We start from the raw sequence: 288,358 nt of genomic DNA, 5'->3' as shown, positions 1-288,358 counted from the left end.
CTCTGAAATTCAGGCCACTACATTCGAGAGCGATGCTCTGATTCAGATACAACGTGTAGGCCAGCAATTCAAACCCCCAATAATCATGACGCAAACCAAACTTGACCTAAATGTTAACAAACTAACAAGAGTCTTGAATTAGATATTAATGCAGTAAAAAGTAAAACATTTTGTTGGATTTGATGCATTAAATGTTGCCATGACATAAATTATCAATGCCTTCCAAAGTTTTCCTTAGTCCTTGTCAAAGACCATTTTGTCAGCTGATACATCCTCCCTTCTCTTTTTTTGGTGTGTGTCTGCGCCATTACCTCATTTATGAAGCCCTAAAGTTTTGAAACAAACCATTCAGCCACTGCTGGGAACGCTTCTCAGTGTCACGATCCACACACTCACATTCCTCAGTTTCCGTGTTTTTGTCCCTGCTGCTCTGTTTCTGCTCTCTCTCTGCAGGAGGCGTGGTTGACCCAGTTCTCAGATGAAGGCGAGGCTCCGCCCGTCACCGGTGTCAGTTCGTTGTTTTCGCTTAGCATGGTAAAGACGTACTACTTCGCTATTAGAAACTTGACTCCAGAGATCTGTACTTACCGCTCGCTCTCTCTCAGGTCCCCACGTCTCCTGAACCCGAGAGGACACAGAGGACACTGTGGATTCCATCTCCTCCAGGATAACTTCCGCCTTCTGCTGTTCTTCTTCTCGTCACCTCCTCTTCACGGAACTGTCGCACTTCTTCATCTGGGATTCCTACTCGCCTCATACTTCCACCTTGAGTGAGTTCGTTCCATCGGAACTGCCAGATGAACTTTGTTGCCACTGTGGAGTCGCTGACTGTTCCTGACATTACTGTTAGCTGCTACCTAGCTATCTCTGACCATAGATACGTACACGCTAGCTTCCTGTACACTAGGGTGAATAAAGTCGTGTTTTTTACATACTTACCTTGTCCTGTTTCTGCATTCGGGTCCTCCATCAAAGGGAAAACGTAACACTCAGGTTCTGAAAAAGCCTGGAATCGTGACGTAAGGATCCTGTTTCCTGAACAGCAGATCCTCCTGCTCCGGACACTAGTCCGGGCACATCCGGTTGCGTACATTGAACCGCAGAAGATGAAGAACGTCCGTTGTGGAGGTGTTTCACTTGCGACAGTGTCTTCTGACTCTGAGTACGACTCCGTGACAAAGTCATTTTTAAACATTGTTAAAACAATGTTTTGATAATGAGTAGCAGTGCATCCACCGTTCCAGAGGGGGAGATGCGCTTCTGAGAGCTGACGTGCTAATTACGTCACTTCCAGGTACCTGGCCAATCACAAGACAGTTGGGAAAGATCTCGTTGGCTGGCCAATCACAACAAAGTTCTGCCTTCTGGATTTCGTTCGGAAACAGCGCAGCTGACGAGAGCTTCAGTGAGGAGAGATTTCAATCGGCTCGTTTGCAGCAACGAGGAGGTTTTTGACCATGAAAACAAGTTAATAAGTAGTAGACCTCCATAACTCGCATATGTGCGATAGGACCACTCTATGGGAGCTTTAAACATCGCATAACCTTTATGCTCGCTCTCATCATTCAACTGCCATCAGATCCTAGGGTCGTTTTTTGAGGGAGTTCATTCTGGCTGTGAACCTGTAAATTCCATCAGTATGTACTCAACAACTTATGAGTGCAACTCCAGTTTTTTTTTTTTTTGCTTTGCCTCACAATTGTAGTTGCAATCAAGTGTACACATCACTTATAATTGTCAAATTTTGGATGACGTAGTATTGTATGACCTTTTTTTTTTCAAATTTTGGCAACATGACATCAGTATAGGGGCACACAGATTTGAACTAGGGACCTCTTGATCTGCAGTTAAATGCTATACCACTGAGCTATACCCCCACACATTGGACACAACGGACGATGTGTCAGTTTTTTAAAATTTTAGGCCAAGAAATGTTTTTCAAAAAAATGTCAAATTTTGGGTGAAATAGTATCGTATGATTTTTTTTTGCAAATTTTGGACCAAATTTTTTTTTCTCAAAAGTCGTCACATTTGGACGACACAGTATAGTATGATGTTGTAGTCAAATTTTTGGAAGATGTATGACAGTTTTTTCCAATTTTAGACCAAAAAATGTTTACAAACAAATTGTCAAATTTTGGATGACGTGGTATTGTATGAAGTTTTTTTTCAAATTTTGGCAACATAATATCAGTATAGGGGGCACCCAGATTTGAACTAGGGACCTCTTGATCTGCAGTGAAATGCTCTACCACTGAGCCATACCCCCACAAATTGGACAAAACATTTTTTCAAACAAATTGTCAAATTTTGGACAACATGGTATAGTGTGTCGTTTTTGTCAAATCTTGGACCAAAAAAATGCTTTTCATAAAAATTGTCAGATTTTGGACGACATAGTATAGTATGTCGTTTTTGTCAAATTTTGGACAAAATGTTTTTTTTTAAAAATGGTCAGATTTTGGACGACATAGTATAGTATAACGTACTACATAGTATAGTATGGCGTTTTTGTCAAGTTTTGGACCAAAAAAATGTTTTTCAAAAAAATAGTCAGATTTTGGACGACATAGTATAGTATGTCGTTTTTGGCAAATTTTGGACCAAATTTTTTTTTCAAAAGATTGTCACATTTTGGACGACATAGTATAGTATAACGTACTACATAGTATAGTATGACGTTTTTGTCAAGTTTTGGACCAAAAAAATGTTAATCAAAAAAACAGTCAGATTTTGGACGACAACGTCGTCAAATTTTGGACAAAATGTTTTTTTTTTTAAAAATGGTCAGATTTTGGACGACATAGTATAGTATAACGTACTACATAGTATAGTATGGCGTTTTTGTCAAGTTTTGGACCAAAAAAATGTTTTTCAAAAAAATAGTCAGATTTTGGACGACATAGTATAGTATGTCGTTTTTGGCAAATTTTGGACCAAAATTTTTTTTTCAAAAGATTGTCACATTTTGGACGACATAGTATAGTATAACGTACTACATAGTATAGTATGACGTTTTTGTCAAGTTTTGGACCAAAAAAATGTTACTCAAAAAAATTGTCAGATTTAGGACGACATAGTATAGTATGTCGTTTTTGTCAAATTTTGGACCAAATTTTTTTTTCAAAAGATTGTCACATTTTGGACGACATAGTATAGTATAAAGTACTACATAGTATAGTATGACGTTTTTGTCAAGTTTTGGACCAAAAAGATGTTACTCAAAAAAATTGTCAGATTTAGGACGACATAGTATAGTATGTCGTTTTTGGCAAATTTTGGACCAAATTTTTTTTTCAAAAAATGGTCACATTTTGGATGACATAGTATAGTATACGTACTACATAGTATAGTATGACGTTTTTGTCAAGTTTTGGACCAAAAACATGTTATTCAAAAAAACAGTCAGATTTTGGACGACATAGTATAGTATGTCGTTTTTGTCAAATTTTGGACCAAATTTTTTTTTCAAAAAATTGTCACATTTTGGACGACATGGTATAGTATAACAAACTACATAGTATAGTATGACGTTTTTGTCTAGTTTTGGACCAAAAAAATGCTTTTCATAAAAATTGTCAGATTTTGGATGACATAGTATAGTATGTCGTTTTTGTCAAATTTTGGACAAAATGTTTTTTTTTCAAAAAATTGTCACATTTTGGACGACATAGTATAGTATAACGTACTACATAGTATAGTATGACGTTTTTGTCAAGTTTGGGACCAAAAAAATGTTACTCAAAAAAATTGTCAGATTTAGGACGACATAGTATAGTATGTCGTTTTTGGCAAATTTTGGACCAAATTTTTTTTTCAAAAAATGGTCACATTTTGGACGACATAGTATAGTATGACGTACTACATAGTATAGTATGTCGTTTTTGTCAAATTTTGGACCAAATTTTTTTTTCAAAAAATGGTCACATTTTGGACGACATAGTATAGTATGACGTACTACATAGTATAGTATGACGTTTTTGTCAAGTTTTGGACCAAAAAATTTTTTTTCAAAAAAAAGTCAGATTTTGGACGACATAGTATAGTATGTCGTTTTTGTCAAGTTTTGGACCAAAAAAATGTTAATCAAAAAAACAGTCAGATTTTGGACGACAACGTCGTCAAATTTTGGACAAAATGTTTTTTTTTTTAAAAATGGTCAGATTTTGGACGACATAGTATAGTATAACGTACTACATAGTATAGTATGGCGTTTTTGTCAAGTTTTGGACCAAAAAAATGTTTTTCAAAAAAATAGTCAGATTTTGGACGACATAGTATAGTATGTCGTTTTTGGCAAATTTTGGACCAAAATTTTTTTTTCAAAAGATTGTCACATTTTGGACGACATAGTATAGTATAACGTACTACATAGTACAGTATGACGTTTTTGTCAAGTTTTGGACCAAAAAAATGTTACTCAAAAAAATTGTCAGATTTAGGACGACATAGTATAGTATGTCGTTTTTGTCAAATTTTGGACCAAATTTTTTTTTCAAAAAATGGTCACATTTTGGACGACATAGTATAGTATGACGTACTACATAGTATAGTATGACGTTTTTGTCAAGTTTTGGACCAAAAATTTTTTTTTTTAAAAAATAGTCAGATTTTGGACGACATAGTATAGTATGTCGTTTTTGTCAAATTTTGGACCAAATTTTTTTTTCAAAAGATTGTCACATTTTGGACGACATAGTATAGTATAAAGTACTACATAGTATAGTATGACGTTTTTGTCAAGTTTTGGACCAAAAAGATGTTACTCAAAAAAATTGTCAGATTTAGGACGACATAGTATAGTATGTCGTTTTTGTCAAATTTTGGACCAAATTTTTTTTTCAAAAAATGGTCACATTTTGGATGACATAGTATAGTATACGTACTACATAGTATAGTATGACGTTTTTGTCAAGTTTTGGACCAAAAACATGTTATTCAAAAAAACAGTCAGATTTTGGACGACATAGTATAGTATGTCGTTTTTGTCAAATTTTGGACCAAATTTTTTTTTCAAAAAATGGTCACATTTTGGACGACATGGTATAGTATAACAAACTACATAGTATAGTATGACGTTTTTGTCTAGTTTTGGACCAAAAAAATGCTTTTCATAAAAATTGTCAGATTTTGGATGACATAGTATAGTATGTCGTTTTTGTCAAATTTTGGACAAAATGTTTTTTTTTCAAAAAATTGTCACATTTTGGACGACATAGTATAGTATAACGTACTACATAGTATAGTATGACGTTTTTGTCAAGTTTGGGACCAAAAAAATGTTTTTCAAAAAAATTGTCAGATTTAGGACGACATAGTATAGTATGTCGTTTTTGGCAAATTTTGGACCAAATTTTTTTTTCAAAAAATGGTCACATTTTGGACGACATAGTATAGTATGACGTACTACATAGTATAGTATGTCGTTTTTGTCAAATTTTGGACCAAATTTTTTTTTCAAAAAATGGTCACATTTTGGACGACATAGTATAGTATGACGTACTACATAGTATAGTATGACGTTTTTGTCAAGTTTTGGACCAAAAATTTTTTTTTCAAAAAAATAGTCAGATTTTGGACGACATAGTATAGTATGTCGTTTTTGTCAAATTTTGGACCAAATTTTTTTTTCAAAAGATTGTCACATTTTGGACGACATAGTATAGTATAAAGTACTACATAGTATAGTATGACGTTTTTGTCAAGTTTTGGACCAAAAAGATGTTACTCAAAAAAATTGTCAGATTTAGGACGACATAGTATAGTATGTCGTTTTTGTCAAATTTTGGACCAAATTTTTTTTTCAAAAAATGGTCACATTTTGGATGACATAGTATAGTATGACGTACTACATAGTATAGTATGACGTTTTTGTCAAGTTTTGGACCAAAAACATGTTATTCAAAAAAACAGTCAGATTTTGGACGACATAGTATAGTATGTCGTTTTTGTCAAATTTTGGACCAAATTTTTTTTTCAAAAAATGGTCACATTTTGGACGACATGGTATAGTATAACAAACTACATAGTATAGTATGACGTTTTTGTCTAGTTTTGGACCAAAAAAATGCTTTTCATAAAAATTGTCAGATTTTGGATGACATAGTATAGTATGTCGTTTTTGGCAAATTTTGGACAAAATGTTTTTTTTTCAAAAAATTGTCACATTTTGGACGACATAGTATAGTATAACGTACTACATAGTATAGTATGATGTTTTTGTCAAGTTTTGGACCAAAAAAATGTTGCTCAAAAAAATTGTCACATTTTGGACGACATAGTATAGTATGTCGTTTTTGTCAAATCTTGGACCAAATGTTTTGTTTCACGAAATGGTCACATTTTGGACGACATAGTATAGTATAAAAAACTACATAGTATAGTATGACGTTTTTGTCTAGTTTTGGACCAAAAAAATGCTTTTCATAAAATTTGTCAGATTTTGGAAGACATAGTATAGTATGTCGTTTTTGTCAAATTTTGGACCAAATTTTTTTTTCAAAAGATTGTCACATTTTGGACGATATAGTATAGTATAACGTACTACATAGTATAGTAGGACGTTTTTGTCAAGTTTTGGACCAAAAAAATGCTTTTCAAAAAAATTGTCACATTTTGGACGATATAGTATAGTATAAAAAACTACATAGTATAGTATGACGTTTTTGTCTAGTTTTGGACCAAAAAAATGCTTTTCATAAAATTTGTCAGATTTTGGAAGACATAGGATAGTATGTCGTTTTTGTCAAATTTTGGACAAAATGTTTTTTTTTTAAAAATGGTCAGATTTTGGACGACATAGTATAGTATAACGTACTACATAGTATAGTATGGCGTTTTTGTCAAGTTTTGGACCAAAAAAATGTTTTTCAAAAAAATAGTCAGATTTTGGACGACATAGTATAGTATGTCGTTTTTGGCAAATTTTGGACCAAAATATTTTTTTTCAAAAGATTGTCACATTTTGGACGACATAGTATAGTATAACGTACTACATAGTATAGTATGACGTTTTTGTCAAGTTTTGGACCAAAAAAATGTTACTCAAAAAAATTGTCAGATTTAGGACGACATAGTATAGTATGTCGTTTTTGTCAAATTTTGGACCAAAATTTTTTTTTCAAAAAATGGTCACATTTTGGACGACATAGTATAGTATGACGTACTTCATAGTATAGTATGACGTTTTTGTCAAGTTTTGGACCAAAAACATGTTATTCAAAAAAACAGTCAGATTTTGGACGACATAGTATAGTATGTCGTTTTTGTCAAATTTTGGACCAAATTTTTTTTTCAAAAAATGGTCACATTTTGGACGACATAGTATAGTATAACAAACTACATGGTATAGTATGACGTTTTTGTCTAGTTTTGGACCAAAAAAATGCTTTTCATAAAAATTGTCAGATTTTGGACGACACAGTATGGTATGACGTACTACATAGTATAGTATGACGTTTTTGTCAAGTTTTGGACCAAAAAAATGTTAATCAAAAAAACAGTCAGATTTTGGACGACATAGTATAGTATGTCGTTTTTGTCAAATTTTGGACCAAATTTTTTTTTCAAAAAATGGTCACATTTTGGACGACATAGTATAGTATAGCAAACTACATAGTATAGTATGACGTTTTTGTCTAGTTTTGGCCCAAAAAAATGCTTTTCATAAAAATTGTCAGATTTTGCACGACACAGTATAGTATGATGTTGTAGTCAAATTTTTGGAAGATGTATGACAGTTTTTTCCAATTTTAGACCAAAAAATGTTTACAAACAAATTGTCAAATTTTGGATGACGTGGTATTGTATGAAGTTTTTTTTCAAATTTTGGCAACATAATATCAGTATAGGGGGCACCCAGATTTGAACTAGGGACCTCTTGATCTGCAGTCAAATGCTCTACCACTGAGCCATACCCCCACAAATTGGACAAAACATTTTTTCAAACAAATGGTCAAATTTTGGACAACATGGTATAGTGTGTCGTTTTTGTCAAATCTTGGACCAAAAAAATGCTTTTCATAAAAATTGTCAGATTTTGGACGACATAGTATAGTATGTCGTTTTTGTCAAATTTTGGACAAAATGTTTTTTTTTAAAAATGGTCAGATTTTGGACGACATAGTATAGTATAACGTACTACATAGTATAGTATGGCGTTTTTGTCAAGTTTTGGACCAAAAAAATGTTTTTCAAAAAAATAGTCAGATTTTGGACGACATAGTATAGTATGATGTTTTTGTCAAATTTTGGACAAAATGTTTTTTTTCAAAAAATGGTCACATTTTGGACGACATAGTATAGTATAACAAACTACATAGTATAGTATGACGTTTTTGTCTAGTTTTGGACCAAAAAAATGCTTTTCATAAAAATTGTCAGATTTTGGACGACAACGTCGTCAAATTTTGAAAAAAATGTTTTTTTTTTTAAAAATGGTCAGATTTTGGACGACATAGTATAGTATAACGTACTACATAGTATAGTATGGCGTTTTTGTCAAGTTTTGGACCAAAAAAATGTTTTTCAAAAAAATAGTCCGATTTTGGACGACATAGTATAGTATGTCGTTTTTGGCAAATTTTGGACCAAAAATTTTTTTTCAAAAGATTGTCACATTTTGGACGACATAGTATAGTTTAACGTACTACATAGTATAGTATGACGTTTTTGTCAAGTTTTGGACCAAAAAAATGTTACTCAAAAAAATTGTCAGATTTAGGACGACATAGTATAGTATGTCGTTTTTGTCAAATTTTGGACCAAATTTTTTTTTCAAAAAATGGTCACATTTTGGACGACATAGTAAAGTATGACGTACTACATAGTATAGTATGACGTTTTTGTCAAGTTTTGGACCAAAATAATGTTAATCAAAAAAACAGTCAGATTTTGGACGACATAGTATAGTATGTCGTTTTTGTCAAATTTTGGACCAAATGTTTTTTTTCAAAAAATGGTCACATTTTGGACGACATAGTATAGTATGACGTACTACATAGTATAGTATGACGTTTTTGTCAAGTTTTGGACCAAAACATTTTTTTTCAAAAAAATAGTCAGATTTTGGACGACATAGTATCGTATGTCGTTTTTGTCAAATTTTGGACCAAATTTTTTTTTCAAAAGATTGTCACATTTTGGACGACATAGTATAGTATAAAGTACTACATAGTATAGTATGACGTTTTTGTCAAGTTTTGGACCAAAAAGATGTTATTCAAAAAAACAGTCAGATTTTGGACGACATAGTATAGTATGTCGTTTTTGTCAAATTTTGGACCAAATTTTTTTTTCAAAAAATGGTCACATTTTGGATGACATAGTATAGTATGACGTACTACATAGTATAGTATGACGTTTTTGTCAAGTTTTGGACCAAAAACATGTTATTCAAAAAAACAGTCAGATTTTGGACGACATAGTATAGTATGTCGTTTTTGTCAAATTTTGGACCAAATTTTTTTTTCAAAAAATGGTCACATTTTGGACGACATGGTATAGTATAACAAACTACATAGTATAGTATGACGTTTTTGTCTAGTTTTGGACCAAAAAAATGCTTTTCATAAAAATTGTCAGATTTTGGATGACATAGTATAGTATGTCGTTTTTGTCAAATTTTGGACAAAATGTTTTTTTTTCAAAAAATTGTCACATTTTGGACGACATAGTATAGTATAACGTACTACATAGTATAGTATGACGTTTTTGTCAAGTTTGGGACCAAAAAAATGTTACTCAAAAAAATTGTCAGATTTAGGACGACATAGTATAGTATGACGTTTTTGTCAAGTTTTGGACCAAAATAATGTTAATCAAAAAAACAGTCAGATTTTGGACGACATAGTATAGTATGTCGTTTTTGTCAAATTTTGGACCAAATTTTTTTTTCAAAAAATGGTCACATTTTGGACGACATAGTATAGTATGACGTACTACATAGTATAGTATGACGTTTTTGTCAAGTTTTGGACCAAAATTTTTTTTTTCAAAAAAATAGTCAGATTTCGGACGACATAGTATAGTATGTCGTTTTTGTCAAATTTTGGACCAAATTTTTTTTTCAAAAGATTGTCACATTTTGGACGACATAGTATAGTATAACGTACTACATAGTATAGTATGACGTTTTTGTCAAGATTTGGACCAAAAAAGTGCTTTTCAAAAAAAATGTCACATTTTGGACGACATAGTATAGTATGTCGTTTTTGGCAAATTTTGGACCAAAATTTTTTTTTCAAAAGATTGTCACATTTTGGACGACATAGCATAGTATAAGGTACTACATAGTATAGTATAACGTTTTTGTCAAGTTTTGGACCAAAATAATGTTAATCAAAAAAACAGTCAGATTTTGGACGACATAGTATAGTATGTCGTTTTTGTCAAATTTTGGACCAAATTTTTTTTTCAAAAAATGGTCACATTTTGGACGACATAGTATAGTATGACGTACTACATAGTATAGTATGACGTTTTTGTCAAGTTTTGGACCAAAATAATGTTAATCAAAAAAACAGTCAGATTTTGGACGACATAGTATAGTATGTCGTTTTTGTCAAATTTTGGACCAAATTTTTTTTTCAAAAAATGGTCACATTTTGGACGACATAGTATAGTATGACGTACTACATAGTATAGTATGACGTTTTTGTCAAGTTTTGGACCAAAATTTTTTTTTTCAAAAAAATAGTCAGATTTCGGACGACATAGTATAGTATGTCGTTTTTGTCAAATCTTGGACCAAATTTTTTTTTCAAAAGATTGTCACATTTTGGACGACATAGTATAGTATAACGTACTACATAGTATAGTATGACGTTTTTGTCAAGATTTGGACCAAAAAAGTGCTTTTCAAAAAAAATGTCACATTTTGGACGACATAGTATAGTATATCGTTTTTGGCAAATTTTGGACCAAAATTTTTTTTTCAAAAGATTGTCACATTTTGGACGACATAGCATAGTATAAGGTACTACATAGTATAGTATAACGTTTTTGTCAAGTTTTGGACCAAAATAATGTTAATCAAAAAAACAGTCAGATTTTGGACGACATAGTATAGTATGTCGTTTTTGGCAAATTTTGGACCAAAAATTTTTTTTCAAAAGATTGTCACATTTTGGACGACATCGTATAGTATAACGTACTACATAGTATAGTATGACGTTTTTGTCAAGTTTTGGACCAAAAAAATGTTACTCAAAAAAATTGTCAGATTTAGGACGACATAGTATAGTATGTCGTTTTTGTCAAATTTTGGACCAAATTTTTTTTTCAAAAAATGGTCACATTTTGGACGACATAGTATAGTATGACGTACTACATAGTATAGTATGACGTTTTTGTCAAGTTTTGGACCAAAATAATGTTAATCAAAAAAACAGTCAGATTTTGGACGACATAGTATAGTATGTCGTTTTTGTCAAATTTTGGACCAAATTTTTTTTTCAAAAAATGGTCACATTTTGGACGACATAGTATAGTATGACGTGCTACATAGTATAGTATGACGTTTTTGTCAAGTTTTGGACCAAAAATTTTTTTTTCTAAAAAATAGTCAGATTTTGGACGACATGGTATAGTATGTCGTTTTTGGCAAATTTTGGACCAAATATTTTTTTCAAAAGATTGTCACATTTTGGACGACATAGTATAGTATAAAGTACTACATAGTATAGTATGACGTTTTTGTCAAGTTTTGGACCAAAAAGATGTTACTCAAAAAAATTGTCAGATTTAGGACGACATAGTATAGTATGTCGTTTTTGTCAAATTTTGGACCAAATTTTTTTTTCAAAAAATGGTCACATTTTGGATGACATAGTATAGTATGACGTACTACATAGTATAGTATGACGTTTTTGTCAAGTTTTGGACCAAAAAAATGTTAATCAAAAAAACAGTCAGATTTTGGACGACATAGTATAGTATGTCGTTTTTGTCAAATTTTGGACCAAATTTTTTTTTCAAAAAATGGTCACATTTTGGACGACATAGTATAGTATGACGTACTACATAGTATAGTATGACGTTTTTGTCAAGTTTTGGACCAAAATAATGTTAATCAAAAAAACAGTCAGATTTTGGACGACATAGTATAGTATGTCGTTTTTGGCAAATTTTGGACCAAAAATTTTTTTTCAAAAGATTGTCACATTTTGGACGACATAGTATAGTATAACGTACTACATAGTATAGTATGACATTTTTGTCAAGTTTTGGACCAAAAAAATGTTACTCAAAAAAATTGTCAGATTTAGGACGACATAGTATAGTATGTCGTTTTTGTCAAATTTTGGACCAAATTTTTTTTTCAAAAAATGGTCACATTTTGGACGACATAGTATAGTATGACGTACTACATAGTATAGTATGACGTTTTTGTCAAGTTTTGGACCAAAATAATGTTACTCAAAAAAACAGTCAGATTTTGGACGACATAGTATAGTATGTCGTTTTTGTCAAATTTTGGACCAAATTTTTTTTTCAAAAAATGGTCACATTTTGGACGACATAGTATAGTATGACGTACTACATAGTATAGTATGACGTTTTTGTCAAGTTTTGGACCAAAAATTTTTTTTTCAAAAAAATAGTCCGATTTTGGACGACATAGTATAGTATGTCGTTTTTGTGAAATTTTGGACCAAATATTTTTTTCAAAAGATTGTCACATTTTGGACGACATAGTATAGTATAAAGTACTACATAGTATAGTATGACGTTTTTGTCAAGTTTTGGACCAAAAAGATGTTACTCAAAAAAATTGTCAGATTTAGGACGACATAGTATAGTATGTCGTTTTTGTCAAATTTTGGACCAAACTTTTTTTTTCAAAAAATGGTCACATTTTGGATGACATAGTATAGTATGACGTACTACATAGTATAGTATGACGTTTTTGTCAAGTTTTGGACCAAAAACATGTTATTCAAAAAAACAGTCAGATTTTGGACGACATAGTATAGTATGTCGTTTTTGTCAAATTTTGGACCAAATTTTTTTTTCAAAAAATGGTCACATTTTGGACGACATGGTATAGTATAACAAACTACATAGTATAGTATGACGTTTTTGTCTAGTTTTGGACCAAAAAAATTGTCAGATTTTGGATGACATAGTATAGTATGTCGTTTTTGTCAAATTTTGGACAAAATGTTTTTTTTTCAAAAAATTGTCACATTTTGGACGACATAGTATAGTATAACGTACTACATAGTATAGTATGACGTTTTTGTCAAGTTTGGGACCAAAAAAATGTTACTCAAAAAAATTGTCAGATTTAGGACGACATAGTATAGTATGTCGTTTTTGGCAAATTTTGGACCAAATTTTTTTTTCAAAAAATGGTCACATTTTGGACGACATAGTATAGTATGACGTACTACATAGTATAGTATGATGTTTTTGTCAAGTTTTGGACCAAAAAAATGTTGCTCAAAAAAATTGTCAGATTTAGGACGACATAGTATGTCGTTTTTGTCAAATTTTGGACCAAATTTTTTTTTCAAAAGATTGTCACATTTTGGACGATATAGTATAGTATAACGTACTACATAGTATAGTAGGACGTTTTTGTCAAGTTTTGGACCAAAAAAATGCTTTTCAAAAAAATTGTCACATTTTGGACGACATAGTATAGTATGTCGTTTTTGTCAAATCTTGGACCAAATGTTTTGTTTCACGAAATGGTCACATTTTGGACGACATAGTATAGTATAAAAAACTACATAGTATAGTATGACGTTTTTGTCTAGTTTTGGACCAAAAAAATGCTTTTCATAAAATTTGTCAGATTTTGGAAGACATAGTATAGTATGTCGTTTTTGTCAAATTTTGGACAAAATGTTTTTTTTTTAAAAATGGTCAGATTTTGGATGACATAGTATAGTATAACGTACTACATAGTATAGTATGGCGTTTTTGTCAAGTTTTGGACCAAAAAAATGTTTTTCAAAAAAATAGTCAGATTTTGGACGACATAGTATAGTATGTCGTTTTTGGCAAATTTTGGACCAAAATTTTTTTTTCAAAAGATTGTCACATTTTGGACGACATAGTATAGTATAACGTACTACATAGTATAGTATGACGTTTTTGTCAAGTTTTGGACCAAAAAAATGTTACTCAAAAAAATTGTCAGATTTAGGACGACATAGTATAGTATGTCGTTTTTGTCAAATTTTGGACCAAATTTTTTTTTCAAAAAATGGTCACATTTTGGACGACATAGTATAGTATAACAAACTACATGGTATAGTATGACGTTTTTGTCTAGTTTTGGACCAAAAAAATGCTTTTCATAAAAATTGTCAGATTTTGGACGACACAGTATGGTATGACGTACTACATAGTATAGTATGTCGTTTTTGTCAAATTTTGGACCAAATGTTTTTTTTCAAAAAATGGTCACATTTTGGACGACATAGTATAGTATGACGTACTACATAGTATAGTATGACGTTTTTGTCAAGTTTTGGACCAAAAAATTTTTTTTCAAAAAAATAGTCAGATTTTGGACGACATAGTATCGTATGTCGTTTTTGTCAAATTTTGGACCAAATTTTTTTTTCAAAAGATTGTCACATTTTGGACGACATAGTATAGTATAAAGTACTACATAGTATAGTATGACGTTTTTGTCAAGTTTTGGACCAAAAAGATGTTACTCAAAAAAATTGTCAGATTTAGGACGACATAGTATAGTATGTCGTTTTTGTCAAATTTTGGACCAAATTTTTTTTTCAAAAAATGGTCACATTTTGGATGACATAGTATAGTATGACGTACTACATAGTATAGTATGACGTTTTTGTCAAGTTTTGGACCAAAAACATGTTATTCAAAAAAACAGTCAGATTTTGGACGACATAGTATAGTATGTCGTTTTTGTCAAATTTTGGACCAAATTTTTTTTTCAAAAAATGGTCACATTTTGGACGACATGGTATAGTATAACAAACTACATAGTATAGTATGACGTTTTTGTCTAGTTTTGGACCAAAAAAATGCTTTTCATAAAAATTGTCAGATTTTGGATGACATAGTATAGTATGTCGTTTTTGTCAAATTTTGGACAAAATGTTTTTTTTTCAAAAAATTGTCACATTTTGGACGACATAGTATAGTATAACGTACTACATAGTATAGTATGACGTTTTTGTCAAGTTTGGGACCAAAAAAATGTTACTCAAAAAAATTGTCAGATTTAGGACGACATAGTATAGTATGACGTTTTTGTCAAGTTTTGGACCAAAATAATGTTAATCAAAAAAACAGTCAGATTTTGGACGACAAAGTATAGTATGTCGTTTTTGTCAAATTTTGGACCAAATTTTTTTTTCAAAAAATGGTCACATTTTGGACGACATAGTATAGTATGACGTACTACATAGTATAGTATGACGTTTTTGTCAAGTTTTGGACCAAAATTTTTTTTTTCAAAAAAATAGTCAGATTTCGGACGACATAGTATAGTATGTCGTTTTTGTCAAAGTTTGGACCAAATTTTTTTTTCAAAAGATTGTCACATTTTGGACGACATAGTATAGTATAACGTACTACATAGTATAGTATGACGTTTTTGTCAAGATTTGGACCAAAAAAGTGCTTTTCAAAAAAAATGTCACATTTTGGACGACATAGTATAGTATGTCGTTTTTGGCAAATTTTGGACCAAAATTTTTTTTTCAAAAGATTGTCACATTTTGGACGACATAGCATAGTATAAGGTACTACATAGTATAGTATAACGTTTTTGTCAAGTTTTGGACCAAAATAATGTTAATCAAAAAAACAGTCAGATTTTGGACAACATAGTATAGTATGTCGTTTTTGTCAAATTTTGGACCAAATTTTTTTTTCAAAAAATGGTCACATTTTGGACGACATAGTATAGTATGACGTACTACATAGTATAGTATGACGTTTTTGTCAAGTTTTGGACCAAAATAATGTTAATCAAAAAAACAGTCAGATTTTGGACGACATAGTATAGTATGTCGTTTTTGTCAAATTTTGGACCAAATTTTTTTTTCAAAAAATGGTCACATTTTGGACGACATAGTATAGTATGACGTACTACATAGTATAGTATGACGTTTTTGTCAAGTTTTGGACCAACATTTTTTTTTTCAAAAAAATAGTCAGATTTCGGACGACATAGTATAGTATGTCGTTTTTGTCAAATCTTGGACCAAATTTTTTTTTCAAAAGATTGTCACATTTTGGACGACATAGTATAGTATAACGTACTACATAGTATAGTATGACGTTTTTGTCAAGATTTGGACCAAAAAAGTGCTTTTCAAAAAAAATGTCACATTTTGGACGACATAGTATAGTATGTCGTTTTTGGCAAATTTTGGACCAAAATTTTTTTTTCAAAAGATTGTCACATTTTGGACGACATAGCATAGTATAAGGTACTACATAGTATAGTATAACGTTTTTGTCAAGTTTTGGACCAAAATAATGTTAATCAAAAAAACAGTCAGATTTTGGACGACATAGTATAGTATGTCGTTTTTGTCAAATTTTGGACCAAATTTTTTTTTCAAAAAATGGTCACATTTTGGACGACATAGTATAGTATGACGTACTACATAGTATAGTATGACGTTTTTGTCAAGTTTTGGACCAAAATAATGTTAATCAAAAAAACAGTCAGATTTTGGACGACATAGTATAGTATGTCGTTTTTGGCAAATTTTGGACCAAAAATTTTTTTTCAAAAGATTGTCACATTTTGGACGACATCGTATAGTATAACGTACTACATAGTATAGTATGACGTTTTTGTCAAGTTTTGGACCAAAAAAATGTTACTCAAAAAAATTGTCAGATTTAGGACGACATAGTATAGTATGTCGTTTTTGTCAAATTTTGGACCAAATTTTTTTTTCAAAAAATGGTCACATTTTGGACGACATAGTATAGTATGACGTACTACATAGTATAGTATGACGTTTTTGTCAAGTTTTGGACCAAAATAATGTTAATCAAAAAAACAGTCAGATTTTGGACGACATAGTATAGTATGTCGTTTTTGTCAAATTTTGGACAAAATGTTTTTTTTCAAAAAATGGTCACATTTTGGACGACATAGTATAGTATGACGTGCTACATAGTATAGTATGACGTTTTTGTCAAGTTTTGGACCAAAAATTTTTTTTTCAAAAAAATAGTCAGATTTTGGACGACATGGTATAGTATGTCGTTTTTGGCAAATTTTGGACCAAATATTTTTTTCAAAAGATTGTCACATTTTGGACGACATAGTATAGTATAAAGTACTACATAGTATAGTATGACGTTTTTGTCAAGTTTTGGACCAAAAAGATGTTACTCAAAAAAATTGTCAGATTTAGGACGACATAGTATAGTATGTCGTTTTTGTCAAATTTTGGACCAAATTTTTTTTTCAAAAAATGGTCACATTTTGGATGACATAGTATAGTATGACGTACTACATAGTATAGTATGACGTTTTTGTCAAGTTTTGGACCAAAAAAATGTTAATCAAAAAAACAGTCAGATTTTGGACGACATAGTATAGTATGTCGTTTTTGTCAAATTTTGGACCAAATTTTTTTTTCAAAAAATGGTCACATTTTGGACGACATAGTATAGTATGACGTACTACATAGTATAGTATGACGTTTTTGTCAAGTTTTGGACCAAAATAATGTTAATCAAAAAAACAGTCAGATTTTGGACGACATAGTATAGTATGTCGTTTTTGGCAAATTTTGGACCAAAAATTTTTTTTCAAAAGATTGTCACATTTTGGACGACATAGTATAGTATAACGTACTACATAGTATAGTATGACGTTTTTGTCAAGTTTTGGACCAAAAAAATGTTACTCAAAAAAATTGTCAGATTTAGGACGACATAGTATAGTATGTCGTTTTTGTCAAATTTTGGACCAAATTTTTTTTTCAAAAAATGGTCACATTTTGGACGACATAGTATAGTATGACGTACTACATAGTATAGTATGACGTTTTTGTCAAGTTTTGGACCAAAATAATGTTAATAAAAAAAACAGTCAGATTTTGGACGACATAGTATAGTATGTCGTTTTTGTCAAATTTTGGACCAAATTTTTTTTTCAAAAAATGGTCACATTTTGGACGACATAGTATAGTATGACGTACTACATAGTATAGTATGACGTTTTTGTCAAGTTTTGGACCAAAAATTTTTTTTTCAAAAAAATAGTCCGATTTTGGACGACATAGTATAGTATGTCGTTTTTGTGAAATTTTGGACCAAATATTTTTTTCAAAAGATTGTCACATTTTGGACGACATAGTATAGTATAAAGTACTACATAGTATAGTATGACGTTTTTGTCAAGTTTTGGACCAAAAAGATGTTACTCAAAAAAATTGTCAGATTTAGGACGACATAGTATAGTATGTCGTTTTTGTCAAATTTTGGACCAAATTTTTTTTTCAAAAAATGGTCACATTTTGGATGACATAGTATAGTATGACGTACTACATAGTATAGTATGACGTTTTTGTCAAGTTTTGGACCAAAAACATGTTATTCAAAAAAACAGTCAGATTTTGGACGACATAGTATAGTATGTCGTTTTTGTCAAATTTTGGACCAAATTTTTTTTTCAAAAAATGGTCACATTTTGGACGACATGGTATAGTATAACAAACTACATAGTATAGTATGACGTTTTTGTCTAGTTTTGGACCAAAAAAATTGTCAGATTTTGGATGACATAGTATAGTATGTCGTTTTTGTCAAATTTTGGACAAAATGTTTTTTTTTCAAAAAATTGTCACATTTTGGACGACATAGTATAGTATAACGTACTACATAGTATAGTATGACGTTTTTGTCAAGTTTGGGACCAAAAAAATGTTACTCAAAAAAATTGTCAGATTTTGGACGACATAGTATAGTATGTCGTTTTTGGCAAATTTTGGACCAAATTTTTTTTTCAAAAAATTGTCACATTTTGGACGACATAGTATAGTATGACGTACTACATAGTATAGTATGATGTTTTTGTCAAGTTTTGGACCAAAAAAATGTTGCTCAAAAAAATTGTCAGATTTAGGATGACATAGTATGTCGTTTTTGTCAAATTTTGGACCAAATTTTTTTTTCAAAAGATTGTCACATTTTGGACGATATAGTATAGTATAACGTACTACATAGTATAGTAGGACGTTTTTGTCAAGTTTTGGACCAAAAAAATGCTTTTCAAAAAAATTGTCACATTTTGGACGACATAGTATAGTATGTCGTTTTTGTCAAATCTTGGACCAAATGTTTTGTTTCACGAAATGGTCACATTTTGGACGACATAGTATAGTATAAAAAACTACATAGTATAGTATGACGTTTTTGTCTAGTTTTGGACCAAAAAAATGCTTTTCATAAAATTTGTCAGATTTTGGAAGACATAGTATAGTATGTCGTTTTTGTCAAATTTTGGACAAAATGTTTTTTTTTTAAAAATGGTCAGATTTTGGATGACATAGTATAGTATAACGTACTACATAGTATAGTATGGCGTTTTTGTCAAGTTTTGGACCAAAAAAATGTTTTTCAAAAAAATAGTCAGATTTTGGACGACATAGTATAGTATGTCGTTTTTGGCAAATTTTGGACCAAAATTTTTTTTTCAAAAGATTGTCACATTTTGGACGACATAGTATAGTATAACGTACTACATAGTATAGTATGACGTTTTTGTCAAGTTTTGGACCAAAAAAATGTTACTCAAAAAAATTGTCAGATTTAGGACGACATAGTATAGTATGTCGTTTTTGTCAAATTTTGGACCAAATTTTTTTTTCAAAAAATGGTCACATTTTGGACGACATAGTATAGTATAACAAACTACATGGTATAGTATGACGTTTTTGTCTAGTTTTGGACCAAAAAAATGCTTTTCATAAAAATTGTCAGATTTTGGACGACACAGTATGGTATGACGTACTACATAGTATAGTATGGCGTTTTTGTCAAGTTTTGGACCAAAAAAATGTTTTTCAAAAAAATAGTCAGATTTTGGACGACATAGTATAGTATGTCGTTTTTGGCAAATTTTGGACCAAAATTTTTTTTTCAAAAGATTGTCACATTTTGGACGACATAGTATAGTATAACGTACTACATAGTATAGTATGACGTTTTTGTCAAGTTTTGGACCAAAAAAATGTTACTCAAAAAAATTGTCAGATTTAGGACGACATAGTATAGTATGTCGTTTTTGTCAAATTTTGGACCAAAATTTTTTTTTCAAAAAATGGTCACATTTTGGACGACATAGTATAGTATGACGTACTACATAGTATAGTATGACGTTTTTGTCAAGTTTTGGACCAAAAACATGTTATTCAAAAAAACAGTCAGATTTTGGACGACATAGTATAGTATGTCGTTTTTGTCAAATTTTGGACCAAATTTTTTTTTCAAAAAATGGTCACATTTTGGACGACATAGTATAGTATAACAAACTACATGGTATAGTATGACGTTTTTGTCTAGTTTTGGACCAAAAAAATGCTTTTCATAAAAATTGTCAGATTTTGGACGACACAGTATGGTATGACGTACTACATAGTATAGTATGACGTTTTTGTCAAGTTTTGGACCAAAAAAATGTTAATCAAAAAAACAGTCAGATTTTGGACGACATAGTATAGTATGTCGTTTTTGTCAAATTTTGGACCAAATTTTTTTTTCAAAAAATGGTCACATTTTGGACGACATAGTATAGTATAGCAAACTACATAGTATAGTATGACGTTTTTGTCTAGTTTTGGCCCAAAAAAATGCTTTTCATAAAAATTGTCAGATTTTGCACGACACAGTATAGTATGATGTTGTAGTCAAATTTTTGGAAGATGTATGACAGTTTTTTCCAATTTTAGACCAAAAAATGTTTACAAACAAATTGTCAAATTTTGGATGACGTGGTATTGTATGAAGTTTTTTTTCAAATTTTGGCAACATAATATCAGTATAGGGGGCACCCAGATTTGAACTAGGGACCTCTTGATCTGCAGTCAAATGCTCTACCACTGAGCCATACCCCCACAAATTGGACAAAACATTTTTTCAAACAAATTGTCAAATTTTGGACAACATGGTATAGTGTGTCGTTTTTGTCAAATCTTGGACCAAAAAAATGCTTTTCATAAAAATTGTCAGATTTTGGACGACATAGTATAGTATGTCGTTTTTGTCAAATTTTGGACAAAATGTTTTTTTTTAAAAATGGTCAGATTTTGGACGACATAGTATAGTATAACGTACTACATCGTATAGTATGGCGTTTTTGTCAAGTTTTGGACCAAAAAAATGTTTTTCAAAAAAATAGTCAGATTTTGGACGACATAGTATAGTATGATGTTTTTGTCAAATTTTGGACAAAATGTTTTTTTTCAAAAAATGGTCACATTTTGGACGACATAGTATAGTATAACAAACTACATAGTATAGTATGACGTTTTTGTCAAGTTTTGGACCAAAAAAATGTTACTCAAAAAAATTGTCAGATTTAGGACGACATAGTATAGTATGTCGTTTTTGTCAAATTTTGGACCAAATTTTTTTTTCAAAAAATGGTCACATTTTGGACGACATAGTAAAGTATGACGTACTACATAGTATAGTATGACGTTTTTGTCAAGTTTTGGACCAAAATAATGTTAATCAAAAAAACAGTCAGATTTTGGACGACATAGTATAGTATGTCGTTTTTGTCAAATTTTGGACCAAATTTTTTTTTCAAAAAATGGTCACATTTTGGACGACATAGTATAGTATGACGTACTACATAGTATAGTATGACGTTTTTGTCAAGTTTTGGACCAAAATTTTTTTTTTCAAAAAAATAGTCAGATTTTGGACGACATAGTATCGTATGTCGTTTTTGGCAAATTTTGGACCAAATTTTTTTTTCAAAAGATTGTCACATTTTGGACGACATAGTATAGTATAAAGTACTACATAGTATAGTATGACGTTTTTGTCAAGTTTTGGACCAAAAAGATGTTACTCAAAAAAATTGTCAGATTTAGGACGACATAGTATAGTATGTCGTTTTTGTCAAATTTTGGACCAAATTTTTTTTTCAAAAAATGGTCACATTTTGGATGACATAGTATAGTATGACGTACTACATAGTATAGTATGACGTTTTTGTCAAGTTTTGGACCAAAAACATGTTATTCAAAAAAACAGTCAGATTTTGGACGACATAGTATAGTATGTCGTTTTTGTCAAATTTTGGACCAAATTTTTTTTTCAAAAAATGGTCACGTTTTGGACGACATGGTATAGTATAACAAACTACATAGTATAGTATGACGTTTTTGTCTAGTTTTGGACCAAAAAAATGCTTTTCATAAAAATTGTCAGATTTTGGATGACATAGTATATTATGTCGTTTTTGTCAAATTTTGGACAAAATGTTTTTTTTTCAAAAAATTGTCACATTTTGGACGACATAGTATAGTATAACGTACTACATAGTATAGTATGACGTTTTTGTCAAGTTTGGGACCAAAAAAATGTTACTCAAAAAAATTGTCAGATTTAGGACGACATAGTATAGTATGACGTTTTTGTCAAGTTTTGGACCAAAATAATGTTAATCAAAAAAACAGTCAGATTTTGGACGACATAGTATAGTATGTCGTTTTTGTCAAATTTTGGACCAAATTTTTTTTTCAAAAAATGGTCACATTTTGGACGACATAGTATAGTATGACGTACTACATAGTATAGTATGACGTTTTTGTCAAGTTTTGGACCAAAATTTTTTTTTTCAAAAAAATAGTCAGATTTCGGACGACATAGTATAGTATGACGTTTTTGTCAAGTTTTGGACCAAAATAATGTTAATCAAAAAAACAGTCAGATTTTGGACGACATAGTATAGTATGTCGTTTTTGTCAAATTTTGGACCAAATTTTTTTTTCAAAAGATTGTCACATTTTGGACGACATAGTATAGTATAACGTACTACATAGTATAGTATGACGTTTTTGTCAAGATTTGGACCAAAAAAGTGCTTTTCAAAAAAATGTCACATTTTGGACGACATAGTATAGTATGTCGTTTTTGGCAAATTTTGGACCAAAATTTTTTTTTCAAAAGATTGTCACATTTTGGACGACATAGCATAGTATAAGGTACTACATAGTATAGTATAACGTTTTTGTCAAGTTTTGGACCAAAATAATGTTAATCAAAAAAACAGTCAGATTTTGGACGACATAGTATAGTATGTCGTTTTTGTCAAATTTTGGACCAAATTTTTTTTTCAAAAAATGGTCACATTTTGGACGACATAGTATAGTATGACGTACTACATAGTATAGTATGACGTTTTTGTCAAGTTTTGGACCAAAATAATGTTAATCAAAAAAACAGTCAGATTTTGGACGACATAGTATAGTATGTCGTTTTTGGCAAATTTTGGACCAAAAATTTTTTTTCAAAAGATTGTCACATTTTGGACGACATCGTATAGTATAACGTACTACATAGTATAGTATGACGTTTTTGTCAAGTTTTGGACCAAAAAAATGTTACTCAAAAAAATTGTCAGATTTAGGACGACATAGTATAGTATGTCGTTTTTGTCAAATTTTGGACCAAATTTTTTTTTCAAAAAATGGTCACATTTTGGGACATAGTATAGTATGACGTACTACATAGTATAGTATGACGTTTTTGTCAAGTTTTGGACCAAAATAATGTTAATCAAAAAAACAGTCAGATTTTGGACGACATAGTATAGTATGTCGTTTTTGTCAAATTTTGGACCAAATTTTTTTTTCAAAAAATGGTCACATTTTGGACGACATAGTATAGTATGACGTACTACATAGTATAGTATGACGTTTTTGTCAAGTTTTGGACCAAAAATTTTTTTTTAAAAAAAATAGTCAGATTTTGGACGACATGGTATAGTATGTCGTTTTTGGCAAATTTTGGACCAAATATTTTTTTCAAAAGATTGTCACATTTTGGACGACATAGTATAGTATAAAGTACTACATAGTATAGTATGACGTTTTTGTCAAGTTTTGGACCAAAAAGATGTTACTCAAAAAAATTGTCAGATTTAGGACGACATAGTATAGTATGTCGTTTTTGTCAAATTTTGGACCAAATTTTTTTTTCAAAAAATGGTCACATTTTGGATGACATAGTATAGTATGACGTACTACATAGTATAGTATGACGTTTTTGTCAAGTTTTGGACCAAAAAAATGTTAATCAAAAAAACAGTCAGATTTTGGACGACATAGTATAGTATGTCGTTTTTGTCAAATTTTGGACCAAATTTTTTTTTCAAAAAATGGTCACATTTTGGACGACATAGTATAGTATGACGTACTACATAGTATAGTATGACGTTTTTGTCAAGTTTTGGACCAAAATAATGTTAATCAAAAAAACAGTCAGATTTTGGACGACATAGTATAGTATGTCGTTTTTGGCAAATTTTGGACCAAAAATTTTTTTTCAAAAGATTGTCACATTTTGGACGACATAGTATAGTATAACGTACTACATAGTATAGTATGACGTTTTTGTCAAGTTTTGGACCAAAAAAATGTTACTCAAAAAAATTGTCAGATTTAGGACGACATAGTATAGTATGTCGTTTTTGTCAAATTTTGGACCAAATTTTTTTTTCAAAAAATGGTCACATTTTGGACGACATAGTATAGTATGACGTACTACATAGTATAGTATGACGTTTTTGTCAAGTTTTGGACCAAAATAATGTTAATCAAAAAAACAGTCAGATTTTGGACGACATAGTATTGTATGTCGTTTTTGTCAAATTTTGGACCAAATTTTTTTTTCAAAAAATGGTCACATTTTGGACGACATAGTATAGTATGACGTACTACATAGTATAGTATGACGTCTTTGTCAAGTTTTGGACCAAAAATTTTTTTTTCAAAAAAATAGTCAGATTTTGGACGACATAGTATAGTATGTCGTTTTTGTCAAATTTTGGACCAAATATTTTTTTCAAAAGATTGTCACATTTTGGACGACATAGTATAGTATAAAGTACTACATAGTATAGTATGACGTTTTTGTCAAGTTTTGGACCAAAAAGATGTTACTCAAAAAAATTGTCAGATTTAGGACGACATAGTATAGTATGTCGTTTTTGTCAAATTTTGGACCAAATTTTTTTTTCAAAAAATGGTCACATTTTGGATGACATAGTATAGTATGACGTACTACATAGTATAGTATGACGTTTTTGTCAAGTTTTGGACCAAAAACATGTTATTCAAAAAAACAGTCAGATTTTGGACGACATAGTATAGTATGTCGTTTTTGTCAAATTTTGGACCAAATTTTTTTTTCAAAAAATGGTCACATTTTGGACGACATGGTATAGTATAACAAACTACATAGTATAGTATGACGTTTTTGTCTAGTTTTGGACCAAAAAAATTGTCAGATTTTGGATGACATAGTATAGTATGTCGTTTTTGTCAAATTTTGGACAAATTGTTTTTTTTTCAAAAAATTGTCACATTTTGGACGACATAGTATAGTATAACGTACTACATAGTATAGTATGATGTTTTTGTCAAGTTTTGGACCAAAAAAATGTTGCTCAAAAAAATTGTCAGATTTAGGACGACATAGTATGTCGTTTTTGTCAAATTTTGGACCAAATTTTTTTTTCAAAAGATTGTCACATTTTGGACGATATAGTATAGTATAACGTACTACATAGTATAGTAGGACGTTTTTGTCAAGTTTTGGACCAAAAAAATGCTTTTCAAAAAAATTGTCACATTTTGGACGACATAGTATAGTATGTCGTTTTTGTCAAATCTTGGACCAAATGTTTTGTTTCACGAAATGGTCACATTTTGGACGACATAGTATAGTATAAAAAACTACATAGTATAGTATGACGTTTTTGTCTAGTTTTGGACCAAAAAAATGCTTTTCATAAAATTTGTCAGATTTTGGAAGACATAGTATAGTATGTCGTTTTTGTCAAATTTTGGACAAAATGTTTTTTTTTTAAAAATGGTCAGATTTTGGATGACATAGTATAGTATAACGTACTACATAGTATAGTATGGCGTTTTTGTCAAGTTTTGGACCAAAAAAATGTTTTTCAAAAAAATAGTCAGATTTTGGACGACATAGTATAGTATGTCGTTTTTGGCAAATTTTGGACCAAAATTTTTTTTTCAAAAGATTGTCACATTTTGGACGACATAGTATAGTATAACGTACTACATAGTATAGTATGACGTTTTTGTCAAGTTTTGGACCAAAAAAATGTTACTCAAAAAAATTGTCAGATTTAGGACGACATAGTATAGTATGTCGTTTTTGTCAAATTTTGGACCAAATTTTTTTTTCAAAAAATGGTCACATTTTGGACGACATAGTATAGTATAACAAACTACATGGTATAGTATGACGTTTTTGTCTAGTTTTGGACCAAAAAAATGCTTTTCATAAAAATTGTCAGATTTTGGACGACACAGTATGGTATGACGTACTACATAGTATAGTATGACGTTTTTGTCAAGTTTTGGACCAAAAAATGTTAATCAAAAAAACAGTCAGATTTTGGACGACATAGTATAGTATGTCGTTTTTGTCAAATTTTGGACCAAATTTTTTTTTCAAAAAATGGTCACATTTTGGACGACATAGTATAGTATAGCAAACTACATAGTATAGTATGACGTTTTTGTCTAGTTTTGGCCCAAAAAAATGCTTTTCATAAAAATTGTCAGATTTTGCACGACACAGTATGGTATGACGTTGTAGTCAAATTTTTGGAAGATGTATGACAGTTTTTTCCAATTTTAGACCAAAAAATGTTTTCAAACAAATTGTCAAATTTTGGATGACGTGGTATGGTATGAAGTTTTTTTTCAAATTTTGGCAACATAGTATCAGTATAGGGGGCACCCAGATTTGAACTAGGGACCTCTTGATCTGCAGTCAAATGCTCTACCACTGAGCCATACCCCCATCAATTGGACTAAACATTTTTTTCAAACAAATTGTCAAATTTTGGACAACATGGTATAGTATGTCGTTTTTGTCAAATCTTGGACCAAATGTTTTGTTTCAAGAAATGGTCACATTTTGGACGACATAGTATAGTATAAAAAACTACATAGTATAGTATGACGTTTTTGTCTAGTTTTGGACCAAAAAAATGCTTTTCATAAAAATTGTCAGATTTTGGAAGACATAGTATAGTATGTCGTTTTTGTCAAATTTTGGACAAAATGTTTTTTTTTTAAAAATGGTCAGATTTTGGACGACATAGTATAGTATAACGTACTACATAGTATAGTATGATGTTTTTGTCAAGTTTTGGACCAAAAAAATGTTACTCCAAAAAATTGTCAGATTTAGGACGACATAGTATGTCGTTTTTGTCAAATTTTGGACCAAATTTTTTTTTCAAAAAATTGTCACATTTTGGACGATATAGTATAGTATAACGTACTACATAGTATAGTATGACGTTTTTGTCAAGTTTTGGACCAAAAAAGTCCTTTTCAAAAAAATTGTCACATTTTGGACGACACAGTATAGTATGTCGTTTTTGACAAATTTTGGACCAAATTTTTTTTTTTTTAAATTGTCACATTTTGGACGATATAGTATAGTATAACGTACTACATAGTATAGTAGGACGTTTTTGTCAAGTTTTGGACCAAAAAAATGCTTTTCAAAAAAATTGTCACATTTTGGACGACATAGTATAGTATGTCGTTTTTGTCAAATCTTGGACCAAATTTTTTTTTTCAAAAAATGGTCACATTTTGGACGACATAGTATAGTATAACAAACTACATAGTATAGTATGACGTTTTTGTCTAGTTTTGGACCAAAAAAATGCTTTTCATAAAAATTGTCAGATTTTGGACGACATAGTATAGTATGTCGTTTTTGTCAAATTTTCGACAAAATGTTTTTTTTCAAAAAATGGTCACATTTTGGACGACATGGTATAGTATAACAAACTACATAGTATAGTATGACGTTTTTGTCTAGTTTTGGACCAAAAAGATGTTAATCAAAAAAATTGTCAGATTTAGGACGACATAGTATAGTATGTCGTTTTTGTCAAATTTTGGACCAATTTTTTTTTTCAAAAAATGGTCACATTTTGGATGACATAGTATAGTATGACGTACTACATAGTATAGTATGACGTTTTTGTCAAGTTTTGGACCAAAAACATGTTATTCAAAAAAACAGTCAGATTTTGGACGACATAGTATAGTATGTCGTTTTTGTCAAATTTTGGACAAAATGTTTTTTTTCAAAAAATGGTCACATTGGTGACGACATGGTATAGTATAACAAACTACATAGTATAGTATGACGTTTTTGTCTAGTTTTGGACCAAAAAGATGTTACTCAAAAAAATTGTCAGATTTAGGACGACATAGTATAGTATGTCGTTTTTGTCAAATTTTGGACCAAATTTTTTTTTCAAAAAATGGTCACATTTTGGACGACATAGTATAGTATAACAAACTACATAGTATAGTATGACGTTTTTGTCTAGTTTTGGACCAAAAAAATGCTTTTCATAAAAATTGTCAGATTTTGGACGACATAGTATAGTATGTCGTTTTTGTCAAATTTTGGACAAAATGTTTTTTTTCAAAAAATGGTCACATTTTGGACAACATAGTATAGTATGACGTACTACATAGTATAGTATGACGTTTTTGTCAAGTTCTGGACCAAAAAAATGTTAATCAAAAAAACAGTCAGATTTTGGACGACGTAGTATAGTATGTCGTTTTTGTCAAATTTTGGACCAATTCTTTTTTTTTTTAAATTGTCACATTTTGGACGATATAGTATAGTATAACGTACTACATAGTATAGTATGTAGTTTTTGTCAAGTTTTGGACCAAAAAAATGCTTTTCAAAAAAATTGTCACATTTTGGACGACATAGTATAGTATAACAAACTACATAGTATAGTATGACGTTTTTGTCTAGTTTTGGACCAAAAAAATGCTTTTCATAAAAATTGTCAGATTTTGGACGACATAGTATAGTATGTCGTTTTTGTCAAATTTTGGACAAAATGTTTTTTTCAAAAAATTGTCACATTTTGGACAACATAGTATAGTATGACGTACTACATAGTATAGTATGACGTTTTTGTCAAGTTCTGGACCAAAAAAATGTTAATCAAAAAAACAGTCAGATTTTGGACGACATAGTATAGTATGTCGTTTTTGTCAAATTTTGGACCAATTCTTTTTTTTTTTTAAATTGTCACATTTTGGACGATATAGTATAGTATAACATACTACATAGTATAGTATGTAGTTTTTGTCAAGTTTTGGACCAAAAAAATGCTTTTCAAAAAAATTGTCACATTTTGGATGACATAGTATAGTATAACAAACTACATAGTATAGTATGACGTTTTTGTCTAGTTTTGGACCAAAAAAATGCTTTTCATAAAAATGGTCACATTTTGGACGAAATAGTATAGTATGTCGTTTTTGTCAAATTTTGGGTAAAATGTTTTTTTTCAAAAAATTGTCACATTTTGGACGACATAGTATAGTATGACGTACTACATAGTATAGTATGACGTTTTTGTCAAGTTTTGGACCAAAAAAATTAATCAAAAAAACAGTCAGATTTTGGACGACAGTATAGTATAACAAACTACATAGTATAGTATGACGTTTTTGTCTAGTTTTGGACCAAAAAAATGCTTTTCAAAAAAATTGTCACATTTTGGACAACATAGTATAGTATGTCGTTTTTGTCAAATTTTGGACAAAATGTTTTTTTTTTAAAAATGGTCAGATTTTGGACGACATAGTATAGTATAACGTACTACATAGTATAGTATGGCGTTTTTGTCAAGTTTTGGACCAAAAAAATGTTTTTCGAAAAAATAGTCAGATTTTGGACGACATAGTATAGTATGTCGTTTTTGTCAAATCTTGGACCAAATTTTTTTTTTCAAAAAATGGTCACATTTTGGACGACATAGTATAGTATAACAAACTACATAGTATAGTATGACGTTTTTGTCTAGTTTTGGACCAAAAAAATGCTTTTCATAAAAATTGTCAGATTTTGGACGACATAGTATAGTATGTCGTTTTTGTCAAATTTTGGACAAAATGTTTTTTTTCAAAAAATGGTCACATTTTGGACAACATAGTATAGTATGACGTACTACATAGTATAGTATGACGTTTTTGTCAAGTTCTGGACCAAAAAAATGTTAATCAAAAAAACAGTCAGATTTTGGACGACATAGTATAGTATGTAGTTTTTGTCAAATTTTGGACCAATTTTTTTTTTTTTAAATTGTCACATTTTGGACGATATAGTATAGTATAACGTACTACATAGTATAGTATGTAGTTTTTGTCAAGTTTTGGACCAAAAAAATGCTTTTCAAAAAAATTGTCACATTTTGGACGACATAGTATAGTATAACAAACTACATAGTATAGTATGACGTTTTTGTCAAGTTTTGGACCAAAACAATGCTTTTCAAAAAAATTGTCACATTTTGGACGACATAGTATAGTATGTCGTTTTTGTCAAATCTTGGACCAAATTTTTTTTTCAATAAATGGTCACATTTTGGACGACATAGTATAGTATAACAAACTACATATTATAGTAGGACATTTTTGTCTTGTTTTGGACCAAAAAAATGCTTTTCATAAAAATTGTCAGATTTTGGACGACACAGTATAGTATGACGTTGTAGTCAAATTTTTGGAATATGTATGACAGTTTTTTCCAATTTTAGACCAAAAAATGTTTTCAAACAAATTGTCAAATTTTGGATGACGTGGTATGGTATGAAGTTTTTTTCAAATTTTGGCAACATAGTTTCAGTATAGGGGGCACCCAGATTTGAACTAGGGACCTCTTGATCTGCAGTCAAATGCTCTACCACTGAGCCATACCCCCACAAACTGGACAAAACATTTTTTTCAAACAAATTGTAAAATTTTGGACAACATGGTATAGTGTGTCGTTTTTGTCAAATCTTGGACCAAATGTTTTTTTTCAAAAAATGGTCACATTTTGGACGACATAGTATAGTATAACAAACTACATAGTATAGTATGACGTTTTTATCTAGTTTTGGACCAAAAAAAATGCTTTTCATAAAAATTGTCAGATTTTGGACGACATAGTATAGTATGTCGTTTTTGTCAAATTTTGGACAAAATGTTTTTTTTTTAAAAATGGTCAGATTTTGGACGACATAGTATAGTATAACGTACTACATAGTATAGTATGGCGTTTTTGTCAAGTTTTGGACCAAAAAAATGTTTTTCAAAAAAATAGTCAGATTTTGGACGACATAGTATAGTATGTCGTTTTTGTCAAATCTTGGACCAAAATTTTTTTTTCAAAAAATTGTCACATTTTGGACGACATAGTATAGTATAACGTACTACATAGTATAGTATGGCGTTTTTGTCAAGTTTTGGACCAAAAAAATGTTTTTCAAAAAAATAGTCAGATTTTTGACGACATAGTATAGTATGTCGTTTTTGTCAAATTTTGGACCACATCTTTTTTTTCAAAAGATTGTCACATTTTGGACGATATAGTATAGTATAACGTACTACATAGTATAGTATAGCGTTTTTGTCAAGTTTTGGACCAAAAAAGTGCTTTCAAAAAAATTGTCACATTTTGGACGACACAGTATAGTATGTCGTTTTTGTCAAATTTTGGACCACATCTTTTTTTTCAAAAGATTGTCACATTTTGGACGATATAGTATAGTATAACGTACTACATAGTATAGTATAGCGTTTTTGTCAAGTTTTGGACCAAAAAAGTGCTTTTCAAAAAAATTGTCACATTTTGGACGACACAGTATAGTATGTCGTTTTTGGCAAATTTTGGACCAAATTTTTTTTTCAAAAAATGGTCACATTTTGGACGACATAGTATAGTATGACGTACTACATAGTATAGTAAGACCTTTTTGTCAAGTTTTGGACCAAAAAAATGTTACTCAAAAAAATTGTCAGATTTTGGAGGACATAGTATATAGTATGTCGTTTTTGTCAAATTATGGAACAAATTTTTTTTTCAAAAGATTGTCAAAATTTGGACGATATAGTTTAGTATAACGTACTACATAGTATAGTATGACGTTTTTGTCAAGTTTTGGACCAAAAAAATGCTTTTCAAAAAAATTGTCACATTTTGGACGACATAGTATAGTATGTAGTTTTTGTCAAATTTTGGACCAAATTCTTTTTTCACAAAAATGTTCACATTTTGGACGATATAGTATAGTATGACGTACTACATAGTATAGTATGACGTTTTTGTCAAGTTTTGGACCAAAAAAATGCTTTTCAAAAAAATTGTCACATTTTGGACGACATAGTATAGTATGTAGTTTTTGTCAAATTTTGGACCAATTTTTTTTTCAAAAAATGGTCACATTTTGGATGACATAGTATAGTATGGCGTACTACATAGTATAGTATGACGTTTTTGTCAAGTTTTGGACCAAAAAAATGTTACTCAAAAAAATTGTCAGATTTTGGAGGACATAGTATATAGTATGTCGTTTTTGTCAAATTATGGAACAAATTTTTTTTTCAAAAGATTGTCAAATTTTGGACGATATAGTGTAGTATAACGTACTTCATAGTATAGTATGACGTTTTTGTCAAGTTTTGGACCAAAAAAATGCTTTTCAAAAAAATTGTCACATTTTGGACGACGTAGTATAGTATGTAGTTTTTGTCAAATTTTGGACCAAATTCTTTTTTTCACAAAAATTTTCACATTTTGGACGATATAGTATAGTATAACGTACTACATAGTATAGTATGACGTTTCTGTCAAGTTTTGGACCAAAAAAATGTTACTCAAAATTTTTTTCTGATTTTGGACAACATAGTATAATGTCGTTTTTGACAAATTTTGTACCAAATTCTTTTTCCCCAAAAATGGTCACATTTTGGACGATATAGTATAGTATAACGTAATACATAGTATAGTATGACTTTTTATTCAAGTTTTGGACCAAAAAAATGTTACTCAAAAAAATTGTCAGATTTTGGACAACATAGTATAGTATGTCGTTTTTTGTCAAATTATGGACCAAATTTTTTTTCAAAAAATGGTCACATTTTGGATGACATAGTATAGTATGGCGTACTACATAGTATAGTATTACGTTTTTGTCAAGTTTTGGACCAAAAAAATGTTACTCAAAAAAATTGTCAGATTTTGGAGGACATAGTATAGTATGTCGTTTTTGTCAAATTATGGACCAAATATTTTTTTTCAAAAGATTGTCAAATTTTGGACGATATAGTATAGTTTAACGTACTACATAGTATAGTATGACGTTTTTGTCAAGTTTTGGACCAAAAAAATGCTTTTCAAAAAAATTGTCACATTTTGGACGACATAGTATAGTATGTAGTTTTTGTCAAATTTTGGACCAAAATTGTTTTTTTCACAAAAATGTTCACATTTTGGACGATATAGTATAGTATAACGTACTAAATAGTATAGTATGACGTTTTTGTCAAGTTTTGGACCAAAAAAATGTTACTCAAAATTTTTTTCTGATTTTGGACGACATAGTATAGTATGTCGTTTTTGTCAAATTTTGGACCAAATTCTTTTTTCCCAATAATTGTCACATTTTGGACAATATAGTATAGTATAACGTACTACATAGTTTAGTATGACGTTTTTTCAAGTTTTGGACCAAAAAAATGTTACTCAAAAAAATTGTCAGATTTTGGACGACAAAGTATAGTATGTTGTTTTTCTAAAATTTTGGACCAACTAATTTTGTAGTCGAATTTTTTTTGTCTCAAAAGTCGTCAAATTTGGACGACATAGTATAGTATGCCGTTGTAGTCAAATTTCGGACGATGTATGACAGTTTTTTCCAATTTTAGACCAAAAAATGTTTTCAAACAAAATTAGTCTGGCAAAGCAACCACATGGAACATTACTGTGACATGATACTTCAGAAACATCCTACAAATGTTACTGTATGTCCATAACTTCTTCAGTTGCCATGACTCCACGTTGTAATTTAGAGGATCAGCTATAAGCTACATCATATTCTTCCCCATACCACAGTGAGTATTGATGCTGAGCACTTGTTATTAACATAGACTCTGGTTTATGTTTTTTTTTTTAATATTCCGTGGGAATTGTGTTGAATCTTGGTGGAAAAAAGTCTCATCACCTCGTTTCCACCTGAGCATAACCTATGGCGGGGCGCCTAAATGATTTCCATGCATATATATTTGATTAATGACATGCTCGCATTACTGTCAGGCTCAATGCCATTCAGCACTGCCAGCAACAAAAGAACACTATCACCTTGTGTCAGAAAATAGAACTGTTCAAAAGAGGGAAGTTGTTATTTGTCCTTCTATGGTGATTTCTGCATTGTTTACTTAGTTGTTAATTTGAAGTGAGTAATGCTTATCATCATCAAATCTGTCAGCCTTTCCGCAGCTTATGATGTTCAGAGTGAACTGACGCAAAGCATCTGTGTACATTGGTTTTGTCTGGAGATCACTGCAAACAGGTTCAGCAGATAACCCGAGATGCCAAATGTTTCCTAAACATCAGATGGCTTCTGCTGCAATCCATATTGCATTCTGGGCCAAACCTCCCAAACACCATCACTAGTATTTCCCGAGGGTCCTCCCTCTCCATTCATAGTCTCGAAACATCCCCAGCTGAGCACGCGCCACGTGAAGTTAAATGATTTTGAAGAATTCCAATCATAACATTGGAGTTTTGTGCAACAGCAATCCGAGAAAGAAGATAGAAGAACGGGCCAGATGTCGATGGGGGAAAAAACTGTATATGATGGAGGGAATCTCGAAGACGGTACAAACGATGGCACAAAGAAGGAGCTGCGGGTGGATTCCTCATAAGAATTATTCAAGTAGAAATGGCACCTGGCCTGAGGGAAATCAGTGCTGCCTCCAGTCGGATTACTCCTGGCACAATCTGGACACAGTCTTGTTTGATGTCCCCCACCCATCCGTCTTGTATGTAGTCTTTTATCTCACTCTAAAGTAATATAGTCTTCACTGCAATTCAATAATGGCCCAGCCGAGCCTGTCAGGCTGCGTTTGCCCGTTATCTCACAAAGGCCTGTCCACTCCAGCAACAAGCCACCCGATATGTGTGTGTGAGTGTGTGTGTGTGTTAGAGAGAGAGAGAGAGATTTCATCCCCAGGGGAGGGTCTTCATGCTTGTGTGTGTTTGTGTGTATAAAAGCAAGAGGGCGGGAGAGAGAGAGAGAGAGAAAAAAAGCACAACAGGAAGAGAGATGCCGAATCAATTGATGTGTGTCTGCACCATGTGGCAGACAGAGGGGGAAGTGGAGAGACAGACGCTCTATTTATCCCTCGGTGTGTTTGTATGTGTCTTTTGACCGGTTATCCTACTTGAGATCTAAATTAAGAAATAGCGCGGGTGATGGGGCAGATGCTGTAGCCAGCACCTTTGTGTGTGTATGTGTGTGTGTGTGTGTGTGTGTGTGTGTGTGTGTGTGTGTGTGTGTGTGTGTGTGTGTGTGTGTGTGTGTGTGTGTGTGTGTGTGTGTGTGTGTGTGTGTGTGTGTGTGTGTGACTGTCAGCTTGTCCCAACACAAGTGAAGGGTTTTAACTAATTTCCTAATTGGAATGAAAGGGGCAGACATGACCCAGTCTGGTCCATGACTTGCAACAGGACAGTGAGAATCACAGTCATTTACCCACCGTGACAGCAACACCCAGGTGGGTTTCCATCAGCCTGTTTATCTTGTATTTGCACATATCAACACCTTAACACTTTAAGGTATGCATCAAGAAAAAATCAATCATATTCACTTTTGATAACAATGACAATCACTATATATATATATATATATATATCTTTTTTTTTAATTATACCCTACAGTATTTCAGATACAGTCCTCTACCAAACGGTTGAGGCGTCTGTTCATAATAAAAGTACAACATTCAGAACAAGTCATATTAACTGCAATTTCTTGACCAATATTACTCACTCACAAATATTTTTGGCTGGCTGTACAACAGCACAAATGGTTTTTGACCTGTTGGAACACTGAAAAGAGCATGAGCACTGCATAACTACACCAAACGGTAGCGATGTGACTTAGAGTGCGGTCCACCAAATGGTTGCAAGTACCTTTTAAAGGGTTATTGGGGGAAAAAAAAGTATTGGAATATCACATTGAAGTTTTGAGGGAGGTAGAAAAGTAAGCAATGGAAACAGTGTGAGGGAATAAAAGTGGACAGTTGCAAATCATTTGAATGTGTCTTTTACTGGAGTGCTACATGTACAAACGTGAAGCTGTGAGGTGCATCCACAGAATGTGGATTATCAGAAATTAAATATTGTTTGTGATTTAAAAAAAAAATGTATGTCCAGATTAATTTTTAGTAGTAGATTCCACTTCTGAAACTCGCTGAGGAGCTGATCGGCTTAATCAGCATCGTGTGAACTCATCTGACGATGGGTTCAGTTTTATATTCAAATGTTACGCACTACAGCTTTAATGGGAACTTAGCCACTGATGCATTCAGGTTTCTCTGCTGTCATTGAGACAAACAACGGGGGAGCTGCTTCTGCATATCCCCCCAAACTGAATGAATGTTGGGTAAAAAGAATGACTGACATAAAAATAAAAAAAAAAGACATCAGGAAGCTCGTTGTGCAGACTGATGGGAAAGGATGTGCAGTTACACAAGACAGATGGAAGGGAGGATTGATGGGTAAATCATAAATACACCAAATGTATGGGTAGCTGCAATAGTACTACATCTCTGCATAATATCGGAGGCTATTTTCAGTTCATGTCGGGCTGTAAATGCATGTGCATAAGCAAGTCACTTTCATTTACCTCACAGTCACGGGGCATCATGTCCCACAGCTCATTCAACGCATGCTAATATATGGCTGCACAGGCCTCCCCATCATAATCACCCATAACACTAAAATGAGACGCATGACAGTAAATAGCAGTCAAGCCTTACAAAGACTATTTTGCATGGGAATGATTTTTTTTTTTGTTGCTAGCAAACACTTCACTTCCCAATAAATCTGAGAGATTTTTGTTGATATATTAAGCTGCTTCTTTTACTGTCATGCCTCAGAGTCGTCTGTGCATGCAAATAAAGAAATATATTTACTGTACATATGGACACGGAGCGAGAGTGTGTTGCTGTTTGAGGAGTCAGATTGAAAATGGTGAGTGATTTGTTTTTTCAATAAAAAAAAAAACAAATTTGATTTAAGAGCTGCAGGTGAGCAAATCCCCTTTTTTTGCCATGCATAACCAAACAAACACCTCGAGAGTGAACAAGAAGCACACGTCTTAGTCGTGGTCTTTGCAATATGTTATATCTTTATCCCTGTGTGCATGCACGCTGCACAAGTATATCACCAAAACCTAACCAAACCAAGCGTCTGTATTTGTTGCACAGACGGCTAGTTTTGTCTCGGTCACCTGCTGCACTAACATTTCACTCCTAAAACATTATTAAGCATGCAGAACACACAGAGGCCATATGTGCACAGTGTGACACGTGTGGCGAGGGGTTTGCACATAGCACACGCTGGCGCCAGCATCTGCATGGAGGAACGTGACGGAAACACCCCGCTGATGCAGGGGGCTCTGAGGGGTCAGCTAGACTTAATTGCACTGAGGGAACATGTGTGCAAGTCCAAGCTGGTGAAGCCACTCTGCGAGGGGGGCCGGCCATCTGCCACACTGTACCTCCAAAGCCTTAAGGACCAACATGTTCAAGGAAGCAACAGCACTGTCAAAGGACTGGATTTCAGTACATGTCTGATCCTCAGAGGCTGTAGTGCACATTCAGGTGACCGGGAATGTTACCTCGTGGATCCGAGATGGTTGCTTGCCAATATACTCGTAGTTAAAGGTGCATTATGTAATAAATCTAAAGCAATTGGCCATAAAATCCTCCTAATATGTCACAGAGACTCAGGAATAATATTCATATAACAAACTGAACTCACCAACAACAACAGTACAGCCAAAATATTTGCACTAAAAAAATATTTTGCAGACTGCAAATCATGTTTACGTTTTGAAATCATGTTTTGGCATGTGGCGCCACCTACCGCCGTCTACCAATCATTGCAGTCAGTAGAGTCTCAGCTGCCGAGCAACCACGGGTTGCCAGTTACGTCAGAAAACGAAACCTAAAAGGCCTCGGTATTTTGAATTTGAGTGTAGTAACCGTTTTTGGCCACATTCTTATGGCACCTTTAAACATTATTTCAAGTATTTTTGTTTGCTGTATCTGAGACCTTCTATTGGCTTGACTTGTTTTGGTATTCAGTATTAATAGTATCAGTATGTGATTAAAGCGACCATGTGGTGTTTTCCTGTGGAGTATTTTAAATGCCATGTGCTTGTGCAACAACCTTTGTTTGAACATGATCCAAACAAACCAAGGATCTGTTCGCGAAAGACTCGACTCCACACGGTACCATAGAACAGCTGGTCCTTCCTTCAGCAGTTTGATGTTATATGCCTTGTTTCAGTCATGTACACTGTGAGTCAGCAAATTTGCCCTCATGTCTTGGGCGCGGTTACAGGTGCAATAATGCACATCCATAACTTCTTATTTTGTGATAGCTACTATGGGGGGCTAACGGGATGCTCTTGGTGCCACAAGGGCACTGAAAGCCATTTGTACTGTATGTTCCATTAAGTTAGAACCATATGACATCCAACATACAACTCAAAGTTGAGAAGATATACAGATATAAGTACTGTAGCTGATGGGTGCCAATGTGTGGCAATACAGTATGTATTGTGTTTAATGAGGATGTGCAATGGTAGGTAAAAATATAACAAATTGCTAATAACCTCGGAGTAAAAGTAAAAAAAAAAAAAAAAGTGGTGACACTGCCACTGTGTAACCTAGCTGCCTATGTAATTGTACATGCACGTCTTTCTTAGAAGGAAAAACACAAGTGGGGGATGGATTAACATATACGGTGATGTCTGAACTATTTACTCTTGGGCCTAGAACACAAACTATAATGAGTATATCCCTCAGGCTCCTGTTTCTCAGTCTCACGGAGCAGAGAAAGCATGGTTACGAAAATAACCATCGACAAACTACAGATAGGTTTTTGGACATAAGCAGACACCGCTATGTGGGCTGATAATAAGTGGTGGAACTTGCCAAGTGCCAATACCATGGTTGCCTGTGAAGGCTTGCATTGTGACTGCTTGTCTTTGTATCTATTTTTACTCCCCGCGCCCTATTCATTAAGGCTGATGAGTGATAGGCTACTTTGTTGGCAGCCAGCATCCATGGCGTGATGCACTGACCTTGGGTCTGAACCAGGGAGGCCGGTTTCTAAATAAAGTGCAATTTGCCGCCGAGTTGAAGCACCAGTTCAACAGGCCTGAAGCAACAGCATTTAAGCAGTGGCAACATGCAGATAAAGTACATTTGCTCTTCCCAGGTGTTCGTGTGGAGCTGTGGCATGTGATTGATGTGAGTTAAACTGCTTTGACTTTAAAAACTTACCAAAAGTGCTGCTGTAGCACACTGTTGTTAGTAATAACCAACAGTAAAACTGCCAAACAAAGACTCAGTATCAGCTAACTTCACTATGTATAGATGTCTTAAAGTTTTTTAAGTATACTTATATATCACACATTTAATGATAAACTTTAGTGTGATGGGAAACTGGGAGGAAGACACAGTGCTTGGACTACAGTCTCGGTATAATGGGCATTTGCTCTGCTGGTGCCTCCATTCTACACTACTGTAATGCAAGTTCATTTTTTTCCAGGTAAAGAAAATGTATATGTTGTCACTATAGTGTATATGCTCTTTTATTGTTATGTTCCCTCAAACCCTGCAAAGTCAGGTGGTCACCTATCTATAGCCATGCTATCACGATGACCTCAAATGTTAAAACTGTGTAGTCCGTCGCATTAAATCTAAACAAATGTCCATTACATTCAAACCACTTTCAAGTGTGTTCACACAACTCGGTGCTGTTTCTCAGTATAGCTGTGTCGTACCAGATTCCTGCAAGGAGCAGCCACGAAACGTTTCCGATTTCAGGTTTGCAGCAAACAAATGTTGTATCGTTTATGTTTGCGAAGACCAAACGGAGGCAGAATTATAGCATCAATGACAACAAAGATAAAGTTGCGCACTGCAGCTTTAAAGGTGCAATATCTAATAAACCTAAAGCAACTGGCCATACAATCCTCCTACTATGTCACAGAGACTCAGGAATAATGTCCATATAACAAACTGAAGTCAACAACAACAACAGTACAGCCAAAATATTTGCATTAAAAAAAATATATTTTGCAGACTGCAAACCATGTTTATGTTTTGAAATCATGTTTTGGCATGTGGCGCCACCTACCGCCGTCTACCAATCATTGCAGTCAGTAGAGTCTCAGCTGCCGAGCAACCACGGGTTGCCAGTTACGTCAGAAAACAAAACCTAAAAGACCTATTTATTTTGAATTTGAATGTAGTAACTGTTTTTGGCCACATTCTTACATATGGCGCCTTTAACTGAAAAGATATTTTAAATCCAAAATAAGACTTTGCCAGGCCTTAATCATGGCTGACCAAGAACTTCTTTCACTTCTATAAAGCAGTGGTTTTGTTTTTGTTTGTTTGTTTGAGAAATCTTGAGGAATTTTGCGTTGTAGAGTCTTATATACTTTATGGGTGGATAAATTGGTTGTTGGCTCAGTCACTTCCAGACGCCAATACTTTGGGAATCTACCTAAAAACAGAATATCGGAAATATGTTAGAAATAAATATTTCTAGTCTTTCTCTTTGCTTCTTCCTTGCTGGCTTAGATCTGTAGTCCCTCCTGAAATCCTCAAAAATTTCCTTATATCATGTTAACACAAGGCACTGTAATCTGGAATAGTATTCCGGTTATAATCACATTATAGACTTGCCTACCAGTTGTGAATGCCAATTATATTATGGGCTAAACTCATCTTTGTGAACATTCTTCTTTGCAATTTTATGTCCAGTAATCAGGTATAAAATCTCGTACTACTGCCCACAATGGACTCAAAAGGAAGGGGTTTTAACCAATGGGACCCTCGGTGTTAATGTCTGTTTAGACCTGGGAGGCCAGACTTAAGAATGAGGGCCCTCAGTCATATCACATCACTGCTGTCGTGCTTCTCCATTTCCACTCATATTTCCCTGATGGTCCATAAAGAGACAGCCATTTGAGAGGGTGCATTGATTTCTGAGCATATCTGGTGATAAAATGCGCTTCTCTGTCCGCAGCTCCTTTAACTACCCAATTTGAGGGCCCCCCGATTTGGCAGGGCCTTGCAGGAACTGTAAATAGAGCTGTGAATCAGAAGGGAGTAGACAGGAAGTGAGAATGGAGTCTTTATTGAAGACACATACAGGCAATATGGCCACACATCAAGGCAAAAGGCTTCCCATTGCAGATGTTAAGCATTGCTGTTGATAAAACCTCCACAAAGACTTTAAACGTGACTGTCTTGTACGAATTAGCTACAGGTAAACTCTTTTTTTTTTGTTCTTCCAAGCGGAATTGTTCCGGTAAAACCTCCTCTAACATAAATATAAAAGTTTGCTGTTCACCTTGCGTTAATTTAAAATTTCAGCAAAGTTAAAGGCGGACTTATTTTACAGCTTTTATTGAGTTGCAGATGAGAAAAGAGGTGTTCACTTCAGAAACACCGCAGCGCTCGGGTCCCTTTCTGGCCATTAATGAAGCATTGTCCTGGTCACAGCACTTTATCATGATCTATGAATCTCTGATTTTGATGCAATAGAAAACCAATCACTTGCAACAAGTCTCCAGGCAAAGCATTAGTCATCATGTCTTTGACACCACCTAAGAATTGGGTCATTCTTTTGAATTAAAAGGGCTCATTTGTAAACATACACTTGCAGACAAAGAAAGAGACACGTACTCTTCTTATTTTGATGTATGAAAGAATAAAGCAACAGTGCTTAGGTGAATTAATGCCTGGCCTCAGTGCTGGGACACTCTCATCCAGCACATGTGCATGGAAATGGAAAGGGGAGATTTAAGTGATTGAGTACTTTTCTTAAATATGAAATTTGCACATTTGTATTTCTTATTAGGATTATTTCTCTGAGCCGCTGCATTCCCAGTCAACACGCAAAAAACAAACATTTAATGTCTGAGTTCTGTGAAATGCCAATAAGTCGCCCGCTACGTTCCTCCATTCATTTTTCTTTGTCTTATTTTTCATTACGCCTCTCTTCGCAACATGTCTCAGGTATATATCTTTGTTCTCAGCAGGAGAGGCTCAAGTCAAGAAACTTAATCTCTGTTGCTCAATAGAGAGCCTCTGCCACCTGATGGGGTCTGACGGTTATTGAGCACCCGGGGTGTATTCAATAAAGCAAAAGTTTGTTCCTGATTTAGTTCAATAAAGGAGCACTCTGTATCAATTTGTCCATGAGATGTATGTCCCGCATAACTGACAGTGAATTGCCACATGCTCAGAAGATGATGTCTCGGAAGACAAATGCACTTTTATCCAAAGAGCTGAGCTCAAGTCAAATGGAGGGGACTTGTGTTCATAGTTTTGCAGAATAATATGAATCAAGGTCCCATTTGGATTGTGTTTTTCAGAGGGCTAAAATGAACTGCAACCCAGATATCCTTACCCAGAGACAGAGGATGGTAACTTTTTAAGTGCCGTGTTTAGCCATTGTTTACCTTTGCTGATTCACTGTTATTTCATTGCTCTTTTTTCCAAAAACTCTGAGCTGTGATTTATCTTTTCGTTGCGTGGTCCAATGCATCTTGACACCCAGTTCTGAAGCTTATCCGTAGTCCCAGACCCATTGAGGGACTAATCTGGTCATTTCTTCCTGATCGATGCTGCTGCGCTGCCTTCGCACACCTGTCATTAAGGCTGTCTCAGAAGAGTGAGAGAAAAAAAAACACCAGACCTTGGGAGCTGCGTAAGGGGGGCCTCAATACCAGGAGCTTGTCAAGTGTTTTAAGGCAAGCGACAAATGCAGCCCCTGTCTGAGCTTATTGTGCCTGGGGACGGGGGAGACGGGGGGGTGGGGGGTGGGCGAGCAAGAAGTTGCCAGTCACAATAAAACGAAACCTCAAACCTCGGAGTTAGAAGGATTTTTTTTTTTCCTCCTGCTGAGAATATCCCATAATAGCAAGGCAGTGCTCAGTCCAATAGGGGTTGCTCTGGGATAGCTTTGAGTCATCATAACGGTGATATTTGTGGGGCTCATTATTGGCATGGGGTGGCAGGAATGACTGTTGGAGTAAAAAAAAAAAATGAAGTAAGAGAGGACAGCAGAGGTGTACGTAGTGTATGGCTGCGCCGACATACATTATGAGGGAGTTGGGGAGTTAGCGGCAGAATGCTAATCGGCCTCTGGGGCGGTGAGCCACGGCAAATCAGCTCCTTGGAGCGGATCATGGCCCAGGCTGACATTAAACACCCCACCACCACCACCACCACCACCCCAAACACACATTTTCATCTTACTACGCACAAGGGAAGAGGGGGTGGTGAAGGAGAGAGAGAAGTGAGTGGAGGGCATGGTGTGACAGGGAGCCAAAGAGAGAGTTAACAGAGGAAGGATAAAGAAAGCGAGCGAGAGACAAAGACGCAGGAAAAAAAAAATGGAAAGACAGACCGGCAGAGATTAAGGAGGGGGAAAAGTTAAGTTGTGAAAAAGTTGTTGGGCATCTTTCCAATTAATGGGCTATTCATTTATCAAATATTAGTTATGTGTCATTTCTGCATGTCGACTTTGTACCATAACGGCATCGCGACTGAACAAGTCACAGGAACGTAATGTTACATATACTGAATGTAGTTAAGATCAAAATTAATGAGTGTGTGCGACCCATTTGTGCCGAGTGACTGAACCTATTTCAAAAATCTAGCTGCTTGTGGACACTTATGGGTCAACACTCTGATAGGCGCTGCACTTGTCTACTAGTTGATAAATGCCATCTCTGGCTGTCATTTTAATCCTGAAAGTTCTCCTTAAAAGCAGTGATGAAAATTAAATGAAGTGATATCGACATGATATTGTGCGGACTATATGCAAACACACCGGATGTCCTTCCTTACACAACCCTCTTATTTGTCCGACATTGGGACCGGCACTGGGAATATGTGGGCCCCCCCGTGGCTGGGGTCAGTTTTAGAGTGTCCCTTTAACCCAATCTATTGGGAGTAATGGGGATCGGGTACTTTGCTCAGGAGGGAAAATCACCATGGGCTGCCCCCTTTCACCATTGTTAGCATAAATAATATCAATCCCTTGTTTTGACAAAACCAATAAGGATGAGCCAATATCAAAAGCACAGGCTGTGAAAACAGATGTGCTCCATCGATGTCTTGTGCCCAGAATTTTAGTTAAGGAAGCACATGTGATCATGTCCGCTGTCTACACTTACTTTAGATTAAAAGAAAGGAAAACAAAATATGTTCATCCATCCATTGTCTGTCGCTTTATCCTGCATATGAGGGTGCTGGTGCCAATCCCAGCTGACATAGGGTGAAAGGCTGGGTCCACCCTGGACAGGTTATGAAAACAAAATACAGTCAGGTATAATTTTGTTTGGGTCACATGGGGAATAGCACTGTTGCCTCCACTGGTGCATACCCTATTTACTTCGAAGCTACTCCGGTTTCCTCATGCAGTTCAAAAACATGCAGGTCTAAATTGACCGTATAGGTGTAAATGTAAGAGTGAATGGTTGTTCATCTCTGTGTATTTGACCTTCAATGGACTGGCAACCTGTCCAGGGTGAACCCTGCTTTATCAGCTGTCAGCTGGGATTGGTTCTGGCACCCCCGTGACCCTCATGTGGAGGATAAAGCGGTAGATAATGAATGAAAATGAAAGTAAAAATCAGCAAGAGTTTTTGAACTTTCAGGTTCTGGGCAAATGCATCAGCACAAAATATTTTATCAACCGCTTGTGTAAAGGATGTAAAACACAGGATGTGGACACAAAAAGTGGCACTGAGCCATCCCTAAAAACCACCGGTTTGATGTTAAGTTCTCAGTGGGACGACTGATTTCTCCCTACATCCACGAGCACGGGTCCCGTGTCCTCGTAGATCTTTGTCTTGAAAAGCAGTGACCGTCAGAAGAACAAATCCATGCGACTAAGGCAATTCGGAGGTAACACAATGCTTTTAATCAAACAAAGTGAATGCGGCACTAAAGTGTTTTTTTGTTCACCGTGACATCATCACGATGTCGAAAAAAGGTTGGGAAAAGTTGTTGTTCCTGAAACACATGCGCACAGTTTCCCCCCCCGACAAAGACAATGACACACAAACAAATTACTTTGCCCCCACTCTGTTCTTTTCGGGAGACGTGCTTGCATCAGCATGCTGAGCCCACAGCATCCCTTCTCACCTGGGAGCTGTGTTGGACCACTGAGGTGTGGTAAGATACTACACGCTCCAAGGCGCTCGTGACCTTTGAGTTATGGCCACCAGACACCGTATGTGTGTACTGTATGTGTGTGTGTGGAAGTTGCGAGACGCACGGAGACAAAGGAACAGAAGGCATATGTGCTTTTGTGATTCCACTGACTGTGTGATATAGCAAATTACTTCTTTTTTTTCCTGATAAAAAACCAGCATGAGAATCACTTTTTGTTTCTAGCTGCATCTACCGTACGACTGTCCTTACCTGTACAGACGCTCGTTGCCCTTTTCTGAAATTCCGCACACTGTATAATTTTCCCATTTACATCCAGGCCTCGGAGGAATACCAATTGTGGTGGCTCAGTGTCTCTTGATAGCATTCAAATGGAGTTACTTCAACAACAGCGACATAAAGACATGATCATTATAGTCCCCGTGCAAAAAGTCTCCTGTTGGAAATTACAGCATTGTTCTTATTAAGTAAATTGCTGTGACGTGGGAGGAAGGCAATAACGCAAAACAAAAATCATATCCCATGATCCTCATCGCCGGAATCATCCTGCTTTATTTATTATTTATTATTTCACAAAGCTCCCTCTCAGTAATAAGCCAGTTGAACTAACTCATAGTGAGCATAACTGCTGCAGATGAACTGATTGTCTAATCCCTCCTGCTTTTTCGCTGCATTTGAGCTTTTTTTTTAAAAAATAAAAAATAAATAAATGATGCCACGTTCCCACAAACCAACAGAAATAATGGCCAAAAACATAAAGATAACACCCAGTTTGTAATAAACTGGAATTTCCTTTTAGAGGCAAATGTTCCTTTGTCCTCGAATGACATTTCCTCCCTTGTAATTTCTTGTGACACATTTACTTGCTCGCGAGGATTCACAAGCAACAACTCTCAACCTGTATAATGCCTTTGTGGAAGTCTTGTTTTGTTGTTTGAGTATATGAACAAGGTAAATAAATTTCTTCTGTGCGGCATCATCTGTATGACTTTGACTCGTCTGGAAACATGAATCTGTTTTATTTCTTTGATATTTTTTTTTTTTTCTTTGGTATTAAGAGGCTGGTGTTGTAAGGCTCCACAGGCTCCCTGCAAATAGTTTATGTTTTCTTACTCTCGCGCGCACGCAAGAGCAGCAGCCGTCTCCCGTAAGATGGAGAGCAATCTGATATCTCAGCAAGCCTGCTCTATTTAAAATATGGTAAAGCCTCCTGCTTTGCTTCTGAGACGTATGTGTGTGTGTGTGTGTGTGTGTGTTTGTGTGTGCTCCTAAGTCTCTGGGATGATGCATAGACTCTGACACTTTGACAGATGAACAGATTTAGACTGCTCGAAGGATCCAGCCTGTTCAATATAGGCAGAAGTGAGGGGGTGCGAGTATGTATGTATGTATGTATGTATGTATGTATGCGGGTGTTTGTGTGCGACTGCTTGTTTATATGTGACCTGCTCAGATTTGCTAAACATACAGTTCATTCCACTTTTATTTCTGCTCATTGATACATGAAGTCATGTAATGGTTAGGGGATATACGGCTCTGTCAGTAACGTTTACGGCTACGACGGAGCCAAAGAAAATGCACACGCAAGGCCTTCTGCAAGCTGACGGAGCATGTGTAGGGGAAAACCTTCCCACCACTGCGCACAATTATTACTGACATCTTCATATATTACGTCTGGCATCATCCGCTATACCTACTCCGTTACTATGCTATTTCAGACTTGTTCCTATCGTAAACATTTTTAAAAGACCCAGGTACCATCTTTAGGAATCTAAAAACTACCTGTATTTCAACCAAACCAATATCACTATAAATTGTATCCCTCTTGGCTCATTTTCCACTGAAGCAATCATACTGTATTTTTGTGTTTTCTTGTTTTTTTTTTTGTTTGTTTGTTTGCCATCACAGTTTCTCAAAGTTTCTTCTCTGACTGTGTCTTCATGATCTGTGACAAGTCCAGAAGGATCAGTGAAATCAAACTGCAGACTCACACTTCCCCGGCTCTCGATTCCCTAATCCTTGTGAAGGTGACACAATAAGGCAGCACACACTCACACACACACACACACACACACAAAACAACAAAAGAATAGTAACAACAACAATACTAATAATAAAAATTCTTGCATCAATGAGTTGTCATCCTGACTTTTCTTCCCCCTGGCAATTGTGCTCCAGTCACCGCGTGCCCCCATCCGGACACGATGTTCTCCTGTCGAAAAAACTGCCGAACACAGACAAAAAACGCTCACTTTGTCTGCCTAAGCAAATAATTACTCCAATTAATTAGCCGTGCTGTGGATTGCTGGAGGCAAACGTTTGATTAAAAAGAGGTAAAACCGCAGCAGAAAACCGCCGTAACGTCACCACTGGAGGGTGCCACTCCAGTGACCTTCTCTGACAAAGCTTGGAAAGCGTCTCGGGAAGATGATGTATGGGATGAGCGTTTTCATTTGGACATGAGGCACTTTATATTCTCTGGTGTGCCTTGTTGTCTCTTCCACTACATGATAGCAACACATCACTCTGTGTGTTAATTTCCAAAAACATACATTTTTGGCATTATTGAGCAATACTTGCATTATAGCATTACTTTAAGTGAGCTTGCTTACCCCAGCTTTAATGGACACCAAGTGATCAAGAGAAAGGAAAAGTTTAGAGATGTTTGCCCTTGCCTCGTGCTTTCATCTGACATTCAATCCCACCTCTGACGAAATATCAATTGCTGTGCAGATGTAATGAAAACAATAAGTAAGCTTTTACTTATAAGCCAAATCTGTTTACCTCTTTCAGCGCATTGTTTTGGTTTTATAGCCCACAACTTTACTGTTCCTGGCCCTGTCTCACTGCTCCCATTACTCTTGGTTTCCTTTCAAAGCATTCAGCTGTTTTAGCTAAAAAAGCTGATGAAGCCACAGTCCGCACCAGTCTATCACCACACAGGCATTGTTAGAGACTCACTGTTCATTCCCAGAGGTTGGTGCAGACAAAAACATCACTAAAAGGGAGAGTGAATTTGGCCCTATAACATTCACCAGGTGGCCAGGAAGGAAGAAAAAAAAAAAAAAATCAATATCAGAAGTGACTTTTTTTTTCACGGCCACAATAAGTGTGCCTATCAAAAAGGTGAAAATGTCTTTTAGTTTTATGATAGTTTCTGTGTCATTGATTCAAAAATGTCCATCATTGTGTCCTATTGGGACTATTTAAGCAGATTTGTATCATAAAAAAACAATGCTGTCGTCTGTCTGGTGACAGTAGCTCAGTGGTATAGTGAGTCGTCTTTCAACTTGAAGGTTGTGGGTTTGATTCCTCTGGCTAGTCTACATGCCGACGTGTCCTTAACCCCGTGTTGTTGGCACCGTTTGAATGGGTATGAAAGATGAGTAATAGAAGAAAATGCCCTGCATGTACAATAGATGCGCTGTAATGAAAGTGGGTGTGAATGGCAAAACTGTAGTTTATTTATCTCCAGCCTCCTCCTCACCAATATTTATCATGTATGTTATGCATAAATCTGCAGGTGATTGCATATGCACAGCAACTGTAACATGAACAGTTGTGTGTACAGTTAAGACTCTAATTTCCCCCCATTCTTTTTTACCTGCCCTTGTGGTTTTTTCCAGCGCCGTCTGGCACCATTACCCGCCGAGTGACTAATGAGTCTTAGAAATGTGTATTATTTGCATCAAAAGACGGGGACAGATTTCACCGGCGCACCGCATCAGTACCTTAGCAGTGAGAGGCAGTTACAGGTAGGGCCTGTTGATTTACCAACGGAGAGAATGCAGGAATGAGGAGAGGAAGGAAGGGCTGAATTACTTTCCAAATGTATTGTGTGCACCATTTACCTGCTTTGCTATAGTGACATTACAGCAAACCAACATATGGATCTGCACGCTCAAAAATATCCATCTTGTTTCTTATTGTGCCAACTTTCATCTGTTTGCATGAAACCCTCAGTCTTATTTGCATAATAGCTAATTGCTCACATGGCACCGTTCCTTTTTTATTTCCCTCCCTCCTTTCCACTCACATTTTACCTTTTAAAAATGGATTGCAACTGATTCGTGACCGAGCAATGAACCTTAACACTTCCATTTACATTTTTTTGTGTCAACTACTATCCCCGCAGTTGCTGCATCTGACCTGAATTGGAGCCATAACACATCACTGTCACTGAAATACAGGGTACACTTTCATCTGACATGGAGTAGACTGAAAACAACCACTCCCCCTTGTGGCTACTGTGGGAATATCAGCAATATTTCAGGAGGCATGTTTACACACCCCAGTATGTCCATGCTTGAGAACATAGAGTGGTGAGTTTTTCAGTTAAATGCACAGTATGTCTATATGTATGAAAACGTGGAAATGCATCTCATTCATGCATGTGTCTCAACTGTGCAAACTTTTGTCCCTGCACATCCACTTGAGTAGGTTTTTATTTTCCAAGTCCTTCTGCAAACACTGGCAGAGCATGAATCAGCTCATTTGAGTGCAGAAGCTCCTCACAAATCATACTTTCTCCTATTGTGTGGGCAAAATAGGGGGAAAAAATGGTCCAATTTGAGTGAAGTGAGTGCCTTAATTTTATTCCCATTTTCCGATGAGCTTTCTCTTGTTTCCTTTTTGCATTATTTCAAGGTTGTTTTCCTTCTGCTTCATTGTGTTATTATCATTAACTAATATGGCTTCATTTCCACATATGCGATATGTCGCATTGCTGTCCCCCTCAATTTCCCTTTTGCACAATCACTGATTGTCTCAGAACAATGACAATTCCATACTGTGTTTTCTGGAGAAGTGCTGATATTTTTGGACTTACCACATGCTGAAATTCCCTCGATGGTGATGGCCTTTAATGATAATGGAGTTTATATGTCAATTATTCAGATGGCGGACACGCATGGCTGGACTCATCCTCGTGGGGAGGGTCAAAGAATGTGATAAAAATCAAATATCTAATTGGCGCGCAGCCCTTCGTTCATGCCTCACCATGGGCAGTTGGGTCATGGAACTAAATATATTCACCACAGCATCGAAATGCTCGGCAACACTCACCCTGGTTGTGGCAAACGTAATTTAGGGCTCTAACAGGTTTGACAGAACCAGGAGTGCATGTGTGTGTGCATGTGTGTTGTTGCTAAAGGTTAGATTCAACTCATTTAATGAAACAATCTGGACTTGCGTATGTCATTATGTTTTTGTGGTTAGACAAAAGACCGACATGACTCGACAGACTAAAATCTACCTCATGACTCGCTCTCCAGGTTTGGATTGGCCCAGTGGGCCAAACCATGGATTAAATTACTCTCCCAGCCCATGTGATGGGACCTTGTAAAAAGCAGATAAGGCAAAACCCAACATCCATTCCTGACTTCTGTCCCTTTCCCGCTCCCCCGTCTTCTCAATCCCATCTATAGGCTGCGTCTCACACCCACAGGAAGCAGCAGAGGCCGTCTCGATAGCATCCGCCATCTATTTTATTTTTTTCTTATTCTTATTTTTCAATTTGGTGGCTGGGGAAAGGTCAGGATTAGTTATCGACGTGGCTGTGTCTAAGCCAGAGACGGGGGAAACCACAGCCACTGCCGTGGGTCCCCTAAAGCCATTTTCCTCAGTCCCAGCAGTGGCCTAATCTGTGTGGAAGTGTGGAAGTGCATATGGCTGTGAAAGAACCTATGTGTGTGAGAAACTGCATGTGCACTCCAAATATATATTTTTGTATTTACTTATTTGTTGCATGCACGTGTTTTTGTGTGCATGCGTTTTTTTTTGCTCTGAGGATAAGCCGTCTCCGTGTATGTGCATGCTTGCACATACAGTTGTATTTACAGAGAAACTGGGGAAGTTAATAATTGACCATGAGTTCAATGAATTGCCGTCAAGAATTTAACCGAATAAGAATGTATCAATAATTAACCAACATCTCTTTTATTGTCAGATTTGTTTGACTAGGTGTTACCTGTAAACGACATTTTAATTTTAATTCCTAAAGGTTTGACGATGATATACTGTGTAGTTACGATTTATACCAGCGGAGGGAGCACACGTGCACCAAAGCACTGCTATAATTCTCAGCAGAAGAAGAAGAGCATGGATGAAGTGAAGCTTGATGAAGCGTACTCTTAATTGCACCTTTACAGGGGCATAGGGCCATGACAGAAGCAAATGCTTCTAACAGCGTGGAAACTGAACTCTTGAATCTGAATCATTCACATCTGTCTTGTCAGAGGGAGTTACTCTGCATCCTTTTTTTCAAAGAGCCACATTTTTAATCAGGTTATGAAGGCACAATGTTTATTTATTTTTTTTTTAAAGGCACGAGAAACGCAGATAATCATTTGGAGCTAGTAAACTCTATCAGCAGTATGTGAACTCTAAATGGAAAAAAATGGATTGAATGGAACAGACATTTGTTTATATTTAAAGGTGCCATATGTAAGAATGTGGCCAAAAACGGTTACTACATTCAAATTCAAAATACCGAGGTCTATTAGGTTTCGTTTTCTGACGTTACTGGCAACCTGTAGTTGCTCAGCAGCTGAGACTCTACTGACTGCAATGATTGGTAGACGGCGGTAGGTGGCGCCACATGCCAAAACATGATTTCAAAACATAAACATGATTTGCAGTCAGTCAATATTTTGGCTGTACTGTTGTTGTTGGTGAGTTCAGTTTGTTATATGAACATTATTCCTGAGTCTCTGTGACATATTAGGAGGATTTTATGGCCAGTAGCTTTAGATTTATTACATAATGCACCTTTAAAGGTTATGCACCACACTTTTGAGGAAAATGCGCAACATTTGCAACCCGAAAGTCTCTCGAAAGATTTTCAATAAAGCTCCATTTGCGTGCTTCTCAGATGCTGTGATGTATAATTTAATTCACACTGTTGACTCTCTCTTGCTGACTTTACTCAATGGCAGAGTCCCGTCCACCAAACTGATTGCATTCCACTTTTCTTCTTTCGCCCTCTTCCATCCATTCTCAAACCAGCGGTGATCCCCACAGTGAGCAGCTGCTGTCTCGTAGTCCCAGGCCTGTGAAATGATGATAGAGGAGCATGAGACCCTCACCCATCAGTCTTTATCGCTCCCTTTTCTCCCCCTTCTACCCTTCCACCACCATAGCCATCCCATATGCTCGACTGCGCTCTGGTTGTGGTCGCTGACGGTGACAGATGCTCCTGGTCGGACAGAGCTGGAGACCCCTCCCCCAAAGTCATTTCAGCCTCAACCTGCTAGTTGGGTCCCCAAGCTAGGCCACTAAAGTGTGGAGCGGTTTGGTTTTGGTACAGTACTGTACGTATTTATTTGTGTTTCCAAAAGGAATACTACCAAAATAACAGCCCCTGCCACAGACCCGGCAGCAGAAAAACATTTAAGGGGGGGCATTACATTTTTTCAGGGGGGCAAACTTTTTCAACCTATTTTTTATAGCCTATTTTATTTATTTATTTGCTTCAGGGTGAACAGTATGGCTCTGTGACCACTCCTACAGTGTGGAGAAATAATTTTGCTCTTACTAAAAAGGGGCAGTTCATCACAAAATCTACAAAAAAAAAAATGTGTCGTGCTGTGTACATTTATCAAATAAAGCATGTATTCAAGAAGATAGCACCATACAGCTGCTTCACTACTGGAAAAAGAAGCATGGATGTCAACCTGAACACTGAAGTAAACATTCATACTGGAAGAAGTAGCTACAGCAGCTGGGGAGCACAAGGAGCAGCACAAAGCAGTGTTTCCCTTCTGCCTACACGTAACCTAAAGTTTGTGAGTGAGTGAGTGTAACTCACCTGCATCATGCAGGTGAGTTACACTCACTCAAACTAGGCTCACCTGGAACCTAGTTTTAAGGATTTTTTTTGGCAAATGGAGCAAAGAAACCAGACAATATTCACATTTAAGAAGCTAACATATCACAAAGTTTGTATTAATTGTAAAAAAAAAAAAAAAAAAAAAACCTCTCTAAAGATTAATTCATTGTTGCAGCCCTACTGGTTACCTAAATGTTTCACGAATATTACATGATAACAAAAAAATCTAAAAAAATATTTTGGGGCGCTGGGCACTATACGCCGCATGACACGTTTCCATGGCAACTGACCGGAAAAAGATGCGTGTGACGTCATGTTTAAGTGCTCCCGATTGTTAAAATGTGTCTCTAAAGTAACGCTAAACTTTAAAAACAGAGGCACACATACGCAGTTACACAGGTACGCTGGTTATTTGTAGCGCTGCTCTTTTCCTTTAATAAACAGACCGCTCCAGTTCCACTGTAGGCTAACGCTAAGCGACACAAGGAGCTAACGGAGCTAACTGGTGGACAGCGAATGCTGCGAGCGAAACGAAGACTTGTGGCACCCCCTGATGAATGTTTACGCCAGTGTTACTCTTTACTTCAGTGCTTCGGTGAATGGCGCTGCTAGTAACTAGCGACCATAAACGTCAAGTGCTAACAGCGTACCATCTCATCGGTGACCTGCCCCCACCACCTGTGATTGGCCAGCATGTTGCTTTCGTTCATTGGTTGGATTGGTTGAATTGTATGATCGATAAACCAAGATAGAAATAATAGAGAGCTGGCCACTCCGATGTAAAAAACAAAACCCAAATAAAATAAAAAGCTCCCAGCCATAGACTGTATAAAAAGCCCAGGGGGGGCACGGCTGACTCTGTGGGCGGGCACGGCCCCCCAATGCCCGCCCATGCCGCCGGGACTGCCCTGCCATTCCATTCTTTGGCAACCAGTGTAAAATGGTATGGTACAGTCAGGGTGGAGCTATACTGGCTCCACCCACAACAGTCATCTGATTGGGTAACAGAAAAACATAATTCCCTTGAAATCAGTGTTAATATCCCATGGAAGTGCCGCAGTTTGACGTCTTGAGACAAAGAGCCACAAACTGAGCAGTGCTGTTTTCTGTTGTGTCGGATTCAATGTCGTTGTAGGTTCTCAGTCGAAAACACAAGCCTGACCCAGGGCTTTACCATTCCAAACCGTACCGTACCGTGCCAAACCCAACTGTGCCATGATAGAAACACAGCATAAATGTCAGAGGTGTAATAGTGATGGAAGGAACTGTTACACAGAGTTCGAGAGGTAGCGAGAGAGAAGTGTTGGGAGTGAGGAAATAAAGTTTCCTTGTGTTCTCGTCAGACTTTGTTTCCCTCTTGTCTGACAGGCTTAAGGCTGCTGGAGTGGTGCAACTTGTTTCATGTCATCAATTTATTTGGAGGAGTGCATTGCATTATTTAGACGATGCTTTATCTCGCCCTCAGAATCACTATCTTGTCGAGATTGGCACCGAATAGCATCCCTATCTCTTGCGCTCATCAAGGCGTCTCATTTATTAACCAAAAGGAATTCTGAAGAGAGGCTGATATGCACGGATGATTAGATGCTCAAAAATGTGATGCTATCTGTCAGCGATTGGTTTTCTCTCATCTCTCTCTCTCTCTCTCTCTCTCTCGCGCGCTCTACAGTAGCCACTAGATCTTTAAAAGACATTAGCCACATACTGTAAGAAATAAATCAAACAAATGGATCAGCTGGGCTAAATAGTTGTCAGAAGCCTCACAATTCCTTATGAAGACGGATCTGCCTCTTATGGAGGCAATCAGGTATGGAACTTATCATAACAGAAATTAGGAGTGAGACCCATTTTTATTCCACGACCCAAGGCTATATTTCCATAAAAACTAATGGCCAAGTATATTATTCTTCTATACTGGCTTATGCGCTGGCCCCTCTGTATTTAAAATACACATAAATAAATATATATCATGCTAAAATTGCCGAGAATAATGTGGGGCTGAATCCTGAGATTAAGTGGAGCAGGGTAATATGAAGAGTATGTCATTAATGTGCAATGCCCTTCGCACCTTGGCACAGGAGATCGGAATAATAGTCGGATATATATGTCCGCACACCAAAGGGGACGTTACTGTACGTTTCCAGTTTTGCCTCTCATTTCTCTCTGAAAATCAGCTTTTTGACCGTCTCCCTTTGCTATGAAGGGTAGCAATTCAGTGATGATAACACAAGATTGCCCTTTTGTTCACCTTACAGGCAGGACAGTGATTACAAATGTTGCAGTAAACGTTGCTGGTTAGAAATTGAAGGCCTTGCAAGTAGCGCCATGGTCAAAAAGTGAAATCGGCATTGATTCACATAATTTTGTATTCATTTTTGCACGTCGGCTATACTGCTGGAGATAGTTGAACTTGCATTGAAATGAAAGCAGTGGTGGGGAGCAAACAATGAGCTATAAAAAGCTCTGCGACCTGAGAGGACAATAAGTGTAATTTTTCACGTTGTTTTGTTTTTTGACCCATTATTGATAAATTAAAATATTGGATACCATCGCTTTAAATGCTCAAATATGAGAATGTGACAGCATTGCTACAAATAAATGACAGCAAGAAAAATGTATTGTTACTAGTGCTGGGCACTGACGCGTTTCCGTGACGACTGACCGGAAAAAGACGCGTGTGATGTCATGTTTACGTGCCGCGACACCGGAGTCCAGGCACCGTTTACAGTTAGCTCCGTTAGCTGCATTAGCTCGTTTAGTGCCGTTAGTGCACCTACAGTCGGAACTGGAGTGGTCTGTTTATTAAACTAAAAGAGCAGCGTTACAAATAACCAGCGTACCAGTGTACTGCGTATGTGTGCCTCTGTTTTTAAAGTTTAGTGTTACTTTAGAGACTCATTTTAACAATCTGAAGTCACGTAAGGACGTTACGCGCGTCCTTTTTCCAGTGGAAATGCGTCATTGACGCCGTTAACCGCCGTTGACGCGTTCATGCGCCCAGCATTAATTGTTACATAGTTATTACATTGCTGTCATGACAAACTGATATGAGAACTCGTTTGGATGCAAGGTCGGAATAACGGACAGATCATATATGTAAGTCACATTCAGTGCATGACGTGTAACTCGCTCGCTCAGGTGTCCATATTCGGTATCTCACTATGCATCGGTGACTGGATGTGGACATGCTCCATCTACATCCCCTAAACCCCCTATTCTGCCGCTGAACACTGCGATGATTGTTTTTGAGACTTAACCTGCACAAGGTAGACAGTTGGCATGTGAAAATGTCATCACTGTAAAACTCCCCCCCCCCTACACGGAAATGGGAGTGGGAGGGGGGTGAGGAAAGAGGGGCGCAGCAAGCCAAAAGGCCATTAAAATCTGTGATCATTTATTTCCACTCCTTCGTCTAATCCATCTCTCTGGGGAATGGTTCTGTCCTTATCCACCCAAGGCTACCAATCTATTCTCCTGTCTGTCTCCATGCATCAGAATGAACGTGTGAAACAGTCAGACATGTTCTCTTTCTCTTTTACCCCTTTCTCTTCTTCTGTTTCTCAATGGTTCAACCCGTGTTTCCTAATTTATCTGATTTTCACCCGAGTCTCTCATTGCCCCATGTCTCTCTGATTTCAATTTTCCTCTCCTCAGAACCTCTTCCTTCCTTCATTCCTTCCTCCCTCCCTCTCCCCATTCCACTGTGTCAAAATTGTCTACATGAATCCAATTCAAATCATATCAAGAAAAGAGAGGAGCAAAAACAAGACTTTGTCAATGGCAATTTAATCTATGGCGAGTAAGGTGTATGCATGTTCCAGGAAGCTGTCTGATTATATTTGGATTTGTGCAGATCTGGTTGCTGCTCACTTATAGAAAAACGGAAAATTATACCAAAAGAGACAGCTGACTCATTTGTCACAATGTACTCTAATTTCTCCCAGATTTGTCTTCTCTATATTTGTACGGATTTTTTTTCTCCAGTGAGTGATGTTTATTTAAGTTTTGATGAATTTGTTTTCGCTCAAAAACGGGGTGTAGTTGTGCGCACGGTGGTGGGGGGGGGATTCCCTCCCTCGTCCAACCTTGTTTTTTTTGTTGTTGAGAAGATAAGAACGAGGGGTCTGAAGCAAGCAGCTCATCATTCACTGCCTCACTAGTCATGAAAAGCCAGAGAATAAAAGGAGTGCCACATACCAAGGTCCAATTCCCCATCGGGCCAGATCCCTCAAGGTTAGCCACACCATTGTGCTGTCACATTAAGAAATAAAAAACTCTCATCTGCCTCCCTGCATGACACAAACGCATTTTGCTAATGGCCTCCACCAAGTCCGACTAAACAGTGAGTGAATATTTATTGACTATTGTAACCTAATGTGTAAACCACACGTGTCACCAACTGGGTGAATGAGGTGATGAAGAATCATAGCTGTCAAATTCTCATGTGAAATTGCTAGGAATTCCTGAGGGCTGCAACTAATGATTATTTTCAGAACGGATTAATCTGTTGATCATTTTTTGTCAAACTTGTCAAAAATGACCTCAAACTGATTAATCAATTATCAAAATAGTTGACGATTGATTTAGTAATTAGTAGTACTTGATTAGCCCTGTTCTAGACAGAGCTCTCTGATCCGAGTCTGTCCAAACTGCAGAAACATAATTGGTGAAATCGCAAATTTCAGCTTTTTACTGTCTACATGCATCAGCAATTTAACCATAAAAACGTACGCCACCGTCTTAGTCGAGCACGTTCTTCCAGTGGAGGTAAGGATAAGACTGGGGTGATGTTAAACATGTACAATTGGGCCAGTAATGACATTAAGGCCAAAATGAGCAGAAAACCAGGGACTGAAACCCCCGAAAAATCCCTCATCCTTTGAGAGTCTGGAGTGAAACACATTGTGGTGTCTGTTCAAAGTTTAAATGGAGCCTGAAAAAAAAAGTTTCTCCGCAGTGGTTCCTCTGCTCATTTTGCCCCCTCCTCCCCCCCCGACAGGCGTGAATCCCCGTTGCTCATCTCTGTGTTCACCAGACTAAGAAGATGTTCAGCAGAGGTAATAATGAAGGAAAACTTGTGAAGCTCTGCGATGGTGGGGAAGAAAAAAAAAAAGAACTCTATAAGTAAGAAGAGGCCCTTTAGGAGTGCTTTACTTTGGCTACACGAGTTTCATGTCAGATTTTCGTGGTTTTAATTTTTTACAATATAGATTCCTGAATTAAAAAAAATATGGGTCAGCTGTGGTCAATGCACAAATTCACTCAACTCGCAAAGGAAGGAATGAACAGTTTTATTCTCTGAAGAATATGCACAAGGTACAATAAAGAGCCTGTATCTTACCAAGGCAGCAATAATGGTAAAATGTAAAAAGTGGTGTTCTGTATTTGTCATTTAAAGGAGCCATATGTAAGAATGTGGCCAAAAACGGTTACTACATTCCAGTTCAAAATACCGAGGTCTTTTAGGTGTCGTTTTCTGATGTAACTGGCAACTTGGGGTTGCTCGGCAGCTGAGACCCTACTGACTGCAATGATCGGTAGACGGTGGTAGGTGGCGCCACATGCCAAAACATGATTTCAAAACATAAACATGATTTGCAGTCTGCAAAATATTTTTTTAACTCAAATATTTTGTCTGTACTGTTGTTGTTGGTGAGTTCAGTTTGTTATATGAACATTATTCCTGAGTCTCTGTGACATATTAGGAGGATTTTAAGGCCAGTTGCTTTAGATTAATTACATAATGCACCTTTAAATAATGCATTATGATGCGTTTGCATGTATGGCAAAATGTATCGTGTCAGAGTTGCCATTGTTATTATTGTAATTGTACATGTCATTTAGCAGACGCTTTTATCCAACACGACTTCTAATTGCGTAGTGTTAGAAGTCCATTGCTATGTGTAGATTTACTTACAAATGGAGTAGCTATAAATAGTTGTGCAGGCCGAGTTTGTCTTCCTTTAAAATGGTAAATGTTAATAAGAAATAGGCTGTTTCCAAGCAATAAAATCTTGAACAAAGTTCAGCGCATTTGCACAGCAGTTCTTTTGTTTTATGCCTCAGTAGTCTACGAAAGTCGACAGCAATCAGCCCTCTGGGCCTGATGAGCGCAAACGCAATGATATCAGCTCCGTGTCGTTCAGTTCTCTGCAGAAATCACCAACGTGCGAAAGGAAGGAGATAATGTGTGCGGCGAAGTAATGGCCTCGTTGTCACCAGTTTGCATTCGTGTCTCTGAACGTGACTGCGGACCCCTCTCGAAAAAAACCGGGGGCCGTAAGAGGCAACTTCACGAGACCTACTGGTATTACACGATATTTGAACTTGGCACAGTTGTGAGCATGAGTAAATTTGCTCATGACGATGAGTACAGTCATAGAAAGTTAGACAGTGTTAACTTTTTTGTGTACACCTCTGACCATCGCTGTGAAATTGCAGTCAAAAACTGAAGCATATATATGTGTGTGTGTGTGTATAGACTTTGTCTGCTCAATATCCTTCATATCACATCCGATTGAGAATTCTGGAGCTTGGTTCAAAGCCTAGATTTGCTGACTGGTGTCTGGCTCTTTGATGATGTTTGCAGTGAGGGGTGTGTCTTTATTTTCTGAATGGACTCAGTTTTGTCTCTCAAGTCGAAAGAATCGTCTATGAGCTTCTCTCTCCGTCGCCTCGTCATCTCTGGAGACGCCGAAAACTAGCAGCGGTGGTAGAGATTGGAGATTTGCTCAGTCTCTTTCAAACTACCTTTGCTCTGCTTTCGCAGCAGTTTGGAAACCGATCTCTCTCTCTCTCTCTTTCGTCCCCAAGCCACATATTTTTCAGCAAATGCGGTGTGCTTATAGTGGAAATGTCTTTCAACGCTACATTTTTTTTTTTTTGTTTGCTAGCTTCTCGCCTCAGATCAAACATTCCTGTAAGCCAACAGTAGAAGTGGTGACGGCAAACAAATGTGTCCACACACTATTACGTTCTCTCTTTTCCACTGAGACTTTGCCTTTTTTGGATTTTGAATGAAAAGCTATCTAAAACACCAGCACCAGGTCATGATGTATATGGCACTCTATTTTCTATTTGGCTTATAGTTTGTTCACATTTTTGGCAGGAAGAGAGTTGTTGACCCCTGCCTGAGAGCCACATGGAGCTAAAAAAAAAAAAAAAAAAATCATGAAATTAGGCATGAGAAATAATTTGGGAAATTTCTCACATTTGAGATTGTCCGAATTTGAATGGAACGGGGTCAAGCATCGCCAAACTGCATTGTGGGTTTCAGTTTCTTTGCTTTGCACGTGCAGAAGTTGAGAGTTCAAAGAAGTGAGATGTTCAAATTTCCAGGCATCGGCTCGAGCATCGGCCAATGAAATCCCAGCACTGGCACTAGCAAAACAAATCAAATCAAACCAAACCAAATCAGGTGAAATGTCATCAGAGGTCAGAGTGGACTGAACTGCCATTAAATCTTTTAAAAAAAACAACTGGCCATGAAGCCTTTTATTCTCCAAATAATAAGTTTGCTGGAACTTTTAGTCGCAGTTTTATAGTGCTTTCTATATTTTATATGGATCGCACATTTTAATTTCGGTTATTTCTACACTGCTGATTTGATGGCACAAGTTGAAATTGGGGTTATATTGTGGCCACATATGAGCCCAGCGTGAATTATCTTTGGAAGATATATATATATATATATATATAGTCTTCTGCCCCTGCTCGAAGGCCGTCCTATAGTGGAAAATGAGTACAATTGGACAAATAGAGCTTTAGCTGGCTTTCAAAACATGAAAGTACAGTAGGAGGGCCCAAAGCTCCTTGGGGGTCCCAGATTTTTTTTCACAAATGCAAAACAATACAGCACAAGTGTGTGTGTGTGTGTGTGTGTGTGTGTGTGTGTGTGTGTGTGTGTGTGTGTGTGTGTGTGTGTGTGTGTGTGAGAGAGAGAGAGATGTGTGGGGTGGGGGTGTTATCATCAAAGGCACCTCATGCTTCAGCTCGTTTCCCTTCATTTTCCCCCCTCTTATTTCTCCTCTTATTCTCTGACTTGACATGGATTAATTACAGTCCTGCACAATTTACACCCTGCTGGAACTGTTTGGAAGAATAAAGAATGGTTGAAATGTGAGACCAGTGACAGGGCATTAGAATGCTGAATTGCTTTGTGCCGTACACGTGCGCCGCTCCTCTGCTACCTTTGCTCGGAACATGCTCACAAGGCCACACTCATTGAGGAACTCCCAGTCCGTTAAGTGACAAAATGCCCCTCACTCGGATGAAGCTGAGCGACGTTTAAGCACACAGGATCTGTTCGGTTTCTGTCTCTCACAAGCCTTGATCGTATTAGCCTCGTGTAGAAATTACAAGCACGCCTCTCGGCCTCTGCTGTAAAACACTGCTGTGTTTGAAACCCAATATGGGAACAACATATATGACACAGCCAGGCGAGAGCATGCAAAATCTCTGCTTATAGAACGTGGACTCTGAGGCATGCTTACAGGAGAGGCAGACGCCACGGCCAGATCCAGCCTGGCGCTGCCAAGGAGGTGTCAGCGACAACTGGCAAGGCAGGGTATCCTGCAGCCCACATGGCTGCTCTGCCTATGAATGGTGCTTTTGTCAAAGGTGGCAGTGAAGACACTTGAGAGGAGCACAATTAACACCACCTAAAATTAGAAACGCATGACCCCTGTGCTTCAGACCTACAAGAAAAAAAAAAAAAACGTACTTGCGTTTTTCCCCTCTTGAATACATTAGACGTGTTTGGAGGGAGAAAAAATATCAGTGATTTTGACATTCGTCTACAAGGACTCTGTATTATTGGGGCGACCGCATGTCAGAGGCCACAAGGCAAGAGCCCAGACAGTCACACAGTCCACTCAGGTTAACTGGGTGGGAGCAATTGCAAGAGGAGAGGGAGCCATCTTGGCTCAAAGTGACCGGTGGATCAATGCACTTAAAAGGCAGAGGCAAAGGTCAGGCTGCTCAGTGGCAGCTCAGGATTCACTGTGACAGCCACCAGGACGGTGGTGAGCCACCACCTTCATTTGACCACACACTCCACAGCTATCGCTATATATTTAGACGGCAGACTTCGTCGAATCACCACTACACTTGAAAACAGTTCCAAAATGCATCAAACAGAGTGTAAAGCGCTCTCAACATATTTTTAATGTTAATTTTCACATTTAACAAATGCTTTAGGAGGACACTCTGTTGTGACCCAAAAGCTCACAATGACTTTTAACGTACGAGTGCTTCAACAATATTACAAATTTGTCCCAGCTGAATGAAAGCAATGGCATTGTCTAGATTTCCAATAGCCATCTCCCGACAAAGGCTCCAATGGCTCAAGGATAGAGAGATAGAGAGGTCTGGACACCTGCTACGAATACTACTCTTGCTGAGTGGCATACTTGGCAGGCCGCACCCAAGGCCACGGCTTTTATAGCAGTCAAACCAACAAAGGGCCATCCAGACCCCAAGGTTGTGCATTTTGCTACACCCTCTTTTACACACGACTCTCGCTTTCTTCCAAGCTCCATCCTCTCTCTTTCATCCTCCAACCACACTTCACCGTGACTCCTTCCCTTATTTTCCTCATTTAGCAGTGTACAACATAAAACTGTCTCGCAAATCCGGCTGAATTATAGATTCCGTGAGGGGGTGTGTTTTGGCAGCAAGATGCAGTTACAAAAGGAAACAAACAAGATGCCCGTCCAAATTGAAGGAAGGGGGAGGGGGGCATGACTCCCCCCCCCCCCCCCCCCACCCCCCGCCATGCATTCAAATTGGTCGCCGTAATTTGACAGGCCACTGTCGAGCTCGTCTTTGGGATTAGAGGAGTCCGCGACTCAGTTTATTTGTGTCCGCTTGGTTGTCGAATATCTTCACTTTTTGTCCGCAGCTTATCGTCCCCTTCCTCAGCTGCCGCTGTCATGTTGTTAATGGTAATGGAACTTCTGACAGGAGTGACCCTCTTTTGAGATGATCCCTCTGTCATTGTTGGTCCAAACAATCTGTTTGAGGATTTAGCACAGAGATTATTTGCATATCTTGATAGCCACACTGTTAAGTTGGAGCTGACATAATTAGAGCTGCAATGTAGAACTTTTGGTGTTTGTTGATGTTGTTATTCTTATTGCAAAATAACAAAAAAAGATGGAACATTATTTGCATGGTGCTATCTTCAGGGACAGAAGATACAAACGGTTGAGTTACTTGGTTTTTGAGCAGTGAAATGCAATTTCCGTGGGCCCTTTTTTGCGTGTTTTTGGTCATTCGCTTTGTTGCTGTTGCCTCTGTCTGTCACCGGACGATACAATGTGTAAATACTGCTATCCTAAAAGATACAGTGAGAGTTGTGTGGCGCTGATGAGCTTAGTTGGCATTGTGTGACCATTTGACAATTGTTAGAATGTAATGGACATTTGTTTATCATTAAATGTTGCACACTGCAGCTTTAATGCGGACATAAACTGTATTTGTGAGTACGGTGACCTTTTAAATGCTTCACTTTGCTTGCATTTCGCCTTCAGAAATCAGAATTACGATAATTTGGCGTGTCTGTGCTGTATTTTTATTATTAAAGGTGCCATATGTAAGAATGTGGCCAAAAACGGTTACTACATTCAAGTTCAAAATACCGAGGTCTTTTAAGTTTCGTTTTCTGACGTAACTGGCAACCCGTGGTTGCTCGGCAGCTGAGACTCCACTGACTGCAATGATTGGTAGACGGTGGTAGGTGGCGCCACATGCCAAAACATGATTTCAAAACATAAACATGATTTGCAATCTGCAAAAGATTTTTTTGTAATTCAAATATTTTGGCTGTACTGTTGTTGTTGGTGAGTTCAGTTTGTTATATGAATATCATTCCTGAGTCTCTTTGACATATTAGGAGGATTTTATGGCCAGTTGATTTAGATTTATTACATAATGCACCTTTTAAGTTCACTAAAAACCATCAAAAATCATTACTCTCACACAATCATTCCGCCAATTGTAAATAGTGCTACACAAACACAGAATCGCCACCCTGCTTTCATGCAGTCCCTGTTTTTTTTTCTGGGATCGCTGGATGCCAAACAGGCAAGAAAAATGACCAGCATGCTCTTGCTACTCCCCTGAGAGGTGAGTCCTGCACACAGGGATGTAGCTATTACTTATCATCATCAAAAAGTGCTTGTTTTGTGATAATAAGGGCCTGGGATAGAAATCTCAGCTAAAGGGAGAGCGGGGACAACCTGAAGTAGCAAAGGAGGAATCCTTTCTCTGCTTACCCAAGCATTTCCTGCCTCTGTAAAAACGGTGGGCCAGCTCTAAGACCCGGCTTAGCCCAGAAATAGAGGGAGATAGGAAAAAACTGTTATTAGCCACGGTTAGAAGGATGAAATGAGATAAAGAATAACAGACAACAAGTTCAAATGTGCTTACTGTGCAAGAGACAATCGTCGGGGAATAAGGGGAGAGGGTACGATAGTGCATTACATTTTAGCTGCTTGTTAAATTCATGCGTCTGTTATAGCAAAACAGGATTCCATTGTTTATGTATCCTATTGCATGAGAAGAAACAGAAAAGCTGTTCATTTGTGAGGCCCACCGTGAAGGAAGTAAAAGGCTTTTGAGTGAACAATCTTCATTGTTTATTCCCTCACTGTGTATTTTGTCCCTGCAGGAACCCGAAGCATGGGCACATTGCTAATAGCAACATTCAGCCCAAAGGGAATGTCACACCACATAAATTATTATCTACATTTTTTTCTTTCTTTTTATTCATTGTTGTGGGTCAGGAGGACCGTGGACCGTGCACCCTGTGGGAAAGCCGGACAGCTCACAAGTCAACATGAATCATAACTCGTGTCATGCTACGTGGGGAGAAAGTTCATGCAATACATAAATTTAGGGTCATATGTTACAGTTCCAGCAGGGGTCACACTCGATAATGGTCCAGTTGTGATGCAGGCCTTATCTGCAAAAAGTTCTCTGCAGCCCTCCCTCTCCCTCTGCAAGCAGGTCACGTTCCTTGTTTGTTTTATCTATCGCCATTCAGCTATTTGAGTTTGACATTAGGTTCATGACCACTTCAATTCACCTCCCGGTATCTGATGATTCCGTCGCTCACACTCCTCTAATGTATGCAAGGAGGAGAGCGAGAGAGCGAGAGAGAGAGAATACATGTCTGAGGAAAGGCACACATCCCATCTGATTACAAGGTCTTTTCTGATGAATCACGCCGCAGTGGACATCTCGGTGATATCAAAGGCTGCTCTCCATCTTACTAGTTAGATTAATTGGGAAGGGACTTTATTGTTCACACAAAAAGCCACGGCAGATCACAAGACCCAGGACTCATAAAATCAAGTATTTATTCACTGTGTCTGTTGATGAGCTGATACTTCAGCATAATGGGGGTGACATGCCAAAGCCAATTCTTTTCAAGTGCGTATTCAATGCAGAATTGTTGATAATAATTTGGTGGAAGGATTAGTTTGCAACAAAGGGAGAAAACTGTTGAAAACTGAGTGGAAGAGGCAAATAAAAAGACCCAGATTTGTGCTGACAGAAATACCTTCCTTGCCACAAGCATTTCTCTTCTATTTTGTGCAGGTTCCTCTAGCGGTCACAAGCAGTAAAGCTATACCTGCAGGTCAGAGGGGGGAGAGAGAGGAGAAGAAAAATTGAGAGAAAGAAATAAATATCTATTTAAAAATAGCCTCTCAGCATGGCAAAGAGAGATTTGAAGATATTATCCTCAAAGGCTGCTGTGAGTGAGGCCTGGAGAATGGAAGGCTGTCTGCAGTGAAATATGAAAGGCACATACTCCCTGACAGCCTATGGCTTTTCCTGATACTGCCAACACCAGCCCACTGGAGTGATCCATAGACTCTTTGTGGAGACTTGTGATATAAATGCTGAGGGCTAGATGTTGAAGATCCTCAGCTCGCTGCTGCCCCACCCTCCCTCGTCATCGCCTCGCCTGCCGCATGGGGAGAATTTGTTATGTTCCCTCTCGTACGCCTGCCTCAGAAACATCAGGACGGCAGACAGGGGGCAAGTCGACTGACTTGTCCTTGTCCCTTTTCAATTTGACAAGGCAAGCAGCCTTGGGGACTTTCCAGTCTATTTTCAAATTGACCATTTATAATCAGTTTTCTAAAGGAGAAAGAGAAGGGGTGGAGGAGTCGCGCTGGCCCTGTGTTGCTGTGGAAGGTGGAGAGCTGGGGGTTGGGAGATGATAATACAGCAGCGTGTTGTCAGATGTGTCAGCAGGTAAGATGAATGAAGAATAGGGAGTGGGTGCATAAAAGGGAAAGCGCAGCGGGGAATTGACCTCTATTCAAAAAGGAAGGGGAGGAAAAAATGAAAATAAATCCATATCCTCAAGCAAATAAACACATACACCTTCAATTTGAAATATTCATAACCGCGCTATGAACCCAAATAGGAGAAGAAAAGTTGGACTGGCAGTGGCTACAACCTTCTAAAAAGAAGAGGCACTCGTTGACCATTTTTGATGCCAATGTGTCTGCATATATCAGCTCCTGCAAGGTCAGGCCGACTCGGGCGTGGCAAGCGTGGTGAAGGCCCCAGCCTGGGAGGCGTTGCAGCATTCTGTCACACTCTTTGCTCCACCGCCACCACACCATGACATTTCCACAAGATGGCTCTACTAAATTATGCGGCCCAGTGGAAGGGTAAGAAGGGAAAGGGGGGAAAAAAGCTCATTTTCTGGGTGTCTGCATCCGACCTGAAACCACCACTTGTTTTCATCAGCGCCTTTTGCCACTTATGCAAAACGATGTGCGGGGTAATAGTGGAACAATCAAGCCGGCCCACTGCTCCTGTTCTCCACACCACAGCCACTTCTCTTGCTTTGTGGTACAACGACGCGGTGTCACCTCCACGCCGGCCCCCGTGCTTCCCAAATTAATCCCAATTTGGCCATCATGCACAGGGCCGTCCAAGGGGGGCAGGCGGCAAGTAATTGACATTCTCAGGTGCATGAGTTTTGTTTATGTAGTAATGCTGAGCCAAGGCCTTTCACTGTGGATGACAGCAGCCCCGCTCTGCATAAGCCACTTGATTTGGGAGCGCTGCATGAGCAACTGCTCAGTAGTCCATGGCCCTGTGGCATTTCAACAGAGGACATTTCAGTAAAGATCACCTCAGGTGTCAAGCAGCTTGGAAGGTGCAAGCGGCAGCTAGAGGTCGTTTGTCCAGTGCATTGATTCCACTGTGACCCCATCGCTCTCTATAACAATTGATCCATCCCCCAAGACCCCTATACAATGCCCACACCACGCTGGGGAATTATAGCTCACCCAGGAAAGTGGCCTGCCCTTAAAGGAAATAATGGCAAATTTTCAATAGGACGTCACACACCACTATATGAAATAGGCATCCTGCTGGCCACTTACCCTTGAGGTCATTTCGGTGATAGGTAGAGTCCATTTTGGTTATTGGGATTCCATGAATGCGTGGCATCTATAAACATAAGAGCATGCTGAGGGTGTGGGGAATGACTGTAAGTCATTAAATGTCGGGGGTTCAGTGTGTTTGTGTTGGTAGGGGTTGTTGGCGCTCATACATGGACTACCCTTTTCTAAATGCTCTCCTAGGCAGATCTCCCATGCCTTTTAGCATGTCACCCAGGGCCATGAATCACCATTACAGCACCTACAATTTTACCTGGGCACTTCTACGGCTTTTTCATTAGGGTAAAAGGGATCCCGGGCAGACACATACAGGTCTGTTGAGGGGGTCGGCTGTGTTTGTGAGAGGGAGTGTCGGGGATTTAGGTTGGGTGGGTTAATTACAATAACAATAGGGGCGGCCAAAAAAAAAAAAAAAAGCATGCCATGGCAAGGCCGACTTAGTCTCATTTGTTTCAATAAGGTAAATTGATTCTCATGTCCTCTGGTGCCATTTGCATCGTATCCATTTAACGCGCACCCCTCGTCCCTCCGTCCCTCTCGCTGCCATCGCCTCCTCCTCCACCCCCCTCCATTCACTTCACGTGCAGAGGGCAAGACAACATCAATGAGGACGCATTGATCTTCCCGGACAGCAGACACATGTGAACAGTCACACATAACGCATGTACGCATGCATTCATATATTCCACCTGTGCATGGATGCGCATAAAGAACGCCATCATGAAATAGACATGCAAGCCTTAATGAAGATATTTGACATTCAGGGATTTGATACTCCCTTCAAAGTTCTGAAGCAGAAAAAAACCCCACTATGAAGCCTTTGCCATAACATTTTTATTTAAGAATGTAGGGATTGCTTTAATAATTTTGAAAAAACACTGTCAGGTCAATACTTTTTGGAAGCAGGATAAAAACTGCCTGTAAAGTGACTATGTTGCAACCAACGGTAACTCAAGGAATAGACTTTCCCACTGAAAATATCTTTTTTCCCTCATTTTCCTCCTCACCAAATTCCACAAAGAAAATCCGCAATGAAACATCAACGCACACAGGAGTTGTTGCCTAAAGTCAGTGTAGATTCAGTGAGTTGAAATATGTTATCTTGTGACTTCACTTCATAAAATCCTTTGTTTGGATAGATCTAAGTGACATCAACTTATTAAACAAGGCAGCAGAAATACACTCAGCTCCTGTGTCCCCCACAAGCTAAAAATGCAGATTATCTCTGTTGAATTCGGTGCAGGGGAGTGGGCAATGAACAGCGAACATATTAAGACACTGAAACTCGAGCAGTTTTATGTGAGGCTTTTGTTATGTGGCTAAAATCTGTTTCTGTCCCCGATGTTATCAACAAGAGCGAGTGTCCAGGTGCTCGCTTGGTCCATGGAACAGCAGCGAGGCAGTGGTGCGTTCACCTAAGTCATTGTTGATAATATGTCAATACCTCACGGAACCACATTTTCGAAAAAAACCTGCACTATCCCATAAACTTTACTTTTCTATTGTCATGCAGTCCATGCAATAACTGATCCATCTCCCTTACTTGCTTGGCTGCTGTGCCCAATAGCTCGGTCAGTGAATTCAGCACTGCCCACTGGCCTCTAACCTGGCCCTCAGGCAGGGAGGTATACATCTTGCCATCCACACTGTGTTCCTTCCTTCCTGCCTACCTGCCACAGACCCCCCCCCTTTGGTATCACACACAGTCTGGTGCTAACACACACACACTCCCATCATCAGTCACCGTCAGGGCAGATAGCAGTTGCCATCAGGCAGATGAGTGACGACTGGGCCCATACCTGTGCGCCTGCATGACAATGGGACTGTGCACCCGAGATAGAGAGACAAAAGCTGCAGCTCTGCCGCACACATGCATGACTCGACACAACAGCTGATCTTTATTGTATGCTGTACAATTAGCTGCTATACCAACATGAAACACCGTGCTAAACAATGCATCCAGCCTGGTAAGATGCTATTGAATAATGTGCATGTATCTATGCATTACAAAAATCCACACATGCAGTGCAGTCAGTACATTGTCTGCACTGATCGAATACTAGTTCAACTCCAGGTGAAACACAACCCACATGACAGGGAGCAATAATCACAATACTTGTATGCATCTGTTTCAGTCTGTGCTGCTGTGTCTTTCCAACACGTCCTTCAAGTTGACAACCTTCTCCAAAAGGATTATTGCCAAGCTAACACTGTAACTAAAATATTTATTGCAGAGTGAAATTGCCACCAAAGCTTTCACGACCACCACTTTGAAGCAGCAATAAGCAAATCCCATTAAATCCCCTTTAATTCAGCCTCATTTGGGCAAATCCTGACTGCTTGTGAACAATATGAAAATATAGATTGTAATAGACTACAGGGAAGTAGAAAGGCCTTGCGTCTTAGATTCATCAATACCCTTCTCCTGCATATCCTGACACACTAAAAGTGTGGTATTATTTGAGTGCACTGCGGTTTAACACAAGCACATGTTGCACCCCACACGCTTGCATTTGACTCCTTGTTGCAACAAGCACAGTCCCTGAATCATGCGCATTCTCGGCGCACCACAAGATAATAACAATAAGTCTCCCCAAAAGACATTGAAACGCAATAACCATTTTGCAGGCAGCCTTGGACTGCGGCTGATCTGCTATTTGTTACCTTGAGCATTTGGTAAAACAAAAACAGATATTGGCCAAACACTTGAAAGGATTTATTGCCCGTGTTGTCCAGTGCTGTCTCACTGAAACAAACCATCACAATTCCGCTGCTACGATACAGGCTGAAAACACCTCGATCCAATTTGAAAGCCTGGCTTATTTGTGCAAGTGCAAGTGTCTAAATTGGTAAAACCATCAGGTAATTATTAAATTCACGGCAAGCCGCCTCCTGCAGGAAGTTTGTGTTGCATCTCGAAACACTGTGAGCACAACAATTGAGTCACAGGTTTGGGCACCAAAGGATGATGATTATGGTAATCCAACAATGCCAAAGCTCTATTATATGTGGCAGACTTTTGTTGCAAACTCATGACCTTATTAACCTTCCTAATCCTCAACTGGGTTCTCATGATAAGGGGCTTACACGCACACACAAGCGGGCACGTGCACTCATACACTTTCACTTTGATGTCTGGCAAACACTCTGGAAAACCATATGCACCTGATTTATCCTGCACACCTGAGCTTCTGCGTGCATAGCATCAGCACAGGCCCTTGAGTCTTCCAACACAATTAAATACTCTCCCTTAGATCAACAGTGGGGAGAAAAAAAAAAAAAAAAGGATGGCGGCGTTTGGAGCAGAAGGCCCTCCCAGTGTGGGCACATGAGAAAGCAGGTCTGATTGGTATTAAGTGGTGAGATTAAAAAGCCATCTCATAGGTCAGGTCAGTTGGTGTTCATTTGAATGCATTACCAGGGTCCGAGGCTAGATAATTCTCTCATTAGCACAACTCAAACCCTGAGTGACAACGCGGGTGAGAAGAGAGCATGTCGTACAACACTTAGAGTTAATTAGTCCGCGTGCACTGTTGCTCTGCACCCCCTCCCCGTGCACACGCTCCCTCCTCTTCCTCTCGAAATGGCCTCAACCTAAAGCATCTTCAGTTAATCAAAGACGGGGCTGTGGAATTTAGAAGAGAAAGTACTTGTTGTATAAGGGATTACCTGAGTGAGGGCATTTATTTTTTTCCCCCTAAAAATAGGCACACTCTCACAACTGTGAGATTGAGTTACTCATCAAATAGCCACTTCAACTAAAAGTCACAGAGCAGCTCGACTTTAAACGTAACAGAAAGTTAGCAGAATATTTTCTGCAACTGCACGAATGTACAATAATTGTGTGTGTGTGTGTGTGTGTGTGTGTGTGTGTGTGTGTGTGTGTGTGTGTGTGTGTGTGTGTGTGTGTGTGTGCTTCTGACACTGTAATTATGATTAGTGGGGAATGATGGCTGAGGGAATATAATCTTTTATATGTACATGTAATGCCTTCAATGTTTGATTGAAGCACTTTTAAAGGTTCAAGGTAAATGTGGAGTGATGTTATAATACTATAAGTTGCTCTCCTCCCCCTTTTGATTATTTTCGGACAGATAAGAAAGCACAAGTCGCCGTTTTCTTTCATTTTTGTCTAAAGTTTCAGAGGAGATTTAGAGGAAATGGATTTCTCACGCTTTCTTTGTTGATGACAGTGTGTTTGCATATTGGGAGCACAGGGTTATATTCACATCATTAGTCTCTCTACTTGGATCGAGGCCTGCTCCGCCGTAGCAGTTATATTCACTTCGGTTCTAAAGGTTCCATAAATTGTCTCTTTGCCTTCCTCACTTATGTTCACTGGCACTCCTTCCACCGCTTCCCATGGGACTCTGCGCTCGGCTCATTGGCCACCACACACATGCACACAGAGGGGGGTTTTCTCGCGCCACCACCGCTGGGCTTACCCAGCACACACACACACACAGCCTGAATACCAATCTCCACATGCCCCCCCTCCTCCAATCACAATACCCAACTGAGCACACAGGGTTAGCCTGAATATTCTACGAGCTTTCAATTTTTCAGACAGGTCTGCAAACCTCCCATCACATGGAGCCATCACACTCAAGGGAGTTAGAATTTCACCAGTCGTTAGCAGGGTCATCTGCAGTCCCGCAGGGAGGGCTTTAAAGGGAAGATTTGAAATGCTTTTTTTATTCCCGTTTTTGTCTCCGTGCTTTAGCTCTCTGCGTGCGGCTGTCATAATTCCACTTCCTGTCTTTGGCGCCCAGCATATTCATCCCTCTCAATCTCGTCTTTTTCTGCCCAAGTAATCAAAGGCGAGCTTTTTTTCTATAACTTGCGATGTCACGCTTCTAACGCCATTGTGGAAAAACGTGGTGACAGAGCTCCAAACCGCTGGTTGGACGATCATAAGCATTTATCCACTTGTATAATGTGCACTGTCGTGTTCATACAGGATCAAATGTGGGATGTAAGGAAAATGGCTTCCAGCTGAATGAAACAGAGGAGGGGGGAGGTGGGGGGGGGGGGCTGTGTGGAAGATAGAGAGGGAAATGAGAAAATATTTCTTCTTCTAACTCTTGCACTAATATGAATTCCCAGTGAAATGTCTGCCTAAGTAGGTCAATGGGATTTAGAAAGTTTGTGGTGTGTTTTTTTTTTTCTTCTTCCTCCTCTCTCCTCCTCATACTGTCTCGTCAATGGGAAATGAGCAATGCGATTAGGAGAGGGGGGAAGATGACTTGGAGAGAGTGAGCCAAGAAGAGCAAGGGATAGAAGACTGGATGAGAGGTGGTTTGGGCCTTGCAGGTCACTCGCCAGCTGAATGAAAGGCACCGACGGAGAGGGTGAGAGTGAGAGGAAAGGGAAGAGAGATTTGTATCTGTGCTCCAGAGGCGGGGAGTGGCTGTAGTATCTTCATCTTGATACCGAAGCAACAATCTTAATTACACCATTTCTCTAGGCAATATGCATGTGGGGGTAATGGATAAATAGAAAAAAAAGGTAATTATTTGCCAGAAGTTCTAACATTTGCACCTGTAAGCACTGCCTGATACACGAGATTGTCATTTCGGCCCACTTTTCACAATGAAAATAGTTTATTATCAGCTAAATTATTTAGTCAGATTGTAATAGGTAAATTAGTTTTCTCGTTGTTGAATATTTCATAGTGGGTTTGAAAATATAATGAGTTAAGTTTGGTCAAATACAAATGGGTCTCTCTTGGTAATTTGCCACAATGTTCCTCTGGGTAAATCTCCGGCAGTGGATGTGATTGAATGTTACAATTAAACGCGCTAATTCACTGTCAAAAGCAACTTATCTATACACATGATATATTTAGCACTTAATTGGAAAGCACATTTAGAAACGGTTCCTTCTGTGACTTTCTACATCACGGCCCAATCAGGAAAAAAAAAAAAAAAAAACTCATTCACAAATTGAAGCGGAGTATTCGTATAGTCAGGTTATTAAAGAGATCTGGATGAGTGAATTATTTAAATGCTAATTAATGTTTTAAGATTCCCAACCTGCGATGACACACATTCATCCCTCGTGTCCTCACAAATGGATCATTCCAACACTCACTTAGTGCAGAATAACGTTTTTCCCCCTCCATATTTCATTCAATCAATTCAGCAGCGACGGTGCTTCTTTCACCCGTGCAGCTACCTCCAGCCTGTGTTAGAGGAAGATGGAATCCATCAATACTAGGAGGCAGTCGGTGGAATCACTAATCAACTCTTAGCAGGGAATTCAGTTGCCCACAGGCTGCACTGATGAATCATGGGAAACATGCTTCAAATCTGCTTTGGTCAAGGCTTTTCTCTATCACAGGTTCCACTGTTGCGTTTTTTTTTCCTAACAGCATATTTGATTTTAATCACTTCTCCTTTTGCACAATTGCCGCCGTCAACGTTGTAACTCCTTCATGTTTTTGTGCTCACTCTGCAGAGATTCAAAGACCACCAGGAGCCTCTGATAGAGCCACATTTATTGGACGGACTTCATCAGCGTTCCAAATAGTATTAGATGTGGTTCAACGCTGTGTTCAAAGCAAGCCCCCCCCCGAAAAATAAGTTCTGATGTGAGCGGCAGTGGCATTATTCATGGTTTCACAATAGCTTGTTATTCATCATAAGACAAAGGAGAATCTCACTCTGCGTGACATAGATGGAGGAGGGCCACAAGGGTATTATTCACATCTGTTGAAAACAGTATGCACAGCCAACTGGATGTCACGATACACCACGCTTATTAATGCATGCAAAGTCTCCCAACGCCGAATATAAATTACACTTTCCTTTCACGTCGGAGCATAAATATTAATTGCGTTAAATCTGTGATGTATCGTGGTTGGGGAACTGCTTTAGTTGTTTATTGTTACACCAACAGCATTTTATGAATCAAAGCAAAGCTTGTCGTCACGTGACGCCACTGTGTGTGTGCAGAGCAAGTGCAGTCCAAAGTGTGCTGCCGAGTTAAAACGTGTGGTTCCGTTTGACGCCACACGGTGACACTGCAGCCTCACAAACGCGTGCTTTCAACTGCTCCTCGCTCAGTGCACTGGTGTTTAAAGAGGTGTTTTTATTAAACTTGCGCCTAAAACAATAAACTGTCAACTTCAATATTTCACTTGACCTCAGAAATACCTGTACACAACACTGCCAAAGCCCGATGATTGATATACCTCTCCCTGCCTCTTAGATGTACACAGTGCATTGTTCAGCACTCAATATAAATAATCCTACCTTAGCCACAGTATGCACAAAGGAATCAACAGAATGCCTCGAGGAGGCTTTTCAGCTTGTTCCCTTCTCTTCTCTCTTCAAGTCGAGAGTTTGCACAGCTGTCCAGGGAAACACAAATGGCATTCCGCTCACTTCCTGTGGCAGGACATCTGTTGCTTTCAGCTGGCATCCCTTCTTACTCAGCTGAAGTGTGTGCTTTATGCAGCCTGGTGGCATTATAATAACTGAGCTGACTATTATTTAGTCATATAATGGGTCTGTTCCCATATGATAGGTGGGGTGGTTCAGCTGTTTTGGGCTGGATGGAAAAGAAAAGTCCAACCAAAATGTGCTGTTTGATGTGTTTATTTCTTCCTTGCAGTTCAAATGTTATAATGTGCAGTGTTTTACTTAACTCTATCTAACTTGATTCCAAAAGAAAACTAAACTAGAAAACACAACTTTTGCAACTTATGTTGTTTGTCCTGGCACGTTCATCAATATTATTGTGACTCTTAAACCCTGTGCAACATTATCTACCTGAAGATAAACGCATCACAATAGTTTTGATTGCCTGACTTCATTTGAAATAAGGAGGATGGTAAATGGTCTGCATTTGTTCATCGTGACAGCAACTCCAACTGCCAGAATCAGATTGAGCAAGTAGATGTCATTCAGATGTCATTAAAAGTTGCGGTGAGTTACACAATGTTCCATTTGGGAAATCCATAAATTTGGGAATCCAGAAAAACCTGGAGGACACTGTAATTCTCATGTGGACATGTTACATAGGCTTAGATTCAGTGCCGTGTCTGCAAGAGGGAAATAAATCATGTCGCAGGCTTGGTTTTTAGCATTGCCTTCTTACCTGCATCAGCCACTTCATTGCTATACCGACACACACAGACCTGTCAATCAACCTGGAACTTCCAAACGACTCATGTTACCATAAGCAGCTGCAGAAAAAAGAAAAAAAAAAAAAGACTGTCATCTTGCTCTCCCAGGTAGATTTAAGAGGAAGTTACTGCCAGAACTTACATGTGAAGTGCAAGTCTGAACAGAATCCCATAACAATGCTGTTATTCAACGTACCACCATCAATGTAATTGCTGCTACGCAGAAGAAGTGAATATCATGTACTTGTGTGTACATTTGCTCTGCAGCAGCTGCTTTAGCCCTGCTTGTGATGAGTGACAGGGAATTGTGCATGATATAATAGGACAGATTCATTGCAACATAAATTACCGTGTCCCTGTTTCACATGCTACAGTCAGATTTCCTCAAGAGACGGTCGAGCAAGCCGACTTATTTTCTTACGACCTGGCTAACCCTCACCCTGAACTGAAAACACATTAATCGACAGCGATGATAATTTAGAAGCGTCTTAGTTATCAATGGCTCTCTTGTGTTTAACAATAATCTTTGCGTACTCCTCTCCAGACATGTATATGGTTCGACTCAGCATTGCGTCAGAGAAGTCCACATGAAACAATCCGAAGCGGGCGCTGTAGCCGTCTGACCATTCAAAGTTGTCCAACAGTGACCAAGCAAAATATCCACGGACGTCGACCCCGTCGTCTTCAATAGCTGTTACGAAAACACAAAGTAAAAAGCACGACGAGCTGTCATTTTGTGAGTGCGACGAGAGCTGACGTAAGAGCCACGCCCTGCTTTGATAGCTGTGGACGTCTAATTAAACCATGACCACAAACATGACACATGAAGTGATGAGCATCAATTAAAGCATTCTAAATGCCAAAGGCATGATTTATGAGCAAGAAGTCACAAAGCCTGTTTATCAGCTGCGAGCATCTTGGTGAGTCATGCATTAAATCTGGTTTCTATGGTTGTAATGGATAAAGCCAATAACTTTTACAAAGGCAGATTTTTTTGTTTGTTCTTCTTTATCCATCCTTAAATCAAGGATTAACCTCCCCAACATGCATTTGCTTGTCCCAATTGGAGAAGCACAAGCAAAAATAATTGCTTTCATTTGACTGTCACAATCATTTTGGGAGCCAGCTTCTGCATACAGTATCTCTGACATGCCAAGACTGGCCAGATGGTGGCGCCAAAACATGCACAAGCAATACAAATGACCTGAAGAGAATGTAGAATTTTCCCTATTCATTTTAAAAGTCTTTTCAGATATGTATGTAATGTAAATTTGAATAGAGTATCAAATAAATGGTGGTTTGTTTACATCACTGTCAAACACTGACATGAATCCTAACCCTAAGATGAGTGAATATCATAAATATAACCTTTAATAAATATGAGAGAGTTCATTATAAAAGCACACTTAAGCTCTTCCTGGTGATGTCTTGTTTTTGTGTTTTTGTGTTGTTTTTGTTTGGTACAAATAAATAAATAAATTACCTTTAGCCATTTCCAAGATGGTTTCTCTGTAAAACTCACAGCGCTGGACATCCTTCATCTGCAGCGGCCCCACCTGAGAGAAGCCATTCTCTGTGATGTAGACTGGTGGGTCGTTGAAAGTGTCCTGTAAAGTCATTGGGGTAAATATTATCGTCAAACAAGGCATCACAGCTGTCACACGTTCCAGAGAGACAGATTGGTCTACAGTATGCCGTTTAGCTGCGTTTCAACGGTGCCAAGCTCAAACTAATGGCCTGTGACAAGTCACAACAGCAGGAAATTGCTCGTTTGCAAACACTTTTCAACAAAGTAACAGTTTCATTCAATGTGACAGCACTAATGAAGCATCAGTGTTTTTTCTGGAGGTGTTAAAAGGAGATTACTGCATATAAAATCAATAGCAAGACGCTAAACAAATGTCAGCGTGGGCTCATTGTTTGTTTGAAGGTGATTTGTCTTGTTGGTTAATTCAGTTTGAAGAAAAATGCCTTTAAATGTCAAATTATCGAGTCGAATTTCTAGGAGTCTGGTGTGGACAGTTTTTAGAGAAGGGAACTGTAATTTGGCTTTAATCAAAACACGTGAAAATGAACATGAGCACCAAGTCAATTCACCTTAATGTACTTGAGAAGTTTCCTTAAGCCAGTGGGAACAACAGCCAGCCAGCATACCCCACTGATGGGCCAGGATGGATCCAAAACTTCTTCTGCTTTCTGGTCGCTCTTCATACACATCTGCCCGCAATCGCCTCGTGCCTTGACTTTGCGTGACGTGTAATAGTTCAATGCAAAGAAGTCGGCTGTGCCTAAAATGGCAGGTTCATCCTTTGAGAACCTGGGCAGTCTTGAGCTGCCACTGTAGCCCATCTTCTCACTTTGAGTGTCGATGGCAGATCTCATTACTTCTGGATAATCTCCAGTAACAAATACAGGCCAGGCAAACCACTGGAGGGTAAACGTGAGGTCGCGTTCTGTAGCAGCAATATCCTCCTTGCAACCTGGGTTTAGTGGCTCGAGCCAATCACTGTTAATGGCCAGAGACACTGCACCTTGTTGCTTGGGCCTGTAGAAGGAGTTGTACGTATGCCATGCCATGGCGTGGGCACGCAACATGTTGTGGCCCACGAGGTAGGCAGCAGTCCCTGGTTCCTTTAACCCCGGAGCATGGATGCCGTCTTCGTGGCCCAGTTTGGCACAAATGCGCGGCTCGTTGATAGTGAGCCAAAGCTTGACTCTGTCTCCAAATGTTTCAAAGCAAAACATGGCATAGCTGTCAAAGAGGGTGGCTATACCCGCAGACTTCCAACCCCCCTGGTCTTGGAGAGCCTGAGGCAGGTCAAAGTGGTAAAGCGTGACCATAGGTGAGACATTGCAGGCCAGCAAATCATCAATCACCTTGTTGTAGTACTGCACACCTGTTGAACACAGTTTTTTGGATAAGCACTAAATGCAACAAATCACATTATAGTTACACATATAGTAGCTTCGTGCTGGAGTCTGACAGGATTATGGAAATACCTTTTTGATTGACATGTCGTGTGGTCCCATCAGGCAAGAGGCGGGCCCAGGAGAGGGACAGGCGATAGTGTGTCAGTCCGAGCTGCTGGATACACTTCAGGTCTTTGTGCCATAGCTCGTAGCTATTACAGGCCACATCTCCATTGTGCTCCTGAAACACTTTGCCTTTCTCATGACAGAATGTGTCCCAAATACTCGGTCCCTTGCCGTGTGACTGCCAACCACCTCAACAAATGCAAAGGTTTTCATGAAAGTAGGAGGCAATGAAGTAGAGAGAAAAAAAAAATCACTATATTGTTTCTGCTGGGACTTTCAGTAGGTATGTGGATTTCAGTGAATTTAGTGTAACGATATCTTTGACTTATCTCCATCCACATCATATTTAAGTAATATCTCAACTAATATTGTTTGATTTCAATGCAGGTCTCTAAATTAAATTACTTGTGATATGTAATATTCATATACTACTAGGGAGGCTTATTGAAGTATGCAAGACATTTATGACATCTAACAACAACAACAACAAACAAAAAACAATACTACCAATGTTAATTTCATCTGGAGCACAAACATTTTAATGTAATTATAATAATAATGCACTTCATTAGCATCGTAACTTTCAAAACACTGTGAAAAATTGCTTTACAGGACGTAAACATGAAAATAATACGAGAACATATGTCACCAAAATGTTATAAAAACAGGTATTTGAAAGCTACGTTATCAATATATGGCAATTTATGAGTGTTTGATACAGGCTGCAAACAAACTGCACAGATTGTTCATTTCACTATACCTTCTATTTGATACGCAGCACTTCCCGCTCCCCAAGCAAAGTCAGGTCTGAACATGGTCTGAGAACAAAGACACTTAATCAAACAATGTATTCTACATCTTAGATATGTTCTACATTACATACTTTTAGATTGTATAAGTCTTTACGCTGCTTGTCTTCGCGCACAACTTCCGGTAAACACGTTCAGTGACTCGCGACTCCTCGTGGTGTGACGTTTGCGTGCACGAGCACAACCTCGGAAATATTTTGTATCGCCGCAACCGCTAACACAAAACTAAATAACGTAATCTCAGTTTGGTTGTTTGGAACTCAATGCAAAAAGCTAAATTATGGGCCAGAAGTGATTACGTCTGTGGCTTATTAGCCGTGTCCCATTCCAAGGGCTGGACCCTACGGAGTGTGCGGTCGACGGGACAGTTGTGGTCCCGCCTGAACATGACAACGCAAATCTACCGAGGTGCAATTGAATGCAACATATCAGGTACTATTCTGCGTGATGACGTCTCGGCAGGATGTCAAACGTGTCCAAGTGCAAGGACATATTTTACTTACATACATTGTACAAAACAAAAAAATCGCCTAAGACTGTTACGATATTTGCACGGTATTTAATGTATTTACTTGACTTGTTGTTTAGTAATCTTGCTGTTTTATTTTATTTTTGTGCAACTGATTTACTGAGTTTATCTTTAGTTCATTTTTATTTATTTTTCGTGTAGTTTACCCCATTGATTTGTACGTAAACTACTCTTCCGTAGTTTGTATGCTTTCTGATTGTGTGGTTTGTCTTTGTCAGTGTTAGGACTGTTTTAATTCAAACCATTAAAACATCATTATTATAGGCCTATTAAATTGTATTGTCAATTAAGATAACTACTTAGGTTCAATGAAAAGCATAGAACATTTATACATTTGGCTCACACTCTATTTACACTGTATATATTATTCTATTTTAAATAACTGTAATATTTAACAGTATTCAATACATTTTTAATGTCATTTTTTATCTGCATGTTTACTCTGTATTACATTTACTATTTTTACTATGTGCAATTTCTTTATTGTTTATTATTAATTAATTATTTTAGTTTTATTTTATTGGTTTTGTATCAGTGCAATATTATATACATATATATATATATATATAAATAGCTCTCAAACACAGCTTTTGATAATAAATAGTCTTTGGTTTAGCGTATGGGTATTGCCCACTCAGCTGTGTGCTGCATTGCAACAACATGACACCGTGTTTGCAAACAAAAGAGGTTAAAGGTTGTTTGTCACTGAACTGCAAGCCACACAAATCCTGAAAAGACAAAGGCTGGTGGGGGTGAAAGCATGTAGCCTGAAGGTGTTTTCTGACCTGCATTCTCTCACTTCAATGCTATCCTTTGGTCAGGTTTTCTATAATATGAAGTGACTCACTCAACCTGATCACAACACTGAAAATTTATTGGAATTTAGAATAAAACAAGTTCTCCTCACAGACAGTATACACAGGACTACCTCACCTCATGTCTCATTCAAGACTAAGACCAGGTTGAAAAGGGTGAAAAAAAGGCTCATCCGTATTTAAAGTTGGCTTGGCTAGGTTGCCTGGGACTGTTTAAGCACAGTAATTACAGTATATCACTCTTGTGATAATAGATTAATTTTTTTTAGCATTACTTTGTAAATACATTTTTTTTTTTAGATCAGCTCCTTAAATATTACTTTCTGGTTTCTTAGCCCCTCTATGGTCATAAAGAAACTACTTTTGTTTGCAACTTGTAAATGAAACCACTCATTAATTGCGAAAATAATCCAAAAATGAATAATAATAATAATAATGAAAATTGCAGTCCTGCATGGTTTTGCATTTTCACTTTATATACATGCTACTTATAGAGCTATGGTTTGTGGGATTGTGACTTATTATTCATTTCACTGACATAAATGTGCAAGTATTGGAGTAAAATGTATCCCAAGAGTATACCATGAATTTTCTTTTGTCATTACTTATATTGTTATTTATTACTTCCAAGTGTGGATTTTATGGCTGAACATTTGTTGGAAATACCCATTTGCGATAATTGCAATTCTGATTTGCAAGAGTAATTTTTTGTCAATCCTCAGCTAAATATTTACTATGTTTTTAGATTTTAGAAAGATGGAGTAATTGACATCAGATGCCATCAAAATATTAACTTATACTGCAATACAAGATCTGAACTCGAATTGTTTCCAACATGCACACAATCTAAAACATAACACAATCAAATAGCAGCATTTGCTATATGCTTACTTTGACATTTCGATTTGAAAATGATTCATTTTTCAGTCCTAGTTGCATTTTCAAACTTAAAGCAACTCAGCGGATATCAACGTGCCTTATGGGGTTTTATTTTGAAAGGCAGACCGGAAGTGCCAGGGATTCTGGAGGACTTGACAAAAGTGCAGACAGCCTGGGGCAGGACCATGGGAAGAGGACGATTCAATTGACTGAGTTATTTTTGAGTACTTTCCAAACACGCAGAGGAAGTAAAAGAGACACAACCACTCTGGATATACTTCTGTAAGTGATGTCGAACATTTCAAGTTGGGTTTACATCACACTTTGAGCTGCAAGTGTGTTGTTTTTGCACTTTTTTTTTTTTTTTTGCTAAGTAGTTTCCTGTTTGTTGACTTTGGATATCAGGGAATGGAGAGATTACTCGCTCGGATTTTGTGCTCTTTTAAGTCCAACGTTCTTTGAAATTGCGACTTTTAAAGGCTCGGTCGTTACATTTGAAAAGTTAATGCTGACAAACCTGGGATGACTGCAGTTTCACCGCCTCTCGTGGAAAAAGGACTGGGACCCACGCTCCGGGCAACAAAGAAACCTCCTCAACAACTGGGGAAGTTGTATAGTAACACACAAGCGGAGCTAGCATGTAAAAACACCGTGGAATGGCAAAGTTGGAGGAAATGAGCAACGCGCCACAATGGGAAGGAAATTATAAATGAGTGGTTTGGCGAACAAAGGACGACACACTCACACACACTCCGTCTCACACCTCTGTCGGGACTGAAAACCGCCGAGCAAAAGGGATAAGAAGCCTTGCGAGAAATGGAGGAGGAAGGTTCAGTCGAACCGAGCAAGATACTGGTCTCCTTTTTATAACAAAGCCACTCGCTACCAGCCACTTATCCGCCCTGTTTACGACCAGAATCTTATTTTGCATCCATTGCCAATGCTGCGGGGCTTTTCGTAGTCGTGTGTGTGTGTGAAAAATGAAAATGAGGGTGGATCTGCAGTTGTTTGTGATTTTGCTGCTGGGCTGTGGCGGTGGCTCGTCGCTATCATCTGACTGTAAATCATATGATGAACGGTCGAAAAGTGCTGGGAAGAGCCCGTCCACCGACAGGAAGGTGGTGTGCAGCAACATGGAGCTCCATCAGGTGTTACCCCCGGACTCCTTCCCCAACAGAACAGTCACACTGTGAGTATACATAGCACATGCCCTTTACGTCCACCTCACACTGTTAAAATAGACAATTTATACTTATCTTTGGGTGTTTTTTTCACTATTTGTAGTATAAATATACGGATTAATCGGTATTTGCCACATGCCATTTAAAAAAAAACGCATCCATAACACACACCCAATCATACAAACAATCAATGCTGCATTAAAAAAAATTTTTTTGATAGTTTAGTTGTGGTTACCTGATTTTTAATCATAAAAACAAACTGCAACTAATGATTATGTCTGAAACATGGCCTAACAATTATATATATATATATGTAAGTACATGTGTATTAAACTTGGAATAATTCAAACTGATTCTGAATTTAGTAGACGGTTAATTTAGTATAATGGATTAATAATTGCAGCCCTTATACAAACACATGTTAAATGACCTCACAAAATGCCAATGAAGCCAATCATCCATACACACAAACTATCTTTGTGTGTCTCCGTACAGAGGTGTTTAGATCTCATGTTGCCACGGGACATTCCCACTTTTTTTGCAGGCAACGACAACGTTGTGCTTGTAAAGAGATACGGCTGCGAAAGGCGATGGAGTTTGACTGAACATGTTACCCAATTCGTGAATTCTACTTCTCAAAAAACCCAGTCGTTTAGTTCAGTTAGGATAGGATAAACACTTATTGCTGCCAGTGCATACATACACACTCCAGTCAAGTCTGATAGTATTGCTTGACAGTATCCATTTTCGGATGAAGGAAGCATCCAGTGCACAGTCAGGAGAATGGGAACACTATTAACACATTATTTTTATGGGGAAAGGGACAACAGAGAAAAGGTCTTGTAACTCTGTAAATGAGGGCCTAACCTTATTAAAAATTAAGAACATCCTCACTGTATGCTATAAATATTTATGGAGGTTAAACTGTCAGACAGCCCTTTTCTCTTGCAAAATATTTTCTCAACAAAATTCTTTTGTGCAACAACACAGAGGCTGTGTTACAATGTGGCAAAGGGCTGTTTGACAGCATGGTAAACCACTGAAAGTGTTCCACATGTTGCACATCAGAAGAATTGTATTGTTATTTTTTCATTTACAGCGCTACGTCACCTTTTCGTTACTGTCACCATTCATATCAAAGTAATGTGTAAATTGTTTTCCAGTTATCCAGCCTCTCTCTAAAAAGGCAGCATTTCAACAAACATGAACTTTAAAGACAGGTTGACCTATTTACCCTCCAAATAAATGTGACGTTCACTTTTACGCAGAGTTATTCAGCTTCCCCTTGAATGATAAATATGGCACGGCATGTGTCGTACACTGAAGCTATCTGTCTATCCCATGTCAGACATACATCATTCTCTCACAGGTGTGTACTGCAAAAGTGTAAATGTAAACCCTATGTAACCCCAACCGCCTGTCTTCCTGAAGTGTTGTGATTCATACACAGGAAGATATTTTGGCTGACACACCAGCACTCGCTTCTCTTGCCATATCTCAGGAAGATTGCTGGCTGCGAATTAACCCGCGAGATGCTGTTTTTCCCCCGACTTGGCTACAGACGTTATCTGTCAGTTTGAATTTAATGAGTAACAACCAACAGTGGTTATTTCCATCCGTTTTATTAATGCAGTTGATAGCCTCTATGTGGCCTCTCTTACAGCCAAAAGGGATGAATGATTGAAAAGATAAAATAGATTTTCTATTCTTCTGTGTTAGGATAAACAGTTCACTTATTGAAAACATGGAGTGAAAAGGCATACATTCAAAGCTGTGCATCCAAAGCCCTTGTGTTTTGTGGTGGTGGTGAGTGATTGGGGAAATATGAGAATACACAGGCTCTATGTTGGAGTAGACGGAAAATAATAGACTCCGGGAAGGGAAAGAAAGGAAGAGGATTGTTTTTTAAGTTACAGGTTACGAGACCCCTGCAGTGAGTTTGCGTGTTGAAACCTGTTAACTACAAATTACATGTAGATTACTCTGAAGCCTCGTCCAAAGCCATAGGTTTGTGAGATTTCTAAATCTAGTGTCTATTGTTTCTTAATACTTACACAGATATGAAACATGCTTTCGGTGGATAAGTGAGTCATATAGCTTTTGGCAGTCGTAAATTTCAATTGTTGCGTGACATTACAGACACGGTTGGCGTCGCTGAACACCGGGCAACAAATCAGTTTTGAAATGAGTGTTAGAAGTTACAGAAAAATGTGACTTTCAGTGCAACTCCAATGCACTGAGAAATATAAGTATCATGCCTTCGTGAATAAGTAATAAAAACAGTTGTGAAATCAATGCCTACTTCATTACAGCTTTAACTGTGAGGAATCACAATTTATATGACGAGATGTTGTGATTAATGGATAAATAACCCTAACCCAAAGCTGATGGTTGGATGCTCTTAATTTGTCTTTTTTTTTTTTTTAGTATGATCCCATTTCATTTGTCATCCTCTTATTTTAGGATTCCAAATACTTGTGCTTTTAGTCTCTTCTATTCCTACTGATTACTGTGTCTGTATGTTTTTATTGTCATCTTGGAATCTGTCCTCTTGTTGCGAGTGAGTTATTTGAAAGCTGTAATTAAAGAGTACGGCAAGCACTGCAACTTTATGGAGTTCCCTCCACTGTACACTTTGTCGTCCAACACGAGAGAAAATCTCCCCTGAAGTCGAACACCGCTCACAATCCCTTCTAAATACAAGTAGCAATTAACTGTTTCATATCAGTGCGTCAGTTTATGACCTGTTAAATGAGAAACCACACTGTAGGTGTGTTTGCACTCTCATGGTCATGAAATTGACTGTGGCATGGACGCAGCCGGTCAGAATTGCAATAAAGTGAAGGGGTGTTGTTGTCATATACCTTTTCCAAGCTAGAAAATGACTGTTGGGTTAAGACAGAGTTGGTAAGACAAAGCAGATCCCACCCCATTTGGTGTGTGCCAGTGTGTATATTACTTAGTTTTAAGTTTTATTGAATAAAATCATTTTTAGACTAGACTATCACATTACCCATATCTTGTAGCGTATATATTATACTCCAAATCCCAATTTCCATTTTACAAAACGTGCTAAATGTCACACTTTGCTCCATTAGTCACTTTTAGGGTAATGTTATTTCCCATATTTCCATACAGGTGTTTTCCAATTTTGTGCGTTGACGCACCTTGTTATGTTTGTTAATTAAAAGCCTTGTGAGGAACGGCAGCAGGAGCTAGATGTGATTATAAGACCCACTCCATCCATCATACGTGCCTCCTCCTTTGTATTTGAGATTTCCTGTTTTCTCTCGTCACTAGTAAGGGGTCTGCGAACAAATTAATTTTATCCAGGCTTTTCAGATGACTGAAAAGGATTTGAAGCATGACTACCATGGTGAACTCATCGAACCATTGGGATAATTAGTTTGACTGCATGCCAGAAGATTTACCCTAGATTCTTGGGTAAATGGTGGGTGTTAGCGTTACTGCATATTTCTTTACTTGTTTGTATATGAGCATATACACAGTTGGGTAGCTTTTAGTTTACCACATAGAAATGGGTTTTTGTATTGGAAATTGGAATACCCCAAATGTGGATGCATTTAATGCACGTCTGCTCTGACTGCCTCTCTGTGGGGAAAGAAATGACTATGAGTGGTGCATTCCTGCATTTGTGTTTCCCGAGTGAGACCGCATGCCTAAGTAATCTGAGAGGAAATGACACAAATGTGTTTACAGCTGACCTGCCAACCCTTGTCAGTGCAGGCACTGGGTAAAATACCAGGGTTTGGATTTAACCATTGCCTCAAATGAAGAGATAAATCAGGTTATGTGAGCAGTTTGTATGGTTGTGCATTTATTTCTGCTTCCACTTTCACCCGACACTGATAGGAACTCACTCTATTAAAACTTTCTATGCTCATGCAGCCCACGTGTCCTCATGGGGGTTGTTTAGTGTAATCAGGATCTATTCACATGAGCACCTGGGTTGGACAGTGCAAATAAACACACCTGGTTTTGGCCGACACAGAGCAGGACAAGATTAATGCCAGGAAGAAAGCAAGGATTTCCTTTCTTGCTACAGGAAAGGCATACTGAGTTTGATGACACATAGGAGTGCAGTAAAGTGGCTTGTTTTACAGCAGTGCTATTGGGGTTACATTCTCATCTGGTTTCCTCAAGACTTCACTTCCATCATGTTAGGTTTGGGAATCTGTCCACACGTCAGTCATCTCATCTGTTTATTCTCCCCAGCATTAAGAAGCTACTATGTCATGCTGTGAGTTTGAAGCGCTTGTGTAACTAGAACACAGGTGTCTGCTGCCATGCACGTCCTAAGAGGACATGTTTTTGTTGTTTTTTCTGACAAGCCCTCGGTCTAAAGGACCTTCTGTGTCTTCCACAGTACTTTTATCAGTGTTTGCAGAAGAAAGCAAACTCCCAGAGGCGAGGCACTGACAGCTGCACATTTAGTCAGTTCACAGTCTTTTATTTCACAGGTCTGTTGAGCTTTGGTTTTGCCAGGTTGCCCCAAGTGTCAAGTAATCACAGACAAGCAATTCACTTTAATTTGTAGACATTAGTTCAGACTGGTGGATATGCTCTGGCTCCTTCTTTGTTCATTTTATCATTCGACTTCTTTCTTCGGTGTAGTGGTTAGCACTTCTGCCTTTGCAGCAAGAAGACCTGGGTTTGAGCCCCAGTTGGAACAAGGGCCTTTCTGCATGGAGTTTGCATGTTCATGCTTCCTCCCACTCCTGTGGAGTATAAAGCAGTAGAAGATGGATGGACTTATTTCTGTTATTTAGGTGTTTGAATGGTGGTGTGACTTAAGGTGAACATTGGGACTGAAGATATTGCAGCAACTACAATTTATAAGAATGAAAGAGGAGCTTGAATGACACAAGACATAAGCAAATTTCTTCAAATGACTGAAAGCTAGTTTGTAAGGTTTAAATGTAAACAAATGTCTCAATGTTGATTAAGCAGAACAGCTTTAAACTTTTTTACAAACATGATTATCCAATATTGAAAATGTATGTTCCACCACCAGCGTTTCCACTGCCTGGCTTCATGTCTGCATGAGCCAGTCTGCCTGTGTCTGCACCTTTTGTGCAGGACAACTAACACTCTGTAACTTAGTGAAGTACTGTGGAAAAAAACTTGAAATGGCTCAATTGCCCTCTCCCTCTTTGTGACTGTGGGGGCTTGAGGGAAAAAAAACTAGGTAAAACCTAGTTCTAGTTTCACACGTAATTGCCTCGATTAAGTATGAAACTAAAATCTGTGCCACCACTTTCAACCGTTAAGTTCACACACTGCAAAAACATACTCATACTAGTATAAATTGTGGAACAATAAAGTACAAGATAAATGCATGAACCTCCTTGGCGAGTTGCACCATCTCAGCCACTGTATCGTTTCCCTTTTCCACCTGAGCTGAGGCCCACTTTTCCACCAACTATTTGCAGAAAGTCACTCCAGAAGGGTTTTTATGAGCCCAGCTGAAGCCTGAAACTTATTTGAGAACCTGTTAAAGACTCGCAGCTCTCGGATTCTTTGTTCTTTGTCTAAAAGCCTCCTGAGCACAAAGAAAGTGTTGAGAGCGAGCTAGCCAGCTTTGTCCTAATAATGCTTCATGCCAGTGAGGGGAGTGTGTAATGCCTGGCTGTTCTTACTTCTTCTCTGGATAATGTGCCGATACAGCTAGAGGCATTCACATTCATAGGTGTTTCTTAAGTGAAAAAGAACACTGGACTACCTTTAGCAGTGTCATATTATTTACTTAGGTTGGAGGCAAACTGAAATCTAATGCGTTTTACATCATTATAGTTCCCTCAAAGTAGAAATTCCGGTTTCAGAAGCTGAATTTCCAATAATTTTAAATAGATCTATTCCATCTGTGTCAAGAGACGGGACATGCCATCTCATGGGAGTCTACTGCAGCTTGTTCCTGGCCTGAGCTCAAGCAGGTCTTATCTATGCATCAGGATAACAGAGACTCTTCTCCTACACTACGCTGTTTGATGCCTAGCCTGAAGAAATTCCTTACAGTTCCCTTGTGTGGAGACTTCAGGCCGATGTCCAGAGACAGACAGTCAGGAAGCAGACGTTTTATCTACATATGTCCTGAGGGAAGTGGAGGCACTGGTGGCTCAATGGCCGTTATCTACATGCTGGTTTCCATGAGGCTTTTCCATATTCTTTCTACACTGATCTGTGGTATTGCTTTCTTGCTGATGCAAGACTGTAAACAAGGCTCAGTTGTGCAGCCAAAGCAGTTTGCAACATGCAAAGGTCACGCTCCTGTCATGAGGAAGTGGGAGGGATGGAAAGAGGGCAAGGAAAGGGCTCATTTTTCTAAGGAGAACTCTGTTTTGCAGTTTTTTTTTTAACAGCCCCTTTAGTCATGAGGCTCAAAATAATGTGAACTCATGCAGCCAGACGATTCCAAACAGTTGTTTTGGATTCATTCATAATCTCCCCCCTTAACTTAATTACATGACTTCTTGTCATTTATGAGTCTACTTGTGATCGCTCTGTCCCTATAGTGGTGCAAACGTCGTCATGTCCTCCTGAGTAAGACGATTAAAGGGATATATCTTTGTGATTTTGCTTTTTTGTCAAATTTGCTTAACTGTCAAAGTACATAATACATACTGATACTAGTACTGTACATCTAAATGTAAGAGCTGCATTTGATAAATGATAAACTGAAGGTGCTATCTACATTTTTGGTGCATCTGTTCCTGAATAGTTTTAGACAGCTGAAATTGTTGTTCTTTTGTCACGTTGCAATGTGATTTTGTCCGAAGTCCTCCTGGTAAAAGCATCCGTTTGGAATGCCAAATATTTTTCAATATAAATGAGACTTTTGTGACCACAGGGTTGGAAGGCGCAGCATCTCTGCTTACATCATCAGGCCATGTGTGCTTTGGCAGTGGTAGAATTTGCAGTCTTGTACATCATCATGTTTTAACATCTGCCATCCATTCAGCATCCAGAAGGCTGCAAAAAAACACAAGTCATGAAACACAGGCACTGTTTGTATGTGGACTCTCTCGTTCACTCACTGAGTGGCAGGGAGCCAAACAACAAATCTCCAGTGAGTCTCCTCTGTCCAACCCTGTAATAAAACAACCCCTCAACACCCCATAATGACTCCAATCTGGCCTCGGGTTGTGGGTGCCACTAGCATGTATGTCACCCACCACATCCCCTCCCCGCTAGCCAGAAACATGCTAACCACAAGTCCCTGCTTTGGTTTTCTACTGGGAGTTAACAGCGCTATTGATTTTTCAGGTCCTCGGGGGAGTAGTTTCAGAGAAAGTCTTGAACTCTCTCGGGCATGGGCGCACAAAGTGGAGTTTTACTTTTCAGCTTTGTGCAGTGAATCAGTCTGTACTATGATGTGCCATGGATAATCTGGATAATACAATCGGGTTCATAATCCAGTGAGGGAACAGTGAAGAATTCACATGTAAACATTTGTTTTCTTCTAATTGCATCGCATTTTTTTCCTTTGGGTTTGATGTGGTGGTAGTTATAATGTATACTGTGCTGTACAAGCCAGAATATTAGTCTCGATCACCCTTTTCTCATTGTGTCTACCTGGGTGCTCAGATTATGCCATTTTAACAGGAAAGAAGATACTTTGAGGTTGAAGTTCAAGTTGTTTTCCTGGCAGCTGGAAAATATTCTATGACTGGAGGCTGAGTATAGTTAGAGGACACAGAGCGGGAATTAATGTTGTGATCTGTCAACACGCAACAGTGTGGTACCTCCCTTTGTGTGTTCAAAGAGATCCTTTTGAAGAGTTCCTCTCACCATTTAATTAATGCACATTCCTTGCTATGCTGTGGTTGGTTTTCTATCGCAAAATAGTTGGCTTCAGAGAATAAAGTGCACCGATATGTTTGTTGTTTTGGGATTTGTAATATTTAACATTTCGTTTCTTACAGCAAGTGTTTTTCAAGAAAGGAGCATTGAGCAGCATACAGTACACACTACAACCAGTGTTGATATAAAAAAATGTTCATGCTTATATCACATTGTGGCTGCATTGTTTCTGTTGCCTGGCATTTACACATATTTTTCTCTCCACAGAATTTTAAACAACAACAAGATCAGAGAACTCAGAAATGCATCCTTCTTTGGATTGTCTGCATTGGAGAAATTGTAAGTATGTTTATGATTTTATCTGCAAGTGATTTGACGATCTGTGTTGACAGTCACCAATGAGCTGGATGTTACCCTCGAATACCTTCACCGTATTTCACATCGTATCCAACAGTGCGTTAGTAGGAGCAATCCATCACTCTACAAGTGCAGCTTTGGCTTATAGAGGCAAAAGGATTGTAAAACACACAGTGGCCTCATGCCAGTGGAAGATCCAGGTCACAGAAAATGAGAAGGCATTAAACAGCACTTTGCCCCCAGCAAAGGGTATCAGTCTATAGAGGAAGACTGAGGATGGTACTAGAAAAGGCTAATTATAGGTATAGCCTGGTATATATGTCTGCCTGGTGACATACTCTCAACATACAGCTGCTTGGATATTCGAGGGATGTGATGGGGCCCACTTTAGACATCCTGACAACTCCCCCGGGATTTTTTCATGCTTGTATTCAACAAGTAAAGTGTCTTGATGTCCAGGAAGCTATAATTAAAGATATTTTGGCAAAGAAAGAGGTGAGGGAAATACGTTTTAAATCATGAAAATACACGTATTGTATGTGTGTGTCCGTTTTCTGGGTTCCTCTGAACAATTGAGAGTTGGTGTTCCTGCCATGTGATTTATTTTTTTTACTTCTTGCCTTTGGAGATCAGATTGTCATCACTCATGTTTCCTTCCTGCAGAGAATTCAAGAACATAGCTGCGGGCCTGCACATATGGGCCATGGGTGATTTATCTCTTTGGAATGGCTTCATGCAGATAAAATAACCAGACCATTAATGGCCATGCTTTTACCCAAGGCTACAATAACACATGACTATACTGATATGGAATTCTAAGTGCATGTTTTCCCTGTCATTCTTTTGGGCCTGCCTATGACCAGAAATTTAGATGGTATATGAGGCTATATTGGTTACATGTGTGTCCAAAGAATACTTTGGTTCAAATATTGATTACTGGTGATTGATGGCCTTTTAATTTTGACTCATAAATGTGGGGTTTTTTTTGCCAAAAAACCCTACATTTTAGCAGATGTTGCACACTTCTACTAGCATTGTTAGACTGTCATTTTCCATGGACCCTGCTGATACATTCTTGCAGCAATACTGTACTTGTTTTTAGTGTAAAATTGTCCTGCATGGTCATTCTTGATTTGACTGCCACGTTTATAAGGCTTGCTAATACTAGACTGCTTAGAGGTTTGCTGGAAAATCCCCTGTGGGCTCAGATGTAATTTTTAGGGCTCAGGCCTACAGAATGAACAAGAGGCCATGTGCTGAATGTGCTTTGATCTTGCTCTCGACCAGGAAAGCCTTTAAGGCACCTATGTGCTTTGTCTGTAAATGGCCGGTCAATGTGGTTGTAAATACTGTTGCATCAATCCACTGGCGAGTTTACTTCCAAAAGTAGCTTTCATTGTGCCTCTCACAGACCCCACCCTACTACCATCCACCCTCAACCAGTGAAGCGGAGCTGCTTGATGGCTTGCTTGCTTTTGTCATTGTAATGGGGCCAAGGCAAGGCCAGAGGTGTCAACACTACGATTCACACTCACTCTGCATACTGAAGACTTTCCCGCTCTGAAATCTTCCTCTGGCCTCCCTCCCAACTTCAGTGAAACCCCCCACTTCTTTTTTTTCCCCTCAATCACTGAAAGAGGAAAAAAAACATGGTCTTTGGGTCTGTTTGAATGTGCTGAGGCTCTGCATCATCAGCCCCTCCTTCTGCCTTCACTGATTTTTTTTTCTCAGTCCACAAAGGAACTCTCCCTCATTTGGACAGCTGATATGCAGTCATGAAGACTGACACTGAGCTTGGGCTATGGTTGCCAGAAAGAGGGTAGAGAATCGATTACACCTAGCCAGAACTCTGTGTGAAATTGCAAAGTAACTGCGCGGGCTGCTGTGTTTTGCCAGGGCCAAAGGTGTCCCTGCTTGGAAATAAGCCACACAGAATCCCCATTATCTCTAGTCTCCTCATAGAAATAGGAGCCAAGCAAGGCCGCCATCTCGTACTAATTCCCTCCTAAATCCGCTCTGGTGGAAGAATGTTATTGTGCAAAAGAGAGCAAGGATAACTGCTGTAGTGTGAATTGATTGGTGCCTATTCATGAATGGCACAATTCACATGGAAGTGAGTGTTTAAGCAAGTTTCTCATGAATATAGCAGCGGTTTAAAAGGAATATGGCACCTTTTTATTTTCTAGCCTTGTTGTATTCACAAGCAATCAAGTTCATCATATTCTGACGTTTTTGAAAATGGCAGCCACTGAAGGCTGTATATTTGGTGCAGATGGAAGCACACTATTTACATCAAGTGAAATCAAGCAAGTTTTAACATCCACTTCAGTAATTGTTTGATAATTTGATGGGTTACAATGGCTTTCACATGTTTCAGTCTTTATTTCCACTGAGTGCTCAACGGCCGTGTTTGATTTTGGACACTACACTGTGAAAATCCAGTGTTTATTGTACTGACTGAAGTATCTGATTTGAGACAAAACAAACGGGTCATGCCAGGTACTTTTCATATAAACCTCTCCACCAGGAAATTATCCCAAACTTTGGAGGCGATCGACTGAATGTTATTCCATGCCACATGTTTTAAATTTAATCTGGACAACACCTTTTTGGAAGCGACAGTATGTGTGCTCTTAAAAATGGCAGCAGCTGCGAAACCACTTTCGAGTTTGGTGCCAGTTCAAGACCACTTTGGGAACACACTTGAAAATATTCAGCCAGCCTTTTCAATTTGAGCACGGAGGGGAAACCTGGCATTTTCACTGCAAATGGATTTCAAAAGGTGCCAGGTTTTGTGTGGTCAGTGGAGTTTGGCTTCTGAGGTGCAGTGGTAGATGGTTAAGCATGGACTGCTTCTCTCTGAATCCCCGTATTTTATTCTCTAGTATTTTTGTTAATTGTCTGGGTTATTATGGATAGTTTTTCATTGTGAGCATAAAGACCACCAGCACACATTTAGTTAATGTGTCCAGTTCAGTGTGTTTAAAGCTTCATGGAAATATATTTATATCTAAATTTTGAATAATATAATTACAGAAATTTGGTGATTATGTGAATTGCTCTGTTAGATTTTAGTCGAAGCTTGTTTTGTGGTTTGAACATCTGACTAATGAGTCACAATGGAGCAGAAGAGCTTTATCTCTTGACTCATTCGTCTGGTACTTGCTGAACTCGGACACAGTTACGGGCAACTCATTATGTTCCACTTAAAATAAAACTTACAGAGCATGAGAAATGAGCAAACAACGGAGTATCGACTGGAAAACAAGTCGAGGTGAATCCTCATCTGCGTTTTATCTAGCTTTTTGGGAGTATTAAACACTGTTTTTTTGGGGGGTTTTTTTTATCTCAGAACGCCACCCTTGAGTTTTCATGCAGACAACCAATACACCACTTTGGGGAAACGATGATGTCATAATCTCATCTCTCTCTCTCTTGCGCTTGCAATCACAGTCGCTTATTGTTGTCGTCGCCACATTCCTCTTCTTGTGTTTGGAGATTGTTTGGTCTGCTCATATGACTTTTATTTTCTTTCCTTAGCTGCCCTGGCTGTCTTCATTCTGTCTCTGTTCTGTCATTGTATACATGTATACTTTGAATCAAGCTTTAAGGAAAACCTTGTAAAATGACAAAGAAAACGATTGTTTATGTTCGGTTCCCTTTCCAGGTGGACAGGGCCTCGGTTGACATGAAATGTTTCTGTGCCTTTATACTCGCTCTAAAACATGACACTCACAGTTTCAAGGTGTTTTTGGCATAAATCTTGTCTTGTCATTTCTCTTTCACCGCTTCTGACCAGAGGAGCCAGCTCTGCTTGCTCACATCAAAAGCTTGAACAGGCATTAGACTTCACTGTGTATGACTTATCTGTGGCCGCCCACCTACCTTCAGATGACAGCCTCTTGACATCAAACAGTCAGTGTTACCTAGAGGTCCTTTGTGTGGGTTCAGGTGGTGACTGGAAAGCCTCCTGATCCTCCACTATAATGAGTGAGCCAGCACAGGTGAGCGCTGTAGGAATTCTGTGACCACAACCCTTTGAACCTTAAAGGGAAGTGTGCGTGCTAGTAACACGTTTTCTAATAATGGGTTAGTCGATGTCCAGATGTTTTGTTTGGATAAAACATGTACATCACACGCTTGCTTGTGTATTACACATTCAAGTGTCACTGTGTGCATACTGAGCCCAATATGCTTGTATTTCAAAAGTCGTACCTTTTTGAAATAGTGAGTCAGGCAGATAAGGTTGACAAAGAAAAATAGCTGAGCTCAAACTCATGACTGGATTTATGCACCAAAAAAAGAACTGAAATTACATTCGGTTTTTGCTGATTTGTCAGCAAATGGCGGAAAAAAAAATACATATCATAAATCTTCTCGAGTTTGTGATTTGGCTTGTGTTATCTGTTTAGTCACCTCACAGTCAAAGGTATTCACCATCAAATATAAAAAGCGAAGGTGAAGATTGCAGATGTGATTTTTGTTTGTATGAATAACTGATCAACACTGTGTTGCAGTTTCTTGTTTATTTGCTGTTTGAATTGCTTATGACCTACAATTCTTGCTTCTTTCCTTTTTTTCCCCACAGAGACCTGCGGAGCAACATTATCAGTCATGTTGATCCAGGTGCTTTTCTTGGATTGCCAGCATTGAAACGACTGTGAGTAGCTTCTGCACCTTCCCTCTCTTTTATACATATTTTTTTAGTTTACCATGTTTGCTTCAATTATTTGTCATGTTCATGTATGAAAACTTTGATTGAATCCGTGCCCCTTTTCCAGTGCACTGTCTGTTACTTTACCACACAGTCTGTTTGTTTGTGCTTCCACACTTGCACTTGCCAATATGACCAACAGGGGCTGCCAGAGGCTTTTTGCGTGAATAGAGTGAAGTCTGCCATCTCTGATTGCCTTGTTTCTGCTGTGATTATTTGTTAGATGGAAATGTGGTCAGAATAATTTCCACTTGGTATTTTTCATTGGTTGTAATTTGAAAGCTTTTACATATTATTCAGTTCAAGTGTCAATGTAGTGTTTAGACTGTGTGGGCAGAAGTGTTGTTTATCATAGGATTGGGTTAGAGCCTGAGTCGAAGCTTTCAGCAGAGTCTTTGATTGCAGGAATTGTGTTGAACTCAGCTGTTGTTTTTTATCTATGCAGTGAGATGTGCGTGATCCAGCAGGTCTCCGAGTGTATCTCGTGTCCATAAGGGATAAGGGTCGAGCACAGATCTATTTCGACTGCCATGTTTTATCTGGCCCTCTGCCAGAGACCACTGCAGACGCCATGAGGCTTTATATACTTTCACACACAGTGATATGTTACCGTGTGTGTGTGTGTGTGTGTGTGTGTGTGTGTGTGTGTGTGTGTGTGTGTGTGTGTGTGTGTGTGTGTGTGTGTGTGTGTGTGTGTGTGTGTGTGTGTGTGTCCACGAATATCATACGAGGATCTGTTTGATTTGCAGAGAATACATAAAGTTGGAGTCCCTCTGGGATATGTGGTGTGTGAGTGTGGGAGGTCAGAGACTGTGTGCTTAAGTGTTTCTAGTTCTGTGTATGCGTGTGTGCGCATGAGAGAGAGCAGGAACACAGCATGAATTGGAATCATCCGACAGCGCCCGGTCGCTGCCAACACAAACTGGAGTTTGGCTGCTGCTGCTGTGGAGCAGGAGAGAGTGAGACAGGAAGGCAGTCAGCTCCCTGGCTCCGGCCTGGCCTCAATCCCCTCCCCCTTCTCCTTCTCAATGCATATTTATGCCACTCTCGGATGGACCCATGCCTGCCTGTATGTTCTCTACATTTTCAAAATCATTATGAATAGCTTGTGTGTGGGTTAAGGACTTAACGTATCACCACACACTGATCTGCAGCTTCTCCGGGCTGATGCTCGTCCCGTGCCAGAATTTGACTTTGCCTAAGGCTAACCAGAGTTTAATTGGCGCCCACCACCCAGCTCGGCTAATTTCAAAGGTTACTCAGTCACTCGACTGTGAAAGGGAGGGAGCGTGCAGTGGAGAAGACGAGCAAAGGAGATGATGAGGTAGTGCTGGCCCCTGGGAATGTAAACACGGAAGCCCTACATCAAACACTGGCATCTGCAGCAGCATTTTTTTGGGGGGGGAATTAGAGAAGAATATACAAAGATATTTTGTACCATTCTTTTACGTCACATTCATCTGACATCTTTGACATATGCTTCTCTAGTTTTTGCTTTCTTATCTTGGGTTTGGCACTGTCTGGGATAATGTGTGTAGCCAAGGCCCTCCTCAGTATTGCCAAGGATTTCTTCTCCTTTCAAGACATGGTATTTGTATTTATTTTGTGTATGTTTTCACAGAGCTGTCTGGTCTTGTTGAATTAAACTGCTATCTGCATTATCACCTCTCAGATGGAAGTTGCATCTTAGATGAAATACATTTTATGATTCAGTTTCCTCACCTCTTGACTAGTTGTTGAGCAGAACTCAGAACAAACACCACAGAGTACTTCACTCTTCAGTTTCCTGTACTTAACATGCCACTTGATTCAAAGGATTAAAATCACACAGTAGTCAAGATTACACCAAACTATCATGAGTTTTACCCTCTAGTACTGGAAAGGCTCCAGAGATGGGAGCACAACTAAATGATCGCAACTATTTTTTTTTATCAACAATCGATCAATTTCAGGGTTTAATATTGGAACAGGTTTTTCCTAATGTTCACTCCTTCCAAACAATCCCCCACTTAAAATACAGATGTCTTGTGCTGTGGTCTTTGAAATTTTAAGCCTCAAGCTTAAACTGCAATGGGCCTGATGACATCATTATGACTTAATCAGGGCTTTTTGTAGTCTATTTTCAGAAAGGTCCCACCAGAGCCTGAGAAGACTGTGTACAGCTGTTTTCCAAGCCTGGCTAGTGCTACGTCATGTTGCAGATTAATAGATTAATTATTATTTTCACAAGAATTATACCACAAGAATGTATGTACAAGAAATACCACCAATAAAAAAACCCAGTCTTTCAATTTGCACACTTGCAACAGGTCCAATCTAGAAGTAGTCAACCTTGAGGGTAAATTGCACCTTTGGTTTCATCCATAGGGAACAGACAGGATTTTTCCTTTGCCCCTCTTTCAACCTACTTTAAGACATACTGTACAACACACTCTCAACCCTATGGATTCCAAAAGCCCTGACCCTCTTTACTCAACCAACAGCTGAACAGTCCTCACTTGAGGCTAATCACATCAGGCTATTTTTGCCTCTCTGCCTCGTAATCTTTCATAACAACTGAAGCACTGGAGTGGAGCGGTCCTCTACGCTGTTAACTTGCCACATGCCTGTGGATAAAAGCCACATTTCAGATCAGTCTTTGGTAATGATTACTTGTTATGTTTCATGACTGCAACTACTAATTACTTTCATTATAGACTAATGATACCAAAAATATTTGGTTTACCGTTATAAAAGAGCAAAAAAAAAAACCAACATATTCACATTTAAGAATCTGGAATCGGATAAAAAGTTTATTTTGTAGTCCAGTAATGGATCAATACTGCAGCCGCAGTCTATTTTTTAAAAATTACTAAAACGCAATGAAAGTATACAACATCTTGTCTTGCCCCTTGACGTTGCTGTAACCTAATAATTTAAATCCAGGTGATGAAATGAAAGTATGTTTTTCGGTTGAGGAGTTTACTCCATCCCTTCTCTTTCCTGTGTTATCCTTCCAATGACACATAATGCTTTCACAAAGTTTTTCCTTTTCCTCCAAGTGGAACTAATAACCTCATGTTGTAAATTCCCCAGCTGGTACCTTAAGGACCAACACCAATAATTACATCAAAGCTTGGATCTTAGCATAATATGCCAGATGTTTTTGCCAGCCATTTTTTCAGGTAACACTTTCTTGTCAGTATCACGTTTCCTTGAAGACTTCAGGACACAGTTTAGCTGGTGGTTTGAGGTAAAGGTGTGTCTATTCTCCCAGGCTTTTGTTTCTCATCTTAGCCTTTTTCAATTATTGCCTCATTCACAGAGAGATATTTGTTACAGCTACTGTCACTGTGCTCTGACACGTTTTATTAAAATATTGTATGAAGGAGTAATGCGACAACTTATCAAAGGTAATTTGCTTTCTGCAATTTTGAAGCTGCTTCAAGCTATTTTGTTATATTTAAGTGTATATGACTATATTTGTGCATGTGACACGAACATAATTACATCTAGTGACAAAGCCATAGACTGTTCCTCATACAGTGTATTTATGCTACATTTACAGCCTTTGGCACGAACCTGTATTTTAGCCCAGTCATTTCTAGAGACCGCTCAGAACCATGCTTGCTTTTCTTTGTTGAGTTTTCATGTTCTCCCTGTGTGTGTATGGGTATTTTCCCGAGTTATCCAGTTTCCCCCCACAGTCTAAAAACATGCAGTTGTTAATGCCGCTTTTCCAATACATGGCCCCAGCTCGCCTCGGCACAGCACAACACGACATGGTTCGACTCTACACGGTTTGATTGTTTTTTCCATTACAATATAGCACCTCCTCCTCGTGGGCGGAGTCATCACAGCAAGGCTGCATGAAACTGCCCGTGACTTTGTTTTATATGCAACATAAAAACTGATATACTGAATCCTTAGAACATGCCTCTTCCAGTGACGGCACTCTGACAAATCAGTGGATGGCAGCCTGACAACGTCACGCATAGTATCGGCTCAGCTCGCTTAGAGCCTCGCCAGAGCAGGTACTAAAAAAAGTAAAGGGTACTATCGCTCATGGAAAAGCAAATAAGCCGTGCCGAGGCGAGTCGAGTTGTGCTGGGACCATGTAGTGGAAAAGTGGCATAAAATGACTTTGTTGTGAGTGTCTGAGAGTGAATGGTTGTTTGTCTCTGTGTGTGTTGGCCATCTGGAGTGGCGACCTGTCCAGTGTGTGACCCCACCTTTTGCCCGATGTCAGCTGGGATTGGCTCCAGCGTCCCCACAACCCTCATATGGAGGATATAGTGGTAGAATTAACAAATGTATGACTGTTGAGAACAGCATGGTGATTTGACGGCATTTAGCTTCTAGATGTTTCTCTCAGAAGTTGATGGAGACTGAAATGGGGGATTAAAAGATTAGGTAGCATTTGACTTGTACATTCTCGCTTCGTTGTCAGAAATTTGACTCCACCTCACTGCTAATATTGCTCCCTAACTACCGGATGATTGCCACAACAACTTTTTTATAGTTGGAGTATGCCAGTGTTGTATTTCCAGCCTTTCTTTTGCTGCAACTACCCTTTGCAGACCCACCCTGACATGTTTTAAAATTTAAAAATAAAGAAGAAAGAAAGATGTTTCCCCTTTCTTGTTTGTGTAAGCATTCACTTAGTTTAATCATTAGATTTTCCCCCAGAATACAGACCAAGACACACTTGTGCTGATGGGCTTCAGAGTTTCCTGGCTCCTTAATGGAAAATGGCTGTCAAAGAGCATCCAGAGAAAGCTCTTTGCAGCCTTTTCATTTCATGTTTGCACACTCGGTGTGATCCCTCAGAGCGCAGATCTGTCTTTTCCATGTAAGGCCCTTTTAGTAAGGCGTCAGGCATCCCAGACTCTTCTGTCTGATGTTTGCCAGAGACACGATGTCAGCTTGCATCCAGAGGAGAAACGCATACTTTTGACATGTATGACATTAATAAGAGGCAATTAATCATCTCCCAAAGTGTTGCTGTGCCTTTGATGTGCAGGTATCCCTAGAGGCCCACACACACACGTATTATCTAAAATCACCTTTAACGCTGTGAAACTGTCAGCAGAAGGTTTGGTCTCTTTGCCTCAGCTTGCCTTAGACAAACTTGGCTTTTAAAAATTATCTTTCCTTTTTTTTTTTTTTTAATCTCGGTATATCCCGTTGTAGTTTGTTGCACATTTTATGTAAAGTATTTGCTGTCATAATGTGGTGTTTTTGTTTTCTTTTAGAGACTTGTCAAATAACAGCATTGGCTGTTTGAACATGGATATCTTCAAAGGCCTCACCAGTCTGATAAGACTGTAAGTATTTTTTTTTGGAATGTAACGTTATAATTTCTCACAATATTTTGACTTAAATTATAATTTTTGTTTGTTTTTTTAAGAAACCTTTCTGGGAACATGTTCTCCTCTTTGGCTCAGGGAACCTTTGACAGCTTGGTGTCTCTGAAATCACTGTAAGTATGATAATGACTCAGTTTGGCGTTGTGTGCTAAAATCACATGCAGGTGTTGGGGGGGGGGGGGTGTCTGTGTGTTTAACATCTATTCAGAGTGCAAATAAAAACTGTGTAAATCAATAAACATGACAGCAAAATTAGGCTTATCCGTCATTCAAAATGAAAACCTGAACTCATGCCGGCGCCTTGATTTGTGTGTGTTCCTGTACATCCTCAGCGAGTTTCAGACTCCGTACCTGCTGTGCGACTGCAACCTTGTGTGGCTGTTGCATTGGATCAAAGAGAAGAACATCGCTGTCAAGAACACCAAGTGCTCTTACCCTCAGTCTCTTCAGGGTCAGCTGATTACTCCCTCCATCAGACCGGAGCTCCTTAACTGTGGTAGGTATAAGCACTATTTCCCGGATGAAACATGCAATACACACAAATACATAAACTCGGTACAGCCTAAAGGTATCACTCGAAAATCTTTCATCAGTGAATTGTTTTTATCTGATTTGACGGTTGTCTGATCTTAGATGAAGTAAGTCCTGGTGAGCTGTAGTTGCAGAGATTGTAGTGTTGAAAATGTTACACTGTCTCTTTAATTTCTGTGTTTTGATATCGATGAGGCTTGTGTTTGGGGGGAGCAGGGGGCTTTTGCAATGACACGACTGATAAGAAAAGGGCTGCCCAGACCAGTGCTGCCTTTGTTTGTACTTGCTCGTGTCTTATCAGTCTGGCACTTACCGCAGTCAGGAATTATGAAATACACTGCATTAATTTAGCAGGAGCCAGCTGCCTGACATGAAAGGCGAATAGCACTCAAAAATCCAATACACTGTTTTTAACTTCCCCATGCGTCCAAAAAAAAGGCCAGCTGTGAAATACAGCGGCCCTGTGCCCAGGATAAATGAGGTTGAAAATGATTTGTGACACATTTTGAACCAAATGTGAGAAATGTGAATCTCTTCCCTCTAATTTATTTATGGCTGTTCTCCTCAGACGCTCCACTTGAGCTACCCTCCTTCCAGCTGACTCCGTCCCAGCGACAGGTTGTTTTTCAGGGGGACAGCCTGCCGTTCCAGTGTCAGGCTTCCTTTGTGGCTGAGGACATGCAGGTGCTGTGGTACCAGGATGGCCGCATGGTCACGCCCGACGCCGCCCAGGGCATTTTCATCGAAAAACGCATGGTGCAGAACTGCTCTTTGATTGCCAGGTACGACCATGTTTGGGTTGGTCTTGGATGAGAAGTCTGTGGTCATTGGCATTACACGTTTGTGGAAATTGGCCGTCAGGCTTGACAGGTTATACAAACATTTCCGAAGTTTCTGTGATTTGTTTTTACCTCGTGTTGTCCCCTCAGTGCGTTGACCATCTCAAACATCCAGCCTGGTTTTACTGGGAACTGGGAATGCCGGATCTGGACAAGCAGGGGCAACACCACCAGGACAGTTCATATCGTGGTGCTGGAGAGTTCTACCAAATACTGTGCTCCTGAACGCATTTCTAACAACAAAGGAGAGTTCAGGTCGGTATATGTGCATGCAATACATTATAACCAGACACAACTTCTCAATTATTAGTAATTGTCCTGTTAAAACCTTTGTTTATTTGAGAATTGATATTGACATCCGTTTATAGTTCTTAGTGGAATTAAAGAGCTCTAATTAGTTGCAAAAAGCTCAATAACATAACTTAATTAGTTTTGTTCAGTTCAAAACAATGACACTGTATATCTCATTAAAACTATTTAGACCCATTAAATCAGTGATTTTTAAAGTATGAGCCAGTGTATTTAAGCAGGCATGTATAGCAAAATGTTTCCTTGCTCTCATGTCGTACACTGTGGCACCCCCTTGTGGTTAAACAGATGAGTTACTTCACGGCTTCAGCCATCAGTATAAGCTGTTGGTATTACACACATGATGACATCAAATAAGGAGAGCACAAAGACACCGTGTCACTTTGTTGATTATGAGCTAAAACAGCAGGACTCATTGTATGTGGCTCCTTCCAGGTGGCCGCGCTCCCTGGCAGGGATCAAAGCCTACCTGCCCTGCAACAGGCTGCCGGCAAACGCAGGCACCTACTCGGGCAGCTCAGTTGAAGAGCAGCGGGCGTGGCGCTTCTGCGATCGCGAGGGGCTGTGGGCAGAGGACGACTACTCTCGCTGCCAGTTCCAGAAAGATGTCACCAGATTTCTCTACGTCATCAACCAGGTCTGTAATGCAGTTTGTCACTTTATTTGAAGGTTATTCTTTTTTCTTTCAGCTCCTTTTTAAACTCAGAAGCTGCAATTGAATTTGAGCATCGTTTTATTTTATATTTTGTTATATCTTTGTGTTAGATGCCTTTGAACGAAAGCAACGTGGTTCCCAGGGCCCGACGTCTTTTGGTCTACACCATCGATGCCGCCAACTTCTCAGACAAGATGGACATCATCTTTGTAGCTGAGATGATTGAGAAGTTTGGCAAGTTTGTTGAGAAGTTTAAAGATGTAAGTTTGCTTTGTTTTTTAAGGCTATTGGATGTTGTCGTTGATGTTATTGTTCTGCCTCTGTTCTGTGTGAACAGAAAGAAAGTAACATTATTTGTCTGTGGCATCCTTCATCTGAAATTTCAAGCATTACCTTACCTGACCGAGAGAGTGTTTGTGTGTATGCAGCAGCAGGTCAGAGGCTAGTGGGGCCAAAATAATTTCTCCTGTCAAACTGCTGAACAACCAAGTTCCTGGAGAATTCACATCTAAAACTTTTCATGGGCCCTCCTTCGCGTTTTCAGTCATTCTCCAACCTGTTTGCAGCCATCTTGCTTTTCCAGCACAATGTTGTGCTCGCCATCTGTATTGACACAAAACAAATCACTTCCCGTGTACAGTTTGGAAATTTCGCCGGGAGGCACGAGATCTAAATGCTGAGATACTCAGAAACACACAGACATATGGAGCTGATAGACTTAATCAGCATTGTGCGAACTCATTTGACAACGGTTTGAATGCAACAAACATTTGTTTTTGTTTAAATTTAAGCACCCCCCATTTTAAATCACAAACTCTTTGAAAGTCCTTTTATGAGGGTTTTCGAATGTGATTCATTCATTTGCCGTCTTGCTTTGTTGAAGGACAATGCTCAACAGCTGTATGTTGTCACGTCCATTTAACGAGAAAGGATGTGTTTTCATGACATCTAGTGCAGCTGTCGGCCAATAAATTCAAACAAAGCAGCATTTGCCAAGTGACAGAGGAGCCAGCATGTTGTAACTGCTGTGGGCAAGTTTTTAAAGGTTAGTCGGGTGGCACCATGCTTGAAATGTGTTTCCAATAGTCACTTAACTACAACGAGTCATGTCGAGCATCTCCCTCAAGCATGCGTTTAGTGCTGTGGTGATACAAACAAGATGATAGCTGAGCACACTCGCATTTCTTGTGTTTCCACTCTAGTAATTTAGTGTCATGTTCAACTGTGACAATTTTCTGTAAATGCCATTTTTTGTCTCTTATTGTTGTCCTTATACTTGTGTGTATTTACTTTTGTCATTCTGTTGTACTGCAGTTAGGCGAGGTGATGTTGAGCATGGCCAGTAACTTGATGCTGGCCGACGAGAGGGTGCTGTGGATGGCTCAGCGTGAAACCATGGCCTGCTCTCGCATCATCGCCTGCCTCCAAAGGATTGCCGTCTTCCGCCTGGCAGCAGCGCAAGCCTTCTCTCTGGTTAGTCCCATCAACAGCACGGTCACATATCACTCCAAAGGTCTTGTGTTCTCATGCATCATTCCTGTTGTCCTTTCAGACATCCCCCAACATAGCACTGGAGGCCCACACTGTTCGGGCCAACGACTGGAACGGAATGAGCTGCATGTTGTTCCAGCGGCTCAGCCCCGAACGGACACCCAACCAGGACCGCCAGCTCACGTTTAAATGCAACACCACCACCTCATTCTCCAGCATCCTTCACAAGGTTCGCTCCTCCAAGAGATAGGCCGTTGAGAGCAGTTTATGGTTATCTAGTTACCTTTATGGTATTTTTTATATAAGACCATAAAGTAGAATAGCATTTCAATTTAAACCCATCTGTCAGTGTCTTGACTGGTATTTGTTTATGCAATGTTTTATTAAAAAAAATTTTTCATCAATTAACCAGACAGCTCTCTCTCATATACTGTACATTGTTCTAAAAGTTTTTACTTCTCTCCGTCTCTAGAGCACTGTTGTTGAGGCTTCCCTGCAGCTTCCTCAGTCTCTCTTTACCCAGGCTGCACTCCCTGGGCAGACGGAAGACCCAGTCTTTAAGCTCCACCTACTGGCCTTCCGCAATGGCAAGTTTTTTCCCTCGACTGGCAACTCTTCCCAGTTGGCAGACGGGGGGAAAAGGAGGAGTGTAGCTACACCTGTCATCATGGCCAAGATAGGTGAGTCGTCATGTTTCGGTACAGTCACAAGAGTTTGAAAATATGAGAAATTATATACATACAAACATACAGTACACACTTGCACATTCCCTGGTCAAAAAAATTAAACATTGAAGGGGAATCTCATGTCTGTTCTGATGTCATTTAGATGGCATGCCCCTACATGTCTTGCGGACTCCTGTCAACATCACCCTGCGGCGGTTTGCCCGTGGCTCGGATCCTGTGTCTGCCTGCTGGAACTTCAGCCTGGTGGGAGGACAGGGAGGATGGCAGAGTGACGGCTGCCGCATCCTGGGCCATCACGACAATTTCACCACCATATCCTGCAATTCCCTCGGGAACTATGGCCTGCTCATGGTAGGACATTAGATTGGACCAAGCCTCCTTGTGGGATAACATGTAACTGAGGGCAAATGGCACATGAATTACAATTATAGTCATTAACGAAGTAATTTTGTTTTCACTTTTTTTATATAAAAAATGTAAATGATTGCAAAAGTGTCATCTTCATTAATTCAGTTACCCCAGATGAGCCTTGTGGATTTCAGTGCAGTCATTGTTTATAAGCAATTATATATGATGGATTTGCAGTTATATTGTGGTGACATAATAAAAATTACTTAAACTGTGGCCCTCTCTTCATCTGTCTTGCAGGACCTCAGCAATGTGGAGGTTTTGGCTCCAAGTATCCAGCCCCTACATCCTGTCATCTACGCCACCAGCATTATACTGCTCCTCTGTCTGCTCACCATCATTGTGAGCTACATCTATCATCACAGGTAAGAGTTTTCGCCTGCTGTATTATCATGATAAGTTCTGTGCTGAAGCTGTGACGTTACTAATTGTCCATCGCTCCCCAGGTCTGTCCGCGTGAGCCGCAAGTTTTGGCACATGTTGGTCAACCTCTGTTTCCACATCTCCCTCACATGTGGGATCTTTGTCGGTGGCATCAATCAGACCCGCTACGCCAGCGTCTGCCAAGCGGTGAGTACACACCACCTGTGCTCCCCTCAGAGCTCCTGCTACAGCATGTCTGCTCTTGTCCTCCAAATGTTACGGTCCAAATAAGGAACAAATGCTGTGGAAGTTTTAAAATAACCAAAAAAAGTTGAAAAAGTTACCCTCAACAGAACTAGTGGAAAACAGGGAACAATACATAGACAGGTACATTTTAATTTTTCCCCAAAGCTGGAGGCAATTCCACTCCTCTCGTGGTGTGGGATGTGCTTTCTTATTTATTCTGCAAGTACACAGATGAAGAACTTTTTATTTATCCCTCTCTTTTACTCACATACTCAGACACCTTGTTTATGGCAGGCACCAATGTGTGTCTTAGGGCGCTTTCACACCACTAGTTCGATTATTTGATCCGCACCAGGCAATACAATTGTTATTATGTAACATATGACTCCAGTGTGGTCAGCTTTCACACCAGCAAACGAACCAAAATTGGCACGATTGACGTTTCATCAATGTGTATATATCTTCCGGTAGAAAAGCGCCACTTTTTACTCACTATGGAGCAACACGTTCGCACATTGCTACTTGCTCTGATCTTCGTTTATTACATTCTCTGTATTAGCCATTTTTGGCAAAAAATCCAATTTGAAAATGAGTCGCGGCTGCGTCTGGAGAACAATGTGCTGATGCACTGGAGTCGGCGAAGACGTATAGCGCGTCATTTCAGGTAGAGGAGACGCGCTATTTTCATGAATGCGGTCGTGCTAACTATGAGACGAAGATTGGTCCATGGCATTTACTGCAGAATATGGTTTGGACCCGAGTTCGCGTTCTCACCAGAGGGACCGCACCAGAGTCTGACATTTGGTGCGGAGTCAAGCGGACCGAGACCACCTCTTTTTAGCGGTCTCGGTCCGCTTGATTTGGTGCGGACCCGAGTGCGATTGATGCTTTCACACCAACGAAAACGAAACGAACTAGAGTTTTTGGTTCGAATGGATCGCCAACTGCTGTTGGTGTAAAAGCGCCCTTAGCTCATCCAATCTTAGCCTGTTTTTTCACCAGTCTGGCAATGACGAGCTGTTCAATTTCTTTTTAGGTGGGAATCTTGCTGCACTATTCAACTTTGGCCACAGCTCTGTGGGTTGGCGTGACTGCACGCAACATCTACAAGCAGGTGACCCGAAAGGCCAAGCGCTATGAAGAGCTGGACGAGCCCCCGCCGCCACCGCGGCCTATGCTGAGGTATGACAACACCTCTCTTATTTAATACAAAGAGGTAGGTCTTTGAATAGGATAATAAAGGAATTGTTTTTTTTAGGTAACCCTGGCCAAGTTGGATTACTTGTATTTAGTTTTATGACTTGCTACGGTGTCCATTTCTGCTTAAAATAAATCAAAAACAAACCAAAAATGTAACTTTGGTTGTAATTTGAAACAGCCAGATGAGCACACAAGTTGAGCACAAGAATATATATAGATAAAAAAGACAGTAATTTGAAACACAGGCATACATTAACTGTTGTACAAACATGAATAAATAAACTCCAGTAAAAGAGAGTCGACGGTAAACCAGCAAGCAACATTTCTAATGTGCAGTATGTATAGTATACAGTGATGTTTGTTGGTGAAGAAACCACAGGGTGTCAGTGTAGAGGCCTCTTTTGTCCACTTCATTCCCAGGACAACTAAAGCAGATCTACGTGTCTCTGTGTGCTCTCTCTGAAAGGTTCTACTTAATTGGTGGAGGGATACCCATCATCGTCTGTGGGATCACTGCAGCAGCCAACATCAAAAACTACGGAAGTCGGACCAATGCGCCATAGTAAGTTGTCTCTGTAGAGAAAGAAATTCAAGTTCCTTTTCCTCAGTTTGTGAAACACTGTGACATTTTATCAACATGACAACATCTAATAAGGCACCACTAGAGCCCATGGGATCTTTTGCATTTTGAGTTATCGACTGGCCAGTGTGTGTTGCTTTAGTAAATAATGGATATTTTTATGAGAAAAGGATAAATTTAGTCCCTGAAATTCTGATTATGGAGGCCTATTAAATGTATGTGCATCCAAGCAACAAGCAACTGCTGCCAGTGTGGAGCAAGCTTCCCCCCGCCCCCACCCTCCCTCTGTGGTGGCAGCTGTTTAGATTGTGAAATGTGGCTGACTAATTGAGAAATCTGGACCTGTGTCTGTCTTTTGCAGTCTTTGGAGTTTAATTAATTTCTCGCAAGCAAAATGAATCCAGCCTCTCTTATTAAATGGAATGGGACACTTACTGTGACGATTAGATGCAAAAGTTTTTCAGACTTTGTGAAGTAAATCACTGGAAGACATCACTCTATGTATCGGGCACAGCCCACATCCCGCCTACCAAGTAAACTGTTCTTAGTCAAACACAAGCCTGACTCACTTCCTGTGAGAATCTTCCTGTTTATGAAAATGTGTCCTTTGTCTGTCTGTTATTTTTCTAGCTGCTGGATGGCATGGGAGCCTAGCATCGGGGCTTTTTATGGCCCAGTAGGATTCATCATTTTCGTGGATTGCATGTACTTCCTCAGCATCTTGCTCCAGTTGCGGCGTCACCCCGAGCGCCGCTACGAGCTCAAGGAGCCCAACGAAGAGCAGCAGCACCTGGCTCCGGCCCGCACTGAGGTCGGGCCTGATGGTCCCCACAGCCCCTGCCATCCCCTCACCCTCCAGCTGCACCCTCACGAGGCTGAGTCCTCCGTGATGTCCGCTCCCCACACCGTGCCTCTGTCTGCCCTGGAGAATGAGCACACCTTTTCTGCCCAGCTGATGGGTGCTGCAGGGGCATTAGGGCTGTATGCGGCCCTCTGGGTGTTTGGAGCCATGGCTGTTTCACAGGACCACCCCTATGACTTGGCTTTTACCTGCTTGTTTGGGGTGGCTACTCTGGCACTGGGCGCATTCATGGTGGCGCATCACTGCGTGAACAGACAGGATATGCGGCGCTATTGGTCTCAGGCTTGTTGCTCCGGGAGGCGAGCCTACTCCGCACAGGAGGATGTCCTTCTGTCTCAGCCAGACGTGGCGATGACATCCACAGCGGGGTCTGCTAATAAGGCAGATGGGGAGTCAACTAAGTGTGGCCACAGCAGTGCAGAGTCTTCCTACACGAATAGAAGCGCACCCAGCATGCGCAACTCCAACCATGGCAGCAAGCTGACCAATCTGCATGCAGAGGCAGCCCAGTGCAAGTCCCCCTCAGCACCAGTAATGGCTAATGGTACAGCCATTTTGGACAACAGCCTGACTGAGCACTCACTAGACAATGAAATTAAAATGCACGTAGCACCAGTTGAGGTGCAGTTCCGCCCAATGAACAACGTCAACAATCCCACAGCTGCCACCAACGGACACACGGGCAGGCATCACAAAAACAGAGCGCGAACGCACCGCGCAAGTCGCCTGACTGTGTTGCGAGAGTACGCATACGATGTGCCGACCAGCGTGGAAGGCAGCGTGCAGAGCGGCTCTCACAGGCGGCACCATCATTACGATGTGGCAGCTCGCATTAGCCGGCGAGCGGCCTACATGGCCTACAGGGAGCGGCACCAGAGCCAGCTGCAACACGACAGCAGCGACAGCGCAAGCCTGCCACGACGTTCCCGCTACTCCGAAAAAGGAGGCGTCGGCAGCGTTGTGGGGAACGGGACGGTGGTGACCATAGAGACTGAGCGCGTCGCCACCGTAGCCACGTCTTGCTCAAGTAAAGACTCTGGTACCACGATGCAGCCGGCCAGCACAGAATTAGAAAACCAGCCCAAGTCGTATGGACTGAACCTCGTCACGCAGAATGGTGGCACACTGAAAGAAAACGGGCAAGCCTTGCCTTTAATAAACACAGAAAGTGCCGCCGCTATAAAGACTGGATTGTGGAAACATGAAACTACTGTGTAGTGATGTTTTCCATCCCAAAGACTGCATACTGGTGTCCGCCTCACTTTAAACTGTGAAATGTTATTTTTTGTGTGTGTTTCGATTGTACATTTCTCTCCTTTGAAAGTAATTATTGGAAAAATATCTAGCCATGTTTTTGCCACTGTCTTTGTAGATACGTTTTTGTAAATTTATCTATTTTTGTAACGTTTAATCAAACCCTCTTATTCTGTTTTGAGTTCTGTAAATGAAACTTTGTGGTCTGAGCTGTGGCCCCTGGATATACTTATACCTGTGGGCTTCTTTTTTCCAGCTTGTCCCAACAATAAAAAAAAACAAAAGTTCTGAAATGAAAGTTTTAAATCTCATGATGACAGATGTTGTCTGCTGACTTGTCTGCAAACGGTGAGTCAGATCTGCTGTGTTTCCAAGAACTATTCTTGCTTGACAATATACGTTGTAATTGGGTTTTTCACTGACCTTCAGGTCACTGCGAGTACCCTTTTCCACTCTGGAGAAGAACTGTAATTGCAGTCGCCTGTGGCTTTGGGTTATATAGGCGTTCTTCTGCCTACCTGCTGCCAGGTTTGATGTGGGCTCCTGCCGTCATGATGCCTGGCCTGTGACTGACAGCTGACTCCCATGGCAAAGTGAAGCTACCACAAGAAGAGAAAGGTAATGAGAATATCTCATGTGTTGTGTCTTCCAGCTCTTCCACTCTCGCTCTCTCCTCCATAGCCGACAGCTGAACTAAAGTTCTGCTCACAGCTTGACAACGCTGCTGCTGGCGAGAGAGGTAATATAATGCACAAATTGTACTTCAGCTCCTGAGTACTCTGGAGATGGATTAGTATCACTTAATGCCGAGTAAATGACTCGTCGGCTTTGTCGGCAGCCACAGACGAATCAAGCTTGATGTCGTAAGCAGGGATTCAGTCATTCATGTGGAGCATTTCAAAACAAAGTGCCTTCACAGAAAAATAAAAATGGAACAAATCCATTCTCATCTTTCAAAGAAAATTATGATGAATTAAAAGCATTCGCATTGATTGTTTAAAATCTCCATTTTCACCTTATCTCATCCCTCTTCATCTTGTGTCTTAAATCATAAACTAAACTAGAGCTAAAACTGAAAAACAGCTCCTGTGTGCGAAGTTATGTTAATTGTGAAAGGTACAGCTCGACAACATTTAAAAAACTAAGATTAGATAAAGTTATATGATGTTAAAACCTGCTCAGAGCATTAGTATTTAATAAATGGAACATACTGTAGCACAAAGGTAGCGATTGTGGATCCATTACAGATAAAATATTGGAGGTTTTGATGATAGTGATAGTGATGATATTTATTGTAATAATCAGACTTTAATATAGCCCAGCGGAGTCGTATAGGTTTATACTTTGCAGTGAGTGATAGTGACTATTTGTGTTGTTATCAGATAAGTGTGAGCAGTTTACTGAAGTGGAAGTAACTTTTGTATAGTCGTGTAAAAGGGCACTTTTTTAGAAACTCCACATCATACAGTTTGAGCTCTTGAGTCTCGACCAGGGTTTTTCACTCCTGATCCTGGGGAACAACTGTCCTGCATGCTTTAGGTGTTTCCCTGCCCCAACACACCTGGAAGACTAGGAGTGAGAAACCCTGGTCTCTTTTGGAGCTTTTGGAGAATCCCTAATTTCCGACTCTCTCATGTAAGTGAACCAACCAACCATCTTGAGCGTTGAAGGTCACGTCCGGCGTCAGTGTGTGCCACTTTCTGATCACAAATTAAGCAGCAGCAGCAGACGGCACAGCTCCAATATAGCTCTAATTCCTCATTAATGGCACATTAATAAAACACATATTTCACTGGGACAAAGACATATCGCCGAGTCCATCTTGGGTGTGACAAATTATAATAAGACTGTTGAATTATGTAGAGAGAGGTTACGCCTTGATTAGTGGCAGCCTCTCTGATTCCCTTGAGGCGTGAAAGAGTGATCTTCAAATAATCGGCCAAGGTTCCTTAGCACCACCATCTGTTAAAAAGTTCATCTCGGGCTGTCGGAGAGGCGGGAATGACAATCTGATGATGCCTGTGAACCCCCTCGTCAAGGCAAATAAACTGATAGTATCTCTGCTTTAAGATCACAGGGGCACCTTGGGCAGAAATCGATAATGAATTAAGATAAAGACGAAATCAAGTCGTTTAAATCGTTTCTTCATCTCATCCGCAAAGAGTCTTTGGGTCAGATCATGTGTCTCAGAAATGACAGATCATCAGTTACAGATAAAAAGACACAGCGATGGACTTTCTCGCTCAAATATCTTCCTCTGCGGAACACGTGCGAGCACAATTTCCTCACACCAGGAGGCCGAGGGACGACCGACGTCAGACAAATGATGCGGTGTTTACGTTTTTTCCGATCGCTGCCCGCGGTGCCTGGAGGAAGCATCTGGCTCTGTTGTGGATACTTGCCACCGGAATGAAGATGGATAGTTTCAGGAAAGTAAAGCCATCTGACTGTGCTGACTGTAATTAGGTGGCCTTGGCTGTACAGGGAACGTGATTTTTATTTTATTTATTTATTTCTCTGCCTGCCCTGTGACGAAAACCTCCCAGATTTGACATGTATAGATTAAAGTGAAATGATTTATCTATCCAGCAAATGTCTGCATGCATTAATTTACTGGAAATATTGAAGGACACTATTTAAACCCATGCTGATATACTATATATATAAAAATGCTGATCATTTTAAATGTTAATTTCTCTCTCTCTCGCTCTACACCAGAAAGTGATCAATCTGAAGATGAAATTTGCACATCATTTTCTCTAACGCGGATTAGTCACATCCCTGTCTGCAAATTAGCATTTTGCAAAGTAACTGGGATTTAATGCTGAAACTGCGAAAGTCTTCCAGCTTATTTGTCCTGATTTAAATAAGTGGATGTGGGAAGCATGAAAGAGCGGGTTTTTCCTCAAGTGAATAGGGGGTCGTTTTTGACCTCAGTCGATGTCCTCGTGGGAGTTTTATATCAAGTCTGAAGTACTGATACATGAATTTTGTACTTACTTTTGAAATAATTGAAATGCAATGCCCATGTAGATCTTTCAAAGTACTCCAATCAACACATATCTAATTGTTTTCTGTAAAGAGTGTGTTTATAATGCTCAGTTTTTCCACACCATGCTGAAATACATCAGTGATACAAGAAAAAAAAACATGAACAAATATAAATAGACTTTGAGCGCGATCAGAGACGGGGCGGAAATAGATATTTACTTGATGATTTACTTTGATTTACTTCAAGTAAATGCAAAGTTCACAACTGGCTTACATGGATTTGTTGCTGCTTCAAATGTTATTATTTTTTACCCCAAAGTCTTCCTGTGATTATTAGGAAGAATGAGGCTCTATCAGTCTCCAGTGTGCTGCCTTCCATCTTTTTTCACCACAGTCACACTGTCATATAATGATGACATCAAGCCATCTGCAGGACTCTCGTCCCCCATGTGTCGGTGGACCTCTGCTCTCATTAATGCCCTCACATTGCCATCCATCTACCTGTGCCAGTCTCTCTGAGCACATCTTTGGCTTCGTCACCACTGTCCAGGTGCCCTGTTATTTATAGGCACTCCCTCCCCCCCAAAAAACGTATCAGTCATTGTTCACAGAGACGGATGCAGACACTGGCCCACACTCACACAAAACACACACACACATTCTTGTACTTGCTGCATACTGAGGACTGGGTTGCTGACAAAGTGAGGACCAGCATTTCCACTTTATAAATCAACACAATTACAAATATCTACTTTATGAATGACATCTACAAATAACTACTGGTTGCAGTACCATAAAATGTCTGCAGGTGGAGCCCCAGAGCAAAAATGGCTGGAAAACTTTTTCGATTTTTTTTTTTTATTATTATTTTTGCTCCAAAATTTGACAAAAACGTCAAACTATACTATGTCATCCAAAAGTTGAAAAAGATTTTGAAAAAAAAAATGTTGTCCAAAATTTGACAAAAAAGTCATACTATACTGTCGTCCAAAATGTTTTGTTTTTTTTCACAAATTATGTATGGCATGTTATAGCAACCTAAGGAAGTGATTTCAATGAAAACAAAGTGAGGACCGGCCAAAATGTCCTCACTCCGTAAAGATGACCTCACTTTGTTGGTTAAAAACCCTCACTGGTCCTCAGTATGCCGCAAGTACGAGAACACACACACACACTCACACACACATCTTGGGAAAACGGAGGTTGTCTATTGGAATGCATTTGTCTTGTCAGTGCACTGTTGGGCTTGAAATGAAGCTTTGAGGACGTGTGTATCTCACTTATTTGGGTAAAAGAGGTTCTTTTTATTCAACAAAATGAAACTACAGTTCAGAAAATACACATTTTACATCTCTATTTCAAGATTGTATTTAGTTTATTTAACCTTTATTAAACCAGGCAGGGCAGAGGAAGATCAGATTAAAGATTGATTATAAAAAAACCGAATTCCAACTATTGGTTACACATTTCCCATGTGTACGACGACTCAGACACTATAATGAAAGCACGAGATACATTTATTTGTTCCACAAAGGTTGGAATTTGTGGACAGTAGAACAATAAAAAAAAGGTAATAAATAACATACATTATACTGTATACACCAGGAAATGTAAAAAAAATACAAACTTGGAGAGTAGACAGTGTGCATGATGTCACACAGGATGTTGCAGTGATATTGCGTAATGTTTTTTTTTTCTACTTTCAAGGAAAAGTTGTTTTTTCAGACTGCACTAGACCGACTTTTTAACATGCTCATGTTAGCCATGTAGTATCAAAATTGTCAACTCGAAGCACAATCGAGAGTCTTGCAGGATCACGAAACTACTAAAAAATACAATATCAATGTATTATTGTGCTGTGCAGATTGTCTCTGTGTTATTGCATGACTGACAGTTTGCTTCAATCCACGTCAGACATCTGGACCTTGTGAGTACGACAGTAAGTAGGCTACTTTAATCAGCTGCGTGCGTTTCAAGTATATTCTACAAATAAATACGTCCAAAAATAAACCAGCTTCTTAGTCAAACGCTCAATCAGAACAATTGAAGAGTGAGGGGCCTGTTTTTGACGAGTGTCAGCAGTTTCCTTTCAAACCCGCTCTGCAAAATGAACGTTTCATCCCGTTTAATGATTCGTCTAAAGCTTTTGTCGTGTTTAACGTAAACGTGTGTCCACTGTGTGTGTTCTTTGTGGTTTTCTTGGGGACACAGTAGTACATTCTGTTGAGATCTCTGTGTCCCCGTCGCTGCCGTGAAACAGATGTGCTCTGTGGTTAAAAATGTTGACAGAGGCAGACTGGTTTATTTTTGGGCTGATCTTTTTCTCTTTTTTTTGGTTCCCATTGTGGTCTTTGTTGCTGGATATTATGGGCTCATTTTCTTTGTGCGGCTGCGGTACATGTGGGAAAAATCTTAATTGTCAGCGAGGTGTTCGCAGACATACTGATGTGTTTGACAAATTGTGTAATGTTTATGCTGCAGTTTAGTTGTGTGAAGGGAAGAGGAAAAACATGGTGAGCCGTCAGTGCAGTGGTTCTGGAGCAATGACTTCAACAAACCACATTTTTTTTAAGAGTCGCCATGATTTTCAGAGGATGCAAATGCTACAGTTATGAGACTGGAAGTGCTGTATGCAGAGAGAGCAGTTATAATGCACCGAGGGACAATGATTTGACCATATTGTAAATAATGATAATAATAATATTTTAACCAGAACTGTGATTGTTTAATTGCGTGCATTTATGTCTCTTGTGTCTTTCTGGAAAAAATTCCCACATGCTCTTGGAACCTGGCTGCAGCGGTATGTTCCTATTCAGCCAAAAGAGTTCCACAGAGGATGTTAGGTTTTCCCAAATGTGTTAGACGGGGGTAATGGTCAGAGCGCTTTCATATCACAAACTGACAAAACAATTTAAGAGCAGTCTATGCTGTAGTTTAACCTTAAATGTCGTCCAAAATGTGACCAAAAAGTCATACTACAGCATCATCCAAAGTTGGACCAAAAAGCCACACGTGGTCCAAAATTTGACCAAAAACTCACAGTATAGCATGTGTAACAGTAAATAAAAATCATATGAGGTTGTTTGTCTGCAACAATTCAACAGCAGTGATGTTTCTTTTTCAAGTCCAGTACTGATTCTGATATCATAACCTCGAGTTGCTGCAGAGCCAAACACATCGTTTTAAACGACTAAGCCGTTAACAGCACATTTGTAACCACCTCGTCAGCCATTTCCAAAACATAATGCTCCAACTGTGTAACAAATATCCCGCTCCCATAAAGAAGAGATAAACAACCCACAACATGACTCAGTTGAAATGCTGGTGCTGCTTTTTTCTTTTTTTTCTTTTTTCCAAAGTGTGTGATGTTTTGGATCGTATGTTTTTCTTTTCCCCCCCCGATATCTGACCCAATATCATATTTACAAAAAAATGCCTCCTCTCCTTAGGAGCAAATCAAGTATTAGTATTATTACAAAACATAAACAACCAATGATATTTATAAGTTCAGTGTGAATGAATTAGTGACATCTAATGGTGAGACTGCAGATTGCAACAGCCTGAGTTTCCTCTTCAAAATACCAAAAGCACACTGGTTGGTTTGTCTATTTGGGCTGTGTAAAACAACAAAATATTGTTTTATAAAAAAAAGTAATTGAATTGTAAAAGAATTGTATAATTTTCACAAGTTGCAAACTGGCAAGAACAAATGTTATGATTAGGCAAGGCAACATTTAAGGTGACTTAGTAACAATACCAATGCAATTGTATGCAAATTGAGGGGAAACGTTGGCTTCAAAATAAAAGCATACGCGTTAACTGAATTATTTCTAACTACCCTGATAGCCTAATTACATGCAGGCTGGTCAGGAACAGCCAAGGTCCCGGATGTGGCCCTGGGGCCATTTAATGTCCAGTTCTACACTTGGCTGCCTCATATAAAAGTTTAACAGTCTAAAGCTGAAACACTATTTTATTTTGAAGCTTATCATAAACGTATGCAAACATGCTTATTGTTAGTGTATTCAGTCTGTGCCAATAAAGCTATGGAGCTTTAACTTATCCACAGATATGAAGATCACACCTTTATGCACCAATAGGAGCGCTCGCGCTGGCGCGATGATCCACTTGTGCTCGTCCCTGCTTGTAGCCGAACCCCCTCCCCCCACCCCCATCTAGCGCCTCCTCCTGTCTGCTCTCACTTTTTTTCTTCACAGCCAAACTTGCTGGAGTTTAATGAGCAGCAACTGGTATCAGCTTGTGTGCGAACGCCTGTGCCGAGTCTGTGACGAGCTCCTGTGGCTGAAACGCGCTTCTTTCGTGCGGGAAAAAAGTGAACATCTGCGGATAAAACGATGCAGGCAAAGCGAGTGGAGACCATCTCTGGCCGGGTTGATGCTGCTCTTTCTTCACCTGGTAGGACAGTAGTCGCATGTTTTGATTGATTGATTGATTGATTTATGGCACCGTTGTCTTGCCTCACCAAACTCCATTTACGAGAACGTCAATTTAACGTTGCCTTGGATTTGTGTTAAAAAAATAATAATATATATATATACTCCTACTCTGGTTTTACTTGTGTATTGATAACACCACCCTTTTAATCGGCGTGTAATTTGTGCAAGAATAACCATCATTTGCAGAAGAAAATCCAACTTTTGCTGCTTTCCACTGCCTCTTAACATTACCAATCACTGAAATTGTGAAAGTTGAAATTAAAGTTCAAAGGTTGGCATTGAATTGATGGATTTTTTTTAAAAATGGAGTTTGGTATCATTTTGCTCTTAAAGTTTATTTTTTTTGCATGCTTCTGCAGTATTTAGTAACTCTGAAGTCTGACTTTTGCCTTCTTCTGAAAGGAAAACATATTTTTTTGGTGTTATTTTGTGAGTGATCAGCAGTGATTTCTTGCTTTTGGTTGTAAAAAATATTCATTTTTTTGTGTATTTTGCCTATATTTTTCTCTCTCTCTCACACACACACACATTGAGCAAATGAGCATCAGTCAAAACATATGCACTGTTGGAAGTAGTGGATTCAGAAGCCTTGTACAAATCCTCCCCTGAGTTCTCGCCTCCACAGTAATTGGCCAACATCCAGGATAGTGATCAGTCACTTATAGTGCATAGGTTTCCCCTCCTCAAGCTCAAGCTCCTCACTTTAACAGCTCCATCAATCCTGGCTCAGGTTCATGTTTGTTTGTACACATAATTGACTTCTAATGTCTTTGGATACGAGTCCCTGACGATTCTGGTGGTGAGGTTAATTTCTCGGGAACGTAGTTCTCCTTAAGCAGATTAAATGTTGACATGTCAATCGAAAAAGTAGCTGTTTAGTCAAATAATCACAGAAATAATAACTGGGTTAATTGGGGCAGGCTCAGACCTTTAATAAGTCCTTGGTGATGGTCAAGACTTTTTTTATTTATCACTCCCTGTTGTTTTCTATGTCTCAGTTGTGGAGGATGCAGGAAAGGTGTCATGTTATCGCTTATTGTTAATGTCCTCCCCATAGTTTCTCTAAAAGCATGGATGCCTGTTAACTTGTACCTGAACTATTTGGGACTAATCTAGTTCACCCCAAGCAGAACATAATAATTGGCAATTTGGCAGTATTGAAACTTGCAAAACTCAGGATTCACTCGACGGTCGTATAGACAGAAACAAATCATTACCATGATATACATCGTTTGCCCTCATTCTCCACCTCGCATCATGGTGTCTCTCTAGGGAAAATCTTAAAATATAATGATTGCCCAGAAAAAATGCTACATCCACCCAGCCATGAGTTGATCCTCCCAGGAGCTGCTTCCTTGCTGCAGTGATTCTTTTGCATCAGTAGCTTGGAGCTTGAAGCTCTCGCAGCTCAGCTCACCATCGTGACTTCTGTCGCTGCCTGCCAACAGCTCCCCGAGACATTTCTTCCTCTTTTACTTGCTGTATCCCCGAGACTCACAGGGATGATGTATATACGGAAAGCGTTCCAAAGTTTGCTCTGTGCTACTTTCAGCACCACGGCTAGCACCATGTTTTACACTTCAACAGCTGAGCGCTCAACGCAAACTCTGTATTTTTGGCATGTGTATTCCTGCTATTATCCAGTTGGCAATACTGTGCATGAACGTATGCAAATAAAGGTCACATCAGACAGTGAAATAGGATTCTTCATGTCCGACTATATTTTTGTGTTATTTCTATACGTGTACAGTGAAGCAGGTTCACAAGTTAGACAATGGATAAGTAAACACAGGAAATGCTGTATATTATGTTTTTTGCTTTTGTCTGATGATTAACAAACTATAACAATGTCAGACTGTTTCTACTGAGTAAATGGTACTGTTGTTTATGAGGAAATCAAGGGTTTTTATAAAATAGCTTTTGTATTATTTTTGTTATTGCTGCTGGTGATGTTCTGAGCTGCTCTATAAATAACAAGAGCATTATATGTTGTAAAATGTCCGTTTTATAAGTCGCTGTAGGCACACAAATGTATACAAACATTGTTAGTTTGTTATTTATCACTTCATTTTAAACATGTTTGCTTATGCAATAATGTCTTTTCACAGTGGTCTGATTAGTTCAGAGGTTTAGTACCTCTCAAATCTAACCCACTCTGGAATAACTTCACCATAAGTTACCATGGCGATTGAACCATGAATAATATAGTGAACCAGCTTTGTCCAGACCATAGACCGTAATTATAAACAGACAATTGAGGACATGGGACAGAAGTAGCAGCCACCAGGGGACGACGGTTATGGTCTCAATTGCTAGTTTCAGCTCTTCTTCAATCAAAGATGTCAATTTTGGAAATTCAGTTGTCATTTACATTAAAATAGATGATAAACTTGCATCGCATTTGAGTGGGAACCAGTGTGATGGGTTGAAGGTGACGGATGCTGGTCAAATTGCTAATCTCAAGTAGAATCCATGGACTCCGGTTGAGGTTATAGTGGTGGATTCATGTTGTGTGAAGAATGCAATCAATTTACCGTCGATCGGACCCTCGTAGGAAACTTTCTGTGCGTGGTTGAGTCCGCGCCACGAAGAACTGGCTCTTTTTTTTTGAGAGGCAAAGTGTAACGTTCCTCCTAAAGTGCTTTTGAGTGAGCATGAGGTGGAGAATCAAAGCTGTTAGAAGGTCAGGCTCACTTCAAATCTGCATATGCATGACTAAACCAATGACAGCGAGGATCAATATTTAGCACTGAGTCAATGTTTGAGACGGAGAGCTGTGTACTTTTACTCCCATTAAAGCAAGTGCAACAGCCCTTCTGCAGGGTTTCTTTTTTCTCATGTTTTCATTCATATCTCACCATGGATGGAATTTTCTTTTTAATAAGTTGATAAAACCTACTTAATTCTGTGATTTTGAAAGATTCAGCTTCCTGTGTAAAATGAAATGGGATGATCAATATTGTTAAATATGATGAAGTTATTTTCATGTGGGGTATTTTAGATACACGTGTGTGTGTGTGTGTTTCCTCAGTATCTGACAGTTGGCGCTCCTAAGATCACAGTAAAGCAAAAGTACAGATTGAGGAAACTGCTCCAAATCTGTCAGCCTGCAGAACGATGTGTTTTTTAGCTTTTTTTAGAGGCAAGTCTGAGAAATGGGATGCAGCTCAATACTGTCTACCGTGACTCTTTTTTAAAAATTTTTCTGCGAAGGAGAATTTCTAATTGGAGCAAATTGCAGAGTGGGTGAAGGCAGATTATGTACTCATCATTTGTTACTTTGACATTTGCCCTTTAATTTGGGTGATTTATGAAAATGTTTCTTTCTTTTACTTACTTGTTTTTCAACGGTTTGCGGTCAAGAAATCGAGGATTGAGGATGAGGATTAGACTCATTTGGGATCTGCTTCCCTTGCTTTCATTTCCCTCTATAAATAGATTCACAGCAGAACAGTTGAACTCACAAAACAGTCCGTTCCAACACATCAGATGGTCTTAAAATCAGACTCCATTATGCAATTTAGTGGACTCCGTGAGTAAGAAATAGTTTTTGTGTGTTATTTGAAACCACCTGTGTGCTTCCTCTCCACCTGAGAGACAGAAAGAGATGCTGGTCTTTGGCCAAACCAGGATTAATTGCACCATGAACCGGCCTGGTCGTCCCTGACAGATTTTGTTTGCTTTGGATCAAGCGTTTGTTTTCCCTCTGAGAGACTGGGAGAAGTGGGGGGGGGGAGCATATGCTTGCATTGGACCATCTGCCTTGGGAGTGCGGCCAGAGAAGAATGAGAGAAGGAGATGTGGAGGGTGGAGAAAAAGAGGCTCAAGTGAGGATACGGGGGGGGGGGGGTGACATGGAGTAAGACAGGGACATATAAGTGCGACTGTGATGTAAAAAGGACATTCGTGAGGGGAGGGTCTTTGTACCGGCTGCTGTAACAGTTGGAACAGTGCAACAGAAGTTGCTTGATTTAAAGAACGGGACCATCAGGGTTTCAAGTTTCCCGCCTCAGGCTTGTAATGTACTGTACTGCATATGCCCCCCAAGATACACTCCTTTTGACAAGGGGTGCAACAATTACTTGATTATTCAATTATTTGGCAATGGTCAAAATAATCACCAACTATTTTGATAAATAATTGGATAGTTTTGTGAATATTTTAGGTTTCTCATTCTATGTTCTCATGAAGGGATGACACCATGCCACTTTTTTGTGTCCGATACTGATACCGATATCACAAACTCGAGTATCTGCCGATACCAATATCAGTCCATCCATCCATTATCTATCGCTTTATCGCGGGGATGTTGTGCCAATCTCAGCTGACCTTAAGATACACTCATTACCTTTTAATATCAGGTAATACTTGCTTTATTTCTGTGGCTATTTTAATGTTAAATGAAAGATATTTACGTGTTAGAAACAATCACATTGATATGGTTAATATTTAAATGATTAGGCTTAAAATCAAAGTGTTATTAAGTACTTTTAAAAAAAATGTTTGATCAATTCGATGTATTTTTTTATTTGTAAAATAAATGATAATGATTATCAATTCAATAACTTTTAAAAACCACGGAAAAGTTATCCCAGATCCCTTATCATGATGCGACGATATCCAAAATCTAACACAATATCGTATCCCATGTCACGATATAGATATATTATTCATCTTTTTTAGTTGCAGCCATATATTTTCGACATCTTTGGACAGCCGATGTCGAATGAGTCGCAACTCTTGACCTCGGATCGAAAACATGGATCTGACGAGTTCTGCGTCCCAAAGTCCTGTTTTAAAATGAAAAAAATACTTGCTTACTTCATACTTCTTCAAAGTCCCTCACAACTTGTCCCTCTTAACATTTTCTTCGCATACTTATAAATACTTAATTTGTTTACATCCTCACAACTAAGGAGCTAAAAGCACTGGTTGCATCATTCCCTGTGATTTATATCATTTTTTTAATGTATTTTATTTTTCAACATGAAGGTGTTTATAACTATTATTTATAGTTAATTGTTCACTGCTTTCTTATTGCTGACCATTGCTATCATTATACTGGAGAAGGAACAGTTTGTGTGCGAGTGTAACCAGTGCCTTATGATGAACTCGGCACCTATTTTGTGTGAAACCTACCTTGCAGTGCATCTTGGGACATGAGTCAACCATTGAATACGGCGTGCATCATTATTAGGAATCCGATGTTGTCTGTTTTCTTGTTGGTTGTGTTCTGTCGTGTTCTTTTCTGCTTTATCTCTTAAAGGCGCCATATGTAAGAATGTGGCCAAAATGGTTACTACACTCAAACTACAGAGGTCTTTTAGGTGTCATTTTCTCTGCCATTGTAGCTCAGACATAACTGGCAACCCGGGGTTGCTCGGCAGCTGAGATTACTGATTGCAATAATTGGTAGACGGCGGTAGGTGGCGCCACATGCCAAAACATGATTTCAAAACATAAACATGATTTTTTGTAATGCAAATATTTTGGCCGTACTGTTGTTGTTGGTGAGTTCAGTTTGTTATATGAACATTATTCCTGAGTCTCTGTGACATATTAGGAGGATTTTACGGCCAGTTGCTTTAGATTTATTACATAATGCACCTTTAAATTCTTGTAATGGTAAGATATTACAAGGCTTTGAATCTCACCTGCGTTAATTACTCCACTATTATTATTAAATAAACACACACAAAGAATTGCTATGTGCTTCCTTCTGAGCTCCTTTTCTTCTCGTGAACTTTATCATGTTTCAGTCCCCCCATCGTTTCTGAGAGCTGCTTTTTTAAAAACGAGTGATAAAAACAGCGGAATGTTGAGTGGGATGAATCTCGCCAAGGACTCCAAGATGAAATGGTGTCAGAGCTCCACATCATGCAGGCCGTATGTGGAGGGCTGGCCCGGCATGAGTGGCCAACTGGAGTGTCCGTCTGTCTTCCTGCAGGGTCCAAGTGGGTGGGCACCAAAGGTCTATTCTGGGCTGTTGTCCCCTCCAAATGTCCATGTCCTATATGGCACTGCCAGCCTTTAATATAGACTCCATCATAACGAGACCGAACATATTCAATTACAGTTGGAGATTATAAACAAACGGATCGAGACAAATGTCAATTGATACGTGGACTTGACCTGAAAATAGACAGGAAGTAAAGTATCAGTTTGCATAACGGTCGCTGTTAAAACGGCTTAAGTAATTATCTGTGCTTTATTTTTTTTCCAATGTTGTGTCAATCACCATTTAACTCACTGCTTGGAAGCTGAGGCTTCAATGCAGTGTGCAAGGCTGACACCAAGTGGTCATACAGAGAAAGTGGCATCTCAGGGAAAGGGATTTTTTTTTAATTGCACAATGGAGGGTGTCTTTTACCTGTTATTTTACCCGTTTGTGTTTTTATCTATAACATTTTCTTTTCAAAGCTTGACATATATGAATTGTTTAAGTCCAACCAGCTGTCAAAAACTAATAAAGAACAAAAAAAAGGAAAGCTTAATAATTGAGATGATGGAACCCTTTAATCTTCATATCATTGTTTTAGTCCAGATCAGGACTATTGTTCAAGGGCACTATTTTGCAGTTGGCAGGACAAAAACTATATATCAAAAATAACAATAAATAAGGACGTATGACAACACAAACACACATTACAACCAGACTTAAAAGAATCCCAATCATATTTCAAGTGAAGCAAATTGATAGTTAACTGCACGTGGAACAAAAGATTATTATATATATGTTATTTGTTTGCAACATAACCCGAAAAGTCACGGACAGATTTGGCTGACATTTTCAGGAAATGTCCGTAATGGGACCAGGAATAAGTGATTAAATCTTGGGCGTGATACGTATACGCCGCACGCCGGCAGGGTGTATTTTGTAGGCACTGAGCTACCTTGGGTCTGTGCTCTCCGAGTGCTTTTTCTAGTTTTCTAATGCCATACATGTGTACATGAAATGGCAGCGAACCTGTCCGATCTTAAGTCTAAATTATGTTATGCACCAGCAAAGAACCTGCCCTTTGTTGGATGAGCTGAACATTTGTGTATTTGGGGGGGGGGCTACCTGCAGTCAGATAAGACCATATACCTGTGTATGCTTCAGTGCCAGCACAGCACACATCCTCACACAGAGGACGCCCTGAATCCCGCCAGGTGCTTGTTTAGTCACCAGTGCAGTGTCTCTGTACAACACTCTGACCGATAAAGGGCCACCGTTATCTTCAGATGGCAGGCGCTGCAGCTGAATAATTTATGGAGCCAATCCAGCACATTGACTCGGAAAAACAACACACACACACACACACACACACACACACACACACACACACACACACACACACAGGGGACCGGGGAATCGTAAAGGTTTTTTCGACACGTGTCTCTGGGTGTGTGTGCGGTGTTTTGTGTGAGGTTGTTGCCTTGTTTGAAAAGTGTGTGCAACTTCCATTTGGCAGAATGCACTCACTGGCCACTTTATTAGGTACAAAGGACGCCAGATACAGGGCCCATTGTTGTCCTCTTTCTTACAGAGCTGCTTGCTGGTCATTTTCCAGGCACTTATCAGCAGTTATCAGCAGTTTCTGAACCCTAACCCATATAAGAAAGCTATAGATTTCTTATATGGGTTATACGCTATGGCTTTCTTATACGGTGTCAACCATAGCAGCCAAAATAAATGGTAAATCTAAAAAATCCCATCCCCTGTACAGTGAGTTTGAGCTTTTGAGCTCTGGGTGGTGCGACAGAGTTCCCCTGGCAACCAAATACATAATATAAAAACTCCTCTAGTCCGAGTCCAATCTGTGTCCATTTGAATGCTTTTGTTAATTAAACATTTCTAACTCTTGATTTTTACGTCTATCTCTTATCTAATTTACTCCATGTCTCCTTTTATGATTAAATGTTGGTGAGCCAAAAGCAAATTTAAACCATAAAGTTCTCTTCTTAACTCGGACCAACAACCATGCTATGTTCAAAGTTACTTGAGGCTCGGTTTGAACATCAGCAGCTCGTCTTGACTGCTCAAAGAGTAGTTTAGCAGGTGTACCTAATAAAGTGGCCAGTGCGTTTTGGTGCTCTTATTTTTCTTTTTTCTTCCTGAACTGAATGCTACGTTGGCCATCGCTGGCACAGTCCATTTAACGTGCGGAGGAGGCAAGTGTGGAATCGAGCATTTAAGTGTGAACTGATGGACTGTCCACACTGTTCACTTTAATTATGCTGACTCGCCTCCTGCCCCGGAGCTTTGTCGATTACCCGTTTTAGAAAGTGCTGAACACTTACTTGTGCAACGATTAATACTGGAGCATAATTGAAGCATGATAATGAGCAGATCCTGTGACTGACGTGTAATTGTATCAGCAGGTTTGTTAGGTGGGTGCCAAACCCGTTTTCAATTATCTTGCGTGGCCCTTTTTCGATTCGATGTTGCACCTGAAGCTGTTGATGCTTGTAATTAGAATAAGCCAGTTGCATTCTGGGACAGTGGGGCTCCTTAATCAGACTAGTTACTGGTGCCCAACTTTTTGGAAAAAAATTGAAAATCCATTTGTACCTAGTATCACTTGCCAAAGTAAACTTCCATGAAAAAAAAAATCTGTTTTTCTTCAATAACATAAAAAATAATGAATTTATGGACATTACGCATCATTTAGTACCAGTTTTATGTCTCTATCATCATTATTGTCTGAGATATAACAAAAGTGTCATTTCTTTGGGACCTCAAGGACCTTGAATAAGAAATCGGTCCTAAATTGTAACTCACAATATCAGGTATTGTTGTATCCACCTAAAACGTGATATGTGAGACCACAGACCACAGACTCGCCCTTAACATGTCTGCAAAATGTCACCTCCCAACAGGAAGTGGAACACAATAAATAGGATGTAAAACATTACGCTAATCCTTGCCCTATAGGGCTAAATGTAGATGCTATTCAATCAAGCTAATATTCCACAGATTTTCATTTATTTGCTATTTGCTATAAGTTGAATTTCTGACATTGGGGCAAATGATGCACCCTAATGATTACATAAAGACGACTTGTATTCTCTGTAAATCTGACACTGACGTTTGCGTCCTCATGGTTCGTGTGCTCTCCCCGCTATCAGATGACTTGACCATGGCTTCGAGTTCAGGTCGTCTGAAATGAATAAGTGAACAACCGCCGTTTCCGCAGGAACGCCTTCAATGGGCCTCTCGTGTTTCAGAAAGAATAGATGTACCACGTGGAGTGTACGTCACTAAGATCTATCTGTAAACACTGCATTGCAGTTTATTGAATCCCCAGGGATTCTTCCCCTCGTGCATTCTGCTAATTTTATCCACCCTCTTTTGGAGGACAAAGTCACGGTTGGGGGTGTGTGTGTGTGTGTGTGTGTGTGTGTTGGATTGAGGCTTGGAGAGACATCCCTGATGCACACAGTTCAATGTGTCTTCTGTCTGGTCCTGCTGTGACTGACCTGCTAACTGTGCGTGTGTGTGTGTGTGTTTGTTTGTAAAAAAATCTTTGGCAAGCAATGATGATGCAATAATTACAAAAAGAAATGTAGAGAATGTTGTTTTCCCTACATTTTTAGTATGGCAGGATGTAAGAGAAAAACTTCCTCCATGTCAGGAGCAGATAGTTATCACTGACTGTCAAAGCAGTCTGTGAAACTGGGGCATTTATATGACTTGTAAATAGGTTGACTGCAACAAAAATATCCATCAAGAAATAATATGGTGTGAAAATATGTTTTCCTTACCAAAATAGTTGCAGAATAATTCAGGAATTGATTAATAATTGCCACTCTAATGAAGAGATTTAAAGAGGTACGTATTTACAATCAATTTAATTGTTTTTTTTGTTTTTTTTTAGAAATAAAACATGATTATTCAGCTTCTTAACTATGAATGTGTTCTGGATCATTTGCTCCATATAACAACATTGTCAGTAAAAGTAAAAGTTTTTGGACAAAACAAAAGATTTGACAACATAATTTTGAGGTTTGGAAAACACAACTAATCGATTAATTGAAAGAAAAACAAAAAGCAGCCCTACGTAATACATACAAAGGTTGAAAGTACTCCCAGTATTATGTTGTTATAGCTTTGAAAAGGATGGACATACATTTGTATATCGCTGTGCCCAACTTAATCCACAATCAAGACACTTGTTTAACCAGGCAGTCGAGTGAGATTGAGAAAATTGGTAGATGGATCAATGTCAACAAAAGAAATGGGAGAAAAAAAGAGCAATAACAATCCGGACTATTTTGGGATGCTGGTTATTTAATGTATTCACTGGTTTAAAAGGCCATTTCATTTAAGTGCAAAGTACAAACTGAGGACATAAATTGAAGTGCCTGTTTAAAAAGAGACCTTACTGGATGGCCTGTGGTAAAATGGAAATTACATAATGCTCTCAATTATTCAGTCAAAGGTTTTTTTTTTTACCCTCCAGGCTGTTGCTAATTTACGCTTGTACGAGGAAATTGTACATGCAATTGGGAAGTTGGGCAGCTTTGTCTTAAAGCCTTTTTTTTTTATTATTCATGCACAACAGCTTTTCTAATAAAAGCAATGCAAATATCTACCATTTGTTATCCAATATGCACAAACTGTATCTGATTTAATGGATGGAAACAATTGGTATTGTGTGTGTGCTACCGTAATCGCACTACAATCACTAAACACATTTATTTTCAAAGTGAACTTTATTGACTCTCAGGCACTCGTGTTTCTGCTAGCTTATAAAGACATATTTCATATTAATAGAACAATATAACATAACAAATGGACCCTGACGTGTTACATTTAAGTGTGCAGAGTGCATGTAGGGGGTGTGGCCTCCATAGCCCTGCAGTAAGTAGCGTGCTGTGTGCCTGTGATTTGAGGAATAACCTTGATATTCAGCTGTGTTTGCATCAAATCTGATTGTTTTAGTGAAGATTATGCTACAATATGTCATTCACAAACTACATTTAAATTCCCAGCCTTCCATTTTTTTTTTAGATTCTGTCAATTCCCATGGCAGGTTTCCAATTTTTAAATTTCTTGTAATTTTGCAACCCCAGTGCTTTGCTCGTGCTAACAGGTTTACCGGATGGGAAATGTCTTGACTTTCATTCGTTGGTGAAAGGATGTGTGGTATCGGTTACATGAGCGGCAGCCTGTGTGAATTTAATCTGAGCATGACTTTTTTTTTTTTGTATCTTGTTTTCTGGTTTGCAACTGTGTCCACTTACCTGTATTGTTCAAATATGACTCATCATGAATATGAGGCGTCATGAAGGCTGTTTCGGCTTTTCACTTATGATGTATGCTTGTGGTAGGGTTGTTTCCTCTTGACCTGCATGCGTTTATAAAATGTTATTTCCTGTTTCTTTGACTGAAATTGCAATATGATTCGCATTATTCCAGGGAATGGGAATTTTTCCATAATTCTCACTTTTAAAATGATTTGAATTCCTGGAATTGTTGTCTTGCAGAGCTCCACTTTGTCCGTAAAACATGCGCAAGTGCTGGCGAGGTCAACTGCATCCTAAAAACCGCAAAGTCTGTGTAAAGTTCTATTCTTGGCTCCACAGTGCAGCACAGAGTCCTACACAAACTTCCAGCCTCGGAGGATTTGTCTGTCCAGTGGATACATGTTATATATGACAGCAATGTGCCTGCGAGAGCCTGCAAATGATCACCTTTCCTAATGCTAACTGCTGTTAGCTCCCATTAGCCTCTGTGGCTGACGTCAATTCCTGGGTGATTGAACTGCTGTGGTGCTCCACCCTTATGGTATTTTGACCAAAACATGTCACAGACATGTTCATTAGGACACCAGGGAACTAGTTTAGCTTGGAGAAATATATTGGGTATAATATGCCCCCTTTAAAGGTCAACTCTACCTGGTCTTGGAATTGACGAGTATTCAACGAAAAGGGTCTTGAATATCAATGAGCTGCAAGAGTTTCTTATGTTGCATAAATTATTCACTGTATTGGGGACAAGGCTACCTCAGGATTTGGACATATACATATTTTGGGATGTCTTCACTTAACAAGTGTTGCCACAGACTGCGTGTCACACCATAACACTGTAACCAATCTGTTCACCCATTTCAATCAGGCTTGAGTCTTGGCATGCTGGGAAATTTCAGTGACTCTATTCCCAGCCACCCTGTCTTTTCAGGTACACGATATGCCCCTGCTCATCTCAGGGGAAGTTATTAGATTTACTCTTGCCGTCTCCCCTTAAGCATAGCCATCCATCACCGTGCAGTAATTAATGTTATGTGCATTTAAATGTAAGCTGAAGCCCATTTGGTTCATGACCTGGGACAAATCATTTGCATATAATGTACATAAATGTATGACAGTTTACTACATACTGTGTGGTGAGACATAAATAAATACAACAACCTCTCTGAGCAGTGCTGATGGCCAACCTATCGCGGAAGTCATTAAAACTAAATGCAGGGTAGTAAACTTTATATGGTAAAGTGGTGTGAATAATTTTTTTCAAAGTGTCTACATGCAGAGTTTTTACATCTATTAAGTATCTTACATAATGATTGTCATTAATTAAAACTGTAGTGGTATATTAACAGATCAGAGGACGGGTTCAACGAAAGGACGACGTCTTAGTGTCGGTCATATTTCTTGCTCACTCTGCAGGTACGGTAGTGTTTGCCTACTGTTCCATTGCCTGATCCTCTCGTACATCTGTTTGCTCAGTCAACCGCTGTGTTCCCTGCTGCCATCTTGGAATGATGTCGATGCTAAAAAGATATTACTTGGTGAACATGGCCGCTTGTCAAAGCACTCTGCTAAGATGGTGAAGAAATGTTACCATCAGGGCATGGCATTTAATTGTAAATTAATCAAAGTTGCACATTAACAAAGCAAAAAATTGAAGCCTGGGAAAAGTTCTATTCTTGGCTCCACAGTGCAGCACAGAGTCCTACACAAACTTTCAGCCTCAGAGGATTTGTCTGTCCAGTGGATACATGTTATATATGACAGCAATGTGCCTGCTAGAGCCTGCTAATGATCACTTTTCCAAATGCTAACTGCTGTTAGCTCCCAGTAGCCCCTGTGGCTGATGTCATTTCCTGTCCCTTAAGTTTTGTTATACTTTTTTTTTAAGGTGGACCTAAAGAGATACTGAGTGTTCTGAACAGGGCTGTTTTGACAGAGTAATTGAACTGCTGTGGTGCTTAATTCTTATGGTATTTTGACCAAAGCATGTCACAGACATGTTCATTAGTACACCAGGGAACTAGTTTAACTTTGAGAAATAGGATATACTGTGACCTCTTTAAACCTTTTTTTTTTTTTTTTCACCAACCTCAAATTTTCCTCAGTCAAATAAAACTGATACAATGTTTTTACTGCAACAATCGAATAATTTAGGAAGTTTAAGTTTGTTCAATTCAATTATTGTAAATGTGAATATACTCCTGCCAGTAAAAGATTTTGTTATTTTTAAGTTTGAGAAACTCCGACATTTCTGTATTTTATGAAAAAAAAAAACATAAAACTAATGGGTTAAACAAGGAAATAATCAACGACTCGATTATTGAAAATGACCGCGAGTACGTGTTGGAAACAGTTGCAGTAGAGTGTAGTAGTAGAATATTTAACTGTATGAAATAATCTGTGTGTACTTGAATTTGTTGTATCTTTAGGACCTTTTCTGACATAAACACTGACCTTGTCAGGACCAGTAGTTCTCATGGAGACCAACACCTGGTCCTAATGAGGCATAACCTCATTTCTGAGGAACTGGTTAAGTTTAAGGCCAAGTCCTGTGTTGTGTTCAGTTTCGGGATGACACTTTGTTCAGGCTGTCCAAATGAATCAAAGTCATTGCAGTACCCTAAAAGCAAGTCCCCATCACATAAATGTTTTATTTCTTTTTAGGTAAAAACATGTATGGGATGAGGATTGGGTTCGGCCAGTTGTAGTCAGACTCATGTGTGTATAAGAGATGAAGGGTTGTCATTAGCTCTTGAAATGTGGCATGATCAAAGAACCAGCACCAGCGTCTTTGTCCTCTTCCTTTTGATATTTGAATGTAACATTTGTATGGTCAGACAGCTTGTCTACCAGTAATTATCTCTCTCTCTCTCTCTCTCTCTCTCATTCAGTCTCACTTTCACAAAATAATCCTCACTCTCCTCCTCTTCCTCCTCTTCTTCTTCCCACCCCCTTTTCACACTCTGTTGATCAGCTGAGGAAAGGGAAAGTGCTTGTGTGAAACCTGAGGATCACTTGCAGACTGAGGGAGCAGGGAGAAAGACGTCGTGTTTTAGCCTGAGAGGTAAGATGATGGACATGGTGACCATTCATAGCAGTTTCCTTCTGTACTGGACCTGGACTTGAGTGGTCTCTGAGAAGATGAGTTATAATCAGTTGATGTGAGAAACTTTGGCTTTTGAAATGGGACATTACGTGGGATTGTAATTATAGAAGTTGCATGCATGACTGTAATGCATGACGCACTCGATTGTACTTGTCATAGTTTAATAACAATGCCATCATTTCATGGTTCTTTTTTATTCAGAATACTGTACTGTATATCTGACTAAATTCGGATGTTTGCGCCTTGTTTGTTTCAAGAATGTTTCAGTGTGGATTGAAAGCAAACGGTGATGTCAGCTCTTCTCTGTATTACGACGGCGGCTCAGGTCGCATTTCCAGTTCCAAAAGGGCAACTTGAAATGTCTTGCATATCATTATGGTCATGCATATCTGGGGGCGAAACACAAAATTAGCATAATGTATGCTCTCAACTTCTGGCAGTTTGTTGTGATTTGCTGCTCTGACTGAGGATATTTGGTTGAATGTTGAATATTTAACAGGGGTTGATTTATAGGGCTAATAATAATTGCTATGTGGATTTTATTTACTGGTCAAACAGGCCTTTATAAAATAATAATAAGCCCATTCAATTGTTTTTTTGTTTTTTTTATTATTGTATCAGAAATAACAACATACTGTATTTCACAATAGTGATCACTCAGCCATGAGTACGCCAACGAAGGGAACCCAGTGGAGGGAAGACCTTCAGCATCTCCGTAAGGACTATGGCTTCTCCAAGAAACTCCTGCTAAACTGCTGTCTGGTGCGGCGCATCGTCACATGGGCCTCACCAAAAAACAAAGGTACTGAAATGGGGGGGGATCATTTCCGACGGTGAGCTTCAAAAAAACAAAAAGTATCTCAGAATGACTTGAAATTTACCATCATAATAGTCGGTGTCGCCCTGAACAAGGATCCGTTGAAAATATTGGCATATCTCTTAATGAATACTTTTAATTAATTTTTGAAAATCAGGAAATGATCCATTTGCCCTGATGCACTTTGACAGTGAGCTGAGTTTAGTCTCAAAAACAAAAAGTAAGCGGGTTAGGGTTAACAATCACTATTTAATGTAACCATCTATATCAGCTTTAGATATATCATCTATATCGATTGTCCTGTCGCCTTGACGTCAGATCAAAGGCTGTTGGCACGCGTAATGGAAACTCAGCCTGACTGAATTAACACAGTCAATTGCGGCCGCAATCTTAGTAGTTCACCCGCAAAACGTAATCCAGTAACAGGTGCAGTCTCTATTTGGAATCTTAGTAAATCAGGCCCTATGTGTGCTTGACATTGGATTCTACAGACACCCTGTTCTCATTAGCTGTACTTTTCGCCTGACATTTGACCACATGCCATAGACCTCACAGTCGCTGTGGCTGTCGACACCATCTGAAAACATATTAATGCTGCATCGATCCGCCATGCTTTGACATCGGAACACCGGAATTTATGATTTTTTACTGGAATGGGGAAAATGATCGGACTGACATTGAACCAGACGCGACATCCGCCTCGAGAAAATGAATTCCCTTTGAACCGATCTTATCATTGATTACTTCTCAAGATATACATTCACAATGGCCACATGGCCTTACGAAATGTCAGATTTATGGTTGGGTGTTTTTTGTTTTTCGCTCTTCAAACAGGCACTAAAATATTGTACTTTATTGTACTTGTATTGTTAACGCTGGGCTGCCATTGCCCAATTTCATTGCGTCATTTTGAAATGTATACAGCACGAATTCAGTTTCCTAGTTGTATGATGCGTTCAGATTGTTGATTTCCCTCTTGTTTATCGAGGCTGTGTTAATGAGCGCTAAGGTCGTATGTAGATTGAGATTAATTTTGTCTCTGCATTACCTTTTTATTGTTGCTGTTTATTAGTGATGCTTCTCAATCCCGGTGGCTGTGTTGAATCTCCGCAACCAAAAAACCCCCCAGAACTGCAAAGCTTGTTGTAATTGGTTGATGCCGTCCCACAGCGAGATCTTTTGTCAAAATTATTTATGCCGTGTTATGATTCAGGATGCTATTAAACAGTCATCAATGTCACAGTAGGGATTCCTTAATGACGTCTGCACCGAAGATTTTACCGCAGGGAAAATTCAACAACTGCAGAAAGACCTCAACATAACTCTTGTCATGAATAAGAAAAAGCCAGATGATGCATATTCATCTTTATTCAAGCTTTTCTCATTTTATATTGATTCGATTGGAGTCACTGAAGGCAGGTGATGCTTCTAAATCACCAAAACCTGTGTTGTTTATTCTACTTAGCCTTCATTTGAGTTTGTGTGCACCATCTTTGGTTTGCGCACCTCCACAGCTGTCAAATGAATTGATCCCTCTGATAATGTGCAAGCTGGTGGACACAGCTGGAGCCGCTCCAGGACCCAGGTGTTTCTGTCGGAGACATTTGAACAAGACAGAGCGGTTGTTTAGACCTCCGCCAAGGCAGCTCGCCCTGGCATATTTGTGCAACTTCAGCTTAAAGGTCTCATATTATGCAAAATCAACATTTTAATCATTTTAATACTTATATTTGGGACTCTGGAGGCCCAACCAGTCACCAAAGTGTAAAAAAGATGACTCAATCATGTTTTTGTGGTCCTCTTCAGTCTAAGTAGAGGAGATGAAACACACAATGTTGACTTCCAAGCTCCTTGGAACGTCACAAGACGCTAAATTCCTGGAATTGTTGTCTCGCTGAGCTCCGCTTTGTCCGTAAAACACGAGAGGGTGCTGGCGAGGGCAACAGTATCCGAAAACCGGAAGTGTGCAAAGTCCGTGAAAATGTTTTATTCTTGGCTCCACAGTGCAGCACAGAGTTCTACACAAACTTCCAGTCTCAGAGGATTTATCTGTCCAGTGGATACATATTATATATGACGGCAATGTGCCTGCTAGAGCCTGCAAATGATCACTTTTCCAAATGCTAACTGCTGTTAGCTCCCAGTAGCCTCTGTGGCTGATGTCATTTCCTGTCCCTTAAGTTTTTTTTTGTTTTTCTTTAATAAAGAGATACTACTAAACAGAGCGTTCTGAACAGGGCTGTTTTGGCAGGGTGATTGAACTGCTGTGGTGCTTCATCCTTAAGGTATTTTGAAAGCATGTTACAGACATGTTCATTAGGACACCGGAGAACTAGTTTAACTTGGAGAAATAGGATATAATAGGGTTAGGGACCTTTAAATAAATGTACATTTTGTTCTCGGATTTGCTTGTCGTATTACATTGCCTTCTTCCCGATAAAACCTACCTAAATTGGCAGTTTTATTTTGTGAATTTAATTCAATTGTGAACCAAGGAATTGGAATTGAATAGTGAGATTCTGGAAAAAAAATACAATATGATCTCAAAACAAGCTGCATTGTTTATATAACTTTGTTTTAAAGCTGAAATGCAGTGTATTACAGCAGTAACACAGTCAAAACCTGAGGTGAATATAAATTCCATCTTTTCCTAAGTTGTGACCTCCTTTTTTAGCATATGCTTTCATCAAGGATGTTATTGTCCTTCAGTGTCCTCGTGAACTAATATTCTAATTCCCCCGTTGTTGCCTGGAATAAGCTCCCAGCGTGCAGATAATCACGCTGTAAACCTGCCAGGTGGCAGCGCTGCCCTCCGGATGTTGGAGCAGCCTCCAGAAAATTAGCGTGCTCACTAACACAGGTGTTTCCAAAAATACACAAGCCCCATGTTGTGTCCCCAGGACATGCTTTGACTGCTCTGTGCAAGTGTTTTACATATTCTGTCTGTCTTTGTATGACGCACTCAAATGGGTCACTTATTTTATTCAAGACGAATGATTACTTCCTGTCCCTAAAATCTTTTACCCTGTTTATTTCCATTTGCATGCATCCAGTTAAGTAATCAGCGTGGGAGTTTACTTTTCCTATGTATTGTTTAGCTGTTAAACCCATCTGATGTCTTAATCAAGTTTATTACTTTAATTCATCAAATTAAAATTTAGAAAGAACATTTTTGCAATTTGATGCTAGCATTTGCATTACTGATTACTGAAGAGCTTTACATATTTAAATTATAGAGTAATGGTAGAAATCCATCAGTGTACTACATCTTTATTGCCAGAAGAGGGCAGCACGCTACAGAACAAATCGATGCCTCTTGATGTGTATTTACTGGAATAAATAATAAGATTTGTTTAGAATTGTTTCCAGTCCAGTATAATCCAATATTTAAGGAAAACCTTACAAGATAAAAGCACTGCCTTAATAGATCACCATCCTTTAAATGCCCAGTGGTCTATCAATCAAAATAATAACAACAAAAACCTAGTTTGACAGTTTGGGAATTATTTTATTGTCTGGTTTGGTTCCCCAGTGTGTTTTTGCTTTGCCGCTTTATTTAAAAATCCTCAAGATTGGTGAAATGAAGTAGAGAGGAACAGAAGGAAGGGCAGACTCTTGCTGATGCAGACAGAGGGAGATAGAGAGCAGCACTGCAGCTCAACCAGCTCTGTGTTTGTGTGCAAGTAGATCGTTGAACTGCAAACAAAATGGTGAAAATGTCACTTCTGTACACGTTTGTTAAACAAGGGGTTTGATACTGCAGCTTTTATGTGAAAGTGTGTTCGCTACAGACACTGATAGTGCATTGGCAGGAGACCCACACAATTTAGTGGGGACCAAAGCAGGTGAACATTAGGAAAAAATGTTTCAGGAAAATCTGACAAATTGATGTGTTAAGTGAACAGAATTTGCCTCTTTTGCAGATTACTTGATCCCGGTGTTTCAAAATGAGAATAAGTGCTGCAATTCCATCAGTGCATCATCGACCCCTGCATAGTTTATGCTTCATGCTGTAGTTGTAGTTGCTGTAGTGCTTTAGGAGTGTTTTCCCTTAACGGTTTGCAGTAGAGTCAGCAGATCTCCCCCCGGTGTTATTTTTCCCTCCACTGTCTTGGCAGAATATCAGGACAGGTCTCTTTTTTTTTCTTCTTTAAAAAACAAACAAACAACAAACAATAAAAACATCACTTGCGGATTCCTCATCCATATTGTCGTCATCTGACATTTGGGAGAACTTCAGAATCCTGCCCTGTGATGGCATTAACCATTCACTGATATTACTCACTCTTTCACACTCAAACACAACCCATGTGGTTCATTTTTGCATATTATCACTGTGGTGAAGCACAATTCCATCAAGTTAAAAAAAATAAAAAAAAATAAAAAGGAGAATACAAGCATTTAATAGCTATATACACTGCAATTATACATTGAACATTGATAGGAATGATGGATGGTTTGGTGTAAAAACAAAAGCTTCCATTTGGCTGCGTTTTGGATTTAAATCAATGCCAAAATGAAATCTAATAACCTGAATGAGGCATTCTGCCCACTTTCTTTGACCGCGGTGGGTTTTTTTTTTTAATGACACACAGCTGCTAGCAGCTTGGACATGCAAGCCAAGCAGTCATTCATTTTTTGGTTCAAAAATGTGTTTTAAAAAGGAAATATTTAATATAAGGTGAAATGTTCAGTGTAACACCAACGTTTGTCACAGAATCTACATTATTACTTCTCATTGATACGGATTTAATGTGTTATGTGTCTTATGTGTTTGCCCTCAGTGTGATAGCACCACAGCCGCCATGGTGTGCAAACAAACCTATTCTTCAGAGAGTCCTGTGCTGTGATCTATGACCATGATTTGAAGTCTATAACCTGATGTTGTTGAGCAATTTTTTTGTTGTTGTTGTGTTTTAAAGTTAATCACAAATTTGCCTTTATCTTCAGGCCAAAAGTGTATCTGCAGTAAAGCAAATCTTTTTTCCCCACTTGGTCAAGAGTGCAGGCCTCTGTGGATCTGAGGTAGAAATGGGTTATGGCAATGATGGATTACAGGGGGAAGTTGAGGCAGCATTGCAGCCTCTCACTTCAGAGGAGAGGGAGGGGATTGGAATAGCGATTGCCAAGGGACCGGCAGCTGGCTGAGATGCCGACATGTCCTACTGTTGTCTCTCGCTTGATTCATATGTTGTTAAAATGGCTGAGAGGGAAAGAATCCTACTGAGATTGAGTTTCCTTGACATCATTCTTATTTATTGCACTTATGAGGACTGGTGACATATACTACTTGCTGTTTACACCTCATGAACTCAAAGATGATGAATGGAATTTTAGAAATGCAGTTGCCATCATGTTTCAGATTTGTATTTCCTTCTGTGATAGTTGTGCTCTGTTGGATTTGTTTTAGTATTTTTTTAAAGGTTTTTACTCATACAATTAATAGATATTAGTTCAGAGAACATGTTTACCTGTATTTGTGTTTCCGTTGTAAATAGTAGGACTACAATTATCAAGTATTTTGGGTCATCGTCATACATCTGCAAACCGTTTAGTGCCATTTTAAGAATAGAGAAACCAGAAGATTTCATCACAGATTATAAAAAAAGCATCCAAATTTGCACTTTTCTGAAAATATATCACCACCAAAACCTAATAATTACTTCCTCGGCTGCTGAGTTATGTCACAAATGGACAATAAGCCCATAATGTTACATAATATATAACATATATTAGGATAGTCTCTCCCTAACAATTCTTCAGATAACACCACATGATTGGAGAAGCTTTCTCCATTATTGTCACACGACACTGACCCTGACGTTCTCTTTCTCAGACTTGGCCAAAACCCACACTCCTTTGTTGATAGAGCAGGGATTAGCGTCTAACAACCAGGGATTAGTGGGAGAATGGGCAACCCAGCAAACCATGTTGTTAGCAAAAGCACCTTAAAAGAAGCCTGTTGACGAGACAATAATACTCAACCTCTCCATCCTGTTAATTGGATACAGTGAACTGAGACGCCGGGGTGGGGTGATCCCCCCCCCCCCCACACGTGACCATGCGGCGGTCATTGCTGTAACCAAGCCTGGGTCCTTTTGTCGAAGCTGTAGAATGAACTCATTCTACACACCATTAAAGATGCAGTTGTTGCAGCACGTGTTTTTTTTTTTTTTTTTTCTTGTCGGGGGGTCTGTTTCGGAGTGAAAGCCATATGTGACCTGCTTTAGTCCTGAAACAATTAGTGGAGTCATGAATCATTTAATCAAGAGGAAATTGACAAACTAGGTTAAAAAAGCACATGGTACTATAAACAAAATGTCATACAATGGTAATAATGTTTTTTTTTTTATTATTCATTTAGATTAACCTATTGATATTTTGGTCTATAAAATCCAGTAAATTAAAGGTCATGTATGTAGGCTTTAGGGTTATTTGTTGGCAAAAGTATACAAATGTCTTTTCTGAGGTTAGATATTTGAACATTAAGTTGCTGTTCTTGATCGGCACATGTGTTTTGACACACATTTTGCCTTTCAGCAGGTCTATCAGGAGTAGATTTTATGCGACCAAACACATTAATTTAATTGTCCTGCTATAAATTTAAATATATTTTGTTGACGTCTGCCAATCTGCTCCTTTTCATTCCCCGGACAGTTTGGCTCAAGCTTTGACATATGCAAATGACCTAAACTGATTCCGAGTCTGACACACCAAACCAGCCGTAGTCCGTCTTACCATCCGTCCATCAGTGCTGCTGCAGCCTCCTGTTTTGTAGAGCAAATGCAAAATAACTTCAGATAAGTGACTTTCTTCTCAGTTTATTGGAGCAGGACACACATTAGATGCTAATGCTCCTCAGCTTAGTCACAGACTCCCGAGGTTAAACCAAAAAAAGTTATGAAGCCGCGAACGTAATTAATCAACTGCTCACACTTAACCTGGCTCCCCTCTTTTCTTCACGTGTCCTCCTTTCTCTTCATCTCTGTTGGTGCTAACAGTTGTTTCCTGTAACCTACTTCAGTCAAGTGTTTGTATTCCAGCAGCAGCAGTAGCCTGGGCCCACTATAAATAGCCCCACCCCCCTGATTGATACTCCGTACAATGAAACCTTTTGGCTGCTGCAGGGCAAACATGACTTTCCCGCGTCTCCGTCAGTCCGCTTTAACACACCTGTCCCCGTTACGGTCTAATTTATCTCCCATGCCTGGTTATCAGGCAGAGGTTCACTGTCAGGCGTGAGAAGAAAGACCATGTGAGTTATTGCATTTCTCACCCAATGATGGCATCTAACAAGGGTGTGATGTATTTAATGTTTGACTTGACAGATAAATGTCTCGGGTCAACTGTAATCTGGCAATACAGGAGAACATGGCTGAACATTGTTCTCTTGGACGTTAAAGGTCCCATATTATACCTATTTATCCCAGTTAACCACGTTCCCTGGTGTCCTAATGAACATGTCTGTGACATGCTTTGGTCAAAATACCATAAGGATGAAGCACCAGAGCAGTTCAATCACCCAGGAAATAACATCAACCACAGAGGCTACTGGGAGCTAACGGCAGTTAGCATTTGGAAAAGTGATCATTAGCAGGCTCTAGCAGGCACATTGCCGTCGTATATAACATGTATCCACTGGACAGATAAATCCACTGAGGCTGGAACTGTGGAGCCAAGAATAGAACTTAACACAGACTTTGTGGACTTACTGTTTTCGGATGCTGTTGACCTCACCAGCACTCTCGCGTGTTTTACGAACAAAGTGGAGCTCGGCGAGACAACAATTCCAGGACTTTAGCGTCTTGTGTTGTCCCAAGGAGCACGGAAGTCAATATTGCATGTTTTATCTCCTGTACTTAGACTGAGGAGGACCACAAAAACATGATTGAGTCATCTTTTTTCACACTTTGGCGACTGGTCGGGCCCAAATTTAAGTATTAAAATGATTAAAAAGTTAATTTTGCATAATATGGGACCTTTCCAGCAGACTACTATGTCGGTGTTTCAAGCCATATCACTTTTGTTTAACTTTGTAACATTATATCTTCTTCTTCCGGCTTCTCCCTTTAGGGGTCGCCACAGCGGATTCCTCTTTTCCTCCTTCCGTCCTTTGTCCAATATAATCACTATCCCTCCTCTGCGCGTGACCAAACCATCTCAACCTCGTTTCTCTTACTTAATTTCCGAACCATTCGACCTGAGCTATCCCTTTTTAGAATCCTGTCCATCTTGGTCACGGCCAACAACAAACTCAGCATCTTTAGCTCTGACGCCTCCAGCTCTGCCTCCTGTCTTTGTAGCATTATATTATAACAATAAACTGTAACCGGATGGGGGTCTTTAGTCTAAGAATCTGAGGAAAACGCTGAGCAAACAATGCATCCTGACATCCTGTGTCCAGCGCCCAAGGCCACTGGCGAAATAGATTGAAACTGCTTAATTCAGTTTTTTTTTTCACTTGCCCTCTGTTCATGAGTTTGACTTTTCTTATTCTTCGGCTTTGAACGTGTCTTAAATGGAACATATGTCACATGGGAAATATACGTTTTATGTTCACTGCGGCAGGAACAGCTGTTTGAAATGTGTGTATGTTTACCATAAGCAACCGAAAGTCAAACTCGGAAAGCGATGTCATCATGCAGTGTTGACAGCTGGTGTTGTGAAACTCTAAATGCCCACATCCAAACTTTTTTTTTTTTGCTGATTTGATCGTTATAAACCTGCTTTGACAGGTGGTGCTAAAGATCGTTGTAAACACAATCCTCCACAAAACTTTACCTCGACTCTAATGCAGCGTATTGCCTCCACAGGAGTGTCTGACGTCATGTATAATACAAGGTGTCGGTACAGTCCCAGATGGCCGCGACAACCTGTCACTTTGAGAAGAGACAGAAATGAGATTCAAGTCCTACTGGGAGCACGTCTGTGACGCTGCGGTCTAACTGTGCACCTGTCTACTGATTGGGCCCAAATGACAGAAACTGCACTGCTTTCTCACCGTTATTGGATTATGTCAGGTATGCACAATGAAGAAGTGGCATCAATTATCCGTGGACATGACATTTTCTGATTTCTAGATTTGCAGCCAGGTTGTAATATTGCAATAGTTGAGATGGTTAAGTGTGAAAGACATTCCGTTTAGCTGTCCTGATACCTGGGTAGTCGTCGGTGAGATTCCTAGCTTCTGCGTTATCTCAGATTTTGATCCTATGTGGTTTTTTTCAGTGACATTTTTTCATGATTTTGATGCAGTATATGAAGAATACAGTTCAAAATAAATCTTATTTGCTTGTGAGGATTCCAACTTCTCGATGATGGGCAGTTATTGCACTACAGAACCTGAACAAACTATTAGGAATTAAGATTGTTGTGTTGCAATATTGATTTGCGTTGGTACGTAGTGATGCCTACGCAGTTGTGTGTTGTTTTTTCCGAGCTCTTCTCATTTTGTAGATGTTCGTTTCACTGCTGCATTAATCATAGATTTTTTCCTTTTTAAAATGACATGTATTTATGGAAGTAAATCTGTGCCATCTGAGTTTGAATTCAAATTTCTAACACTGAATTTTTTTGCATCGAAATTAGACTTTGAATTTTAAAAACCATCAAATTTCAAGCACTGTTTTTTTTTTTTTGCCATTGATTTTTATTCAATGTTGAAATAAATTCAGTGTAAAAAAATTCAATGTTTCCAAAAATTCAGTGTAAAAAAAATTCGATGTTGCAAAAAAATTCAGTTAATATCCGGGTCACCAGAGAGAAGCAATCGATCCCTGTCTCAATTCATCCAAGTATAATTTAAGTATCTCGAAGCAGAGCCAAGTGGCCTCCTATTGTATTGCTCTGTCTGAATACGATGATTAGTGAAATTATGGTAGCTTTGCAGCCGTATTTGAAAGGCAAATCATTACCCAATTTGGTGGGGCTACTGTGTCTCAACTTTGTTCAGTCGTCGTACTTTTTTTTTTGCTCTTGAATTGATAAAGCTTTCGCAAAACTCCGCAAACTAAGCAGGACAAAAAAAAAATGTTGTCCTGAAACGGCAGACTTTAAGTCAGAAATGTCATTAAGATAAACGCTCTGACTTTGTGTGGCTTTGAGGGAGTCATTTGAATACTTACCAGGTATTTCCTGTTGACGTTGCAGGTGATGCCAATATCCTACAGCTGAGACTGTGAGCCAACTTGAGTGAGCAAGATTAGATACTGAGGAAGTGAGAGAAGAGCCCAGCAGTGTAAACTCCTACAGCCAAGAGGGGGATGTCTGAGCAGATACACAGTGGAAAGTGAAGACTAGTGTGAATCACATTTTAGACAATGGCAATGATGAGAAAAATGAGAGAGTAATTAGCAGGAGAAACAGTGGAAAGGATAGATAAAGGACCGTGCAGTGCAGAGGAACAGAAACAGACAGATGGTTGAAGGTGTGGAAACTCTGTCCAGAATGGCAGAGGAAGTTGTGCTTTCCAGCTTGAAGCTGGCAGCCTGCGACAGAATGAAAAAAAGTTTCTCCTCTGAGAGCACAAGCTAAAATCTGTTTGTACAGTCTGCTGCATCTGTTTTGATAGACCTGGATTTGTAACCCACTTAAACCATGACAATAAGCCTTATGTTAGTTTTTACCAAAGCATTAAAAACATTGATATGGTAATGTAGATGAAGTTTCTCTGGACTGATTGATGATGATGATGATGATGATGATTATCATCAATGCCTTTAAAACAAATCACTTTATAAACATATTTTGTCTCATGTCACAATATAAATATAAATTCAATAATTAATCCTCTAATATATTGGTTCTCAAAGTGCGGCCCGGGGGCCAATGTCGGCCCGCAGAAACATTTCTGGCGGCCCGCAATGAATTACAGTTGATAGTTTTAATCCAGGAGCTACTAAGCTTGTTAAACGTTTATTGGACATTACTGGATACAGACCAGTAAGTGTAAACTGCAGAATTGCAATCTGGTCATTAAAATTATTACAAATGGGAATTCTTTCTGTTTTTTCCCTTTTTTTTTTCTTTGGTGGCCCTCAGTCCAACGTTGGGTTCCTAAATTGGCCCTCGGGTATCAAAACTTTGAGAACCCCTGCTCTAATACATACAGCATGATACATCATAACGTATTGCTGCACACACAATATGACAGCGAAATGCTCTTGAACGATTACGTTTTCAGTGTTTTCTTTCAATGAGCGCTGACGACAAAAGAAACTAACATCAATGTCCTGATGACATCAAGTTAGAAAGTGGAAGTTTCGGTTAAATTATTAAAAAGAAAATGCCAAGGGAAAGCCCTCTTCTGGATATGCAATGTACCTTTTATTGAAAAATAACAATCGATTAATTTACGTTGGCCTCTGAGAATGATATTTCTCTTTTTTTCTTGTCTTATGGTGGAAGAAGGCTCACTTTGTCATCTTTATGTCATAGCGATGACCCCTTTCATGCTGTGCAGCAGGAAGTTGTTGTCTTATTAGCCCCTTGGTAGCACAGATCCAATCGAGATCATTCCTTTAAAATGACACTTCTAGGTTTTTCTCACTTTCACAGAGAAGACTGGAAATGTCTCACTCGTGCAGCACAACACATTAAGGGCGACCTCTATATTTGCTGCTGGGCTAATGGCACCAGTCCCGTTTGTTCTCAGTTGGGTTGGAAGGATCAGGGGTATCATTGCTCCCAATGGAGGAGGCCTGTCCTTCTTAAGCAACTGCTGCAGTTTGTGCGTGTCGGTCCATCAGCAGATGCGCACCCTGCAGGAATTGGGTCAACAAACCACGCCAGTCCCCGACTGCAAGACACCAAATAAAATGAGGTCATGGAAAATAGAAGGCCCTCAGCTGACCTGCAGAGCTTTTTAGCCTGGCACAATATATGCTTTGTTATGACAGCTGACTCTATCTTAACACTAACAGACTCACTCGATTAGAATAAATTGTCTACACGCGTTCTTGCTGTGCGTTTGTTTGACATTATGGAACCTGCTATTTTGGAGTAATATTGCGAGTTCATTGCAGTCATAGTGTACAGGGCTGAAATGGTGCACAATTAACATTTGGTGTAACATCCATATATTCATATTCATGCAAACAGCACTGAGTAATTTGCAGTTGTTTCTAATTTGACCTCAACTATCCTAAGAACCACTACTAGAGGAAATGGCACCTTTTTTTTTTGGGTAAAACACAGGACATTAGCCCACCACATAATCCCCATGTGATGCACTTCCTGGTACCACTTGGAGTGCTTACTGGCACTCCACTTCCACTGATGAATTTCAAACTTGATGGCCTTCCAGTAATTACTGTACTAATGATCATTTGTACTGCATGGCGGTGGGTGTAATTTGCCCATTCCCATGGCAGCGACTAAGTTGTTTTATTTTTCCTCATCTCTGAGGCAGCCATTTGGTAAATGGGTTTTTTTGCACAGGAGAACAGTGTTGTGCCCCCAGTGTAAAAGGATTCAAAGGAACCCATGCGTGGCTGCAAAATTGGAGAATTAAACATTTGTGTTTTTTAGATGAGCATGTCATATTGTAACTGCCGCATCCCAGGTTTTTAATTCCATAAGACGGCGTGTACTGATTATACTGGCTATTTTCTCTTGTGCAACAATGAGGTTAATATTTGCCCAGTGGATATATCCTCCTATGAAGTGTACATGTTTAGTCTTAATGAACTATCATCCTTTTCATTCACATCTATCTTAATTGATCCATCAGAAGGCTGGAATCAAATGACCACACTTAATTTCTATTTGCAAAGACAATATGTTGTTTGAGCTGGTCCTGACTATACAGATGGGTGCATTGTCAATGCGTCGGTGTGTGTGGCTGTGTGAGAGAGGGAGCCAGAAAGGTCTGATTAAATCGATACAGTGAAGTACCACTATAAAATAGATTTTTACTCATTTGAAAAAAAAAAAAGGAAAGGAGAAGAAAGTAGAAAATCAATATGTGGTGTGTCTGTTAATGCTGAGGTGATGCCCAGAAATAAAGCAATGTACTTTATGGGCACTGAGAAATGTACAGCACCACACCACTGCATTTTTGTGAAATTGTAACACCGTAGCAGGACAGAGTCAGCTCAGGATATCATTCACATTGCATAATTAATGTGACTGCCTTTGTCTATGGTCTGAGAAACTGGGTCTCAAAAGCACCCTCAATGTGTCTTGGGTGTGATTGCACCTTTTATTTATAGCTGTTTACTTGTACCAGCTCTGAAAAAGACAAATAGCTACAAGATTTGCTGGATATTTTTTTGATGTTCTTGAACAATATTTTTGATAATATCTTGTCAGCATTATGTAAATGAAGTGATCTTTGAGAGAACTAGACTAGATCTTCACCTCTGCTCTCAACTCTGTTCCTGGTTTTGGGTGAAATATGGCCCTGTCATGGTTGTAATTTTCAAGTGGTTTTTGCCTGCCTCAGCTTTAATATCCCCCTCAGGATTTTCAACCAGCACCAATATCAGTCAAGATTTCAATTACAATCCAGGGTAGTAGTTCTATAATACTATCACAAGCATGTTAACTTCTCAGTAACCCAGGCTTGTTTTGTCTGTAGTTTTTTGGATTGTATTAACACATTTTCTAATGCACTGATTCAAAGTGTATCATGGCATGTATGGAATGATATACCTTTTAAAACTGAGTGTGCAAGCAGCATTATTGTTGTTCAGATTTATTTTCATTTAAAATATTGCTCCATTGTGGTTGAGAATTGGATGGTCGGTATGTTTCGCAGTGTTGTTCTGGCCCCACTGCTTTGTCAGTGCTCTGTCACTGGTTACAGTGTCTGCATAGTCCATAACGATGGCATTTAGTGGACCTTTGCGGTCTAGCTCTGAATCATGACATAAAAAATAGACGCGCAGCAGTAAACACAGTCTCCTGTCTCGTATTTTGCCCTCCCCGCCGTCAAAGCTCAGGGCTACTTCGGCCACATTATTAGTGAGCCAACAAAAGGTGGCCTTGGCGAATTTTGCTCCCACACACCATAGCCCTTATCAATGATTTAGTGCTTCAGGATTAATGTTCACTCTCCATCCAGATGCCCAGGCCATCCTTCAGGTTTAGCGATTTCTGGTGTTGTGGTGGAAAAGTCAGACTTCAAGTGCTTTACAAGGGGAAATAAAAGTCAAATAAAATGGGGACAGCATTTTCCTGGCTGTGCTTGAGCTGAAGTAAATCCTGTGTATGTACAGCGGTCTCTCCTGGCTTTCATCATCTTGTTAACAAGGTCTCTACCCCTTCATTTGCTCTGCATTGCCTCACATTCACTGCTCCTCTGAGATTGAAAGAAGGCCGATTGGCTCTTTCTCAAAGAGATTTGCATAACTAATGCCCTGGTGATTACCATATATACAACTGGAGTTGTCATTATTTTGAATTTATCAAAGCGGCTGCATTTAAAACAAGCATTTTGAAATCTTTAGAGAAGGAGAGCTTTCTGCTTCTTTGAGAAAAATGTGATTTGTGCGGCTTACTCAATGCAGTGTAAGCTGATCTGTGAGCTGAGTGCCTGCACATCAAGATCGATGCCCTGGAAAATCTGTGGTTTTATTCACGGCCAAGATTTGCATCTAATTCTGCTGTATTACAACAATATTTTTAGCATTTCCCAAGCTGGAGATGGAAACACGGAGACCGAGCAGTGTCTTCACAGCTCAGTGCAGTACTGTGTCAAAGTAACTCTCAAGGATACAGTCCAGATATGCTAATTGTACTAGCTTACCATGGTTTCAACAACATTTCTATTTGCTTTATTACCATTCTTGATGTTTGTGTGCTCAATAAAACTGTAGTTTTCAGTTTCGGTTTGACCTGAAGAAGACCTGGCTTTTGAAAAAACTGAAAGTGGTATGGCCTTGTGCAGAGAAGTGAGGAAATAAACTGACTGATGGTGTGAGCTATTACCTTTTCTATTCAATAGTGGACCCAATTTCAAACAGGAGCAGCAGTCTATATTCTAAACCATGAGTTAAATGGCACATACATTTCCCTGGTGGCACACTCTGCCCTCCTTTTTCCCCATTCGGTCACTTGCAGAAAATAATTTGAGATCCATGATGTCTGTGTCAGTGTGCTACCATATTTAAAAAAACCTGGCTGACCCAAGCAAATATATGGGACTGACACTTCCTAGATCATCGTTGTCCCCCCCCACAGTTAAAATGAATGCTGACTGAATACTCAATCAAACTGAGTGATGAGGCTGAGGTAGAGGGAGAATGAGGTTCATTACTGTCTGTGTGCCTGATGGCTTCATTGGTATATTGTGATTTCCTCCTCCTCTCCTCCCTGCCTTCATCATTTTTCATTCCCTCATACTTTCACCACCCTCCAGAGTCAGATATATGGTCAAATCAGATTTAAATGGCACAGTATAGTTGACAGTGTTCCTAAAATCTAAGAGCTAGCTGGGGCCAAATCGACCAAACTGAACATCAGACTCGACGTTGCCTTTCATCTACATGGATCTTGTCAGCTGCTGTTCCCGACTCTTCCATACAGGAGTCATGGTTAACTAGTAGCTGGCTACTTTTCCTCACCGACTGCAAAGCCTCATTCTCTTTGGTGTTTTTACTGTATCCAGTAAGCAAGAAAACATGTATTTGGCATTTGTAAAGTAACAAACTATCCCTATTGGCATTGCATGGATAATTGTAGTCAGTAACACAAACTATGTTGTATAATGTGGTTCATGGTGGCTGATTTTCAGCATGGCTCCACTTTTGGAAGTAGATCATATAACAAAAAGTGATTGCACAAACACTTACTTCCTACAGGAACTGCTCAAGAACTTAATAAGGCTCTGCCATGAAGTGTCTCATCCATCAGGCCCTGTTCAAACATCCGTCCAGAGAAGTATGCAATTTGCGTGATGTGATGACCAAATTATGTGTTTAGCCTGTTCATCCACAGCAGTGCTTAAGTCCTGCATTTTTTATTTAATGGCAACATAAAGAACCAAACAGCGCTGCGAGTCTGTTTACTCCAGCTCTGATTGTGGTTTAAAATCTGATACACTGGCAATCTGATATGTGCTCTTGTAGGAACGGTCCCTCCTGCACTTAATTTGTCATGATCCCATGGTGACGGTCTACATGGGTATACACTGTGCCAGTGAGTAAACATGAAGGGTGATCTGCTGAGGAGACATAATGAGGTGCTGGACCTTTTCTTTTTTTGAAAGAGAGAGGGAGAGAGGGAGATGTTTCATGCTTATTTCAAAGCGGGTATAATAACTGTTCCGTGTTTGAAAGCATATCAGAAGAAATGGCTTAACAGGATCACAGGTGAATGTGGCTCAACAATTCATCAGAAGCAGTATGAGGATTTCATTCCGTGGATTTTAGTATGATATACACAGGGCACACTAAAATCCTACTACATCAGAATGAAACATTAAGCCTTGCAGTGTGAAAGCGGCTTTTGTCAGCAGGACCTAATGCCCCATGAAAAAGGGCTGCAAGTCACTTTTTACCAGTTCAAGGCATGCAATATATTTGCAAGTTTAAAGATATAAGGCATTCATCATTGAAACTTGGGCTGAAGTTTCTCTGAAAGTAAGACTTTTCCATTTCAGAACCGCCTTTCACCTCCATACCAAGTGAGTCACCGTTATCAGAGTCTTCTTTGAGAGACCTCATTGACCCAAATCGCCTCCGCCAGATACCCGAGTAGATTAAACGTTACCCGTATTGGAGGAGTAGTGACGGAGATATAAAGCACTTTGTTGTTGTCAACAGAAAGAAAGATAGCATTTTAGTCTTTACTGTCCTGCTGTATCCCATCGGTAGATCTATAACGAAGGGGGGTTACATCAGTTTGCTGTAATGACCTGTTCAATAGAGCCTCTGTCTCATACTGACGTATGGTAATGAATATCAGCGAGAACTGAATGCAGCCGCCATCTTGATAAGCATTTATCTCATATTCAAAGCTGCCATTATGTTCAGTTTGAATGAAGTATGTATATATACACTGTAGTGTCGTGGCCTATAAAGTGCATACAATGAAGGAAGATGGAATTTAATGTTAAGAGACGTTCAACACGCCTTTCTGCAGAATCCTAAGGGAGCAGTTGAGCCAACATTAGTCCACTGATGTCACAAGCAATTATTGCTGCTCTCAGATATCCAGTCGCCTCTTATCTGCTGTGACACCCTGCATTGTCACCCTCACCGCTATCCTCATGCTGCAGAAAAGCAGTTCATTTTCACTTTGTTTAAAACTGCTGATGGTCCCTATTATCACCATGTTTAGGAAACTGATTTCACCAGTATTTTGAATGTGTTTGAAAGTGATGCATACAACTCTTTTGGCTTTTAAGTAGATGTACATGTTTCATACATGTGTTAAGCTGTGCTGCCACACTTCTTTTGGCTTCTCCCTTTTGGGGTCACCACAGCGGATCATCTGCCTCCATCTTGCCCTATATCCCCTGTGTCATGTTCCGTTCCACCAACTGTCCTCATGTCCTCCTTCACAGTATTCATGGACCTTTAATGTGCTCTGCCTATTTTTCCTCCTGCCTGGCAACTCCATTTTCAACATCCTTTGTCCAATATAATCACAATCCCTCATCTGCAAGTGACCAAACCAGCTCAGCCTTGCCTCTATTTCCAACCCGTACAACCGGTACAATCTCAGCATCTCCAGGTTCTGCCACCTCCATCTCCACCTCCACCTCCTGTCTTTCAGACAGTACAATTGTCTTCAAAACATACATCATAGCAGGTCTCACGACCGTCCTGTAGACCTTCCCTTTCACTTTTGCAGCTATCCTTCTGTCACACACCTCTCAGTCCATTTTGATGGTTGACCCCAGGTATTTACACTCATCCACTTTTGCTACCTCTACATTTAAATACAGGTATTCTGTCTCGCTCTCAACAACCCCCCCCCCCCCATTCCTCTTCTCTCCAGTGCATACATCCACCTCTCAGGCTCTCTTCCACTCTTCTCCTAGACTACTATATCATCTGCAAAAAAACATAGTCCATGGAGACTGCTGCCTGACCCCAACTGTCAATCTGTCCATCACCATTGCAAACAAGCTCAGAGCTGATAATCCTGCCTTCACCTTGAACCTCAATCTGTCACTCACAGCTGCACACCTCGCCATGTTATGGTATGGTACCGTTACTTAAACATTTAAATGTGCTGAGTAATTTAGGATCAATTTCTTTTGATTCACAGGGAATTCATGGATTTACTCAAGGTTTCAGCAATAATCATTTAGATTTAATGGTCTCTAATAAAGTTTGAATGAAGTATTGATACTTTACAGTATATGAATATTACTTATATTGAGAGAAAACGATTGTGATTAATCAGAAACAAAGACACTTTGAGCTGGTAATCATCCAGTTTTACTGTTCAAACCACATGGGAATCACGTCTGTTTGCAAGGACAAAATTATGTTTTTAATGAGTCTAACGGTACAGTTGGGACCATCTGAGTGAATTAAGATGCTATTAGATGAAATGAGATCAGTGATTTGGACCAGAGAAATGTAAAAAATACTTGGGCAGTCAAAATATATAAACAAAAACTACTTAATTTCACATTTTACTTTCCACTCGTTGGCGATGTCGAGGAATTCCTCTGCGCAGGTCTTGACAATTAGTCGCGCATCTCTTTTTTTTTTTGACACTCAAGGCAAAGGATTGCGAGTGAATATTCCCCGTCGATAATATCCAGCATTCATGTCAGAGGTCAGTGCACACCAGAAGAAAACAAACTTCTGTTAACTGGGTTAATTATTTTATCGCGTTATCTTAGAGGACTTTAACTAACGAGACGGACCATTGTGAGGGAGGATTGTTCCCTGTTATAAGGTTTTTTTTACCTGGTAGCTTTTCCTTACTGTGGCTGAGGGTCTAAAGACAGAGGATGTTGCCAACCCTGTGAAGCCCCGTGAGACAAACTGTGTTTTGTAATTGTGGGCTATATAAATAAAAATTGATTGATTGTAGCCATACATGCGCAGGAATATGGCCACAGGTGCCCCAGAACCACCTCTGAACGTGTTTGTGAGCGTACCCGAGGACGCATTCAGGACGAATCGTTTTTTTCCGACCTATACTTAATGCTGTTCACTCAAGACCAGATCACTCTCGACTCTAATCGGGTCTCGGATGCAAATATAAGCATGTTAATATTGTCCCTTTCCACCAGAGAGAAGACGAGCTGTTATTGCTCAGTTATTGGTCAGCAAGGAATGATCATCTATCTCTAGTCATTGATTGTTGTTTGGTGCTCATATCGATTGAAACCCCGAAAGGCTACAATAAGAACCACTTTGCATTGATGCAAATATAGCCTATGCATTAACTCCCTGAGTGTTGTCTTTATCAGCTGAGGACCATCCTGCTTTTCATGAGGCTGTTCCTAATTGCTAAGGTCTGAGACCTCCTCAAATGTTGCTATGGGTTTTTGCTGTAAATATCATTAATACGTAGGTTAACCTTTTCCCTAATGACAGCATGTGTGCTTTATATCTTTAGAAAGGTTACTACAGCAGCAGTCGGACTTGATCACTTTAGCTTTTCCTGCATTTCCTGAGGCAATGCTCTTTGATCTGTTCTCTACCAGTTGCCCAATCCAGACTCAAATTTAGTTTGAGGGTTGACGAGGCTGCAATGTTTAGACATGCAATCTTACATGTATGTTAAAGGGGACATATTATGCAAAATCAACGGTTTAATCATTTAAATTCTTATATTTGGGACTTCCACGCTCATTGGGAAGTCACAATGCGTTAAATTCCTGCAATTATTGTCTCGCGGAGCTCCATAAACACATGTGAGTGCTGGGGAGGGAAACGGTATCCGAAACCAGAAGTCCGCGAAAAGTTATATTCTTGGCTCCACAGCACAGAGTTCTACACAAACTTCCAGCCTCAGAGGATTTATCTGTCCAGTGGATACATGTTATATATGACAGCAATGTGCCTGCTAGAAGCCTGAAAATGATCACTCCAAATGCTAACTGCTGTTAGCTCCCAGTAGCCTCTGTGGCTGGCGTAATTTCCTATCCCTTAATTTTCATTTTTTTAAAGGTGGACTTAAAGAGATACTACTAAACAGAGTGTTCTGAACAGGGCTGGGTGAGCAGGGTGAACTGCAGTGGTGCTTCATTTTTATAGTATTTTGACCAAAGTATGTCACAGACATGTTCATTAGGACACCAGGGAACTAGGTTAACATAGAGAAATGGGGTATAATATGGGACCTTTAAGAAAGTGGTGCACTGCTATTGGGGTGGGACCTTATATTTTACAGCACTGTATTATCCTCATTCAATTTGAAATGATACAATAAGGCTAAAAAAAAAAAGTTATACCTTTAAACAGTATCCTTTTATTCATTCATTCAAGTTCATCATTTGATTGTGATACAATTTTGATTGATTGAGAAAACAAAGTGCTTTGCGTAATAATATCATGCCAGCAAAAAAAGAAAAACATGTCTTTAAGATCTTATTCATGCATCAGTGTATACTAGTTGATTGATGGCATCTCACATGCTAATGCTCCATCTTGTTTGAAATCAATAATACGGTACATTTTGAATTGAAGATTGAGTTTAAAATCATGTTGCAAATCAAATTGCAATTGCAATACATGCATATTTTACCCAGATTGCTCAGCCCTACTGACAATACAGTTTTATTTTTGCTGGGTCAATCCAGACATATTGATAGTCATCACAATGCAGTCATTTAAGGAAGTGTTGAAATATGTGTTTAATTACATATTGCTGCATTGGATCCAGGTTCTCACTGCCATAAATGCCTTAACACATTCGCTACATTTTTCTATATATCTATATAATATTTTTAGTGATGTATGTTTGATAATTGACTGTCTGCCACTGCTGCGACAATGTCCCGTTCCTTGTCATTGTGCACGTTCCGCAGTGATGCATCTTATCACCGCCACCTTTCTGAGACTCATAAATTTGTGTATTCAGTAAACAGTTCTGGGCAGAGAGCCTGGTCTTAACCGTTCAATGTGAAATTAAATTTATTGCGGTGAATCTACAGCATATTTACTGCTTCCAGTTATTTCTCTTGTTGAACCCCATCTGCAGTGGAAATGATAATGCAGGAGGTCTCTGAGGATTTATTGCAGTATAAACCCATAAACACCAGCGATACTGCAGTTATAGTCTCCTCCACAGGTTTCTGTGCAGTCAGCAGTGTTGTAGTGTTGGTGACACAAGGAGATGAGCTTTTGTTTTATTGCATCTTATTTAGTAAAGGATGGTACTCCATGTGTTTAGCCAGCAGCTGCATTTGTGGAATTGTGGTCATGACAGTGTTTTTGCTGTGAACTGTGGAATTTCCTGCATGTTTACATTCATCCATGAAGCATCATCTGCAGATGTGTATCATAATCTAAAGCTAAGGGGTCACCTTTAGTTTCAAATTCAGTCTTTTAGCTGTAAGTTACTGTACATTTGTTCTGTTTGAATGGCTCAGTCCTTGCATATAAAGAATTGTAAGTCATTCCACGTAGTGAGATTTTAAATTTAGGATAATTATGTCGCAGAAGTGATAAAGAAAACTCCCAAGAAAGTGTCACATATGAACATCCGCTCTGTGTCAGACTAATTACGTTGACTCCTGTTGCCTTAGAGGTGCTCCTTCAATGCTGATGGCGTGTTGGCGTTTGCTTTGTTTACCAAGAATCATGCCAAAACAGCTGTCAGTGCTGAACACTGCAGATATCGCTAATCTCTGTATGCTGTCTGTCAGCGATACATTCAGTTACTGGGAAGACGTTACAATCACAACGTTTGTTTAATGACAGCCTGTAGAAACTGCGCCTGCTGTTTTCATGATGTTTTCTTGTTTTGTTTATCAGTGGAATAACAGCTTAATCATCTGCATTTACTTTAAAAAAAAAAAATGGTGTCTGTCAAGCTCCAAATAGCGCAAGTGTTAAGTAATTTATATTAATGAGAAGGTTTTTTAATAAAACACTCAATAATTCATGCATCACCAACAACTTACACAAAAGAAGTGGATAAAAAACATTCTGTCTTACGTTTATTCTTGACCAGCACAGGCTATTAGCTTTCTGCATCCTCTTGGGTAGGTCTATATACTTGACAATAAAACCCCCCAAAAAGTTAAAAGTCTAAATAATTCAGATGCACCCTTTTAGTGTACATTGTACAAGCCTGACTTTGGGTGAGTAAGACTTTGAATGGCCATGTGACGTCATCGTGTCGTGATCAGCTTTTTTTTCCAAGCAGCCTGTGGTGAGTAGGTAGAGCCAGTTATCCAGCGCAGTGAAGCACACTCCACTGCAGATGGGTACTTATGGATTGTGGCTCAGCTCTTGATGTTCAATTTAGTGGCCACTTTACCCAAAGCCTCTGCTTTTTGACCTGTCCTGATTGAGACACATCATGAACTTTCACTTCAACGATGGTTTTCCATTCGTCTTGCCAGATGCGCTTGGTGTCGCAGTTTTCGTCGAGTCTCGCAGCTTGTGTGTTTAACGGCAGACGTTTTATGGGCGGTTTAGCATGCATAAATCTCACAGAGGAAGCCTGAGGTTGTAAATTCTACCCCCCCCCCGCCCTCATGCTTGTTGACAAGCTACGCTCTGCAATTCCCCAGCCAAACAAGCTTCTTTTTACGCAAAAGGGAGGAAAAAAAGGCTCTTGGTGGTAATGTTGGCTCTCACCCACAGGCAACTGCAGTCAGTGTTTTTTAGATGGATCAATATATCTGTCAACCGCTCCTGGAGTGGAGCCTTTTTCATGTAACTCCTGTTATTGCTGCAGGGTGCTACACAAAAAGCCATCAAAATCTGGAGACAAAGGAAAGTTTCGTTGGGATTATTTGGTAAAGGGAAAATATGCCTACACCCTGAACTCTGATTTGAAAAAAGAAAGAGTTGATCATTTGATTTTTTTTTGATTATTATTATTATTATTTTTTATTTAACAATACAAAGCACTCGAGGCAACCACTTTCCCTGTCCCTGTTCCCATCAACTGAGCTCAGCTTTAAAAACTGACAATGTTAATATTATATGGCACACATTCGTAATTTTAGCTGTCTCTCGGCTGCAACGGAGATGAAATAAGTTCACGCTTCATCAAGTTAACTTTACTGGTGGACCCGAGGGCACTTAAAAAACAGAGTGTCTCGTCAAATCACTCTGCATCAATGCAATGACTGACCACTGCGATGCTCAGTGTGCACCTTTGACTGTGCTGTAGAAGTAAACATTATTGTCACCCGAGGGGGATAATGTTTGAATAGCACCGTACAGGCTGCAAAAAGAGCGATAACATTCTCTCTGGGGAGAGATTTATACAATCCAATCCATTTGCCATTAGTGACAAATACACAAAATTAAATGTGTCTAAGACTAGAACTTCCTAAGTAGTAGTACTGAATATTTCCTTCATTGGGGATCATCCCAGAATGTATAGCTGTCATATTTGGTGCAAGTGTGGTTGCGTATTTGCCACGTGGTATATGGTACTTCTGTGTGGGTGTGCTATACATATCGTTGCCACTTCAATTTTTAACATCAGTGGATTATTTTAAGGCAGAAATGTTGTATATGATAACTTTAAATCCAACAACTATTCTGATCATTCAAAAAAAAACGTTCAGGATCGTTCAGGGACAGCCTTGACTATACCTTTTCCCTGCAAAATGTTTAAGGAGCTACTTCTTTACCTTCACACAAACCTGTTAAGAATATTGCATGACCCCTGTCTGTCCTCCTTGCTTTGACCATACTCATCAAGGTAAACATGACTCATGTCGGGGAGTTTTTCCTGACTGTATATGGACTTGGAATGTGGCGATTTGTTCCACACATCACACTTCACACTCACTGGTGGTTGGGGAAGCCTGTGAGTTACTTGTAGGTCCAAAAAGCGCTAAGCCTGTTTGCGTAAGCACAATGTTTACCAGCAACAACGTGTACCCAGTGTTGTGGCCAGTGTCCGTTTGCCATTCGCTCAAGTGAGCAACAGGCCATCTGTTCGCCTCAGAAAAAGTGACAAACCTCATTTAACTCCTTTTTTCATGGACACTTGGATGAGTTTGCATTGTGTAACTGCTCCCACATGCCTTTATGGTAATTACATAGACTTAAGGGGTGCGGCTGTTTATCTGAAACATGAATAGAAGTGGAAACTATGGTCTAGGCGACAGGTGATGGAGTTGCACAGATGTTGAAATTAAATGTTCTCGAGGGGTCAGGGAATGCTTCCAAAATGTTGGCTTAATACAAAGTGTGCCAGCTTGTATCTTTAGACAAACTAGTGCAGTGCCCATGCGAAATCTGTTTTTGTCAGTAGATTAATGTGCAATGGCAAGATGCTATTCAGTCTGCCACTTGTTGTCTGTAGCTGGCTGCGCTTTGCATTTGGGGGATTCTGAATAACCTGACCTTAAATTCCGGGCCATTATCGCTTGTTTAAATTTGGGACCCTGCAGTCAGAATTGTCGTTTGTTTATTCAAAGTCTAAAATCTCTCAGGTCGCCCACAGTGCTGTGTGGTTTCGAGGGGGAGTGGCTACAGTAGAGCGGTGAAAGCCAGCATGTGCTTCTTTTACCGTTATATTTAAAGTTACTTATGCAAACAACGTCTATCTACACTGCACTTACTCATGCCCGTAGCAAGACACCTGTTAAGTTTGAAATCAATTGGACTATTGGTTCGAGAAATATGTGAATAACAGACACACACACACAGAGTTTCCTGGAATGTATAGATTAAATGTGCACTACACTTAATTTGTAATATATTAGGTCAAGGTTCATGATAATATAGACTGTCTAACAGATATAAAATGTGATTCAACATCACCACCAACACAAGCTCAAAATTGCAAGAATGAGGACGATGTGAGTTGTTTCCTCTGTGGATAAGAAACAATAAAAAGTAATGAAATTGCAGCTAATTGTGTTGTTTGTAATTGCAATTTTGATCTGTAAATTATACATTTTTAAGCCCAACTGTGGGACTGCACATGCGTTTTGATTGATTGTTGGTCTGCAGAGCTTGAACATATGATTATGGCACAAGACACTTTATAGCTTCACGTTGGGAGGTTGGGCTTCATTTCAGAAAATATGAACCATTTTACTGAAGCTATGTTTCATTAGCTAAACTGGGCTACGTCACTTTATAATAAATGTCTGGTCTGTTTACTTTTCTTTTGCTTTGAAACTAGGTTTCAACTAGAAAAGGGGTGTGTGTCGTGTCCTCTACCATTGTCGATGAGAGCAAGTAGTGTCTCAAAGGTACAGCTGCACCCCCACAGATACCTTTTTAAATTATTCACCTTATTGAGACGCTCTACCGTTTCCTGTGCTGTTTTGACCTAGTAGATGTTTCTCATAATACATCAAGTCCTTGAAATTGTTCCTCTTCATTCAAGCAAACTTTTTTTATTCCTGCCTATTGAACAACAACATCCTCACTGCTTTACTTACACGCGCGCACACACACACACACTCTTTCCTGTCAAGAGTGCGTGCGTACGTGTGTGAGTGTGCGCGCACACAACCCTCTGACAAGAACTCCAAGGTCAGAGTCTGCAGATACTCTACATAAACCAGGATTCACCAAAATAGACCTGTCTCTCTGTCAAGTGACCTGCACAATCTCAACCCTGTTTCACAGCAGATTTAAGCCCAATCTTATTTCATCCCTTTGCATCCTGTCAGCCTAGTGGATGTGTAAAAATGTGAGAAAAAAAAAAAAATATGACAAACACTGTTTTCCAAGCAAATTTACCACATTAATTATACTGGAAACGGTAAAAAGGTTTAAGTTAATGACAGATGGGAGGACTTGTCGTTGATAAATGCGCACAATCGTGATAGTGTGGGCTAATTAGTGGAGAAAATGTTGCACTTGGCTTGTCTTAATGTCATCACAAATGCTGGGAGTCACATGTCAGTCATTATTAATACTGACCTTGACATTTTTTGCCATAGAAATCTTATGCACTTGAGTTTCACAGCTTTTCTCTCACTTGTTTTTGCTATTTTTTAAAAGGTTTTTTTAGTCACTTCCTTCACTACGTACTTCCCCTACCTGTTTCGCAAGAGCCTACAGTGCAGCATTAACACAATCCATTATTGCCGTAAAGTTCAATTGCACGTCATGTGCCAGGACTGTAATGTACTGTCATTTCTGATTCATTGAGGTGGACACTTTCCCCTTAATTCTTCTTTTGTTTCTCTCCTCCTCCTCGTGTGCTTTCTATCTCTCTCCTCCTCCTCCTCCTCTTTGGCCAATCAGGCCACACCTCCATGGCAACCGTCAGTGAGGGTAAAACATCCACAGATGGTGCTGAGTAGAGCGAGCAGCAGGCGCACTACGAGATCAAGTGTGGGAGTGTGTGTTTGTTTGTGTGTCGTAGAGAGGCAGGGGGGGGGCGAGAGAGTCACTGGATAACCACTGTATAGTGTTGGTAACGGAGTAATCTGTATGAGCGCTGAGGACTAATTGGAGAGTTGCTGCTCAGAGGAGTTGCAGGAAAAGTCTTGAGAGAGGGATTTAGTATTGGAGGAAGGTTAAAGGGACAGTGAGAAGCCCTCACTCATCTTCATCTAAGAGGAGGAGGCAATATAAAAGAACCTGACAAGAAGTCACACATCCCCAGGCAGCTTTACCTAGGAGCTGCACATCAGAGGAGCCTGGATAGGTATACACATGCGCTTTCCATTCACTCATCACTCCTGCCGTACACACACACACCAGGGCCACGCTGACAGCCAGAGGAGTGGAGGAGAGAAGAGAGGAGGACACTTTTACTGGTCCTTTTCTTTTCTTAAAATCAAAGGCATTACTGGATTTTTGACCCTGAAATCAGAGTCTTCCGTTTGAGGTGACCTTTTCAAACCCCCCCCCCCCCACCCCCCAAGGAGCAAAGATGAGCTGCAGGAAAAGGTGCAAGCGGGAGATCTTCAAGTTCGCGCAGTACCTGTTCAGATTCATCACGGGCACGCTCAACACCGGTAAGCGTCATTGTGAACTTTGAGATCCAGATAATATCCAGTTTGGCAGTTTAATTTTCAATTTCTTACTTTATTCATGTTTTTTATAAAATGTGCTGACTCTTGAGGCTCTGTTGGGACACTTGCATACATCCATGCGTTGCAGTATTGATGTCTTGTATACATTTACTGCCTGCAAACGCAGCGTGAGAATTGTGAAGATTTCCAGCGTCCATGGCTTCAATTTATTGCCTATTCTGCAGCATAATTTCTGTCGGTGTGCGTGCATGTGTCGGTGTAAACTGACACAGGGACAGACTTTGACTGGTTGCAGACTAAAGCTTTGAAGTGAAACTTACTGCTTTATCATAAGTTTTATTCATTGCGTTATTGTCTTATTTACTTGTATTGTATTCACGGAGTGTGCTGATTGTGTACATATGGTCGCTGCATCTGTATCATGCTGCAAATACATAATAAATTGCCCTGGTTCTTTCATGCTCACACGCCATGCACTCTTCTAATAAGGCAGATAGTGAATGGAAGGGTTTAACGAGATTAATCTAGGATTATAGTGGATTACAAACAGATTACTCCATGAAGGGCTCAATGAGGGATAAAGGTTATCAGCAGTAGTTGATTCTCTGATCCCTGTCACATGTTGCTGGCACACATCAAACTGCTGCAGAAGTATTATTAACATACGTCATGCACACCGTGGTGTGGATGGTTTTTTCTTGGCTTGTTTTTACCGGTGATGTGACGGCACCGGCATACATTGGCACCTTTGCCTCATGTCGTCTTTCGGGCGTTAACGAAGCTTCGCTTCTGTGGTGGTTGTTGATTATCACGCTGCATGAGCGAGATGGTGCTAAGCCTCAGAGAGGTGCTACATGAACATGCTAATGAATTCCGACATAGCATGTGAGACCTCTGTTTTTTTCACTCACAGTAACTCCTACCAAAAGCCTTTTTTATATTCTATAGGAAAGACTTCATTTCAAGGAAGGGATGTCAGAAGTGAGCTTTTCACATGGAGAATATCCCCATTGGCGATGGCCTACTTTTTTTAGTGCCCTTGACCTTAGACGCAGAGAGAACAAGTAGGAAAGGAAGCAGCTATAGAAGTCACTCTCCATCAGTGGGCTGCCATTTATACATGCATATAGATTTAGTTTTCCAATCATACTTACAAATGTATACTTCTGGGAGATACCACACATGGAGATATCCATATATAGTATCTACCCATAGACGTATACTGTTTGTTTCCATAGCAACTAGCAGGTCATGTAGGTCACACTGCAGTTCCCCCATCGTGATAACATGATTAGTGTGTATTCATGAGTAGTTTCCTTCAATTCTCTCAAAGTTGCGGTTGACTGAATTATGTACCATTGCTTTATACTGTGTTATAGGCCACAGGTTTTGCTTTTGTGCAAAACAGTGGTCTTTAATGTCATGGTCAGTCCACATTAATTATTGATCATGATAAATACAAGGCGTAACTTATAGTATTTCCCTTTGGACTGAGCACAAGCACGCTTCATGTGCTGAGTCAGAGAAACATAATTTATATTATTGACCACATTTGTTGAGGGATATTATTGTTTGCCTGTAGAACCTCAGAATAAAACCTTTAAAATGACATACTAATGAAACTTATACAAGATCATGATAAACAGATATTATTTATCCACATTACATGCAAAGTGAGCCCAGGGGGATGTTTGATTTGTGTCATTGCATCCAGTGACACTGCAGCCTGTTTCTCTTGGGACTTATTAAGATGCTGTGAAAGTTTATGTATAATTATGGTACTATACTGACTATGTCAGCATGAACATCATGTTGAGTAAGATTTATTCCTACGTAGTAGACTTGTTTATAACAGTAAAATTGCTGACTTGCAGCTGTGGGCCTCCGCCAAAGTCAAGTCAGATTCATGCAATATACTGTATGTAAGGAAGTCGTGGTGTCGGTGTGACGTTTTATAAAGTGTGATACCTTTTTCGGTGTTAAAATATGCTCTTTGGTTTGTTTTTTCTCCTCAGAAAAGTTTTTTCTGCAGTTATTGTATTAGTAGACCTCACAGCAAACATTTTGTCATGGCAGAACAAGAGAAAAAGGGTTACTTTTGAGTTTATAGCCAAGAAACTTGGTGATGCTTCGTGGTGTGACCTTTTGAGAGCCTAATTCTTATCAATTCATCCTTGAAGCCAAGCGGATGTTTGCTCCTGAACCTGAGACCATACATTCACAAGAAACGATGATGACATGGGGTCAAATCCACCTTGACCGTGGACCATGGAAATGTAGTCAGTTCATCCTTGAGTCACGTTTGCTCTGAATTTAAAGAAGTTCCCTTAAGCCATTCCTAGGATATCGGGTGTACAATAATGGAAGGACGACAGAACAAAACACGCTCCCTCTGGCCATGGCTGCTGCTGGTGCCGAGGCTTAATTATAAAAAACCCATTACCAGTCATTCATTTGACAATTTCCGCTTGAGTGCATCCATTTCTTCATAAACAGTGTATTAACTTATCTTACACACTTGCCTGTGCTGCAGATTAATATAAATCGAGTTTGACCAGAAAGTAGCTGGATCGGCCATATTCAGGTGACCAGGGGACAAGAGTGATGGATGGAGTCGGTTAACAGACCGTGTGATTTAAATTGAGATGTCCATCGTCATAGAACAGCCTCAGTCATTGATCACTTTAGCCCCCAAGACCAACATAAGCCCAGCAGAGGTCCAGGTTAATGTGTGTGATGTAACAGAGCAGACAGATATTACTGTACATCACATCTGCAGTGTCAGGGGGTGATGTCTGTCCACACAGACTTTCACTTAATGAAGATCCACAAAGAAGCTGGCCTTTTCACAGATCTAATGAATAAACCACTTGAAATAATTATCTTTGTATGCAGCTCCGATGTTAAAGTCATTAGTTTAACTTATGATCATTATGAGAGTTAATTTGATGTAATTTGGAAATGGGAAACCATTTATTGACCAAACCTTGCTCAGCTGTTCCAGAGTAGCATTAGAGACAACAGGTCAACATTCATATTCATGGTAACACTGATGTCCTATAGACCTTCGACTTTTTTTTTTTTTTTTGGATGTAGGGGGAAAAGGAAGGACACTGAATTACTGTTGCACAGGCTTCAAGGCTGTACCAGCAACGTCAGCACATATTGAATAGATTCCCAGTCTGGCAAAGTATCCATCAGGATCATTTAGACATTGTAAAGCTCCTTTCTTTCAAAAGGCACCTTTTCAGTGTCCATTAATTACTGAGTTAATACCCTTAGTTGACCAGTGCGATGGCTTTAAAATGATCTTTTCCCCCTCTGTGCAGCTGAATTGTGTTACAATACACCGACTCTGCCATTTGGCTCTTGGGATATTTCCCTGCATCTTCACAGTTGGTTTCTTCCCAAAGTGTTTGGCTGTCAGGCTCGTCTAATTCCCTTAATGCTTCATCCTTTGACTTTTTGTTACATGGCTCCTAAAATTTTCTCTCAAAGCCTCTAAATATTTTAACCAGCAAGTATCGATTCCAAACATATTTGATTCAGCTTGTCTGGAACAGTTGAGTTCAGCTGAAATAATCTTGCTTTATAATGGAACAATTGTTCCAGAGTGTATCAGAGTTTTCAAATGATTATTGAATGTGTGTGAGGCTGCAGTAAATGCTGAGTAAGTAGAATGTCCTCCCCTTGCAACTGAATGGAATTTTGTTTGATTTGTTTCTTGACGATAAAGTTTGTTTGTTTCTTTGTTTGTTTGTTCCACGTGAAAATGCACTCTGTGACTTTTCAGTATGAGCCCGTGTGGCAACCTTGACCAGTGACTCGCTGGCATGTCTTTGTTTCCCTCTCTTTGGGTTCCTGACTGCGATTGGCAGGTCATGTATCACCTGTCCCATAAGGACAACACATTCAAAGCCCATAATCCCTGACCAAACACTGAATATTTGATACCCACGGGCAGGTTCCACTGGCATCATGTCTGCGCAATGGTGTCCCCAGGCTGAATGAGTTAGATAGGACACCAAAGTAGAGATATCCAGTGAGATCCTGCACTCCTGACAAGTGAACACTTATTTTCTTAGTTTATTGACTCTCTGCAAAGATCACAGGAATATCAGCTTGTAGAAAAAGCATCCAACATTTCATTGCATTTGTTCTTCAGTTGCATTTCAATTTTTTTTTGTTATGTTTGGACCGATACAAGAATAACAGATGGCTGACCATGTTGCATAATGTTTCCTTTCACACTCGATGAACTAACGTGACATTTCACATCTCAGTTATTGCCTGCTTTGAGTCCTTACAGTCCTGTTATGATGTATTTAACTCATGATGTAGGAAATGCACTCCAAAGTGTAATGATGGGTATTGTTGTTTCCCAAAATGCCCACCTTACAGTTAAAACCAAACTGACAAAAGAAACAATTATTGGGCTTTAGAGGAAACGAAGCTATCAAATGCAGATGCTGAACAAGGACTGATCGGTACTTTTTGTGTGACTATATTTGAGAAAGAATTGACGAGGAACCACATTCTGTCCAGCACAGTCTGATTTGGAGGAACGGATTATTGTTATTGATCCAACAAGTTTCAATGTCATGTGGTAATAGTGTTCATTTAACCTTGCACTCCAACCTTTGACCATGAACCCCTTTGTCAAGGTTCACTGCCATTGGTAATAGAACAAAGATGTTTTGACTGTGATATCTGTGTCCGTATCAGGTTTCCTGGCAGGCCCAGTTCAACGTCCCTTTGTTTCCACGGTGTCCCAGCTTTCTTCTGGTTTCTGGTTTCTGCTGCTGTGTTTGTCCAACATTGGCATCAGCAGCACAGATTCCTTGGGTCATCTGTGCGCCACGCAGTGTTTGGCGACACTGAGAATACGACAGCCTGGTTCACTCAATGTTATGTTGAAAAAGAGAAGAGGCAGACTGTGCTCACTTTAGTGGAAATAAAAGTATGTAAGAATAAAAGTTTCTATCTAGTGCTTAACTCTATAACAGTCCCACACAACTTCAGTTGAATCTTTCATCACCCTTGCGATTGGATGCCTTGTTATTAATTACTCGATGTAAAATGAATCATTAAGTAATAATGAGCTTGTCAAAGAAATGTCACCCTCTTAGCTGAAAAGTGATTAAAGCTTCATGTGTCAAGACCCCATTATTTTTCATCCTTATCCATCAAAGGAATAGAATTTAGCAGAGACAATGAAAGGTGCTCACACCTTATTTTAGTATAACTACATGTGGTGAAGGATTTACTTCAGTTAGAGTTCTAACTGATACAGTAACATGGGGTCCATGTTGATTATGTGTGTTTATTTTAACCTTATTAGAACACACTGATCATGTTGCATCGACGAATACCCCTTGCATGTTTTTGCTTGGCCACTTCAGCACCCTGCAGGCTGAGACTGCGTTTCAGTCTGTTGCACGCTGACGCATCGATCGATTCAATACGTCCTACACCACAACATCTGCGAATCCCTCCAGGTTTTTCCGGGATTACATTTCCCCCCTCATTTCTCTGTATTTGCATTGTACACTGGCCTGTGGTTACACTGTACACTGTCCATTTAAATGCACCCATTGCTCGCCCGTGTAATCAGTTTTCCCATTTGCCCTAATGTTTGTATACGAGAGTCCCTGTGAGTGGAGATAAATGGCTGGGTTATTTTTAGTTGGGTTGAGCTGCTGTGGTATCACTGTGTTCACTGAATCCAACAGGAAATCCAAGTGAGTGGTTTGGTATCAAAACCCAAGAGAAGGAAAGAAAGAAATGGAGAAATCATTGATTAGACAAGAAAAGCACAATCTAAATGTAGTCCTTTTACCCATTTACCATTGGTTCACGGCTTTTATGAGTTGGATATTAATATAAGAATAGAGGCAATCTCAGTAGACCAAAGCTAAACAATGTTTAAGAACTGCTTAAAGAAGATTGTGCCCCTTTACTACAGACGATTATGGATGAGCCTTAATTTGTTTTGTGCGGATTTGTTTTCTTTGCCAATTGTTGTTATCACCTCAGAGAATTGTTCTATAACCGTAGTGCGCTTTTATCTGCGCCGACTCTCCCTTAAGTAATCATTACTATTGTTAACTTAAATTAAAAAGTTCTCCCCCTGCTATCCCATATTTCAATGGCTTGTGTCCCTATTTCTCCTCCACTGCTGATCCTTGGCTTCTCTTTCACACACTCACTTCATTTTAAGGTCCAGTTGAGGCACTTTGTTTCAAACGTTTTCTACTGCCAGTTGTTTTGGCTGCGTATTCACAAGAAGTGTGAACTCTCTGCCCCAGTCGCCCTGCGATATGAGAGACAATGTCCTCTCCTCGCACTGTTAGCTGGCAATTACAGGGACTGCAGCCCTGCTATAGCTTCTAGCCAAGAAAGGGGGAATCAATACCTCTTTGGGGGTCAGAGTGGAGACTTGAGGGATACAAGTGCAGTTTAGTATCTCTGGATATCAACCATTTTTTCATGCAAGAGACATGAAAGAAGCTTTTGAATTGAACACATTGTGTCTTGTAATACATCTAAAGCAACTGGCCATAAAATCCTCCTAATATGTCACAGAGACTCAGGAATAATGTTTTTATATAACAAACTGAACTCACCTACAGCAACAGTACAGACAAAATATTTGCATTAAAAAAAAATATTTTGCAGACCTGAAATCATGTTTTGGCATGTGGCGCCACCTACCGCCGTCTACCAATCATTGCAGCCAGTAGAGTCTCAGCTGCCGAGCAACCACGGGTTGCCAGTTACGTCAGAAAACGAATCCTAAAAGTCCTCAGTATTTTGTATTTGAATGTAGTAACCGTTTTTGGCCACATTCTTACATGTGGCACCTTTAATTGGTTTCCATGTCTCATTTGATAGTTGGCAGATGATGAAATGAATTTCCCTCAGTGAGAGCAGAGGTTTGTGCGAAATATCAAATAGGTTGAAACACATTTGAAATGTGCTCGATCCGTGATTTCGATAACGCGAACGTCACGAAAGTCAAGGACACTGCAACCCAGCCATGCGTCACACACGTCTGTTTTCAGGGCAAGATAAAGCCGAGATACATTTCACCCCCATCAACTCGCCCACACCTCTGTTGTTAATCGGGGGTAATCTCTCAGCCTCTAGGGCAAAGCCTAGTCATGGACAGCGATGCAGCAAATCTTGGAGCTTCCTCCACATCGCCCTGCAGCCAAATCCACCCTTGGCCTCATTACTTACCTGGTAAACTCTGTGTCAACACCTGGCAGGTGCAAACGGTCTCCTGTTTAACAGCAGTGTAAAAGCATAACAGAGGAGGTCACATTTCTCTGCAAGGAGAACACGGACGAACTAAATAGATGTTGCTGTTAAAGAGTGACCGTTAAATAATAATTTTATCAGACTACCTGTTGTGTTTAGATTGAAAACTGCTTTCCATGAGAATATTCATTCGTTACACCTCTTTATACTCATACTATACTGCGTTTGTGCGCTGCTTATCTTATTAAACTTCTGGATTATGCTCAGCAGCCATTTCATCCCATCAGACATCTGGTGTATTTATTGGACCTTAAATAACAACAACCAACATATGTTGCATACTGAAAGATAAGTTTGACAGTGAAATATCTGGAATCTGCATATGGCTATGATATAAATAAACCTTGGACACCTTAATGGTTGCTTTGAGACAAATGATCAACAGATTTGGCTGATATACGCTTTTATAAACCGCACGTTTCTTTTGAAATGAATTGTGGCCGGATCGAATCTGTGCTGCATTCATCAGAGCGTCGCATATGTTTGATGACATTAAAAAAAACAGCTTAGCGAAACCTCCACAGGTCATGAGGAGTTCCTCACAGATCATCTCATTTAAGACAGGTCGCCGGGCCTGCGGCTCAGTATGTGACTGTAGCAAAGAGGTGATGTACGACGCACCGGTCAACCGCGCGCATCCTCTGTGGAGGCACTGTGTCGTTTAAAAAAAAAAAAAAAAAATTTCCTTCAGTCTCCTGCATTTTCCACACACCACTGAAAGCGCCACAGATTCAATTTAAATGCAAAGCAACAGAGGGAGAGATATTTGTGTTTGCCATTTACAGTACTTCTGCCTCAGCAATCACACAGCTCTGGCCAGCACTATTATAAAGCCTGTATCTCCTCATGCATGCTGCTCCACAGATCACAATGGCCATTCTATTGCCTCCGAGTGGCTGTTTGATACATTCAATTTGTACCAAATAAGGATGAATCACCCTTTTGCTCCTGTCCCTCCTTTTCAGGTTATTTGCCCTATTTTTACTCTTGCTGTCATTTTCTGTCTCCTCAGTGATTAAACTGAGCCCCCGAAGGAAATCTGTGCCTTTTCCTTCAACTGAAATGGATTATGCTGTATGTTGCATTGTGTTGATTAATGATTATAGATTTATGTTGGCAATTTATTGCTATTTATCATCTTTTTTTAATGGGTGGGTAATATTTAGGGTCTGTTTTTTTTTTAAACATGTTTTTGAAAAAGGAAATAACTTCTCATTTTTATGCATAGCAACAGGTTCTATGTTGGTCATCTGAGGGGCAGAGGCGACTGTATGTGATGTTTTGTGTCTCTCAAAGATCCAAAATTGTTGTCAATAATGTCGACAGACTCTTATAACCAAGTCACATCGGGCCGCACAGCTTGAGGGCAACTCACACAGGGAGATATTTGTGTCTTAGTCTGTGCTGATATTGCATTCCAGACAGTCCTGGTCAAAGCACCCATCGTGGCTGCTTGTGTTTGGGTCTGTTAGTTCAAGTACTGGTGACACAATGAAATATGCCCTTGAAATGCCAGTTATAGTAGCATGTCCTTGAATTTAAAGGCTCACAGCAGGCTTTTTGGGAAGTGAATTTAGAGACTTTTTTTTGCCTCACTGTCCCGTTCAGTCCAAGGATTCCTGGTGTACAGTTTTAAGTTGACATACAATAATAAATGACATTGTTTGTGTTTAAAGAACGAGTGTGATTTGACCTTTTCAAAAGTAAATTGAGTGGAGTCAGTGGAGCAGCGATTGGGAAGCCAAGGCAGTAAGAGAAAATGCAAACAAAGCGATATTTGCTTCCGATATACTCATTTTTCATGACAGAGGAACAAGCCTGAAAAGGTATTCTCTGAGGTGGCCGTTTCACTGGAGAAGCCAAAGCTGCTATTAACACTGAGCACAAGCAATTGAAATCCAGCAACAAAGAGAAGATAAAATATGCATATTAAATGAGAATTTTACCTTTCTTATTAAGAAAGAATACTTCTACTCTTCTACTCTAGCTGTGTGAACCTTGGGACAGACATTTCACAATTCCCAAGTATGCAAGGATGTTCATGGGAAGCATGTATTTTGGAAAAACAGCTGAAGTACGTACTCACGTGGGAGTACACAAGTACAGCCATTGCAATTGGAACAGCAGCGTACAGAATAGAGAAGTATGCATAGTGAGAAATGGCCATAGATTGAGCTCTTGCAGCCAAATGAAAATAAAATACTTTTTAAATAAATGTACTCGGATCCGTGTGTTGTGATGCTGTGATGCAGCATTCAAATGAAAAACATCCTCATCTGCCTCCATCTCAGATTGAGGCTGTTTATTAACTGATGCAGAAGAAAAGTTTGAACTCGGAGCCTTAGCATAAACAAGCCTTCAGGGTCAGTTCAAGCGTTTTCCTGTTATATGACTGTGACTGCTGCAGCTTTCATTTATTAATATAATAGCTTCATGATAGCATTAATAGAAATGTAAACTTAATTGCATATTTTCAATAATTACATATTGCCGTTTCACCTTGTTTTGAAACTCAAACTCTAACCCTAACCCATATTAATAGCTAGTGACCAATTCACACAACTAATACACTCGTCTTAGCAGCAAATAGCAACTAAAGCCTTCAGTCCTCATCCCTGTCAAATCACATATGCTATCTTTACCCATCTGTCTTTGAGATGAGTTTTCTACTCTTTGTGATGTGATCATTTTTGGAGTATTGAACTTCTCACCTGAGGCAACCTTATAACAGATGTCTACATTGTGGAGTATTGCATGCATTTATGCATGTGTGCTGTCCAATATTAGCTAAGCTCTATCAGAATTTGAGATGATGCATTATTATTCAAATGCCTTATTCATAGTTCCGTAATTGCATTAGGTAGAATCAAAATTCAATCAAATTAGCATACTTTACCACTTTTAACTTCCCCCACCTCTGATTGCCCTTTATGAATTTTTATTAGGACTCCTCTTTAACTTTTCATTAGCTTTCTGATGTAGAGCCTGTCACCTCACTTAGGCCGCCTGATGAGAAATTACTTCATACGTAATGGGCAAACACTTAGTGCCAGTGTCCTCTGAGTGGCTGCAACAGAAGCAGTGTACTTAACAATGTGCTGATGGAAAGTGCCATCAAAGACAAGGCTCTCTCGGGAGGCTGAAATTGTCTGTCATGCGGAGGTAGTGGTGTGGGGTTTCAGTGTGGTACAGAGGGAGGCTAGACTTCGCTGCCATGTTTCACACTGGTATTGTGTGTGTGTAATCAGACACTTGTGCACTGTGATGAGGTTTTATGAAAAGGAGTAGTCGCTCTCAAACCATTGTCCCTAAATCTCTGTTATTACCTGATTTGTACATCTCTGCAGAGCTCAGCGATGCATTAAATATAATCCAGTGAGTTTAGAGTGGGATATCTGAACTGGCCTAAATGTCATTTCCTGGTTGTGAGAGTAAATTGACTTTAACAGTTACTGTATTTTGAGTGTATTAAACACAAACGTCTTTGAAGTACACACATTTTAAGCAAATCATGTTTGTAATAAAACACATTTACAGTGCAAAAGATTTGTTGAGATATTAGGGTCAATCAACACACGAATGGTCGAAGATGAAGAAAGACCCAGAGCATGGCAAGAGCTCAACTTTTATACCTAAGGAACACCCCTTTGTCTGTTGCAGGGGTCTGCCCCTCCAGGCCGTGCTTTCACACCTCTTTGTCTGTTGCAGGTATCGATACGTAGAGTCGATACCCAGAGGTGTCCTGCAGGATGTTGTATTTAGCTGCAAAGTTGAGTCCAGACATCCTAATTTGAATACACAAAAGGACCTGGTATCATGTGCAGCTCTAGCTCTGAGACAGAGAAATTGAATTTGCCATTACATTGTGAATTGGTAAGAATCTGGCAGTATGATATAAGCAAGGCAAGTTTTTTGCGATATAGAGGAATGGAAGATGGTCAAATGGCCAAAAGCCTGCTGCCAAGAAAAACAACAATGCCAAAAATTTGGTGTCAAGAATATTTCCATTTCAATACAGTTCCTCAAGGAATCAATACGGCTTCATCCCATAAAATAGAGCAATATTTTTGTGTATTGATACTTTCTTACTCCCCTGAGGTTTAGTTCTGTGGTAACCCCTGTACACTATACAGTACTGTGTGTATTTAATGTATAGGAGATATAAACAAAAATCACAAGTGCAGATAATGCCAAGCGTCTGAAGCCTTGAGGGAAAGTGTCTCAATATCTCACCTTGAGAAAACACGGTTGAGAATAATTAGGTTCCCTTGTGGTAAAATACAAGAGGTTGAATGTGAACAGTTTCAGGTTCGTCTCTGTTCTGTTGATGTTATTTTCCCCTTAAAGCTGATCTGACTTAGTCGATGTGACTCATTTAGCCTGTATATCTCCTTTCTATCTGTTGCTGTTTTGTGGCAGTGATGGCGCCAAGCTAAATGACAGTACCTCCAGGTTCATGTCTAATGGAGGGACCCCATTGCACATGAAAAATGGGCATTGTTCTGTAACGGCTGGCTGAATCCAGAGCCTGGAGCGCGACCACACAGAAAACAGGCTCTATAAAAAGCAAGGGTGCGGTGGAAGGTGATGATTTCTCTGCTAAAGATGTCGTTTAAAAGAAGAACAACAGATGATGGCACATAAATTCCATTTAGCTTGAAACAGATGAGCTTGTTATAGATTTTTCATGGTGTCGGCACATGCATGCAGTGGTTTATGCTGATGAGGTGATTTGCTCGGGCAAGTCAAGGTCTTAATTCTGAATCATGTGACATAAAAACAGCCATAAAAAAACAGATAATTGATTTTTTTTTTGTTTTGTTTTCTAGCCTTTAAAATGGGGATAATCTACCTCCAGTTTACTAAAGATCATTGCAGTATTCTTAACACGTACTGCACATTTCTATTGCAGCCAAATGAATTCAACTGATACTTTGTGTACAAGGAAAAGCACTTGGTAGCATAGCTGTTGTTGGTTTCCAGCATAGAATTTCAAGACGTGACTCACACAGTGTAGTTTTCCAGGGACAAACGCAAACAAAAGGGGCCACGTTATCGATCCGCAGTGATGAGTTGCAATGGGGAAACAGACCAACCTCGTCACCAAGTAAATTCACACAAACAGACAAGAAGGAAGCACTTGACACGAGACGATCATGTTTCCTTGTCAGGCTCCTTTCCTGCCCCACACTGAGTTCTGGTCCCTGCCCCCCCCCCCCCGAGTAGCTACCAGACAAATTGGTCTTGAAGAAGCCCAGAGGCAAATTAGAACACACCACTCGCCCCCACAATTACTTGTCCTTTTACAAAACGATCAATACGCTCAGTGAATCTGACTCGAGCTGGGACATGCTGAAATAGACTCTCAGTTTGGGGTGTGGGCAAAGCTGTGGATTAATAAATAATCCAAAAGAGGTTGAAAATCAAAGGTTTTCATATGAATAGGTTGCTGCTCGTAATGTTCACCGGAGTTCTTGAACTGAATAAAAACTGCATGTGAGGTTTTATTCCCCCTTTTACTCATTCTGGAAAGCTTGTGCTTAATGATCTCAGGGTAGAGCATTCATTTTCCTGCAGGATAAGGGAGAACAATAAATTGGAAAGATTATCAGTCACATTTCAGGTAATAGATAAGCTGAATTTGAAAAAGAAGCACTCCATAAATTTAGTCTCCTGCAGCCTCACTAGTAGTCACCTCACATGCTGGGACTGTGATTGCTATACCTCTGCGTTATAACTCTTGTATGCATGGTTTAGCCTATGCTAATATGATTTGCCCTCGCTTTATAAGTCGATTTAAAAAAGGCTATCAAAATAAGTGATGAGGAGGGCAGTTCAAATTTACATTTCTGTGTTGTAAACCCTGAAGTACATGCATGTTTGTTGACTTTATTGAATTTTCACGCCGTTGTTTGTATTGTACGGCAGTATGCGTCGTCGGATTATTTCCTCCATTAATCCAGAGCTGTCGGGGCTTTCTCCACAGCAGGTGGACACAGTAGAGTCCCTTTCACTGGGATTGTGAGTGGGTTTGTGTCACTGTGTCAGGAGTGTTGTTGCTGCTGCTGGAGCATCTGCTCTGACAGAGCTGTGCAAAAATACTTGTACATTTCAAGGGGATTTTTGCATGTGTGGGCTGTTGTCAAACTACATCTGCCTGACACCACCAGCACAGGAAAAGATGGATTTTTTGTCTACTGGTAAATTAATGTTGTATTATAAGTTTAGGTTGTATGTGTTTCAAAACAATTATTTTATCTGAAAGTAACTATTTCAGTCTCATTATTAGAGCATATAAATAATTTAGTTTATTACCTCCCTTTCGTGTCCCTCACTTTATTTTTATTAGCTTTTTGTATGAGATAATTGAAAGTGCCTCTGCTGATTTCTTATTCATGACCTCAGCGTGACTCCTCGTGTAACACACTGCACAGCCCAACACAAGTTTCATTGTTCACTATGAAGACGGTTGCGTTCTCATTATTATTTCATATTTAGAACGTGGTTTTTTGTTCGAACAAAAATGTGAAATTGGGAAAACTTGGCCCTCGTCTTTTTTGCTCCCGCTGTTGACACCGCTTTAGCCATGAATCACTGGTGATCTGTGTTCATGTCAGGATTTTATTGGTTTTAAATTCAATTCCCCACTTGAGGAAAACAGTAGAATGTGAATAATTGATGTCTAAGCCATGTCTGAGGGCAACGATAAAAAGAAGTGTGGTCTTGACTGAGCTTTAAGGGTTTGCAATCCTGTGGGCAATCAAGATGCGCAAGATTGTCTCAGCAGTGGGTATTCAGTGTAAATCCATGCTCATTGTTAAACAGCCTGGTTCTGTAATACTATACATACGGTTTTCTCACAGAGAAACCACATCCTATAGTATAGTATACGAGAAACATTTCCAAATGCATTGTAGGATGTGGTGTAGCTTTCTTTCCAGGGACATCCTTATAACTCGGTGTACTTGGTATGATTCCTCTGTGCACATTTATTTTTCCTCGTTAACCGTGGTCTTTGTTAACACATCCAGACGTGCTAATTGAAAAGTTGTAATCTCGTTCTCAGATGAGCTGGGAAAAAAAAAACATTACGATCTTACCAAACCGCCTGCCAACCAGAACTGAGAATCCTTGTGTGTGAATTTGGTCAATTATTTTGTTTCTGAGCTATTCAAATGGAAAATGAAATTCATCGATTGCCCACCTGAGAAGCTGCACTGTGTGATGCAGAGTTTAACCCTTTCTGCTCTCTTCCAGCAACAACAGATTAAGATGTTATTGAATTTCCATAGGCTTTAAGGACAAGAGTTACGGTGACGATTTATGGATGTTGGCACGGCTCTTTGTATGATATTACTGCAACGGGGAGGGATTCCGAGCTTTTCTCAAGTGTATGTTCAGCTTTTCAGAAACCTGCCATAACAGGGACTCATCCGTTTGAAGAGCTGTCTGCTTACAACTGCAGTATTTGAGAAGAGCAGTATAGAACTTGTGAAAGATTTAAATAGCTGTTGAATTGCTGGGAAAATGCCCTGTGAGCAAAATGTCTACATGCTCATTCTGTGCCTCTTTCTCCTCACTCATAACACCCGGCTGGCGTATGGAGTATAAACAATGAAGATACTTCTGCAATCATACATAACAAAAAAAAAAATTGTTAACCTGGATATAATATAAACGCTATACAAAAAAATTAAATAAACTTTCAATGTTACCCAGGGAAATAGATTAAAAAAAAGAGAGCTGAGAGTGTCTTGAAACGGCTTCAATGAGCTCAATTATAGTAACGCTCCCAGTCTATTGTGAGAAATGGTAACGGCATTGTAACGATTATTAGTTATTAGTAGTTAGATTACTCCATTACTAAAGAAATAACACTGTTTGTAACAGCGTTTATTATAACGGCGTTATTCCCATCACCCATCATAGAATTATATAACCACTTGGTTTAGTGCTGAAGCAGTTTTGATAGTCGATCAGTCACTCCAACTGTCGTGGGTTTGACCTTTTCGGGAACGTTTGGATTTGGTGCTTTCCTCACTTTTTAAATATCATCCTAAGCTCACTATCTTAATGGCATCGTTTCACAACTCTCTGACATTTTAAAGGCAAAAAAAAATGATTAATGTATCAATTAGACAAAAACACTTCACAGGTCACCTCATGATTAAACTAATGATCATTTGCAGTGTTCATTTGAATTATGCTGCGGGCACACGGGCACTCCGAACCTTCCAAAAGATAGCTGGTATCAGTGGAGTGGCAGCGAGGGAGGCAAAGCATGTAATTGCTTAGGGCCTTGAGCTGAGAGAGGTCACCCAAGAACGGCTCATTATACGGCAATGTCAATTTTGTAGAACCCGGTTAAGTTTTTATGACTGGTTACAAGAAACCGTCAAACTAGGCCTAATGCAGCGAGACTTTGCTCCATTGTAAGGGACCAGAAAAAGTCCAAAAACATCCCTGACTGACGCAGAAGTTCCTCAGTCCTGTTCATATTCCCACAGCTCTCGTCTCACACGTGGGTTCAGACATAGAAAGAACTTGCGTCCCCTTTTCAGTCAATCTGAAAAATTGATGGTCAGTGCACTGAAGCCGTCACAGAGACTCACAGACTGGTGTGTGTTCTCCGCCAGAGCTGCATGAAAACAATACAGCATTAGACTCCCACTTGGAAAAAAAGCCCTCCTTTTCACCGAGCCCATACTGTTCTCAATACAGTACTGTTTGTCAGAGTGTCCCTTGACATCACTGTGTTTGCTTGCACTCCGCCATGGGAAATTTTTCCTTTGCTACATTTCCCAATTTCCTTGAAAATTAACATATTAACACTTGAGCAGAATTCGCTTGTACCGCCGAGACAACCGGCGTAAAAATGCACCGATCCTTGTCCAGCCTGCGGTGTAGGTGACTATAATTGACTCCTGCAAAACAGCGTAATCAAATTTAGTTGCATAATTGCACAGAACGGGGACGGATTCCAACACTGTGTTCTAATTTAAAACCCCAAGCCGTGAAAAGCAATGCTGCCACAGCCCACGTGTCTCCTTCTCACGCCTGGCTGAGAAAATGAATCCCTCGCTCGGGAGAGTGGGGACACACTGGGATGTATTTGCCTCCTGTATTTGTCATATGCAGTTGATTGGGTAGAGTTGAGGTGTACAGAACAATGAATATAGACCTACTGAGTATAAATAAAGGAGACATTGGGGAGAGGAGGCATTAGCATCCATCTTTAATTATTAGACAACTGGGCCCAAGGCATAGATGTGTAAAAGGTTGCCAAATCCATAGATGAGAAAGAAGCAAATAAGTCATGCACTATACTCTGTAGTCTTTTTTTTTTATCTTACTTAAAGCTGCAGTGCCTAACTTTTGAATATAAACAGGTGTCCACTACATTCAAAGTATAGTTGAGATTTAGGCGAAGGTGCCGCCAAAAGGCCCGATCAGAAATCCATCAATGGTTGACTCGAGCAAATTGACCGTACTTGTATAACCACCTTAACCACATACTCCCTCACGTCCACATATGGATGATCAATGAGCCACGACTGCAGTAACTTAAAGACGGCTCTAACTCATAACTTGACTTTAACGACCACAGCTGCCGGCGTCAATATTGGAGCACGGTTGTACACCACCTTGCTCCTCCAAATGATGTCTGTACCATTAACTGCTGCCCCTGAGGGAAAGCATCGGTTTGCATTATATTGAACTGAAACATCTCAGGGAGGAGTTCGCTGTTCGAGCTCAGTATTTACAATGCAATGCATAATTCAAACGGACATTTCTGCCAGTCAACTTAACTTCATGTAATTTTTATGAGCAGGAACACAACCTCATTCTGTTAGGTTGTTAGGTACACCACAGATGGACTGCTTCTGAAAATGCCTTTGATAGGGTGGAAAATTGGTCACTGTCATGTTTAGACGTAAAGGTTGTCCCATTTAGATTTTCAGCATGACAAAAATTAGCAGTTACACAGCGGAGTATAGTGTTGTTTGACATATTAAGAGGGTTTTGTGACTTACTGTATTTAGATCAATCGTCGGGAAAGTCATTTCATGTTCATCCTTTTGTCATGAAAGTTTTCTTTGGTGCATGTCTACTTGCACATTCATTTTTAATCATGTTATTTTTCTTTATAGCTGCTTTAAAGTTTTGAGAAATGTCACTGTTGCTGCTGTACACGGGTACCTCCATGTTTTTGACAGCTGCACCTTACCATCAAATGGAAATATTCAGCTTGTGTTGTGCATCATTTAATGCCTCGTTTTCCAAAGTTCCAGCCAACATACAGCGTACGCCAGGAAACACTGTAACTTCTGTGGGTTCAAACTGTTTTTGGCTGGCGCAGCATGAGATTGAAGATGAAAGAGAGGAAATGTAGTTTTGCTGTACAAAATTAGTTCAGTTTTTCTGACTTTGGGCTTGAGTTCTGCCTCTAATGGTGTCTAAAATGAGTCAGGCTGATAATCCAAGTACTTTTTGTACGACGGACTAAAAATGTTACCGTTTAATACCAGCATTTGGCAGTTCTGTATAGGCAGTGTTCTCAGAATCCATTAACACAACATCCACCATTAAGCAAAACATCACTTTGCTCTTTGTTGCCCTCTCAATTTCAACCACGACTGAAATATTTGTATTTATCAAAGAATTGCTTTTTCCTTTATCTCAGCACGTAAAAAGACTCATACATTAGTCTCGGTGTTCATTTAACTTGCTTTCACTGCAAATGTGTGTGTTTATCTGAATGAGTCTGACAGGACATGTACTGTAGCAGCCACTCGGAAGACAATCTGTGGCCATCAGTGCCGAGCATCACAGAACGAGCACATTACTGAAATGACGCTGGAATATAAAGGCTTTAGAAACTATTCAGCATATTTTAGATGACTTCCACTCTTCCAGCATTTGTAGTCTAATAATTGAGTCTTCAAAATAGAAGTGCATGTCCATTTGTTGTGCTTAATGGCTGTCCTCTAGTTTCAGGTGAAAGACACTGGGAAGCGCAGAAAAAAACACATTCAGAAATAAAGTATTTTAATGCAAACAGACTTGAGTGGTTTGGAAAGGCATGAAACACACACACAGCGTAGAATCCACTCTCTGTCTATGAGGATGAATGACCAAAGGCTGTTGGCTCGGGTTTGGCTTTTAAATTCAAATAGATAACATGTTTCCAGGGAATCCTCCTGTAATCGCGTTTTTACACTGCTGCAATTCCTCTAGTATATCAGATAAGACTTAATAATAAGTAAATCAACTGTTTTCACCAACATTGTCCGCCCCTGAAAGTGAACTGACTATACTGGCGCAACACGATGAAACTCATGCTGTAACCTCGCCGAAACCGACATGTAATCTGGCCCCGATGCGAGAAACATAAGAGAGACGGTGACACTTGAGAGTTGCCGTACAGCCACTGGCACTGATAGCGTTTGGTTACAGGGTACAGGGCTGTGTGAGAATATGGCTCAACAACACGTTTTGGCCGCTGCAAAGGGTTTCCCCTCCACTTTCTGGTTTATTAATAGAGCTAACGTATGTCGGGGCGGGCGCTTGAGCGTCACCGCAGCGTTTCGCGTCATTGACACGGTTAGTGTTTCACCTGTCACTGTTGCTGATGAGCAGTCATCAGAGGGCAGCCTAATGGGTTTTAGATGAGATCACAGGCACAGGCAGTTGATGAATGTATCATCCGTGGTGCTGTTTGTGTCCATGGTGCCGTCAAGGGCCATTCAAGGTTGTCTGTTCAAGTATAACGGCATTTTTCCAACAACTATCTGAACTTGTTTTGATATTTAAAGTGGAAATATTATGCAAAATCAGCTTTAATTGTTTGTTTTAATAATTTAAATCCTTATATTTGGGAGTCTGGAGGCCCCATCAGTCGGCAAAGTGTGAAAAAAGATGACTCACTGACGTTTTTGTGGTCCACCTCAGTCGAAGTACAGGAGATGAAACACGAGACGTTGACTTCCACGCTCATTGGGACGTCACAATGCGCTCAATTCCTGGAATTGTTGCTTCACGGAGCTTCGATTTGTCTGTAAAACACGAGTGCTGGCGAGGGCAACAGTGTCTGACAACCGTCTGTGAAATGTTCTATTCTTGGCTCCACAGTGCAGCACAGAGTTCTACACAAACTTCCAGCCTCAGAGGATTTATCTGTCCAGTGGATACATGTTCTATATGATGGCAATGTGCCTGCTAGAGCCTGCAAATGATCACTTTTTCAAATGCTAACTGCTGTTAGCTCCCAGTAGCCTCTGTGGCTGATGTCATTTCCTGTCCATTAAGTTTCGTTTTACTTTTTTTTAAGGTGGACCAAAAGAGATACTACTAAACTAAACTGATACACACAGGAAGTGTCTAAAACACTTGGGAAACATGCATGGAATAAGTCGGAGGCGTTTCAAACAGGCACTATGAGGTTGCGCCTCTGTCACATTCATTGTTACTAAGCAACCGAAACTTGGGAGCTGCTGAGATGAATGAAGTTGCTGCAGCAGCAGAATAACAACAACAATAAGAATCATCTGAAATTACACACCGCAGCCAAGTTAAAACTGACATTTTTCACAATTCTAGATAAATGAATAGTAAATAATACAACGGTTTTTTTCATGATAAGCTGTTTGTCCAAATCACCTTGTTGTAGTAAACCGCAAAACTAGAAGAACAACAGGGTTCTACAGGATTCAAACTGCCGCAGAGGAGAAAACCAATCAGAGTCGTTTCTATCTTGTTAAAACTCTGGGTGTTTTTTTTTCTTTAACAGCACGTCATCAAACCTGACTTTAAGGTAAAAACTGATCTTGTTAAAACAAGTTCATTGTCTCGTTAAAATGAGAAAAACTATCTTCTCACGAGAAGCTCTCCTCTCCTCTGCGGTATAGCTCTCTGTGTCCGTAGGCTGCACACAGGGAGACTCGCACATCGCTGACTCTCTTTTATCACATTAAAAGTTTCACTCATTGCAAGCAGCGGCTGGTCAGGTTTTAGAAGACGATAAATCACGACAGATTTAAAGACAGTGGTAATGAACTCCCTCCGGAAAATAATGCTCAAAGAAACCATTGTTTAGATTAACTTGTTGGATCAGTGTGTATTAATCAATTGTTCCAGCCCTGAAACAACTTTCTCCCTGCGCTCTAGAGATCAGTTATTGGATGTGTTGGACCCCATAAGCACTTTGAAAAGACAAAACTATATAATCCGATTCTTAAAGTTTGAATTCATGAATAATAAAACACAAATTTCTTTAGTTCTCTCCGGGGGGGGGGAACTTGAAATTAAATTCAGAGTATTCGTTAATATTGAGTTTGCTTTTGTGTTACATAACCTGTGTCTGTGGCAGCGTCTCACCCATCGCTAGATCCAAAGTTGCATTCAAGTTCGAAAGGAATGTTTTTTTTCTTTTTATCTCTTAGACTTATTGAATAAAAGTGCTTTTAATTTTGGGGTGAAAACGAAACATGTTGTATAGGATTACATCATTATGAGTTATAATAAACTATAAATACTTTTGATCTCCCTCTAAACTAAACTGTGTGCGCTTAATAGCTCAATATAATTCCTCATCATTGGACTTCCCTGTTCACTTTTTTATTTTAACAGGAGCATACCTCGAAAAGATAGTGTTAAATGATTAAGGGTTTGCAGTATTGTGAAAATAGCTTGAAGTCAGAGTCACGAGTTACACTTATTGCTTTCGGGGTTTAGGATGTTTCAGATTCATCGGAGGATTCAATTGTTTTTTTTTTCCTCTCGCATTTCGATTGCTTAGTTAGCAATAGTTCTGCCCCCTGAATAAGTACTGCAGGTTTTTTATTGGGATCTGTCCTCTCGTCTCTGCATGAGCTTTACAGGTTTTATTTGGAGATGAACTGCGTATGAGGAGTGGTGAGCACATTCTTATTGCACTTCTGTAATTCAATATCCACTGTTGGAAGAGACAAGGTTAGAGGAACATTGGACAGGCAACACAAGACCAACCTGCGCAGATGCATTATTTGTTTATTGTTGCTGGATGAGATTTTTGATTCCTGATTTTGTTTCAGCTTGGCTCGCTATATTTCACACTTGACCGAGTCAAAAAGCACCTCGGAAAAAGCATCTTGCAGCTTTATTGTAATTTTGAGCCTTTGCTTTGGACACTTCGCCGCGTTGTGTACGGCTCAGTGAACGCTGATCTGTAACATCGGGGCTCAGTGTCGCGCAGACAGCAGCTACATGTCACGGGGTGTAACAAAAGAACGCGACACAGGCCGAACCCCGCGGGGTGCACATGGCAGCAGGTGAAGCTAATGACAGATCGACTGGAGCGGATGCCATTGAGAACAGCACCCAACTGTAACAGCTTGGCTCACATCCATGTTGGACAGCCCTATAGAACCGCTGGTGCAGAGTGTGACTTTGTTTTGTTTGGTTTGCAGTCAGACTGCAGTAAAGACTTCACTGAAAGTCTACAGGGAAAATTGCCTGGCAGTTTTTTTTTTGTTTTTTTTTTGTGGCTTGTTTTGTACTTGGATGCCTGAAGGAAAAGTGCTGATTCTAACACATCGTCAATGTTTGCAATTGTTCAAAGAGGAAGAAAAAGGGAAATGATATTGACATGATCTGAGATGAGAATGATAAGAGGGATAATAAGGTTATCAGGGCTGAACAATTGGGGGTTTAATTACAGTTTTCTGGCATATGTTGTGATTTGTTTTTTTGATATTCAATCCATGATTTATTGTGTTATTGATTTCAAGGTCCAATGTGTAAAATGTGGGCAGAAAGTGAAAATAAAATAATTTGACATTTAAAAAAAAAAGTGTTTTTGATTACCCCAGAATGAGGCTGTCATGTTTGCCCACAATGGGAAAACCACATTGTTTGAGTTTTGATGCTAACTGAAGGCTTCATAGACTCACCAACACATTTGGAAGGGACGGGTGAGGTGAGGGAAATTCATCAGAGACATGCTGCACATGAGATGCCATCAAATATTCACTACAATACTAATTTTTACCTCAAGGAGGTTATGTTTTCGCCAGTTTGTTTGTTTTTATTTTTACATTTTGTGTGTGATCTCTAGATGCTATCGCTGGTTAGATATCTCATCATAACATTATCACTGGTTACAAGACTCGCTGTCTGACCCAGGCGTGCCGGCAGGGTGTATTTTACCTAGATGCCTTTGCAGAGATCTGCGCTCTCCGAGTGCTTTTCTAGTTAAAAATTGCATTTTGCTTATTGCATAGTTTTGGATTTGAAAATGAGTTTTGGTTCCACCCTGATGTTGTACACAAATTTAAATACATAAAAGTCACCAAATGAATCCTCATGTGGAGGATAAAGCAGTAGAGTGCGAGTGAGTGAGAAGTTGCCATGGTTCCATCCTCCTTATTTATTTTATCCCCAAAGAGCTGCACCACCTCTGTCAACACTGTGGACAATGAATGCCAAATAACGGATTTATTGGGGTTCAATAAATATGAAAAGGAACTGTGCTTCACTGCTTGGCCCCCGACATAGAGGATATGAGGTTTTTGTGCCATCCTGAGAAAGGAAATAACCTTTTCACTGGAGCACATTTGGCTTGTGATTGACGACAGTGAGTTGCCACGAGGCCCACTGCCCGCTGGTTCAGACCATCTGGGCAGGTATAGTGCTTGCCCCATTGTCACTGCAGCATCCATACACTGTATTATGGTTGGATCAGTCTCAGGATGGTGACATGTTTGATATTGGTAGCAGCAGAATCTTCAGAAGTGACTCTGCACTGGAAATGCTGAGTGTGCTGGAATTTTTTTATTGGCACATAACTGTTGTTTTGTCCCAGCCATCCTTCATTCTGTTTATGTTGTAAACTCTAAAGCTTTGATGTGCAAACTCTCTTACACAACATTCCCCTCCTCTGCTGCAGTGCGGCTTCTGTCTCTGAAGACAACAGTTACGCATGTGTTCTCTTGAGATGATTCTTAATGAATCACTCATTAAAAACAGCAGGTTGCAGGTTCTTTAAAATATGAACATCTGTATATTGGGCATATTGTTGCTTTTATCAGTCTTGTAAGACTTTCAAAAGAGTGATTGTGCTATGAATACTTCGAGAAGTTTTATAGGATAATTGTAAGGGTATGTTCTTTTTGTCCCAATACATCATAGATGGTTCCAGTATTACAGTTGTCAGTTTAATTTTCTCTGCACCAGAAATAAAAGTATTCATTAACAGATTCTCATTATGTCTTTTGCTGATGCAATCTCATTCCTATTCTATATAATTTCCTCTTTAAATGGCAGTGCTTTGCTTGTAATTCTGAAGATATTTTCACATTAATGATCTGGGAAATATGGCTGTTGCTCAGAGTTTGTCTCCATTCTCAGCAGCCATCACAGACTGAATCATCACAAAAAAAACCATTTCTAATGTATGGTGGAAAATAGGGGATTTATAGTTTGTTTGAGAGGGAGAGAGACAGAGAGAGAGCTGACAGGTCGACAGTGTGCTTTCCGCGTGCTTTGTGTTACGTCACGGAAAAAAAAGGACGTCTGCTCTCTATTATTTACATTTTTTCTTTTTGTCGCAGGCCCCTAATCTTTGTTGTGAAATCTTTGCTCCATTAAATATATTATGTTAAAAGGCACGAGTGGTCTTTATCTAAATAACATAAAGATAGTGGAAATGGAAGAAGTGTATGATTGCTTTTAAGATGGCACGTGATTGTTGGAAACTAAATGACATAATGCTGAAATGGATATCTCCCCTGGTGTTAGAGATAGAGGAGGTTGTTTGAGTGCTGCTTGGTTCTTCAGGATTAAACAATGACTCCCTCTGCTGTCCAAAATATGAGAGTGCACTTTCCTTCCCTGTTTAGTGTCATTCAATGGAAGCAGCTACTGTAAATAATATTCATTTAAAAAATGTGAAAAAGATTTAAAATTATTCATGCGTATATAAATAAACTATACAAATATAAAAGTGTACATAAACAACGATACATTTTAAAAGTTAAGCCATTCAATACATATGGACATGAACTCACTTCTCACTGCTATGCGAGTGGACAAGTTAGCATTAGCATTTAAGCTAGCGATATTCACGCTAACACACTAGCGATCTAACCGCTGGCAGACTTCATCGCAAAAACAATTAACCTTCTTATTAACCTTCTATCTTCTTATGGGGCGAGTTTTCATTAACGTCGTTAATATACGTTACGTTTGTGTCCAGGCGAAGTCGCGTACAGGGAATAAAATGTGTGTATGTAATATGTATGCTGGAATATCTTGATATCTTAATTTGTTCTACCTAGTTAAATAAACCTTTTGAAGAGGTTTTACGCTGCTGAAATGTATAAGAAATGTGTTTCAAAGCAGAATATCTACATGCTTCTATTTCAACAATATGTTTTAATAAGTCAGATGTGAAAAGCATGACAGCAGTAAGCCATTTATCTGGTAATTGCTGTCTTCTTGCTTGAGAATAATGTGTTGCAAATAACCTTCTCCGATAGTTTAGGCCTTGCCTCTTGATTTATTAAAGCTCCCCCCTGTCCTGCATTAGTTTTATTGATTAGATATCAGCTCAGTGAGTGTAACAGATGCTCAAAGACGATGAGACGAACACTTATATGAACTCGCCACTGTTTGTCCTGTCTGGGACATTCATATTAAAGTCAGCATTGTGGAGAGAAAGGTGACCTGACTGTCTTTGGTCTGCTGCCACTTAGTGGCCAATAAAAATACTGCATTTTGAGCAATAAAATGCAACAACATGCACATGATTTTAGGATGTGATTGATTTGATTTGTCTTACCAATGATCGAGTATTGTTTTAGAGTACCTTTAGAAACGTGCTGTTTACTTTACAACCCTGCAAACCCAGGTCAACATGTTCCCATCGTGATAATTTTTTAAGAGGATTTTGATGAATGGCACATACAAAGGTGTTCACAATAGGTCCCTACATCACAAAGCCTATGTTGTATTTGTCTTAATGGACAAAAATAAACATTGCATACTTCAGTGCATATAATAATATGTTCTATATTGTTAACTGAAGTTTTTCCCTTTACTTGTTTTGTACAACAATCCAACATAATCACAAAGAAAATGTAGACGTTGGAATCAGCACCTATTTTTGTATTTTTGCCCCTTGATTGACTCTAGCAATTATTCGCTGATTATAAGACGGAAAAATATCATGGTAATTTTGCTCAGCAGATTGCACTCGTCTTTTTTTTACATATTATGTTCCCCTGCTGTGTAGAAATGTCACCAAAGACCTTTTGAAAGCCGAATAAGCTGCTCACAGCTTTTCTGTATAGCTGCAGTTCAGCAAACTTTGAGAACATAACTGTCAGCAATGCCTTACACAGACCTTCATCTTTAGAGCCACCACTGAACAGCTTAAACTTGTTATGGTAACTCATCACGCTGCAGCTGCAGTTTACAGGCTCCCTGTGGATAATGGCTCAAGTGCGTTTCCATTTGCTTTCACTCTAAACTCATTCAAATGACAGTGGGGGCAACAACACATCTATGGCTCTCCAGTCTCTGCCTGAGTCGCCTACGCACTAACTGCATTTCCTTTAATTAAGTGCTGTTTATGGCATCCCATTGAGAGTAAAACTGGAGAAGGAAGTTTATATAGGGTGGAAGAAAAATCACTTAGAAGAATAGACAAGCTATCTCAAGTGTGTAAGTCGGCAACAGATGAAATACGTACTTCCATCTGTTGATCAGTGGACCTTCAAATGACCAGGGGCCTCATGTACGAAGGTTGTGTACGCACAAAAACGTGGCGTACGTCATTTTCCACGCTCACGTTCAGATGTATGAAACGTGAAATGACCGTGGAAATGTGCGGTGCCCACGCCAACTTCATGGCGTACGCCCGTTTCTACAGCTATTGTTCCCTTGGCGACACTTAGTGGTGATGCTGGGAAACTGTTAATAATGTGAAAACATGTAGTCATCAGAGTGATGTGCACATCAGAGACACTTATGAACAATCCGACGTGAGCGAGTATTTAGTGAACGCGAGGATTTACTTGCAAACAATGATAATTGGCTTATAAGCCGATGCGGTCAGGAGTGAGCCAGTCAACCCTGAGCCGAGCCATATGCCAGCTGTGTGGGATGGAATCATCCGAATGTCATCCAGGTACATCACACTCCCATACAATGCTGTTGAACAGGCCAACATTAAAGCGCAATTTTCAGCGAGAGCCAGTTTCCCTAATGTAATCGGAGCTATTGACTGCACACACATCGCTATAAAAGCGCCGTCACAGAATGTGTTTATGTTCATAGGAAACATTTTCATTCCATCAATGTTCAAATCATATGTGATGCGCAAATTGAACAGGCTGGAGGCTGGAACAGTGCGCGATGGGTGGCTTCTGGGTGAGTAAATAGTTTATTATTTTAATTGTCCCGTATGATGAAAACCAGCGCCATGCACATTTGGGCATGTGCGCATTCACATATCATGTTTTTGGTTTACTTTGCTTTTTTCTGCTGGTGAAATTAGAGCTACAGAGCTTTCTAACAAGCCCCTGATTGTCTCTGTGTTCAGTATTCATGTCAGTAAAAGCGGGCGTAAAGTTGCAAATGTCAGCCGCGGCGCACTTCTGCATTCTTTAATTGTGAGAAATCAAAAAAAAAAATTAAACATGAGTCAAAGTGTTTAATGTCCTGCCATCTTTACGCACGAGCGATGTGTATTGTGAGTGTATTGCGTGCGTGCGTGCGTGCGTGTGCGCTACTCTGATCCCACAGACACACTCCCACTCACGTCTTTTTTGTCATTTTTATACCTGTTGACAGGGTGTCAAACAAAATCTACCTGCGCGTTTTCATTCACTTTTTTCTTTCACTCTTGAATCTCTTGCTCAGACTGTGTGAAATTCCTTTACTTTTCTTTGTTCAGTGCGTTATTTGATCAAAGAGGTGAATCGCAGGGCCTATTTAAATTGATTTGCATATGTAAATGGGCGTGGACAGGGAGGAGTTTGGCACCTCTGCATGTGCGCTCAATTCCACGTTGATTTGGGATGTACACAGGAAACATGCTTGGATCCATGCGTACGCACACTTTGATACATCTGAATTTATTTGTGCGTACAACAGTTTCTGGGTTTTGGCGTACGCCAAGATTTAGTAGGAAATCCACGCAAGTCATTGTACATGAGGCCCCAGGTCATTGGTGTTCACTGAGAGACAAAGGCTCTTCTCTTTACTTCAACTTTATTTCACTTGTGAAACACTCGGGCAGCTGTTGCAATTTTCTTTTCAAATCCCAGTTAATCAGAGTGTTGATTGCAGTGTCGAATAATCCTCAGTATGTGAGGCGATGATTTACCCCAAAGACATTTGATTAACCTACCCTATTCTCTGGAGTGTTGAATTTAATGAAAAGTCATTATTGCTCCAATGTAATTAAGCTAGTGCCTTTGAACAGCCATGCTCAGCTGATTTGAACAAATTCTCGATGTTGCGCCACAGCGAAAGAGTTCATGCGAACTTGATTTAACACTAATCTGTATCTGGGATTATGTTCAATGTGTGTTCACAAATGCATAGGTTAGAGTTGCTAATATCAGGGAATTTTCCCAATTAGAATCTTTCCATGTGTATTTATGGGAATTAAAGGAATACAAATGAAAGAATTAAGTATTGAAAAAGTTCTACTCGTATGAATATATGTCCTTGTTTGCAACTGTCCCAAAATCTCAAAAATATCCATTAATTTCCATAAAGTTCCAAAAATCCCATGGAAAGTCGCTAATTTTGGAATAAAGTTATCATCGAAAGTTTCTGGAAATTTACTGGGAATTTCGACCCCCTTTGCAACCCTAATGGAAATTGACATTTATTTGTACCTGTAATATTAAATTGATTTTTTTTTTTCATCAACAAACCAGTGACCACAGCCTTATACTGACCTTGTAATTGATGTTCAAGGTCAAAAATGAAGCAGTTGCCTCCAGTTGTTTCCTTTTATAACTGTAATCTGCCTCAAACAGCATAAAGTTTGATGTCTTCAGTGGAGCAACCACCACCTTTCCCAGCAATGAAATCCGAAGCAAACAGCAGCCCATGGCCAAGTAGGAACTTGGGAAAGGGAACTTGGGCTTGTAACTGGATTGTCGCAAGTTCGAGTCCCCACCAGCTTAAAGAGCTGGGGTACCACTGAGCAAGGTTACCCAGCTTACCCATATTGCTGGGTTAAATCCAGAGAAAGAATTTCCCTCAGGGGATTAATAATGTATAATAAAAAAAACAACTACTCGATGAGTGGCATGTTTATACGACTAGGTGTGCTGAAGGTTTATGGTAATCAACCTGAACGTAGATGAGCAAGTCAAGTTTTTGAACTTGAATCTTATTTAAAATATACCAGTGCTTAATACTTATGGTTTACTTCAGACAGTAGAAAGTCAACATTTTGTGCTTACTGGAAGTTGTGTAGTTTGAATCATTCATAGAATGGAGGTATCTGAGGTATGAGGAACCCAGGATTGTTGACGACTAATAATGTTTGGCCTCAGTTTTTTTCTTTCTTTTCTTTCCCAAGGTGATTGTGACACTTATAACACCTGTGTCACGCTAAGGTAATTGCATCCTTTGCAGGTCAGGCTATAAATCCAATTACAGAAGAAACAGGGAGAACATGGATGATCCAAATGCCCTTGACCTTCCAAACAGCTGTGGCAAAAGCTCTGCATGAGCGCATGTTCTTTTTATTACAGTGTATGCAGGGGTACAGTTTTCCCAACAAGGCAGTTAGAACATTGATGCTGATAAACTTTGACATGTCAGTGTTACCTTACCTTGTGTCTGAGGACTCGAAAACAACATGACCAACAGGAAGCAAGTTAATCGACTGGGTACAAATTGATGCACGATTGCAGTGGTTAGGCTGTTTTGCTTCTGAGCTAGACTGCCGTCACGCAGTACCTGAAATGAATGAATTGCACAGGGATCATTTTATTCACTCTATTATTTCTCTTTTCATGTGTCAGGTCAGACAAACAGCTACAGTATGTTGTATTTCCCCGTTTATTGAGCAAAAGAAAGGCAAAGGATGTGGGTTTTAAGATGATTCTGACCACGAGACCTTCTCCATAATCCCGAGGATCTTTTTCACATTCGGTCAGAGTCTGCCAAATAAGCCAGCACAGGATGAACTCTGAAGAGGCAATCACTTCTTTTCATAAGGGTGTATGATGTGAAAACAACCTTCAGAGAAGTGGGTTTTGTGCGTGGTTGCAAATGCTGAATTGGTATTGCGTATAAAGGATGGTAGGGTCAAACTCTATGCATTAATTTTTTGGGGGCATTCTGAGAAATTCTGTCAAATAATATTCTTGTTATTTGTTAATCTGATGATTTAATAGATTTAGGAGTCAAATAAAGTTCATAGCAAACATAGGGACATTCTCCTTCAAGTAATAATCCATTGATGAAACGGCTTGTTGCCATATTCAGGTAAAAAATAAATAAAAAAGACACTCGATGAAGATGCCAATTTTGCATATATTTGAATACTCATGGACACTGTATGACTTTTTCCCCCCTTCCTCAGCAGGGTATGTAGTTAAAAGCGGATAGTAAGGAAGAATAATAAGCATGAGCTGGTTTGCCCTCCTATCTCTCCCTTCCCCATGCGAGGAGAGATCTGTTAAAAAAAACAAAAAAACAGTGGCGGTACCACTCTCCCCAGCATGCTCCTGGCTCCTTCCCCAAGCGCTCAATTAATCTATGTGCTCAACTGGTACAACGTCTCTTTTACTGTGTAGAGATCAGCTAAGCAAGCTTTCACTTGAGACCGGGAAAGTAGAGAAAGGGAGGGGGGCTGCAGAGGGTGCGCGTCAAAATTCAAAACTCAACAGAGGCACGCATGTTATACTCCCACTTTCATCGCTTGTCGTGCTGCCCACGTACCCAGGGAAGATATAAAGGGGAAGTTTAGACCAGAGACTTTATTCTTTATGTAAGGCTTCCAGCAGCCCTCTTCTTTTTTTTTTTTTGCTCTCTGTTTTCACTCTCAAGCCACCCGAGTGTGGGAGTGAAAGTGTGTGAAATCTAACAGGACTTCCAGATCACTAAGCGAGAAAGTCTGGATCATGGGGGCTTTAATGGTCATCTTCTCCATTCAGCCGAAACAGAGACGCAAGACGACAGGTAATAACGATGGGATGGGGAGGAGAGAGTTGTAATTTCATCAATGTCTCATAATGTAGGCGCTAAACGGATTACCTTTGAAATGTAATTATTTGTGTAACGTAAAAGATGCTACTTATTTCTGCCACCGGGAAATATTGTCAAAATACTTTCATGGATAAATAGATCATCACTGTCCGTGTGTGTGTGTGTGTGTGTTTTGGCTTTCCAGAGGGTAATGTGCAATTTGAATCCCATCTAAATTCATGTTTTCCCACCAGCAGTCCATGAAATTGACCTGGAATTGAAATCAGCCTCCTTTTTGTTGTTTGTGTACATTTCCATTTGAGGTCACAACACACTTGATTGACCCCCCCCCCCCCCCCACACACACACACACCAAATTTGCTTTCCCAAACATTGATTTTACCATTGCAACGCACACACACACACACAAACACACAGCATGCCATATCGACTCGCTGCCAACACGGTCGCACAAGCTTATGTTACATCTCTGTCTCCCTGCAATCGTGTGCCGATCAGCATCACCGTCACAGCTTGTCACTGTAACAAAAGACAAAAGAAGCCCAGTCTTTATTAAAGAACAGTGAAATATTTAGTGGGTGGCCAGCAGACAATAACTGTCAGAGGTTATATATGCGTGGCTTAGTGGCAAAAGATAGACTTGGAATGGGTGACACAAAGTCATATTTCACTCAGGTACGTTGAGGGAGCTTGAAAGCAAAATGAATGAGGGACTCGTCGTAACTCTCTCATGCAATAGATCACGGAGCAGGCACTTATGTGCACTGTAAGCAGTTTTCACAGGGACCTAGGTAGGAGAACATGGAGGAGAGCAGATTGTGTACATGTACTCACATTGATCACATTGATGTGTCTGTTGGGGGATATGTTTGATTTTGGTTGATAATAAGTGAATAGTATTTGTAATTTAATATGATTCGTGGATGTGTGCTGATGGATGGTGTTTATTCGTCCCCCGCTGCTGTTGCTCTTCTTGTCTATCTTGCCAGTGTGTTTGGTCAAAGCGATGTTATGTCATATTTGGCTGCAGTCACTCGAGTGCAAACTTGCGTAAATCCAATAAAGATCAGAGCTGCAAATGTGACTCTCCATGCTGGCACTGTATACTATCATCCAGATCTGAGACCAGCTTCCACTCATGTTTTTGTGCTTTTGTGAAAGCATGGGCACAAGTCCACTTCACTGATCCATATCACAGTGTTACCTGCCAGCCAATGGGAATTCCTCTGAGGACTTAAAACCTTGTTGCCATGACTGTGGAGGAGCTCATGTTCAGAACCAGTTTCATTGTAGTTTAACCCCTTAACACCTAACTGGACTTTTATTTTTTTGCTTATTTTAACCCTAAAAGGATCAGAAAATTCCCTGTGAGTAAGTGTTTTTTGCCCATTTTTCCAGAATAAATTTCAGTATCTGGCAGTTGTTTACAATTTACTGCATGTTAAAATAGTGTTTTAATAATTTAAAATGAAGAAAATCTAAATGTTTTATTTATAAAAAAAAAACTGCAGTTGTACATGAACAGCAGTTTTTGCATGTTGAGTTTGAATTTTGAACAGTAGAAAACATATTTACAAGAAAAAATTTAGACGTTTTTCTAACTATGTCCTCTCTGGTGATAAAAACACTGATTCTTTCGGCTTCCTGAAACGAACATTGTGAAATGGCTTTGACATGCAACTTCTTAGCTTTCAGAAAAAAAACCTTCTTGTTTGGCCAAGCATTTTTGTACATACATTAATTGTTAACTTCGACGTTTGCTATTCAAATTAACAATCAGAGAACAACATTATTAGCTGTATGTTATGGACAGAAAATGTTTTGACACATTTTTAAAACTCCAGTCTGTCTATTATTGATGAGTTGCTCATTTTTTTTTAATTTGGGTTAAATATTAGGGAATCATACTTGAGGTTTTGTCAGACAAAACAACGGTTTTTTTTTGAAATCCTAAGAATTATTTCAACAAATGTATACATTTATAAAGTGTACATAATATGTAATGCCACAATACATTTCATACTCCATTGTTTAATGTTATTTTAGTATTTCAGGTCAGTACAGGGTTTACATTCAACTACTTTATCAGATTAGGTAACAAACTGAATCACGCAGCATGTAGGGTTGTTTATATGAGGACACAATAATAAAGCATGCGCTCTCAAAGAGAGCACAGTGCTACTCCACACTACCCACTCTAATGATTTCCATTCATTTTCATAGCTGCACTCATCTACATGACAAGGGTTGATGGTTAAATAAGCACCCATAGGAACTCAGCCTTCCATCTCTTCACCCAGTCTGTTTTTGTGCGTGTGCCACTGTGTTTTGAATGTGCCACAGACGAGAGATTGACAGCGTCATTATAGTGGTACTTTCTGTTCTGTTTGGCCTTGTGCTGTCTGTCATCGTCGTTTTAGATGTATCGCTTGTTTGTGTGGTTAGCAGTTGTTATGACTAGAGTTTGTGTAGGAGTTAGGTGTGCTCATGAAGTTCAGCTGCTCAAATGGGGAACAGCAAAGCATCAACTGTGACTCAGTCCTACCAACTGGTAAATTAGTGCCGGTGCAGTGTTAAATAGATAAATACACTATGAATTATTTGTTAAAGTAAACAATTCACCTGATTGTGGATTAAACCCAAGGTAGACAACTAATGCAAATGAAGTACAGCTCTAAGCTGTTTTTACATAGCATCACTGGCCCTGTATCCATCCACACCTTCTGGTGTTTACAAGGGGAGGCTGTGGCCGACCACTGGGAGAGCAGCTGTCATGTTTGGGGGTAGCCATGCCACCAATCAATTATGCTTGATTCTCCAAAAATCATTTGGAAAAACAAGATATTTTCTGTCGAAAGTATACAAACCTTGTTCCGACGACTTCACTCTTGAGGTTACATAAGAGTGAAACACACGGAAACACATCAACAAGGGAGTAAAATTACTTCACCAACCACATGGGATATTAACAAAAAAGAACAAATGAGATGAGACCAAGACAAGGCACTGTGATTTTTAAGAGAAGCGTCTGAGTCAGCCTTCTATATTTCTTTGAGGATTCATTTCTAAGGGCAGACCAGGGATTTGGGCTTATTGCAAAAGCTTCCCCTCGTGTGAGCACTCTGCAGGGTTGTAGCGGAATAAAAGTTATAAGAAGTCAGGACTTAGTCAATGTATTGCTTTGTAAGTAGGATATTAAGGGGCTCATTTTTTAAAAAATCAATCAGAGGCATGCAAAACATCTACTACACTAGATTCTGTATCTTCAAAGTTTAACATTAGTCAAATTTTGATGGGGCTGACGGTGGCTCAGTGGTAGTGTGAGTAGTCTTTCAACTCAAAGGTTGTGGATTTGGTTCCCCGGCTCCATTAGTCTACATATCGATGTGTCCTTGGGCAAGACACTTAACCCCACGTTGCTCCTGACAGCAGTGCATGAGAGATGAGTGATAGAGGGTTATCCGCGACAGGATAAAGTGGTAGAAGATGGATGAATGCCTGCATTGCTCGATTCAACATGCAGGTGAAACAGGGACAGGGTTGCTTAGCTATACCAATAAATGTGTCCAGGCTTTTTTCAGAAGTGGCAGAAATGAACAAACACTAACCTTTCACGGAAAATACATTGCAACATAAGTATTTATTTTCATTTTTATGGTTCAGCATCCTTCTGAAAATAAACGTCACATTCAGTGAGTCAAAGAACTAAAATGTATTCATTCTCATCTTCTTTAATTTTCAATCAACGTGGAAGCCTCTCGGTGCATGTCTTAATAACTAACTAAGAATTGATCTCAGTATTGTTTCCAACGTGAACAGAATTACTCATCTTTTTTCAGAAGTGTCAGCTGGACATCTTAGCGTGACAGAGATTTGAGAGAACATTTCGTGCTTGTATGCTTCTCGACCACTCTGTTCATCTCACCATGGATGTGAGGCCGCTGATCCATATCACAGTATTACCTACCAGCCAATGAGAAGTCCTCCAAGGACTCAGCGAAATGCCCATTGGTCATGACTGCATAGGGTAGATGATGTTCAGAAAGTAATTGTCTCGTATGAATTACTGCAGAGAAGCACTTAGGAGAATAGAAGATCAGTGCTATGGGGCTTACCTTGCATGTTAAAAAGGTATCTGGGTGAATCTAGCCTTCCACTGGACAATTATCCTGATATGAAATGGATTTCCTCTCTAAGCAGCTGGAAAAAAAATAGTTTCATGCTTCGTGGAATATAAAAGACATCCACTGTCCCTGTTCTGTGATATGCAAATAAGGCTACTCTTTGTTCATGAGTGAAGAAGGGTCACCTATGCAGCCTTTACTTACCTCTGTTCTTTTTCCCCCCCCCCCTTTTATCTGAAACATGAAATCTCAGCACTGTTCAAAGTCACTGTGACTGTCTTGTGCTGTACTGGGTTTTCAGTTGTCTAAATTAGCATTTAAATTGAAAAGCAAAGACACGGCAATTGGCTCGTGGACAGCGAGCTTGCTTTGGGTTTTCCACTGTGGCGTAGGCTCTCTTCGCGCGCATGACATTAATCACTCCATGCCCACGGTGACCAGTGTAACGACGGCCCGGCTAAGAACTGGATTAATGACCGGTAACCTTCTCGGTGAAGCTCTGCAGGTGCGGGAGAAATGGGCTTGGGCACATACAGACACTGATCTGGCCTGCAGTGAATCATGACGGCACACACCGACATCTTCAGAGCAACTGAGGCGTACTCCAGAGTGCAGTTCTGCTTTGTTTCACACTGTAATGTAACGACAGTTTAGATCTGTAATAACACTGTGATCCAGCTGGATGAAAGTCAATGTAATGAAGTGATGAGATGTCGTGATTATATTCAAAAAGATGAGTCATGATGTGAAAGACAAGGTGACTATTTTATTATGTTGTATTTATTGATGAGAATATTAAGAAGAATTGCACTAAAAACTGACCATATATCCTACATTATAAAAGGTGATCTGATCCAGTTCAAGTGGTTTTCCAGAATGTCCACTCAAGGAATGGAAGAAAGTTCTATAACCATAGAAATTTGTCAGAAAGAGGATAGTAAAGAGTTGTGAAGATGGCGCTCCCTGTCCTGGTGTTTTTCCCGTCTTCATACGTTTATTTCACTCACCGTGGTGGCTTCTGCTTGTTCCTAAAACTCAGTCTCTGCTGGTTTATGATCGGCCAGGCAATTTTTGACTTGAGTTTTTCTTGTGAGAGTGGAGAATATACCTTTACGATGTTTCCAGTGCTGGCCTCTCTTCATTGGCTTCCTGTCCAGGGCTGATTATAACATTTAAAATGGTTTTGCACCTGCATATCTGTCGGATATAATACAGGTTTGTGTCCCCACACGGTCTCTGCCATCTCAAGATAGTGGCCGTCTGTTTTCCTCTTGGTGTCAGGCAGGCCAGCTCTATTGAGGATTTAAAAAATTGTTCATATGACAAGCCGTTTGGTCATTTATTCAATATCCTTGATATCAGACTTAAGGTCCGTGTACTAGTAGGCTTTTTGTCCTCACTAGTAAGACAATTTCGCACACTCGTAGAATGACTGTGTCTTACAAGTCATGCTTTTTCCACTACTAGTGCGCAATCAAACCTTACTAGTTAACTACTATGCTGCACTAGTAACACTACTAGGCCCTACTAGTAGGCATTTGTCACGCACCAGTAGCCTCCTGGATACTAGTAGTGCCAAAATGCCCTCTAGTAGCATGAGTAAGACATTTTTGACCTCATTAGTACTACTTCTAAGTACCAAAATGCCCACTAGTAGTACTAGTAAGAGGTTTTTGGCCTACGAGTAGCACTAGTAGGGTCCAAATGATCACTAGTATTACTAGTAGACATTTTGAGCCTCACTAACAGTAATAGTATGGTCAAAAACATCTTACTAGTGCCACTAGTGGACATTGTGGCTCTTACTAGTACTACATTTTTGGTACTTGCTAGTAGTACTTGTAAGGTAAGACAAACCTTACTAGTACTACGAGTGGGCATTTTGGTACTTGTGTACTAGTGTACTAGTGAGGTGAAAAATCTCTTACTAGTGCTACTTGTGGGACTACTATTATGGTCCAGGAGGCTACGAGTGCATGACACATGCCTACTAGTAGGACTGAGTAGTGTTACTAGTGCAGCATAGTAGTTTACTAGTAAGGTTTGATTGCGCACTAGTAGTGGAAAAAGTGTTGCTAGTAAGACACAGCCATTCTACGAGTGTGCCAAATTGTCTTACGAGTGAGGATAAAAAGTTTACTAGTACATGGACCTTAAGTTTGATATCAAGGATATTGAATAAATGCTCAAACGACTTGCAATATGCTCACACTTGTTCGCACTTGTTCACTGTGGTGCAACAGTCTTAAATGATTTGTTTTATACCGTCTGATGTTGTTTTAGTTTTTTCAGTGTTGTATGTTAATTTTCTGTCATTCATGCACTGTGTGTATTTCACGACACTTTGTGTGTTCTTATTTATCTACTGTAAAGCACTTTGATAGAAAGCGCTATACAAATAAGTGTATTATTATTATCACATTCAGTAATTAGTATTATTATTATAATAGATGTCAGTCAATATATGAATTTTAATATTATCAACAAAAATTAAAGTAGAAAAGGTACAAAAGCAAATTGTTAGTTACATCAATTAAACAGTATTGGCATGGGGCAGTTTTAATTATTTATTTTTTTCTCAGTCCCTGGCTTAATAGTTCTTGCTGCGTCCACTTGATGGCAGCAAAATCAAAGAAACAAGCTTCTGACAAAACAAAACAAACAAAATTGACAGCAACCCCATTGTACCGCAAACCATTTAGATGGGGCCAAATCACATTCATTTAAAATTCACCATATTGGTTGAAGGTTACAGGCCACAGTGGGCCACTTGTCTAATTTCCCACAAACAAATGGAAGACAAAGAAATTGGTTTTAACACCGCGGCGTATAGCTTTGTGCTTCGCCTGGAGATGGAAATTCAATTGTAACTTCATTTAACATGAGGTAACATTGTCTTCCTTCCAATTTGCTTTCATTTAATATGAGTTTTACTGGACCTGCAGGTCCAATCATGTTGTGATCGCTTAAAGTTATATTATCATCCCCTTGTTGAGATATTTTACAAAAGAAGAAAGTCTGAGCATCATTTGTTACCTCGGCAGTGTTTAATAGTGTAAATAGTGTAATAGATTGTTAGTACTGGAAGGTGACATATGCATATTTTCCTGAAACAACTGGTTTCTGTATTAACAGGTGTGACATTTAAATTTCAATTTGGTTGCTCTGTGAGTATTTTTGGATTGGGTCAAAGAAAAAAAAAAAAGGAAAAGTACAGTGCACATTCCTTAAGAAGATAATACTCGTGATTACTGAACTGCCATAGGGATTTATTTGAACTGTGGACTGATCTGCTGCTTCTGGCTGCCTCTTATAGATCAGTGTAGTTTGAGGTGTTGCTGCTGGCTCCCACAATGCAATGCTACAGAGCTCTCACAGCTTTAACCAACACACCACAATGCTCCAAACTGGCAATTACCTTCATCATCGCCAATCACACACTGATTGATACAGCATACTGTGTGCTGATGACACGCGTGAAACCCTGATTATTTTCATTACCATTAGCCAAGAGGGTTGATTACACCCTATGCAAAGTTCAGAGGTGATTGGAGAGGAGATGTCGGAAGTTTTTTTTTTTTTTTTTTTGATTAGGTCATATGCTCTCTTATACACATCTCAGAAAAAAAGAAAAGCTGACATCAAGTTGAAAGTTAAACACCTTCAAGCTTGTTTCCTCTCTGTCAAACTGAATCTCTCACCATGGGAAACTTCTTTTACACCTTATTCTCACCTTTTATAAACCCTATTACCTAAGAGCTGCCTCCACAGCTGCCTGGCCTGTCATACACACACACACACACACACACACACACACACACACACACACACACACACCCTGTCTCTCTGTTAGGGCTCAGGAGGGGCTATATTTGGCTCTTGCTCAGCTGCCGCAAATAAAGAAAAGTAACTGATAGTGGGCTAAAAGAGCTGCCCAGTAACACACACACACACACATGCAGTACAGAGGTTGTTTCCATGGTAAAATCACTGTCCTAAAAATTCTCTTTGAGCTGACGGGCTGTGAAGATATGTGTGGGGTCAGTTCCATCCCTGAGAGGCTCTGAAAGAGACCTCATCTCTGGGGTTAGCTTGTAATTATAAACTACATATAGTCACTTCTTTCTTCATGAGCTTTGTACTATTGTATTGCACTATATGCTGTGGAATATACTCACCTGCATGAAAGATGTTTTGCTTTTTTAAGCTTTTAAAAGTTGATAAAGGCTAAAAGATCCTTTCATCTGTTTTTGGCAGACAGATATGTTATTATGGCCCATTTTAAAAACGTTTTTTTTTTTTAGGTCACTATGAATCCTCGAAAGCCTGCTTTGGTGTCCATTGGATGCGAGTGAGGCAGTGGATGAATTGAGCTCTCTAAATCAGACGTGGAATATGTTAACATCTTTATAATCCGTATCATATTCATCATGTATGTTACGCTTGACAAATGATCTCGAGACAGAATCGGGAGAAACGAGTTGAATTGTGATGCTTGTTCTCCAGCAGCCACCTGCGGCGGACTGCAGGCTCATTTCCACTGAGTCCTTCCTTCTTTGTCGTGTTGTCTTTCTCCGTGACCTCTCCCTCTGCAGTCCTCCCTAAAGGTTTAAGGCTTTATTTAAAGTCCAGGTGATGGTGAGGTCGCAAACGCAGGTGATGGCTCGAGCGGACATTTTTCACTGATCAGTCCACCCACAGGTTCTTTGCAAAGTCTCCCTCTGACTGAGTCCGAGCATGTTATCAGTTCAATGTAAATATTAAAAGGTGGAAATTATTTGCAACCCTTTTCACATTTTTGGACCGGATTGGTGTTCTCTCTGTCGTTTGAAATTGCTGCAGCAATTTTGCTGTAATTTTCTGCTATTACTCGCTCCGAAAACAAAATAAAAAAAATAAAAAGGCATTCATGCAAAGCTGTGTTTCCACATTTGTATTGTACCTTTCTTTGTGTGTTCTCGGGATCACGTGGATAATATGGATATTATCTCTTCACTGGTCGTCTGTTCAGCCTTTTTTCTGTTCGCGTTTTTTTGTCTCTCGTCATTACGAAGCACTTTGCAACTCTGTCTCTGAACGGTGCGTTTCGTTCTTATTGTAGTAATCGTCTGTGCAGAAAATGGCTGCCATTGCTAAAATTAAAACCACCTGTGATCTACTACTGCAACATGCAGTTTACACATGCTGTGACCTCTTTAGTAACCACAGGTGTCAGGTCAGCCTACTTTCTTTCAGCAGTCGGTTGAAAGGAAGCGAACACAGTTATACAGGGTAGTTATTACCTGAGCACATGCTTTAGCAGCAGTGTTTTTCACTGGTGCGCTGGATGATGGATTTTTTTTTTTAGATTTAATAGCTAAAAGAATCTTGTAATCATGAAGCACTTTTCTAGTCTTGATGGTTGCCATTCACTCACACTTGTATGTGCAGCACATGCTGGTGGTAGGCTACAGCCGTAAGGAGTACATGGGGTTAGGTTTCTTGCCCATCAACATGTAGACACCTTGTGGAGGTGAGGGTAGACTGATTAATCTGTTGGACCAGTTCATGAAGCTACTCTTTGTCATTTTCTAATAATCGGAAGTCTGCGAAGTCTACGAAAAGTTCTATTCTTGGCTCCACAGTGCAGCACAGAGTTCTACACAAACTTCCAGCCTCAGAGGATTTATCTGTCCAGTGGATACATGTTATATATGACGGCAATGTGCCTGCTAGAGCCTGCAAATGATCACTTTTCCAAATGCTAACTGCTCTTAGCTCCCAGTAGCCTCTGTGGCTGATGTCATTTCCTGTCCCTTAAGTTTCATTTTACTTTTTTTTAAGTAAGGTAATTGAACTGCTGTGGTGCTTCATCCTTATGGTATTTTGACCAAAGCATGTAACAGACATGTTCATTAGGACACCAGGGAACTAGGTTAACTTGGAGAAATAGAGTATAATATGACGTTTTTCATTAAGGAAGGCACACCATGCAGACATGCAATAATCAGCAATAAATGTTGATTTAAGTTCAGCAATTTTGTGTATGTCATTTGTGATCATTAAACTGCTATATCAGTTGCAGGGGAATAAGAATCCGCCACCAGCTGCACTGATTTTCAAAGACTAATATTGGAACCAGCCATAGAAAAACCCAAAGTAGTCGACTTCTGCTTGTCGTGTGCGTTCATTTCCCCTCGAGTATTGACAGTCTTAAGAATCTTTAAATACATCAGTTAAAAGATTCCTCAGACTCATAAAATGTATGATCTAATAATATTAGTAATCACTATGATGTCTCAGAAACACCATTTACATCCAATTGACTGCAGTTATTCATTTGTTTGTGCACATAAAAACTTTGTTAATCCCCTTCTATGACAATCCGTCCAGTTGAGATATTTGAGTCTCAACCAAAATGTTGACAACAGAGCAGAATTGTACTAAGGCGCATCATTAACATGACTAAGGCGTTTTCATTTTGTCGTCTGAAATTAATGTGACAGCATTTATTCGTTGACCTTCTTTAGACATGCAGTTCTGCGACACTTCTCTATGTCTCACAGCAACTGGTGGATCACAACACTCGGTGTACTGTCCATCATTTCTCTTTTTCTTTCTTTATGTTCTCTTCCCCCCCTATTTTTTTCCTCCTCGCCTGCCTTTTTCCATTCTCTCCTCACACCCCCTCATCTTTATCCTTGCCACTTCACTCCCCACACCCCCCCACTCCGCTTCCCTTTCTCCTCCACACATCTCCCCCTCCCTGCCGCTGTGACTTGTGCCGGTCTCTCATCAGAGCAAGTGGCGTTAAATGGCTCGCAGACGGTGCCGCACACTGGGTTTTGAGACGTCTTTAGCCATGGACACCTTGTGACCCGTGTCTGACATGTTGACTATGAACTTGGAGGGACTGGAAATGATTGCTGTGCTGGTGGTTGTGGTCCTATTCGTTAAGGTGCTGGAGCGGTTTGGTTGGTTAGAAGCTGGCTATTACGGTAAGGGGGGGAAAAAAGCTGCATCCATGATGTCCTCATTTTAGCAGCAATCGGCCACTGGTTGCTGAAGTTTGAGCGTGTGTTTGTAAGAGGTTTGTGCAGATGGAGTTTAATTACAGGAATGGTTGTTGTGTTTTTTATGTTAAAACGGTGCTTCTTGTGCTGCGTGTCTTCAGGTCTTCCATCTGTTGCTCTCATCTTTGTATCTACTTGGTGACTTATGTGAATCCTTTGTGAACAATACACCATGTTATAAGCTATGGAGTCATTATACATTGGATACAGACCATTTAATAACGACGAATATATATTTTTTTATTTCTCTTATTTTATTGTTTCCTTCCTTACTTTTTCTGCTGCTCCTTCAAAGTCTTTATAAACTTCCACATCTGACCTCCAGTCTCGTTAGTGTCGCTTCCCGGCTCAGCTGCCATTATGCATGTATCTATGCGTTGTTGTGTTTTGTTTTCACGTTCTATCATCTGTGACTTTTTGTAGCATCTTGTTGCACTCGGCTTCTACTTTGATTGTTGCTTTATTCAATTAGAGTAACATTGGATAGGATGTGAAAGATTTTGCCGCACACGTGGGTCGGCTATAACCTGTTTATCCAAATGAGAGTCAAACATTTAAGGAACGAATATGACTCTGCACCAGCTGGCACCTCAAAGAGCTGGACCGTGGTGGCATTTACCTTGTCTTGTCTTCTCTTCATCTTGTTTGCTTGGAATAAAAAGGGTGAAATCAAAATGAGATTGAAATACGCTGCCCTTTTTAAGATATAGCACAATGTGCTTAATGATTTAAAAAAAAAAAGTTGCCGCAAAGTTATTTAACCCTTAAAGGTACTACTCAACCATTTGGTTGTTTAAGTCATTTAAGTCACTATAGCTCATTGAAAAATGCTTAACTCACTAACACGTTAATGTGACTTGTGAATGTTGTACTTTATGAATTATGCAAACCAGGTTTATTATGAACAGACGTCTCAACCGTTTGGTAGAGGCCTGTATCTGAAATACTGTAGGGTCTAACTAAAAATAAAAAATTGACTGTCATTATGGTTATCATAAGGAAATAAAATAATAAAAAATGCAAAGAAATACTTTTCCTTTGCTTTTCCTTGGTGCGTACCTTAAAGGGTTAAAGTCACCGTGTGGCTATAGAGTAGTAGATAGATTTAGTTTTTCTTTCCCCAGTGTCTTTGTAGCTTTGCAGAAAATAATGTTGGTCATCTGTGCCAGTTGGAGTTTTGTCAAGGAAGGTGCCACACTGATTCTTTTCCCACTAAAGTGTGATTCTAATATTCAGGAGTTAGGTCTCTTTGGCACTGGAAAGCACCTGTTATTTATACGCTTTACTTTGTGTAAAGGCTCATCGCCTGTTTGCCTTATGGCTGAGCTTTCACACGTTGTATGCAAACAGAAATCTTCGAACATTCGTTCCAACTCCCAGGAGTGAATGGTTTGCCTATTTGACCATTTGATATTTAATTGTCAAAATAATCCCAATAAATCGCAGTGTAATCAACATGTTGATTTGGACGCCAGCAAGAATTGCAGTCACACATGGGATTGTGAAAGTCTGACTTGTCTTTATTGACTTTATTGAAATATTGCCACATGTTTATATTGTATATTGGGGGAAAAGGAGTTAAATGGCTGTAAGAATTTCAAGCACTCCGCTCATGAGGCGAAAGTCTTGATTACATTTTCATGAAATAAACATAATGATTGATGTTTGGCATTTAGGATTCCTGCAACCTAATGTTTTTGTAATGTCATTAAACATGTTGAACATTTGATAAATTAATATCTTGTTTGATTACATTAGTTGCCGATTTATTTTAACCAAAACTGAATCACTTGAAAAAGTCAAAATTGGTGCAGTTAGATATTTTATGTGACATGATAGGCTAAGGCTGCTCGCGTGCCTGATGGTCTAAAATTGACATTTGACACATGATGTTTCAGTAGCAAGTTTTCCTCTCAGCACACAGTGTTCCTTGTGCACACTGTACTATCAATCTGATTCGACAAAGCTTTTCATAAAAAGGGAAAATATTCCAATTTAAGGACCAAATAGAAGAAGTCCCCTTTGAAAGGTCTAACCTATTGTATTGTATTGATGAGAATTTTGAGAAGCCAACTTAAAGGTCCCTTATTGTGCAAAATCAACTTTTTAATCTTTTAGTACTTATATTTGGGACTCAGTGGGCCATACCAGTCCCCAAAATGTGAAAAAACAAGACTCAGTCATGTTTTAGTGGTTCCACTTTGTGTAAGTATAGGCGATAAAACATGCAATGTTTTAACCTCCCTCGGAATGACGACATAGCAACACATTTCACCGTGAATGTTGGCACCCCGCCAGGCAGAGTACTTCACAGCTCCACCGTAGCTCCCCTTGTCCCTGTGAAATACGAGAGTGCAGGCGAGGGAGGAAGAGTGGCTGCACAGTGGAGCACAGTGTTTTACACAAACTTCCAGCCTCAGAGGACTTGTGTGTACAGTGGATATATTTTATTTATGAAAAAAATGTTCACAAGCTTCACAAGCCCTTTGTTGGTTGATCGTGTGCATAAATTCCTATGCTGGAGGGACACCTTGAACGCACCAGATACGTGCCTGCGGTTAGCGAGTGACGTGTGGATCGGTGATACGAGGAGCACGCGTTTGAAAGCACTGCAGAAAGATATAGATGTTGTCCTACATTTCTTCTCAACCAAAGGCTGCCTTTCTGTCGTGTTTCCAGTTCTCTCCTCGTGTTGTTGATCCACACACGTCAGTTGCGGCCGCAGTAACACTGGTGCGTTCAGGGTCTTTTTCTAGCATGGGGATTTACATACACGCCGCGCTGCGCATTAATCGTTTTTCTTCGATTTTAATGTTTTTATGATTGCAAGAAGCCAAAATCGTGGTCACTCTATGCATTACGGTGAAACGCAGTAACAACGGGTAAACGGACATTACTATGGGGTATATGGAGCGGGGGTTGTGACGACGCTGCATGACAATAGGTGATAAGTGGCGACAGTATGGCTGTGGATAGTAAGTTAGATCGACACTCCCCTGGAAGAAGTGGATGTGTGTTTACCTGGGTCTCATTCACATGTAAATGACCAGGCACAAAACCGAGCGTTCTGAAAAAGGCTGTTTTGGCAGGGTTATTGAACTGCTATTGTGCTTCATCCTTATGATATTTTGACTAAAGCATGACACAGACATGTTCATTAGATCACCAGGAGATAGTTTAACTTGGGGTAATAGGGTATAATATGGGACCTTTAAAACCAAGCAGGAATTAGTCTCGTGTCACATGACTCTGTGGTACCACTGAATGGTTAAAAATAGACTTGCACCACAGCTGGATGCAAATGGCTCTTTTCAGTCTCTGTGTATCTTTTTTAGTGGCATGACAGTGAGTGACAGTGGTGTGGCACCAGTGAACGGGGACGTGACAGCTGAGAGGAGCACCTTTTGATATGTCAGTTTTTGCAAATTATTTCACTCGTTAATGTAAAGTGTTCATAAGCAGACTTTTGATTTAAAATACTTTCAGTGACACAGTGTCTGTGCATAACGGCCTCAACGGCTCTTATAACTTTCAAGTACCCCTTAAAGACATTAAAGGACTCATATTATACCCTATTTCTCCAAGTTAACCTAGTTCCCTGGTGTCCTAATGAACATGTCTGAAAATTAAGGGACAGGAAATGACATCAGCCACAGAGGCTACTGGGACCCAACAGCAGTTGGCATTTGGAAAAGTGATCATTTGCAGGCTCCAGCAGGCACATTGCCGTCATATATAACATGTATCCACTGGACAGATAAATCCTCTGAGGCTGGAAGTTTGTGTAGGACTCTGTGCTGTACTGTGGAGCCAAGAATAGAACTTTTCACGGACTTCCAGTTTTCGGATACCGTTGCCCTCGCCAGCACTCTTGTGTGTTTTTTGGACAAATCGGAGCTCCATTAGACAACATTTCCAGGAATTTAGCCCATTGTGACGTCCCAATGAGTGTGGAAGTCAACATTGTGTGTTTTATCTCCTGTAGACTGAGGAGGACCACAAAAACATGAGTGAGTCATCTTTTTTCACACTTTGCCGACTGATAGGACCTCCAGAGTCCCAAATATAAGGATTTAAATGATTAAAAAGTTGATTTTGCATAATATGTCCCCTTCAAAGTCACTATGATGTCTGCTTTTCAGGATTTATGATTATTTTATGAACCATAAATCGCTCAAATGATTTTAAAGTCGTTTTTTTTTTAGTTTGATTTATTACATAACTCTTTGTCTCATACTCTTTAAAAGGACAGATCATTGTGCTTATGTAACCTTGGGGGAACAGAGTTGTGTTTGCATCAAACACAGTCGAGTCAACTGGGCCTCTTGTGTGTTTTTTTGTTTTTATTTGTTTAAAGAGCTGCTTCAGTTTATTCCAAGACATGCAACACCTTATCCTGTCATTGTTGCAGGTTATTCATCCTGTAAATCTCAGCTGAAGCGACCATGCTTGGGATTTCGGGATCAGCCTATACTTTATGTGCTTATTTATGTGGTTTTTCTCAGCCTGCATGTGGTCCTTTGGTGCGATTTCAGCCTGTGATTCGAGGAAATGTTGGAGAATAAGAATATGAAGGGATTAGAAGCAAAGACATGTGCATGTGCACAGCTTCGGCAACGCTCTCAATTTTCCCGTTACCTCTTTATCACAGGAAGCACATGGTCTGGATGCATGAGTGTGGATGCACAATGAAGTAATATTTAGTTTGCATCATTCTAATATATGCTAAGAGGATATTTAATGCACATTATGTGCTTTATATCAGCTGCTATGAAATGGCTTTTAGAATTGTTTAGTTCATGATTAATAGCATTTTATAAGCTGTGTTACTTTTATGGCTCATGAAAACAACATCTTATTAATAGTTTTGTGTGCAGGCCAAGCTGGACACTTTTCCCCTCTTATAATACCAACAGTGATGTACAGTATGTTGCTTTATTTACATAAACAATACCAACATGAACAATGTGTCAGAGAGCACATTAAAACTCATAACTGCACTTTAAGCTCCTGTTTAGGAGTGACAAACCTTATTTTTCAGTTGTTGTGCTGTGGGGTTTAATTACAAGAATATAAAATTGAACAACAAACTTTGCAGACATTTATTTCAGAGAAGTATGAGAGGTGGGAGGTGGAAGTTACCAGCAGAGGGAAGCAAAGCTCACTGTGTGCTTGAAGAAGTCTGCAGTTAAGAGGAAATATGTATTTACTCAGCCACAAAACCAGCTCTCTATAAACATCTAGCCATTAAGTCAATCTACAAAGTAATGGCTGTGGTTTTGGTTCGTTATTTTATTCGTGGTTGATTAGGAATGTATTAATTTTTCACTGCTGAGGAAGGAATCAATATTTCCAAGCGCATTAATATGCAAGAAATGTGTCGTTCTAAGTTAAGATACGGTCTTCACTGATAACAATGGTACAACCAGTTTCTTTCCAATGTATGATTATGATGTTAAATAAATGGATAAATAAAACAGTAATCTGATAAGTGTGTGCCATTTTAAGTGCCTTCATTAGACAGCAGGGAAGAATTTAATAAACTTGACAAATGTTCTGTGATGAAATTATGTTAATTTATTTCTTGAGATAGTCATCAAACACTTCTGTTATTCCTCTGTTCACTCTGCTAACATGCGTTTTATTGCCTTCTAAACAAATCATTTGTTGGTTATTCACTGAAGGGAGTATTAAAAACCCTCAGTCAGGTAAAAGAGGCTTATTGTTGAGCTTTACACTCGATGAGCGCGGCTTCTTCACAGGCACTAGCTTTACTTTCTCATCAATCACGGCACAAATAAGGGAACTACTGATGACAGGGTTTTTTTTTTTTTTTTTTGAAGCATCCACGTCTTTCGAGCTGTGATTTGTTTTAGGTTCTTATTGCAGCCACACGTCATGTATATAAAATAAAGTACATGTTGTTTTCTGGCTTGATTGAGAATCACTTGATTGAAGTGTTGAGCTTTTTTTATTTCTTTCTTTTTAATCATAAAGCTGCATTGCTGATTTGCATTTAGTGAAGGTAATTTGAAGGCAACGTGGGTGCACAAGCTAATGTAACTTTTTTTCTTCTTTTTTTTTTTTAAATCAACCATGATGAAACGAAACGCCGACTTTGAAGTGAACACTTCAAACCAAAATCAAGCAGGTTACATCTCCCTGCTTTAAAAAACCTTGATCTCATGGTGTTTAATGTTAAACATTCTTTCTTACAGAGCTGAAGTTCTGCAGCGGAAAGAAAAGTTGGGTCCTTATTTTTATACTATCTTTTGAGCTCTGAATTGTTGTTATTTTGTTTATTTATGTGCACAAGATTATGTAGTTGTTTTTGTTCTCCTACTTATTTTGCTTCAAGTCTCCCTCTCAGTTTCTATAATTGTGTAAAGTCCTCGCACATAATTTTACCACCTCCCAGTATAACGCTCAGCCTGATTGTTTGCCACACAAAAAAAATATGGTGCTATTTATTGTTACAAGGTTTGGCACAACTGTCTCCTTTGTCACTGAACTAGAGCCTTCTGTTATTAGACTGTGGGTGTTTACAAAGGGTGGAGGGTATAGCATCAGTATAAACTTGTTCAGCCGTGCTCATTTACACAAGGTTTGAATATCAAACATTGTAACTTCAGTCGGCTTTGCCGTGGGACATAATCCATTTAATTTGACTTACTCGACTGTCATTGAAGCATGGTGTTTAATTCTCTGTCTTTCTCCTTAGGGTCCTTAAAACTAATTTATTGCCAAATGATATCTGATCTGCCTCATAGAACTGTGAACCAAACAATTTCATCCACGTACTGTTGTGATGAGCGATGTCGGCCCATCATTAAATGGGAACAAGGCATTGCTTAATTCGACGATATTTCGTTACTAGATATCAACATGAGTCCATTCAATGCAACTTGTGAAACGGCAGGTGTGTCATTTTTAAGTGTCCGTTACTTTAAAAATTTAATCAAATAAATCTGATTAACACTGTCCGCTCTTCACAACCTCCTATGTTTCTCATTATAGCAGTGTGCATAGATCCCCTGTCACCCAGTAATATCCCTGTGCTGCACACGGGAAGTGATTTGTTGTGTCAAGGCAGTTGGCGGCAGCAGAGGCATTGCGCTAGTAAAGCAAGACAGCTGTAAACAGTTGCAGCTTCTGAAAAAAAAACAGTCTGTCTGAATTTGGACTTGAAAAATGCTTCTTGGCCCCATCCATCCGTGTGTGTGTGTGTGTGTGTGTGTGTGTGTGTGTGTGTGTGTGTGTGTGTGTGTGTGTGTGTGTGTGTGTGTGTGTGTGTGTGTGTGTGTCTCTGTCTCTGACGGGCATATCTCACTGACCATTTTTGTCGGCCGAAGATTTTGGATATGGGTTGAGCATGGCCAGATGGTGTGCATCCTTGATTTTCACGTTTTTTGGAATAATTTTAATTTTTGCTGATTTATCACGCTACACCAGGCAGCGCGTCTGATGGCGTGCCAGGATTGTCAGAGTTCAACGTAGAATATGGTGTTATACTGAAACGACAAAGTCGGTGTCCATTCACCAAGCATGCTACTATTTTGCGGCGAACCTGTTTCCAAAGGTAAGCTAGCGGTTTTGTTACCGTCAGCCACACTGGAATCTCTTTACAAGCTGTATTTGATTTGCGTTGTACCTAATGAGGTTGCACAGTGTTTGTATTATGTTAGCCTTTACGTTCCTGATCATGCATTACCATATCTGAAAAAATCTTCTTCAGCTCCCACTATAGGAATACTGTACATACTTCCTACGGGCACTGCACTAGTAATAACAACAAGAGGTATGTTGGTGGCAACAGTCAAGCATCAAATATGCACCAATGTTGCTGCCATGTGTCTCAGGTCATCAGTCGATTAAAGGTAACCTGTGGAGTTTTTGACCACCAGTCACACGATGGGGCATTGATTTAATTTGTGAATCCCCATTTAGTTTTATTGTCATGGGATCTTGAAGCTGATTTGAAGCTCCATTTGTCATTTTTGACCTTTTAGATGGCACATCATAGATCCAGGAACACTCGGTATAGCAGCTTAGCAAGTTAACGTGACAATATAGCTGCCTTTCTCATGGTGCTGGAACAAAACAACTTGGAATGAATGTTTTACATGTTGTTGTACCCGTCAAACCAAAGTGGCTCTGTTATCTTGCTAAGGCAGCAGTGCTGCATGTTAAAGGTGTTGTTAGGAGCTTGAACCATGTGTTTTTAATCTAGCTGTGACACAACAAATGTTTTCTTTCCATGTTGTTTTTGTGTCAAACAACCTGAAACCAGCTTGCTCTCATTTAATGCTCGAAGATTTTAAACACACGTTCATGATATCTTAAAGAAATAACTACCTGTATTGATTTTTTTCTCTCCGTGCACCTTGTTTTCTGGGGAACTATGGTCATCGTATCTCATTCTCTAGACAGTGGCTCCAGTCGTCTTGTCTTCTGTCTGCCATTTTATGTCCCCCTTGTCTCCTCTTGTTTTATTGTCCCCCACTAATGCATATTCTCGAGTTGACCTTTGCACCTGGAGCTCAGTTTGACTGGCACCTCACCAATTGGATGACAGCCTGCTCTTTGCTCTTTTCTACATGTGAGCTGTCACGTAGCGACGCCGCTGCTAATACGAGCCGAAAAGCAGATTGATATTATCTTCCTGAGCACGCCGCCCTTGGTTTTGTAATACTGTCCTCAGTGACAGTGTCATTGACTTTTCCCTTTTACATTACAGCTAATCGTACGGAAAGAATTGTGATTTAGATTTTTTTTTAAAAGTACATGTCCTCTCAAACATGGCCTTTCCAAGAAAGCCATGTTGGAGTTTGAGTAGCGATTTGCACTGCTATTATTGACAAATATTGAATTATTCACATCAATAATCTGGTTCATAACATGTGATATTTTTCACGACAGGTCTTTTGACATACATAGGGTGAAAATAACAGCTGTATATATATATTGAATTATTTGAACCATGTCTTATGTACATTGTCTTTCATTCTGTTCCTTTTCATAAGCTTTGACTAAAAAAAAATTAATAACATACTTGAACAGGGTGTTCTTTGTATGGTAATTCTGTGTTTCTTTTAGTGAACCTATGAACTAAACAAATAGTGAGGGATTTCTCCACACAATAAAATAGGAATGAGACATTGCTTAATATCAGAATATAACAAAACTAAGTAAATAGTAAAAGAGTCTACTTCATGAAGTGTTGTATTCAAAATGTGCTTTATGGTGATTATCCTGGCCAGAAAGGTAGAAAGTTCACTTTTTATATTCTTTTGAAATTGTAAATGAGATGATGAAAAAAACAAAAACAGATGCCATCATCATTTACTTCACAATGTTTTCAAAATTGCTGATGTTCTGTGTTACATATAAACAATTGTGTTGCCATGCTTACAAGTCAATGAAGTTGGGTCATTTTACAGGACACAATCATACCTTTTAAATGAGTGAGAATAACGGGTGCAAAAATAATCAACATAGTCATCCAACCTGATGAGACATAACCAACATATCTGAAAATGCATATTCATAATGATCATAAAATTCAAAGGGGGAGTTAAAAACAAGTTGAGTCATATGTTTGCTGTTAATGTGTTGTGTGTGTGAGAGTTTTTATGTAGTTGAAGTAATTGAAAGGCCCGTAAATGCATTCATGCGCACGCACCTGGCGGCGAGCCTGCAGTATGCAGAGTCCACAAAGTAAGTCCCGAGCGTCAGAATCGGCCTGTGGCACTCACTGTGGTTGATTGCACACGCTGTTTCACTGAGGGTTGCCCCGGTTCACAGCTCATAATTGCCTTTCCCTTTCCCAGGCGCCGCTTCAGTAAATATGACAGCCTCATTTTAATGTGCCTTGGAAAAACACAAGCCAAACACTAATGCCGCTTTGCATGCCTGAGCAAATCGCTGCAGGTGTCGCCTAATTATATCACCCACTTGTACCCCGAGCTGATCTGTAAACAGCAGGACGAGCTCGCGCCTCTTCACTTTGATTGATGAGAGCCGCATCAAAAATCCAGCTCCCCTTCGCCTGGTCCTGTACTTTCACAGACTCGGAGAAAGATCCCACTTGTCCAAAAAAAAAACGTAATGAAAATTTTGCTGTGATGAGTTGTTTTAGAAGCTCATAAGTTTGTGACGGGCACAGACACTTTCAATTACTCCCGCACCTGTGGTGTTTGGTTTTGTCCTATTGTCCTAATTTTCTGTTTCTCTTAAAATGAAAATTACAAAAGCATCCTCATCATTAATCACTCCAGCGTACAGACAGTTTAGTTGAGATGGATTCTCATTTTATGATATTTCATGCATCAAAATATTATATAAATATATTGTCTAGTTGTGTTTTATCTTGAATAAAAGTATCCCAAAATTCTTTAAACTTACAGAAATGCATAGTTCCATTCATCCCGTTTCATTTTGATCGCCTTTTGATTGTCATTTGCTTTGCTCGTCTTGGTACTGCTAATTAGTCAGTGTGTAGGCTTTTGGTTTGCCATTTCATTGTGAGTACTTGTCACTAACGGATCACAAATACTCAGTGTCATTTACTGCACGTTGAGCCACTGAAGCTGTCCCTCCCTGCAAAGCGGAAACGCACAGGGAAACCAAATGAGACGACAAAACGACAATACCAAGGATTCTAGATCCTTTGGTTCTCGTTTTTGATTGAGAGAGACCTGCAGAAGCAATTACATACTGTGCGTTTTAACATACACAGTGTTTGTGAGACTGACTCATTGACCTTTACTGTTAATCATGTGTCAACGCTTCTCAGGCAAGCAGAGATAAGATCCACCCCTCGTGAATACCGAGGATGGAAAGTGGCGACACAGGTGGCAGTGATGAGTGCGGATAAAAAGTCTAATCTTTCGATGTCCATCATTCCTGCAGAGGCAGATGAACACAAAGCCTTTAGGTTTGTCACTCAGACTTATCTTGTCCATTACAAAGATAAGGAATATGGACTTGGGAGTTGGTGACACAGCAGACCTCAGCGCAGCTTGACATTTCAGACTTGGAGAAGTCCTTCAATAGATGTCTTTGTGAAAGACGCGATGGCGTGATTTCGTTGCCGCAAACTGTCGTCTCGTGAACTGATGATTTTTTTTGTGTAACTTTAAAAACATTATTAAGACAAATTGTTGCTTTGTGAATGTCGGTCATTATAAACACATTCAGAGAGCCTTCTCAGACTGGTAAAATTCAATTCCTTTCAAAATGGCAGAGATGCATCTCATGAAAACGAACTGCAGTCATTTAGTTTGTGCCATCATTTTTTCAAATTACAGCTTCATCCTCGATGTTATTAAAGGTATTTATCTGGTCAAGATTACAGAACACAGTGTTCCGTATAGTCACATTCCCAGAATCATTTGAAAGAACAGCAACCAGGTCCAAAAGTGATCTTGGATCCATTTCTTACTGGCATTTTGTCTGAACAGCAGGCAGTGATATAATGGTTAAGTCTAAGAACAATACAATCCACTGTTATTACAGATTTTTTTTCAGTACTGGGGTCTTTAAGATCAGCATTTTCTCACAAGTGTCCTTTAAGATGAGTATTGCCTCATTTAAAAACAGCTACAATGTCCACTTTGAAGCAGAATTTAACCAAAAGTCAAAGATCGTTTCTTTTCATTCTTTTTGCAGTAACATTGTCGTTACTTTTGGGGGAAAAACAAGCATTGTTGTTCTATTTATAAAAGGAAAGACTCAAGGTCGGCGACCTTGAAAGTGTCTTGAAAGGCGCCTTAAATATAAGGCATTATTATTATTATTATTGTTCTAAAGACAAAGTGCTTTCCAGCACCTTTAATCAGCAATTCAGCTGGAAATAACCCTGCAGCTCTTCATACAAACATCACTTAAGTGCCCCTTTCCACTCAAATTGGTCTCGCAAAAAAATAGAAATGTCAACCCTTTCCAGCGTCTTCTTCTCTCCGATTCTGACAAACAATTTGTCATTTTAATCTTCTAAAAGAAAATCACCCTGTCCAAATCTACAAATGCTGCAGTTTTAGGTTCTCCATCTGTCTGAACTGCTATGCTGTAACGGAGTTAGAGCGGTGATTGTCCAGAATTTTGTGTGACATTAATGGACAAAGATTTGTGGTGTAATATTTAACTGTCAGAGGAGTTGATATAATCACGGTTCCTCGCATGTTTTTTCTTCCCCATGTCTCTTCGGCTCACCTCCACCCTCACGTCTTTAATAATGAATCTGTTGCGTATTGTATCACTTGGCTGGATAGAGGTAATGATCGGTCAATTATTCCTACATGTTTTATTAACCATCGCACTGCCAAACCGTGGCAGAGGAAGGCCTGAGGGCATTCATCTCCGTGGCTTTGGGAGAGTTGACTGCACTCAGGATAATGAAGCGTGACTGTGGTTTGACTGATGTTGCGCCAGTGCCACTAAAACATCCAAGAGTTTGGTCAGGTGATATATAAAATACAGTCACTGTATGTGACAGCTGGTGCTTTGAACCACACGAGCAGCACATTCATTAACTTTGATCTTCTTTTTTTTTTACTATTGTGATAGATTACCATAGAAAGACTGGGCAGATTTTATTCCACGTTTGTTTACTTTCTGGAGTGAGGTGTACCAACAACCTTACTGAAGCTAACATTCAAGGGGACATATTATGCAAAATCAACTTTTCATCATTTAAATCCTTATATTTGGGACTCTGGAGGCCCTATCATTTGGCAAAGTGAAAATAGATGACTCACTCATGTTTCTGTGGTCCTCCTCAGTCTAAATACAGGAGATGAAACACGCGATGTTGACTGTTGACTCTCTGGGACGTCACAATGCACTAAATTCCTGGAATTGTTGTCTCGCAGAGCTCCGCTTTGTCCGTAAAACACTCGAGAGTGCTGGCAAGGGCAACGGTATCCGAAAACCAGAAGTCTGCAAAGTCCGCAAAAAGTTCTGTTCTTGGCTCCACAGTGCAGCACAGAGTCCTACACAGAGTTCTACACAAACCTCCAGCCTCAGAGGATTTATCTGTCCAGTGGATACATGTTATATATGACGGCAATGTGCCTGCTGGAGCCTGCAAATGATCACTTTTGCAAATGCTAACTGCTGTTAGCTCCCAGTAGCCTCTGTGGCTGATGTCATTTCCTGTCCCTTAAGTTTCATTTTACATTTTTTTAAGGAGGATCTTTAAGGTGGACCTAAAGAGATATTACTAAACAGTGCTCTTAACAGGGCTGTTTTGGCAGGGTGATTGAACTGCTGTGGTGCTTCATCCTTATGGTATTTTGACCAAAGCATGTCACAGACATCTTCATTAGGACAGCAGGGAACTAGGTTAACTTGGAGAAATAGGGTATAATATGACCCCTTTAATGAATAGCTGTTTTCTTGTAGCACATGGTGCTTGGGCTGCAGAAACCAGTTATTGCTACACTGTGTAGCAGCTGGTACAAGCTGTAAACACAAATGACTTACTAACTGATATGGTGTGGTTTCGGCACTTGATATCAAGTTGTTCATTTACACATGCAGTGTGGCGAAACATTTCTGCCCACTTTATAAGTCTAGCATTTACTCTCCGCCAAATCGATAGAAAGCTATCTGGCTTTTAATGCCAGACACATTATGTTTTGCAAGTTAGTTGCCAACGTTGTCCTTTTGTCCTTGGTGTAGTGCAGATGCCATGATGAAGTGTATTTTAGTGTTCTTTTTTTTCTCACTGAAAACAGCTGGAGTCTGGAGTTAGGAAAGTATGCTGACGGGAGCAGTGAATTAAAACAGAAGAGCTGCAGGACATAAAACAATGGGTTAAAATGCCAATTTTAATGAGTTTGACACCCCCAGTGACCCTCCCTTTACCTGCACATTAATTTGATATTGTTGATATAAAAATATTGATGTTTGTGAAGGCAATGTTATACTTATATTTTGGAAGACTACTTATTGGCCGACTTTGGTTAAACTGAATCGGTGATGTTTGGAGGGTGTATGTTTACTGTACTGGCACAGTATGGCCTCAGTTTAAATCCCCATCACTGATCCATATATACTGTATACCATCATATTATAGGCAGATATTTCTCATTTTGTATTTATGAGACTTGCATACCAGTGAATCCTCACACATCCAGAGGCTAGTCATATTTAATACTGTTTCGACTGGATATATTGATATAATATTGTGGTCAATTATTCAAAAATATTTATTTGAGCAAATTTTTTTTTTTTCCTTTCACATTTGAGCTGTGCAGAAAAGAGCATTGCACGAAACATAAATGAAGATTTCCGCACCACTGAGCGGTGATGTTGAGTCACTGACTCCTTCATGGAGTGATGATAATTAAGGTGGATTTGTGCCATGACATCACTGTGATTTGTAGCTTAATTTAATGTAGATGGAATTTAATCATAGTGATTATATTTTTCTAGTTCAAAAAATCCCCACTTTCAAAAATCATCAGCTTTGAATGAATTGTTTTGAGCTTCTACTTTGTAATTATACTAATTACTTCCAATGTAATAATGGATCAATCTTTTTCTATTTTATATTATGTTCAGTTGTTTCAGATGTGTTTATGTTTTGTGTATGTCTGTTTTTTTAGTACATTTGGACTTCCTGCCTTCAATTGTGTTGAGTTCATACAATGGCAATGAAGATGTCTGATTCTGATGCTGTTTATCTATATTGTTAATTAGACTTGTGATTATGGGTCTGGCAGTCTGCACAAGGCCAGTAGATGGTGGTATCTTCACTTCTTTGCCACATACACTGAATCTATGAATCGACCTCACTCTCTCACACACATGCATACGTGTACTGTATATAGTTTATAGTTTCATTACCCCACCACCATCTCAAACACAATAAACTCCCTTTGAAGGAGAAGGGCGTACATTTAATGAAGCAGTGTGTGATCAATACTATTTTCCCCCTCACTTCCTATTGTCCTGTATTCTGTTTAAAGACCACTGAGACATATTGACTCCCCTTATTCCCCCACTCCTCTTATCCATCAAACCCTCCAATATTAACTCTTAAACCCAAAAGAAAGCACAATAAGCAATAATGCGGGTGGTTGCTTTGTTTCTCCCTAATCTGGTTTTATGTATGAAAGTTGTGGAGCGTTCTAATATCCTGAACCACTTTTTAAATTACCACACTGTGGAGGAAAAAAAAACAGTTTAAAGCGTAACATATGTCGTTTGTCTCTATGATTAAAGTATTTACACTATATTAAGACAACGATTGCATTTCAGTTCTTCCTGTAGCTTGAAAGTGCGTCATTTTCACGATTTGAATGCACCACAATACAGCTATAACACACGCATGCAGGTTCATTCAAAAGTGGTGTACTTATTATCTCTGCACTTTATTTGCATTTCAAGATATGCTTTTCAGCGTTCGTAGTTCACGTGAACACGTACAGCTCATGAGAGGCTGTAGATATTCCAGCAGCACACATCCCTCTCCGCCTCTGTCTCAGCATCCCCCACCCTCCCCACTCCCTCACTCATATCCACTCCCTCTCATCTTCCCTTCCCTTTACTTCTGCAGCGAGGCAACCAGAGCGCCTGAAAGAGCCGGAGAGAGCGAGCTGCAAACTCTCTGACAAGAGTGGAGTTCACTCTGCCTTATTTTCCGTTACTATCATCTGTCTCTTTATTTGTGAGGAGAGGAAAAGAGAAGGAAGCTTTGAGATCAAATTTATCTGGGACTTTAATCCACTTTGACTCCGCTTTTTCTAAATTCTCACTGAGATCAGAGTGACTCTTAATGACTTCAGGATCTTTGCAAACCTGAGACAGGGGAGACCTCCTCCTCCTCATTTTTTTTACCCTCACCCAGAGTGGATTTAAGAAGTGAGTGGGCAGTAGGTGGGTGCCTAAAAGCGCCCGGCCTGTGCGTGTGGGCCGGTGCAGCGCTGGAGTGGGTGCGGGGGAACTGGAGTGTGGGGCCGGGTGGCAGTGCTGGTCCTGAGGGCGAGGAGGCCGAATCAGGCTCTGGGTTTGGCTCAGGCTATGGTGGCACAGAGTGGACCGAGGGTGGAGCAATGCTGAGCGCAATCTGGGAGACAGAGGGGCTGCAAACGTTGGGGATCGTGGTGCTTGTGTTTGCTTCGATCAAGCTGCTGCACCTCCTGGGGCTCATCAGTTTTGCAGAGGGTAAGGCGCTGATGGAGTGATGGGATATTGATCAACAGTAGGGCTGGGAGATACATTACAAAAATGTTCCGATAAAAAAGTTTCTAATCAGTCTGTATCAATAATTATCATGATAAAATGATAACATTTTCTTCCTGAGTAAAATTAACTGTGGTTTTAAACTTCTTAATGGTCAGAGGACAACTTTTTCACACATGTGTTAAACCTTTTATTGAACATATTGAAGAAAATGATAATGCATTTTTAATCAGTCATTTTTCAATACATTTACAGCTTGTGTTCCCTTACTGTCGGTTTCTTGAAGCAAAGAGGGTTTTTAAAAACAGCAATTTGAAAACTTAAATTGAGGTCAACGTATCAAAGCAGGAAAGACAAAAACAAATGGACTGTCTAAATTCATGAGCTGAAGTTATGAAAGCAGACAGAAATGTGTGTGGACTTTGGGATGTGACGGAAGGGAAAAATGGTGAACAGAGAAATGAACATATTTATGCCTCCAAGTTAATACTTTTTTTTCATAATATCTGACTGTTTATGGGGCATGTTTAGTCACTCAGAATAGAGTCAAATCAGAAGCGTGTGGATGCATCTCATTGTGCACTCAAGGGAAACGTACTTACTCAAGTTAAAGGCACAGTTTCACTCTCAAAGCCCTGAATGCTTAAATAAACTGTTTAGTGTGGATCTATTTGCATTTGTATCATTAAGCGAAGTAGGAAAAAGCTGCAAAAGCAAGCAGTTTCATCAGCCTATTTTTAGTTTTTATAAACAACCGTGCCCTCTTATCAGGATCATTAGTCAAAAGTCTCCAAAGCTGTGTGTGCGAATCCAGTGTCGTTAAATAAACGGACAAAAATGACAACGTGTGATGGCAAATAGCTGGAAAAAGCTGACCTTTAGAGTGTTTAGAGTAGACGCATGGTGCTATAAGTGAGTGTTATTTCAAAGGCACATGTGGGAGCAGTTTTTTTTCATTTTGCGCAACAGCGTAGCCTCACACTAAACACCACAGTTTACACACTCCACTGAATAGAGTGGCGAAGTGAAAGTTGATTTGCTTCCTCATGCTGCGTTTCTAAACAGCAGTTTCTGACATTGGCTGTTTTCCGTGATGAGATGATGGAGACGTCAAAGCCGGCTGCTTCTCCAGTTAATTTGATCTGTATTCCACACAGGTGTCTCACTGTGTAATTACCTGCAGAGGATCTGCTCTCTGAGCTTGTGCTATCTGACAAGCTGCCAATACAGGTATCGATGTGAAGCTTGTGTTTGAAATCGCGTTTAGGAGGAGAACATATTAGAAATTAGAGATTAGTGGACTTTTTTTTTTTTTGAAAAGTGTGAACATTGTTTTCTTAAGAATGAAGCAATTGTTTCATCTCATCACAAATGTGTTTATATTAACCGTGAATTCCCCAGCTGTGTGTGATGTGAGTTTGCCTTTTAGGTCTGAAAGTAATGTATATTGTGATTTTTCCAGGCCCCAAGTTGGCATATATGGTTCATTTTATCATCCAAGACAAAGAAGAACTTCAAATCTTCATATTTAAAAAACTGAATCCAGCATCAAATTCACTTTGATCAATTATTAATCACTTCATCTTTTTTATAATATTCATATATCCAATTCCTATGCTGTTCCTCAAACATTGCTAGTATTAGGTTTGGGGTTGTTGGTCGGGTAAAAGAAATTAGACATTTAATCACAACAGCATTTAGTAGGATTTATTTGATCTAATGTTCATCTGTAGCGTGAGGAATCATTTTATCAGCTAAACTGATTGGTTCAAATGTAAACAAATAAGTGCCACAGTTGGACCCTTGTGCCTTTTGACTTTAAAGTGATTTTCCTGACCTCAACAATTGCTGAATCCAACAGTCGTATCATATACGTCTTTTGAACAACATGAACAAAAAAATGTTTTCACCTTTTTGTATTTCGTATAGAACCTCTTGGGATAGTGCTTCACAGAGCGTAAAGGCTCTGCGAAACATTCAAACACTCTGACACGTTCGCAGCTGGGAGCTGCCCTAGACGGTCACATCCCTCTACCGTCGGCCACCTGAGCAGTTCCACTGGGGCATCAGGAGCAAAGAAGTCTATAAAAAAAAAGTATCTGTGTAGTTAAAGCTGAGGGAGTCTGTCAGCTGGGATATGGAGGATTATACTCTGCATCAGTCTTTACTGTGGCATCTGCAGGAACAATAGAAAATAAAGTAGAAGGATGGTAAAGGAGTAGAGAAAGTCCATCTATAGAGTATTCCCGTCTGATTTGATTGGTCTTATCCTTTGTTGCACAGCAAAAAAAAATTTTGCTATTTCTTTTATTCCTCATCTCTCCATTTTACTGCTCACACTTATCACATTTAACACTTGCACTGATACACAGTCATTACTGCAAAGTGCTGAGTGACCTTGCACACACTCATTCAGTTCGCTCTTACCGAGGTGGAAGTACAGGGAGTCTTAGTGATGACATTCATCTTACAATGTTGTCAAGTTGTGTGTCCTTGATTGTGATTCATGGCCTCGCGGCAAACATTTGTATATATAGTATGCGTTTTGTCTGCTTTCCCTCACTGCTAAGTTCCGTGCTATCTACAGCAACAACCAGGTCACGTCTGTGGGGGATCAGTGAGACATTTGGTGTATATGAAAGTCTATGCCCAACCCCAGCGGCGCTGATTTTCTTAACTCCTGGTCAATAACGCTCGCCTGGTAGCTGGCTTTAAACTGTGGAATGGATTTCCTGAACGGATCGTGCATCATAACTCCGCGTCTCATTGAGACACGCCTGCGTTCAGGAAATCCATTCCACTTTTTGCAGCCAGCTAGCAGAGCAGTCAGGGAATCGCTTGTGGAGACATCATTTTCAGCAGACAACATTCAAGCACAGGCGGATCGGATCGGAAATCTCTAAATTTGGGTCGGAAATCTGATCCGTGAATTACAACTAGATCGGATCGGCCCCATCCCTAATTATGACCCAACAACCTTAAAACAGCATATGTATCGTAATTTTACTTAAAAGCACAAATGTTTAATGTTGCATTAGACATTTGATACACACAAAAAACACAACTACATTTACTAAATACACAAACTATTGCCAACAAACTAACATGCTGAGCTGAAATGTTCAACATGTTTAACATAACCTGCAGCCTGATAAATATAGCCTCACAAAGCTGCAAGCACAGGTGTATGCTCTCATTTCATTTAATTGGGGTAAAAGCCCACACTGTGTTGCATTTTGCAGCACATTTTTTTTCACGAATAAAGTCATAATATTATGAGAAAAAAAGTCGGAATCTTTTGAAAATAAATTTGTGATATTTCGGGAGTAAAGTCCTAATTATCATTCGAGCGAAATTTCGGATGATGAGCTGCAGCCTGCGTCAAATGGAACGTGGAGCATTTTCGTGAAGTGACACTTTGATTGGGGCTTCACAAATAAAGAAATTCTTAACAGGAAAAGATTGTGAAAGGAGCTGAGTGGGTTTGGAAGAAAGAATCACACAGACTTGGAGGAAATCATCTCTTTTGTGGAAGAGGAGGAAATGGCTAGTAGTGGTCGACTGCAGCGCTATGGTTATATCTGCGGTGTTCTGTTGCTATTGAATAATAATAATACATTAGATAATGATAACAAAGAATCTCATATTATGACTTTGTTCTCTTCAGTTTAGTGCTTTTGTTGAGTGTTAGGAAACAAACAAGCCTGTTGATTTATGTATTTGTTTTCTGATACAAACGTACATACAGTATGAATGACCTTTCTGTTGTTATTTTTGTTGTGTGGCATTTAGTTGTGATCAAGCATTTCTGACATGCCTGTCATTGACAATTACAGCGAGTGGGTGCAAAGGTGACCTACAGTATGAGATTCAAAGGTGCCTGCTTTGGTCAGAGTGGTCTCTCCTTATAGATCTCGAGGTTTAAATTTACATTTTAACCTTGTGACATAGTTTTGTGTTTAATGGAATTGTTTTCTTTGTTAAATCAAGTGTCGACATGTTTTTTTTATCGTCTCAGATGAGACCATTCAACACCCTCGTCCAGTTTATTCAACCAACTGCATCTCATTATGACTCAAGAAGGTAGAAGATTAAAATATGGAAACAATGACTCAGCTTCAGGTAGAGAAGTGTGAGATGCTTTTCTGAGCAAAGCCTTTCGCAAGCTGTAATTGTGCACCCACTTACAAATGTATTGAAAGGACAACAATCAACCGGTCCAATTACCCTTTGGCTATTTTCCATGATTCCTATTTAGAGCAGTGACATGATTGACTTAACCTTTGCCAGAGTGTCCCAAGTTATCAGTCCCTCTGGTGTCTTTGAAGGAAAAAAAAATGCACGGTGGAGGAGCTTAAGTGGACTCGACCTGTCAATTTGAGACGGGTAAGCAATCACTCAAGCAATCAATTTTGATAAAAAACATCAAAGATGATAAATTCTGGTAGTAGGAGGAGGATGGCAGATGCTTCTGAGCCGAGAATCGGATATGGATGATTGCAGCATTTAAAGGCTCCCTGTGGAGGAAGGAGCTGGAGGCCAGTTATATTCTTAAAAGATGTCTTTAATTATGAGCTCTTTGCCATAACAGTGCAGGGATGATGTGTTCTGCACAGTTTCTCTTTTCTGGTGTTGTTAAATGTGAATATGCACGATGGGTTTTGCGATATTCATTAATTGTCCACAGTGGTGTGTTGGTCGTTGACCTCAAGTCTTAATCTTAATGAAACAATGCACAGTTGAAGCTTGAGTGTTGTTATAAAGAAGGAAAAGGTTGAGTCTTTCATAAAGATAAAGACCTTCAGTCGTCTCCAGAGCTTTGAAGCTGCACATGTGGTGTTTATTTTCAATCAAGGCTATTCGACAATTATGCTCGTTCAGCATGTTCCTGAATTTAATTAGCCAACAAAATGAATAACCATGTTGCCGCATGAATCCAGTAACAATATTTTCCATGATTAAGCCAAGGACAAAGGTTCTCATGGATAATGCAGTAGATCCCTCCCACCATTGCTATTTGAATTTTTATTATTTTTTTCAATTTCTATGGCTTTGGTTTGATTGTTTTCCTTTGTTTCCAACTCTGCCCAAATTACACCCACTCCTTATAATGTGATCGGGAAAGTTGTTTGAACTTCTTTAAAGAGCAGTGGGATATTGGATTAGAAAATGCTGACTGCGAGCTTTTGTGAATCTCATTACCAGTGGCTTCTATAGTGTATTGAGACCTTTTGCTGTGCAGGGATAGGTTTTAATTTGCTATAAATCTGATAAAATATCATCCATCATCAATTGTAAAGCCGTAAAATACAACAAAGGTTAAGAATCCCGTTTCATGAAACAATAATCATCCCTTTACCGGATTATCAAAGATGAACATGAACAGTTATAGGCTGTATTAAAAAGATGCACATAATTCTGAGCATCCCATCATTTTACAGGTTTTAACGAAATTGGATGATGCAGCAGGACATAAATCATTCTGTCAGTAAACCGGCTCATAATGACCTTTTAATTACAATAACAAGGAAAGGCCTCATTGTCATATAAGTAATTAAATGAGGAAATGAGTGGCCCTCTCAGCCAATTCGGTGTCAATATTTTGGGTGTCAATATTCTGGTTAAGGACGGTTTTCACACAAATGCTATAATTGACCCGGTTTGGACATCGTCTCTAAACCTTCGCTGAACAGAAAAGTTTGTTTCTGTGCTAATTTGGTTCCTTAGATTGTGTATGTGAAGTAAAAATATTCAATACCTTTTCAGAGTGAAATCCATCAATTCTTTGAAGCTTTTTTTCTGAGCGGCTGTAGCATTGATGTGAATTTGTCAACAACTCGTATATGGGTGATGCAATTGGAAGCAAATGACTTGTTTGGTTTTTCTGTACCATGAAAGCTCTGATGCTGTTTCCCATCTTGTTCATCAGCATTTCTAAATGTATTCTTGGACGAGAGAATCTTTCTGTTTACTTTTCTTAAGGGATAGATCTATTGAAACAACAAGAAGACTCCAATAATTGTCTAAGGCGGTAAATAGCAGTATGTGTTGGCCTGTATGGCATTGTTCTCAAGACTGAAAGATTTAACTTCTGCACTTAAAGACACAAACATTTCTTCCATAAAATGATTTTGTTGGAAATTGTCAACAAACAATCTGTAGTAAAATGACACAAATGATGGAAAGCTTTGCTGCTAATTGCGTTTTTTATTGCAAGTTCTTCTTCCGCAACCTGTTTAATCTCCTACAAAATGCTTGAGCTGCATCGATTTGAAAATGGACAGTTTCCAGTTTGGAAAGTGAAGTATGGAAAGTAGGATGGAGGTAACGGATGAAGCGCATCACATAATAATTATGACTGGGCACTGTGATTAAGAGCTAATGCCATCCAATAGGTAACTGGTTGCAGGTGAATTTCTGATTTCAAAAACTGACATGGGGTTGGTCAAATCGTGAAACCCAATGCTACACAACAGGAGCTTGTTTTGCGACCGGAAGACTACGTCCATTTTCATACACTGTCTATATTGCCATATCTTACAGCAAAAGAAGTGAGTACATGTTGACAATTTAATGGATGAGAAGATGATGATGAAAATGCTCATAGTATGTTACATCATATGTGGATCATTTGCTTCTTAGGCAGCAGCTGTGTTTCCTCGGGTTACATGGTCCAGCTTTGCATTTCTCAATATAAATATTGTAGCAACACCGACTACTTTTAAAATGTTGAAACACGCTCCTGACTCAGTTTGTCAGTGTAGGCTCTCGGTCACCTAAATATGGCACTGTTAAATGTAATTTGATGACCAAACATATATGAGTTGGTATCCTTAGAAATATTCATATGACTACCCAATGTGACCCAGCATATTGAAGGCTTCATGTTGCTGTTGTGACTTGAATTGTACTACGTGTCATGAAGTTACTATTGCAATGGGGGTTGATAAGCTTAGATGTTGGGCCACACAGATAGAGGTGCATACAACACACTGGGTTTCTTATTGTTGCTGTATTTAAAGTCATAAGCCGATCCATTTGGAAAGAGCAGGTTTCCTGCTAAATCAATGTCTGAATTTTCCAAAACAAACATTGGGGATTGTGGTGGCACTTTATTTCATGTTTAATATTATACACAAGGACAATTCCTAAAAAGAAAAAAGAAAACAGCTCTACAATTTAAAAAATAAAAGCCCAATGCTGGCCAAAATGACTGCGTCAGATTTCGGAAAAAATGTAAAAAGATAAATCATATATGATCCATTAATCCTAAATATAATGGATTATTATACAATTATAGCAGTATGTCTTTGAATTGGCTGGTTATAGCTTCGTGGAAAATGCCTCAGCAGAATAGCTAACATTTTTAAAAGAGGTAAAAGACTGTACCACACTCATATTGGGACGAGAAGAAATTCCATGTTTTGATCCGTACCAATATCGGACACAGAATTGGTATTGAGTCATCCTTATTCAGTAGCACCCTCTCAACTAAACAGTTGGAATTCAAGCTAAAAGGGAATCGAGAGGTTTTTTAATTTGATACGGTTGTTAACATGGGTATGTTTTTGGATTCATAATTGGCAGTAAGATACAAAATTGTTGTCATGCTGCCCCAGGAAAAATACATTTCAATCTCATCAAAAAGATTTAAAATGAAAATCTTTGTTTTTATTTCAAGGTTGTTGCACCCTTGTTTTTTCAGGTCTCATTAATCTGCCCTTTTGGTTTTTGTTTGAAAGACCATGCAGTGACCCTACCTTTCTGCCTTCCACATTCTTAAGTCAATAACAATACCTCTTTCCCGCCTGCCATGAGGACCTGGACTCTGCTTTATTAAATAACATACTGTATATGACATATTGCTCTCTCCAGCTTCAAGCGTGTAGAGCTTATTTGTATTTGGGCCCACAAAATGGGACCAAATGGCAGATCTATATCTCTCTCCCTCCTGATTTATATGATATGAAATGAGCCTTTCTCATTACACAGTGGAGACTGTGTTTGAATTACTTTTCTTTTATTGAATTGGATCTGCAAATCTAATACTTGCAAAAGCTGAATAGTAATCAGCAAATGTCCACAGTAGGGAGTGCTGGTATTCTGGATGTCAGCTATAATTTGTTTTGGAGCATTAGGAAATATTTGATGCTCCAAAGAGGAATTTATTTCACCTCAGGGAAGGCCTTTGCAAAGAAGGCGGCTGGTTTATCGTTTATCTTCGGGCAAATCTGTATGTGCAAGCATGATGTATGCTGTTGCACTTCCATTCACCCTCTCACAGTTCACTTATTAGATATCATATTGCATGGTTCTAAAAGGATTTTCACTCCAGCTGAAGGAAGCACCTTCACACATGTGCATTAACAATATATTAGCGTCATGTAAATAAACAAGGCTGAGAGCATTAAGGCCAAATATGCTGAGTTCACAGTTTTGCTCATTGATTTGTGTTTACATCCAAGAGATTCCATTTCAGTGAAGCATCAGTGAAGAAATCCCACGAGCATTTAGGCAGTATTAAACAAGCAACTCATTTCACACAAATATCTTAGGTTCAAATACATATCAAATGTCTTTTCTGCCACATACTAGTTCTACCTTATCTGGCGTGTTTGCTCAAAAACAACACATAGCCTTGGGACATAAATACTGGAATAAGGTGTTGAAGTAAGACATTGATAGAATTAGTGTTGGCCTCCTGCCCCGCTGGCTCTTTTAGTGATTAGCTCAGATTTAATTTTGCCAAAAGGCCTCGGCTGTGACTGACCGACATTATGACCTTCTGTAAATGAACTGTGTGTATATGTACTGTATACCGGTATGTCAGAAGACCCTTTAGAAAATAGGAGACTCTACATTCCAAACTGAAAGAGCACTAACATTGACTCACCGGATATCAATAGAGCCATTTTTTAAGTAATTGGATTTCTGCACGAACAAGATGCAATAACACTCGTACACAATAATTGTACAAGATGAATTGATAGGTTGAGGTGTAGATTGTGTACTTCAACTGATCTGTTTAACTCTCACATGACAATGAAATTGCTTTTCTTGTGATAGAGTGTAAATCCTGATTTTGAGGATAACATAATCAGTTGAGATCTGCAGAAGACATTAACAAATGGCAACCATTCTCTGGTGTGAGGGCGACAGCGAACATGTCAAAATTTAATGTATTTGAATAATCATAGATTTAATACATCAGTCCCGTCAGAAAGAAATTGCAAAAGTGTCAGATGATGGTATATTAATGCGACATTTTGCATGCAAATCTTGCTGCGGGTCAAGTCGTCTAACTTGGTAAAATATTGAGTTTTACAGTTTAAATTCTCTGCCACGATCAGTTACTTCTGAACTCGGAAACACTTTGAAACATCAAACAGAGATTGGGGGGGGGGCAGTCTTGGTGCTTCATAGACACCAAGACTTGAAAAAAGTCTTGGTGTCTATGAAGTAATGATGGAACCAAAAAATGTAATTAAAACTTGAATTGAATTGAAGAAAGTTCTTGAAGCCTAAAATCAGATCAAAGACTGTCAGAAACTTTTCTAACAAATGCTGCTTTTGTCGTCCATACCTGACTGATGTCTACATAATCTTGCCCTTACATGGACAGCAGCGGTGGACACAGTGCAGCCATGCGATGAACTCGATACCCAGAGATTGGTGTTTGATTGTTGCATTGCCAGCAGACTTTATTAGGAGTGAGCTGAGACTTACTGTAGATTAAATCAGTTTTGAGTTTGGTTCATGTTGTTTTCGGTTTGTCAGGATGAAGATTGGACGTTATATTTCTGTTTCAAATGTTACAAATGAGAAATATTTATGTGACACCAATGTACATGGTCAGTTGATTATACTATGCCGTCTATTTGGGATTAATCATCTTTCTAGTGTCATGGGAACTGAAGAATGAATGGGAAGGTGCCTTGGAAATATTTTCAAACACAAAGATTATACTTTTTTTAATATCTAAAGGTCATGGCACTCTGGTCAATTACACTAATTCAGTCATTAAATGTGACACAAAATGATCTTCAGCTCACCGTTGAAGCTGAAGAGGCTCACACTGGGTGCTGCTGCCTGTAATTCTATCATGTCAACCTTAAGGTAAGATAAGTTGTGCTCCGTTGGAGTAGTGGCCTACTTTTTGCAAGCCCCGCCTCCTTGGTGCCATGGTGCTAAAGGGACAGAGATGAGCTGAAGTGAAAACACGAAAAACATACCCACAAGCAGTAGCTCTTGATGGAAGACGCACAGTGCTGCTAACATGCACACAATGTAGCAGCTATTTCAGTCGGAAATAAAAGCTTATAATAGCTCAGGGAAGGACAGACAGTGGGAATCGAGTGCAGTATCTGACACATTTTATAAATGCTTGAAATTAGAAACAGTTTTAGTTTAGTTTTCACAGAAATTAAACAGATTTTCCCCATCATATATTCATTTAATTAATATCGTGTGAGTCTTAAACCAAGTGTGAGGCTTTTTCCCCTTACACTATTAAATGCATTGATATTATTTGGTCCCCCAGGTCAGTCTCACTTTATGTACAAACACCCTCATACCCTCAAACAACGATGGGCCAGACTTCACCTGAGATTTATTGATTTCAAACAGCCATGCATGGTCAACGGAAGACATTCTGGATTGCACATGTAATAGATATATCAAATATTTATTAGCCACTTTTTCCAGTTCCAATTGATCCAATTGATTTAGGTTTTGCCCTTTAGCTTGACTTAACCTTTGAGATAAATGACTGCCAACGTACATAAAACACTATACTCGGGGTGTTACATTCGCACATTCCTTTTTTCAAGTGTTGTGGTTTTTGGCTTTGTCAGCTCATTGATATAGAAGATATCACGTAGTAGACCATTTTTTGTTGACATCAAAGCTTTGACCACTCTCCTTGGTGATTATGTTTTGCTGAGGTGTTTTTCTTTGTTTGTAACCCTCACAGGGTTTCATTCTCTTGTGTTTCTGCAGGGTTAAAAAACAGCCAAGTCTGCTTTGTTACTCAGACGTGGCAATAAATTACATTTGTGATGAGCTGTTCTTTCAGCCACAACCTGCCATTATCACGCTGTCACTCAACAAAGAATGTTGTATTATTTTTTTTCAAAGAAGGCAAAAGTACGGCATGACTATTTCTTGAGTTTGCACGTGATTGCCGAACCTGTAACTTGTAAAGTGTCTATATGTTGCAGAGTCCTCCTGCTTTTTATTCTTGATTCTCCAGGACAACAACACACATTGAGGTAAATGGCCGCTGAAGCCAATCCTAACTGACAGAGAAAAAGGCAGGTTAACACCCTGGACAGGTCACCAGTCCATTGCAGGGCAAACATGCAGAGACGGACAACCATTCAGTCTCACATTCACACCTACGGTCGACTTAGAGTTAACTTCTGCATGCAAGACAACATCACTCATTGAGTGATCATTGAGCATCATGTCGCTCACTGTTTTTGTTTTGTTAGAAATGACCCTTTGTTGCTGACATGTTAGTTCAACTTTTTACCAGCTGTCATGCTTTCAATTCTATTAGTAACGGTAGTGCAGATTGTTTGATTTTGCTCTATCATTCAGCGTATGCACGACATCGCAAACTCATTTTGCTGTAAAATCCGCTGAAGCTCGCTATTCTGTCTGTCCTTGAGCTCAAATGAATGTCTCAGTAGTCCAGTAACACCGATAAATATAAGGACAGCTTGCTGTCAAGACTAATATATCTTGGTAACAAAAGCAACATCTGGAGGTGTTCCCTCTAAGCCCAGGTGTGTGCCAGACGGATGAGAGCTTTCCCCGAGTCCCATCATTGTCTAAATCTCTGTTATTGTTTCATTACAGAAGGTGATAAGAGCCTGGCCTTAGGCTGACAGCAAGACAGACAGAGTCAACCGTGTTTTGCCATGTCTGAGCCAAGAACCTTTAACCAACAAACCGCTCCGTGTCTGTGCTGCAATAACCAGCAATAGATGCTGCTGTGAGGGTGAAAAAGAATGAGAGAGAGCAGATCAGAGCAGATTTGTACTTGGAAACTTTTCTGCCTGCTGAAAAGATATTTCACAAGAGTTTGAAACAAAACATTGTGATTTAGGACGAGGCCGGTCAAGCTGCCTTCATCCTCAAACTGAGAATTTATGAAGTAGTAATGCCGTGCTGCTTTTAAATCACAACACGCAGGCGCCGTTCATCAGTAAGTTCAAACATGTTGTTTTTTTTAACTTTTGTGCTTAAAAGTGACACAAATTTATCACATAAGGCAACAGCAGACCTGCATCTCATGTGTCCCAGTGATCATTTTTTAGTAGAAGCTGTAAAATGGTAAACATATTCTTAAGAAACAGTATCTTAGTCTTAAGGGAGTGTATATTTGATGAGGTGTTTGTGGCTGTGATTAGTTTTTCCCTCTGTCCCTGCTGGCAGCCATATTGTCAATAAGAGCAATTCTCCTGCTTCCAGGCAGGTCAATGAAAGAGGTAAGATGTGTCAATACCACATACAACAACACGTGTAAAATATTTGTTAATTTGACACAGTTAATATCTGCTATAGACTAATGTCATGTCAGCAATATTATTGCAAACTTTGTTCTGCCGATTGTTTTCCCCACATGATCGTGCAAACTCGACATTCTCACGTAATAATCTTTCTCCGGCTCAGTCGTCTCCCACGGAGCCGTTGCATCCCACTCACAGCCGGCTTTGCTGCTGGACTGCTGTAGTGTTGCCAGAAGAAGGTGCAGATTAATGAGGCCTTTTTAACAGTCTCTGTTCTATGATGTAATGGTAACCACTTCTCTTTATAGCCCGGGGGTTTATAGAGTCCTCTTACAACCCCCATTGGCGTTAAGGTTTGCTCGTTTTAATGGCGTGAAGTGAAGCGCTGCGATTATTTGCACCTGCAGTCTCTGCATTTTAAATTAGTTCTGATGTGATTGACAAATGGTTTCCAGCACCTGCTGGTTCGTCTGAACTACTGCAACTGCCATCAAACTACACTAAATTGTATTTATAATAGCCATGGCTATCATAGCTCACAGCTGTGAGAAGGCAATACGTACATCATTAAGCCCCTTTATAGCAGTGACAGTGTTATGTTTGACTGTGTGTTCAAAGAGTCGACACCTGATGAAATATTAAAGTATACAGTGTCATGAGGTCGCACAGTCACCCTATCACGCTCAGAGCCTGCTGACCTACAGTTTGTCAGGAGACTTGTTAATAAGTCATGTAACCCAGTGCACTTCTTCTTCATGACTTGAAGTGATAATGAACTTGGTAAACATGCTGAAACACTAGCAATGGCACTGTGAGCTCATTACGATAGCATTTACATCCACTAACGTGCACTGAATCAAGAAAATTGTTGACACACTTAAAAAAAAATACACCAGAATGGATAAAGTTCACCCAAACCTTAACTTGCTAACTTTAGTTAGAATTAACTTCATTAAATCGTGTGTGTTTTCACCCATTCCTTTTTTCAGTGTAGCTACAGTAAAACTCTGCAGTGCTTATTTTTGAGCTACTATCCATCAATTGTTGATCGTTTTATTTCAGCGTAGCATGAATACAAAAATAACAGCAAAGCAGTTGATGCAGATGTTGCAGATGACCTACGTAGAGAAGTACTGTGTTGTTGTCCTTGGGAACCAAATATATGAAGTAGTATTATGTGTAAATGAAATGATACTATACAAAAAAAAACACTCTTGCATGTGTTTTTTTTCCCCAGAAATGTACTGAGGCTGTTAGTCGTCATGGGTAAAACCTAATGCTGTATTTCTCAGGTTACCCTCAGATTGCCCACAAGCGCGGGGTGAGAGCTCGACTCATGAGGCTCTTTCCATGCTCCACATCCAAAAAGTCATCCTCCAGTAATCAAAGCAAGTGGCTCTTCCAAGGCTCTCATACTCACTCTTGTCTCTTTCTGTGACACTTCTTTTTCTTTGGTTTCTTCTCAAATATACTATCTCTGCTTTTCCTTCCTGTTGCACTTCCCTGTATGGGAGAGACACAATATATATATATATATATATATATATATAAGATTTAGTCACATGCATGAGTCGTGAGCATTTTGGGTTTGTCACATCTCGCACAACATTTGCTCTCGTCGTTGCAAAAGTGAACAGCATTTTTTAATGTGTGAAACGATGTCGTGTAAAAGACTTGCGTAATTCTTTGTCTCCACTTTCACTATACCCTGATGAAGTATTTTTACCTTCCTCTACTAAGGTCGACACAAAATACTATATGTGCGTTATTTTCATCACATTCATTTGGTGAAAGCCTTGTTTATTCATGTTGTATTCAGGTAGATAAACGTGACTTTCCAACTGCCCAAATACGAGACACGTGGAATAATAATGACGATGAATCCAATACATGGAGTGCAAAGTATGCGGTCAAAAAGCTCTTTTACGGTACATAACCTATGAATGCAAATAAAAAAGGTCCTAATATAATAAACTGGTTTGTTTTTATTGGGAAGGTCGAGTAGAATTTTTCGCCATGTTCTGGCAAAATGTGACATTTTGGATGAATACCTTTTTTTTTATGTGATGTGTCAAACTTCAGCTTCAGAGATGCTAATTTGCAACAAACCATGCATGTCTTCATATCTGACCTTCTTCCTCTTCCTCCTCCTCTCCAGACAGTGTTGAGGATGAGCTTGAACTGTCTACAGTCCGCCATCGCCCCGAGGGCCTGCAGCAGCTTGAAGCTCAGACGCGCTTCTCCCGCCAGGAACTACAGATCCTTTACCGGGGCTTCAAGAATGTAAGTTACACAGCGCCGTGCGGCCTCAGCACCATAATGTGCAGCTCTGTAATGCTGTGTTCATCTGTCCCTGTCTGTTGGACATCAAAAAAAAAACTTTTATAGCCCTCTGTAGATGGCAGCGTTGTTTTTGCTTTGGGTTCCTCAAAAATAATACTTCCACGCCTGTTCAGCGATAAGAATAACCAATCATTTAAACAATAGCGTTTTGCTGACTCGTCTGTATCTTGCGCAAAATGTTATCCAGGAAAAATTGTGTTTACCTCAGCAAGTTGGAGTTCGTCTACATTGTTAGCTGTGCAGGGGGCAATTAGGTCGTATTGTATGTCAACGTGATTCAGGAAAATTGGTGATGAGCAATCCAGTTCACGCTCCTGGGAGGCAGCACGTATAAAACCACCCTACTTCATTGTCACCTATAGCGTGAGCTGTAATGAGATGACCCTAATTGTCTGGCAATGAAAGAGTATAGCATAGCACGAGTCCTGTGATAATGAAATTCCCATGAGGCTTCAGTTTCCTGTTGATCCCGTAACTGTGCTTCTTCGGCCAAGTCCCTGCAAAGCCTGCCCATTAGTCTGCTTCCACTTGAGACGAGAAGTAAGAGGTAAGAAGTGCACTAATGAGGCCTTTTAAATGTGTGCCACACATCTTGCCTGTCGTCCTGTAACAATGAGGGAGTGGATAGTTCATATGTTTATCGGCCACAAAAAAAGCGATTTTTACTTTGTATTTTTTAGTGTGGTGTGGCTCTCGGGTATCACTTTGGTTCAGACAGAAATTCTACTAAATGGATTTCAGTGAAACTCCCTACAGACATTGATGGCCCCGAGAAGATGAAGCCTAATGACTGTGGCGATGTCCACACTTTTTCTGTAGTGCCACCACCAGGTCAGACAAATCTTAAAAGTTTGCAAGGAAGTTTACATTAATTCCACTTCCCCCCAAACTAACTTCGGTGAGCACTCGATAACTATCCATCCATCCATTATCTACCGATTTATCCTCCACTGGAGGGTCGCGGGGGGTGCTGTGCCTATCTTAGCTGACAGGGCGATAGGCGGGGGACACCCTGGACAGTTCGCCAGTCCATCGCATGGCCACATATAGAGACAAACAACCATTCACTCACACTCTCACGCCCTACGGTCAATTTAGAATGACCAATTCACCCAATCGCTCGTTAACTAATATTGCATTTTTATTCATATTTCTCTTGTGTAATTAGACTGATGTTGTTGAAACAGAAGTCTAAATTGGACAAAGGAAGATTAATGGCAACTTCATAGTTTCTGTCCATCACTAACTCCATAGTGTAGTTAATTTATTTTAACCACCAGGGTCAAACAGCTCCTTAACCCAGTGACATTGGCCAAATAAAGACAAGCTTTTAAGGCCAGCCAGACTAATTGAAGCTGGCATGGTTCCAGTGATGAGAAATCTGGCCCCTTGTCCTTCGTGTCAAGGAATTTTAAGCCAAATGCATCTAAAGCAGGTGGCAGGATGAGGTAGTTTGCCTTGACAACAAGCTTGATGGGTCATTTGTTTGTAGAGTTTTGTCAGATGTGTGTTCTGAAAAGCTGAAAAAAAAAACCAGGTGGAATTCAAGCAAAGGTCAAATCAAAGAGCGAATCCATTGTTTCATAAATTCCTTGACCCGACACTTGAGAAAATAACACAGTATTGTCTCCATGTCTGGCTAAATCTGCTGGGCTTTGACAGTTCACAGTGTGGGGCAATTCCTCAGGCATTAGATTAAGATCTCACAGTTTCTGTCAGTAATAATGTCTCTGTTCACAGGTTTATTTCATTCCCCGTGTCACTTACTGTTGCATCGCTTCAGGAGTCTCGGAAAGGAATTTCACGTCTGGCTGGTTTTGCTTTTCACAGATTGTATTTGTGATTTTGTTTTCACGGGTGAGCTAATTCGAGAAGCATAACAAATGAATACAAATATATTTCCTGTCCTTTCAATGAGATTAGCTGTGGATAAAATGGAACGCCATCCAAGGACAGGAGGGAAACTACAACTTAATTTCTTATCGCTGTGGAACACGCCACTTAATTCATAATAACAAATTCCAACAAAATGATATCGCTACGAACTTAACATTTTAAATAAAGCAATTAAAATGTCCTTAATTTGACTTATTTTTCATCTGTGACATGCTTCACTGATGCAGAAAGAAAATCTTTTCAGAAATGTTGAAATTATTGATCTGTGTAAAGAACATTATGGCTGACTGAGGTTGTGGCTTTTAGCTTTTAATTACCCTGATGTGACCTTAAATATTTCACCCAACCTTAGCTAGAGGTGTTCTACGTGATGTCTATCACAAGGGGAAATTATTATTATGTCACCATAAAGCTGAAAGGAAAAGGTCAAATTCAACTCGATGAATTCTATCATCAGTGATTGTGAAACCTGGTTTAACAGTTTTAATATTTTCCTTCGTGTTTGTGTTGAAGAGTGAGCAAGGTTAAAAGAAGACATAGTTGAAACACAGCCACTTGTTTATTGCTGTCCCACTTAATCACTATGTTATGAGGGCTGACAGCTGTAATAGCCCATCTGTGTACAAAGACACACACACTTACACGTCGTAGAGGCAGATAAAATGATGTTTTTGAAATGACCCTCTCCTCACTTTATGTGCTTCCTTGCATCGCGTTGTCTTTTACGACTGCATTCGTGTGTAATGTAAACGATGTCATAATAATCGGGGAGAGATTTGTCTTTTTATCGGATATAGTTTGATATCCTCATTTGATAAGATATCTACACACAACAGAACTGCAGATACCTCTTACAGGGATTGCTATCACTCTAATATGTTTCTTAAAGATTAATTGAATTGAATATATTGTTTATTTATCATGGACGGTGAGGGCAGTGAGACACAGTGGACATTAAGTGTGTCTGATGTACTGCACATAAAGTATATAGCAATATGCTAGTTGGCCGTACTTTTCAGAAATAGAGAGCATCACATGTCCAGTAAAAATGACAATAATATAAGACTGTATAAACACCAAATATATAAGACCATTTCTCACCTAATACAATGTAAAAAATGCACACACTCACTCATACACTTTATAACGGTCTGGTTTGCATCTACTTGCAAACTTGGTTTGCTTTCAACCAGAAGAATAGTCCACTACATTTGTCTGCTCTGAAGAAGAGGTTACCCACTTGGATTTTAGAATTAGAATAAAATTAGAATGAACCCGTCCTTATTTCACACACCAGTCTAGAACACACTCAAGCAATGGGGGAATTGGGTGTCTTGCTCAGGAGCACGTCAGCCCTTGACCCATTTTGGGATCTGAACTCACCACTCTCCGGTTGCAAGTCCAATTCCTTTTCATTCTGTGTCTTTAACTTCCCTGAAGGTCCTGACCTCATATAACCTTCATAATAATGCAGGCGATTCTGAGAGGCAACAATTTTAGTCTAAAGCATGAGGTGCATGTGTAAAGTATTACGATATGATTTTAGTTCTGTTGATACTCTCTATTCCTTATCAACATCCTCTGCCATAGAAGTGGTTTTATTTTCCTCTTGTTTACACGTCGTCTATATGGATGGACATTTTCCCCGTTTACTCGATTCACGTGTGCTTTGCACAGCCTGACACATCACAGAAAATCAACCTGCGAAACGTAACCACCTTAATCACCATGCTGATCTGAGCAAGGTCATCCATTATGTCTGTGGATGGCACTCGTCTTTGCAAATACACAAAGCATGTTTCTTGGAAGTGCTCCATCAGAGTATAAAGAGTAATGCTGCCAGGAAACCGTAAGTGAGTGACTTTGAATGGCTTTGTAGAAGATAAATATCTTTTAGCCTTGAGCGGGTTAGAGATTTTAATACCGCCAAATTGAACTTGGGTCCCAAACTCACATCAGTTCAATTCGATTCTGAATGATTTTGTTCCATAATTCAATGTACATCATATAGTTTTTTCAGCATTTATTCTTGGAAGTTAAATTATAAACACATTTCTCAGAGGATCTCTTTTTCACAGCAAAAGCAAAACTACTCAAATATGAAATCTTTTTTCTCAGCATTATGTGCAAAAAAAGCAATGCAAGAACAATAAGAAATTTGCAAGACTTAGAAGAGCGTCGTCTTTCTTTCTGCATATTTAAAAATTCATCTGCACTGTTTGTGTTGACAAAATACCAGTCAGCTGGCTATCTAACATTAGCTCGGCAGCAGGGACAGACTGGATGGTGTAAAATCCACTCACTCCCTGTTCAGTCGACTTCCGGGCTCACATCTTGCAGTGTCAACAAACAAACACAAACAGAGCTCGCGTCAGTTTGCAGGGATTTGCCGTAAGATGGACAAAAAGAAGAAGAAGATCACTAAAAAGTGGCATGTAGCTAACATTTCAAATAACTTTTATGTGATTAAATGTTATTTGTGATGCAAAGTCGGTGCAGTTGTACACCTCTACTTCATCTATGTTCGTTCGTTTTAAAAATACTTGAATTCACATCAGTTTCTTTCCCATTATATACAAATATGCAAATTTATGTTCTTGAATTTCATCACATTTTAGCCTCTGGACTAAAGATGTCTGCTTCTGAAATGTTGGTCACACTTCTTTAAGCCGATTGACACAAAAGACCTTAATGTGGAGGGAAGCTTTAATAAAGATGATGAATCACGTATAGCTGCAATTCTACTTTGTCTTGCAGGAATGCCCCAGTGGAGTTGTCAACGAAGACACTTTCAAAGACATCTACTCACAGTTCTTCCCACAAGGAGGTTTGTGCCCACTGCTTTGTGTGTTTTCTTTTTCCATCTTGTGTAGCCGAGTTCTTTTCCTCTCTGGTGTGTTGTACTTAAAAAGACAGTGTTTCACTTTGTGTTTACAAAAATTGCTCCCCTAACATCTGAAGTACCTATAGTGAAAGTTCTATCTAAGAACACAAGAGAAGAGCATCATGTTTTTATAAAGCAAAGACTGTCTCACTGCCACTTATCATCATTATGCAAAGATTTCACCCAAGGAGTCAGAGAGAGAAAACATTCAGAGGCTTTGATATATCTGTTCAGGCATGGAGGCAGACCAGTACCAAGTAATGGTTCACCACACTCTCATCATGATAAAAAAAAAAAAAAAGAGATGCAACTGCTGTGTAGTGGGCCATTGTAAAAATGTAATGGATTTCATTTCTTTGTTTTCCCCATAGATGCTTCAACATATGCACATTTCCTCTTCAATGCATTTGATACAGATCACAACGGCTCTGTAAGTTTTGAGGTGAGAGTCCGTTTGTTTCATTTTTTCTGTCTAAATGTTTGATGACCGGGTGCTACGATGAATGTGCGTTATTGAAAAGAATCCAGGACAATGTCTACCGTAGTTGGCATATGAGTCACACTCTAATGTCTGTCGTATTTCAACATAATTAAAAATGAGGTAAATTCTATCTGGCGTTCCACATCAAGTGTGGCATTTTTCAAAAATTTCGACTCAACAAGCTCCTCAGGCTTTTCCACTGGAGCATTATGTAACCTGCACCCTCTATAAGTTATCAACATGTAATGAATATTTATGAAAGGCATATATTTGTTTATAAGGACAGAGACGCTATCATTAGTCCCAACCAATGTTTGTTCAAATGTCAGGGGATTCTCTGAGGGCAAACCCAGATTATGAGACGGCTAATAATTTAAATAATGAGTGATTATAATTTCAAGTGTGTGCACTCATGCTGTTTCATCATTTGGCTCTAATTAATACTTAGTATCATCGCAAAAAGTATGATGTATGCAATCAGCTGATATTCCTCATGTGTTTATAAAGGATAGTGTTATCTATCTATAAATTCCAGGAACGTCTGTCTGTGTGTGTGTTCTTGTACTTGCGGCATACTGAGGACCAGTGAGGGTTTTTAACCAAGAAAGTGAGGTCATTTTTACGAGGACATTTTGGCCGGTCCTCACTTTGTTTTCATTGAAATCACTTCCTTACATTGTAAACATGCTATACTCAAAATTGAGGTCCTCGATTTCGTACAAAAACCCGTTTTCCAGCCCTGGTGTTTCTCACACATTTTGCTCTGGGGCTCCACCTGCAGGCATTTTATGTTACTGCACCCAGTAGTTCTTTATAGATGTCATCCATAAAGTAGATATTTGTAATTGTGTTGATTTATAAAGTGGAAGTGCTGGTCCTCACTTTGTCAGCACTTTTACCCGGTCCTCAGTATGCTGTAAGTACAAGAATGTGTGTGTGTGTTATATAAGTGCAGTACCAAGTTTGACGTTGTTTGGAGTAAGTCATGCAAAATATATCGTTTAAATATATCGGTAAAAAAAAAAAAACACACACAATGGCTTTAGCTGCTCTACCAATAAGGGGCTGCACGGCAGACAAGGCGCCGTGAAACTGAAGCAGGTGACGGTCAACAATGGGCACACACCAAACTCCACTAGTCCCTTATAACACAACCCATAGTTACTGACTTGGTTCATTGCATAGGTTTTCACATGTCCCTTTATGGACAAACTGCTCTATTTGTATTTATGTGTATGTTTTATAAACATGTCGGTGCTTCTTGTTTTTCCGCTGCAGGATTTCGTTATGGGCCTTTCTATCCTTTTGCGAGGCACAGTCCAGGAAAAACTCAACTGGGCTTTCAACCTGTACGATATCAATAAAGACGGATACATCACTAAGGAGGTATGTGTCCTTCACTGCTGTAAATGATGGAAGGCTATGAGGAAAACCGTTCAAATACATACAGTTCGGATTTTGAAGCTTCAACTTTGTCATAATAAACCAGCTCAACTCGCCAGATATAGAATATTAAATATCGATACCAGATTCTGCAGCAATGATGGCAGTTGTGAGTGAGCATGGTAACACACAAAAAAACATTCAAATTATGAATACATAATTCTTGATTATTTTGGGAATACATTTTGTACAGTTTTTGCTGGTGATGAATCCAATTTCACAGACAAGAAATTAATGGATTAAACCTATGCTGCTCTAATGCCTAAAAATTAATATTTAGACATTTCTCTAAACGATCCACAAACATCTCTGCGAATATTTATTATTAGAAATACACACACTTGTTAAAAGCTGTTATGTGATGTCCTATTTTTTTTTTTTTTTTTTTTTTTTTAACATATCCTGTTGTTCCATTTTAATCCCCTCGCCACCATGTTTTATTTATTTATATTCCTTTATTTGCTATTGCAAGACGTTGTATCCTTGGTTTCATTTATCATTTGCTTGTATTTATACTGACAGTTAGTGTATTTTGTGTACTTTCTGTCCCAGAGTGTCCCGTTTGTGTGTTTTTAAGGTACTAAATACATAAAACAATAATATGATGTGACGGAATTACGTTTCAAACATAATATAAGGGACAGGGAAAAGAATTAAAGTTGAAAAACGTGAAGTTCAGCATTGGAAAACGTGAAATTGCCAGAGAAGGCCGTCGCACCACATTCACCGACATCAAAACAATTTGAATGACAGGATGTAAGTGTTTCTTGTATAATTTGGCTGCTCTGGCCATTTTCTGCGTGTCACAGGAGATGCTGGACATCATGAAGGCCATCTACGACATGATGGGGAAATGCACATACCCTGTCCTCAGGGAGGAGACGCCTCGTCAGCACGTAGAGGTCTTCTTTCAGGCGAGTCTGACGTCGGCAGTGTTCACAGCTCTCTGTCCAGTCACAGGCAAAAAAAAAGGCTTAAGCAGTGTTTTTGTTTCTCCTTCTTTCTCCTTCCTTGTGCCTCCAACAGAAGATGGATAAGAATAAAGACGGCGTGGTAACCATAGACGAGTTCATCGACTGCTGCCAAAATGTGAGCCGAACACTTTGACACGTACGCTCGGAATGCTGCTGCGTTTACTCATCACGTCACGTTTTTTTCTTTTTCTTCTGTCTGCAGGATGAAAACATCATGAGATCAATGCACCTCTTTGAGAGCATTCTTTGACTTTTGAGTCGAGTTGGAGTCTTCGGAAGAGAACGTCAACTTAAGCTCGGCCCAATAACCGACTTGGATTCGTACTGTGTACAGTGTGCTATGCAGACTTTTGATCGTAGATGAATATATTGTTCGTGACCACAGGTCGGAGAAGGCAGCACGGTGTGAACACTCTGGAATTAGTCACATTTTAAACATTGTATTGATCAAGGAATTTCTGACCAAGACAGAACAACGTTTTTTCTGCAGCTGTTAATGTTTTGCTTCTTTTTATTTATTTATGAAAACATCTTAACTTCAAGGTCCACTTCCAGCAAGTATCTCTGGAGTGTCTTTCTGTTTTTCTGTTTCGCCCTTCACTGTTATAAACACACTTGAAATGGGAGTTTTCAGACGAAACCGTTACAGCTTCAACCTGTTTTATGTACTGCCAAGTGAAATCACTGTGACTTTTACAGCGTTCGGGGGTGAAAAAAAAAGAAAAAGGTAACTTCATATTGGTCTGTGTTTTTACATTCCAGCCTGGCTCTTGATTCCAGAGTGTTCAAACCAGGGTGTTCTGTCTTTTTTTTTTTTTTTTTTTTGAAAGAAGCATTTCGAGGAAAAAAAGATAAATCAACAAAACACACACACATTGTACCATTTTAAATTGTATATACTTAGGGTAGGTAAAAAAAAAAAAAACACACGACAGATACAAACTTTTCAACTTTGTTTACTTGCCAACTAGAATTGAGACAACACAATGACTGTATTGATGTCAAAAATCATCAGACCATAGTATGGATGGTTTGTCTCCAGAAGCACACAGGTAGCTCCATTTACCGCGAGTACAACATTAGCCGAGACCTTCGTTCGACAGTAAATGCTGCTTTCAATGTGTTTTATTTAACCCGCCCACATTTGTATATTATCTGTAAATTAAACCATCTGTCATTATTTTTTGATTTTTTTTTCCAGTGTTTAAAGTTATTTATATGGTGTTCTGTTCCTTGTACAAAACATTGTCAGTTGTACAGTATTAAAATGAAAGTTCACTCTGCTGGTGAATATCAGGTCTTTAGACGTGTTCATATAATTCGCTGTTTGTATTATACTTATCATTCTTATTATTTTGGGTTTCTCAGCGAACAAACCTCCTGCCGTTTCCCTCTTCCTCCTCCTCGTCATCATGTGGGCCGAAAGTCCAGCTGCCCACACCTGTTTAGCCTGATTGATTCCTGGTGTCTCTGATTAAAGCATTGATTCATCACAAATGTGAGCAAACACAAGGCATGCTGGGTACAAGACTGCCGCTGCTCATTGGAAACTACTGGATCACTGAGAGAAGTGTCTGGATATTATGTAAGTAAGTTAATGAGAGTTGAACACTTTATTTTTCTTTTACGGGTGTTGGGCATAAGGTGTATCCGTCGAAGAATCTGACTTATACTTGATAATTGATTTATAAATGGGTATTTCGATGCATTGACGTTGCATCAGCAGTCACAAACAAAGTGAGGCATGTTGGTCATATGTTAATTCAGTGAAGGGAATGGCACACACTGCACCGACCTGTTTTCATTTCATAATGTGTATATTTCCATGAAAGAGACATTTTTGCATCCGTGTTCGTGTGCCTTGCTGTTTGAAAAACTGTATGTTCACATTTGATTGACAAATAATTAATTTCCAGTATGTTTTTTTGAAAGAGTTGACGTGTTGAAACGGGAAAAACAAATGCCTCCGGGTAGAAGTAGAGACTTTTTATTTTTTTGGAAAATATTAAGGAATTTTTACTCTTTTTCTGTAAATATTATTCAAAGCATCAAAGTCTTTTCAAGAATGGGGAAAATAAAGTAGCACCACACGCTTATTAGTTTGTGTTGCCTTTAGATTTAGAATATTTTTATTACAGGTGAATGACTTCTGAATGATTATATGAGGTTGTTCATTATGCAGTGAAAGCAGAGCATGTCAAGGACAGAGTGCGTTGTCCTCTGCAGCCCTCTTGTGGTTTACAAGAAGATGACAAATGCCCCATTTTTGCCACGTGGACTGGAGTAAAAATAATTCAATAAATTCTACATCCACTGATGTTTTGTGTAGGTTTACTATAATATATGAAGCAATTGTATAGAAAATTGTCGGCTGTGTAGTTTCTGATGGTGGATGGTAACAGATGAGCACCAATCAGCAGTTTGAATTGAAATGCCAATGTACAGCTTTAATACTGTGAAATTAAAGGATTACATAAAGGTCATGTCCACAGAAATGGTTAAAAAAGAAAAAGACAAATGTTTGCGTTAAAGGTTTAATTCGACAAAGGTTTGTTTATGGTTTGGAATAAATGCACATGAATGTCCACTTTTGATTCAAATTTCTGCTTCCAACTTAACATGGCAAGGTTCTGTAATCACCTGAGAGAAGTTTGCATATAAACCAAATACTGTGTGTAGACTGCTATCGGTCATAGACTCTTTTGTGGGTTTTTTTCACAACTATTATTTAAACTTTCCTTTTTGAGAAGCACAAGTTGTGCATTTCATGTACAAAACGACATTATAGGCGACGTACACAATTGAAACATACGGAAACTGATCACAATAATAAAAAATAAAAAAGCAAGGCAAGACAATATGATGTGACAACTGGACTGCAAGTCATAATGGACACGATGCATGTAATTATGATCGTTTTACAATTATAAAGGTTTTGCTTATTTTGAACAAAGTCTGATTTGTTGGTCCTGACGAGTGTTTTGTGTCCTCAAAGTCTGCTCGCTGTGGTTTTCTTAGCAATGAAATGTTTTTTCTCTTGAATGGAAAAGCTTTAGGTTTGGTCCCCATAATGTCTTGACTTAAATCCCTCTCATCTGTTCCCTTTTCACGTTTACAAATTCAAATAAGGATCCAGTTTTAGTGCCAGTGTTGTTCTCCCAATGTTGATCTCTGCAGAGCAACAGCTGTGTTCATTTCACTGAATTCCCTGAACACCGAAACGGAACGGTTTCTGCGTCACTGCACATTGTGAAGATCGAGTCTCAGCCATAAAAGGTTAAAGAATTTTTTGGTGGAGGCCGTCGAGTTACTCATTGTGTTGAGTCTGGAAAAATGACGAGTCCTGGTTTTGTTTTGGCTATTTTCCTGCTGAACTGTGACATTCACAGCTTTCATGGTTTATTGTTTTAGCTTTAAAGGTGCATTATGTAATATATCTAAAACAACTGGCCATAAAATCCTCCTAATATGTCACAGAGACTCAGGAATAATGTTCATATAACAAACTGAACTCACCAACAACAACAGTACAACCAAAATATTAGCATTAAAAAAATATTTTGCAAACTGCAAATCATGGTTATGTTTTGAAATCATATTTTGGCATGTGGCGCCACCTATCGCCATCTATCAATCATTGCAGTCAGTAGAGTCTCAGCTGCCGAGTAACCACTGGTTGCCCGTTACTTCTGAGCGACAGTGGCGGAGAAAACGAAACCTAAAAGACCTCTGTAGTTTTGAATTTGAGGGCAATAACCGTTTTTTGGCCACATTCTTACATATGGTGCCTTTGAGTATGATTTTATTTTTATGAAAGGAAACTTATTATAAAACTTCTCTTGAGATTTTAATTTAAAATGAGTTACTGAGAATCTTTGACATACTTGATCTCCAACTGAGAGTAACGACCACTGGGTCAGCTTTTGTGTTTCAAAATGAACGTCTCCAGTTTGGCCCCACAAACATCCCTTTCATTTGTCATTACGGACAATGTGAATCTGCAAAGGAAATATTAAAAATATTAACCAGCTTTTATAAACAGTGGCACTATATGCTGTATTACATATGCCTGTGGGCTTTATGGCACACAGTGCATTTCAGCTGAAGGCACTGATGTCATTCCAGTTTCCACTGTCCATGAAGCAAATATCCATGTGAAAATTGCTGAACGTGTTGGCCATTTCATTCCTATTAATTTACTCTAGAAGTTCCTCAAGTGACGAGCTGTTATTTGAACACAACAGTGTGTGTTGTGAAGGTTCACGGACACGTGTAGGAAAGGCAGCTTTGGAAACTGGAGTTTGAATCTCTTGAATCCTTGTTTCCTCTTTTCTTTTTTTCTTTGTAAATCACTTAAAAAGGATCATCCATGGATCCAGCTGAGACTTGCTGTAAAATATTTGTGCCTGGTCCCGTCCGATGCTGCGTTTCGCTCAGGCCAAGTCTGGATAGAAACGCTGAGGCCCGAGCGTCAGCGGTTAAGTGAGCAGCTGCCGGATCTCTCGGTAAACGTAGCAAAGGAAGTCCATATAGGAAGCTCCGCCATGCAGCCCTTTATCCTCCACTAGGAACTGACGGAATAACATCTCTGGTTTGTCCTTCTGCCTCACGATGAGAAGCTGAGCAGAGCAGAAGAAGATTGCAGTTAAAATGCATACAGTAATTAAGCTATTGTTGACATGTGGGGTTATTTGTGTATTAACATACTAACTCCACTAGGGGGAGGCAAATGTTTTTAAGCTGCAAAGCCTTCAAGGACAAAATGGCATGTAAATTAGGCATTTTGTTGTTTAAACTGAATTGACTTATCTCACCTTCATGGAGTTCGGCCTCTTTTCAAGCAGATCACTGATGAGGGAGTTGATCTTCTTTGACATGAGGCTGTCCAGCTGCGGCAGCGCACACTGAAAAGCACAAGTTTGACGACTCAAAACTACAATAAAGGCCAGTGAAAATATTTTTTTCATTCAGCAATCCCTCTCAACCAGGATGAGATATTTCAGAGCCTGAATATATTAACACATCAATCATAAATGTGATGATGTAAAGCAAGTGGTACTGATTCTGTCGTCTCCCCTTATGGGCCAGAACTATGTGACAAGATGTTTTTAATTTTGTCTCAATAATAATAATGCTTTTGTTTGATCTCTTTGTTTGAACTCTGTGTAGTTCACTTCACAAACATCACATGTGAAGCTGTTTAACTTGTTCTTGGTTTTTTTCTCCCTGAATGGATTTATTCAGTTTCTAATCAAGGTCTGATTCTGATATTTAATTTCAGTTCAAAACACATTGTGCCACTCGGTTTGCTGTCGTTCTCTGTAAAAACCTCCGGGCAGCACAGAGAAAATATTGAGTGTTCCCTAACATTTCTAAAAACAGACGCACTTTCATGTGGGTTTATAATTGTGTTCGGATCTATGTCATGAATCAAACTCTGACCATGTGTCCTTGCAGGTGGGCGAGGGAGGGCATGTTGAAGACGCTCTGGATGATGTCCGGTGAAATTGCTTGGCCCAACCACAGGAATATGGAGTGACCGTTCTCCAACAGGAACATGCCAGAATCTGAGAGAGACTCCTCTGAACAGCGAACTGGAGAAGGCAGCGTCTCGCTGCTCATGTCCATGTTGTGCTATTTAAAAAAAAAAAAATAAAAACACAGAGAGATTTTGGATAGTTAGATTACCACAGAATATATCTGACAATTCCCACTGAAATGGTAGTTTTAAAAGTTTGAATCAAAACGAGGGTTGAAATTTTTTTTTTCCGCGATTTGATTGTTTTTCTAAGACAGCATCTGTAATACTAGAAAAGCACCCGGAGAGTGCAGACCTCCGCCAAGGCAGCTCAGTGCCTAAAAATTAAACCCTGCCGGCGCGCCTGGGTCAGACAGCGATTGTTGTAACTAGAGCTGAAACGATTAATCGATTAATCGATTAAAAAGCTTCAAACCGATTAATCGATTATCAAAATAGTTGGCGATGAATTTAGTAATCGGTTTGAAGCTTTTTTCATGATTAAAACAAGATTTCTGATTGTTTTAGCTTCTTAAATGTGAATATTTTCTTAGTCTCCACATAACAAAGAAATCATTAAAACTGAATCATATTGGTTTGTGGCCAAAAAAGACATTCAAGAACATCGTCATTTCCAGGTTTGACAAACACTGATCAATGTTTTTTTAACATTTTCTGACATTTTATGGACCAACCGATTCATCGATTAATCGAGTACGAAAATAATCGTTAGTTGCAGCTCTAGTTGTAACCAGTGATCGCGTCTACGGATCACGCCCAAAATTGAATCACTTGTTCCTGGTCCCATTGCGGACATTTCCTGAAATGTCATCCAAATCCGTCTGTAACTTTTCAAGTTATGTTGCTAACTAACAGACAGACAGACAGACAAACTCGGACGAAAACATAACCTCCTTGGCGGAGGTACAAGTGAATACCTCAAATCTAGTCTTAGCGTTGATATTTTGGCAACATATAAAAGCACAGTGCCTACAAGATACACCCTGGGTCAGACAGCGAGTGTTGTAACAAGTCATAACGTCTACGGATCATGCCCACAATTTAATCACTTGTTCCTGGTCCCATTGCGGACATTTCCTGAAAATGTCATTCAAATCCGTCCGTGACTTTTTGATTTATGTTGCTAACTAACGGACAGACAAACAAGCAAACAAACTCTGGTGAAAACATAACATCCTTGGCAGAGGTAACAAATTACAATTCAACATCATCCTTTGCAATTTCTGAATTGCATGACTCACCAGTGGGATGAGGCGTGGGTAGAGCAGCAGCTGTGTGTCCTCCACCCCCATGCCCATGATCATCATCCTTTGAAGGGCTCTGTCATCTGTGGCGAGTTCAGTGCTGCCCACCAGGGGGGCAGTTTTCATCAGGCTGTTCATGTAGACTGGGAACACCTTCATGGCACTGGGCAGGACCAACTACACATGCAAATATGAGGGGAAAACATCATACAACAGATTATTAAAATTGCAGTTACAGATGTATCAGTCTCAAATAGTGTATAATGTGTAAGAAACCTACAATCTAAGCTTGAACTTAAAAACTGCATTGCAGGTTCTTCCACTGACCTGACTGGCAGCTGAAGGGGTGGCGCAGTTCTTCCTGTAACAGGCCAACATGTGTGCCGTCTGGTTGACCAGGATCTCCCTCACATTCTTCAGAGGTTGGTTCAGCATGGCACGGTAAGCTGAGTGGAGACATGAAAAGAAGTTAAAAGTCATGAGGGGGGAGGAGGAGAAAGGAGGACGCGGGCCAAATTGGCAGTGAAGAATGAAGTTGAAATGGAGTTGAACAAACAAACAAAGTGCACAAGGGAGTGTGCACTCAAGTGAAGTAGAACTCGTGGAACGAAAGCAAGTGATGTACAGTAATGCAACTGTATTTTATGATCTGTATTGTGACGTGTTGATTATCAAGTGATGCGTGGAGTAAATTCAAAAAGGTCAAGATGATCCTACAAAAACATCGCCTCCTGCTACTTCTGGACAACATTACAAATAAAGATGGCAGACTGAATGCAATGTTATTGGAATATTTATAACCGATGAGATGGAAAATTAAAAAATTAATTTTCTGGATTTGGCAGTAAGCTGTGCTTTAGCTAACCCAAAATTCGAACGTGCGGAAAATTATAAATTGATATTTGTGCCTAACACAAGATACCAGGTCCTTTTGTGTATTCAAATTAGGATTAAAACCTTGTCGGCAGGCAAAAGTCTATTTCATTCTTCTCCAGCAGCAGCAGAGAATTTCCACAACAGCAGTTACAAGTAAAAAAGTAAAAAGGATAGTCACCTGATTTGGCAAAGAAGTTGATGAGTGAGTCGGTCTCACAGTTCTTGTACAGCTCTGACAACTGCATGCTGCAGTTCAGACTTAGGTTGTGGATACGCAAGCGTCGCTGGCCGCTGATGGTGGTGTACAGCAAGGCACACTGGGAAAAGATTTGGAAAATCAGAACAAGAGATGGTGAGAATTTAACAAATGTCAGACCTGTTTTTGAACGTAGTCATTTTTAAAGGACATACTTGCACGAACGCCCCACTCTCTTCACTCAGCGCGTCGTCGTGCTTGAACTCTACAGTGACGGCCTTGTCACAGTCCACAGCTGCCATCTCGACATCTGTGGTGTTGTTCATGTGGATGGCACCAAAAAAGTCTGTGGCCCTGAAGCCTGATGACGCACACAGACACAAAAATCAAGTCAAGTCCTGGGAGCTCAAAGGCTTGACTATGCAGCAAAATCTTGCACTCAAATACCTGTGCTGGTGCGAACACGCATGATGGCGTCGAATCCAATGCCCTTCTGCACGTCTTTCCTCAGGTCTCTTAGGAAATGCTCTCCGTCAGTCTCCACCTGAGAAGAAGTACATTTGAGTGACCAGCAGATGGTGATGTTGTCACAATCGGGTCACTAGTGACTCACTAGTGACCCGATTGTGATGACTCAAACCAGTAGAGGAATACTTCATGGAAATGTGGGTGTGGACCCACATGTAGTTTTTATAGGGTTTTAAAACAACATTTTATGTCTAATGTGCAGGGTTAGCGCTGTTTGTCTTGATTTGATTTGATTTAATTTAATTTAATTTAATGTGTGGTGTGTTTGGAGCAATTTCCCTGATTCTTTAGGGGCAGTGTCAATGTTGTGTTGTTAACAACATTAACATTTTATGAGGCAGAAAATGCCATTGCCCCTCTGTTGTTACCAAGTTACCACTCTCTAGTGCAGGCATGCCCAAAGTCCGGCCCGGGGGCCAATTGCGGCCCATGTTCAAATTTTCACCGGCCTGCACCCTCTGTTATAAAATCAATGATATGTGGCCCGACAGCACTGTTGACCTGAGTATTAAATGCACAAAGATCTCAGTATCTCACATTAGTGCAGACATGATTTGTTTATTCCCCTAAGGTAAATAAATTCTAAAATCTTAATGAATGGATTTTTTGTGATGATCAAAACCACCGTTATGAGTGTAGAAGTTTACAGTGAGCATTTAATAGTGAATAATATGTAATGTTTCAAATGAACTGAGATATATTTAATATTCTCTGAAGTGTTTCTTTCCAGACAGACTTTTTCTTCATTTTATGTGGTCTTGAAATACGAAAGGCAGAGGGATTTTGGTAAAAACTTGAAAATAAATAGAAATGAAGGATGTCATTTGCAATAAAAATGTCCTTTGTATTTAATGTTATTGGTTCAAAGAATGTCAGGCTGAATGGTCGGCCCCCACACGTTTACACCTTACCAAATCTGGCCCTCTTTGCAAAAAGTTTGGACACCCCTGCTCTAGTGTAATGTCAAGATAAAATAATGGAAAAGACATTTTACATGTACTATATATTTTGATTTGCATACACTAAACAGGTTTGTACCTGAAAGCTGTTGTACTTGTAGACGGAGCCTCCGGTGTGTGAGGGCACATCAGCCATCGTTGCCAAGTCCACGTACTGGCTGGGAAAGAGGAAGAGATCTACGCAGCAACCCTGTGCCACACAGTCCTTCGACAGTTGCTCATACACACCTTTCTGAGGCTGGAATAGGGTCTGTGGAGAAAAAGACGAATCACTATTGTAAGTCAGCAGTCACTGCACATCAGATTTCGAATACTCCTGATTTGATTTAAAAAAGCATGTACGGATGTTGTAGGAACACTGACAGTTGATTGACTCCAGACATGACTTTTCCCCTCCTTGTTTATTTGATCTACAACTACCAGTACTGAACACAAAAAGATACTCACTTTCTCTTTCTCAGTGTTGACCAGCTTTTTGTCATCCCTGTTCTTCAGTTTGCCTGGAGCCTCTGCAGTGGACATGGAGGAGTGGAAAATGAAGAGCTTTCCACCACATTCTGCTGCCTGGAAGGAACAAAATAATGAGGTGGAGAAATGATTTAAAAAAAAAGAAGAAGTTTAAACCTTTGAGGATAAATGAACACTGAAAGGTATGAAAATGGAAGTTCCTGAGTATTTTGCTAATTCTGTATGATTACAACTGTTTTCACTTAAAAGCTGTGTGTGGACATTGACTTCTGCAGCCCAAAACACTGATGTGATGACTGGGAAAGTTCAGTGGACTTTTAAGTCAACACAAGTGAGAAAAAACTGATACACGTTTGTAGAAGAAACACAGAAATGTAATTTTCTTTTACGAATCAGTGAATGTAGCGATCAAAAAAAGGTGTTTTAATTTTTTAATTTCCAAAACACTGCTGCTGCTCATCAAATGTGGCTTGCAAAATTCATTTTACGATTAGAGATTTACTCTAAAACTTCAACAGCCACACATGGTTCAAGGAGGTTGTAATAGGCCCTGAATCCCCCATTTCCACATGTTGACAGACGCCACCCTGTGGCTTACCTTAAATGCTTCCACACCGGCCTGGATGACGGGAGCAAAAACGGTTTCATTCTCATTGGTATCTGCAAACATGTCGGGGATCTGGTCCAGGAGGCTGCAGCGAAAGGAAGTAATTAAGTCTTGTCCAGCTAAAATATTATCTTTACTGCCTTTTTGAATACATGATATCCACGAAGATGAGTATCAATTCCACGATCTAACAATATCTCGCATCTTACTTGTAGATAACAGCCCTTGAATCATTGTAGTTGACGAGGAAGCCGTCAAGCAGCGGGACAAACATGTCGGCTGTGTCTGAAACCACCATCATCTGGGGCTGGGCCAAAGCACTCTTCACGTTGTAGAAGTGGAGCACCTTGTTGTAGGTGACAAAGCCAACCTTAATCTCCGAGGTCTCGGCACCTTCCTCTCTGGTAAGGAAGAGACAACAATTAGTGAAATCTGGGGGGTTTCTTCTTCACAGTGAATTATTTGTGCTGTATTTCTAAGACCACAATAATAACAGTAAAAATAGAAGCTGGTACTTATGCACAAAAGTAAACACCAGACAAGGATCTGTTTGGCACAGTACTATTTCAACATTCAAAAAGTTCATTTCCCATCCATGGTTAATTACCAACTATAAACATCCTTCCAGGTCCAATGAGGACTTGTTTACAATGTTCAAGAGTGCCTTAGTGTGTGGAGTGGGGGGAAAATCACAAGAAATAACTGTAAAAAGTGCTCCTAGAGCATAAACCTCCACTTTATGAGGAAAATAAAGTGACTATTCCTTTGGTCATGCCATGAGTCAAATTGGTTTTGTACTTTAATGGCGCAATACAGAACACGCTCCCTTGGCAAAAGTAACAGAACACTTCGATTCGGGTGTGAAACTGGTAGCAACGCTGAACCCAAACGATACATTACAAAAGTCTTCCACCATCATAGTAATAGTAAAAGGATTCTTCACTGACACTGCCAACTGCAGTTTGTCAGTCTGTCTTCGTAAATTTTCCTCTCTAATATGAGCATTTGTCACAGGTGCTGTTGGAAATGACACATTTCAGAATGCAATTTCTAATATGAAATTGTCACTGCACGCTTTGTTCGACATTGTATCCACAATTGGTTGTAGTAGACCTATCAGACAAATAATTATCAGCAAGAGAACTAATTCAGTTTCATCTTCTACATCATAAAAAAAGATTCACTTCCCAGAAACAACAATTACTACAAACACAAGAGCCCTCTGTAAAACAAAGATTTTTCTAGAAGTGAAATAGTGTCTGTTTCTGGCAGCCTCAGTGCTCTGCTCTCCATCTGCAAAATGTCATGCAACAATATCCAGCTGATGAGAACAAATACTTGGCTTGATGTTTAGAACTTGCAGGATGTCCTATTTAGGCAAGATAAATGTTGGATGTACAGTAACAGTATTTACAGTAATCACTTTGGAAATGTACACACGTTGTGAAATTGGTTTGTTGGGGGACACTGTGCACGTGTAGAAGTGGTAACTGTAGATGATCTGCCATAGAAGAATAATGGTTTTTGGACTCATTAAATACCTGGGCAGCTTCTCCAGCAGAGTCTTCAGCTCATCACATATGAGTTTGACCAGGCCACTTTTAATGTTGCTGTAGGACACGTCGATCATAAAGATGTAGGCAGGAGGATTAGGAGGCTTGTTGTTCTGTGAGAGGAGAAGGTAGGATTTGGAATCAATGTATTAGCTTTTTCGTTTTTATTAGTTTGTTTTAATGCTTGACAGTCAAAATGAAATTAAGGAAAATGTTCCCTACACAAACTATTAAAATACTCATGCACACAGCTTATTTCTCTTTTCAGTCCTGCATTCTTTATTTTTAGGGTTTTAATTATAACAGTTAGAGAGTTTAAACCTTGGAGTCTTCCTGAAGTTATGTCTTCCACTGTGTCTGTTAATTGTTCTTAAATACCAGAGATGTGCCCATTTTAGCTTTATAGTGTGACACTGACACTGCAGCAGATATGAATTCCTGAATGATCAGTGGTAATATAGGATTGTCAGTAAGACACCGTTTATTTTCCACAGTTACAACCCATGACAATACACTTACCGTGCAGGCTTTTGTTTAATCTCAGGCCCTCAGAGAGTGTTTAGAAATCTTAATAAACAGAGCGAAAGTAGGCCGCGGAGTGAGTCGGCATTGCCAAAGTACCCTGACCCTCCTATGTTGTTCTCAACTGCCACAATTGCCATGGGGACACACTTTATCTGCATCGCTGTCTTTCTGTGTTTTCTAAAGAACTGAGCTGGAAACTATGTCCTGCACTCCTCTTTGATATCATCACAGAATAGTGTCATGTGTCTGCCAAAAGGTCCATTGTGACAATCAGTGATGTAGACATGTCCTAGTCTTGTCCCTCTGTGACAGGTCTCAAGTATCTATAACTCTTCATGATTAAAAAAAATGTTATTGCAAACTATTAAATTATGTACTGAGAGGTTTGTTTTGTTTTTGTTGTTTTTTTTAACCTTGCAGTAATCCATGGTGGCCACAAACTCATAGGATCCCAAAGACAACTCCGGTCTCTCATAGAAGTCCACTCTACGGCCCATGTGGTCAAGATGTTGGAAAAAGAAGACTGGCACTAAAAAAAGACAAAGAAATAAAATGAAATATTTAGCCTGTGACCAACACATTCAGTTATTTCCTTTTTTGTGCATTGTGCATTGTGTAATAAATCTAAAGCAATTGGCCATAAAATCCTCCTAATATGTCACAGAGACTCAGGAATAATGTTCATATAACAAACTGAACTCACCAACAACAACAGTATGGCCAAAATATTTGCATTAAAAAAAATATATTGCAGACTGCAAATCATGTTAATGTTTTGAAATCATGTTTTGGCATTGGCGCCACCTACTGCCGTCTACCAATCATTGCAATCAGTAGAGTCTCAGCTGCTGAGCAACCACGGGTTGCCAATTACATCAGAAAATGAAACCTAAAAGACCCCCGTATTTTGAATTTGAATGTAGTAACAGTTTTTGGCCACATTCTTACATATAGCACCTTTAACGTTGTCATTTGAAAACATTTATTCTTAAAATTATAAAATACTGTACCTTCATTGACACAGTTGCAGAAAATGCACTGGTAGCGACGGCCGCCGTCAATGAACTGCATGTAGGGACACATGTAGGCCTTGCATCGATTGCAGCGAATGGGGCCCGTTTCACCATGGTTCACGACATATAGAGGAGTCTACATAGAGCCAGACACAAAAAAAGAGTTGCAGATTAATTCAGGCCCTTGCACAGAAGTATACAGAAAAACATCATGAATCTACAAAGTTGCAAAAAAATTACATTTTGTTTTTTGCAGAATTGTCCATAGTCCCCCAGAGAGGACTGCCCACATTTGAAGAAACATTGTTTTATAGTATCTTTAGGCTGTTTATCCAGTCCAGTAATATTTTGGATACAATATCTGGATCATAAAACAGTTAGTTTATCATCCAAGTACAACAGCACACCCCTTTTTTATTTATGTATGAACTCAGCAGTGATTTCGTTTTGACACTTGTGATAATACTGGTGGCAACATGTGGCGCTTAAAGTTTGATTGCTTTTGTATAAACCTCCTTTCTTCTTCAGTAGGTCCTGCAGTTCTGTCATTAGCTAATTAGTCTCAAGCCAGATGAGAATGAAAACTAACATTGCCTAAAAAGGCCAATTGGTTCCTGGGACAAGGCAAGTGGAGAGGGGATATCTCCACATACAGGCTTCTTGGACCACACATGATCCAAGAGGTCAATGACAGGACAGCTTAACTCCTGTGGTACTGGGAGATATTTATCACAGTTGGTCCTACAGTCAGTGGATGCCTCCAACACAAAGAAGATAACACGTATCTCCCATCTGTGGGGGAGACCCATACATACAGTACCTGTATATTCACTTTTATTGTTGGACTTAAGGCATACCAGAACATAGTTTATTTCTGCTAGGAATCTGGTCTTCTTTCCTCCAACATAATTAAGAGGTGATTGTGTTAATGTATTAAAGTTTTTGTACATGTAAAACAATAAAGCTAGAACTTGCCTCATTCTTTGGCAAACTGGCAAAGGGCTTAATGATGCAAGCCAGGGGCACTTGGCACTGCTTGGCCAGGTCTGCAGTGCAGGGAAGGGAGTTGGTGGTGCAGCGCATAAAACGAGGACTGGCATTGCCTAGGATTAACAAAAAGAAGACCTTGTTTTGAGAAAGCATACATTGAATGGTGCATGTATACTAACACATATGTTCACTTTTATAATAATAAATACAAAATCGTCATAAGTAAGTTTTGGTTACCTTGGTCCTGTGCTGTGTAGTCAGTGGTGACCAGAGGGGGAACCTGTCCTCTGATGTTTGTGCTGTAGACCTGTCCTCCTCGAGCAGCTTTGTCTTCCTCAATGATTTGAGTCTAAAACAGACAACTTATGACTAATACAGACAATACAACTGAACAGATAAATGTGCAATGTTGGTTGCATTTATGATTGTCATGATCTTGTGCCCAAATGTAAACGTACCATAATGTCACCAACCATTTTCAATGTAAAATTACATTTTGCTGCATTTTTTTTCATTACCCTCTATATAACACATCCAAATATACAGGAAATGGCCAGTAATGTGAGAAAACATGCCTCTGTCGGACACCTCTTGATAAACTAATAAGCTGCTGGTTCAGGGCAGAAAACGTGGTATGTTGGTATGTGAAAGAGGTCCCAGTGGGATTAGTCGTCAACTCACTATGCTCGGGATTGACTCAGAGTCCAGTTTCTTCTGTGGTGGGCCAGCCAGTCCAGTTTGTGGTCCAGAGAGGGCCCCTGGCATCCCAGACTGAGGCCCAGCCATGTGTCCCCCAAAGTGACCTGTACATTGAAACAGAACATACCATTTATAAGCTACAGTGCAAAGCTCATAGCTTTGTTTTGGTGATTAGATGTATTATAAGTTCCTGATCTGACTGGTCCAATACAACTAATGAGATGGTTATTTCCATGACAAATACTACTTCCTATACATAAAACTACAACTATACCAAAACAAATAATTAATTAAATCATCTTCTACTGATTCATCCTCCATGTGAGGGTACACAGGGGATGCTGTTGCCAATCCCAACTGACATGGGGCAAAAGTCAGGGTACACCCAAGACAGGTCGCCAGTCCATCACAGGGCCACATAGACAACAACCATCCACTCTCACACTCACACCTTTAGAGTAACAATTTGCCTCATCCCCAAATCTGCATGTTTTAAACATATCAGTTTTGTTAAACAATGATAGCCCATAACAATATTTATTTGGTATGAGCTCAGTAAGTTTATTATTTTTGTTTACAGAGTGAAACCTACCGGCTTGCTGTGGGTATCCAGGTGGACCAGCAATGCCAGGACTGGGTTGCTGGAAACCTGGACCGGTTTGCTGGAATCCTGGACCGGGCTGCTGGAAACCTGGACCAGCAACTCCAAGACTGGGCTGAGAGAAACCTCCTGGGCCTGGAGGAGGTGGCCCATGGAAAGGACTAACCATGCCTCCCATATTTGATGGGGGTGACTGAGGTGGAGACATCTGAGGGGATGGTTGTTGGTGGAGTGACTGTGGGCCTGGAGGCATTTGTGGCTGCCCCATTGCTGGTGGAGGAGGTGTCAGGAATGGCTGTTGAGCTCCAGGGCCGGGTGGTGGAGGAGAGCTTTGCATGGGTCCCGAGGCTAAACGCATAAGAAAGAGGCCATGATACATTTAACGTCGAAATGCTTCCTCTAATTCTGTGTTTTTAAAAAAGCAAACTTACCATAGCTGCCCATGTTCATAGCATTCATTTGATTGGTGAGCAGCTGTGCTGCAGGTGGACCAGGTGAGGCCATGCTTTTGTAAGAGGACTGTGGCGGTTGTCCATAAGCAGCAGATGCAGTTGGAGGGGCAGGGTACCTGAGGAATATAAGAGCAGTTAGTTATATTTTGTAGTATGATGTTGATTAGCTCCCTTATGCTAAAGCTGCTTATAACATTGTGCAAACATTGAATGCTGTTTTTAAAATGGGTTAAAATTGTGGTTTCGAAATGAGCTACAAAGACATTTAAAAGTGAAGAGATGGACAATATTTAAATCAATCATTTTGCTTCTGGGATGGAAGAGCAAACTATAATCTACAATGATTTCTCCACACTTTATTAACCTATTTTGTCTTGATTTTACAGAGTCTGTACTTCATGTACACCATCAAAATGATTACCTTTGGGGATAAGCACCATTCTGCTGCACATTTGGATTGTACTGACTGGACACTGGAGGTGGAGGCATACCAGCAGCAGAAGAAACTGGCAATTTCATCATACCTGCAGTGAGTAAATGACGATGATGATGAATAGTGTCAACAAGAGCTTTGTTCTCATTTGCAGTGGCATGCACAAAGCCAAAAAGCCTTTGCTTGTGCCTTTGGTATGAAATATGCTTGTGATTACACTGGTACAAAAAATACATAATTTAAAGCCAAACACAAAGTAATTAAATTACACAAGACAACATGCAATATAATAGAAAACACCTCAAGCTGAAAACTAAGACAAATTAGGAACTCATTTTGTGATTCATGAACTTCAAACCTGTGAATGGAAAACAATAATGACCGATAGAAACACAACCAATGTAATCTTAGAAATCAGAGTGGTATTACTGTCATGGGGAAAGATCATCTTTTGTACAACTGATGTCATTCAAGTAGGAGTGGACTGAAACACATACCTCCCAGTGCCAAGCGCAGACCTGTTCAATAAAGGCCTAAATGGCAGCCATGTTATTTGAAAAACAAGCTAAATACATATAGGCAAAACTAATTTACCTGCTGGTTGAGTGGTAAATGTCTGAGGTGGTCCTCCAAAATGTCCATAGGCGGGCTGTGCAGGACCACCACCATATCCACCTTGGTAGCCCCCCATCCCTGGCTGGGCCTGGGAGAATGGGGGTGCAGCAACATAACCTTGTTGACTCATTTTGTTGGAATGGCTATTACTTTATCCTCATTCCAAGATGGATCTGTGATAGCCTGTGAAATGAAAGAATAGATGTTGACGGACACTGATCATTAGAACATTGAATGACTACTTCTGTTCACTACCGGAACCGTCCAATCACAGACAAGTTTCACCGTGACCACGACAGTTTTCAATTTGTGACTATTTGTTTCTCAGTATCGTAATTCCTAAACTGTTGGTGCTATTCGAAAAATTCAAAACGGTTTCTGAAAGTAGGCAACAAGAACTTTCCAATAACGTATCATGATACACTTGACATTACAGTGAAGATATGGTGAGCGAGGGACGATTGACCTGCAGCTTCGAGGGGGTGAGAGGCAGAGAAGGAGAGGACAGCAACAGTTGAGTTTTGGAAAGATATTTTGGATAGTTGTTTCGTGTTTGGAGAGTTCGTATGGTGTTTCGAAGAATTGGATGGTGGAGATTTAACTTTAACTTCATTGCAACATTATTCTTGGATGTACAGTGGATATTCACTTTGCTCAAAATAAGATTCAACTTCATTGCAACATTATTTTTGGATGTACAGTGGATATTTGGTGGTATCGTGGACCTTTGATGTTATCTGATAAAGGGCACAGTTGAGACGAGCTTGCTGCGTGTCTCCTTGGAGTTCTATAAATCACTGCCATGTTCCCACAGGCCAAGTACAGGAGAGGGCACAGAGAGCCAGCATAGGGCGATGGCAATGTATTCTATGCAAGAAGAGCACCCCATGTCAGTGTGAGGTCTACAATGTCAGGCTCTGTCTGCAGCTGGAGTGGAACTGCTTTCAGGCAGCGTTTCTCAATCGCGATCCTGGGGATCCACTGCCTTGCATGTTTTAGATGTTTCCCTGCTCCAACACACCTGAATTAGGTGTGTTGGGGAACATCTTTGATTTGAGAAACACTGCTTTAGAGAGTAACACACACAAGAAAAATGCCTGGACATGTACTCCAAAAAAAAGGCAGAAACTTGAAAACTAATAGTCCAGGACTGAGGAAAAGTGTACATATGTAAAATAGTTCAAAGTTCAAATTGTAAATGTGAAATTGTTTATGTCATTTTAGAGTTCCTATTTTATTTATCATATTTATAAACTTGAAAAATCCAAATCTGTTTTTTGTCACAGTAATACTGAATAGCTGCCAGATATTAAAAGTTGAAGTTATCTTGGAAAAAGGGGCAGAAGCACTCTTTTCTCTTTCTTTTTTTAACAATTGTACAGCCATAAAATCAAAACAAATCCAGGCAACCTGGATATAATTATGGTCATAAGAGGGTTAAAAAAAATATGAAACCATGCAAGCATCGCTATAACAAACACATAAATGCAATTTTCACTAATTACACAAATAGGGTTATTTGCATCAGGCTTTTATGTGACTCATATCTTTATTATAGTAGTTTGTTTACAGGACTCGCCACCAGCAATTGATATTTGACCTCATGCAATCATCAGCACTGTGTAGCATGGACCTTTGCTGTTGCTTGAAAGATAAGGAAGCCTGTCCCTGCTATTATCTGCATCATGAGTTTCCTTTTCTGTTTTGCTGTCAGCCATTTATAAACACATGTATCCAAGTGTAGCCTTTCCATTAAGACTTTTTACTAAGACCTGCTTTTTACATCATGACTTTAACTTTGTTGTCAACGTGTCAAATCTCTTCTTTAACAAGTTGAACTTGTTGCACAGCTGGGACAACAAAAACAACAGCTGCGCACAAGCATCTCCATTGAAACTCGTTATTACTACATACTAACACAGCTGAGCACACAAACGTCCACACATAATAACAAATTATATTGTTTAATTGATTAGTACAACGGTTTAAGCACATCTGCCACTTCTGAAAATTGCCACGTCAAAGACCGTTATGAAGGCTATACAGGTCTGAGCATCCTACCTATGGTTACAATTACATGCTGCTGAAAGAATAACCATTCGTATTTGTTATAGTAAATATTTTGCCCCTGTAGCTTCATAGTAATATGACAGCTCAGGTTTCAGTATTGATTAGCTCACGTTTTGATAGAAACATCTTGCTAGCTACGCGGAAATAACCACAAACTTTTTTTTCCTTCATTTTGCGACATGCGTCACGAATGTTTCGTGAATTACATGACAATTATCTGATGTACAGTTACACGTGTGTGCTGGCTGCGTGTGTAAATGATGTAGGAATATTTTTACCTGAATATTGGTCCTATCCTCTGCTGTCTTCTCTCTCCCTATTGCTCACAGTGGAAGCAAGAGTGCCACGTCAAACTCCGCCGGTCGCTATGTTACGAGTACGAGACGAACGTTTCCGAGTCGAGACGAAGAGAAATACACCGAGTTTCCGGTTTGGAATTTCAAAATAAATGTATTGGCGTCGAATTACTCCCCTCAAACGAAATCTAACGAGGAAACATAACACACTTTCCTACAAAATGAAGTTTTAAAGAACCTGTTGAAAAAAACAGTTGACTTTCAGGGCATTGAAAATCTAGTTGAAAACGATAATTGTGCTTATATTTTGAAGGAGTCGTAGTTGTTTTCCTGGTTGTGGTCAAAGTTATGTTGCGTCGGTCTGACGCTGTTACGCATGCGTGAAACAGAGGGAACCCATACACGTCAGCACAGGGCATGTTTTGATTATGGCCTCTGATCTATGACATCATTGCATACGTCGAATGAAGACTACATTTTAACACATGGAATGAAGTTCATGGATGACCACATCAGAATAAAACATATTTCCTGAACTGCATTAATAGTTAAACAATGGGTAGTTTAGGAGCACAAAACGGCGCAATACAGCCATATGATTGTGCACTGATATATAGATTATTATTATTATTATTTACAAGCAAACACCGTAAGCTTTTTTGTACACGTTGTTACTTTGTGCTATTGTTTTACCAATATTTATTTGAGAGTTTGAAAGTAAAATTTTCCCTTGTTGTGGTTATTAACTTATTTTCAATTCACTTTGTACCATTATGCAAAATAATGTGATACAAATGGTACAGTCTTTCACATCATGCAGAATGGCAGCAACCACTTGTATGACATGTATGTATATGTATAGATAGATAGATTTATAAATAGATTTCCATTATGATATTTGTGAGTGGCATTATAGTTTAAATAAATGATCCCTCTTTTGCTAGGAACACACTGTAACCCCTCAAAAACAAAATAAGTGTTTGGTACATAGTGGTATGCAGTCTGAAATGTATGAAATAACTATCCCAATTAAACCCCCTAATAATATGAGAATGATTAACAATTAGAAGCATGGATGTATTGTTACTACAGGTTATAGGATAATTGATTATCATCAATAATTACAGTATGAAATTCAAGGAACAGAACATCCAACCCTAAAGCAGATTGAACCATTAATTTACCCACTATTGACTCTTTATCTTTTAATCACAAGTCTAAAATGTCTCATTAGCTTTAGATAACACCCATTCATCTCAGAAGTCAGGTTGTTTTCCTTTTATTATTTATTTATTTATTAGTGCGTAAACAGCATGCAGACTGGTTGATGGGGCATCTTTTTATTTAAATTGTGATTCTGATTGTAAAAGAAATCAGTCTTATTATTTCCAGTCAAAACAAACAGGTGTCTTTCTGCTGCAAAACCTTGTCAACAAGAATGATATTCCTATTTAGCTGTGCATGCATGCGCAATAACATCCCCATGTTTTTGTTTTTGTTTTTGTTTATTGGTCAAGTTGACAAGAGTTTGCTGATGCATTGCCTGAGTCCTCTCTCCAGGAGGAGACGAAGTTGACAAACCACCAGTTGCATGCTCACGCCTGCAGGCGGGTCTGTGCGCCGTGACGTGTCTGAAGCGGGCTGGACTCGCTTGGAGGAAACACACGCATCATGGGGATTATACAGCGGAGCGGTGGAGGTGGATCCTTTTAAAAGTGCGGCCGCTCTGGCTGTCAGCTCCATGCCCTCTCTGTCTGTGCGGAGGTTTGGCTGAAGAAGAAGAAGAAGAAGAGCATGGGCACAGGGGATTACATCTGCGTGACGGTGCGTGGTGGTGCACCTTGGGGATTCACCCTGCGAGAGGGAGAGGGTGACACCTACAGACCTTTCTTAATTACCCAGGTATGATTATCTATCTATCTATCTATCTATCTATCTATCTATCTATCTATCTATCTATCTATCTATCTATCTATCTATCTATCTATCTATCTATCTATCTATCTATCTATCTATCTATCTATCTATTATCTGAGATGATAAAAGCTGTCACAATGTCACTGTTGGATACTGGTGATCATGTGAATTTCAAATGCCATATATGTACATGCTTTCAGTTTTGGGTTCTGTCTAGTCATTTACTCTGGGGCGAAAACAATCTTAAATTGAAGAGTTCCCACTGGGAGAATATTTACTTGGAGCCTGCAGTGCATGTCTCTCTCTCTCTCTCTCTCTCTCTGCATTTTTGTGTGCGTGTGCTGTGTTTTGGTGCGAGATTCCTTGGGACCCTTATATGGTCAAGGCCAAGAGAGAGAGTGTGAAGCTGAGGCCAGTGTGTTGTGATCTGTTATCACTCACAAAGATTACAGCAAGGAAGCTTTTTTTTTTTTTTTGTCAGTCGAGTAAGCAGCCCCAAGCAGTGAGATGTATGCATGTTATGTAGGAATACTTGACTAAAGAACATGCAGCGCGGAGGTTACTGGCACATGTAGCATGTTATGTTGTATTGACGCTTGAGTTTCATGGCATTTTGTTTGAACAGATAATGTGGTAATAAACCTCATAGTTAACAGCCAGAGTTAATCTGCACTCTGGGGTTAAGGCTGCTCTTGTCAAGGTGCATTTGCATACAGGTCATGTAGTGTTGGTTGATAGTGGTGTTAATCATCTGTTGCATGCATAGTTTCCTTGTGAACTCACCACTTTTGCCCTGATCTTATACCACAAGGAATATGGTAACTGCTAAGTCTTTGTTGATTTTGCATTTTGCATACATATGCTGCTCGGTTGGCACTTTAATAATCTACTTTTACAGTGAATGAGCTGTTGTATAATCCCCCCCTCCCTAAAATAGCCCTCTTTGAGGTTTCTCATAAGACTAAAATAAAGTGATCCTTCTTTTACCTTTCTCACCGTGAGATGCACAAAGAATGTAGAGTTTTAGGAGTTTTGTGGTGACGTACTGCTTGTGTGCACTCAGATAGGTGAAGCCCAGGTGTCTTTTATTCTATTCTACTCTATATATGGTATAGTCGAGCATTCAATCTTCCCCATCGCTCATCTGCTTGTCCTACAAGTAGTGAGGTGATGTAAATGTTTGCATTCCTGTGACATCAAAAGCTCCAGCCGAAAGCCACGATAGATCATTTTGTTGACAGTCACTTACAAATGTCTTACAAACAACTGTACATTCTGCAATTCTGGCATACACTTCTGCATTTGTCTCCTTAGGTTTGCGTTTGTGATATCTCATGTAAGCTGATAAACATCTGGGCTGAAGCAATTCAGTGATGATCGTTATAGTGAGTTTATTTTAGAACATGTGCACAAAAACATGCATCTCCCGTGTTTTCCGTAAGTTTTTTATGCAGACAAAATATCGCATGCAGTTTTTTCTCAAATAAATTCTCACAAATCCATGACCATTATGACAAGCCTGTTAGGGGTTAGGGTTAGGTTCAGCAATGAAAAACTTTGAGTACTTTACACTAGATTTACATCCAGTGTCTGTTCAAACTTTAATTTTCATTGACATTTAAAGTGGTCTAGCCTCAAATGTGTGTTTCATCAGAATCCTGTAAAACACACTGGATTTAAGTGTTTGGCCTGTTAAAGTGAGGTAGCTACAGTACATATGAAGCGTAGCATTTCTCAGTCTTTGCCCATCAGAGGGTTTTAGTCCAACTCATCTGGAAGGGATAACTCTGAACTTACCTCCAAATTCTTTTTGAGGGCAAACACAGTAAGTTAAAGTAAAAAAAAAAAAAAAAGGCACTCTAAAGCTGGAGTTTTTCCCTGTTCCTGACAAGTGTTTCTTAAAAAGCTTCTGCTGAATCTGCTGAAAAATAAACAGTTTTGTTTCCTGAGAAAAAAGATTGTGTGATTGTTGAGTTCACAGACAGGCAAGTACAGTGTACAGGCATGGGGTATCCACTCATAAAAGGTTCTTTCCTTATAAGGGAAGCTGTGTTTTCCTTCTTAGTTGGAGTCATGGCCTGAGTACAAAGTTGATGAGGTCACTTTTCTTTTCCTTTTTTTTAAAAGACACAGAAACACAACATTTTACAAGCAGTGCACCAATACACCTTAAAAAAAACAATTAATATCTGATTTACGGTAACAATGTTACACACTCTTTTTTTTAACGTATTAACAAGAGTACAAAGATTCTGTAATGTAATTTGTATTAATCATAAACAGATGTTCAGAAATAGAAATTGTTTCAACCATCCCGACCTGAACAGGAGACATTTTGGCCTCCTAATTACTAAAATATGTCATCTTGGTATGTGGAATGTCAACATGCATCAGATCAGTAATGGAAGATTCAACGGCGGAGCAAATGTAACAGTAACGCAAGTCTGTAAAGTCCACACAAGGAAATTAAATGAACTAATGCAATCACATTCCATTAGGAGTCCTCTTTACCTGGATTATTTTTGCTCTTTGCTGAGTAAAAAAGGCTCTTGTAGCTAATGTTTCAGCTCTAACAGTGCACCATAGGAACCTTATTAAGCTGCCAAGCAATCAGCAAAATACCATTGCCTCATTCATTCAGTGCAGTTCCCCTGGAGTAAACAAAGTGCTCCATGGTTCCTTCCATTACTGGAGTTTTTTTTTTTTTGGCTTTGTCTTTTTTTGCTGCAAAACAGCCACATCCTGGTCCTGAGAGGGAGCAGATGATGACTGGGCTAGTTTTTCCCCTCCTCACGTCATCCAAGCAAATTAAGGCCAATTCGCCAACAGCTTTATATTAGGATGATGGTGCGGGTAGTGGTTTCCCTTGCCATTGCAGTGTAAGGCCAAGTTAGACTTTTAAGTGAGTGATGAGATTGTAAAAAAAAGAAAATTGTTTAAATTGATTCATGTGTCCCACCCTCACCTGAATGCACAGGTGATAATTATAGAAACACCATTATACTGTGTATATACTATCCATTTGATATATTAAATAAGGTCACCTGTTCTATGACCCGAATATCTTGTTTTCTTTAAAGGTGAAGTAAGTAGTTTATAGTGCCATCTAGAGGAGAGGCTGAAATTTACAACAAAGAACTGCTCCTCTGCTCACCCCCTCCCTTCCATGAGCGCTACGGTATCCTCAGCCGGTCAAATGTCGTCCTCGTCGTCTTTCTCTGTGTCAGCAGATGAAGTTCGTGAGGTGAGGGAGAGGGCGAGCTACCGCGGCCGTAGCAGACGAAGCGGAGAGAGAGGAGGCGGGACTTCCGCTACAAGTAAAGCGACGCTTGATTTATTCACTCGCGTTTGTCCTTACAGGCTCCCGTAGAAACATGGCGTCGTGGCAATGCAGTAGCGGCCCGCGACCATGTTATTTTACATGACTTTTTGAAACAGTACGAAAATGAAACAAAGAATATTATACAGCGACTAGACAATGCAGGAGCACATAATATGTATAAAAAAGTGGATTTTGGGTTATATAAACCCATAAATACTACACAGTGTCCCTTTAAACGTAGCTGTATTTCTTAGCAAAATAACGCATTGACAGCATATTGTTTTTGTAGGAGCTTTTGGATAAACGCAGCTTCAGTAATTCTTTAAAAACTCACATTTAATTTGTGGCCCTCTAGAGGAAAAATATCCTGCTCCGAGCAAACAAAGAATACAAGAGTGAATAATAATAATAATAATAATACAACAATCATCCCCACGTGTGTGGTGTAAGTGTTACCTGTAAAGCAGCTGGAAAATATTAGCCTCATATGTAAAAAAAAAGAAAGAAAAAAAAAACATAATTACTTAAAGCTGTAAAGGCCAGGAACTGCCGGGAGCTACAGTCCTGTGTTTCCTGAGATTTTATGTTGTGCTTAAGCCTATTAAACAGATAATTTGAAAATGGGCGACCCCGGGAGAACACAGGAATAAATGCTGCCTAATTGTGACCCCTCGTAAACCCATGTAAATTCGGATCGCCAGCACAGTGCTATTGTTGAAAAGCACTTTAATAGTGAGAAACTGTGAGCACTGTTTGTGTTCTCCTCTCATCTAACACTTCATTTGTTGTTCTTTCCTGCCCAATTACTTCAGACTGGCTTTCTCAGTTTAAGACCAGCTGAACTGAAACACAAGGTGGTATTCACCTCTTTTGCATATTTGTCTGTCTCTGTGTGTGCCCTTGTGTTTAAGGGGAGATGCATCGACAAATGTCTCCCCTCCTTTTTTGGAGCACGAGTGGTTGCTGTGGCATTCCAGACAAAGCATCGTCTCTGTTGTGAGTCCCCATAGACACAGAAATGTTTGCCTTATAGGGCCTGTTTGCACACTCTTAACTCTTAAAAATCTCAGAGATGGAGTCTTACCTAAAAGCGTCCAGCTCAATAAAGTAAACTCATAAAATATGTTTGTATAACGTCTCTCTCTCTGACCTGGTAGTTGCTTAGAATGGGCTTATTTTTGAGATTTGTTTGTGTTTATTTGGATGCAAAGATGTGCACGAGGATTTTGCAGTGTCTTCTGCATGGCTTCCCCTCTCCCTCCTCCAGCAGTTAGAGATACAGTATGTGTGCATCGCCATCTAGTGGCGAGATAATTTCACTGCAAGAGTGCATATCCTTTTCTTGTCTTATTGCAAAAGGACAGCAAATTGTGAAGCATATTCACAAAAGTCTTGCTGTAGAATTATTGCATTGTTTAATTAAATGAAGCAACGTTTTATTTGGGTTTTCAAAGAAAAAGTACCCGACAGTGGAATAAATACTTTGTAATCTACAGTGCATATGTGTGCTTTGTTTTACACTTCTACAAAAGTTTGAATTGAAGTTTCTAATTGCCTGTCAAGATTTACGGCCCGTGTGGCCTCTTCCTGTCAGGAGGTCTTTCTGTGTAACATCAACACAAGAAACCAAGGAGACTGTTTTGGTTTTGTGATGGTGTGTGATTCAAATAGAAGAGAGTAGCAACCGCACATCCACATGATGGATGGCAGAGCAGCTTCTTCAGTGTCATCTTAGGCTGGTGTAGGATTATTATTTTTTTTATAGCATGGTAAACATACTGGAAGCTGTTAATTTGTATTATTTGAAAAACTGAACTGATCTCACTTGCCCTGTATGAGTGGGCCTTTTGTGTAAAGTTTATGAGCTGCTTCTCCTTATGAAATCCTTTTATTAATGAACCATTTCATAGAACTCAGGAACCAATTAGAGGTGAACACAACCATCAATCGTTTAATTGTCGGCTTAATTGTGCAAAGAGGTGCCCTTTAAATGGATCTGAGCAGAGCTGGCTGACAGCTATTATTAACACAATCACACAATCTGCACATTTATCATTGTCCATCGAGCTTATGTCTCTCATTTCATGAACCAAGTAGTGTTAACATTCATGTGTCAATTGTAGAAAAGTTTTACTTGACCAATGTTGCATAGGACACTTTGTTTTGTATTTGCACTTAGCATACATGACATTTAAGAGATGATGTTTATTGACTTCCTGTGAACAGGAGTTCTGTTGTCGCTGTTCTGCAAGGCCGTTCAGGGAATTATTTCAGCATGGTCTGCCAGTTCAAGCACATCATCTGAGGGAGATTTGCATTTTAAGGTCTGCTACTTGCTGCTGTGGTCACATTAACTGATGCTTCTCTGTTGCCATTTGTGAAGAATGAATGTGTCGCGCTCATGCACGCGCTTATAATCACAATGCCATCTACAGGTAGAGGAAGGTGGCCATGCTTTCTTGGCTGGAGTGCAGGAAGGTGATGAGGTGGTGTCACTCAACGGAGAGCCATGTGCCGATCTGTCCCTTTCACGAGCCTTTGCCCTCATTGACACTCAATCAATCGACTGCCTGCAGCTTCTTCTCAAAAGGTACGTCCACACGCCAAAAAAACGCTAAATTCACAATAGCAATTTGATGCCTAAAGAAAATGTATGGAGTGCAGAAAAAGCTGTGTATCTGTGTATCATGATAAATGGACCATGCAACTGGTCCTTGGTGTTTGCAACAGTAAAAGTCATTACCGCGCCGATGTATTAGCATTTAGATAGCGTGTTGTTTTGTTTGTTTTATGACTTGCGTCGTACTGCATAGTCCAGTGATCCACTGACGATCTGTGCACATACTGTCGGTGTCTACACTGTATGTTCGCGAATATGACTTATTGTGTGTTTCAGTCGCGCTGTGCTGACCTTCCAACTGGCTTGGCCAAGGTGTCACAGTGTCTGATTGACATGCAGCTGCTCAGCCATTACTCAGTGGGCACGACTGGTGTATTCGACAGAGTCTTCTACTATTGCTTCATGTGCCCACATTTAAACAGCAGGGGGGCATTTGTGGCTATAATAGACGATGGCCACAGTACAAGGTGTATATTAAAACGATTTCAGTGGCAGCGTCGATATGACTCTTTCACAGTTGCACAAATAATTAGTCCCTGATGTTTAATTGAACTAACTTCAATAATGGAATTTGCACATTATAACACTGTGACATTTATACTTGACTGACCTTGACAGTTAATATTAGAGTTATTGCCTTAACTTCCGCAATGGCAGACAAGCTTTTTAATTGCATTGAAGCAAGTACTTTTGCGCACTGGTAAATACAAGGCAATGTGTTTTAATTATTTAATGTTTTTGTTTTGTTTTAAATGAACAGATTTGTAGTTAAATCATTTCAGTAAATTATCTTATATTAATTTTACTGATTAGGTTTTGAATTAAGACTTAAATTCGCTTCAATCACTCACTGTTCCTCTCTCCATCATTCTCTGACAGATACTGCCCCATGTCAAGCAGAGACTATGAATCAGAAGAGACCTGCTGTAGTGAGAGAGAGTCTTCAGGTGATGCTTTAGCGAGCACCACCCTCCACATTATATCTCCAAAGCACAGGTCCCAAAGCCCAACAGAACTCGACATATCTGAGTCACAGGATGAGGCCTACCATGGAGAGATGGACAGCATTACAACATTCCCAAAGGGACCCCATCGGCTTTGCACCCAGATACATGCTCCCCCATCTGACCAGAGAGGTCCAGAATCTGATTTTAAGGAAAATGAAGAACAGCGGTGCTTCTCTCCTGGAGACACGGTCGAACTCCAGGTGTCCCTGTCTGAGCAAAGGTTGGATGACACGAGCTGCACCTCTCTCGGGAGTGCTCATGGGATTGAGGCGGAATTATCAAACAGGGAGGCCGTTGAGACTCACTCTGTACCATTCTCCGTCAGAGAGCCGCTTGGCCAGCATGGGGTGGTGCTCAGCCACCCTTCGATGCTGGGGCAGGTGGAGGTCATTTTGCAGCAGCCGTCAGCATCAGGAGCAGGGAGGGGCATCCTGAGTGTGGGTGGCCCGAGGGTCAGTGGAAGTGTTGGATCCCAAAGTGAAGGAGAAGAAGGAGGAGGGCACAATGAGGGACTTCCTGGGTCTTTTACGGTCTCATTTGGAATTCCCACAGGAGAGGCAACACCAGCAGAGGAGGAGCACTCTGATTCTGAAGGGGATCAAGACAAACCTAACAAGCATCGGGCAAAGCACTCTAGTAAGTTCACATGGACCATTTACATTTGCATCATGTATAATATCTTGGTGTGCATTCTTCTGAGGGTTAGAATCTATTATCTGAGGGATATTCTGCATGCTAGTAGGTCACTGAAGAAATTATTCAACAACATGTGTGCATTCCAAAGCATACTAGTCCTCAGTGTGTACCCCTCAAAATAGGATGTATTTCATTGCAGTTAGAGGAGGGTGCTCATTCCTGTGAATGGAAGAAAATTAAGTTGAGTTACAACACAAAGTGGTGGGGTACAGCGGGCAAATAGGACTGTGACTGTCAACACTGGCTTAATTTAATAATAAGGGCAAAAGATAAGGAAGTTGAACTGATTTTTATTTGAGATAAACATCTTCAACAATTCATTCGAGGAGGCTTGATGTTGAATATGGATACTGAGGCATTCCTTTGAGCTGTGTAGAAGACATAAATATAACACCAGCACGCTGATGATGCCTGCAGAAGTGGCCCTTTGACAGACACTGGCATATGTTCCCCTCTCCCGTTACCTGATCCTTTCAAACTGAGTGCTTTAACTGAGCTAAAAAAGTGAGTCCATTGCTCACTCCCGCTGTCTCCTCCGCCTTCAGGTTAGTGTCTTGCAGCAATATAGAACAGTAAAACTACTTCTACTTATTTTATTACAGTGCCCCATTGCTGGGTTATTTTTGACACTGTTTATTGTGTGGTGTTTGTTGAAATGGTATAAGGTTCAGTGTTTGAAGAGGCTTTCAGTTCACAGTTGACCCTGGTGAATTTATTGCATGGAGGCTATCTTTAATGTTTCGCTCTATTCCTGACTGCTTTATGGGTATTAATATACCAAAATGCACTGCATTTTCTGTGGACAAATGAGGATATTAGACATGGGTCAGCAAACTTTATAATTGGGTTATTAACTGGTTGATGATTTATGCACAGCTAAATTTGCTTATTTTGAATAATGGGGCAAGAACATAGCTTTGGATGGATATTAGTTTCATAATAATAATAATGATAATAATGTCAAATGTATAATCAATCATATAAAGGAATCATTTAAGTGCTTATAGTTTGTATTAGTTTATTAGTGTGGCTGGATCAATTGGACCACAGAACAAAATGCATAAATGATTTGCTGGCATTTCTGCTTCTACATCTGTTCACAGGGTGTCCTTTTTGTTTGTCACAAAAGGTGCTATCAGAAACTATAATTTCTTATAAACATATATATATAGTATGTGTATACATATATATGTGTATAACTATATGAACAACGGTTTAGTTACAGTTTTAATTATTTAGTGACCCTTATTTCTAAACCCTGAATTATCCCTTTTCATTCTCTTTACAGGGCTCAGGCGTAGCGAGAGTCTGTCTGACAAGCAGGTGAAGGAGGCCAAGTCCAAATGTAAACGTATTGCTCTCCTTCTTACGTCTGCTCCACCCAACCCCAACAACAAGGGGGTGTTGATGTTCAAGAAACACCGTCAGAGAGCCAAAAAATACACACTTGTGAGCTACGGCACTGGAGAGGACGAACCAGAGAACAGTGACGAAGAGGACGAGGAAAACGACGACAACAAACAAGAAACACATATTGTTGAATTTACCCTTGTGGCTCCTAAAGGTACTGGAATAGATAAGCATTTCCTCACTAATGCCCATAGTAGCGAAGGTGTGCTGACTATCAACTGGGACAAGGGTCTCCTCGAGATTGAAAGGAACCTAAACAACCAATCAGAGATGGAGTGTTTGCCTGATACCAAGGGTAAGGGTGCCCTCATGTTTGCCCAAAGACGTCAGAGGATGGATGAGATTGCTGCTGAACATGAGGAGCTTCGGCGTCATGGGATTCCCGTGGAAGGAGTGCAGGAGACTGAGAAGAAGACAGTGGAGCAATCCTACATGCAGTCAGCAACAGAGGGTCATGCATACATGGATGTAAATACACATCAGCAAAGCCAACAACAGTACCAGCAATATCAAGAACAACAGTACTATGAGCAACAACCAAGCTATCAACAACCTCAACAGAGCTACCAACAGCAACAACAGAACTATCAACAACAGCAACAACAATATGAACAGCAGTATCAGCAACAGCAGTATGAACAGCAGCACTATCAACAGCAAATGTATCAGCAGCAACAAGAATATCATCAAGAGCAACAGCACTATTCTACAAACATCAATGGCACAGTCCAACATCAAACCAGTGAGAGTTCTTTCACCAATCGCACTGCAAAGCCTTTCTCAGTTGGAAATGTGATGGCTTCCCCTTATTCTCCTGCAATGAGCGGGACCAATCAAGATTCTGTGAGCCAAGAGCAAATAGCGTCACGTGATGAGCGCATTTCTACCCCTGCAATTCGGACTGGGGTTCTCCAGGATACAAGGAGAAAAAACACTGCCAAGCCAATGTTCACATTTAAAGATGCCCCAAAAGTATCACCTAACCCAGAATTACTGAACCTCCTCAACAGGCCTGGCAAGAAGCTGGGTTTTGAGTCAGGACCTGAGGAAGACTATCTTAGCCTTGGAGCAGAGGCTTGTAATTTCCTCCAGTCTTCATGTGTTAAACATAAGACTCCACCACCAGTGGCTCCAAAGCCTATGATAAACCCCAATTCTCCTCCTTGGTCCTCACAGATGGAAATGAACAACCAGGACACAGCTCAGCATGCTGAAAATAGTGTATCCACACCTGCTGTAGCCCCCACCATAGATGCCACCCCTGCACCAGAGCTAGAGCCAACCCCTGCACCTGCTCCTAAGCCCTCACCCCCTCCTGCCCCCCAGGAGGCTCCTGCCAGCATTACCACAGAGGAGCAGCACACATGGACACTCCCAGAGGCTGAATCTCAAGAACAGTCCATGCAAGTGACAGCCCAGGAGGAAAATAGTCATAAAAATTCTACTTTGCAGTCAGAGCAAGGTGCTGGGACTACCTGGGCTGTAACTCAATCACAGTCACAGCAGCCACTCACCACCTCCTGGAATCCAGCTAAAATGCAACCCCATGAACCACCTCCAAATCAGACCCCACCACAGGAACATTGGGTAACACAACAGAATACTCAAGCGCAGCCTCAGTCCTCTACAGCTACTTGGACCCCTGCAAGTCAGCCATCTTGGAGTCAGCCACAAGAGCAAGCACAAGTCCAAGTTCATGGTCAGCCACACTGGGCCCAGCCTGTAGCAAAACCACAGCCCGAGCCCCAGGTTCAGTCACACCAGACCCAGCCAGTAGAGCATCCTCAGTCAAAGCCACAGGTGCAGCCACACTGGGCTCAGCCTGTAGAACAACCACAGAGTCAGACACAGATTCAGCCACCCTGGACACATTCTCATGAACAGCCACGTGCGCAGCAAATGCAACTATCTTGGGGTCAGCCTCAAGACCCAGTGCAGCAACAGGCCCAAGCCCCATGGGCACAGCCATTGCAAAAACAATCATGGCAGTCACCCCAACAAAATCCCCAAGAACAACCTCCATGGGTTAGACCGGTTCAGCCAGAATCTCAACCACAGCCACCGTGGGCTCAGCAACCACAGCAACAGGTTCCACAACAAGTATGGCCACAGGCCCAATCACCAGGACAACCTCAACCACCTTGGGTCTCAACTCAGCCTCAACAGTCACAGCAACATAATGCATGGCCCCCATCACATGCTCAACCTGAAACTCAGCCACCTTGGATGCAAGCAACACAAGCACAAGCTCAAGCACAAGCTCAAGTTCAACCTCAGGCCAATTTGAATCCATGGGCACCAGTAACTACCCAGTCTCAATCCCAACCACCATGGACCCAGCACCCTCCAGAACAAAGTCAGCACACCATGCAGCCATGGACCCAAGAGCAAAATCAACCACCTTGGGCTCAACCAGTTCCACCACAGTCTTCACCACAGCCAAACTGGCAAACATCGACCTCAAAGACTCCACCACAGTTATCAATCAATACAGTCTGGCCTCCAGCTCAGTCACAGCCTCAGACACTTGTGAATGCTTGGGCACCAGAGTCAAAGCAAACACCCGTGCATGTTTCCACATCAATGGTTAACGATCGCCCTTCTCCAAAACCTTGGTGTCCACCACAAAATCCCCCCCAAAACCGAACCCCACCACCTCCACCACAGCGAATGCACTCTTTTGCCACTGGTCAAAGAGCTTCATCACTGATCAACCCAATGGCTACTACCTTAAACCCATCATCTGCAGGTCCAGCTTATGAGATGCCAGTTGTCAGAGGGAAAGGAGCTGAAATGTTTGCCAAGAGGCAGTCACGTATGGAAAAGTTTGTTGTGGACTCTGAGACTGTGCAAGCAAACAAGGCAACCCGGTCGACATCGCCAACTGTTTCCTTACCAAATGAGTGGAAGTATACCCCAAACGTACGTGCGCCACCTTCACGGGCTTTTAATCCTATTCAGTCCCCTTTTTATCCCCCTGCTGCCACAAAGCAGCCCATACTAGGTACACCTGCATCCACAGAGAAGAAAAAAGGCAAAGACAAGCAAACGCCTGCCCGTAAACCCCTCAGTGTGGTAGAAGTGATGAAACATCAGCCTTATCAACTCAATTCATCACTCTTTACATTTGGCTCAGCAGAGGAGGCTCCCAAGCCCCCTGCCCCTAAGCCCGACTGTTTGCCTCCTAACCCCCCCATTGAAAACCAACCAGCTAGTTATGAGCAAATGGCTCCCATCCAGCCAACTGGACAGTTAAATGCTCCTTACCCCCAGCAGGACTATGGGATGCCCATGCAAGTGATGATGCATGATGGCCAATACCAGCAAAATCCAGCTAATATCTATGCTCCCGATAATACTTTTCAGCAACATCCTGAGAGTTTTTACCAGCAGGCATATAACCAACAGTATCAACATGCCCCTGCCCCTCCTGCTTATCATCCCCAGTCTCCTCCATCTTCAAGCCCTGCCTACCAACAAGCATCGCAGGTTCCCTACCATTCAGCTAGCAGCCCTCCTTACCTTGCAGCTCCCTCAGTAACCTACCAACCGCAGCCTCCCAGTAGCTATGTTGCTCCTAGTTTTCTGGTGGCTGCCAGGCCTGACTCTGCATCAGGTGGCAACACTGGCAATGCACCTAAGCCTAGGTTTACAGCTAAAAAGAGTTCAGCTCAGGTGTGGAAGCCCACAGCAGTTGATAAAGAGTGAATGCTTGATTTTGGGCAATCACAGGGCAATACTGTTGCAAGCCACTGCCAAGTGGAACATTTTGAGTTCATGAAATAGGTTTTGCAGTGATTACACTTCCACCAGTTTTTGTTATCCCTGCTTGATGGGTTTTTAGAGCTAATGTGAACAATATCACAAAAATTAAAAAGACAGGAATAAGAACAGGGTGGAAGTTCATGTATCTGATCAGACACAAAGTAGCCGAAATGAACTTTTTGAATGGAGCATATAGATATTTCACTTTAAATGTGTATATATATAAAGTAAACAATTGTCATGGAAGTTAATACGACTTGACAATTAATTTAAAGTGATGGCGATATGAGAATGTCAGTGATGAAAAGGAATTCTAATGTGAATGGTACATGACAGCAACAACAGGAAGTTGATATATGAAAAGGAGACGATGCTTATTTTGGGTAATGATAATTTGATAACAAACAAAAATGCATTTTTTTTTAAAGTGAGAGTAAGATTAAGTGTTGAGGAAGGGCTGTAAGGTGTAATGATACCGAGCACAAGGCTACATTTGTAATCTCATGTCAGTAGAAAAGTGTAGATATTTCATAACAACCATGTGGAGTTTCACGGCAGGGCGAGAGAAAAAAAAAGCAGCACATCTTAAAAAAAAAAGTGATAAGGAACAGTGACTTGTTTAAGCTTTAAGCTTCGAATGCTTGATTGGTAAACATTTTTTCTTTAATGCTTCCTCTTCCACAGGGCCGAAGTGGGTTAGTTTTATTTTAGGCTTTTTTGCCAGCTGTTGCATCATGGTAGGCACTATATTTAAACTGCCTCATGAGACAGTCTGCTGAGGTCCAGGAATAGTAGGTTTACATTTCATTGTAAGCCTGAAGAGAAAGCCACTATTTTTCTCACCCTGGTAGTATTTTTTTTTTTTTCTGAAAACATGTAGTCTAATATAGAATATTGTCCACTCTGTCGGCCTCACCCTTCCATTCATCTTCTCTTGCTTTTCTTTTATATGAAGAGATGATAATAATAATAAAAATGATGATAATAATAACTATAGCCTAAAAATGTTCACAAATATATTTTTGGTACAGGGCTGCATTTGTTCTTTGTGTTCTTTTTCCTTTTCTTTTGTGTGTTTCTCTTCATAGTGCACTTTCTGTATTATTCACTGCAGTGCCATTAAAATGTCTTTTATCCTTGCTTTGCTTTCCTTTCTTTTGTCCTTCGAGCATGCTTTTCATCTATTTCTCATCTCTGTTTTCCACGTTACTGAGTGTCACGACAATATCCTCATCTGTGCTATGAAGACTTATAAAGTTGAATATTTTGATTTCATATTTAAAATAATCTTTATTACATTAGACTCACTTGCACCATTTCCACAAGAATCAGTTTTCAAATGTAAAAGGAAACCCGGGTGACACATAGAAACACCCCATTTCCAGATTCATCTGTTTTTTCAGGAATAGAGACGAATGCATGAGCAGCACATTCTTGCAGAATGACTACCCGATGATGCACTTATGAAGGTTATTATTAGACTGGTGATTTCACTGAGAGAAGACCTTGCTGGCTCATTCTGGAGGTCAAGTGAGTGGACCCCTGTTGAAATGTATATCCACGTTCTGTCATGCATTTTCAGAGAGAGAGAGCAGTTATTTGTGAAGTGTGTTAATTTGACAGATTTCTACTGCTATATCTGGAGGAATTTGATTCCCACATGGCAAAGGTTGACCATATTTGAGTTGAATGCATTCTAAATGCATAAAAACAATACCTTTATATGGAAACAACAGCTAAAATATCAACATGGTGCACTATTCATTTGCTGTACATAACACAGCAACAAAAGCATACCATGTATACTGCACTTCCGTTCATTATCTTTTAATCACAAAAAAATATGTACAGATGTTCCATAGGTAGACGTAAAAAATGAGACCCTATGGAATTCAAGATTTGAAATGTGAAGTAAATAAGTTGTATCTTCAAATTCCTTCAGTATAACAAAAAAGGACTTAACATTGCCTACAAATCTTCTCATCCTCTATCGTATCAATCCAGGATAAGAGCGCATTAGGCATTTGAAGTTCACAAGTTACCTGATTCAGCAGAGGATTTATTCCACCCTAAATCCTAGAGCTACATTTCTTTGTTTTATGTTTGCACTCTACTCCACTCTGCTTTTATCATTTTGTCATCTCTTTCTGTCTGCTGATCCTACACAACTTTCACCAGATGATGGCAGCACTGCCTTTTGTACCTTCCCAGTGTCATATTGCCCGAGCCATTTTATCAAGCATTTTGCAGCTTCACCAAATCACTGTATTTTAAAAAACGATTGCCCCCTGGTATGTGAAAAGTCCTTGATTTGTTGATAAATGCTGTAAAACTATGAGCAGCTTTAACTATTGTGCTGCTTTTTTTGTGTATTCATACAGTATTAGCACAGAGACTAAACCAGAGAACGCTTTCAAACATGAAATACATATTAATGTATTTAATTTATACAATAGCATACAAAAATAATAGAACCCTGAACAACAATGTGTTTCCATCATGTTCCAAGCTGTTCTGATTAAGTTAGAGAGCCAAACAAAAATGAACAGTTACTAAAATAAACATGTCTGGATCTTTCTTCACAGGCACTTGGCATGAGCTACTCACTTTCCCCACCAGTCAGACTACTACCCACAGGCCAGAAGTCAGCCTCGACCTCTTCTTCCCCAAAACCTCCAACTTGGGCCTCAACTACTCCCCCAGCAAGGCAGACGTCGTGGCTGGAGAAAGGCCACAAACCCCTTTCACCCTGGGAGGCTGCTTCCCGTCACCCCCTGGGCCTGGTGGATGAAGCCTTTGCTTCCCGGAATCTCCACCAAACCCTCGCCTTCGACATCTGTTTGGCAGCCCAGCGCAAAATGCTGCCTGAGCCGCCAGCAGAGTGGAAGTCCACAATGTCTTACCAAGCCCAAAAGAAAACAGGCAGCCAGACTTGGAGCCCGAGCCAAAGCCGCAGTCAGAGGCGAGCACCCGTGCCATCTTTCGTCTCCCCAGCGAAGACTGCTGGTTACGGTTCCCTGCCTAGACAGTGGCAGCCTCAGCAGTCTGTGACGGAGGCCATGTTGAAGGCCCCTGTGTCCTCCTCTGAGTATAAGAGGCCCATGGGAAAGCAAACGTACAAGTCTGTGTACACCAGCAACACATGGAGCTGGAGACGGTAGGATACGACTCAACCTTTGTGACCACATGCATATACATGCAAATACAGCTACAAGTTCATCAGTTTCTAAGTAAACTATTGTAAGTAAGTGGTAAGCAAGTAGAGTAATAGAGTTTTGGAAAGATTGTTTGGTTTCTTCAGATGAAATATTTGCTATTTGCATGAGACAATCAAATGTAAAGATGACTAATTAAATGACGTATGGAGGCTTCAAATAGGATTTAAGCAACATTTAGGTTGACAGCTGTCATGCTTGGTGAATACAAGTGCAAGTTAAGTATAGAAATTGTGACTGCAAATGGGCATGTAATGTGCTGAATTAGTGGAAGGTTTGAAGCGATTATTTAGAAAACAGCATATGTGGAGATGATGGTAATAGCTGACTGTTCAGTGAACCTTTCAGAAAGTACAAAATTGGGCTTTAGAGAATTTAGAGAGTTGCTAAGTATTCTGTATAAAATCAGCAAACCTATGGTTGCAAATGAAGGTGGTCTCTTGAATAGTTCTGAGCTTGTGGATTTGCTTGTCCTCCTGGTTTCATTTTCTACTGTCGATGTACTATTTATCATGTTGGTTATTGCAGTGAATGAGCACATTTTTTGGGGGGGGCGGTTTAGTTTAATTTCAGACCATGAATCTCGAGGATGGTGTTTTTTTCAGATCAGTCTCAAGATGCGATTAGGAGTGAATCTTAAAACTTGCCGAAAGGTTAGTGCCATAACTCAGCGTGTTGTGGGCGGACGTGTTGTGATGTAAGCTCTCATAAGTGAGATTAATTTACCAGGTGCATTTTAATTTGTGCATTAGCACGTGGCCACTATGCTGTGGGAGTTTCAGAGGGAAGACGAGAAGCTCAAAATGGGTGACATCTTGACTTTTTTTGTCGGCCTCCTGGTAAATTAAGTGATTTCCAGTCCACCGTTAAAAAAAGAGTTTGATGTAATGCATGGAAGTGGAAATATAGTAGTAGAAAGTAGGAAAGATGAAAGATCGTTAATCTAATGATGAATTCATAAGATGATGTGTTTACCGAGAGTGGGTGATTTGCTTGCAGTATGTAATAGGTTTTTGTCGTGTGTGTGGTTTGGGCTTTTGATATACCCTCGTAATCATCTCCAAAGTTTCAGACGAAGGCTGGTGTTTCCACAGAGTGTACATAATGCCATAATAACAATGTGAGTCTCACCAAGCAGTCGCATACGCTTAAACATAAATAACATTGTGTTGTGTTTTCCCAGCCGACTCACTGAGCATCCTGACGAGCTGCAGTGTCTCTGTGAAAATGTTCCCGTAATGCTTCTATTCAAACAACATGTATGGTTATAATGTAGCAGTAACTGAGAGCTATCTGTTGCGGTGCAATTTAAATATAGTTTCACACGGAGTGTTTTTCAAAAATAAATACAAGAAAATGGCACAAAGTGCACTGTGCGTTTGTGCTCTTTGCTCCTTATTCCATGCATGAAAATACTTGACCTCTCCCCAAGAGGGGGTTTGGGGAGAGGTTTGTTTCCATGGTGACCACGAATCGCATTACAACAGTGGGTACTTACTGCAGCCGAGCCATTAGAGAAGGAGAGATAAGGGCACAGGGGCAGATGATAAACAGAAAATGATTTCCCTTGCCATTTAGATTTGAGAAAACACTTTTAAGAATTCAAATGGTATTTAAAAGTTGGAACCTGAATAGGAAAAATACACCATAAAACAACACAAATAGCTTTTAAACATTTTTATTTTAAGTATGGGTTCTCCTGGTGTTGTTTTCTGCATTACAGTCAATGTGCTGCCTTTAACATCCAGCCCCTGCTGGGTGCAGACACTCCTGTCGCCCTTTATTTGTCTCTTTTTGCCAAGTAAAGACATTCATAGAATCTAAATTAAACTTTGCAAAGTCAGTTAAAACACAGTAACTGGATTATAAAGTGAGTGTATCCTATTAGCTCTATTAGTACCTCCTGTAATACATGATGGCCTGCAAAGCTAATACTATCTGATTGGTCTGCAGGCCCTGAGGGGGTTATGTTCCCATGCTGGCTGTCACTGAATATAGTATCTGTTGTCAACTGTGCATTGTCTGCAAGTCTAAAGTACAGATAAATACAAAGGCAGCTGAGACAACCTTATTCTTGATGTAAAAGCTGTGTCGTAGCTTTCCAAGAGTGGTTTTAGAACTTCATGTGTAACTGCAGTTTCAAGATCACAACAGATGAAAAAGCTCAGTTGTACATAGAAAAGTTGAGTCATAGTGGTCAGGAGGATTCTTATAGACCTTCATTGTTCATTTGATGTGAACAATATCAGTATATACATAATTATGGGTCATACAATATTTTTTATGCAAAATATAACCCTTGATCTAATGTTATCCCACATTTTATGCTCACACCTGCAACTATTAATACTAGAATTATTAACGTTACAAACTTGCCGAATTAAAAACCCATGAAGTGAATTCCAGGCCAGCTAATTATGCATCTGCTCAGGTATCCATTTCCACCATTATCTACCACTCTTTGTGTTTCTGTTCACTAACTGCTGCTACCAAAATTTGACCAAAAAGTCATACTATAGCATGTCGTCCAAAAAATGACCAAAATAACGACATAGTATAGTAGCACGTTGTCCAAAAAATTAACAAAAACTCATTCATAATATAGTATGTTGTCCAAAATTTGACAAAAACAACCTAGTACTCATATAGTGACATTGTTCAGGTGTTCAGGTGTATTTTTAATCAAACCCTACATTTTATTGGATCACATTAATGGTGAGTCACACTGACATTTTGTCACAGGTGTAAACAAGCACATTTCTATTGATTTCTATTTGGTTTGCTCAGTTTTAGTTTACAGGTTGGCTCACACTGTCATTCAACACATGCGTGTAACTATAGAGTGCCACATAGTACAAGCTCCCCTGGTTATGGAATGACTGATGGTCGCCTATATCGACCATCTTGAGCTACTGTAATAGCAGATAACAGAGATAGATGACGAGGAAGCAGTAGTGGCAGTGTTCTAAATATAGTCACCCCTCCGCTTGTGAACTAAATACCAATGACAACATACAAACTCACACCCGCCCACCCACTCATTCAGTCGCTCAGGCAGTTGGGTCAGGCTGCAGCCCCCCTCTCTGCCCACCCTCCCCACCACGACAAGCCCCAGTGCCCTGAAGCAAGCGCACCCACACAGGTTTGCTCTACCCAGTGTGACGTTCTGACTTCCTACCCTGAGGCGCAAACTGAGACTCCCCCCTGAGGGTCCTTCAGGACAGGTAAGCCATCAATCTGGGCATCTCCACGGGTGTGCTGTCCACTTCTGATCAAGCATGATTCTCACAACCACCCACGGTTCTTTCCTCCACATTTTGCTGTCGGTCACACAGCTTGCCATGTGTTACAGCTGACATTTATTTGAATATATTAATAATCCCTTTTATTATCCTATTTTCTTGATTGCAGTGAAATGGTCCTTTGTTGCATCATAAATTAGTTTGAAAAGTGTTTTGGACTGGAATGAAACAGCTGTGTTCACTTGATACCTTAGCATAAACTTTTTTCACTCTGCTATTTCATCCACTCATACACTGTCACATGTTTGTTGTGACCACAACATGTTCTCTCTGTGTGTGTGTGTGCTTTCAGCCAACTTGGGTAATTTCAAACATATTGATTCGTAGAGCCCTGACACAGCTGGTTGCCATGTCTGAAGAGCATGTGCTTGGCGTTTAACAGCCCAAGGTTATTTAAAGGGATGTGCTAACTTTGCCCTTTTCACTGCCCCAATAAATTCTATCTGCCTCGGTGGGTTTTTTTGTACGATGCTTGATGTTGGCCAATCGATAGCCAAACATGCAGCCGTGCTGTCGTGCTTTTGTGTCCCGTGTGTTGGAACAGGTTATACTGATGCGTACCGTCTCCTGAGACTTTCTGCTTCATCCCTCATCCCTCCAGGGGCAGCCATGTCACAGTTCTCTACCATGACAACCAGCGAGAGGAAAATGCAGGCGGCAGCAATCTGCAGGGAGTTTCAAGCCCAGGAAGGTAGACGTATCATTTCCTCTTCACTTCCTTGTTTTGTCATCCCTTTGACCTCTCCGCCTCTCTTCTTCCCCTCACACCCTACTTCTCTTACCCCAACGCCTACCCTTTTTAAAACGCGTATATCAACATGGAGATTGATTTAACACTTTAACACACTGTAATTCCCAGGCATAATAACTTTACAGTCGCTCCGACAGTATAACTTAACAGTAGCTCGAGCACACTCACCGAGAAGAAGATACGAGTTCACCATTTGCCAGTTCTGCAGTTGCCAGCCCTCCCTAACTATAAATAATCAAATGAATATGTTTATGGGCCAAAGTAACTAATCCCTTTGTCGTTGTCCTTTTGAACGTACTATTTCAGGGCAAGGACAAGTATAAGTCTCACTGGGGCAGGGAGGGCCTAAAGGCCACTGACAGCTGAGAGATATTCTGGCAAATTAGATGTCTCAGACTCCGATATAGACCTGTGACATATCCACGATCAGCATGCAGTCGCAAGCAGGCAGCGCTGACCACAAAACAAGCAGTGGGCATGAGAGGATTACGATGAACATGCCATGTTTCTGTGCATTTTCTGGGGGTTTTGTGTTCAGTGAGGTTCGATGTATGAATCAGAAATAAAGAAAACATTGTCATTGTCAGAAGTCTGATGTCTACAGAGTAAATACACAAATGCGCTTCAGTCTTTTGCCTCTTTTTTGTGTGTGTTAAGATGCAGAGATGGATCTTGGGAAGAAAATGAGCGTGCCAAAGGACATCATGCTGGAGGAGCTGTCTCTTACCTCAAACCGTGGCTCCCGTCTCTTCAAAATGCGACAGAGGCGCTCCGAAAAATACACTTTCGAGAACATCCAGAATGAAAACAACAAGCTGCTCAACGTAAGCAGAAATTGGAGACTTTGCTGTGCTCTGTCTGAAGGGAGAACTGTTTGTTTTATATTTAATCCATACATTTTGCACACTTAAATTCATGCTTATGCTCCCGACGAGCCTATTTCTTGACTTGTGGAACTTAATAGAGTCCCTTGTACTTCAGTACACTTCAGTTTGTGCACAGACTGGACAGAGCTATTTTGCTATAAATTATTATACTATGGTGCTCCTGGTTCTTTTTTCATATTTAGTATACTGTCCTATATGTTGATCTCACCCTTTAAATGAAAGTGAATAAATGTGTGTCTTTTTGTTGTACATAGATTTATGAGAATCACATGAAAATCATTCACACAATACTTCACATCCTGGAAAAGATTAAGCGATCAAAGTGTTTATTTGACTTGCGTTACATACATGGAGTGGCACAAAAATATGAGCAGTGAAAGTCCTCCAGCGAGTCATCAATGACTGTATTAATGTCCCTTTGTGTAATGATGGGCAGTGTGCCAACTCAGCATTTTCTTTTCCCAGCAGCTTTGACTGATCGGGACTCACACGACGCGTTTTATCCAAACTGGGAATAGAACTGAATCCAAGATACTAAGTTTAATTAGTTATCAACACTCGCTGCATCGTCTTTCATTAAGTTTTGTGTTGGCCTTGTGTACTTTTGCTTGTCTTCCTCTTGAAGCCCATAGATAAAATAATTATTATCCTCCAGGGTAGTGTTTTTTTTTTCCTCCCTCATCTTTTGAAGTGAGTCGGACTCACATATCTCTGGTTTGTTTATTGCTCAGGGCAATGGAGGGATTTTGTTTCAAGTTGTCAACATTTCCTGAGGAAGTCCTGCAGTAAATCATCATAAATATCCTTCGGAGGGATGAAAGCTGGATGCGCAGTAGAGAACAATGCTCCTCACGTTGAGTAAAAGAGGACAAGGAGACGATTTCTCTGTGAAAAAAATTAGGTTTAACAACTGCTTTCAGTCCATGTGAAGGAAAGAAGTGCTGAAAGTAGAACGATTTGGTTTTAATAAGAATTAGCCAAGCCATTTTTATTTCTAATCACGTCACATTTTCATTGTGTCAAGAAGTATGTTTGTCTCTTTTTATGCCACTTACGAACCTCACCGTGTCTCTCCTATGTTCTTAGCTGTTGCTCACTTTGAACAATTGAACATTTCATGACATTTTTGTGTTTGAAGCTTCTTTTTCCAGCCCCCAAAATGCCATCTCGACTCCACTGCAAAGCTCACACTAACCACTTTGCTCTTTCTTTTAGAACTCAGTGGTTTTTCAAACAGAGAATGGGACTCCCACGGTCAGCCACAGTGGCGAAAACAACTCGGGTGACAACCAACCCTCGAAAGTACCGTCTGACACAGCAGATACAGCAATGGTTCCAAATCCAGACAGCATTGCCCCGGGTAGGTAGCATTTAATTTCCCATTTCAAGGACTCAAGGCTGTTACAGCACTGATAAACCATAGCTAGAGCTGAGTTGACAAACTGGTTGACCTTAGTCGGTCTGCTTTTGAACAAAACAATGCACTCGAATCTGTTTCTCTATTTTTATACCCTCGCTGACATTGATTTGAATTTATTTGACATTCTATTTTTTACCCCCTGTAGACAAAATCATGTCTTGTTCTTAATTTGTTTTCAAAATAGGAGAAATTGTGTTGAGTTGAGTTGATGCGCTCTCCGAATAACTGTTTCTCATTGTTTGTGCTCGTGCAGGCTTTGATCGAGTAGGAAAACATTTCTTTCTTTCTTGTCTGGAATCTGCTGAGCATGACCAAAATACAATTTAAACTTTTTTTTTAATCCTCCCTCGTTCTGTCTGTGCTCCTCTCCTTCTCTCATTCTGTCAAAAATGCCACTCCTTTGTTTCACATCTCCTCCTCCACATTGCCCTTTTTCCTCTCAATCCCGTTACAGTCAGCATCGCCTATCTTGGTAAAAAATGGTTGCGTTTACTAACGGGAAGTGTTTCCTGTTTGCCTCCCCCCCCTGCCACTGATAGCATCAGCTTTGCACTCAAATCCTCCCTTTTGTCTCAGAGGTTGACACACAACCAGCACTGATGGAGGGATGAGCATGTGTAGGGTTTTTTTCAGGATCTCAGAATCAGACACCACCCTTTACTTTCCCGAATAAAGCCACTCCAGCTGTAGCAGGAATAAGGCCAAAGTTTATAAGATATCAAATGGTAAGAACTCTTAAAATAGCGCACTGGGTGCATCTTCTACTGTATGTCCATGGTCTAGCAGCAACATGTTAAACCAGTTTATTAATTTACTTAATAAAACTTACAATTCATAAGCTTCAATGAGACAATAAAAACATTTTTTATAAGGAAAATTATTCATGTTCAAAAAGACAGCATCCTGACACTTCTCTATAGAGCTATAGGCGTAAAAACAGTCCTTCCCCCAAAGTAAATAAATCAAATAAGCCAAAACCTCCAGAACAATGTTCCAGGGGAAATCTTTTCCACAATGTTTGATTCCTCCCCCCTCCCAAAAAACATCTGTAAACTTCCCCACAGGTCTGTTTGGTCTCTCCTGCTTCCTCCTCAGGGCAAAACATAAACTCAGGAAGGGGGATTGTTCATTGTGAGAGCTTAGGACGTGACACCTCGTGTTATGCAACGGCTCAGCCGAGGAGCCCCCCTGAGTGAAGCACTGGGTTTGAAGGATAGTGCTTTTGATCGGCCTCACCCATCAACACACACAGACTATGCAGGGAGACATGCGTGCAGGCGTGTACGCACACAGGGAAGCTGCTTCTTGATTTGTTTTGCTGTGAGCAAGGTCTAAAGGGCTTGAAGAAGAAGGGGTATTCCAAGCTTGAGTATTAAACAAGACTGAGAAAACAGAAAATAAGAGATATTAATACAAATCTATTCTTTATTCAGTGTTGAAAAGCTCTTGTTGTCTGTTGTATTTCCCACCCAGGCTATGGAGGCCCTCTGAAGGACGTCCCTCCAGAGAAGTTCAACGCCACGGCTGTCCCCAAGTCTTACTGCTCACCCTGGGAGCAGGCCATCGTCGGCGACCCGACCTTAGCTGGCACCCTCCCCACCTGCATGGCTGAGCCAGAGGCCCAACCAGAACTGCCAGGTTACAAGAGTTTTAACAGGTAACATTCACACAGGTGAAAAACCAGAACAATTACCTTTTTTTCCACTTTACCTGCCGATATGGTCACAATAGGGACATTCTTTTAAATGGTGATGTATGCTATAATCTGAGGAGATAGTTAGTTTAAAAAACTAACCCTTCATAATGTGACAGGGCTATAAGGTAGCTTAAAATATGTACTTTGTTAATTTTAAAAGAACTGCCACGTTGACAGTGGAATACAAGGTTAATATTACAGAAATAAAATGTGGTAATCAAAAGAATGAAACTGAATCGGAAATTAATAGAAGTGACCTTGACCTCCCTGTGATAAGTTAACTTGAGGGTTAAAACAAGGAAACCTGACCTGAAGTGTCATAATTCCCCTGACCACTAGAGGTAGCTAACAAACATTTTTTGACCTATTTGTTCAAAACATTTTACCTGTCTGTCACTGCCAAAGTTCAAGGAGAAACCATGAATAATATCCTTTTTTTTCTTCTTTTTTTTAAACTGTAGCACTTTGACATCTATGATGAAAAGTGCATTATAAATAAAATGTATCATCATTATTATTATTATTGTTATTATATTGGTGATTTAAAACAAGACAATGTCAGTGGCCATTGGGATGCACAAGTGAAAAGTATGGGGAAATGGGAAAAGCTTGACCAGTGTGACAGAGCTGAAGTGATCAAAATAAACACATTAGGCATCATAATGTACTAATCATCATTTTGTCTTTAAAATTTGCATAGTGCTGAGTATGCCTTTCCCTCTAAGGAGCTTAGAGTATGTCCCCGGTATAATTCTTCGCTTGGCTTTAATTAGTTGCATCACTGAAAAATGTCACTGTCCCTCTTGTTAGCACATCACCGCTACTGTTCACACTGTCACCCTGTCACATCCAGGGTGGCAATCCCATTCGGTGGCTTCGGCAAGGCACCGACACCTGCTCCCATCAAACTGCCACAGGTAGAAGCCCTGCCTGACTTCCCCGATCTCCGGGCTGAATCAAAAGCACCTCGACCCACCTTCAACAGATCCGCTATGGGGTGGTTGACGGCGAGCGGTTCGGTCCCCCTCCCCGCTGTTTCCCTTGAGCCTGTGCCGCTCCCTGAGTCAGATGACCTTTGAACCCATAATGAAGTCACACAGAGATGCTGTCAACTTAGTCGCTGCACCCAAGGTCATGGCGAGCAGGGGAAACATTTTCGGTCAGAACAGAGTCAGGGTGAGAGAAAGCATGGTTGAAGTAATCATATGTGCAGCAGCCCTTGTGTTTGTTTTTTTTCCCAGTGATCTCATCTATTGCACTGAAATGAAATTGCATTAATCATGAATTAATGTACAGGGGGCAGGGACACTGCTGGAATAAAAGGTGCTTGTTGTAAATGAATGTGTATTAAGTGTATTTTATCTTGCAGCACAAGTTTAGCTAAATAAAATGGTGTTTGAGTCCAGCATTATTATTTTTCCCCCGGTGTCTCATTTTTCACACTCTCGGTTCATTTCCTGTCACTGAAATTGATTGAGTATTAATACACACTTTCAAGGCATGGTTTGGATAATGATGTGTGTTGCACAAGGCTCACTTGAATGAGTGATGGCCAGCTTGTGCTATAGCTGTATGCAAAGCCATCATTTACCATACCATTTGAGAGGCCAGAGATACATGTGAGTCACCGCGACGCGCCTCAAGGTTATACACTGTCTGACAAATCAAATCTACCTCACTGACACGAGCGGCTTGAATGATGTGTCTCTCACCTT

The 288,358-nt window shown here is 39.6% G+C and overlaps 6 protein-coding genes across 9 annotated transcripts; 4 read left to right on the top strand and 2 right to left on the bottom strand.

The window, feature by feature from the left end:
- Nucleotides 1–75,553: 75,553 nt before the first annotated feature.
- Nucleotides 75,554–79,808, bottom strand: gba3 (glucosidase, beta, acid 3). The gene is made up of 5 exons (XM_083885891.1): nt 79,748–79,808; nt 78,952–79,176; nt 78,049–78,848; nt 77,435–77,558; nt 75,554–76,642 (listed from the first exon to the last, which is right to left on the bottom strand). The coding sequence occupies exons 1-5, from the start codon at nt 79,800–79,802 to the stop codon at nt 76,440–76,442; spliced, it is 1,407 nt and encodes a 468-aa protein (XP_083742017.1). The 5' UTR covers nt 79,803–79,808; the 3' UTR covers nt 75,554–76,439.
- Nucleotides 79,809–83,005: 3,197 nt separating this feature from the next.
- Nucleotides 83,006–110,963, top strand: adgra3 (adhesion G protein-coupled receptor A3; the record flags this gene model as incomplete). Its single annotated transcript, XM_083910683.1, has 19 exons — nt 83,006–83,208; nt 91,289–91,360; nt 95,967–96,038; nt 101,327–101,398; nt 101,482–101,553; nt 101,773–101,936; nt 102,540–102,753; nt 102,901–103,065; nt 103,555–103,756; nt 103,885–104,034; nt 105,089–105,247; nt 105,327–105,494; nt 105,738–105,945; nt 106,094–106,302; nt 106,600–106,724; nt 106,806–106,929; nt 108,005–108,150; nt 108,635–108,730; nt 109,379–110,963. The coding sequence occupies 19 exons, from the start codon at nt 83,006–83,008 to the stop codon at nt 110,826–110,828; spliced, it is 4,071 nt and encodes a 1,356-aa protein (XP_083766809.1). The 3' UTR covers nt 110,829–110,963.
- Nucleotides 110,964–118,210: 7,247 nt separating this feature from the next.
- Nucleotides 118,211–241,221, top strand: kcnip4a (potassium voltage-gated channel interacting protein 4a; the record flags this gene model as incomplete). 4 transcript variants are annotated; one of them, XM_083903000.1, is made up of 9 exons in its annotated part: nt 118,211–118,271; nt 232,243–232,342; nt 233,113–233,233; nt 237,947–238,016; nt 238,445–238,515; nt 239,833–239,940; nt 240,807–240,911; nt 241,024–241,086; nt 241,174–241,221. In XM_083903000.1, the coding sequence occupies 9 exons, from the start codon at nt 118,211–118,213 to the stop codon at nt 241,219–241,221; spliced, it is 747 nt and encodes a 248-aa protein (XP_083759126.1). The 4 variants fall into 4 exon arrangements, with proteins under 4 accessions (XP_083759126.1, XP_083759125.1, XP_083759127.1 ...); XM_083902999.1 differs by lacking the exons at nt 118,211–118,271; nt 232,243–232,342 and adding an exon at nt 133,317–133,455 and having other exon boundaries at nt 233,109–233,233; XM_083903001.1 differs by lacking the exons at nt 118,211–118,271; nt 232,243–232,342 and adding an exon at nt 202,070–202,169 and having other exon boundaries at nt 233,109–233,233.
- Nucleotides 241,222–245,449: 4,228 nt separating this feature from the next.
- sec24d (SEC24 homolog D, COPII coat complex component) lies at nt 245,450–258,399 on the bottom strand (the record flags this gene model as incomplete). Its single annotated transcript, XM_083905946.1, has 22 exons — nt 245,450–245,590; nt 245,786–245,875; nt 246,414–246,605; nt 247,752–247,931; nt 248,082–248,200; nt 248,809–248,947; nt 249,042–249,187; nt 249,274–249,370; nt 250,393–250,563; nt 250,761–250,877; nt 251,380–251,473; nt 251,598–251,789; nt 252,930–253,054; nt 253,880–253,995; nt 254,477–254,615; nt 255,455–255,582; nt 255,707–255,818; nt 256,151–256,272; nt 256,761–257,117; nt 257,201–257,337; nt 257,643–257,745; nt 258,249–258,399. 22 exons carry the CDS (start codon nt 258,397–258,399, stop codon nt 245,450–245,452), a joined length of 3,168 nt encoding a protein of 1,055 aa, XP_083762072.1.
- Nucleotides 258,400–259,123: 724 nt separating this feature from the next.
- Nucleotides 259,124–279,858, top strand: synpo2a (synaptopodin 2a; the record flags this gene model as incomplete). Its single annotated transcript, XM_083905933.1, has 9 exons — nt 259,124–259,164; nt 260,669–260,768; nt 262,400–262,537; nt 268,310–268,464; nt 269,374–270,137; nt 271,486–275,311; nt 276,057–276,063; nt 277,958–278,529; nt 279,771–279,858. 9 exons carry the CDS (start codon nt 259,124–259,126, stop codon nt 279,856–279,858), a joined length of 5,691 nt encoding a protein of 1,896 aa, XP_083762059.1.
- Nucleotides 279,859–281,654: 1,796 nt separating this feature from the next.
- On the top strand, nt 281,655–288,054 carry myoz2a (myozenin 2a). Its single transcript, XM_083909302.1, has 6 exons — nt 281,655–281,811; nt 282,491–282,580; nt 283,298–283,464; nt 284,743–284,887; nt 286,421–286,604; nt 287,497–288,054. Exons 2-6 carry the CDS (start codon nt 282,499–282,501, stop codon nt 287,720–287,722), a joined length of 804 nt encoding a protein of 267 aa, XP_083765428.1. The 5' UTR covers nt 281,655–281,811; nt 282,491–282,498; the 3' UTR covers nt 287,723–288,054.
- The last annotated feature ends 304 nt before the right edge of the window (nt 288,055–288,358 follow it).

Source organism: Microchirus variegatus, assembly GCF_963457635.1.
Source record: "Microchirus variegatus genome assembly, chromosome: 2".
Classification (NCBI taxonomy): domain Eukaryota; kingdom Metazoa; phylum Chordata; class Actinopteri; order Pleuronectiformes; family Soleidae; genus Microchirus; species Microchirus variegatus.
The sequence above is the reverse complement of the archived record's forward strand: the minus strand, read 5'-3'. Positions and strand labels throughout refer to the sequence as shown.

Excerpts from the sequence above, each read along its gene's own strand:
- myoz2a (XM_083909302.1), top strand. The coding sequence starts at position 282,499 with ATGTCACAGTTCTCTACCATGACAACCAGCGAGAGGAAAATGCAGGCG. Across the intron at positions 283,465-284,742 it reads AAAACAACAAGCTGCTCAAC|AACTCAGTGGTTTTTCAAAC; the intron begins GTAAGCAGAAAT and ends TCTTTCTTTTAG. Across the intron at positions 284,888-286,420 it reads TCCAGACAGCATTGCCCCGG|GCTATGGAGGCCCTCTGAAG; the intron begins GTAGGTAGCATT and ends TTTCCCACCCAG.
- gba3 (XM_083885891.1), bottom strand. The coding sequence starts at position 79,802 with ATGTTCAGACCTGACTTTGCTTGGGGAGCGGGAAGTGCTGCGTATCAA. Across the intron at positions 77,559-78,048 it reads AACTTCTCAAGTACATTAAG|GACACTTTCAACGACCCACC; the intron begins GTGAATTGACTT and ends ATGACTTTACAG. Across the intron at positions 76,643-77,434 it reads CATCTTGGAAATGGCTAAAG|CTATTGAAGACGACGGGGTC; the intron begins GTAATTTATTTA and ends TTTTCGTAACAG.